The 288,358-nt window shown below is 42.4% G+C and overlaps 1 protein-coding gene across 2 annotated transcripts; it reads right to left on the bottom strand.

Annotated features, from left to right (window-relative positions):
* Window positions 1–85,456: 85,456 nt before the first annotated feature.
* Window positions 85,457–260,033, bottom strand: LOC126175262 (cyclin-dependent kinase 14). 2 transcript variants are annotated; one of them, XM_049921904.1, is made up of 10 exons: window positions 259,905–260,033; window positions 211,174–211,206; window positions 142,795–142,988; window positions 117,499–117,590; window positions 117,101–117,275; window positions 116,433–116,619; window positions 113,987–114,201; window positions 105,945–106,106; window positions 97,806–97,896; window positions 85,457–87,917 (listed from the first exon to the last, which is right to left on the bottom strand). In XM_049921904.1, the coding sequence occupies exons 2-10, from the start codon at window positions 211,178–211,180 to the stop codon at window positions 87,847–87,849; spliced, it is 1,194 nt and encodes a 397-aa protein (XP_049777861.1). In that variant the 5' UTR covers window positions 211,181–211,206; window positions 259,905–260,033; the 3' UTR covers window positions 85,457–87,846. The 2 variants fall into 2 exon arrangements, with proteins under 2 accessions (XP_049777861.1, XP_049777860.1); XM_049921903.1 differs by lacking the exons at window positions 211,174–211,206; window positions 259,905–260,033 and adding an exon at window positions 162,070–162,124.
* Between the last annotated feature and the right edge of the window lie 28,325 nt (window positions 260,034–288,358).

The raw sequence follows: 288,358 nt of genomic DNA, 5'->3' as shown, positions 1-288,358 counted from the left end.
AATGAATACCTAAGGTCGAGTTATCATATTACGTAAATTTATCAGCAAAAACTCCCTTGCAAAGACTTTACTTGTTAAAGTAATATCACTGTGCTATAAGACAAACAAACACCGTCCGAACTGGCCTTGAAGGCCCAACGGTACTGACCGGCCGCCGTGTCATCGTCAGCCCTTAGGCGTGACCGGATGCGGATATGGTCAGCACGCCGCACTCCCGGCCGTTGTCAGTTTTCGTGACCGGTGCCGCTACATCTCAACAAGTAGCTCCTCAATGGCCTCAGCAGGACTGAGTGCACCCCAATAATACTCGGCAGACCTGGATAATCCAAGTGCTAGTGACGAGAACTGATGTTACCACTGTGGCAAGACCGTTGGCATCACTGTGCTACACATAAACAAATAAACTTTTGCTTTCTCATCCTTACGTTACTAGTGTGTGTGATTTTAGAGTGTATTTGTTAAAACGAGCATGTTCTCCTATTGGTATAAGAATGACGCCACAACATATTATGCAAATATTAACAAAATTTACTTCATAGCAAACTTCTGAGATTCTTATTTCCAAGCTGCACATAAATATAGTGTCGCCGCTGTCAGCCTCAGCAGCTGCTACAAGTCCAATACGGAAAGTAAACTGCTAAACTGCCTGTAGAATATGCAGCACTTTGAGCGTTGATGCACAGAGAGTTTACAATCTGGCTGTGACTGACTCAGGACTGGGAGCACTATGCTAGCTGTCCACCAGCAATCTCAGAGAAATTTACAGTATTTTTACAATGTAAGGATAATCGCCCCAATGTAACTCATCTTGTTGCTGGTGGGAAAGATATTTGCACCCACGGAGGGCCATCCCACCTGCCTGAGTTTCGGCAAACAGTCACCACCCGCAGCGCGACAGTCGCCACGACAGAGCGTCCAACCTCCAACAATTCCCTCTGCCCTCCTGCCATCATCTGGTTCCTGACCATTGTCCTGCAGAATATCCACCCCTTCCAACGGCCCCACGCCCTCCAGCAGATCCTCCTTGCCGTCCACTTCTTCTTCCATTTGAATACCTAGGCCACCTACTCCCATAGAGTGGCCCACTTTACCTTCACTCGCCTAGACACCCTCGTTTACGCCCCTCTCTCCTCCTCCCTCTGCTTCTTACCCCCCTCCCACCTCCTGATGTGTCAACAGTGTTGTCTCTTATACCTAAATATTTGCTTCCTTCCTGCCAACAAATACCTCTTCATGCATACCCTGTCCGAGAACCCGGTCGACCTTCCTCCAATATTGTCTGCACCTCTCCCTATCTCCTTCATCACACCAACAACCCCCTTCCCCTCACACGAGGTGGGGTCGCTAATGGCCAACTGAAGCACGTCCCTGTCCAGCCACAACCCCTGCTCAATGACCTGACTGAACACCTTCCAAAAAAAAAAAAAAAAAGGTTCAAATGGCTCTGAGCACTATGGGACTTAACATCTTAGGTCATCAGTCACCTAGAACTTAGAATTACTTAAACCTAACTAACCTAAGGACATCACACAACACCCAGCCATCACGAGGCAGAGAAAATCCCTGACCCCGCTGGGAATCGAGCCCGGGAACCCGGGCGTGGGAAGCGAGAACGCTACCGCACGACCACGAGATGCGGGCACTGAACACCTTCCCTCAGTGTCATTTTTCCCTCCCTCACCATCATCTGTGCCACTATCTATTTCTGTCCCACAGCTTCTCTCCCCTTTGACTTCATTTCCCATGTTGAAATGTGCCTTCTCCACCTATGTGATTGTCGCTGACCTTAACATCCACAGTGGTGATCCTGTCACCCTTCGGCAGAGGCATCAGTTTCTTGGCACCCTCCACGGTGACCTCATTCCTTTCCCACAGCACACCTGTCCTGAAAGTAACTCGTCCTTGCTTTCCTCAACCTCCTTAGTTATATCGCCATGAACATCCTTGACCCCATTGGTAGTGACCACCTCCCTGTCCTTCTCACCATCTCCTCCACCCATCGCTCCCCTTCTGACCCTGACCCTGCTGCCTCTCCAAAGTCCATCCGTGACTACCGTTTCACTGGCTGGAATGCCTACCAGGAATCCATCGCCTCACAGGTCAAAACCCAACCCCTCGGCTTTCACTATCCTGCTGATATCACCCATGCCTCTTCTTTCCTCCAGCAGACCATCACTGATGCTATGGAGGTCCACGCTTCCTATGCAGGCCGCCATCCTTCTCCATGAATCCCGCAGGCTCCACTGCTCCTTCCTCCATATCTGTGACTCAGATGCACTCCTCTGCTACTGGCAATTACAATGGCATATCCGAAACATCCTCACAGCAAATAAACCCTGGGACTGGTGTGAGACATCTACATGCCTCAACTCTACCCTCCCTGTCAACTCCTTCAAGTACTGTTCTGCCTTCCACTGCCCTACTGGTAGCCATTCCACTCCACATTTCCCTCTTCTCCATGACAACCACCCCTTCCCTGACAACCTCAGTAAGGCTAATGATTTTACTTCCCAGTTCTCCAAGGTCTTCTCCATTCCTGACGATCAACATTTTGATTACTCCCTCTTCCCCACCACTCTTGAACGCATTGATACCTCTGTCTCGCCAATTGCCCCTAGTTTCTGGTACTTGGATCAGTTACCCACCTCAGACATAAACACTCCCATCACTGCACACAACATCAAACTAGTCTTCCACTCCAAACGCAATGCTGCCCATGGTCACAATGGTATCACCTACTGCCACTTCAAGGAATACCCCTCTCCTTCCTGGCTGCCCTTGCTACTGTGTATAACCTCCTGCTTTCCACTGGCTTTTACGCTGACCTATGGAAGACTTCCCATGTCCTGCTGTTCCCTAAACCCAACAAACCCCCTTCTGATACCTCTTCCTATCCTCCCATCTGCCTCACCTCCGTGTCTGTCCTCTCCCACCATATTCATCACCACCTTCACCAGCACCGCCTCCTTCCAGCCGTCCTTCTCAGCTGACACCCAGGTCCTTAACCTTACCAATCCTCCTTCCCACCAACGTAACTCCCATCACTCCACTATCTTTGTTTCCCTACACATCCAGAATGCCTGCAACCATGTCTAGTATCCTGGGCTCCTCTTTAAACTCCAGACCTATGCTCCACCTATCAATTTCGTCCATCTCGTTGGTTCCTTCTTCTCCCATCGTCCCTCCTATGTCACTGTCCACAATACCAAGTCCTGTGTTTTCTATCCCACCACCGGTGTGCCCCAATATTCCGTCCTTTCTCCTCTCCTCTATCTCATGTATACTACAGATATGCCCAAACCACCTTTGTCTGTTCACCTCCACCAATTTACTGATGACACCACTTTCCTGGCCCTTTATCCTACCCTTCAATGGTCCCAATGTACCCTTCAAATCCACCTTGAGCAGTTCAGTGCCTGGTACAACAAGTGGCTCCTTTGCATCAACCCTTCCAAGACCCAGACAATCATCATAGGTCATACCACCTGCTCCTTCCGGCTCCACGATTTTTACCTCACCATTTATGGCCATTCTATGCACCTCACTTCTACCCTGAAATACCTTGGCCTGACCATCGACCATGACCTCACCAGAACTCCCCATCTCATTACAATCCAACACAAATCCCACAATAGACTCCACCTCATGAAACACCTGTCCAGCCAGACATATGGACTGCATCCTTCCCCCATTCTTCACACCTACAAATCCTTGATCTGCCCCATCCTTCGTTACGCCAGTGTTGCTTGAATTTTCACCCCTCCCAGGTTCTATAAAGCCCTCCAAATCCTAGAACGCCATGCACTCGTCTCGCCTTCCATATCCGCCTTCTGTTCCCCACGCAAATCCTCTACAACCTCTTCCCCTTCCCATATCTTCTTCTTTTCCTCAAAGACATCCGGATCCTGTACATCACCTGCTGACTAGATCCCCCCATCCCCTGGTGTCTTCTATCCTCTCTACCCCCAGCCCATTGCCACGCCTTTACCACTGGGTCTCTCCATCTCCACACCCGCCACCTCCTTTCACAAAGCAACTTCCAGCACCTATCCCTCTGGGATGATGAGCTTCACCCTGATTCCTACCCCTCCTACCAACTCTAACCCCACTTTCTCCCCTCCTACTCCTCAGGGCTCCCTCTCCCCTTCTCTTCCCTGCCCCTGAGCGATTTTCCTCCCTCCTACATACATTCCCTCCCTTTTCAGTGCTCCCTTCTGTGTCTCTGCGCTCCCTCCTGACTTGCCTTCCCTCTCCATCTCCCACCCTGCCCATCTCCTGCCTCTTAGTGCGCTCCCCGACCCCCCTTTCTCCTTTTCCTCCCACCCCCTCCAGCCCCCCTCCCCCATTGCACCTTCCTCTCCCCTCCTTTTCCCTCCTCTCAGGCGACTTCTTCCTTGGCAGGTCCCTCCTGGCAGGTTTTATTCTTCGTGTGTATTTCATTACTTACAGCGTTTTATTTAAGTGCCTCCCATTCTGTGTGTTTTGATGCTGCTGCCAACTTTCCACTTACACATGTGTTCTTTTAACTTTATGTCGACATCTTTTAACTGTCTCACAATGAACGTCCCAATGTCAGCGTATATTTTAACGCCCATTGTCTCCACTTATGTTGTTATGTTCCCATTTTTCCGCCTTTTGTATGCATGGTTTCCTCTTTTTATTTAAATGTACTGTCACTCGGCTGAGGAGTGGCGGATTGTGCCACTGTCAGCCCTCCTGTGCTCATAAGGGGCAGAGGAATGAAATCACAATAAAGAAAAAAAACAGATGGACCAGCGACCTGTGGCAGCGCCCTTGCTGGTGGAACTGCAGAAATCAGCTGTCCTCATTGTTGCTGCTTGCTGCAGCCATCAGCATACCCTGTCATCTTCGATTGGAGCAAGTCATGGAGATGATAAGGTCCACACGTTATCCATCTGGTAGCCGCTGTCACAGTTCATTAGCTTTTCCACAAAACGCATTTCCACGGTTTATTTCATAATGGATTCTCAAAAACCTGTTGTTCTGGCCAAAGTTACTGTTTTACCACACTCTATTGAATGTCTGTTGGGGATACAATGTTTGGCGATAGCAGACTTGCTTGGATGCAAAAGGTGTCGTGCACATGACCTGGCTTACAAAACTCATACCTCACTAACATTGTTTTTTGTAAATTCCAGCCTTTTGTAACAAGGAATCTTCCCAGCACGCCGGCAGTCTTAGACAGTGGGCAGGAAACCACTTTAACCTGTAAATTAAGCAGTATTCTTCCTATTTTAAACGAAATATTGACAACAAATGTAAGAAAAGCTAGAGATTTTGCCTGCGTGCTCTACTCTTTATCGACCGAGCGAGGTGGCGCAGTGGTTAGACACTGGACTCGCATTCGGGAGGACGACTGTTCAATCCCGCGTCTGGCCATCCTGATTTAGGTTTTCCGTGATTTCCCTAAATCGCTCCAGGCAAATGCCGGGATGGTTCCTTTCAAAGGGCACGGCCGACTTCCTTCCCCGTCCTTCCCTAATCCGATGAGACCAATGACCTCGCTGTCTTGTCTCCTTCCCCAAACAACCCAACCCTCTACTCTTTATCCACTCCCTGGTTCTTGGTTTTTAATCAATAGTGCGCTGGGTGGAATATCCATTTTCCCTGAACACTATCTTTAGACTGGTAAGTTATTTGGTATGCTTTCTGCATTTTAGACAGTGTGAGCTGTGTGTAAAAGTGTTTGAAGCACACTCATACTTTGCGTAATAACAAATCGACGATTGTAAATACGAATCGATATGATTGGGCTTACTATAAACTAATTGCCATTATTCTCTAATTCAATAGTGAAGCGGATTTTCTTATGAATAGAGTTGAAGTGATGTAAAAACTCCATTAATTTATCTTCTCCATGAGGCCACGCTATGAAAGTATCGCCTGCAGACTTCCACAATAAGTTGGTCTAAGGATCCATTCTCCTCAGTCAGCATACAAAATAAGCGATTTTTACGACTTTTTCGGTAAAACTAAGGAGGCAATTAACGTAAATCTTTTTGGGTATTATCTATCGATTCTTGGACAATATTTTATGATTTTTAAAGAAATTCAGTCATTATTAAGCCCCCTACCCAGAGAGTTAAAGTTGCTCTGTCCAGAATGAAGTGTGTCCAGGATGGAAGTACTCAGTCTGCAAATATTATCTGAAATCAAGAAGCAAACCATTTTCTTAAGCTATAGGATATTGCAAACGGATCAATACTATGGTTTTTTCAAATTAGAAACGATAATAAATAGACGGATCTTTGAAACAAAGATGTAGTTGTCTGTATCACTGTCACTAAAACTGAAGGAATGGTTTGCGGGAACACTAATAATGATATCTTTCGAAATTTGGCTGAATTACTCCTTGTGCATGTGCGCAATGAGTAATAGGCTAATTTTTTATTTTAATTTATTCATTACTTATTGCAAAAGATGTGACCATAAACACACGACAAAACTACATCTTCGTTTCGAAAGTCCATCAGTTTATTTTAGTTTCAAGTTTCAAAAATCTGTGCTGTTGCTCCACGCACAATATCCTATAGATTACGAAAATTGTTAAAATTGTTTACTATTTGATTTCAGATAAGATATGTAGACTCCAGAACTTCCATCACGGATACACCTCACTTTGAACAGAGCAACTTTAACCCATCAGATGCCAGGCTTAATGATGACTGAATTTGTTTAAAAAATGAGAAATGTTGTCCAAGCATCAATATATAATGTGTAAAATCGGTTACATTGATTGTTTCATTAGTTTTCCGAAAAAATGGTAAAAATCACCTATTTTATAGGCTGACTGAAGGGAATGGACCCTTAAGGGCCAGTGATTCAAGCGCTTTCTCTTCAAAAGTCCTCCATAACAAGAGTGGCCACCAGGTGAGACAGAGGGCTACCCATGGCGACGCTGTCAGTCTGCTCAAGATATTCATAGCCGAAGATAAAATACAAATAAATTAATTTAATGTTGTTGTTGTTGTTGCGGTCTTCAGTCCTGAGACTGGTTTGATGCAGCTCTCCATGCTACTCTATCCTGTGCAAGCTTCTTCATCTCCCAGCACCTACTGCAACCTACATCCTTCTGAATCTGTTTAGTGTATTCATCTCTTGATCTCCCTCTACGATTTTTACCCTCCACGCTGCCCTCCAATACTAAATTGGTGACCCCTTGATGCCTCAGAATATTCCCCTACCAACCGATCCCTTCTTCAAGTTGTGCCACAAATTTCTCTTTTCTCCAATTCTGTTCAATGCCTCCTCATTAGTTATGTGATCTATCCATCTAATCTTCAGCATTCTTCTATAGCACCACATTTCGAAAGCTTCTATTCTCTTCTTGTCCAAACTATTTATCGTCCATGTTTCACTTCCATACATGGCTACACTCCATACAAATACTTTCAGAAACGACTTCCTCACACTTAAATCTATACTCGATGTTAACAAATTTTTCTTCTTCAGAAACGCTTTCCTTGCCATTGCCAGTCTACATTTTATATCATCTCTACTTCGACCATCATCAGTTATTTTGCTCCCCAAATAGCAAAACTCATTTACTACTTTAAGCCTCTCATTTCCTAATCTAATTCCCGCAGCATCACCCGATTTAATTCGACTACATTCCATTATCCTCGTTTTGCTTTTGTTGATGTTCATCTTATATCCTCCTTTCAAGTCACTATCCATTCTGTTCAACTGCTCTTCCAAGTCCTTTGCTGCCTCTGACAGAATTACAATGTCATCGGCGAACCTCAAAGTTTTTATTTCATCTCCATGGACTTTAATTCCTACTCCGAATTTTTCTTTTGTTTCCTTTACTCTTGCTCAATATACAGATTGAATAACATCAGGGATAGGCTACAATCCTGTCTCACTCCCTTCCCAACCACTGCTTCCCTTTCATGCTCCTCGACTCTTATAACTGCCATCTGGTTTCTGTACAAATTGTAAATAGCCTTTCGCTCCTGTATTGTACCCTGCCACCTTCAGAATTTGAAAGAGAGTATTCCAGTCAACATTGTCAAAAGCTTTCTCTAAGTCTACAAATGCTAGAAACGTAGGTTTGCCTTTCCTTAATCTATTTTCTAAGATAAGTCGTAGGGTCAGTATTACTTCACGTGTTCCAGTATTTCTACAGAATCCAAACTTATCTTCCCCGATGTCGGCTTCTACCAGTTTTTCCATTCGTCTATAAACAATTAGTGTTAGTATTTTGCAGCCGTGGCTTATTAAACTGATAGTTCGGTAATTTTCACATCTGTCAACACCTGCTTTCTTTGGGATTGGAATTATTACGTTCGTCTTGAAGTCTGAGGGTATTTCGCCTGTCTCATACGTCTTGCTCACCAGATGGTAGGGTTTTGTTAGGCCTGGCTCTCCCAAGGCTTTCATTAGTTCTAATGGGATGTTGTCTACTACCGGGGCCTTGTTTCGACTCAGATCTTTCAGTGCTCTGTCAAACTCTTCACGCAGTATCATATCTCCTATTTCATCTTCATCTACATTCTCTTCCATTTCTATAATATTGTCCTCAAGAACATCGCCCTTGTAAAGACCCTCTATATACTCCTTCCTCCTTTCTGTTTTCCGTTCTTTGCTTATTGCTGGATTTGCATCTGGGCTCTTGATATTCATGCAAGTCGTTCTCTTTTCTCCAAAGATCTCTTTAATTTTCCTGTAGGCAGTATCTATCCTACCCCTAGTGATATGCGCCTCTACATCCTTACATTTGTCCTCTAGCCATCCCTGCTTAGCCATTTTGCACTTCCTGTCGATCTCATTTTTGAGACGTTTGTATTCTTTTTTGCATGCTTCATTTACTGCATTTTTGTATTTTATCCTTTCATCAATTAAATTCAATATCTCTTCTGTTACCCAAGCATGCCGAAACAAAGTAGTGATGTCCATCTGACATTTATTACCAAGTAGTATCAAAGTATCTGTGAGAGGTCTTTGTAAAAGAAGGCTACATGGAAACTAATTAAAGGGTCCGAAATAACTATATACATACATCTTCCTCGAGAATCAGTTGTCTAATAGTGAAAACCTTACAAAAAACCCTGCCGTACTTCCTCAAATTATCCTTGACATAGAGACAAAAAAACGCGGTGTGCAGATTTAATTTGTAATGTGTAGAGACATTGTTGTATTTTAGTCGTTTAGCCATTTTCAAATGGAACAATGCAGAAATTTAATGCTTTTCTACATATCTATATTTTAAAAGTATCAGACATATTAATTCTTCACTGCTTCCATAGACTAAGAATTTAATGTTAGTGGCGTCAAAAGATTTTTCCGTCGTTACATGGCAGATTGAAATAATATTTAGTAAGAAATACTTGCTAATGTTCTGCAAAATCAAATTTATTAGACCATGAACAGGCCTTCGACTGCTTACGCCATCTTCAGGTGATAACTGAATGCCGGGAACACAGGTAAAATGACATGCGCCTTACACAGATGTTATGTATATTGACGATATAAATATGATGGACATGTAGAGTGCTTACATAGGAAAGCATTACATTTTTCGTCACAGAGAAATAATTACATTAACTTAAAAAAGGAACAAAGCTTATTAAGTGGAGATAATTGAACAACTGATGAACAGCCCAATTTTAAAATGTATTGTTTACAATTTTAATCTAATAGGTACTAGATTAAAACGGTAAATTCAACTTCAACAATTGCTAAACGCATCTGCACAAAAAAACTTTGTTTACTTTTTTACTTAATGAAATTATTTCTTCACGATAGACATGTCGTGGTCTCCTGTGTAAATACTCTAAATGTCATCGTTTATGTACACTGTGTATAAATAATACCAATATAAGGCGCATGTCATTTTATATGTTTTTCGAAGTTCAGTTGTCACCTGAAGGTGGCCTAAGAAGTCAAAAGCTGGTTCGTGACCTAATAAATATAATTCTGCTGGACATTAAGAAGTGTTTCGTATTTACACTGAAGAGCCAAAGATACTGGTACACCTGCCTAATATCGTGTAGGGCCCCGGAGAGCACGCAGAAGTGCCGTAACACGACGTGGCATGGACTCGACTAATGTCTGAAAGTAGTACTGGAGGAAACTGACACAATGAATCCTGCAGGGCTGTCCATAAATCCGCAAGAGTACGAGGGGTGGAGATCTCTTCTCAACAGCACGTTGCAACACATCCCAGATATGCTCAATAATATTCATGTCTGGGGAGTTTGGTGGCCAGTGGCAGTGTCTAAACTCAGAAGAGTGTTCCTGGAGCCACTCTGTAGCCATTCTGGACGTGTGGGGCGTCGCACTGTCCTGCTGGAATTGCCCAAGTCCGTCATAATGCACAATGGACATGAATGGATGCTGGTGATCAGACAGGATGCTTACGTACATGTCACCTGTCACAGTCGTGTCTGGACGTTTCAGGGGTCCCATATCACTCCAACTGCACACGGCCCACACCATTACAGAGCTTCCACCAGCTCGAACAGTGCCCTGCTGATATGCAGGGTCGTTGGATTCATGAGGTTGTCTCCATACCTGTATACGTCCATCCATTCGATACAATTTAAAACGAGGTTCATCCGGCCAGGTAACATTTTTCCAGTCATCAACAGTCCAATGCCAGTGTTGACAGGCCCAGACGAGGCGTAAAGCTTTGTGTCGTGCAGTCATCATGGGTAAACAAGTGGGCTTTCGGCTCCGAAAGCCCGTATTGATGATGTTTCATTGAATGGTTCACAGCAAACACTTGTTGGTGGCCCAGGACTGAAATGTGCAGCATTTTGCCGAAGGGTTGCTCTGTCTCTTTAAGCGACTCCCTTCTGTTGTCGTTGGTCTCATTCTTGCAGGATCTTTTTCCGATCGCAGCGATGTCGAAGATTTGATGTTTTGCCGGATTCCTGATATTCATGGTACACTCGTGAAATGTTAGTACGGGAAAATTCCCACTTTATCGCTACCTCGGATATGCTGTGTCCCATCGCTCTTGCGTCGACTATAGCACCACGTTCAAACTCACTTCAATCTTGATAACCTGCCATTGTAGCAGCAGTAGCCGATCTAACAACTGTTGCAGTTTTTTTTCCTTTATTGTACTTTCAATTCCCCATCTGTGGCGGACTGGCAGCAGCATAGCCACTGCTATTCAGCCTAGAGACATTAGAATTGCACAGGAGGACATTTAAAACTATAAAAAGGAGATAAATTGGTAAACGGAGATATAAACAAGGGGAAACATAATGGAAGAAAGTATACAAGAAAAGGGATGACTGTAAAATGGAGTTAAAAAACAAAAGGTATTGTACAAAAAAAAAAAAAACGCACACACACACCATGAGAATTAAAAGACAGAAGTCCAAGTATGGCAGAAGCATAACAAATCGCAGAACGATTTAAACAGCCACGCAATGGGCGGTGCAGCATGGAAAAACTTTGGACAACAAAACTATATACAAGTCCAGCACATGATTAAAAATCACACCACTTGACGACACTGTAGAACTGCACCGAAACGAACACTGATGCAGCACAATCGATGATGAATAAAAGACTGGGACGAACTGCCAGTGGTGGGGATATGAGGGAGAAGGAAATGGGGAGGGGCGGTGCTAGAAGAGGGTAGAGAAGGTGGATGGGGTTTGAGGTGGGGACGCACCGAAGGGGGCTGACGAGGGAAGGATGAGAGAGGAAAACAGCAGAGGAGAGAGTGCAGAGACTCAGGGGGAAGGAGGGGATAAGAAATGGGGAGCCCTGGGGAGGGGGAGGAAAACAAGGCTGGACTGCAGTTGGTAAGAAGGATGGTGGAAGGAAGCAATCCCCATGTTCAGCCAGACACGAGTTTCAGGAGGTAGAAGTGGGTAAGGGCTCTCTGCTGGATGGTCAGGAGATCAATGGTCAAGGTGATATGATCGTCGAGGGTGAGGCCAAGGTATCACAGGGTAGGGGTGAGCTGGATGAGATGACCATAAATAGTGGTGCAGAAATCATGGAAGGAGTGGGTGGCGTGGACTATGATGATTGCCTGGGTCTTGGAGGGGTTAGTACAAAGAAACCACTGGTTTCACCAAGTGGTGAACTGATCAAAGTGGGTTTGGAGTGTTCATTGGGACCTTTGAAGGGTAGCATAGAGACCCAGGAAGGTGGTGTCGTCAGTATATTGGAGGAGGCGTACAGGTGGGGGTGGCCTGGGCATATCGGCGGTGTACAGGACATAGGGGAGAGGAGAGAGGACGGAGCCTTTCGGGATGCCAGCGATGGGATGAAAGATACAGGAGTTGGTGTTGTTTAGGGTGCATAGGAAGGGTGGTGTGAGAGGAAGAACAAAATTTATTGATAGGGCATAGGTTCAAAGTTTAAAGAGGAGACTGTGATGCCATACATGGTCGTAAGCATTTTGGAGGCCGAGGGAAACAAAAATTGCGGAGTGACGGGAGTCACGTTGAAGAGAGAAGGTGGACGAGGTTAAGGAGATGGTCTTCAGCAGAGAAGGATGGTCGGAAGCCACACTGGGTAAGGGTGAGGAGGTGGTGCTGATTAAGGTGGTGATGGCTCTGAGCACTATGCGACTTAACTTCTGAGGTCATCAGTCGCGTAGAACTTAGAACTAATTAAACCTAACTAACCTAAGGACATCACAACATCCATGCCCGAGGCAGGATTCGAACCTGCAACCGTAGCGGTCGCTCGGCTCCAGACTGTAGAGCCTAGAACCGCACAGCCAAAGGTGGTGATGGAAGCGATGGGATGATGATGATGATGTTTGGTTTGTGGGGCGCTCAACTGCGTGGTTATCAGCGCCCGTACAATTACCCAATCTTTGCTCAGTCCAATTTCGGCACTTTCCTGGATGATGATGAAATGATGAGGACAACACAAACACCCAGTCATCTCGAGGTAGGTGAAAATCCCTGACCCCGCCGGGAATCGAACCCGGGACCCCATGCTCGGGAAGCGAGAACGCTACCGCGAGACCACGAGCGGCGGACTGGTAGCGATGGGAGAAGATGGATTCGAAGATCTTACTGAAAACGGAGGTGAGGCAGATGGTACGATAGAAAGAGGCGGCGGAAGGTGGTTTGTTGGGTTTTAGGAGCAGGGGGACGTGGGAAGTCTTCCACAGGTCAGAGTAAAAGCCTGTGAAGAGGATGACATTGTAGAAAGCGGCAAGGACACTCAGGAAGGAGAAGGGGCATTCTTTGATGTGGTGGTACGTGTCACAGTCTTTGAAAGGTGGCTACACTGAGCCACAGCGCCAAAGATCGCGCCAGAGAGTATTGTTCCGCCGCCTCCACTGGCAGTGTGCTTATTGAGACGTAGCGGCAAGCAGTGCTTGCCGAGAAGTTGTGGTGGACACTGCTTGTCGCTGAAGTTGGAGTGAGATGGGGTAGTAGTGAGTGTTTGTTCCATGTTTTATGCAGCTATTTGATTGGAGAGATAGCAGATGTTATTCTAATGGAGACATTTAATGATCAGAGTGCATTTCGTCAATATAAATTAAGGTAACAAACTACTTTTATTTTTCCCTCTCATTATTTCAGTGACCTAAATAATGCATCATCACAGGTTCAGTCAACAAAGCATCTGGCTTGTGTTCTTGTATTAGAGTGTGATTTTGGTTTTCTTGCACAATTATAGTATTTCTAATTTCCTTTTATCACGTCAGTATAATTGGTATTTAAAAATTCTTGTCTTGTTGAAGAAGAACCGTGCCAGATGTGCGTTGAGTCATACTACCACATACAGAACAGCTACACTTGTGCTTTGTTGGTTTCGTAGGTTTTATAGCTGCTGGGGACTTAATTAATTAATTGTATTAACTGAAATTTTCATTTCATTCTTTGTTGTTGTTCTATGCAGTCAGATTGCGTACTAATACTAGTCAGGGCCAGCCGTTTACGAGACTTGTGTAATCGGACATACAGCTACTAAAAAATATTTTCATTAATATTTAATTAAGCCCCCATGCACGTGGCGACCGCTGCTTCGGATCGTCCCTTGGAATTCTTCTGATTGGAAAAATAGTAGACAGTAGTATTGTTGTAGTAATTTGTAGTTTAGTAATTGTAGTTTGTATTGCATGTGTAGATTTGGTGATTGTCATTCTTCTATTGTTCGTTAATCGTGTTTGAAGGAAGCATTTCGTGTGATTGATATTGTTGGTGATAAAGTGTCATTGTGTATAAATTTCATATAGTGACGAGTTTTGTACATTTAGTAAATGATTACGCGATCAATGAAAAAGGCAAAAATGATGAATAGTGAGAATGACGAAATTGTTAATATGGCGAACTCGCCAACACAGGACAACAGTGTGATGAATAATGAAGTTGAAAACAATTTAATAAGTCGGGAGAATAGTCCGGAACCAATTCAAAACTTTTCACAACTAGAAAATTTTCAGAATTCGAGATTAACGACAGAAGATTCTGGAATAGTATCGAACACAGATAGTCTTACAGCTATGACAAAGGAAGCTGGTTTTGCGGGAAATGTTAGGGGCGAAAAGAATTTCGAACCGGCTAACATGGAGCAGTTGATGGATGCTATATTACATTTGGGATCACAGATGGGAACTTTACGATCTGAATTAAAAACAGATAGGGGAACAATGGAGCAGTTTCGATCTGAATTAAAACCACAGATGGGAACAATGGAAACACGGTTAGACTCATTGGGATCACAGTTAGGATCTGAATTGAAAACGGTGGCAACACGGCTAGAAACAGAGATGGAAACAATGGAAACACGGTTAGACTCACGAATAGGGACATGTTTCAAAAATATGAAAGATGAATTAAAGAATGAAATCAGAGAAGAAGTACAACCGATTTTGAATTCTCACAATAATAGATTAATTGCAGTAGAGATTAGACAAAGGGAACAGGATAGAGAACAGCAGGAAAAAGATCGCGTGATAGTACAGAAATTTTCAGAGTTAAATTTACAACGTGCACACGATAAGAAAGAAATATTTGAGAGAATCGAGGAATCCGTACCAATTGACAGAATAAATAACTTAACGCAACAGTGTGAACAGTTAACTACTAAAGGTGACAATACCGAAACGCGAGTCGCGACACTTACGGAAGACGTAAATAAACAGAAAGAACAAATAGGTGATTTATCGGAAAGAGTTGAGGAGATTTCAGACAAATTGACAAATCTTAGTTTAAATGGGGACAGAGATTCAGATGACACAGCTCCATTGCCATTTTCAGAAACCGAAGAGTACCAGAGCATAAATAAACATGTTGAAAATCAGGGAAAATTTAATGAACGCGTGAAAAGGGAATTTGAGGCATTAAAAAAGCAAGTCAAACAAATTGAAGGCGAAATCGTAGGAAAAGACGGCAAAAGAAATTTAGAATCACGGATAGCAGAGGGCTTTGAAGAAAATAATTTGTTTCATTTACGGGATGCAACAAGAGATCGCCAGGCGCGCGAACTTGACAATAATCGATATTGGGACTGGGACAGACGCGGTAGGTCTTTGTCGCCACGAGGCGAAAACTTTGACTATAAACACTTTTTGACTGTTCGGAAATTTAAGATCTTCCGCAATTCTAAGAATGACATACATCCATGTTCATGGTTAGATCAATTTATGTACGCACTTCCACCAAATTGGCCACTAAGTCACAAACTGGAATTTATGTGTGGATATTTAGAAAACGAACCGGCGACGCGGATGCGCGCACTCATTAGAGATTGTAATAATCTGAATGATTTTTATCATGCATTTCTATCGGCATATTGGTCCGAAAACACGCAAGATAGAGTGAAACATAGTCTGATTATGCAGCGTAATTTCAAACAGTCTGCGTTCCGCACGCCGGCAGAATATTTTGAAGACATGATTCGAAAGAATCAGTTCTTTTCCAACCCTTACAGCCCGACTGAATTAATTCGCATTTGTTTAACTAAGCTGCCACAATCCATAAGACAAATTGCTTTAGCCGGACGATGTAAAGACGACTTTGAGACTTTAAAGACTTTGTTGCAAGAACTTGAGTATGACAACGACGACGGGACTTCTTGTAACTTTTTCAGTAACAGTAATTACAATAGATTTTCAGAGAAAAGGAATGGTGATCGGAACGGGCGTTATATGGGTAACTTTGAGAATGACAGACGTAACAGACAGGACAATAGATACCAGCCTTATGACAATAACAGACGTTCTAACAGAAATTACACAGACAATTATAATAACGGTAATTCGTACCGGAATGATCAATCATACGGAAACAGTAACCGGTATTATCAAGACAGAAATTATTCAAACAGTAATAGAAATTCTTACTACAGAAATAATCAGGGTAGTAGATACAACAATAATTTCAGAAGTGACAGTCGAAATTATACAACAAGTAGTTATGCAGACAGACAGGAAAACAGAAATTTTAATAACAGACACAACCAAGAATTTGTATCTAACAGACAGGAGGGACCTAATTGGCATCCTCCACGTGACAGAACTTCAGAGAGACAAGTGCAAATCGTAGAAATGGATCCGCGAAATGACGCGAATAATCAAAGACGTGACGCAAACAATCGACAATGACCAGCAGCTTCGGCTTCTGGCAGCAATATAGACGATTCAGAAAGTAATGACACTACGGCTTTACACTACGTACGCCTGGAAGACATGAGAGACATTTTGTTAGACGAAAAGGAAAATAATGTAGACGCATTTTTACATCCTGTTATTGAAGTATGTGTGGGTAAGAATAAGTTCACTGCAGTTTTAGATTCTGGGAGCCCATTGAATGTCATTAGTGAATCAGTTTTTCGTATATGTGAAAGAACTATTGCCTGTCCTGTGTTACCTATTTCTAAAACTACAATTCGAGGAGCGATTTCTGGAAGAAGTGTAGAAGTTAAACAACAGACCAACTTAAATTTCATTTGTCAAGGATACGAATTTTCTGCTAATTTTATTATTGTTCCATTACTCAGTACACAAATTATATTAGGTATGGAGTTTCTTAACGCACATAAGGCAATTTTGAACTTTAAAGAAGGAAGTGTGAATTTGAATGTTGCCGGAATGCCAAAATGTTTGAAATTTTTCGAGTGTTTAACAAGATCTGAGTCAGATACAAAATGTTTAAGGTTTCTTACTTCTGATGTTTTCGTTGAGCATTATGACGACAATGTGTTTATTCATGACAATGACAATAGATACAGAGACGCGATGGATGATATAATTAATAGCGAAGAATTAATTAATGAAAAGGTTAAGAAAGCTGAAGTGCCAGATGACGTTGCAAGAGAAGAGTTGCACCACATTTTGACTTCACATGCTACAGTGTTTAGTCATCACACGGGAACTATACAAGGCTTACAATATTTATTTAAAGTAAAAGAACACACGCCATTTCGCGGGAAAACGTACGCTATTCCTTTGGCTTACAGAGACAAGGTTAAGAATGAACTTCAGTACATGTTAGATCAGGGCATTATTGAGCCTGCAGTCAGTCCTTATACTAGCCCATTACACGTTGTTCTTAAAAAGGATGGGTCAATTCGTTTGGTTCTGGATTCCAGACAGATAAATAATATCATCATTCCTGAAACTGACCGTCCACAAAATTTAGATGAACTTCTTCAACATTTTCATGGAATTAAAGTTTTATCCACGATTGATATGCGCGCAAGTTTTTGGCAAATAGAACTCCACCCTGATTGTAGAAAATATACTGCCTTTTTAGCCTTTGGTAACTGTTACCAGTTTCGGAAATTACCGTTTGGACTTACTGTATCTTCAGCAGCATTCATTCGTAGCTTAAATGAAATTTTACCTGTTTATCTTCGTGACAATATTACTTCATATGTTGACGACATTCTTATTGCTAAACATTCTTGGAGTGAGCACAACAAAATTTTGGATTCATTATTACGTATTTTTGCAAGAGTTGGCATTACAGTGAACTTAGAAAAATCTGAATTTGGTCGTTCTCAGGTGAAATTTCTCGGTCACATTATTTCTACAGAAGGTATTCTTCCTGATCCAGAGAAATTAGACGCTATTCGTAATTATGCTGTTCCTACCACAAAACGTGATGTTCGTAGTTTCCTTAGTGTCTGTAATTTTCTTAGACGCTTTGTTAGATTGGACAATTTGGCCACACCTCGTTTATGTGAACTATCTGGAAAGAAATCTAATTGGTGTTGGGATGAGGAAGCTCAGTCAGAATTTGAACAACTTCGTGATGCTTTAGTTGCTGCTCCACTTCTTTCACACCCGGATTTATCTAAAGATTTTTGTTTGGCGACGGACTCATCATACAAAGGCCTAGGTGCACATTTATTTCAAGAGATCGAAGAAAACGGCGTTGTAGTCCAGAAAACTATTGCATTTGGAAGTCGTGTTCTCTCTAAATCTGAAAAGAATTATTCGATTACGGAACTTGAAGCTTTGGCTGTTGTTTGGGCTTTTACAAAATTTCGGACATTCTTGTTTGGCAGACATACTAAGGTTTACACCGATCATCGAGCTCTGGAATTTCTTATGTCGACATAATTAACTCATGGCAGATTGTCACGATGGGCGTTGTACCTACAGGAATTTGATTTTAGTATTGTTTACATACAGGGTTCTTCAAATATTGTTGCTGATGCTTTATCACATGCACCTATGGGTTTGAAACAAAGTGCTGAAGAGGACTGTAAGGAAAACAATTATTGTTTGATGTATATTCAAGGTGTTGCGTTTGAGAACTTTATTTCGTCTTCGCTCCAGGACATCGCTAAGGAGCAAAATAAGGATCCAATCTGGAAGGACATTAAGGAGAAGTGGAGGAGAAAGGAAAGCGTAGCGATTAGACAGCATTATTTAGTTCGCAACGGCATTCTTTTTAAACGAAAATCGGTCGACAACTCTGTTTGGTTAGTTTGTATTCCTGATGAGTGGGTTAATAAGCTGATTTGGTATACGAATTTCAGTTATGCACACTTTGGTCCCAGAAAATGCTTCCATAAATTACGAGAAAATTGCTACTTCAGTAATATGGAAAAACGTATTCGATCTGTTCTGGCCAAATGCAAATTATGTCTAAAGGCTAAGCTGCCAACTATTTCTCACAGAGCACCGTTGTTTCCTTTCATTCCAGCGAAATTAAAGGAAATGGCTGCAGTCGATTTGTTCGGTCCAGTGGTTCGTTCTACTAATGGTTTTGCGTACATTTTCGTAGCAGTGGAATTGACATCAAAATATGTGTGTTTTACACCGTTACGCAAAGCAACAGCTCGTTCAGTATCTAATGCTTTCATTAACCATTTTCCTAAAGAAGTTGGCCATGTTGATAAGGTTATATCAGATAATGGATCACAGTTTCGTTCTAAAATTTGGCTTCGTACTCTACGGCGTCGTAAAATTAAACCAATTTTCATTTCACTTTTTCACCCCCAATCTAACGCTTCAGAGAGATGGATGAAGGAAATCAATAAATTGTGTCGTCTTTATTGTCATCAGAATCACAGAACTTGGGATCAGTATCTTCATATTTTTCAAAATATTCTGAATGAACTTCCTAATGACTCAACTTCTTTACCACCTATACTGATATTAAAAAATAAAGCACCGACAAATCGCATTTCTGAAATCGTTCCTTTTCCGCCTTCACGGAAACTGCGGCATTCTGAAGTTGTGAATCTGGCTCTACAAAATATTGCATCTGCGGCTGCTAGAAGAGAGAAATCAGCTAAGCGTCCTGGTCGTTCAAAAATCTTGTCAGTTGGTCAGAAGGTGTTAATAAGTCTCATCGTTTGTCTCACAAAGGAAAAGGCTTGTGTCGCAAATTTTTTCTGCTTTATAACGGCCCATATAGAATTCGCAAAATTATTCATGATAACACTGTAGAAGTAGAAACTCTTAAATCACGACGCTCTAAGGGAATACATCATATATCTAACGTTAAAAGTTTTGTGGAATGATATACTTTTGAAAAATTTTTGTAGAATGACATACTTGTGAGAAACCAACAGCTACATGTAAACATGCGGAGAGCACAAGGATACCGCGCTGTGTTTTGGCGGCGGCATATACTCAAAGCAACAGTCAAGTCTGCGCGCCGCACAGGGCAGTCGTTGACCGCAAACAATCACTTCCTACGTCACGCGCCTACAGCTGATCGAGCGCTCAGTGCGAATGCACTGACAGCCGTAAATAAATACACAGTCTAATTTCTCCGACTAAATTCAATATAAAGCTATAATGACTTGATGAATTATGTTATTAACATTCAGTATTTTTCAGGATACGGTTCTATAAGATATTTAAGAACTTCAGGTAAATTCTGTGTGTCTCCGACGTTAAGACGACTTGCTATCGAGAAATTTTCAGGAAGGATGTAATTTCCAAGAGGAAACTAATAAACTAAAAAAAAGGTAACTATTAATTGAGTTTATTTTTCAGGTAACATATTTCCACTTAGGTACGTACTTTAGACGTAATTTACTGCTCGCGATTATGTGATTCATACTTTGTGCTAATTACATGTTCTATGAAATTACTTGTGAAGCGACGTGCTTGCGTACGTTAACTGATTTTGACAATGATTATTAATGAACTGAGTTGTAACTTGTGTATATTATGCATCGCTTGGCTGCACTGCTTTTTCACTGATGTCATATTTTTTAATTATGTGCCTGCTGTGCTTATTTATTTAAATTATAATTGTCACCTGATTAATTGTGCTGATGTGGTTAGGTATGTAAGTTATACTTTGTGATTTATCTGCTTGCGCCTTCATGTTTATTTATTAAGATTACATATGAACATTTATTTGCTTACGGTGATACGATGCTGATGACCTGTTTATTACATAAGATATGTTTGCTGCTATGCGTATGGATTGCATATTTATACATTTATGTTTATTGTCACAACTACTCTTTAATTTGATATATAGAAATGCTGTTGTACTGTGTATGAACGTAGAGTTTAGGTTACACTATGGTATTAGTTATAGATTGTTCGCTTGGCAGAGCCTCGTTGTAAGATTTGTGCTGCATCCACTTGTTGACATTCTGTTCTCTACTGGTATATTTACTCGCTATTGCTTGTTTTGCTTACGCTCAGTGCTTTATATTTTTAAGATAAGAAAATGAACTGCTATAATTCGACGAATGACATTAGTACAAGAAACTTCATAGAAGTCACATGAGCTGGAGGTTTTATGAAAGCTGTATAAATGTATGCCAATAGGAAGGAAGCTAACGACATGACATACCAACACAGTTATTACACTGCATTTTTCGTGAGCAATTGAAATAGGAAGTGACACTTGACACAAGAAATACTCCACATGTTTGCTTCTGTTTGCCATAATTCTTGAAGTGGTGTACACACTGTGAAATATTAGGATCATTCACACTCCGTAATCGTACTTAATTACTGAGAGTTATTCGAACTAAGTCTGTTAGAGGTCATGTATGCATTCTTTGTTTATAATTCATAATGAGTAGAAGATTTTGGTCAGATGGATTACGCAGAGGTTGTGTGTTGACAGTGTGTCTTCGGATTGTATGGGATGATGAGGTTTGCATTAGGATTTTATCTGTACTTATTCGAGGAGACTGACTAGAGGAAAGAGTTGTTATGGAAGTGAAATGATACTGGCAATAAGGTTTATATGTATCGACGTATTGAAGAGGTATTATTGAGGTATTGAGATTATATGAAGTTGATTGGAGTTTTGGTGTATAAGAGGTAAAATAAGTGAGGTGCATATTTTTTTTTTTTTTTTTTTTTTTGGTCTATATGGAACAAGGAGGATGAAGATAGCAGACTAGAACACTAAAATGGAAGGAAGATTGTCTACACACACTTTGTTAAATCACTAAGCAGTATGTACTTTTTTTTTTTTTGGAGAGAGGAAGCATTGCATATCTTGGCACACTGACAGTTGTTCAGCAACCGTACATTTTGATCTGGCTTGGCGAACATTGGTCTTGACATGATGACTATGACGCTGACTTAACTATTATTGACTGTTATACATTGCTGCCACTATTACTTGATACACATGATGAACATGAAATTTTGACAGAAGTGCATGTACACAGTTAACACTATTCAATTACACAGTAGTACTTAATGTGGATGAAAGATGAGTGAGTGTGTTTTGTGTGTTTTCCTTTCCTAATCCTACCCACCTATCTCCTAAATATTATTTTATTTGTTTGTAGTGGCTTGCACTGACACTCATAAATATTATAGGTTTACTGATGTTTGTGTATTTGTAATAGCAATATGACAATTATCTGATATCATTTGTGTGTTTGTTATGATTTGTATGTTTAGTGTAAAAGCATTTGTATGTGTATTCAAACTATTGTTCATGCTTGAACTGTCTGAGTAGTGATAGTGAATATTATGAACTGTTACCTGCACTTTTCAACATGACGTGTGGCACTTAGAAATGTTTAATTTCTGCTGATGAACTGTGTGATCAGTGATAGTAAATATTATGGACTGTTACTTGTACTTTTTCTACATGATTGGTGCCACTAGGACATGTTTAATTTCTGCTGATGAACAGTGTGATCAGTGATAGTAAATATTATGGACTGTTACTTGTACTTTTTCTACATGATTGGTGCCACTAGGACATGTTTAATTTCTGCTGATGAACAGTGTGATCAATGATAGTGAATATTATGGACTGTTACTTGTACTTTTTCTACATGATTGGTGCAACTAGGACATGTTTAATTTCTGCTTATAAACTGTGATGAACAGTGTGATCAGTGATAGTGAATATGATGGATGCTGTCTGCACCTACTCAACAATGCTGGGTGCCACTGATGGACTGCTTCTACTGAAATGATGTCACCTGTTGAAGTCTGCACCTGTTCCACAATGCTGGGTGCCACTGATGAACTGCTTCTACTGAGAAATGTGACTTGTTGCTGTGTGTACCTCTTCAACATTGCTGGGTACCACAAATGGAACTGCTTCTACTGAAATGATGTTACTTCTTGCTGTCTGTACCTCTTCAACATTGCTGGGTACCACAGATGGAACTGCTTCTACTGAAATGATGTTACTTCTTGCTGTCTGCACCTACTCAACATTGCTGGGTGCCACTGATGGACTGCTTCTACTGAAATGATGTCACCTGATGGTGTCTGCACCTACTCGACATTGCTGGGTGCCACTGATGGACTGCTTCTACTGAAATGTCACCTGTTGGAGTCTGCACCTACTCCACAATGCTGGGTGCCACTGATGGACTGCTTCTACTGAAATGATGTCACCTGTTGGAGTCTGCACCTACTCCACAATGCTGGGTGCCACTGATGGACTGCTTCTACTGAAATGATGTCACCTGATGGTGTCTGCACCTATTCCACAATGCTGGGTGCCACTGATGGACTGCTTCTACTGAGATGATGTCACTTGTTGCTGTCAGCACCTATTCAACAGTGCTGGGTGCTACTGCTGGAACTGTCAACTACTTGTTGTGAAAATTTGTATAAACTGATTTTTTGTGTATTACTGTTTGTGAAAAGTTATAAGACTCTTACCTGCTCATATTCGTCATCGCTGACGCTATCGATTGAATTGTTTAACCACATGATATTTGTGTAAACTATTATGTAAAGTCACATGTATGAAAGAATTTGTATTGCTTGGTGTATTTTATATATTAGGCTATTGAAAGGTCAGTGCAAAGCCAAAATTTTATCGAGTTATATGATATTTACGTATTAATATTATCTTTTATTTTTGTCTGTATTTTTTTGACGAATTTGGTGGTATTTTCACCACCAATGCTGGCAAAAATACCATCAAATTCTAGCCCGTGGAGGAAGGGCATATGAAAGGTGGCTACACTGAGCCACAGCGCCAAAGATCGCGCCAGAGAGTATTGTTCCGCCGCCTCCACTGGCAGTGTGCTTATTGAGACGTAGCGGCAAGCAGTGCTTGCCGAGAAGTTGTGGTGGACACTGCTTGTCGCTGAAGTTGGAGTGAGATGGGGTAGTAGTGAGTGTTTGTTCCATGTTTTATGCAGCTATTTGATGGGAGAGATAGCAGATGTTATTCTAATGGAGACATTGTAATGATCAGAGTGCATTTCGTCAATATAAATTAAGGTAACAAACTACTTTTATTTTTCTCTCTCATTATTTCAGTGACCTAAATAATGCATCATCACAGGTTCAGTCAACAAAGCATCTGGCTTGTGTTCTTGTATTAGAGTGTGATTTTGGTTTTCTTGCACAATTATAGTATTTCTAATTTCCTTTTATCACGTCAGTATAATTGGTATTTAAAAATTCTTGTCTTGTTGAAGAAGAACCGTGCCAGATGTGCGTTGAGTCATACTACCACATACAGAACAGCTACACTTGTGCTTTGTTGGTTTCGTAGGTTTTATAGCTGCTGGGGACTTAATTAATTAATTGTATTAACTGAAATTTTCATTTCATTCTTTGTTGTTGTTCTATGCAGTCAGATTGCGTACTAATACTAGTCAGGACCAGCCGTTTACGAGACTTGTGTAATCGGACATACAGCTACTAAAAAATATTTTCATTAATTTTTAATTAAGCCCCCATGCATCTTGAGCAGGGGCCATGTTGCGTTTTGACCAGAGGATAAGTTCAATGTCTTGTGCTGTGATGAGAGTGTTGATACTGGAGGGGGTAACTGCCCCAAGTACGGGAGACTGGGAGCGAGTGGAGCGACCGAGGTATCGGCGCGTTCCATGATGGTGGGGAAAAGGGAATAATCAAAGTGGGGATAATCAGGGATGGACTGCGCCAGACACTTGTCGTCTTATATAGACGTTGCCGACTGCAGCGCCGTATTCTGCCTGTTTACATGTTTCTGTATTTGAATACGCGTGCCTATACCAGTTTCATGGCGCTTCAGTGTAATATTATTGGTATCTTTTGCGTAAATGACATAAAACTATTGAACATCTTCAGTGTTTGATAGCTACTGTTGCCAACTGTCGAAAAGATGTATATGGCTGTGAACCCCAGCCAAGAAAATTTAATCAGTTTGTTTCTTGTTTCTAGAAATAGCCTAGTTCCATAATTGCTATAGGTACTACCAGCATTTACAGTTCCATGCCATGCAACCATCCTAGTATAGAGTTAGCAATCCCACTACTGTACAATAGATTCATACTTGAGGTCCCATTGTATTAATATTAGTGGCCTTTCCTGCAGGTTCAGATATGGGGATGCACATACAACTTCAAGGTTCTTTTCTGATGTGTTATTTCATCCCCTCGTACGGATGTAGGGGTGGAAGCCAACAATAATACATCTGCTCGTTAGGCTGCGAGTTTTAGGTGTTCAGTAGCGATTTTAAAATATGAATGAAGGTGTTAAATATGTGTGGTTTATAACTTAAAATGCAGATGAATATTTCTGAAATTTTATAAGATATAACTCGAGTTTTTCACTAGGACATAAATTTAACTTATAAAATACTCTTTGGCACTGTTTCTGATGAGGGTAGTTATGCAATAGGGATAGGACATACTGATTTGAAAAATAAGCGATGAGGGTTATGGAAATACTGTGAGGTGGAGGAGATGGGGAAAGAACTCAGGACCAAGGTTTTGGAAAGAGAGGGTGAAGAACATGGAGGAGTATTGTCTTGAGGAGGGAAAAATGAGGAGAGGTGCGGCCGGATTTCGTGGTCAGGTAGTGCGAGGTTGTTAAAGATTTTTGAGATAGAGGATGGGAAGTATCTTATACAAAACGATGGTCTTTCATTTTGTGAACAGTTCCCGTGGTGGGCAGGTATATTATGTGGTGATGGATTTGTTGCATTATCCAGCTCAGAAAGCTCGTAAAATATAGTTACGTGGGATAACTGTCGTTGTGATGAAACGGTGCGATTTATCTGATGTCCAAAATGGCATAATCATTGGCTTTCGGGACAAGGGTGGAAGCATTTCCAAAATGGCTAAGTCTGTAAACTGTTCTTGTTGCAATGTGGTTAAAGTATACCATGCCTGACAGAATGGTGCTTTCCAAAACCGACGTCAAAGCAACTACGGTGCACCACAGCTCTGAGATGACAGAGGTGAATGATGGCTGCGGAGATGTGTACGGGCGAGTAGACGTCCAACTGTTGAGAAACTGATCACCCACGTGAACCAAGCGCTACCAACAGTGTTTCCTCAACAACATTTCGGCGAACGTTGCTGCATAAGGGCGTCCACACCAAGCAGCTGGTTCATGCACCCATGGCGATTGCTGTTCACCGGCGATGAAGGCTGGAATTTGCACGCCAGTACTGCAACTGGATGTTCACCGAGTGGTGGCAGATGGCATTTTCAGAAGAATCACGTTTTATTGTTCATCGGATAGAAGGCAGTCAGAGTGTACGGCGTGAAACGTCTGAAAGCAAACATCATGCAACAATCGTTGGAAGGGTCCAGGCCGGAGGAGCGAGCGTTATAGTCTGTGGAATGTTTTCGTGGCATTCCCTGGGCGTTCTCGTAATTTGCAACGCACATTGGATCAACACAAGTATGCAACTATCCTTGGGGCCCAAGTCCACCCGCACATGCAGTTGGCATCTCCTCGGCACGATGACATCAACCAGCAGGACAACGCAACGTGTCACACTCCCCTGGCCACCAAACTCGCCGGATTTAAACCCAATCGAAACTCTATGGGAACACCTCGATCGGGCTGTACGCATCATGGATCCCCAACTGCAGCTGGTCACGGCATTGGAGTCAGCATGACTCCACATCCCAGCAGTATCTTCCAGAACCTCTTTGACTCTCTTCCTGCACGTCTCGCAGCAGCCGCGATGCGAAAGGGGGTTATTCAGGCTTGCGACATGTGGTCTATTAATGACAAATTCAGGATTCACAGTTGTGGATGCCATTTATTAATGATGTTGCGAGGACGTCAATTAACTGGCTTTCCATTTGGGTCGCTAGAGTTTTTCATTAACAGGTTGTACACGAGCAGTGTACTGTAATGTCATCGAACGACTCGTGGCTTTCATCCAACACTTGTGAGAAGGCAAGCATCGGCTGCAGTCAGACAGGAATGCAGCTACGTTCACCAGCAGTGACGTAGCGTTGAGCGATCCTCCAGCAAAAAGTGAAGTGTCTGACAACATGTGTAGCGACAAGCTGCCCCACAATACAACTAACCCTCTTTAATTCTCCTGTGGTTCCGTGAAATTCGCCCTTGGTTTGTCTTTTCTTGTGATTGACCAACTTGGGTTCTTCATCCCGCTGATAGTTTTCTTTGCTAACGACTGTTGTTGTTTTCTTGTAATATCCTCTTTTCCCATGCGAAAAATACGCATTGTCTATAAATGTATTCTCCCACAATATTCCTGGGTAAAACTTAATTTGACAATGTCTTTCTCAGAACTTTCAAAGTCTGTGTCTTGTTCTGTCGTAAAATCGTAAGTCTCCCCGGCCAGAGCTTCGATCCCTCCATTCCGCATTTATCGTTGCTGACCTGCAGCTCAAATAAACGAGAGGTTCTATTTTGTTTTATTTATTCATTTATTTATAATGTGCCGCGGGACCGTGTGAGCGGAAGCTTCTTGATCATGTGGTCATGGAACGAGTTTCGAGGCTGTTATATTGAATACAGAAAACAGAATGCATAAAACCTACCCTCACCGTTATGTACTTGCACGCCACCAGCTGGAGTCACCCCTCACAGACACGGACTGTGATTCAAACGTTGATGATCGTGCAGGAACGACATCAGACGCCGATTGTCTGCCCAATTAGCCAAGTCAGCTACGCAGGGACCTCAGGTACAACGGCTACAGCTATAGCAAAATAAATGAAATGATCTCAAGTAAGAATCATAATAAGAACAACGACAAGCTGCAGGAAATCTGAAGAGATACAAAATCGAATCGATATTCAGGCTGCCGTCAAAAATACTGAGACTAGCTAGAGGTGCGGTCGGTCTTACGTCGAACAAACGGTGCACACTGTAGAACAATGAAGGAAGGAGGATGAGAAATTTTATCGCCTACGCTCCCCGAGAAACCTGCTGTGGCTGAGCCTGCTGTAGAAATAAAATCTGACAACATCTCTATCGTGGCTCGCGCTAACGACTTCTGGACTGCGTAGTTAAAGAAGCTGTTGAAATAAATACCACTGACAACACCGTTAATAGAAACGACAGCCCACAACTCAGCGCGGCGTGGGCTCCACAGATCACGAGGTTGGGGCAGACGCATCGAACGCGTATTCAACGTATCCCCGTATATGGCGATGTGGCAGGGACTAGTAATGTCATAGCATACCAGCAGCCCATCAGTAGCCATTCACTTGCCCACGGCCAAGGAATACTTGGTCGAAAGCTCGTGCTATTTTAACTGCTTGACGTGGCTGCAAGCCCTAAAAACGAACCGAGCGAGGTGGCGCAGTGGTTAGACACTGGACTCGCATTCGGGAGGACGACGGTTCAATCCCGCGTTCGGCCATCCTGATTTAGGTTTTCCGTGATTTCCCTAAATCACTCCAGGCAAATGCCGGGATGGTTCCTCTAAAAGGGCACGGCCGACTTCCTTCCCTATCCTTCCCTAATCCGATGAGACCGATGACCACGCTGTCTGGTCTCCTTCCCCAAACCAACCAACCAACCTAAAAACGAGTCTGTACATAGTTCACGGAAATCTGATAAAAATTTTGTAAAGAAAAGAAAATATATATCTATTCTCTACTAGTAATAAGTCTGTAAAACTGTCCTGTATGTCTGTTTGAACACGCTTCTCCCAAGAATTTTGATGGAATTTTTGCAGGTAACTTGAGCGTAACTTGGAGCACCAAACACTATTTATTTCATCAAAATCAGCTAAGGAAAAAAAAAGACATCGTGATTTAAATGTTTAGCTAAACCGTCGTATTTGTCTGTTTCTCTGTTTAAACATGCTAATGTCCAAAATTACTAGACGAATTTTCATAGGATTTTCACAGATAACTTGGGCATAACTTGGGGCACTATAGATTTTCTTTCATCAAAATAAAATCACGGAAGAAAAGATATCGTAATTCAAAATTTTGTTCATATTAATATTATCAATGCGAAAGTAACTCAGTCTGTTACATTTTCACAACTAACTCGCTGAACTGATTTCGATTAAATTTGTTATGGAGATAGCTTGAACCCTGAGTAAGAACACAGGCTGGTTTAGAAAGTGTGTGGTACAAATACTTATTGATGTAAAGAATATTATGCAAATTATTTATTCATTGAAACACATACTTATTGATGTAAATAATATTACGCAAATTATTTATTCATTGAAAAACTATTTACTCTTTGACTTTTGATCTTTATCTATCACATTTGTGAATATGCTTTTATTGGTGATATCTGCTACACGATTCTATACAAAGCAATGAATACAATGCTTATAAATCTTCACTGTGTTTAATTCATATTTCCACATTATTTGCTCATAATGTACATATTGTATAATGTATATCTGCTTCAGTAGCATGCTACATAGATTAGCGTCGGCCGGAGTGGCCGAGCGGTTCTAGGCGCTACAGTCTGGAGCCGCGCTACAGCTACGGTCGCAGTTTCGAATCCTGCCTCTGGCATGGAAGTGTGTGATGTCCTTAGGTTAGTTAGGTTTAAGTAGTTCTAAGTCTAGGGGACTGATGACCTCAGAAGTTAAGTCCCATAGTGCTCAGAGCCATATGAACCATAGATGAGCGCTCCTGCCCATGGCCCCTCTGTACGCACTGTTCGGCAGTGAACCTGTGAGGGGAGGATGAGGGGAGGAGGGGCAGGGAAGCGGGGTGCACATTACGAGATGTGCTTACCTGAACAGGCAGACACGTAAGGACAACTCATATTATTGCATGTACGATAGCTTACTCACTCATTGTCACTCAGCTTAATAAAACTACCAACATTCAAGCGCAGCTGCGGGCAATAGGTAGTAGAATTCATAAAACTCAAAACTCATTGTGAGATAGTATACGAATAAGTAACACACTACAAAAATTCTCATCTACTGTGACGAACTCCTGTACCAGATAGAAGAAAAGTAAGAAAGATAACCTTTCAAATCAAATCTGAAGACTTTCTCAATTCTGCTAGAAGCATATTAAAAATGAATAGTTCGCGCCTTCCTGTTACAACAGTATGATTCGTTTTTCCTTTTAGTGGTCACTGAAAGGATGCTGCACTTACTTCTGAATGAGTCAATACTGCCAAACGCGTATCCTGCAATGGATTATAAGAACAGAGATGGCAGAGTCAGCATTATTATACACCTGAACAACGGCCCATAAGAAGTTCACCTGAGCACCATTTCCAGCGGCAAGAATGTTCTTGCTGCTCAAAATATGGTACCATAGGAGATGATAGAATGAAAGTGGACGAGTCTTCGCATTTCTTTGCCAGAATCAGAGGAGATTATACGTATATTGGAGGCAGCAGCATTCGGTTTTGGCACAAGATTTTGAATGCGTTGCTTCCAAGAAAGCTTTCTATCCATCCTCCGTCCTAAGACTTTAAAATTGTCGACTTCATTTGATGTTTTATAACCTGCAACTACAAATGCCCCTGGGAAGGTTCACATGAGGCGAAATCGTGTGATGGATGCTTTAAACCAGATTCAGACAAGCTATTAACTCGACGCTTACCTTAATATCGTTTTTAATGAGTTTTGTGGATAAAAAATTAAATAAATGGTCCAATAATGATTACAGCTTTGATAGTTGAGTACAAAGATTAATATTTCCACATTAAATGTATAGAAGATACGACAGGCTTAGTCACCATTTAATTCCACACATACTTGCAAATTATCTGTCGTATTGACTCGACCGAGTATGAAGACTCCGAATAGCGCGACTGTATTTAGAGTCGTTCATACTAACCTGATTTTGATGATTACTCATCAACAGACAATCAGGATACACATCCTGGACTCTTCCAGTTTCCGGTTTTTTTTGTATAATTAAATTTATGTATTTATTCCATTAAAATGACCGTTGCTTCTAGTATTATAATTAAATGCATGTACTTATTCCATTAAAAGAGCATTGTTTCGAGTATGACACCTCATTTATGCTGTAAATCACAGAATTTACTTTATGGATTACATTAGTTTACTTGTGGCGCACAAGGTCACAGTGATTAAACTAACAGGATTTTCTTCTTTCTTCACGTACGCGGGCCATAAAGTCCCGTCAGTGTCGAGATCATTAGAGAAGCAAAATTTCGAATTCTGAAAGGAATTCGGCCAGTCTTATGCTTTAACCGATTTAGGGAAGCTAGTGGAAAACTGAATTTGGATTGCCGAACGACAGGTTTGACCCACGGTCCTCCCATATGGGAGTACACTGTCTTGAGCTCTCTGCCGCCTCACCCGGTAACACGTTAGGTCCCCGTTATTACCTCAAGTCTTTTATCTAATCATGTGCTAGTAAACAGAATGCATACTTTATCTCTTTGCGCGCTAGACACCATATAACGTTTCTTATCAGTTGGCAGTGAGGTGGAGTTCCAAAATAGCAGAACTTGTGTGAAATTCAGAGTCTCAAATGATGAACAATGAATAGAAGTGTCTTTTCATACGACGTAACTTTCGAAGGAAGAAGGAAGAAGGAATGAAGGAAGATAAAGGTACAAAGCTCCACGGAATGCAGGGTCATTAGAAACGAAGCATGAGATGTAACTGACGCTATTAGTAATAAATGAAGTGTTAGATAGATATCAATATTTTTCGTAATCCAAGTATCGCCTTTCGAGAGTGTGGGAAACAGGAAAGTACATACAACAGAAAACTAATGGATAGCTTTCGGAGATGAACAGCGAAAGCAATGGCGAATGAAAGGCAAAAAGAGAAACAGAATTTAATTGACTAAAGGATAAAATATAAAAATGCAGTAAACGGCGCAAGCGAAAGATAACACAAATGTCTAAAAAATTAAATTGATAGAAAGTGCAAAATGGCTAAGCAGGAATGGTTGGAGGACATATGCAATGCTGTAGACACATAAATGTCTAGAGGAAATATAACTTCCTTCTATAGAAAATTGAACAGATCTTTGGAGAAAAAGGACGCAGGTCTATGAATATGAAGAGCTCATATGACAAGAAGGGAAAGCCGAAAGTTTTTCTCTTTCATCTCTGAAAGCTATTCATTCGTTTTCTATTGTGTTTATCTCTCCCGTATCCCTCACCCTCGAAAGGTAATGCTTGGATAAAGAAAAATGCGGATATCGTATCTAAGAGTTCATGTACACTGAAGAGCCAAAGGAACTGGTATACCTGCCTAATATCGTGTAGGGCCCCCGCGACCACGCAGAAGTGCCGCAAAACGACTGGCATGGACTCGACTAATATCTGAAGTAGTGCCGGAGGAAACTGACACCATGAACCCCGCAGGGCTGTCCATAAATCCGTAACAGCACGATGGGGTTGAGATCTTTTCTGAACAGCACGTTGCAACACATCCCAGATATGTTCAGTAGTGTTCATGTCTGCGGAGTTTGGTGACCAGTGGCAGTGTTTAAACTCAGAAGAGTGTTTCTGGAGCCACTCTGTAACCATTCTGGACGGGTGGGGAGTCGCACTGACCTGCTGTAATTGTCCAGGTCCGTCGGAATTCAGAATGGACCTGAATTGATGCGCCGGCCAGAGCAGCCGAGCAGTTCTAGGCGCTACAGTCTGGACCGCGCGACCGCTACGGTCGCAGGTTCGAATCCTGCCTCGGGCATGGATGTGTGTGATGTCCTTAGGTTAGTTAGGTTTAAGTAGTTCTAAGCTCTAGAGGACTGATGACCTCAGAAGTTAAGTCCCATAGTGCTCAGAGCCATTTGAACCATTTTTTTGAATGGATGCAGGTGATCACACAGGATGCTTACGTGCGTGTCACCTATCAGAGTCGTACCTAGACGTATCAGGGATCCCATATCACTCCAACTGCACACGCCCCATACCATTACAGAACCTCCACCAGCTTGAACAGTCCCCTGCTGACATGCAGGGTCCATGGATTCATGTGGTTTTCTCCATACTCGTACACGTCAAACCACTCGATACAATTTAAAACGAGATTCGTTCGAAAGGTAACAAGTATCCAGTCATCAACAGTCCAATGTCAGTGTCGACGGGCCCAGGTGAGGCGTAAAGCTTTGTGTCGTGCAGTCATCAAGGGTACATGAGTGGGCCTTCGACTCCGAAAGCCCATACTGATGATGTTCGTTGAATGGTTCGCACGCTGACACTTTTTGATGGCCCAGCTATTTGATGAAGAGTTGCACTCTGTCACGTTAAACGATTCTCTTCAGTCGTCGTTGGTCCCGTTCATACAGTATCATTTTCCGGCCGCAGCGGTGTCCGAGATTTGATGTTTTAGCGGATTCTTAATATTCACTGTATACTCGTGAAATGGTCGTACGGGAAAATCCCGACTTATCGCTACCGCGGAGAGGCTCTGTCCCATCGGTCGTTCGCCGACTATAACACCACGTTCAAACCCACTTAAATCTTGATAACCTGCCATTGTAGCAGCAGTAATCAATCTAACAACTGCGCCAGACACTTGTCTTATATAGGCGTTGCCGACCACAGCGCCGTATTTTGCCTGTTTACATATCTCTATATTTGAAAACGCATGCCTACACCAGTTTCTTTGGTGCTTCAGCGTAAAATGTGAACAGCACTCTGGAGGTGGACCTGTCTGTTTGAAACCAGTTACGGTGCTATTTGCGTAAATAATTACCTTTATCAACAGTCGCTGTTTGCTGTTTTCTCCTTTGCAAGAATCAACTTCTTGTTTAAACAATGAGCAACCAGTTGCATAAAAGAAATTTTATTTCTGTATCGGTTTCAGGCATGTAGTACCTTCTACAGAAGGCCGTACAGAAAAATATACCACAAATAAGTACAAGTTAGGTAAAGATATTAAAATTTAAGAACGAAAAGTTTAAAAAAATAAAGATAAAAAGTGGTACACATTTATAATTATCGCATTATTTGTGAATGTGAGAAATAAGTAGATGTAAGCAGCTTATTTCTGTGGTCCTAATAAATACAAGAACAATATGTAATATAAAAATAAAACCACCAATGTGGAAAGAGCTCGCAAATGCTTACATGTGAATCGTAGTGGCTATACAGAAATGGTAATTTTACCCACACCCTGCGATCAGCCTCAAGATATGTGTGTCATTAGCTGATTAGCTCCAGTTCTGACATGATGTCTACACTTGTTTATTTTCCTAATACCATTTTTTACGCTGTCAAATATTGCGATAATTATAAGTACGTACCATTTTCTATCTTTAAATTTTTATACTTTTCGTTTTTAATTTTAATATCTTTATTTAACTTGTACTTATTTGTGGCATATCTTTCTGGGAGCCTGAAAGCAGCAAATGAATAAAATTTCTTTTGTGCACCTGGTTGCTCATTATTTCCAAACAGAAGTCAATTGCTTAAGATGGATAAAACTCTAAAGAATCGACTTGTAAAAACTTTCTTATTGGCACATAGAACCAGTCAGTTTCCTGTTATAGCACTTACAACACTGTTAATAAAATTTTTGTTTCCAATTTGTCTCATTATTTTCATGCAGTGATGCAATGAGCAGCATAATTTCACGGTATCTGGAAATATTCTCATTTTTTTCCACTCATCGTATGAATGAGGGTAATTATTCATTTTAACTTAGAACTGTGAGAATTTAACATTCGTTTTTCGTCAATGGGATGTGACGCTGTGTTATCGGCTTTAATCGATTTGGTTTGATGCGAGCATAATATTCATTTCTGATTATTTGATTGGTAAGGCAACGTTTAAAGCTCAAGTTCCATGGGAGGGAAATTGGCTGTGGCCTTTCAAAGCAACCATCCCAGAATATGCTTTATACTATTCAAGGAAATCACGGAAAACCTGAATCTGAATGGTCCGAAGCGGGTTTGAACCGCCATCCTCCCGAATACGAGTCCACTGCGCCACTTTTCTTTGTCGCAACTTTTGTGGTTCTTTCTGGCAAGAGTATTTGCATTAAGTTTCGAACTTGCGTCTGACTACGTGAAAAAAGTCATATTTGAGACGAGCAAGAGCTGATAAATAAATTGTTATTAACTACCGGTTTCAATCTTCTGGTCATTATCAGGTATCATAAATATTTTTACAGCAGCCTTCTTTCTGTGGCATCAAATAAATTAAATAACCCTCCTTCGTCACTGCTATCAACACTAAATGCAACATACTCCCTCCCTTTCTTTCCTGTGCCCTATACCCTGCCAATGGCGGATCGAGACAGATATAGTACTTCTCCAATTTCCACGGAAAACCAACCGTACGTTTACAAAGGCTATTATTACTACGATGAGGTCACTACTTCCAAATGCATTTTAAAATTAATGCCAGCTCCCACGTGAGGAATCCCTCTAGGAATCATAAATTTGGTAATGGAGGTACTGTGACGGGAAAAAACTGTAGAGCCAGATTATGGCTTGTCTACAGCAAGCAGCTTCAAATGGATGTAGTGTGCAGCGGTTATGCAGAGGTGAAGAAGCTTAGACAAGATAGAGTGGCGTGATCTGTTGCGTGAAACTAGTCTTCGGACAGAAGACCACAGCAATAAGAGCACCACCTGTTTATCTACACCTAATCTCACATTTATCAACGCTCCGTTAAACTGTTCTTTGCAAATCTACCACCTCTAGTCAGTATTGTAACGCATTATCGTGCATGAATATTTGTTTTGAGAACAGATTATTTACAAAATGGTGCAAATTACATAAATTGCAAAACGTTGGTGAAGCAGATTCAATTTGAAATGTCGCACACTATCAGCTGTCCACTGAGAGCAAGTGGCGGTTCCGTTTGTCTTGTACCGGTACGTGGACGGAACACCTAGTGATTCTGCGATCTCGCGCAATGCTGGCAGAGTACACTGTTCGTCGCGGAAACGCTTCAGTTTATTCTTGTCACACTTGGGTGAATCATTCGTACCAGAACGGATTAAAGTTTTATTAGCAGCGGGAGAGCAGCAACACTGAATGAAGAAGACCCGTATAGACAGGCCGTGCCATTAACTCCATAAGCTCTAAAGGAAAACCGCGTTATCTCGGCGCCAGATAGCGATAGCGTAATCATCATTCCCGTTAGCCCGGCGTCAGATATAACGATGCTTATGAGTCTTTGTATAGCGGGATAACAGTAAAATTTCAAGAAGGAAAAGCACAGGGATGGACGAACAGTTATTCCAAGACGCACAACAGAGTCCAAGAAAACATCAGGTTTAAAAGTTGAGATATGTTGTGGAGGAGACATTTGTAGACGATTTGCGTCACAGACGTATCGTCCACAATGTGTAACAAGAGTGCAACTCAAAAAATCAGTTCGTAGATAACAAGAGTAGAAAGTTCGTCTCAGCAGAGCAAATAAAAAACCATACTATCATTAGGCCAAATAAGTCCTTCAGGGATTCATTTATCGGATGATTAACCTTTCTGTTTTTCATTCTGTTCTTCATATTTCGTTCAATTCTGCAACAAATTTAGTCCCTAATAATGAAATAGCGTCTCCTCTATTATTAATACTTATAAAGGGACCTCACCCACTTGTCGCCAACAGATTTCGTCCAAATTTCTGGTACATGCAGGGATTAGAATTGGAGCTCCACATGGCCAAGCGTTTAGAAAAAAAAAATAGCGTTTTTGGCGCGGGTCGAGTGACGCACGAATTGCTTAGGTTAAGGTAACCTACAGACGGGCTTGAGGATGCGGAAAGGCTACAGAACGGTTGTCCGAGGGTCGGTGGTTCGATTCCTTCGGTGGAAGCTTTCTTTATTTTCAATATTTACGTTACTTACACTGAAAATAAACCGTAATAATTATCAGTATAGTGTATTTATCAATATTATCATAAATATGCAAAGAAAAATTTGGTGGATGGGTATGCGTCATTGTTCATCAACATCTTGGAAACGTACAACTACTTTAAACACACACAAAAAAAAAACTGATGTGATGGAGCCTTACGTGTAGGAAAACTAATCTTTTCTGTTTATTGACTGATGGGGAGGGCGAAAATATCAACGAAGAGATTTTTCGAGATGAAGGATTCTCATCACACAGTAATAGTGAAGGCCCCCCCCACCCCCACCCCACCAATTGCATTCGTTAGTGCAACCTTGCAATGTCTTTTTCCATCGTTAAGTTAATTATTTTATGAAAAAGTTCCAAAACTGCTCTTATCTCGAGGGAGAAAAAGAAATAACATTTGCATAATAATGCGTGTGTCCGCTCTTTCGGATATGCCCGAAAAAACAGATACCACACATTCACATATAACTGACATGCCTAACTGGGCAATGGATCCCCATTCATCAGTACGGATGCACAAATACGTCCGACCTGCTGTGGGAATCTCAGAGTAGGGAATATGAGTACAATGGACGGGTCTGCGGATAGGAGACACTCGGTGGGAGTGTGGATCGGCCTTGAGGCGTACCGTGATAATCCGCACGATGTGTCGCGGATGGAGAGAGCTGGCTGGTCTCCGTACAGAAAACTGAGTGAAGGGATCAACAACGAACTTCAAGAGACGTCATGTGACGTCCGCTACAACCAAATACAACGAACAATAAAGAACAAAATGCAAAAATATAAAAAGAGGCGCAGTAGTTAACGCACCTGCCTAGTAAGCTGGAGGTCCTGGGTTCGAATCGAGGTCCGGTACACATTTTCACACGTCGCCGCTGATTCCGCGTAATATCCTGCTGCAGCTGACAGCAGTGATTCCCTTCAATTACCAAAAAAAAAAAAAAAAATCCCAAAAATGATTCAAAATACATTGTGTTGTCAGTATTTAGTGAAATGATGTATTGAGTGTGGTTTGCTGGGACACTGTGCGATAAGAGAGAACCTTTTACAAACGTAAACCAAGCTTGTATTGCTATAGTAACTCTGAAAACGTCATGTAACTGTAAAAATGTGGCGTTTATAAGGTGCGCAAGATGCCAAGAAAATTACTGCTTCCTCGGTTTTAAGATGAATATCACAGCGGCACGTGTAGCTTATCAACTGTGAAATAATAAAAGTGTCCAATTTCATGAATGAGATTATCGTGTGTGCCTTACTATTCCTTCCTGGAAATTGATTTGCAAGCCCAAATTTTCGTTGACCTTCCCTTTTCATGCATTTTATGTTTCAAATGGGTCTAAGCACTATGGGACTTAACATCTGAGGTCATCAGTCCCCTAGACTTAGAACTACTTAAACCTAACTAACCAAAGGACATCAGACACATGCCCGAGGCAGGATTCGAACCTGCGACCGTAGTAGCAGCGCGGTTCCGGACTGAAGCGCCTAAAACCGCTCGGCCACATCGACCGGCTCATGCATTTTATGAAAATATTAATAAACATAGTATTTCCATTTGTTTGCAGTGTAAGTAATGAAACTATAAAAATTAAAAAAGATGTATCCTCAGAAAAAACTGAACCCACAACCCTCAGATTACCATTGTGTAGCCTTTTTAAAATTCTTCCTCTATAAATTTAACTATAAACTTCTTCCTCTTGAAACAAAAACATTCTCTTTCTTAGGGGTATGTTATTACTCATTTTGTGGTGGTATTTTACAAGAACGAAAATTATGTTCATACTGTATTTCAAACAAACATAGACTCTAAACTTCCTCTGAAAGATAATTGTTTGAGGTTTTCCTTTTCAAATATTCTTGTTTTTATAAAAAAATGTATACATGGGCCAAATTTTTTCTTTTTCCATATGCTTCTAACCAATTTGTCGCTTTCTTGATGCAAGTACAGTTTGAATCAGTTACAGGTTCACCTCCATCGTTGATGACGTAGCTTATATAAGAATGTATAAGCCACGTGATTGTTCTCGTCTTTGAAACTGGAAACGTTCTGAAATTTGTGTACATCATCTTCTTGGTGTTAATTTCAGCCGTTTTTGTCGTTAAATAGTATTACACATTTACATTCGATCCACTTACACATGCCTAGGGTTCGGTGCAGCGCTGTGTCAGTCAGCCATGTGTTCACATTAACGGTTTAGCGTGAGTCTCAGCTGGCGTCGCCGTGATGCTGTCGGAAACATTGTTTAAGACCATATAAGCGGCCGAGCGCAGCGTTCAACTTAAAGTCGCATCCGAAGTGTTACACCACACTAATTTTCAGTTTAGATCTTTCTGTTTCATTTGGCTGACTTGTGTGTGGACTGTTTCCTTCTCTGATTCTTCCAAAATCCTTTTCGTAGCGTAGTACTTTTCATTTGGCAGTTTTTCTACCATTCCCGTGTGATTTGAAGAGTGCGTGTAACATACGTTGGCGTCCGCCGCTGAGCTCTACTTCTTGTGGCAGTCCCGCATGCCGCCTCCAATAAATCTGACTGTCTTGCTAGTTGTTTCCAAGGGTTTTATAAGATTTTTAATGGTGAGGGTTGTGCATTTTTTCTCACAGTCTTTTAAGTCTAATCCGCCTTCCTTTGACGGTTTTGTTAACTGGTCTCTGGCTACACCGAGTAGCATTCCTTTCCATATGGGCCATCCTATACACTTCTTAATTTGAGCAATGTATTTTCGCTCGTTCTTTCCGCTGCGCAAATCGTTGTTCTTTTAGCGAACCACAGTATTATTGCACCTGGGAGCGAGGGAGCTTCGGCCGGCTCGTGTGTTTACCTGTGCGCTTGAAACCGAATGTGCTCCACTGCTCTACCAGGCAACTTGCGCGTGAAGCCATTCGAACTTCCAAAGTGTATGAGTCAGTCGAAGAAATGGACGTTGCTTTAGTTTACCGCAATGCCACCTCTTGTTTTAGATTGCGGGCACGGGAGGCCAACCGTAGGGATGGCGATTATCGCTGCAACAACCGGTTTTCGGTTGCATCTTTTTTTTTTCTCAGCGCCAGTCCAACCCGAGCGTTAAAACCACTCAAAGTAACCTGATTCTGAAAAAAAAAAAACCGATTTTCGACTTATTTATTCCGTTATTTCCTGTAGTAAATGTAGAAACCGGACAAAGATTGAAAAATTTTAATTCCTTCAGTTTTAAGGTACATAGAATCAAAACATTAAATGAAATAGGCAAACAAGTAAACTTAGTCCACCCACAGTCCTCTTCTTTACTCAAAAAATGATAAGTGGTTGAGTAAACCGATCGCCAGCGTTCTCTTATTGATTCTAATTTTTTGAAAGTGCGTTCAAAAACCATGTTGTAGTCGAAGATCATACCAGTATTTGGGCATTACGAACAGTCAGTGCTGAAGGGTGAAAAGTGAGGTTCCAGGACTCAGTTTCTCGTGTTGATTTGTCGGTAGCCAATGGTGGCGGCGTGTTTATTGCAGTACGAAATTCGATAAAATCTAGCGATGTTATCACGGATTCCGGATTAGAATTAATCTGGGTGAAACTGAGTATCAAAGAACGGTTAAAAATGGTGATCGGATGCTGTTACAGACCATCTGGGTCAGGATCTGTAGTTGTAGAGCACTTCAGACTGAACTTGCAGAAAATCATTAGTAATTTTCCTGATCATGCCGTTGTAATGGGGGGTGACTTCAACTTGCCAAGTATAGATTGGCAGTGTTACGCCATCAAAACTGGTGCCAGAGACAGGGCTTCGTGTGGAATTGTTCTGGATGTCTCGTCCGAAAATTACCTTGAGCAGATAGAGAACCAACTCGTGAGGATAACGTCTTGGACCTGCTGGCAATAAACAGACCTGAACTTACCAAATCAGTTAACGTAGAAGAAGGTATCAGTGATCATAAGTCTGTGACAGCATGGATGACGACGGGTCCTGAAAGGAATGTTAAGAAATATAGGAAGATATACAGGGCATGTCAAAAGTCCTTGGACACCTTCATAAGTTGGAAGATTAAAGGGAAAATTGAAATGTGATGATGGGAACATAGGTTTGATGTGGGGCCGCAACTTTTGGAGTGAATCTCATTCATGGCCTCCATCTTGAAATCCGCCATTTTGGATTAAAGTCATTCTTTTTTTAATGGGAAGGGGAATGTATGACACATCAAATAACACTCGCTTAGCTCTGGAATTTAGTGGTGTAATTTCTTTTTGTCTATCTTGTAATGACAGATATTGAAATAACTGATCGCGGAACCGAAAAGCAGCTACAATCGCTTAGTAGTGGAAAGGCGTCAGGACCTGATGAGATACCAATACGATTCTATAAAGATTATGCGAAAGAACTTGCTCCCCTTCCAGCACTAACTTATCGTAGATCGCTTGAGCAACGAAATGTTCCTAACGACTGGAAAAAAGGGCATGTCATTCCCGTTGTTAAGAAAGGCCATAAGACAGATCCACACAACTATAGACCTATATCGTTGACGTCAATGTGTTGTAGAATTATGGAACAGGTATTAGGCTCAAGAATTATGACGTTTTTGGAAAATAAACATCTCCTCTATAAAAATCAACATGGATTGCGCAAACAGAGATCCTGCGAAACTCAACTCGCTCTGTTCATCCATGATATCCACAGCGCAGTGGACAACCGAGCTCAGGTTCATGTCGCGTTCCTTGATTTCAGAAAGGCATTTGACACCGTCCCGCATTACCGTTTAATGAAAAAAATACGAGCTTATGGAGTATCGGAGCAGACTTGCGATTGGATTCAAGACTTTCTTGCAGATAGAACTCAGCACGTCGCTGTTAACGGAACAAAATCGACAGATGTGAAGGTGATATCCGGAGTACCACAGGGAAGTGTGATAGGGCCGTTGCTGTTAACAATATATATAAATGATCTAGTAGAAAGCGTCGGATGTTCTTTAAGCCAATTTGCAGATGATGCAGTTGTCTATAGAAAAGTGGCAACACCAGAAGATAGTAAGAATTAACAGGACGACCTTCAGAGAATTGATGAATGATGCAGGCTCTGGCAGTTGACCCTGAACGTAAATAAATGTAACATACTGCGCATACATAGGAAAAGAAATCCGCTACTGTACAGCTATACTATTGATAACAAACAGCTGGAGACAGCGTCTGCCTTTAAATATCTAGGCGTAACTGTCCACAGCGACCTCAAGTGTATTGACCACATAAAATAGATAATGGGAAAAGCAGATAACAGACTCAGATTCATCGGAAGAATCTTAAGGAAATGTAATTCATCCATGAAAGAAGTGGCTTATAAGGCGCTCGTTCGCCCGATTCTTGAGTATTGTTCATCTATCTGGGATCCCGATCAGGTAGGACTGATACAGGAGATAGAAAAGATCCAACGAAGAGCGGCGCGTTTCATCACGGGATCGTTTAGCTGGCGAGAGAACATTACGGAGACTGGCAGACGTTACAAGAGAGGCGTTGTGCATCACGGAGAGATTTACTATTGAAATTTTGGGACAGCACTTCTCAGGAGGAGTCGGGCAACATATTACTCCCCACCTCCCTCTTCCCCTCTTCCCCCTCCCCCCCCTCGTACATCACACGTATTAACCACGAGGCCGCCCTTGATTAGCCGAGCGGTCTGAGCGCTGCAGTCATGGACTGTGCGGCTGGTCCCGGCGGGGGTTCGAGTCCTCCCTCGGGCATGGGTGTGGGTGTGTTTGTCCTTATGATAATTTAGGTTAAGTAGTAGGTAAGCTTAGGGACTGATGACCTTAGCAATTAAGTCCCATAAGATTTCACACCCATTGACCACGAAGAGAAAATTCGAGAAATTAGAGCCAATACAGAGGCTTACCGATCATCATTTTCCCACGCACTATTCGCGAGTGGAATAGAGTTGGAGAGATCAGATAGTGGTACCGAAAGTACTCTCCGCTACACACCATTCAGTGGCTTGCGGATTATGATGTAGATGTAGATGTAGATGTGCAAACAAGTAAAGGCATATTATGTAGACACAGGCAGCAGATCGGCTATTTTCTATTTTTATTGTAAACTATGAATAATCGTTAAATTTTATGTTTCTCCTTATATGATGCCACAAGTTTGCTGCGGTTCCTCCTGCTCTTTATCTTTTAAAGCAAATGTACCATTTAGTTCACTGATAGTGCACGTCGTAAAATACTGCCAGACTAGGAATTGTGCCATTCTGTAATGCAACTTGATGTCCCACGGCTACAGCGAGCATCTACCATATAGACCAGGGGGGTGAGTCTTGACACCGAATGTACACGTGTAGCATCCAATAGGCCATGCCACATGGTAACGGCCGCATTGTTGTCACAACAGCGCTGTACCAGTTCCTACGCCATGAGTGTTATTACGATAGTACTGATCGCTTCTCTCATTTTCTATAATAATGCAATATTTCAAAGCAATGGAAATTTTCCGAATAAAACGTATCCCTTTTTACAAAAAGTGTTATTTAAAAACCACAAGTTTTAGCACTGCTGATATGGCTAACTGATATTTCGGTAATTACTAGATTATTAGGAAGAAATAAAAAACAGCTATTATAAACGAGACCAAACAAATACTGAAAAATACTGGTTACTCAGAAGTAAAATACCGATGTCGGTTTTAACCGGTAGGTTTTTCCCATCCCCAAGAGCAAGTGCAATAATATCAATGCAGGGTAGCAAGTTACGCTAGCGTAACCAGCACATGCCTCACTCGACTTGCGCCAAAAATGTTACTATTTCTAAACGCGTGACCATCTGGAGCGCCAACTTCTGTCACTTTCATTTCTGTCTAAGCCTTATGTGCACCGTAAATTTGGACGTAATCGATGGTGACGAATGGGCGTGGTCCCCTTGTTAGTCAGTGTCCCAGACTGATGAACAGTAGTCTAAAATCGGCAAACAAGTGTTTTCTAAGCCTCTTCTTTCGCGGATGAATCGCATTTTCTTACGATTCTCCCCATGAGTCTCAGTCCGGCATCAGTTTTTCCTGTTATTTTTATTATGTGGTCGTTCCAATTCAGAGCACTTCGGATCGTTACTCCATGGTATTTTACGGTAATTACTGTTTCCAGTGACTATCGCCAGTAGTGAAATCGAACAGGAGCGCCTACGAGGTCTGTCTAAAAAGTATCCGACCGTTGATTTTCCCGCGCAAAATAGAGACGATAGCGCGGTGCCACTGAACACAGTAAAGGAAGAGACCTTTATGCGCATGCGTGAATTTTGTCCCCGCCTTCCAGCGCGTCAGTCTTTGCCTGTCGTTCGCTGAGTAAGGTGCTACACAATGTGTTCGTCGGCTTACCGATTCTCTCAAGATGACTGAACGTGTTGAGCAAAGACACTACATCAAATTTTGTCGAAAGGTTGGTGATTCTGAAAGCGAAACAATTCGTAAGATTCAGCATGTGTTTGGATAAGATGCGATGGGTGTAACGCAAAGTAAGGAGTGGTTCAACCGATTCAAAAATGGCCTGCCCCAAACTGCTCAGAGTGCAGCTTTCGTTGAGAGTGTGCAAAATTAGGTGACGCCAGATCGTCGTTTGCCCAAGAGTTTGGAGTGAGTAAAGATACTAAACATCCAATTTTGCGTGATGATTTGAACATGCACCGAGTGGCTGCGAAATTCGTGCCCAAGTTGTTGTCGCTGGAACAAAAAGACCTCCGTTTTGACATTGCACAGGACCTTCTGGACACCACCAACACTGATCCTGGGTTTCTAAACACTGTGATAACTGGAGATGAGTCACGGGTGTACCGGCACGACCCAGAAGCAAAAAGACAGTCGTCGCAATGGAAGCATCCCGAGTCTCCAAGGCCAAAGAAAGTGCGGCAGGTGCGAAGCAAAATCAAGGTTATGCTGACTGTCTTCTTTGATGCCATGGAACTGTGCATCACAAATACGCTCTGGAAGGACAAACAGTGGCAAAGGAGTGCCGGCCGAAGTGGCCGTGCGGTTAAAGGCGCTGCAGTCTGGAACCGCAAGACCGCTACGGTCGCAGGTTCGAATCCTGCCTCGGGCATGGATGTTTGTGATGTCCTTAGGTTAGTTAGGTTTAACTAGTTCTAAGTTCTAGGGGACTAATGACCTCAGAAGTTGAGTCCCATAGTGCTCAGAGCCAGTGGCAAAGGAGTACTATCAAGATGTTCTCCAGTGACTCCGTGACTCAGTTTGGCGCAAAAGATCAGACATGTGGACGGCGAAAAACTGGCAACTCCATCACGACAACGCCCCTGCACATTCATCCCACTTGATCCAAAATTTCTTGGCCAAACATGGAATTACAACAGTTCGCCAACCTCCATATTGTCTAGACATGGCTCCTTGCGACTTCTGGTTGTTTCCAAAATTGAAGAAGCTACTGCAAGGATCCCGTTTTGAGAGTAGAGAAGAGATAATGCGGAACACGACGACGGAGCTGAACACCATTCCACAAGAAGCCTTCCACAGGTGTTTCCGGCAGTGGAGGGATCGGTGGGCTAAGTGTGTGCAAGCACAAGGGGCCTCCTTTAAAGGGGATTAGGGTCTCAACCCCGTCAGGTATTCGAAATATTTTTTCTGTCCAAAGGTAGGATACTTTTTAGACAGACCTCGTATTTATGCACAATATGTTTACCGGTACATTTATTTACTTTCACGGTCAGCTGGCATTCCCTGAACGAATCGTCGATTCTCTGAGATTCTGCAATTGTTATAGTCCTGTGGTATTGCTACCTTTCTATAGCCAGAGCGGCCTGCCGCAGTGTTAACACCGGTTCCCGTCAGTTCACTGAAATTCAGCGCTGTCGGGCTTGGCTGATACTTTCATGAGTGAGCGTCCAGGTCTGTCGAATGCTGTTGGCAAGTGTGGTGCACTAAGGCCTTATGAGGCAAATTGAGGAGCTACTTGACTGAGAAGTAGCGGCTCCCGTCGTGTGTACTGAAAAAGCCCAGGACTGCGGTATGCTGACAACATGTTCCTCCATGACTGCATTCGATGACGCTTATGAGTTTAGAATGACACGACGGTCTGTCGGTACCGTTGGGCCTTCACAACCTGTTCGGACGAAGTTAGTTATGACGAAAATAGCTTCATGGAACCTGAATGTTGGCTACTAGATTAGTGATTCCCAACCTGGCAGGAACACCTCCACTGAGGGGTAAAAAGAAAAGTTCAATTGTATTTCGATCACGAAGCTAAATTATTTTTAAAAGGTCTTTGCTTTAACACTATTTCATAAGACTGTAATACTGATCACACAAGTTACAAATAATTACATTTTATTTTTTAAACACTAGTATTAACACATGAAAGTGTTGTTGGGGTTGTAGCTTGTGTTCTCTAACTAGCCGCGCGGAATAATTTTCCGGTGACACATTCAGAATAATTTCACACACATCTCTGTCTCTGGCTCCAGTCTTAGTTGCACAAATCTCCCATTATAATACCTGGCAAGTTAAAATCACCCCCTTCCCATAACAAAAGCACTATCAGGAAAGTTTTTCGTGACATTCTCCCCCTTGTCTGTGAAGAGCTCTGTCACTGCAGCTCCTCACGCGGGTGGTCTGCAAGAGCATCCGATTACAATGTTTGACCCACTTTTGATACTTAACTTCACAGAAATTACTTCACATTCTGAATCTGTAGTAACCTAAGCCATTCTTAACCATCTCTACTGACCCTCATTTCATCAAGACAATTGTAGAGTGAACAATGTTGATAATTTTCGCCAGGCTTGTTGGAGAAGGAAGCAGTAGTTTAACAAAGTTCAAAGAGTGGCTATTTTCCGTCCAGTGTTTTCGTACTCAGCGATTGATTTGGGTGATTGATTCTTGGTGCCACCGGAGATTAGATACTATGATACAAACATATCCAGGAATATCAGTGAAGTGTCACGAGAAATATTTCTTTGTGGGTGAATGTTCTTCCTGAGAATTGAAATAAAATCCATTCCAACTAAAAATCTTAACTGAGACTAATGGAAAAGTCATTTAATTGTGTGTCACGCCTTTTGGCTGACCCACACGTTGCCTAGGTTGTTTCGAGTACGCTGCTGAAGTTTCGTTGGGAAACCCTTACACATCCTCCATACTCTCCCGATCTCTCCCCATGCGATTTAGAGCCCTGAAGAAAGACATTCGTGACCAACGATTTGCTTTGTACGAAGAGGTGCATGCCTGGATACAATCATGCTTCCGTAGGCAACCGCAACTTCACTACTGGCCATTAAAATTGCTACACCAAGAAGAAATGCAGATGATAAACGTGTATTCATTGGACAAATATATTATACTACAACTGACATGTGATTACATTTTCACGCAGTTTGGGTGCATAGATCCTGCGAAATCAGTACCCAGAACAACCACCTCTGGCCGTAATAACGGTCTTGATACACCTGGGCATTGTGTCAAACAGAGCTTGGATGGCGTGTACAGGTACAGCTGTCCATGCAGTTTCAACACGATACCACAGTTCATCACGAGTAGTAACTGGCGTATAGTGACGAGCCAGTTGCTTGGTCACCATTGACCAGACGTTTTCAGTTGGTGAGAGATCTGGAAAATGTGCTGGCCAGGGCAGCAGTCGAACATTTTCTGTATCCAGAAAGGCCCGCACAAGACCTGCAACATGCGGTCGTGCATTATCCTGCTGAAATGTAAGGTTTCGCAGGGATCGAATGAAGTGTAGAGCCACGGGTCGTAACACATCTGAAATGTAACGTCCACTGTCCAAAGTGCCGTCAATGCGAACAAGAGGTGACCGAGACGTGTTAATCAATGGCACCCCATACCATCACGGGCGATACGCCAGTATGGCGATGACGAATACACGCTTCCAATGTGTATTCACCGCGATGTCGCCAAACACGGATGCGATCATCATGATGCTGTAAACAGAACCTGGATTCATCCGAAAAAATGACGTTTTGCGATTCCCAGGTTCGTCGTTGAGTTCACCATCACAGGCGCTCTTGTCTGTGATGCAGCGTCAAGGGTAACCGCAGCCATGGTCTCCGAGCTGATAGTCCATGCTGCTGCAAACGTCGTCGAACTGTTCGTGCATATGGTTGTTGTCTTGCAACCGTCCCCATCTTCTGACTCAGCGATTGAGACGTGGCTGCACGATCCATTACAGCCATGCGGATAAGATGCCTGTCATCTCGACTGCTAGTGATATGAGGCCGTTGGGATCCAGCACGGTGTTCTGTATTACCCTCCTGAACCCACCGATTCCATATTCTATTAACAGTCATTAGATCTCGACCAACGCGAGCACCAATGTCGCGATACGATAAACCGCAATCGCGATAGGCTACAATGCGACCTTTATCAAAGTCGGAAACGCGATGGTACGCATTTCTGCTCCTTACACGAGGCATCACAACGACGTTTCACCAGGCAACGCCGGTCAGCTGCTGTTTGTGTATGAGAAATCGGTTGGAAACTTCCCTCATGTCAGCACGTTGTAGGTGTCGCCACCGACGCCAACCTTGTGTGAATGCTCTGAAAAGCTAATCATTTGCATATCACAGCATATTCTTCCTGTCGGTTAAATTTCGCGTCTGTAGCACGTCATCTTCGTGGTGTAGCAATTTTAATGGCCAGTAGTGTATTTTTCCGTGAAGGCAGTGACCGTCTTGTCTCACAGTGGGATAAATGTAGTAACGGCTATGGCGATTACTTTTGAAATAATAAACAGTTCATTTACTTCTTTTTCTAATCGTCTAGTTTTCATTTGACTGCCCCTTATACATCAATATTCCGTTAAATATGATTTATCTTGAAATGAATTATTAGAATTTTATGTGATCATATACGCATACAACAGAAATTACTTTTGCTCCGCATTTATTCATTGCCGAACACAGGTTTTACAGCACCTGATCTTACAATGTTTCCATAGGAATCGCTAGCAACAAGTACCAATTCAAATACTCTCACAAGCGAAATATGCAGACATTTCAGACGTCGGCTATGATATCGATTCGTGAGCTGGCTATGGAGCTAACTTTTGTCAGTCGTCTTCCAGTACAAATTTTCTCCAGTGGCGTTAGCAAGCAGCAAGGAATAGCACACAGAACCCTAAAGTACTGCACGCAAATACCAACTCTGATTAGCAGGAAACTGACCAGAAAATGCAAAATTTGAGCAACGTGAGTGCTCTAAAAATGAAATACTACAGCTTTGTTCATCATGGGGAGATTTCCTGTTGAAATTTCGAGGTCGTACGTGCCAAGAACAGTCGGGCGCCGCATTATGTTTGTCACTCGTTCACCAGTAGCCGTTTGTCTCTGTACTCGTTTAGTAAAGACAAGAAAATAAGCTTTTATTTTGTTTGAAAGTCAAAACCTAGTCCCCGCGTTCTCATTTAGCCCGAAGTTACTAAATAATCTCTATTTGAGAGAAATCATTCCTTATGTCAGAAACAAGTGAGATCTTAAACTGTGTGATATTAACAAGTAGAAAACAGCTGTCAAAGAGATACTTGGGTTACAAACTTCGACCATAAATATCTATGGTCGAAGGTTACAAATGAACGCAAGATAGGTAATCCAAAGTATTTACAAGTTAAAGAGCCTTCACTTCAAGATCATTTCATTAATAAAATCATGATAAAATAATTAGGACTATAGTTTGTGTTTAAAAAGAGTGTTATCGATTTAAAAGTACATAAAAAACGAAGAATTGGGTTTTTTTCCAAAATTGAAAGCTTACGAAACGTGGATTCGTAGCAAAGGGATATTGTTTATATTACTGAAGGGCGTTGCCGTAGCAACAAAACAGATCGCTTTCTGTATCTGTCAAAGTTCATACATTTGAAACATTTGGGATTGTTGATGAAGATAGTACACGTAAGTAAGAAGGTAGCAAAATTTACTGTGATTTTACTAAAAGCTCAAAAGGGAAATGAGTGTATTTAAGGTCTGTGACATATGTTATCGAGCGGTCTGACGTGTATATTGCTAGTAGTGATTATTGGTTACTCTTAAAGTTGACGAGTGAGAAAATTAAATTATTTCTGTTATAGTGACCGTTCTAGAGCCCTACCTCTTAAATACGTCTTTAGACAAAACAGTTTCAGATTAATTTTGATCAATTATGGTATTTCATCCGTGGCATTACTCGACAGTGTATTATACTCAACTGCATTTTTCCGTTAGGGTCTTGACATCAATATAGGAGGAACTACCTATTCAAAGTCACTGCTATTGACCTTAACATAACAGTTACACATAACGGAAAGGTATTTAAAAACTATGTAGATAACAATCTCCGCAAATCGCTGCAGTTTGGGAGCACAATTGCAGTTTCCGGTAATTTCCAAGAATGATTGCCTATCGAAGTCGGTGGGTCCAAACGATACATATCAATGTGCGATCGAAAATCGATCATGCGACTCCGGTGGCGGGCGTTGTGATCAATGATTTGTGATCGTCATTTTTATCTGTTTTTCGTCATTCCCTTACTTGCTCTAAATTACATACCTCCGCGAATTGTTTGTGAGTTGCTAGGGAAAGCCAGATGATCTACGTCGTTAGTGAGTGGGATGTCTGGTGTTCTTGATATTTCTTCGGCGGATTCTCTCACATGGAAGAATCTAATTCCATGTTTATAAAGCATAGAAAATTGTTCGACTTTTTGTCGTAAATATGAAGTACTACTGGACGAGGAAAGAAGGGACTGTGTAGACTGTGGTGGTGCGAAGTGTAAGAACAGTTTCGATGCTGAAATACCGTTACAATTTCATTGCGGACAGTGCGGAAAACGAACGAGTACGAGGAGGAATACACGGTTCGACTCTTCCAAATTATCCATCCAGACCACCGTAATGAGCTTCCACATAACGACAACACCGGCGACGAGTAAGGTAAGTCATGTCCTTTGCAATTACAAGTATTTTTGTAACGCTCTTCTTTTGTCGTTGCTGTAGTGACCAACGTAAACACATTCATAACGCCCACCACTAGAGTCGCATGATTGATTTACGATCACACGTATCGATGTGTATCGTTTGGACCCACCGACTTCGATAGGCAATCATTCTTGGAAATTACCCAGTTCCCCCTAACATAAACTTCAGTGTAGCGAGAATGTTACAGCTGCAGTTTCTTCTCTTAAGGGCTGGGTTGTGTCTGCCAGCAAGAGGGCTAGTTACGTGAAGTTACAGGCGGCAATTCCGTCACAGCGCTGGTATTCCAATTTTTCCGCCCCTACCGACATCTACAATTCGATACTCTATTTCACAATCATATTAATAACATTTTTTATCAATTAAATGGTAACTTTATCGTAATTACACCATCTTTTCCCATAGTCCTATTTACACCACATTTTTCCCATAAGTTGTATGATTGTAAACTAGGGACAGTTCCTAGATTATTTTTACAACCCAACGATTTTGTTAAGATTGTACAAAAAATAGTTTTTAGGTATATTTCTGAGCTAATTAAAGCTCAATCATGTACTACTAATGAGGCGGGGTAAGGTATGCCTTAATACTATTTGCACAATAATGTATATTCGTAAGTTATGAAAGCTTTACAATTCCTTTTTGCGCAAAATCATCAATCATCTTAGACATTTTTTCGCCAATTTTAAGCAAGAAAAGCGTTTCCTACCCGAACAGTTTGTCACTTGTGTACATAGAGCCATGCGAACTACTGTATCCAAGTTTGGATTAACGTTTTGCAAATTCTGTTTTCACAGGAAAGAGGATAGTCCAGTCAATGATCCGGTATCTGGTTTCATCGAAATTCTTTCAGAAGAAAGGTGCCATTGAAAATGTACACGTTCGTGAACTAAGTCAATCTCTAAATCATTAGGATACATTTTTCATAAGAAAAGGTATTATCCGTAGGGGCTGATGACAACAGTTCACTCATTTTGGTCAGATGTGAAACTTTTCGTTGCACCTGTTGTAGGTCTCCTGCCATTTTTTAATTCTAATCTGAGACTACCTAAGCGGACGAGAATGTGTTAACACTGAAAGTATCAAAAAGGTTCAAATGGCTCTGAGCACTATGGGACTCAACTGCTGTGGTCATCAGTCCCCTAGAACTTAGAACTACTTAAACCTAACTAACCTAAGGACATCACACACACCCATGCCTGAGGCAGGATTCGAACCTGCGAACGTAGCGGTCTCGCGGTTCCATACTGTAGCGCCTGAAAGTATCACACGCGGTCATTCTCATCTCCTCATCGGGCGTTTCATCATAAATTCCTTTCCTTTTCGTTTATCTTTTTCCCAAGTCTTCTGTATACAGCTTCGACGCGCGTAATTCCGTCGCTTTTTCTTCGAAATACTTAAAATTTTATCGTTCAGCTACGAAAAACATGCAAAGCGGCAACGGTGATCAAATCTTCGGTAGAAGTCTGAATTTGGACATTCGCTTTGTTTATTGTTTCCAAAAAAATATTCTACACAACAACCATTACAGCCGTTTCCAGTCTTCTAAATTCAAAAGTATTGGCGTCGCTTCGTTTCGCGTTACAGGTTTTTGGGTACAATCGTCCCGGATTGATTCCAAAGTTTTAAGGATTTCGTGCCAAGTATCTCTCAAACTTCTACACGTGGCCTCTGCAGCCGATCAACGTGTCAGAGTCAGATTTACTCTCTTTAGCGTTTTCCCTTTCTCGATTTCAGTTCTTAATTTCTACCAGCGTTGTATCAAACTACTACTTCTTCTCTTTTTTTTTTTTTTTTTAAGCAACGTGAAGACATACTGAAGGAAGTTTTTGTGCAAGATTTAGCAGCCGTAGTTGCCACCAAATTTAAAGAGGGGGCAGAGAAAGGAACGAAAAAAGGAAAAGGTGCTTGGCTCTGAATTTTAGTCTGTAAGCCATTGTACACCAGACATGTTCGCTGCATAATCATATGATTGTCCATGACAGTCTTCAGTATTTATGCTCAGTGCTTTGAGTTCCGAAATATGACAGAAAACATTTCTCCAGCTTTATGCCCCACAGGGAGTAAAAAGCTTTTTACACGATTCGCCTGTTTCCAAAACGTGTCTAATGGTCCACATGTACTATATACGGTCTTGAATTGATGATTAACGAAAAATATTTCGCCTTTTGTATCGCATCTCCAATCTGTTTAATGACTTTATGACCTATCAAGACAATAGACTCATCACAAACGTGTTTTATAAATGACTGGTATTTCCAGATCTTTGATTCCCAAATCTTTCAATATGACTGGCTAAGAAAGGGTTGAAGTCAGCTAACAGTTCCAAAATCATACAACAGTTTCTGTTATGTGGATCACCGAACTTTTCATTTTTTTCCTCTGAAAGTGGGGCCTCTTGAGCACAGTGGCTTAACTAGGGTAATAACCCTCTTCAGTACTTTTCTCCTATAAGTAGGTAATAACCCTCTTCAGTACATTTCTCCTATAAGTATTTTTTTCATCAATATGGAGGACATGCAATAAGCTGTCGAGTTGGCCATCAATCTCACTACTAACTTTCAAACTAAGGATACTAGATTTATGACGCGCAGAGTCTTTACTAGATGTTCTACATTTTTTCAGTCATTTAATCCTTTGTTGGTCAAACCGAGTCTTATTCTCTATTGGACCAAATGCCAGACAGGGTCCTCAATATACATATCTTTTACTTTGAGAATAAACCAGCCAATTTTGGTCATTGATATCATTATTTCTCATTTTTCTTTGGAAGACACTCACTAGCAAGAAAAGACACTGATCAGCATACATTTTGTCACTTTTAGAGAATTGTATGACTTGTTTTGATCGAAGCCTTATCTTGTGATAATCTCTCTTAAGGCATCATTGATTTCCCATAAAGCTGGATCTTTAGTTAGATTTACTAATGTTTGCACTTGGTCATTACTTAATGTCTGATTCTGAGATGCATCTTCAGTTTTTATACTTATTCATGATTCCTTTACCACCTCTTCAGCAAAAACATAAATATCCGTTTCTTTTTCCCCAAAAGTAGCTTGTTGAACAGATGACTGTTGTTGTTGGGCCGCAGAGTTCAGACCCATTTCATCTTTTCCAGATTGTATTGTGTCAGTGCATGTTGTTGAAGTTCACTGTCTTCCAGCACTACTTCCATTTCGCCGGCCGGAGTGGCCGTGCGGTTCTAGGCGGTGCAGTCTGGAACTGAGCCACCGCTATGGTCGCAGGTTCGAATCCTGCCTCGGGCATGGATGTGTGTGATGTCCTTAGGTTAGTTAGGTTTCATTAGTTCTATGTTCTAGGCGACTGATGACCTCAGAAGTAAAGTCGCATAGTGCTCAGAGCCATTCATGAACTACTTCCATTTCCACTTTCAATTTTTATCATTTTACGGATAATCTCGTTTTACAGATAATCTCTTCTTGTTCTTCTTTTTTTCATTTTGGTCTTCCTTTTATACTCAGATCCACTAAGTCACCTCCTACCATCACTCATTCTAACAATTTTTTTTATCCAATAACTGAAATAAAACAGATTACATTAGGAGTTTTATTTTTCGTACGTAATTAGCAGTATTCTTTCTTCAGACTTCAGACATTGAACAATTACCTAACATATGGACAAAAATTGAAATTTCTTTGCATAGCTTCCGAAACAGCTATTTATCAATTTATGCCTTACTAATTGGTTACATGTGACCTATTGTAACATGTTATGATTACTTACTTACTATAAGTGTTTCTGCACTGGTAATGTTATGTTATGAAATTATTCATACAATCCATGAAACACTCTAAAAAATTACGGTACACAATCAGAAAAATGTGCCAGAGAAATATTCATCTGTATTACTTGGCCACGATAACTTAACGATTGCGTTTGTGCTGGCACAGGCAGAGAAAATCGGCACTAAAGTCCACAATCCGCATCATGTTTTCATCTGTTCTGCACATCCCCCTCCACTAGCCACTGGCAGCCAATAATATTCATTCTCTTTCCAAGCAACTAGCAGCGAGTTACAGCTAGACTGCGAAAACCTTGCCCCTACATGCTGCACTGTTTCCGTACTTCACGACAACCGAATTATTCATTCAACCGTCGGTTTTCTTTTGTTTTTTTTTCTGGTAGCTGGATAGGTGTGAATTTATATTTAAAAAATTATATAAAAAAACAAACAGCCTGTTGATGGCAATAAATGTGAAGTGCTTCACAAGCAGGCGAGGGGGATTATTTACCGCATTTATAACTTTTTCAAGTGTGAATTTGAAAGCAGTCTCCCACTGCTGACAGTTGAAGTCACAAGAACGGGCTCCTGAACCATGTGGTGTCGCCAAGAGAAATGTAAAGAGAATTGAAAACAAAAATGTCAGAGCTGTAGGAACCATAGAAAAAGTTGGTTTCGTGTCGCCTGGGAAGCATCGAAATCGCAAGGAACCTGTAACACAAATGGATGGTTTTAGCAACGATGTTTTAAAGTGCTCCATGTGAATGATGAATGCCTGACATCACAAAGATGTGTTACAGTTATGCAGGAGAAAAATAGCTTCATTGATAAACGCTTCATCAATGTAAAGAATTTTAAAAGACCTTGGTTACTGATATGTTAAGAAGAGTGTTTTTAGTTCAAAGAAGTGACGTAGGTTCAGCATGAACTTCAACCCATATAAAGGTTCACGATACAAGAGAAGGAGGTAGTTCAACAGTGTATTACCTTGATGAAACATGGGCCAATTAGAATCATTCCAGGAAGATGTGCTGGAAAACTAGTGATGGTACTGGCGGTTTTAAAGTTTCTTGTCTTACCTTGCATCGAAGTTGGTTATTGCCAGTTATAATTCAACTGTTACAGAGAAAACACCAAGTATATAAACATCAGAAAAGCGGATATTTTTCCCTGGCTTAAAAATAAAAATATGAAGCACAGTATAAACCAGACTCATACCAATCTCCTGCAGCTCGTTAATTTATACAAGTCATGTGACAGAATGCACAAACTTGACTTCCTTGCGTGTAAATGGGGTCACACAGTTTTGCATTTACCCCTGTGTCACTGTGTGGCCCTATGGAATTAATTTGGGCAAAGGTTAAGGCTTTATGGGAAAAAACAACATTCAAGTCAACATTCACTGAACTGCTTGTGCACAAGGCAGTTATCAACATCCCACCTACAGTGTGGGCACATCTGTGTGGCATGCAGAAAAGCTTCAGAAACAATAATTTGACAGGGAAGTGATGATGGATATAAGTCTTGAACCTATCATCGTAAATTTATAATCAGATTGTTCAGAAACAGACTCAAATAGAAGTGACAGTGGTATTACAATGTAGGCTTTGGAACAAAGTAATAATATTTCTTAATTTTAAAGACCCATGGTTTAAAAAATGTTTTTGTAATCATATCAGTTGCATACATAATAATGAGAACTTCCTACCCTTTTTGATTGGGACTTTGTATCCTTTGAATTATACAGACTATAATGTTCAACATATTGCCCAAGGTGAAGTTACGCTTCTCCCAGCATGTTGTATGCTCTAATAACACATGAAAATGCAGCTGGATGAATTCGTCAAAAGTCCGATATTTCCACATGTCATTTTCGATGAACAAACTTGATAAAGCCCTAAAAATGACAGTAACTCTTACTGGTCAAGATATCAGTGGTTTTCAGTGTTATCGGTCACCATTCCCTGGAGTTATTCGCAGATGATGGTTAATTGTTTGCTTGTTCAATGGATTATAAATGCAGTCTCTTACTGTAATGTCAAACGAGTTAGTTTACAGTCATAATGCCTGTTAACAGCAAAAAATATGACAACTTACTGACCATTTTTACAATAGTCTTTTCATTAGTCTTTCCTACCCTAATTCTTTTTTTTATGCATGGTGATTACACTTATCTACAATCAAACACATCAACACACACACCTTACACAAATTTTTAAAAAGTATTTTGAGTAGAATCAGTTGTCAAGCAAATATAATGATTTTGTTTGTGCTTGAAGTTAATTTTGTTGTGTATTAAATTTTGACTTATAACACAATTCAAATCACAATAAATCATAATTATTTCAAGCACTTTCAATAATCTTGTCACTAGACAATTGTCATTTTGAGAAAAATTGTACTCCACGTCTTCACAAGGCTATGTCGGCTGTTCTCATCTCCTGACGCCATGCAGAGTAAATCTGTGGAGCAGTGGGTGCAATCTCGTCAAGATTTAAATTAATATTTCTCTCATGACAACTGAACAAAATTGGTTTTAATATTTACTATTCCCCTAATAGATTTGAATGTATAATACGATGTACTGTATGCGAATGAGTCGGACTGTTGTCTGCGGCAACGCAGTTCAGCAACGAGCATGTGCATTTCTCATCCCTCCACTGCTCCGCCTCTATGCGCACAAGCGTCATCTTACGTGGCGCAAGCTATAGTTGAAAGTTATTCACTCGTCTCTGAGTGTTGCCAACATTAAAGCTGCTGTAGACGCAAAATGACACTGTACACATTGTTAAGGGTTATAGTGCTGCTGCAAGCGGCAGATGCTGTCTTCCCCCTACCACTCCTCTCTCCTGGGCAGCTTTAATGTGGTGAGGCAAGGCTGTGCCCAGCAGCCACTGTGCAAATCATCAAGTTATTGCAGCCAGATAGTGTTAGAAATTGCAGGATGCACTCAAACGAGGTGGCTCTCCCTTTGTTTTTGAAGTAAACATGAGATGGGACTTCCCCGTTTGCATCACCGCTCAGTGTCTATCTTTCTCGAACTCCATGCCACCACACGGTGTACGCTTACAACAGCATGACCTCACTTTGGCTCCTGCAGTGGATGCACCACCCTTGTGCAGTTAATTCGGTAAGGCGCACTTAGTGAAAGGTCATGTCACTCTATGCCATGCCACAACCAAACTCAACTACGCAAATTGTACAAAAATTTATTGGAGTTGTGTTCATATAACATGTTGAATTGTTTGTGCGGACCTAATAACATTTATATCTAAAAAGAAAGATGATGAGACTTACCAAACAAAAGCGCTGGCAGGTCGATAGACACACAAACAAACACAAACATACACACAAAATTCAAGCTTTCGCAACCAACGGTTGCCTCATCAGGAAAGAGGGAAGGAGAAGGAAAGACGAAAGGATTTGGGTTTTAAGGGAGAGGGTAAGGAGTCATTCCAATCCCGGGAGTGGAAAGACTTACCTTAGGGGGAAAAAAGGACAGGTATACACTCATACACACACACATATCCATCCGCATATACACAGACACAAGCAGACATTTGTAAAGGCAAAGAGTTTGGGCAGAGATGTCAGTCCGGGCGGAAGTACAGAGGCAAAGATGATGTTGAAAGACAGGTGAGGTATGAGCGGCGGAAATTTGAAATTAGAAATTAGCGGAGATTGAGGCCTGGCGGATAGCGAGAAGAGAGGATATGCTGAAGGGAAAGTTCCCATCACCGGAGTTCTGACAGGTTGGTGTTAGTGGGAAGTATCCAGATAACCCGGACGGTGTAACACTGTGCCAAGATGTGCTGGCCGTGCACCAAGGCATGTTTAGCCACAGGGTGATCCTCATTACCAACAAACACTGTCTGCCTGTGTCCATTCATGCGAATGGACAGTTTGTTGCTGGTCATTCCCACATAGAACACTTCACAGTGTAGGCAGGTCAGTTGGTAAATCACGTGGGTGCTTTCACACGTGGCTCTGCCTTTGATCGTGTACACCTTCCGGGTTACAGGACTGGAATAGGTGGTGGTGGGAGGGTGCATGGGACAGGTTTTACACCGGGGGCGGTTACAGGGGTAGGAGCCAGAGGGTAGGGAAGGTGGTTTGGGGATTTCATAGGGATGAACTAAGAGGTTACGAAGGTTAGGTGGATGGCGGAAAGACACTCTTGGTGGAGTGGGGAGGATTTCATGAAGGATGGATCTCATTTCAGGGCAGGATTTGAGGAAGTCGTATCCCTGCTGGAGAGCCACATTCAGAATCTGATCCAGTCCCGGAAAGTATCCTGTCACAAGTGGGGCACTTTTGGGGTTCTTCTGTGGAAGGTTCCGGGTTTGAGGAGATGAGGAAGTGGCTCTGGTTATTTGCTTCTGTACCAGGTCGGGAGGGTAGTTACGGGATGCAAAAGCTGTTTTCAGGCTGTTGGTGTAATGGTTCAAGGATTCCGGACTGGAGCAGATTCGTTTGCCACGAAGACCTAGGCTGTAGGGAAGGGACCGTTTGATGTGGAATGGGTGGCAGCTGTCATAATGGAGGTACTGTTGCTTGTTGGTGGGTTTGATGTGGACGGACGTGTGAAGCTGGCCATTGGACAGGTGGAGGTCAACGTCAAGGAAAGTGGCATGGGATTTAGAGTAGGACCAGGTGAATCTGATGGAACCAAAGGAGTTGAGGTTGGAGAGAAAATTCTGGAGTTCTTCTTCACTGTGAGTCCAGATCATGAAAATGTCATCAATAAATCTGTACCAAACTTTGGGTTGGCAGGCCTGGGTAACCAAGAAGGCTTCCTCTAAGCGACCCATGAATAGGTTGGCGTATGAGGGGGCCATCCTGCTACCCATGGCTGTTCCCTTTAATTTTTGGTATGTCTGGCCTTCAAAAGTGAAGAAGTTGTGGGTCAGGATGAAGCTGGCTAAGGTAATGAGGAAAGAGGTTTTAGGTAGGGCAGCAGGTGATCGGCGTGAAAGGAAGTGCTCCATCGCAGCGAGGCCCTGGACATGCGGAATATTTGTGTATAAGGAAGTGGCATCAATGGTTACAAGGATGGTTTCCGGGGGTAACAGACTGGGTAGGGATTCCAGGCGTTCAAGAAAGTGGTTGGTGTCTTTGATGAAGGATGGGAGACTGCATGTAATGGGTTGAAGGTGTTGATCTACGTAGGCAGAGATGCGTTCTGTGGGGGCTTGGTAACCAGCTACAATGGGACGGCCGGGATGATTGGGTTTGTGAATTTTGAGAAGAAGGTAGAAGGTAGGGGTGCGGTGTGTTGGTGGGGTCAGGAGGTTGATGGAGTCAGGTGAAACGTTTTATAGGGGGCCTAAGGTTCTGAGGATTCCTTGAAGCTCCGCCTGGACATCAGGAATGGGATTACCTTGGCAAACTTTGTAAGTAGTGTTGTCTGAAAGCTGACGCAGTCCCTCAGCCACATACTCCCGACGATCAAGTACCACAGTCGTGGAACCCTTGTCCGCCGGAAGAATGACGATGGATCGGTCAGCCTTAAGATCACGGATAGCCTGGCCTTCAGCAGTGGTGATGTTGGGAGTAGGATTAAGGTTTTTTAGGAAGGATTGAGAGGCAAGGCTGGAAATCAGAAATTCCTGGAAGGTTATGTGAGGGTGATTTTGAGGAAGAGGAGGTGGGTCCTGCTGTGACGGAGGACGGAACTGTTCCAGGCATGGTTCAATTTGGGTAGTGTCTTGGGGAGTTGGATCATTAGGAGTAGGATTAGGATCATTTTTCTTCGTGGCAAAGTGATATTTCCAGCAGAGAGTATGGGTGTAGGACAGCAAATCTTTGACGAGGGCTGTTTGGTTAAATCTGGGAGTGGGGCTGAAGGTGAGGCCTTTGGATAGGACAGAGGTTTCGGATTGGGAGAGAGGTTTGGAGGAAAGGTTAACTACTGAATTGGGGTGTTGTGGTTCCAGATTGTGTTGATTGGAATTTTGAGGTTTTGGAGGGAGTGGAGCTGGAAGTGGGAGATTGAGTAGATGGGAGAGACTGGGTTTGTGTGCAATGAGAGGAGGTTGAGGTTTGCTGGAAAGGTTGTGAAGGGTGAGTGAGTTGCCTTTCCGGAGGTGGGAAACCAGGAGATTGGATAGTTTTTTAAGGTGGAGGGTGGCATGCTGTTCTAATTTGCGGTTGGCCTGTAGGAGGATGCTCTGAACAACCGGTGTGGATGTGGGAGAGGAAAGATTGAGGACTTTTATTAAGGATAGGAGTTGATGGGTGTGTTGATTGGCTGAGTGGATGTGTAGGTGAAGGATTAGGTGGGTGAGGGCAATGGATTGTTCGGTTTGGAACTGGTATAGGGACTGATGGAAAGAAGGGTTGCAGCCAGAGATGGGAACTTTAAGTGTGAGGCCTTTGGGGGTGATGCCAAATGTCAGACAAGCCTGAGAAAATAAAATATGGGAGTGTAATCTGGCTAGGGCGAAGGCATGTTTGCGGAGGGAATGTAAATAAAACTTAATGGGGTCGTTGTGGGGATGTTGTGAGGGTGACATGGTACTAGAAGGTGGAAAGTGGAACACGAGGCTGAAATGAAAATGAAAATAAATATAAAAATATATGGGGAGAGATAAAGGTAAAACTAGAAAGCAAATGGAGGTCTGGTGTGAAAAAAGGCGAAAAAGGGTTGGTTAGAGCTGGGCTATGTTGATTCTGTGGTGAACTTGTGTAGGTAGATAATGATGTGCATAATAACATTTAGGTATATAACATTTAGGTATATATCTGCCACCTTGGGCTCCAGGCCTGCTAGTAAATCAGCCATTGGACTGAAGCAGTTTCATAAAGTCAGTGTAGCTATATTAATTGACATATTGTTGTAAAACTTAACAAACATATCAAAAAACTCAAAGTTTTGTACTGTTGCAGCTGCATTTCAGATTTCTGCTATGAGAGCGCAGCAGGGAATAGGTAGGCAAGATGGTGATAGGTGCCGAGAAAGCCTATGTTGTGCTTGAAACGCATTCACATCTGTCTACCGTAACAGTGCAACGACACTTCAGAACAAAATGCAACAAAGATTCACCAACTGCCAAGTCCATTTGGCGATGGCATGCACAATTCCAGCGTGCTTTTGCAAAGGGAAATAAACGTGTTGGCATACCGTGAGTGAAGAAACATTTGACCATGTGTGGGAAAGTTTCACACATAGCCCACAGAAGTTAATAAATAGAGCAAGCAGAGAGCTGAACATACCTCAGCAGTCCTTTTGGACGATCTTAAGAAAACCACTGAAGCTGAAGCCTTATCATTTGCAGTTGCTACAATCCCTGACTCCAGATGACAAAGTCAGATGCTTTGAACTTTTGGCAAAGTTGCAATAGCTTGTAGAAGAGGATGGGTTATGTGAGAAACTCTTCTTTAGTGCTGAAGCAACATTTTTTGTGAATGATACAGAACAGACACAATGTGTGAATCTAGGAGACAGAGTATCCCCATCCTGTGATGTAGCACATTCGACATTCACCAAAAGTTAATGTGTTCTGTGCAATCTCATGGTTTAAAATTCAAGGTCCATTTTTCTTCTACAAAAAGTCAATTGCAGGACATGTTGCTGGATATATCGAGAAATCGGCTCATGCCATGATTGGAGACAGTGTTGACTTCATCCATCAACAGGATGGCCACACCACTTTCATCATGATGTTAATGAATTATTAAGCAGGAAATTGAGAAATTGATGGGTGAATTTTGATGGGGTTGGTGATCAGTAATTCATGTCATGGCTTCCATGCTCTGCTGACAAAACCCCAGGCATTTTATTTTATTTATTTATTTATTTATTTTTTTTTTTTTTGTGAGGTTAAGTGAAATATTCAGTGTAATATGTCAAAAGAAGCTCTTTTAGTGTTTCTATGTTTGTGCAAAGCCAAGCAACAGTATGGCAGATAATGTAGCTACATCAAATACGTGAAATCATTTTCATCTTGCGAAATGACCGTGACAAGAAAATCGGAGAAATTATAGCTCATACAGGGGTTACCCACAGTTGTTCGTCCCATGTGCCATTTGAAAGTGGAACAAGGAAGGTGGCAAAAATTGTGGCACAGGTAAAATGTTTTGCCACACACTATAAGGTTGCTTGTGGAGTACAGATGCAGATGTAGGAATAAAAACCTTTAAATTCATTGTGGGACTATTAAATAATAAAAGTTATTGTAAAGCAATGTGTCTTATTCGGTAATGGTGAGTGTATCTCTTGCCACCTCTCTCTCTCTCTTGAATTGTGACATAGTGGCAGTAAAATACACAGGGACTCATGAAACTGTTTACATCTTTTTTCTAGTGTCATTGTATACAACAGGCATGGTAGTTAATTTGGTCACTTTCAACACCTAAAAAGGAAAATGGAGATGCCCTGACTCTGAACATAGCTAAGTACTAAGTGCACCAAAATTACAAAAGTAAGATAAAGTCATGAGATAAGAAAATCCAGAAAGCTACTTTGTTTCAAGTAAAAATGTGAGTACCACTTACAACACATATGCTTAATCTATATACCTCTTAGCAGATTGAGGTGCAGCAACAGCTGACATGCTGCTTTATGGAGTGCCTGGTGTACACAGGTACATTTCTACACAAGCCTATTAAAAGTTATTCACTTGTTTTCACCAAAATGCCTGCATATTATGTCATAACATTTCAAAGAGCTGGAAGACTGTTTAACAGAAACTACACATATTACAAAACAAACAGATTGTAAAAGTATAACAATACATTAGTTAAAACTATTTGCTAAAACTAGCACTGAGCAGAAATTTTAATACAGAATGAAAGAAATTTCAGAGAAAGATTCGTGTAGCACCTTTCTCCCCCACCCCCTCCCCCCACTATACTTGTAAATCTCAAAAGTGAAACTGGTGCCATGCTATCAGCTTATGTATAAGCATAAACTTAATATCTTGGGACATGGCACAATCATTTTTTGTATTCTTGGGAAATTCAGAGAGACACCAGTACAAAATAAAATGGCTAATTGTTGGTCAAGATTTCAAGTAGTATGAGCACACCATCAGAGCCCACCATTTTATGAAATATTACAGGCAGACAGTTTTATTAAATGCATGATAGTGAGGAGAGGACACTGGCAAATAGGACTTATATGTAGCACACCTGTATCAAATATGTTTGTTTATAGTAAATATACACTCCTGGAAGTTGAAATAAGAACACCGTGAATTCATTGTCCCAGGAAGGGGAAACTTTATTGACACATTCCTGGGGTCAGATACATCACATGATCACACTGACAGAACCACAGGCACATAGACACAGGCAACAGAGCATGCACAATGTCGGCACTAGTACAGTGTATATCCACCTTTCGCAGCAATGCAGGCTGCTATTCTCCCATGGAGACGATCGTAGAGATGCTGGATGTAGTCCTGTGGAACGGCTTGCCATGCCATTTCCACCTGGTGCCTCAGTTGGACCAGCGTTCGTGCTGGACGTGCAGACCGCGTGAGACGACGCTTCATCCAGTCCCAAACATGCTCAATGGGGGACAGATCCGGAGATCTTGCTGGCCAGGGTAGTTGACTTACACCTTCTAGAGCACGTTGGGTGGCACGGGATACATGCGGACGTGCATTGTCCTGTTGGAACAGCAAGTTCCCTTGCCGGTCTAGGAATGGTAGAACGATGGGTTCGATGACGGTTTGGATGTACCGTGCACTATTCAGTGTCCTCTCGACGATATTGTTGCCTGAGAGGTAACTCAGGAGGCCACAGGGTGTCTGTTATGTGTCATTGTGCATCCGAGTACCTTCAGTCACTACCAACCTGACCAGAAGTTGTAACTGATGGATCCCTTCATCATGACACCAGGAGCAACATGCCTGTACCTCTCCAGAACAATGGGACATCTCTCCAAGTCACTGCCATACTTGCCGACAATGGTCATCCACAGTAGTGCAAAACGACGATTCATTGGCGAACACAGTGATTCCATTCATCAGCAGTCCATGCTTCTCAGTCATCACACCACTTGAAATGCAGCTGGTTGTATTACATTGCTGTCTGTATTACAGTGATACTGGCAGCCTACACAAGAGACATAATTCACTAGACCAGCTGCTGCAAGTCTCGAAAAAGATGCCATAGAATGTTGCAGGAAGCCCTTTGCAAGTTCCTGTATGGTAGGTGCAGATGTGAAGAGGTTAAGATGTGCTTGGTGCACAAAATGATGATCTTCCCTTATGCTGGACAGACATTGTCAACTGGAACCTTGATGATTAGTATGTCTAAATGATTAATGGAAAATCTCATATAAAGATGTGAAACAAATACTAACAAAGAGATAGAGGGGCTGACCAGTACTTACCTCAGCTCAGTACAGCCGATAGATAGTGTTATCTATTGGCTGTACTGAGCTGAGGTAAGTACTGGCCAGCCCCTCTCTCTCTTTGATTAGTATGTCTCTCAGTTTCCCATGCAGTCCAGTATCAGGCCAGTGTCACATTCAGATGCCCCAAAAAAACTGGATATGGCATGATTCAACCAGTTGGCCAAATGGAGACCCCAAATGATGCCACTTTCAAACGCTGTTAGGTGCTGATAATGGTGTTTTACATGAGTATGTGACATCTGGATGTCTTTCACGTGGATCACTCAATACATAATGCTGTTCACACATCTTATATACCCTACCAGATCTGCCAAAAACATTAAACATTAACAACATTAATGTACTCTGATAGCCATTCTATCTGTCACAGAGAACTGCAACTTTAATTGTTTACATACCCTCCAATGGTGTGTACATGAAGTTGCTTTAACTTACAGTAACTACATATTGTGGGTGCTTCACTTTCTTTGTCAGACAGTGTAACTGATTATTCCTTGATAAGAAGCATCAATCTGGCATCCAGATTGTACCAAATCTACTGTGCTCAAACATGCATGTTTAACTTAACCTATTCAGGAATCAATTTACATGAGTTCTGGTGTAGAGTCCCATGAAATCTGCCAAACTCAGTTTTGCATCATGATCACAGTCTTCTTTCTTTCTAATAAAATTGTTTTACTTATCCCTTTCTCCATAATGTGTGACATCAAACACTGAAGATGGCTGCTAGTAGACAACAGTCAATGTTGCTAAATAAAAGTAACCACACATCACTTGAAGGGGTTAGCAAAAGAAGTGCTAACGAACAAGAGTGTATTTTGAAATATTGTGTTTTATATGTTTGGTTAAATTCAAAGACAAGAACAAATACAATACGACCAAACAAATTATATTGCTTTCTAGCAGTACTTACGGAGCTACTACTTAGCTGCATGTGTTAAATTCAGAAACACAACAGATAAAGTGATCAATCAGATTCTTGCTAAATTGAAGGTTAGCACTTTCTTCTGCTTCTCACTTATAAGAGCAGGCTTGGTCAAAATCTAAATCTGATGCAGACTGCACATTTATGGGTTGTTGGTGAACTCCTGATTTCCATCAATCGCAAAGAACCATATTTATATCATCTGTCATTGCAGGCCAACATAAAGAATCTATACTAATCTGACTGAAAGCTTGTAATCTGAGTGGAAGCTGCCATACAGGTACAGAGTGAGGAGTTCTGTATTAGAATCCACTGCATGAGATGCAGACTTGACAAAAATTTCTTGCAGTTCTATGTAGGTATCAAGATTTTTTTGGTCACATGGTGTCCGTAACTTGTTGAAGAGTGACCACAAGAAGTGATAGAAATCATGAACATTATTACCCCAAATCTTTCATTGAAATGAGCAACTCTATACGTCTTTTGGACAGAACCTAATACAGTTAGAAAGATGTATAATTAACTATGACAAGACAGGGAAATTACAATATGAAGATCAACAGAAGACAGCTAGGGAAAAGCACCATAAGAGGACATGAAAATAAGGTGGAAGGAATGGTATCAGTCACTTACACTTAATCATAATTATGTGGTGAAGACTTTTAACAGCAGAAAAATGATTCGTCAGTTCCATGTTCAGTGAATGGAGAAGGCCAAATATTGTGGAAGGCATACAACTGGTAAAGAGTACCTCGGAAATAAATAGTCAACTGGGATTTTGTGCATACATCCTGCCCCCCATGCAGTACATTAGCAAGTTGCTCAGGTACTGCAAAGATGGAAAGACAATGTGGTTATCTGACCTATTTCTGTAAGTCGACGGGCATCGTTCTTGACCACTCTAAAAAATCCATCAGGTGGTTTACATTTTTATGCTGATTTTTTAAAAAAAAAGACAAAAAAATCAGTAAACCCACAAACCATCAAGGATTCTTTTCCACTTCCATGACTGGATGAATTAATGAACAGACTGGGACAGGGAAGATTCTTTTCCAAGATTGATTTACATGAGGCATACTTACTGTTACTGTTGGACAAGGAGTCCAAGACGTATTTTGTGATAAATACACTCTCCTATGTTTGTTCCAGTTTCAAATACTACTGTTCAGAAGTGCTTGAGCTCCTGCTATTTTTAAACAGTTCCTGGAACAATTAACAGCAGAAGTCCCTTCTTGTACAAACTATTTGGACAATATTGTGGTTGCGGTTCATATGCCAGCTGAACAGTTGGAAAATTTAGACTACTTGTTTCAAGTTGTTTCTGTGGTTAGCTTAAAGTGCTCCTCCTTCCAAGAAAAACTTGACTGTGTAGGACACAACAAATGCATCCTGATAATATGTTCTTGTCTGCAATAAAAGATCTTCTGGAACCCTGTAATATTCAGGAGCTCCAGGCTGTCATGGGGAAGTTTACCTTTTACAAAGGTGATTTGATAAATCTGCTAAGAAAGCAAGAAAAAAGGTTTGTTTTGTAAACAACTTACTTGACTTTCTACATAGTTTCCTTTGAGAGATATAAACAGACTCCAGCAATTCTCCAGCTTTTTCATCCCATCGGGAAAATAAGTTCTGCCAAAACTCTGCAAAATACTTGGTGACTCATTTGATGAAAATTTCTTTCCAGCAAGCTGAAGTTTTAAGTCAGGGAACAAGAGGAAGTCACTTGGGGGGGTAAGTCTGGTGAATAGGGTGGATGAGGAATGAATTCAAAGCCCAATTCATGCACTTTCACCATTGTTGGCACTGATGTGTGGGATGACGCATTATCCCGACAAAAGAGCACTTTTTTGCTTGCCAACCTCGATCTTTTTTCAACCAACACAAGTTCCAAACAATCCAATTATACACTCCTGGAAATTGAAATAAGAACACCGTGAATTCATTGTCCCAGGAAGGGGAAACTTTATTGACACATTCCTGGGGTCAGATACATCACATGATCACACTGACAGAACCACAGGCACATAGACACAGGCAACAGAGCATGCACAATGTTGGCACTAGTACAGTGTATATCCACCTTTCGCAGCAATGCAGGCTGCTATTCTCCCATGGAGACGATCGTAGAGATGCTGGATGTAGTCCTGTGGAACGGCTTGCCATGCCATTTTCACCTGGCGCCTCAGTTGGACCAGCGTTCGTGCTGGACGTGCAGACCGCGTGAGACGACGCTTCATCCAGTCCCAAACATGCTCAATGGGGGACAGATCCAGAGATCTTGCTGGCCAGGGTAGTTGACTTACACCTTCTAGAGCACGTTGGGTGGCACGGGATACATGCGGACGTGCATTGTCCTGTTGGAACAGCAAGTTCCCTTGCCGGTCTAGGAATGGTAGAACGATGGGTTCGATGACGGTTTGGATGTACCGTGCACTATTCAGTGTCCCCTCGACGATCACCAGTGGTGTACGGCCAGTGTAGGAGATCGCTCCCCACACCATGATGCCGGGTGTTGACCCTGTGTGCCTTGGTCGTATGCAGTCCTGATTGTGGCGCTCACCTGCACGGCGCTAAACACGCATACGACCATCATTGGCACCAAGGCAGAAGCGACTCTCATCGCTGAAGACGACACGTCTCCATTCGTCCCTCCATTCACGCCTGTCGCCACACCACTGGAGGCGGGCTGCACGATGTTGGAGCGTGAGCAGAAGACGGCCTAACGGTGTGCGGGACCATAGTCCAGCTTCATGGAGACGGTTGCGAATGGTCCTTGCTGATACCCCAGGAGCAACAGTGTCCCTAATTTGCTGGGAAGTGGCGGTGCGGTCCCCTACGGCACTGCGTAGGATCCTACGGTCTTGGCGTGCATCCGTGCGTCGCTGCGGTCCGGTCCCAGGTCGACGGGCACGTGCACCTTCCGCCGACCACTGGCGACAACATCGATGTACTGTGGAGACCTCACGCCCCACGTGTGGAGCAATTCGGCGGTACGTCCACCCGGCCTCCCGCATGCCCACTATACGCCCTCGCTCAAAGTATGTCAACTGCACATACGGTTCACGTCCACGCTGTCGCGGCATGCTACCAGTGTTAAAGACTGCGATGGAGCTCCGTATACCACGGCAAACTGGCTGACACTGACGGCGGCGGTGCACAAATGCTGCGCAGCTAGCGCCATTCGACGGCCAACACCGCGGTTCCTGGTGTGTCCGCTGTGGCGTGCGTGTGATCATTGCTTGTACAGCCCTCTCGCAGTGTCCGGATCAAGTATGGTGGGTCTGACACACCGGTGTCAATGTGTTCTTTGTTCCATTTCCAGGAGTGTATATCGTAATAGGGTCCAGTTATGGTTCTGCCTTTTTCCAAGTCAGCTATGGAGGATTATTCCTTGGGAATCCCAAAAACATCAGTAGCCATCATCTTACTGGCTGACAAAATTGTGTTTGCCTTCTTTGGTGCAGTTTTGCCAGTCTTTCTTGATTGTTTTGATTGCTTTTTTGACTCTGGAGTGTAATGATGGATCTAGCTTTATCAATAGTCACACAATTCTGCAAAACTTCTCACAGATTGCAACTAAGCATTGCCAGACATTGTGTTGAAATGTTGTTCTAGATGCACTTTTGGTTGACTGTGAGCAATCACGGCACCCACTTCTTCATAGCCAATTCTCCATGCAGGACATTGTGCACCCACTCATTTGTGATGCCTGCAATCTTAGCAATTTTAGATATGTTTATTCAGTAGTCTTGCAGTACCATATCATGAATTTTGTAAATGGTTTCCTTTGTCATGACCTCAATCAGTCAGTCAGTGTGCACTTCATCTTATGTGCTTGTCCGACTATGTTTAACTTAGTTACTTCAAAAATAAATAGTCTTCAGTTAAAGTGCTAACACCATGTGAACTTCACCCAATTCCATTTTGACTGTGCAACAGTCCAATCCTTCAAGTGGAAATGTTTAATAACAGCACATAACTCGGTTTTGTCTATTTTTGATGCCAATTCATACAGCTGTCAACAGTGAACTATATGTTGTGCATTGTTGAAGTTCGATATATGATCCTTGGAATAATCAAGCTTACCAATCATGAGGGCACAACCAAAATGTTTCATTCTTTCACGGAAATTTACCAGACTTATCAAAACACAATCATCAATCAAATACATTGAGAATGCTGCGCAAATTGCTGCTCCACTGAACTGGCTGCAGCAGAAAAATGTTTGTTTTTTGTGGTTCCATTTCAGCAATTAAAGGCTTTGTTATTAAGTTGCTGTTTTTGATTCATTTGATTCAGCTGAGCCCGTTGTGTTAGCTGTGAATGCATGTTCTTATGGGACTGGAGTTTTGCTCTCCCATAGAATTGGTTATTCTGATAGATGTATTGCTTTTGCCTCAAAAACTCTAAACAAAGTTCCATGTAATTACAGCCAGCTTGAAAAAGAGGCACTTACCATTATTTATAGTGTTACCAAGTTCCACCAACATTTGTACTGTTGGAAGTTCTACTTCATTGCAGATAATCAGCCTTTGATGGCTTTGTTCAATCTTTCCAAGCCTGTCATACCCCAGACAGTGCAAAAATCAAAATACTGGGCTCTGATATTGTCTGATTATTGGTATGAGTTGTTGTACAGGTCTACTGCACAAAATTCAATCACTGACTTCTTGTCTCAGTTATTGGTTGGTACTGCCACAGTGTTTGATTCATCTGAAGAATCACGTTTTCAAATCAATACTCAGGATTTTTAAAGTTTCCCAGATTTTCCCTCTTCATTTTCAGTGTATTGCCACAGCAACTGCTTCTGACTCCACTCTGCAGTCTGTTTTACAATACATGCGCCACAGGTGACCATGTAGTTTGACAGAAATTCCCCACCAAGTGGCACATCACAACTTTTCACATCATCACTTGCTGTTCGTGTGGTCAGACGTTCTGCTGTTGCATACAGAGAATGAGAGTGCACACACTGTGATTTCTCACTCCCTGCTGCAGGAAGTTTTGCCTTTACTGAATCAAGGTCATCGGGGCATAGTTTGCACAAAGCAACTCACAAAACGTCATTGTACCTGGCAGGGCATAGATGCCCAGACTGAGCACATAAACTGTCATTGCAATGTTTGTGTGGAACAGCAATCAGCTCTGCTGCAATACTTTTTGAGTGGGCCCATCCATCCAGGCTATGGTAATGCATCCATATTGATTTGATGAGTCCATTTTGGAACAAGCTATTGTTGTTGGGTGTAGTTGCATATAATAAATTTCCTTTTGTTGTCCCCATGACATCTACCACTACTTTAAGTACAGTGTGGTCTTCCTGGGGTCATTGTCTCAGACAATGGACCACAATTCATGTCAGCCAATTTTCAACAGTTTTGTGCCACACACAGCATTCACCATGTGAGCACTGCACCTCTTCACCCTCAGCCTAACAGTGAAGCCAAACTGTTTATTCGAACATTCAAAAGTCACCTAGAGACACTCCATTCCTCCCACACATGGGAGCCAGCCTTCACTTTGCTGTCCTCCTACACCTGCTTGCTGTAAGACAGGAAGTCCCGAACAGAATTATTACACAATCATAGACACCATACTCTTTGCATCTTCTGTGGCTGCCATGGAAACATTTCATTCCTGCTGGTCAGACAAGGTTTCAGCCACAAGATGAAGTCTTCTTTAAAGTGTGTGTTAAGAAACAGCATTGGGAACATGTTGTCATTACAAAAGCCATTAATTGTCCCTCTTACATCGTGCAAGGTTCTGTTGGTGTGCATCAGTAACACCAGAACCAGACGCAGCATGCTTCTGAGTACGTCAGAGTTCCTGCTGCAGAATTTTTGCCCACAGACCCAGCATACCGCTGGAGTTTTCACCAGGAGTCACTTCTGCCTCTCTGCCAGTCACAGCCAGTACGATCCACAGTGGTGCCCAAGGAGGCTGACACCATGCCGCTGCAGCCACTGTCACCACTGCCACCACCATTGCTGATGTCACCAAAGTTGGTACCTATCCTGCAGCTTGAACTGATGTCAGTGGACACGCCACCCTGAGATGGTCATTGTACTACCCCAGAAGATCCCCTTGCAGTTTGCCCAACCATTGAGCACTGCAGGTGCATCTATGGATGTGGACGTGCAACATATGACTTGTTTTTCAGCTGCTATTCCCACTCATTCACAAAGTGGATACTAGGCTGTGGGCAGGGAGCTGCCATCGGCTACAGTTACACTCTCTGTTCATCTGCATCTTATTCAGTACTCCCCCTGCCATTGTCATGTGCTATGTCCTTACTTGATGATGATGTGGATGTTTGGGGGGGGGGGGGGGGGGGAATGTGGTGTTGTCCAAAGAGTGAGCAGTGAGCAACCACAAGTAAATATAGTCACTGCAGGCCACATCGATGAAATGAGCGACACCAACATAGCCATGGCTAGAAACATTTCACTACGCCACTGCAATAGCTCTTCTGCTTATGACTGAATACAGTACTGCTCAGCCCAGTCTGTGATCATTGACTAACATGGCAGCATCATCTTTTATTAAACCAGCTGCATGATCAGTGTATCAGGGAGACCACTAACTGAAAGTTGTCATTAAATGTACTTTAAGCGAGAGACTTGCAATGGTTTTGTATCAAGTGATATGTTAATGTTCAGAGACAGTCATAAATACTCATGATAATGCTGAGGAAATGGGCTGTAGAAAGTTAAGTAATTCTTCTTACCTATGTTGTGATAGAGGGAACTAATATTTTACGCATTGCAGTATCCACTCTGTCTCTGCCCAGAGCAAACCAAAGAACCCCCTGTTGTATCTATGAGTGTATTTCACTCCAGTACAACATCAACAGCTCAGGGTAATGAAAGAAGATCTAGCAGAAGTGAGAGAGATTGTCAAGGATGACGAATCATGAGCAAGTTCTAAAAGAAACTTCCGTGCAGAACCAGTGCATGAAAAATTACCACGTACATAGTACATTTCATTAATCAACCTGTCACTGAACGTAACGTGTGGTGGTGGTGCCATATTTTGCTTAAGTGATGTTAGGAGAAAATCTAACTAGGCATTGCCAGTTCCAAGCTTTTATTCCGGATAGGAAAAATGTGCATTCAGTCATGTTCATAAGAGCATTCCAAAAAGCTATGCCACGTTTGTGGTTGGACGCCATCCACTTTCCTCCAAAACCTCAACACCTTCTCTTGATTCACTTCAACTAGTCCTCTTCAACCCAAAAAGCCACCTTCCTCAATGCTGACCTCCAGCTCACAGGTGGCTACATCACTACCTGAATCCATATCAGTTCCACCACCCACCAGGAACACCTCCACTTTGACAGCTGCCACCCACTTCATACCAAGAAGTCCCTTCCATAGGACGTAGCCATCCATGGTCATAGCATCTGTAGTGATGAGCAGTCCCTCTCCAAATGCACTACAGTTCTCACTGAGGCCTTCAAAGACTGAAATTACCTTTCCAACCTTGTACAGAAATAGATCTCCTGTGTTTTCTCTCTCCAGTCACTTACCAACTCCCACATACCCATCAGCCAGCCACAAAGCAGTACTCTCCTCATGACTCAGCACCATCCAAGACTAGAGCAGCTGAATCACATTTGCCACCACAGTTTCAGCTACCTCCCACTGTGCCCTCCAAATGAAGAATATCCTACCCACTATCCTTCTTGTCCCTCCCACCGTGGGATTCCACCACTCACCAAACATACACAGTATCCTTGTCCATACTGACTCCACTCTTGCACCCAAGCTCTCACTTCATGGCTCTTATCCCTGGAATAGACCTAGAAATATGAGCACCACCTAGTCCAGTCTGGTCACAGGCATCCCCTGTCGCATTAAAGGCAGGGCTACCTGTGAAAGCAGTTATGTGATATACGAGGGCTATCCACCAAAGTACATTACGTTTTGAAATTAAAAATAAATCAAGTATTGGAATTTTTTTTTATTATATACAGATGAAAGCCACACTTAAATACTACTTTTCTACATAGTTGCCATTTCAATTAAGGCACTTATCGTAGCGATGGACGAGCTTGGAAATTCCTTCGTCGTAAAATTCGGCCGCCTGCGCCTTCAAGCACGGGGTTACCTCTTCTTTTGGGACAGAAAAGGTGTGATTTTTGTGGATTTCCTGGAAAGAGGCACTACAATAAACTCTCAAAGGTATTGCCAAACTCTGCACAACCTCATAAGAGCAATAGAAAACAAGCGCAGGGGAAAGTTGGGCTCAAAGATCTTGCTGATTCACGACAACGCCCGGGCCCACATGGCAAATGCACTCGTGAAGTTCTCGAAACTTTTAAGTGGAAGTTGTTTCCTCATCCCCCGTACAGTCCCGACCTGGCACTGAGCGACTTCCACTTATTCCCAGCAATGAAGAAGTGGTTGGCTATGCAGCGTTTTGATGACAACGCACAGCTTCAAGAAGAGGTAACCACATGGTTGAAGGCGCAGGTGGCCGAATTTTACGACGAAGGAATTTCCAAGATCGTCCATCGCTACGATATGTGCCTTAATTTAAATGGCAACTATGTAGAAAAGTAGTATTTAAGTGTGGCTTTCATCTGCATATAATAAAAAAAATTTCCAATACTTTATTTATTTTTAATTCCAAAACGTAGTGTACTTTGTGGATAGGCCTCGTACAAACTAAACTATAACCACTGTGTTGCTTTTTAGGTGGGCACGACAACAAACAAGCTGTCTATCTGCATGAATGGTCACCGTCAGCTCGACCATCCAGACAACAGACTGCTGGACCATCCAACTGCTATTCATTCTGTCCAACACAATGACTTCTCTACAGTCTACCAACACCAGGTTTTCTGAATTAGGCAGGTGGGAATTCTCCGTGCAATATATCCTACATTGCCATAACCCAGCTGGCCTCAACCCTCGCTAGTCCGTGTCCTCCATCTACCAGTCCTCTTCCCTGCTCCCACTCCTGCACTTCACAGTCTTCTATGCTGCCAATGCACCCTCTAGTCTTTTTCCCTTCTCTACTTCTCTCATTTTCCATTCTGTTTCTCCCTTCCCTTCCCCAAACTGTCCCACTACACCTAGCAGCCCTACCCTGACCCCACCATGCACCCCTATGCTCCCACACGTACCATTACACGTATCCCCACACTCTTCCTGTATGCTCCCACAGCCAGCACTACACCTACCTCCACCCCCTGCCGTCTCTCCCCCATCCTCCCCTCCCATGCCTCCTCCATCACACCCACCATCAACACCAGATTGCTTCTCCCATCAGGCACAGTTGCAGTCCGCAGTCCGGCCACAGTGGCCAGAGACAGTGATCGTGTCTGTGAGTTGTGCTTGTGTGAATGTGTATATTTCTATACATCAGAAGAAGGCCTTCTGGCCAAAACCTTAAATGTATAGCAGTCTTTGCATTGCCCCTGTCTGTGACTCAACGTCTCCTATATATGGTGAGTAGCAATCAATACCTTTCATAATTTGTAATTTGCTTTGCTTAGCTGATTACAAAATGCATTGTAGCACTTAATTTTTGTGTCTTGGATAAAGTTATCTGCTCATAGTTAATTGCCTAATATTGATAAAACTTAACTTCCATTTTAATATCTGCTTTGTAGTGTATTAAGTTCATGGTGAACAAGCATTCATTGTTGGACCACTCTGTTGCTGAACATGCTGCCAAACATGATATCCCTCATCTCAATGACTGCTTCACAGCCTGTGCCATATGGATCCTTCCCGCCAACATCAGCGTTTCTGAACTGCACAGGGGGGAACTTTCCCTGCAATACATCCTATGTTTCCATAACCTCCTGGGCCGACCGTGGTGGCCACGCGGTTCTAGGCGCTGCAGTCCGGAACCGCACGACTGCTACGGTCGCAGGTTCGAATCCTGCCTCGGGCATGGATGTGTGTGATGTGCTTAGGTTAGTTAGGTTAAAGTAGTTCTAAGTTCTAGGGGACTGATGACCTCGGATGTTAAGTCCCATAGTGCTCAGAGCCATTTGAACCATAACCTCCTGTGGCCTCAACCGTCCAGCCCCCTCCCTGTTCCCATTCCAGCATTACATAGCCATCATTTCACTGCCACACCGAGTCTTTTAATTTCTTTATTTTCTCTCTTTTCTGTTACTTACCCGCCCCCCTCCCCACCTTCTCTCCTACCCTCTGACTAAACTGCAGCACTTCACTGTCTGCCACCCCTCACCATACTATCCCTCCCCCTCCCTGCCCCAACCTCCTCACCTCCACCCAGTCGCCACTCCCATCATGCACTGCTTCTGCTGCTGCTCGCAGTGTGTTTTCAGTTGTCAGACTGCAGACGTGTGTGTAAGTTGTGTTTGCGTGAGTCTGTGTGTGCATGTGTGTGTCTATTGCTGGCAAAGACCTTAATGGATGAAAGCTATAATTGTGTCAATCTTTTTGTTGTGCCTATTGCAACGCAGCATTTCCGCTATATGGTGAGTAGCAACTTTCCTTCTCTAATATTGATTTATTGTTGAAGGTATTTACATGTGTCAAAGAAACCAGCAGTTGTACAAACATGACCTTAGTACAATTGTCAGTTTCTGACCACCACCAAATGGCCTGAATGACATAGCCTTGTGCCATTCAAAGCATAGTTTCACTGCTGATCTTCTTTTTAATGATTCCATATTCTCTTTTGAGAGAAATTTTTGCAGACACTCTTGTTTCACAGCAGCAGCTACATTACTTTCAATCATATTTGTTTATTGTGCTCTTATTGTATAATCGACATCATGACAGAAAAGATTTCTCTCAAACATTTAATGCCTATCCCCATGCAGTATTACTGTCCCACACACACCTCCATGTGCCTGTAGTAATAGCTAAGTTAGACACTTGATAAAGAGTACATCCTTTGACACTCTTGGATGCTCACTTCTTCCTCTTGGCTCACACTGTTGTTCTGTGAAATGTACATTCTCTCAGTGTTTTCCAGCTCAGGGGGATCAGTGTGCAGGTGAGATCTTAATAAAATGAGTAACAGACCCTGCCTTTTGTTAAACTGAAACCTCCATCAAAGTTTATTAGGTTTGCCAGTATCTTTATTTTGATAGACTACTCAAATAGACTGTCCCAGAAATATTTTTGCACCATAATACTGGTCTCTCATTTCATTTGAAGATTATATTTGAGCCAGTGGTCAGTAACGGATGATTTTCTTGGTTGTTTTACTCCGGTATGTAGCTGACGTTCCTTGTGTCTCACCTCAACTGTTGTGATATTCTTCCCTGTGTAACACATGCCACATCCACATGAATGCAATACATATCCAGCTATCCAAGACTTAGATCACCTTTAACATTACAAAGAATACTTTTTGTCTTAGTTGAAGGAAGCAAAATGCAGTGGATGCCACATTTCCATACTGCAGACTATTGATTCTTGGTTTTTCTTTTTCTCTCTCATTCTCATCTCTTCCTCAGGCATTTATGATTTTTGCTGTAACACCTGTTCAGTTCACTGATCCGAGTACCACTTCCTTATGATCCTTAATTGTAGTTCTTAAGTCTTCAGTGAGACCCTCCTCGTCTGAAAACGATTGAACTCCATGGACGAGAATCTTTAGCATTGAATTTCTTCGTTGAGGATGGTTATCGCTCAATTGACATGTTTGTACATGTTGTTGGCAACCTTGTGAGGAGTGTTAGACCTTTTTCTTCTTCCAAAAGCCTCAGTTATGATGGCATATCAGATCTAAAGGTACTTTTGAAGAAGAGTGTTCTGTGATCCGATTTTACTTTCTGAAAGTGTACAGCAATCATAAACATTCTCTCAGATGAACATACAGTATGTCATAGGTTGCATGAACTCTGTGGTTTTTCATGTGTGGGAGTAAAAGTTTAAAAGTGGCTGTGAGCATGTAACCAATGAGTACTGCTCTTGGCATCTGGTAGCATGAACCTCAGCAAGCTAGTTAATATTAATTCATTTATCCAAGAAGACAGTAACTTACAATTGAACTAACTGCTGCAATTGTTGAGCAAGTGTTGACATAATGCATTCCATAATTCAAAACAAAGTGAACTGCTGTAAAATTTTTGCAATGTTGGTTCCCAAAGTGCTCACTGTTCATCAAAAAGAACAAATTTTTCATTTGAAATGAGCTCAAAAATAGTTTCAGTAGGGGAGGTGGTGCACTTCTGTGCAGGATTTTAATCTGTGATAAAATGTGGATGCATCATCTTGGGCAGGAGACAAATTATCAAAGCAAACATTGGAAAAAAATATTTCATCACCTATCCTTACAAAATTCAAATTGCAACCATACATTGCAGAGACTTTGTTGTTTAACAAAATCTCTGCAGCCTATGGCTGCTACCTTTTGGAGCACCCATAATTCAATTGTTTGTGATTTTTGCAAAGAGCACCACACTATCAACAGTCTATACTACTCAGGATTGATTTACAACCAAGTCAAGCCTGCAATGAAGAGGAAATGTCTCAGATGGCAGAGGACACAAGCTACTTCCTACAAAACATCATTCTACCTCATATGGCTCAATTAAATGGAAACTATTAACAACGTGAGTTGGAGCTCTGACCCCATCCTCCTCACAGCCCCTTACCCTGCCCCTGTGGATTTTTGTTTGTTTCATTTGATGAAATAAGCCTAGTATGGTATGACATTAGCAAGTTTAATGGCAATCCCGTAAGCAGTTTTGGACAAGTGCATAAAGTTGGTTGGGATTATGTAGAAAAGAGAGAAAACTTCATTTATTTAATACACCATTTTTGCTGTATAACTATTTGCTTTGTTATTGAATAATCCTCGGATACATGCTGCAGCCCACGTTTCTATATGCTGTTCTCTTATCAATGTATCAAAGAAAGGTAGCTGGTCTTTTTCCAATTCCATTGTAAATTTTGTATTAAGATGGATAGAGTTTAAGTTTTCAAGTAACCCTCCAAGTAATAATTCCATGTGGCCACACCACATACGTGTACTTGTATCAACACAAACATGTTGGACTGAACTTGGCAGATTCTACTGGGTTTGCTTTAAAGTATTTCATGTATAGTTTTAGCATGACAGGCATTAACAGAATACCCATTGCCAGTCTATGCGTTTGTTCATTATATTTCAGTGAAAAAGGAAATATACAGGAAGACAACACTTCTCAGTAAGTCAGGCTTGCCATGTAACACCATTAAGAGTGTCAGAATACAAGCACTTGTACCATTGTCATTATAAGGGCTTCCTTATGCACACAAGGAATGAATTCCTGTAAGACCCATGGTTAGTTCACCTGCACACCATCTGGCAAAGCATCTGAAGTGCATTTCCACAAGGAATACCTTGAGTGCAGTGTCACAAAAGGCCAATGATGTTTATGGCATTCTCCACCCCACATATTGCCTAGCATGTAACTACAATTTTGATTGTTAATGGCAAGGGAGTGTGGGACTGGAGTTATCCAATGATGAGCATAGCACAAGGCTATGGAGTGTAGTTGGCGTGCTTAGTCAACGAGTGAGAGTGCTAATGGTGTTGGTACAAAGTAGAGCAGTGGCAACAACAAACAAAGCAAACATTGTATTATATCTACAACAACAGTTGCAATAGCTGACATTTTCCCACAAAGGAATCCAAGGAATTCTGCAAAGTGAGAGAGATGTAGCAGATGAAATATTACTATTTCTGCAAGCCGAGTCAGTAGAATGTGGTGGTGGTGTATGTACTCGATTGGGCGGCCACTGTAGTACGTGGTGAGTACAATGACAATAATACATGCTTAACAAGTGAAAGTGATACTGAATCAGGTGTCAAGCCATGTAGTTTATCATCCTTGTCGGACAAAGAGGGACAAATCATGTCTCCAGTGAAATGTAGTAAAGGACAATCGTCATCCAAGGAGTGGGTACTAAAAATAGTTACATGCATGAGAGATCATCTGCAGCATAGTAAGAAAACAGTTACAAATAGAGTTTGAATAAGTCCACAGCATTATTACTGTGTGGTGCATAGGAAAAAAATATGGATTTTCAAGGGTGGACAAGGAGCATGGATTACAAAAACTGGTGTTTGCACATTTCAAGGACACTCAGTACAATTTGCAGGATATCAAATTGCACATGTCAGATTACAGTGATTTCAAGGGAAGTAGTGGATGGCTCCTTAACTTCAACCAGATCTACAGAATTGGAAGACAAGATAATGAAAGTTAACAGCAAGCATCAACTTGAAAATGCCAAGCAAACTGGAACTGGCCTAAAAATTTGTAGATGAGGTAAACAAGCTAATCCCATTGTGCAGTAAGGTATTTGTTTTCAACTCCAAAAAATTGGGATTTGAAGAGGAGATGTAGATGAAAGGAACCCTTGAAATCAGAGGTACCAAGAGAGTTGCATCAGCATCAGTTAGCATCAATACCTTAACATACTCGTACACAATTATGCCAAATGTTACTCTGGATGGTAAAGTTATTGTGCTGCGAGAAGTTGGATGTTCTCTGCCCTTTACGATTCCTTCTCGTGTGTCATCTTGTAAGGACAGTAAGGAGTATTTACAACTCAGCAAGCAAGAGTGGGAAATAGGCATAAGCAAACTATAACTATGGTATGAGCACTGGTTTTGACTGATAGCTGGTCAAAATAACTTTTTTCTTTTGCTTGACATCTGGTGTGCATAAAAAAGAAAAAAATCATACTCTTTTTTAGAGTGAACTATCCCTCCTGAAAAGTTTATGACTTTGCAATTCATACCACCTGGAACATATGCAGCTATGCCTTAGAGGATAGCCAGTTTCATGATAAGCTCCACAACAGACTGTTTCAAACTGGGTTGAATACCATCACATTCCATCAGTTCTCATCACTCCATTACACCAATGCGATTCTTTCTATGTGTATTCTTGAAGAGTGGATACATAGCTGAAAGTCCCACACAGTTTGTCACTCCCAGGGAGTTTGTCTTTGATCTTGGTGGAGAAAACTTTTGTGATCACTGTGGCACACCGTTTTCCACTGTGTTCATGGCGCAAATTTGTTTTGAACATTTCTTGAATGTTGGTGATGTCAATTTTGTGAAGTGTAATACATACATACAATAGGAGGTTGATCTCTGCACCTTCAGGACACACTTTTCTGTTGCTCTACTGATGCACATGGTGAGTCACTAGCAACTAATATTTTTCCTCTCATAATTATTGACACAACACTTACAAATGTGCCTTACTAAAGACTGAACTTGTGACTACAAAGGGTTCCTTGTCAATAACATGAGAATACCATAACTGGGAACATACGAACACCACATTAGCAGCTCCTCTCAGTTTGTTCTACTATTCAGTCAATTACAGCTGCAGGAGATTGTAATATCAATCAGTTTTGATGTGTGCATCTTCATATTTTCGCAGCACAAAGACTGATCCATAAAATTTCAGGAGTGCAGCCGCATAAATTCGACTTCTTCTAATATTTCGGCTGAATACAGTCTACCCATCTTCAGAGTGAGGCTCACTCTGAAGATGGCTGGACAGTATTCAGCCGAAATATTAGAAGAAGAAGTCGAATTTATGTGGCTGCCCTACAGAAATTTTATGGATCAGTTTTGATGTGGTCACCCTTTTTATGAGAAGCCCACTTTCTAAATCCTTTGACTTAATTGTGGAAGTACTCCATGATGTTTCACTTAACTCTTTACGAACATTCACAAACCAACATGTTTCCTGTTTGGTTGAAAAATAACATCAACAAACTGAAGGCACGGTTATGGATGGTCCATTACTCCTGTTGCTGTGATGCGATATGTGGAACACAAATTGGACGTTCATTAATCATAAAATGTTTTATTTCAGAAGATATTAAAGAAATCATTGGGTTCCAGACCTCGTCCAGCTGAAAGCCACCATCACAATTAACAAGGTGGTGATCAACGCACTTATGACTAATGAAATGTCCAGTGACAGTTAATTTTGTTAATTTGATGTCAGAATTTTAACTTCATTTGCCCACTTTCCGACAGAGTGTACAGGCAATATCACCATTACAACAGCACCTGCGTGCCATAGATGGAGCAATACTCGAAGAGGACTCCCTAAGCTGACAGAGATCACATGTGTAGTGGTTGCCTTTATGCAAGCATCTCCGTACCAATTTTGGTACAATGTTAGCACTGTTAACTAGCAATCTCCAGTATATTACATTCACCTGAAGATGTTTGAATGGTTTTCCGCCAAAATATCAAGGCAAGGAGTCAACAAGATCTTACTGCAATCCCAAAACTTCATGGAATACTCTTTATGTTGGGAAAATTTCAAGAATTGTATCTATCCTAATAAAAAATTCATCATTGTCCATCCTTGACATATTGGTTAAGGTAAGAACCGATGATTCTCTGGGTCACAGTGCTTACAGAAAACCTGCGCCCTAACCTCAATCTCCACACCTTGAACCATCACCATTGGTCACAGAAATTCATTGAGGAAGACTCGTCCACTGAGATTTAACACTGTCAGGCAAGGATAGTCTTAGTCACACTGTGGGTCTACAACACATACATAGTGTGTTTTGAAGATCTTGCAGTCAAAATCAGCAACATTGGAGTAATAGATTAAGGATGATGAAGAAACATTCAACTATCTGCATTATGCTGGTCCAATCCCCCGACAAAATCAGCAGATTCCTATGGAACCGTGCCGCACTGTGTACTTCACTCCCCTCAACAAAGGTAAAGTCTTCTTTATAATATTAAAGACAATTTAGGTTTCAAAGTCTGGAGTGTACCAAATTCTATATGAATGTGGCATGTTTTTCATGTGAGCAGATTATTAGAACAGTTAGAAAGAGGTGGAAACTATAACAACTAAGCAAATCATCTGTTGTCACACACTGTCTCAAATACAGAGGACTCCAAAAAATATATCCACTGTTTAAAAGTCCATAACTGGCAAACTAATTGACGGAGTTGCCTCATGTTTGGTAGTGTAATACAATCCTGGCCATTAAAATTGCTACACCAAGAAGAAATGCAGATGATAAACGGGTATTCATTGGACAAATATATTATACTAGAACTGACATGTGATTACATTTTCACGCAATTTCGGTGCATAGATCCTGAGAAATCGGTACCCAGAACAACCACCTCTGGCTGTAATAATGGCCTTGATACGCCTGGGCATTGAGTCAAACAGAGCTTGGATGGCGTGTACAGGTACAGCTGCCCATGCAGCTTCAACACAATTCTACAGTTCATCAAGAGTAGTGACTGGCGTATTGTAAAGAGCCAGTTGCTCGGCCACCATTGACCAGACATTTTCAGTTGGTGAGAGATATGGAGAATGTGCTGGCCAGGGCAGCAGTCAAACATTTTCTGTATCCAGAAAGGCCCGTACAGGACCTGCAACCTTCAGTTGTGCATTATCCTGCTGAAATGTAGGGTTTCGCGGGGATCGAATGAAGGGTAGAGCCGCAGGTCGTAACACATTTGAAATGTAACATCCACTGTTCAAAGTGCCATCAATGCAAACAAGAGGTGACACGTGTAACCAACAGCACCCCATACCATCACACCGGGTGATACGCTAGTATGGCGATGACAAAGACACGCTTCCAATGAGCATTCACCGCAATGTCGCCAAACACGGATGCGACCATCACGATGCTGTAAACAGTAACTGGATTCATCCGAAAAAATGACTTTTGCCATTCGTGCACCCAGGTTCGTCGTTGGGTACACCATCGCAGGTGCTCCTGCCTTGGATGCAGCGTCAAGGGTAACCGCAGCCATGGTCTCCGAGCTCATAGTCCATGCTGCTGCAAACGTCATCGAACTGTCCCTGCAGATGGTTATTGTGTTTCAAACGTCCCCATCTGTTGACTCATATATCGAGACACGGTTGCACGATCCGTTACAGCCATGCGGATAAGATGCTTTTCATCTCAACTGCTAGTGATACGAGGCCGTTGGGATCCAGCATGGCGTTCCGTATTACCCTCCTGAATCCACCAATTCCATGTTCTGCTAACAGTCATTGGATAGTGACCAACGCAAGCAGCAATGTCGCGATACGATAAACCGCAATCGCGGTCGGCTACAATCCGACCTTTATCAAAGTCGGAAACGTGATGGTACACATTTCTCCTCCTTACATGAGGCATCACAACAACGTTTCACCAGGCGACACCGGTCAACTGCCGTATCTCGACGAAAATCTACCAGGAAGATGGATAGGCTGTAGAGGTGCTGTGGAGTATCCACCACGTTCCCCAGACCTAACTCCTCTGGACTTTTACCTGTGGGGAACACTAAAGGACGTAGTTTATTGACAAAAGCCACGCACATTGGATGAACTTCGAGACTCCATCATACATTCATGTGCAAATATCCAACTGTACACGTTGCAGTCAGTAGTTCGTGCTGCAGTTCGGCGGCATCGTTTGTGTGTGGATGTTAATGGTGACCATTTCGAACACCTACAGTGATATCTTAAGTTGCACTTTAAGCTACACTTTCACCAAAAATGAGACAACTCCATCAATTAGTTTGCAAGTTATGGACTTTTAAACAATGGATACATTTTTTGGACCCCTCTGTATAACCACGGATTCAAATCTGATGAGCCCAGAATCATGTTGTGAATAATAGATTTCTGGGACAGTGAAATTAAGGAGTATAAAAATAAAGATGTCGGAAAGCCTAATGAACTGGCATGGAGGTTTCAACTTAAACAAGGCTTGGTGTCTGGTACTCAATCTATTAGGCTCTCCTTGGCCCTCTCATCAACTAGAGCCAGAAAACACTGAGGCAATGTGTGTTTCATGCCTGAACAGTGTGGGTTCAGAGAAACAAATAAGCATAGGAGGGGCATAACAGGCACTGTGTCTATAAATAGCAGCATAACACCAACAGAAGTTCACAGTCTGGTTAGAATCCAGGCAGAAAACACTTAAGAAGACAGTTTGCAGCGCCAAAATCCACGAGTGGACTGGTCATCTAAATATTGTGCAGAAAACTGAATCAGCAATTAGGCCGAAACTTGAAAATACAACTTTATTCAACTATACTGAGAAAACCTGAGAGATCACGACAACCAGGATGTTTCACAAGTTTGACAGATATCCAGTGAGATACCTTGGCTAACAGGTGTTCATGGCAGACATAACCAGAAGAAGTAGCTTGGGTATTCTGGATACTGCAATATTAGTTATGCTTAGACAGGAAACTGAGGTTACAGAAGCAAATTTTGAAGGTGGTGCTGTTGGTAACACATTCCTCAGGACTGTATGTGGAGTTCGTAGAGTCATATTGGTTACAAGGACACCATTTCTTGGCAAATATTAAAATTTAAGTGTTTTCCACAGCTGTGTAAAACAAATAGTGAGGAATAAGGCTGGATAGAATAAACTGATATTAAGTACATTCTGCAGAATGCGCTAGACATTCACAGGCATTAACGTAGCTACTCTACTGTGACTACATTTAGCACATCAACATCTTTAGTGCTGTTTCTTCAGAAGCAATGTTCTTGAATCTAGATCTTTGTAAAACATGAAAAAATAAATATACAATATGTAAGCAGATACATAGCTAACTGTATCATCAAAATAAGAAAAACAAATGTCTTACAAAAGCACAAAAATTAAATAATGACAGAAAGGTCAAAGTGAAGGGATTACAGAAAAAAAAACCACAATATTACAAAGAGACATTTATTAAGTATCCGATCATGATTTTTAGTGGTGTAAACAACCAATAACTATTTACATTTTAAATTTTACATGTATATTATCATGTATAATATTAAATTACTCTTTGTAATGTAAACTAAGAGGTGCTGAAAAGTCATACAAATGTTTGTAGTCTGTTGCTCTTTCTTTCAGTACACAAGCAGAAGATGTATGTGCTACTAATCACCTCTGTTAATATCTGTATAACTGCTTTGTCTGAACATAATTGTTTCTCAAATGATTTATTTGTAAAAACTTAGGACAAGGGTTGGTGCAGTATGGAATAGTGCTCTCCCTTTCAAAACACTTCTGAATTTTTTCCCTAGTTCCTAAACATAGTACTGTGTTACCCTCTATACCTAAATTTGACCAACCCACTTGAGGTGACATGTTGGACCTAATACTTCTCATCAAAGTAATGAAGAAAAAGTAAGTTTTATGTCATAAATACAGGTAAGTGATTAAGAACTTCGAACTTAAACAGAGACAAACATTTTGGTTTGCCCCCATGTTGGTAAGTTAATGTAATATTACTATTAATTTCAGGATAAAATCTGGAATCTGAAGCAAAAAAACACAAAAATGTTGTCTGTTTCTGAAAAACTGTAAGAAGGTTTTCTTGTGCTTCACGGTTTCTCCCACATTACAAGGGAGAATGTGTGCTGATCATAATTTACACTAATTCAAATGCTTATAAAAATATACTAGTAAACTCTCACAGTTAATAAATAAGTGTGTGGCTGAAAATGATTTACTGTACCTAAAATTACCAACATGTCACATCATCCTACTCTAATTTTTTTTATTGTACTTCATTAAACTAATGAAAGTAATTTTAAGCCTCACTATTCCACCGTTTTGGTTTTAGAGCATGGGAAGTAAAATGGGATTGTCATGAATCAATTCTAATGCTCTGAAAAATCACAGTTCAAATGCCACAGACTGCTGACTGCAGAAACACTGCTACTTAAAGAGTTATTTGGCACATCATGAATACATAGTCAACTAAAATATATTACATAGAATCTGACAGTTCAGTGCAGTGTATATCGTTCATTGACTTTTCTTTAAAATAGAGAAACTGCAAATCGAATTTTAAGAAAATAGCAACATTACCAACAACAGCACATACACTCTTCAAGGCCAAAAGCAAGTGAACCATACAAGAATATCGTAGGAATCGAAACACCCTGTTCATGAACATTAGAAGTATCCAGTTACCAAGCAAATCCATTTGTTTTGCTATATTTACCGACAATTTCAGTCAGTATCTCAACACAAATGTGCGCTTACAGTGTTATTATTTGAAAATACCACCAGACAGAATTTGATGGTTCAACAAATTTATCCAGTTCTTATTTTACTTACATATAACTGTTGGCCCCTTATCATATACAGTTGCTAAAAAATATATGTAAACAGAATGAAACAGGAACATTTTACATGCTGTCAATAGAGAAATCACATTTCAGATCTAGAACACACTGATCGGGTCTTCCCGAAACAGCTTATTCCCAGCAAACTATTCCTTTGCCATAATCCACATAAATTTTTATACAATGACTATGAGCAGTACATGACACATTTGTGCATACATTACTTCAGACTATTGAACAAAGCACAGAAAGTATACACTGTAAGAAGCAGAGAGATGTCTTCACATTAACTTTTATTTACAAATCAATACATATCATCTTGCTAAACAGCCTGAATAAGTAGATCAACAATAATAATTGAGCACTCTGGAAGGAATGAACGTGCAGAGCCGTGCAAAATTTATGGCAACAAGTGAGAATGTTTTCTTCGATGAAAGCCATTAGAATAGATTTGCTAATGCACTGCTACTTTATCCTCTCCGCTTAAATTTCACCATTAAAAGTACTTTTTTTTAAATTTCATTCTACTAATTTTTTCACTCATTGGGGAAATTTTCATCTTCACTATTAAAATTCGAGTTGTAAAGTACTGCAATCATAAAGGGCAGTTCTGAAACACAACATTGTACCTATTTAGAAAAAAATGTTCCGTCTGGTACATATTGCCTTGGCTATTACAAAACTGCATTAAAGACAGATCACACATGTGCTGAGAACACTTTTATTGTACTCTCAGTAGATGTAAGCAAATGTGATTTGAGCAAGCAATGTTCATAACGTCAAAATCTCAACAGTCATAACAATCGTCCCTGAGCTGTTCCATCCGAAATAAACAAAAATATTGATGGTGTCAACAAGTTACAGCCAATCAAGTCACTTTTTTGTCTGTCTCTCACACACACCAAGGCAATTTTATGGCCATCAATACACTTCAGTACAACCATCAGCCACATTTTTCATGATGGTGGTGAATATATGGCAAATTCCCACGAACCTCAGGTCTTCACAGAACAAGACCGTCCTTCAGGAAACAGGTAGACTCCCTCTACACTAAAGATGGAGTTTTCTGAAAAAGAAGATTATGTACGTAGTTACACATTTAGTTCCAGAAAACACTATACATTTAAGAGTTTTTCAGTTTTGTGGCAGAGAAGAAAATCTCTTTAGCGCCCGCCAGGAACACAACAAAGATATGCAAATTTAGAAGTACAACAATGGCTAGTTTCCATAATTTCCAACATCTCTATGATCATCATACATGCTGCCAGATTAGTTTTCCTCTTTGAATATCATCTTTAGCAATGTGAGAGAAAAGTAAGCCAGACATTGTAAGTACATAGATTGCCTGTGAAGCAGAAGAATGTGTGAACTTTTAGTAATATTGGAACTAAATACAATATTTGAACTTACCTGTAATACAATAAAGAACAATGGTATCATAATTATTAGCAACCCTAGCTTGACAAGAAGAGGATAATTGATTGATTTATTTAAATACTTGTATATATTTCATACCCAGAGGTGTAACCATGGGCATCCCAGAGCAAATTCACTGAACATTAAACCCACTCCAAAACACAAATGTACCACCACCTAGCTCCTGATGACAATGTGTTCAAACGATGTGCAGCACATCAAAAAAGAAGTCAAAAGATGAACACTTAACTCTGTTGACACTTAACTCAGAGAATAAAGAGAAAAGAAATGTTTATAAACAGGAAAGAGCAACAAACAAAGAGAAAGTAGTTAAAGCACAAAGAAGGTGATAGAGAAGAAGAGCAATGGCAAAAATGTTTCAAAACATATAGGAAATTCAAGAGAAAGGGGGGAGGGGGGGTGGGGGGGTGGGGGGGAAGAGCAAAAAACTAAATGGTATCTTTACACCATTGCAACATTCTGAGGTTCTGAGACTAAAAATGGCTTTACAAATTTGAGTTCCCAACTTTTTTTCTCTTATTATGCTAGCTTCTAAGCACACAAACCTCTTCTCCCAAACATATTACTAATACTAATTTTTTTTGTTTAATTTTGACTAGTTGTTAATTTGGTTCAGTGGCATGTGCTATATGCTAAACAAAGAAAGTAATCTAAAATTAACTTAAAGGAAATCTACAAAAAAAAAAAATGGAAATAAACAGTTTGTACATTAAAAATGCAGCTTCTACTAGACATAATACCCCTTTAGCACCTGAAATTTAATACGACAAAACTTCTCAAACTTCACAATTTTGATTACAATTTTAGGTATGTGTGTACTAATGTCACAGTTCCTTTAAGTTCATGAGGAAGAAATCTGTGAATTCTACCTGCATCTACACTACTCTGAAAACAGTCTTATGGTGTGATATGGAGTGTACTTTGTACACCAGTGTCACGTCCCCCTTTTCCTGTTCCAGGCACAAACAGTTCATGGGAAGAATGATTACCGGTAAGTCTGTGCAAGCTCAAATCTGATTTTATGTTCATCTGTCTTTTCATGAGCATATGAGGAACCAATATATTAGTTGGCTCTTACAGGAATATATACTCTTGAAACTTTAATAGCAAACCACACCATGATGTGGACCGCCTCTCTTGCAGTGACTGCCACTTGCATTGGCTGAGTATCTCCATGACGCTTTTGCACTTACTAAAAAAACCTGTAACAAAATGTGCTGCTTTTCTTTGTGTCTTTTCTATTTCCTCTATCAATCTTGTCTAGTACAGCTCCTAGACTGCTGAGAAATATTCGAGTGCTGATAGAATGAGTATTTTGTAAACTAGTCCCTTTGCTGATGGACTACATTTCATGTGGATTCTTCCAAAGAATCTCAGTCTGACATCTGCCTTGAATGTGGTTAGTTTTATGTGGTCATTCCAGTTTCAATCACTTCATATACATTCTACTTCATGTTTTATGGATATGACTGCTTCCAATGTTTGCAGAATAGTCATATAATAGTACAATAATTAGACTATCTATTCATGCTTAGTACATTACATTCGCTTATGTTGAGGGTTAATTACCACTCCCTGCACAAAGTGTCAATCTCTGCAGGTCTTTCTACATTTCCCTACAATTTTCCAGCATTGCATCTTCTCTCTAAACAACAGCATCATTCGCCAAAAGCCTCATGGAACTTTCAACACTGTCCACTTTGTCATTTATATACAATATGAAAGCTAATGGTGCTTTAAGACTCCCATAGGATAAGCCCATAATTACTTTTACAACTGAAGATTTATCACCACTGGAAATTATATGCTAGTTGTGATGTGTGTGCCAGAAATTGTTCATTTCAAACACACAGCTGGTCTGGTATTGTAGATCCTCATATTTTGTTCTTTAGAGGCAGTGCAGAACTGTATTGAATGCCTTCTTTAAATCAAAGAACACTGCATTAACCTTGGCACCAGCACCTATTGCTTTATGGGTCTCAAACTAACAGAGTAAGCTGGGTTTCACAGAATATTTTTCAGAACTCTGTGTTGATTCCTACAGCGGAGATTTCCAGTCTCCAGAAATGTCATAATATGTGTACATAAAACATTCCAAAAACCAACAACTGGTCCAAGTCAGAGATATAGAACTATGGATTTGTGAGTGTGTGTTCAATGACCCAACTTGAAAACAGGAATGACTTGCATTTTTTTCTATTACCAGGAACACTTCACTCCTCCAGTGGCCTGATGTACACTGCAGCTACAAGATGACTTAGTTCTGTAGCACACTATGTAGAATCATATTAGTATCCCATCACACACAGTGGCCTTTCATCTGCTAAGCAACTTCAGTTGCTTTTCTATCCCATGGTCACACCTTTCAGTATCTGTCATTTTAAAGTTCACGTGACAATTTGAGGAGGAACTAAAATGCTAACTTTCTCAGTGAAACAGTTTTGGAGAAATATGTAGTGCTTTGGTCTTTTTTGTGTCATCCTTAGTTTTGATACCATTATGATCTCTAAATGTTTAGACAAATGGCTTTAATCCAATTCCTGATTTAATGTAAGACCAAAACTTCTTAGGATTTTCTGTTAAGTCGGTATATAGAATTTTACTTTTGAATACATTGAATGCTCCACCGACGTCTCTCCTTACACGAGTTTTGGTTTTGTTCAGTTTTTTTTTGTCTGTGAGGCTTCAGCTATGTTTACATTTGCAATGAAGCCCCCTCTGTTTTTGTAGAAGTTTTCTAATGAGGTTGTCTAACCACACCAGCTCTTTCCCGTCCCTCACTACCTTGCTTGGCAGATACTTTCTATGGCGTATTTTACATACTCTAACTTTGGCCATTGATGCTCAACATTGTCAGTGTTAGAGATGAAATTTTCATCTTTATTGCTCACATAATCTGAAACAAGCTACTGGAAATGACAGCAATGTATATTAAGTCTCGCATCAGTAAACAAAAAAGTTAATACTCAGTTGATAAAGACATTATGATGTATTGTATGAAAACTTTAGTCTCCATTTCCTCCTGTCACAACAACTGGTAATCATTAAGATGGAAACATGACAATATAGAGTTTCCTGATAGCTTCCTGTAGGCATTCTGGTTCAAATTATCCACCACCTCAGCTGAAGGACACAATTCTGTATAACTAAAATGTCCTCACATCATCTTTCTCATCAGGAAAGAGGGAAGGAGAGGGAAAGACGAAAGGATGTGGGTTTTAAGGGAGAGGGTAAGGAGTCATTCCAGTCCCGGGAGCGGAAAGACTTACCTTAGAGGGAAAAAAGGACGGGTATACACTCGCACACACACACATATCCATCCACACATATACAGACACAAGCAGACATATTTAAAGACAAATTTAAAGACAAAGAGTTTGGACCCAAACTCTGTCTTTAAATATGTCTGCTTGTGTCTGTATATGTGTGGATGGATATGTGTGACTGGAATGACTCCTTACCCTCTCCCTTAAAACCCACATCCTTTCGTCTTTCCCTCTCCTTCCCTCTTTCCTGATGAGGCAACAGTTTGTTGCGAAAGCTTGAATTTTGTGTGTATGTTTGTGTTCGTTTGTGTGTCTGTCGACCTGCCAGCACTTTCATTTGGTAAGTCACATCATCTTTGTTTTTAGGTATACCAACAAACACTGTCTGCCTGTGTCCATTCATGCGAATGGACAGTTTGTTGCTGGTCATTCCCACATAGAATGCATCACAGTGTAGGCAGGTCAGTTGGTAGATCACGTGGGTGCTTTCACACGTGGCTCTGCCTTTGATTGTGTACACCTTCCAGGTTACAGACACAAGCAGACATATATATATATATATATATATATATTTAAAAAGAAAGATGATGAGACTTACCAAACAAAAGCGCTGGCAGGTCGATAGACACACAAACAAACACAAACATACACGCAAAAATCTAGCTTTCGCAACCAACGGTTGCCTCGTCAGGAAAGAGGGAAGGAGAAGGAAAGACAAAAGGATATGGGTTTTTAGGGAGAGGGTAAGGAGTCATTCCAATCCCGGGAGCGGAAAGACTTACCTTAGGGAGAAAAAAGGACAGGTATACACTCGCACACACACACATATCCATCCGCATATACACAGACACAAGCAGACATTTTATTTTATTTTATTTTATTTTATATATATATATAGTTATCATAGAAGGAAACATTCCACGAAGGAAAAATATATACCTAAAAACAAAGATGATGTGACTTACCAAATGAAAGTGCTGGCAGGTCGACAGACACACAAACTAACACAAACATACACACAAAATTCAAGCTTTCGCAACAAACTGTTGCCTCATCAGGAAAGAGGGAAGCAGAGGGAAAGACGAAAGGATGTGGGTTTTAAGGGAGAGGGTAAGGAGTCATTCCAGTCCCGGGAGCGGAAAGACTTACCTTAGGGGGAAAAAAGGACAGGTATACACTCGCGCACACACACACATATCCATCCACACATATACAGACACAAGCAGACATATTTAAAGACAAAGAGTTTGGGCAGAGATGTCAGTCGAGGCAGAAGTGCAGAGGCAAAGATGTTGTTGAATGACAGGTGAGGTGTGAGTGGCGGCAACAACTTTAACTTAGCGGAGATTGAGGCCTGGTGGATAACGGGAAGAGAGGATATATTGAAGAGCAAGTTCCCATCTCCGGAGTTCGGATAGGTTGGTGTTAGTAGGAAGTATCCAGATAACCCGGACGGTGTAACACTGCGCCAAGATGTGCTGGTCGTGCACCAAGGCATGTTTGGCCACAGGGTGATCCTCATTACCAACAAACACTGTCTGCCTGTGTCCATTCATGCGAATGGACAGTTTGTTGCTGGTCATTCCCACATAGAATGTATCACAGTGTAGGCAGGTCAGTTGGTAGATCACGTGGGTGCTTTCACACATGGCTCTGCCTTTGATTGTGTACACCTTCCAGGTTACAGGACTGGAGTAGGTGGTGGTGGGAGGGTGCATGGGACAGGTTTTACACCGGGGGCGGTTACAAGGGTAGGAGCCAGAGGGTAGGGAAGGTGGTTTGGGGATTTCATAGGGATTCCTTCGTGGACTGCTTGTGTCTTGTATGTGTGGATGGATATGTGTGTGTGTGTGCGCGCGCGCGAGTGTATACCTGTCCTTTTTTCCCCCTAAGGTAAGTCTTTCCGCTCCCGGGATTGGAATGACTCCTTACCCTCTCCCTTAAAACCCATATCCTTTTGTCTTTCCTTCTCCTTCCCTCTTTCCTGACGAGGCAACCGTTGGTTGCGAAAGCTAGATTTTGTGTGTATGTTTGTGTTTGTTTGTGTGTCTATCGACCTGTCTGCGCTTTTGTTTGGTAAGTCTCATCATCTTTCTTTTTAAATATATTTTTCCCACGTGGAATGTTTCCCTCTATTATATATATATATATATATATTTTACACAATCTGATTAAGAGTCTTCTGTGGTCCACTGTGCGTGCCACTGTTGCTCTACTACTCACTGTAACTGTGTTTTACAGACAAGAGTGACCAAGAACTTCATATGTGCAACTCTAGTTCAAATGTTCCAGTGATGCAGTGCACTCTGCATTGATTGTTCACAAAAGAGCTGGCAAGGACCAGCATTAATGTCCTGTAAACGTTTTTTTTGCCTGATGGCAAACAAATTTTAATCTTGAGCCAACACATATGCTGTTTATCTGCTTCTTTGTGGTCAACCTTTGGCTGTAGTTTGGTTAGAAATTTCTACTACATCAACAACCACCAACAGGAAGGTGATGTAATATATGGCAATACACTTGTGACATACAACAACTGGAAGAATTACATTTGCTACATATGTAATTTTCGTAACTTACGTTACATTTTATCCTCCAAGAACAAACAGGTAAAATTAACACTACGCTTACTTGACTGTTTACAGCACCTATAACTTATCCATTACCATATACATGCAGATACTACGAGAGGCATTCAGTAAGTAATGTGACACATTTTCCTTTGGCCAACTTCAAATTGAAAAAATGCAGAATTTGTTGTGGGACATCTTGGAATATTACCACCTATATTCATAGTTACTTAATGATGACAATGATGATGATCGGTTTGTTGGGCACTCAACTGCGTGGTTATCAGCATCCGTACAAACTCAGAAACTTTGCTCAGTCGAAGCTCACCACGTTCATGAATGATGACGAAATGACGACAACACACACACACACACACACACACACACACACACACACACACACACACAGTCATCTGGAGGCAGGTGAAAATCCCTGACCCCGCTGGGAATCGAACCTGGGACCCCGTGCTCAGGAAGTGAGACCGCAAGCTGCAGATGGTACTTAACGAATGTCTGTAAAGACCTGGCAATGAACAAATGCATGGTGAGTCATTGGACAGCCCGACCTCACGCACATGCTGGCTGGCCACATACAGTGGTGACTCCTGCAACATTGGAGTGTGCGGACACTTTCAGTCAAGATTACTGACAGACCACAATCAAACATCTTGCTGCACAACTGGATGTCTCCGTTGGTAGTGCTGACATGCTCGTCCACCAGTTGGAATACTCAAAGGTGTGTGCCCGCTGGATTCCTCACCACTTAACAGAAGACCATAAAGAGCAACAAAGGACCGTCAGTGGGGCATTCCTTGTGCATTACGAGCCCTTATTGTTACAATTTTTCATCGCTTATCACAGATACTGAAACATGTTTTCATCAGTTTGAATTGGAAACAGATGGCAATCCATGGAAAGACACCACACCACCTCTCCTACAAAGAAAAAGTTCAAAGCTGTGCCCTCAACCAGTAAAATCATGGCGACAGTCTTTTGGGACTGAAGGAGTTATTCTGTATGATGTACTTCTTCACAGTGCAATGATCAACTCTTTAAGTGTACTGTGGTATTCTCAGGAAATTGAAGAAATGACTTCAGCTGGTTCGTCACCACAATAACGCAAATGAGCTTCTCCTTCTCCGTGACAACATAAGGGCTCAATAGAGGAGCTCTTGGAACTTCCACTGGACTATGTTTCCTCACCCACCCTACAGCTCTCAGGTGTCACACATACCTACTTCAATTTGTTTGGCCCAATGGATGATACACTCCACGGGAAGCAGTACCTGGATGAGGGGGAAGTTTATTGCTACAGCAAGACATTGACTGATTTCAACTAGCAGAGTGGCACCATACAGGTCCTTCCAGTAAGGTGGCACAAGGTTGTCACATTGAAAAGAGATTTTGTTGGAAATAGGATTTTGTAGCCTAAAGACTGGAGAACTATTTGGTGTATTGGAATTATGAACAAAACCAACCTGCTTTCAGAAAAAAAGTTTTGCATTGCTTGCTGAACACTCCTCGTACTACCTTTAACATGCCAGGTGATTAATTTTCTATTCAAGCATACTATTAAGCTGCTGGACACACACACACACACACACACACACACACACACACACACACACACACACACACAATGTAAACATGTATAGTCAAACAGCAGCAGAATTGAACAAAAATGTACAATAACCAAATGTGCAAGTAGTTTCTGTTGCAGATTAATGTGAACATACATTTTGCGTACATACAGGTGTGACCAACACACTTTATAAATGACAGAGAGACACTTAAACTGATGTTCCCTGTTACATTACTGAATAAATGGAAAGTACGACAGGTTTGAGTGTACAGTCTCACCAATGTGAATATCGCAAAAGGTGGAAATAGTAGTTAAGATGGCAAATTTATGGGAAAGAAGTGAATTCAGCTGATTTAAGGTGACATCCCGGCACTCACCTGCAGTAATTTTGCAAAATGGCAGAAAAACTGAAAACCATATGCTTCTGAATACAAATTGGGTATCCTAACTAGCATAACACCCTTCACACTGACAAAATTACAATGTTTCTGTATCAACTTAAGGAAAACAGGACGACAACAAGTTTGCAATATGTAAAGCTTTTTGTATTTGTGGTTTTCCTTCAAAAGACAGCCTCATATCTTATGGCAATTCAGTGTCTGTACCATAACATTTATTTTTCTTCCTCTTCTTCTTTGTTTGTTCCCAATATTTTTTCTTTTCCATCAACACAAACTCTAGTAACAATAGCTCCAGATCCTGTGAACATTCCATGTTGTTTGACACATTTCATATGCACAATTTTGTACTGGACCAAGATTTAAACTTGGAAAACTTAATGAAAAGCTGTTTTAACTGGCTGAAGATTAAGTACCCGCCTCCATAACCAATGCATAACAGTTAACTGAGATGAACATGAAGGTAGCCAGTTAAAAATCAAGAGGTAGAAGTTTTCTTCTCCAGAAATTAGTAGGAGGGGCAAAGGTGAAGGAGGCAGCGGCAGTGGTGGTGGTGGTGGTGGTGGTGGTGGTGGTGTTGGTGGTGGTGGTGGTGTAAAGTTTTTTTCTATCAGACTTTGTGCTAGTACCATTTAATAATCATAAACTTCTCTACAATGTGTCACATAATGAAGACAAGGACACTTTATGGTGACTTGTACACTGGATGGCTATGGTAATGTAACACTCCTTTGGTAACATTTGACAAGAGGGGTTATCTACTCAATGAAGTTGCTCCCTAGTCTTTTCTTGCTTTTTGTGCTCATCCGTAACACGAACTTTGCAAAGTACAAAGAGTTATCCACAGAATACAGAGATACACTTCACACTGCATAATAAATGTAGAAATGCAATGGCAAACAGTTTCCAGTACAATGTTGTCAAGAAAACATCTTTGAATTCTCATATTGTCCTTAACATAAAGTATAACTCTTAAGGACAGTACTAATTTAATATTCAACAAATGTGTGGAAAACATGACACATATTAATACCAATGAGGTGACCTTTTTCTATTCTTTCTATAGGAGTAGATCTTAAAGTGAAAACTGGTAGCAAGTTAAACTATTTCAACAGCAGTCTTTATTTTCACTCTAAATAACAGAACAAGCAGATGTGTGCATCTCCTGAAGAGCAGAAGAAGTAATATACAGAGGTCTTAAATACACTCTAGGACAAAAAAGCAATGCACATGAAGGATTTATCAAAATGGGGTGGAAATCAGTATATATGATGTACATGCACAGGCAAACAAATTATTACAATTTCAGACAAAATGGATGATTTATTTAAAAGAAATCGCTTCTCTAATTGACTAAGTCAATAACACATCCTCTCTCAAATGCTGACGTATTGTTCACGCATCTGTCTGTGAGACATAGTTACTCTTAAACTCAGTAAACAGAATGAAATTCATGACGACTTTATGCCCTGGTGTGGACATGTCCTCTATTTACTATCATTGCAAGCTGTGCAGTGAAATTTTGCTGTAGCATCACACATTCATCCATCAGTCATCAAAGTTTACAGTTTTCCATGTTCTGATAATACCTGTAATAATATCGATTTGGGACCAATTTGCATAGCTTGTTAGTGGTGCTTTTCGTCTCAGAATGTACTTGCAATATGAGTAAAAGGAAAATAATTTTAAATGGTAACATACCATCTGGTAATTCATACAGCTTCCGAGGAAGTGAGGCAAAGTAACGATGCCTCAGTGCATCTTCTGCACCTATCCTGTTGTCTGGATTGAGCTGTAAAATGAGAAAATAGAAACTGACTGAAGACTCTACTCTCTTATTACATTACAGAGCCAATAATTTCACTAAACACTTTTATGGTTAATACTTCAGTCAAATATAATACTGGTTGTCTGACAGTTTCTGTTCCTCTAGCCTCAATTGCAATACCTGTGACTTACTCCATACTCAAGTTATTCTCATTTATCTTATGAACAATCACTTCTCACTTACAAGGACATGTGTGTGTTTTATTATTAAATGTAAACAGTTTTCCTTATCACAAAACATGTAACAGCAGATATTGTCTTTGAGAGATACAGGAACTGTTAATGAGCAATAAGTGGTACTTATTTGTCACCACTGTAGAAAAATACAAAGATGTTCAATTCACACAGCTGTGACAAATTAAGACAGGTTATAACTGCAATACATGTTTATCACAGTTTTTTCTCCATTTCTGCATATGCTCCCTTATTAGTAAGTATGTGCATAGTGAAGAGCACTGTGCACAGTGTATAAATCTTCATGACACAAGATATGCAAGTAATTATTTGTGTTTACACATAAATTTGCTAATTTTAATTAGGTTTATTGTTGTATTAAGCTGGCTTGTCTAATATCACTATCCTATTATCTGTGGACGAATTAAAAACTAGTTGCTATGGTGTTCATTCCAAAGATGCTCGATACTAGTCTATCCTACAAAATCCTCTTAATCTCAAGAATTACTGCAACTTACAGCCATTTACTCTTGCTCACTGTATTCACACCCTTGTCTCCCTCCACAACAGTTACTCCTCACACTTACTTCCAATACCAAATAGACAATTTCTTGATGTTTCATGTGAATTGAGTAGTTGGGATATCAACAATATGATGAAAAGGATAGATTGCTACTCATCATACAGATGACACACTGAGTTGCAGATAAGCACAACAAAAAGACTTACTCTCTGAGCTTTCAACCAAAGCCTTCTTTAGAAAAGAAAACAAAACTGAATACCCTGCACTCCAGTTATCAAGCCTACTGATATCCTACTGCCACCTTAGGGCACCACTATCCATTTTCTGTACTACCCACAGTGTTCCTCCTCATCAACCCCTCTTAACACCCAGACCCTGCCCTCCAGTTAGCCACATCCAGGAAACTCCCTGCCAACACTACACTAAATGCAAAGACGAAACAATCCCAGAATACTGTTGACATTTCCACCAAAATCCTCAGCCACAGACAAGTTTTAGCCCTATCCTAAGAGCTCACCTTCAGCATTACACCCTAATTTAATCAAGCTGGACTTGCCAAAGACTTGCTATCTTTCTCCCAGTCCCTATCGTGAAACACTTCCTTGCCACCAATCACTCCAACCAAAGGCAACCTAATCACAACATTAAACCCTATCTCTCCAGTTCTAGCATCATCCAACATGATTCTCACTTCCCTCCCCCCTCCTAACCATCACCTTCCATGTTTTCCTTACCTCGGACTTTGCCTCACAATCCTTCTCCAGGTTCCTTCCTAAGAACAACCTTTTAATTTTATCCTAACACACAACCACTTCTTGTTTGATGGAAATGTATTCAAACAAATCTGCAGCACAGCCACGGGCATCAGCATGGCACCCTCCTATGCCAATCTGTTTATGGGCCATCTGGAGGAAACCTTCCTAGCCTCCCAAACCCCTGGTTCATGTCCACTGATGATGTCTGCATGATCTGGACTCAGGGCCAACACATCTTATCCTCATTACTTCACAACCTCAACACCTTCTCTCCCACTTTTTTCACCTGGTTCTCCTCAACCCAGTGTGCTACCTTCCTGGACCTTGATCTGCTCCTCTCTAATGGTTCCACCCACATGTGTGCCCACATTAAACAAACCATCCACCAATAGTTACCCTCATTTTGAAAGCTGCCATCCCTTCCATACAAAAAATCCCTCTCATCCCACCTGGCCGTCCTGGGATAGCATATCTGAAGTGACAAGAACTCCCTTGCCCAGTATGCTGAATGTCTCACAAAAGCCTTTACAGATAGGCACTATCCTCCAGACAGAGTCAGCCATCAGGTTTCCATGCCATAAATCCATAAACCTCCGATCCTACCACAACCCCCAAGAATAAGTTACAAAGGAGCACCCGCTTCGTCACCCAATACCACTCCATACTGGAGCAACTGAACCACATCCTTTATCAGGGGCTTTGATTACCTATCATCATGCCTTGAAATGGACATCCTACTCAAGAACCTTCCACCCTTCCTAAAATGGCGTTCTGACACTCACCCAACTTCCATAATATTACAGTCCATCCCTATGCCACTCCCAATCAGATCCCCTGGCTACAGGGATTTTAACCCTTTAGAAGACCCATGTGCGAGACCTGCCCAATGCACCCACCCAGCACTTCCTATTCAGTCCTGTCACAGAACTATTTACCCCCTCAGAGGTCGGACCACCTATGAAAGAAGCCATGTCGCATATCAGATCTGCAACAATCATTGCACAGCTTTTTATATTGGTATGACTACCAACCAGCTGTCCACAAGGATGAATGGCCACCACCGAACTGTCCAAGAGCAAAGTGGACTACCCTGTGGCACAACATGTAGCTGAAAATAATGTGCTAGACATAAATAATGGCTCCTTCACAACTCAGGCCATCTGGATCCTCCCTTCCGGCACCAGCTTTATTGAACCACGGAGATGGGAATTATCCTTACAACATATTCTCTCTCCCGAAATCATCCTCACCTCAACGTACAGTAACCTACTGGCCCTCCTCACCCTACACTCAATAGTTTCTGCCCCATCCCATCATGATCTCCAAGTTCACATCCCTTCACCCTCATTGTGCACTGCTCTCTGCCAATACACCCACCTTTCTTTTCCCCTTCTCTGCTTCTCTTCTGTTCCACACTCCCACTCCCACTCCCACTCCCACTCCCCTCCCCATAGCCTTGCAAAATTGCACATGACAGCCTTGTCCTGCCACCTAGTCCCTGCATGCTCCACCAGGCAGTGCTGACTATCCCCCCCCCCCCCCCCCAACTGTCTCCCACTCCCTCCCCCATCACTGCCCCACTCTGAAGTATGCAACTCAACTGTCATCTTTATAGTGAGTCACAAGCAACCTTTTTCATAATATTGTTAACTAGTATCAATATTTTGCAAGCATGACTTATTAAACTGACAGTTCAGTAATATTCAACAACTGTCAGCACCTGCTTTCTTTGTAATGCAAATTATTACATTCTTCGCTGAGTCTATGCAATTTTCACCTCTTTCATGTATCTTGCATACTAGGTGGAACAGTTTTATCATGCTGGCTCTCCCAAGGATTTCAATAATCCTAAGGGAACATTGCCTGCTTCAAACACCTTGTTTCCAGTTAAGTTTTTCAATGCTGTGACAAATTCTTCTCACAGTACTGTATGTCACCTATCATTCTCAACTACTTCCTTTTTCCTTTCTGTAATATTTTCTTCGAGTTCATTTCCCTTGTAGAACCCCATGTAAATTCCTCTCACCTTTTTGTTTTTCCCTTCTTAGCATAGTACTGGTTCAACATCATTTTTCTCAATATTCATATTGTCACTTCTCTTTTCCCAGAAGGTCTCTCTCTAAACTTCCTATAGGTGGTACGTATCTTTCCAATAGTTGTGTGCTTCTAAATCTTGGCATTTGTCCTCTTAGCCATTCCTGCTCAGCTATTTTGTATTTTCTGCCAGTCATTTTTACATGTCCACATTCCCTTTGACCTGTGTCATGCTATTTTTCTTTTCTATTTTCTCCTTTTGTCAATTAAATTCAATACCTCCTGCATCACCAAAATATTTTTACAAGGTCTTGTCTTTCTACCTATTTGATTCTTTGCTGCATCAGTCAAACATTGCCTAATGCTTCCTACAAAACTGTCAACAATCTCTGGTTCTTTCAATGTATTTGTGTCCCATCTCCTTAATGTTTACCTTTTTGCAATTTACAATGTACAATTCATAACCAACAAGTTGTGGTACATGTCCACATCTGCTTATGGAAATGTCTCAGTTTAAAATCTGGTTCCCAAATCTCTCTTACCATTATGTGACCAACAGTAAACCTTCCAGGTCTCTTCCACATATTATTACATCAAGAGTTAGCAATGATTAAATTATGCTCTTTACTAAATTCTACCTGACAGATTACTCATTCATTCATTTCACCCAGTCCATGTTCTGCTGTTTTTCCTTCTCTTCCTTTTTCCTAATATTGAATTCCAGTCCTGTACCACTCTTAAATTTTCATCTTCCTCAACTATGTGAATAATTTATTTTGTGTTACAACTATTATAAAGGTAAACAGGGTCTTTTTTCATAAAATCCTCTTGTCTGATATTCACTAGCTATTTTCTGCTCCTAAAATGAAATGTTAGTCATTAATATAGATGTACTATGCAAGTGAAGCCTGACAATTATGACATGATGGTATACCCCCCTCATGGTCCTTTGGAAACCTAAAAAAAGATGTGGTATCATCATCTTGTTGCTGCATTTATTGGACTGTTCAATATTCCCATTTGTAAAAACCATTACACACACAAAAATAAACTACTATTCGCTTTCACTTTCACGATCACACCTAACTCAACAGTTTTACTTACTGACCACTTGGCACGCCACTGGTGCAGTAGGCAACCAAATTGAGGCGAAGTGTCATGACTATTATGTTAGACTATGGGAAAGATCAATTTGGATTCAGGAGAAATGTAGGGACATGCGAGGCAATGCTGATCCTACGACTTATCTTAGAAAATACGTTAATGAAAGGAAACCTACATTTATGGTATCGGTAGACTTAGAGAAAACTTTTGACAATGTTGACTGGAACATTCTCTTTCAAATTTTAAAGGTGACAGGGGTAAAAATACAGGGAGCAAAAGCCTATTTATAATTTGTACAGAAACCAGATGGCAGTTTTAAGAATCTCCCATCCCTGACGCAATTCAATCTGTACACTGAACAAGCATTAAGGAAACCAAATAAAAATTTGGAACAGGAATTAAAGAAATTAAACCTCTATGGTTTGCTGATGACATAGTAATTCTGTCATAGACAGCAAAGGACTTGGAAAAGCAGCTGAATGGAATGGACAGTGTTTTGAAAAGAGGATATAAGATGATCAACAACAAAATCAAAACAAGGAAAATTACATAAAGTGATGCTAAGGGAATCAGATTAGGAAACAAGACACAAAGTACTAGGTGAGTTTTACTATTTTGGCAGCAAAATAACTGATGATGGCCAAAGTAGAGAGAATATAAAATATAGACTGGCAATGGTAGGGGAAGTGTTTCTGAAGAAAAGATATTTGTTAACTTCAAATACAGATGTAAGTCTTAGAAAGTCTTTTCTGAAGATATTTGTCTGGAGTGTGGCCTTGTATGGAAGTGAGACACGGACAATAAACAGTGTATCTGTGAGACTACAGAAAAATGCTGAAGATTAGATGGGTCCATCATGTAACTAATGAGTAACTACTGAATATAACTGGGTGATACATTTGTGGCACAGCTTGACCAAAAGAAGGGACCAGTTGACAGGACATATTCTGAGACCTAAAGGGATCACAAATTTAGTACCTGAGAGAAGTATGGGACGTAAAAATCGTAGTGGGAAACCGAGATTTGAATATAGTAAGCAGATTCAGAGTTATTTGGAGATGCAAGGCTCTCACAAAACAGTAGCATGGAGAGGGGACATCAAACCAATCTTCAAACTGAAGACCCCAACAACAGTAAGAGCCCCTCTCTAAGGTTACTGATAAAATCAAGTCTGTGATTTCAAAGGCAAAAGAGAATTTTCATTCATAATGCTGAAAACATTAGGAGGAATTAGCCAATTAAAACACACTGGGGTGGGGGAGTGAGGTTTATGGGCAATTCAAATTGAATAGCTGGTCTTATCTAGGAATTTGTAGCTCCTTCCATTTTTAATTTCAGCTGCAGAATGGAAAATCCCCTAAAATTGCTCCACCTTAGGTGACAACCCAAAGAGGAATTCGCCATTTCATCATGAAATGCATCTGAACCTAAGGTGCTAGAACAGTCCAGGCATCTGCAACCACTAAGGCAGAGTTTAAACATGCTTGGAATCCCTCAAAACTTAAATCTAAAAAGAGACAGTTTATAGTTACCGGTACTTAAAACATCAACTCCTTACTGAAGACCAGTGAATAGAAAGCATATGAATGTATCCATACATTTTCATTTTGTCACAGTTTCTTGTTATATTTCTACCTAATTTTGAATGTCCCAGAATGATTAGCATGATTATCATTATTGTTCCTTTCTGAAGGAATGTGATTTGTTGTAGTGATAGAAGTATTTGGTGGAAGGTCAGAGAAAAAAGAAAATGGTATGACTAAGGCAGCTCAGGTACACTTCTAGACTGCTGCCTTAACTGGTTGCAATAATGTGCCTGTTTGATGGTTGGTATTCTTGTATGGTATTCAAGATTCATGAAACTGAACAATTTCTCAAAAACACTTGAGAATGTTTCTTACTAGAGCAGCATTTATTACATCGATCTATGTACTACTATCATACAATAGTTTGGAAGAATAGTTGACCATGCACAGGACATTTGTACCCAGGTAGAATAGTACATAATGAGAGGGAACCTCCATGGTACACAGTCACTGTGAACAAACTTCTAAAGAAACAGAAATCACTGCATAATAGTTGTAAAACAAAGCATAGGGTTATAGATAGAAAGATGCTGAATGAAACAAGTCTGGCTGTCGAGACAAGGATGCATGATGCCTTCATGACCACCATAGCAGAGTATATTCAATGATATTTTACAAACCACGAAGAAATTCTGGTTGTATTAAAGTTAGTGTCCAGTCCCTGCAGAATGATATAGGAACTGAAATTGAGAGTAGCAAAGCAAAAGCTGAAATGCTAACTCCTTTCTTAAATGTTCCTTTACAAACCAAATGCAACATAATTGCCCCAGTTTAATCCTAGAACCTCTGAAAAGCTGCATAAAGTATTAGTGTCAGCAGTGTTGAAGTCCCTCTTCTAACTATCATAGATCCCTTGAACAAAAAACCGCACTCTGTTCTCGGGAGAAAAGAACAGGTGACACTCATCTATAAGAAGAGCAGTAGAAGAGGTCCACAAAACTACTATCTCTAAATAAAATAACCAAAGAATTCACTTTTATATCTGCACTGGCAAATCTAATCCTGAAACTGGAGTTGAACATCAGCGAAATACTAAATTCAGATTAGAACAGACAAAAAACAAGGATAGACTAGACACCAGGTACTAAATTCATGGATGACTTTCACAAAATCTAGCCCTTTTCTTAGACTTCTTCAGATCTTTTCTTTCACCCCTCTTTCTTCCCCTTCAAGCCTTCTGCCTGAAGGAGGAGCCACTGGCTCCAAAAGCTTGCTTAATTGCAACCTTCTTTTATGTGTGTGTTCTGCCGCTGCTTGGTGAGTAGATTTTTTTATTTATCCAATTTAATTTTCTGTCAAAAATTGATTGTTTGAGTTGTTATATTTCAAATATCTGGTAGAATGAATTCAGAAACTTTTGGTTAGCAAAATATGCAACACAGAAAGATGATATTAATGACTTAAAATATTTTCAGAACAAGGTGCATATGAGATGTGTATGAACACCATTACATCACTTTAGTGAACCAGAAAACCTATGTACCAGTGAATCCTTAGTATTGACTCATAACTTGGATGAACTATAAATATTAGAGAAAAGAACGAAAAAAATTTTTGTTTCAATTGGAAGTACAAAAGCCTAGAAAGTAAAAGTGAGAAAACATTTTAAAACAGACACCAAAATAAGAAAATTCATACCATAATTTTACATTTATACAGAGTGGACAACAACAGTCCAAGAAAAAAGCAGTAAGAGAACAAATGTCCAATTGTCTATGGAAAGAAGAAAGTGAAGAATAGCTGAAATCAGAAAGAACTGAAATATGATTCTGCTCTTTACCTGCCCATGAAATTTTAATGAATAAATTCATAAATTATGAAAGTAATGATTTGTAACCTGTAAGAGTGCAGATGCCATATTCTCGCCTTCCATTATATCATAGAGCCTTGGAAAGGTCAAGCCAAGTTTCTGACCGCGATAGAACCCCAGCTTGTGTGGTTTATAGCCAGGCAAGCGAGTAACTCCTTCCCACGTCTCTTCTGTTGGTGTGCCAAGCACCTGCACAAAAATAAGCATGCAAATGTAATAGCTATGAAAAACAATTTCCATAAGAACATTTCATCTCAATAATCTACTCCATCAGTTCCAGGACTGATGAAGTATTGTCACACTCTCTTAACAGTTGTTGAAACATAATTCAAAGCAATGATATGAAATGAAATGCCCTGCAAGTGTTCCACAGAGATATTGAATACTATTTGTGTTCTGATTAGTAACGGTTTGCAGTCTTCATTACATGTCTGTTCAAAAACAGCATGCAACTGTTAAAGACTGTAGTGCCACTGAAAATGAATGTCAAAACATTCCTTCACCTGATTACTTGCAGGAGATTCTCACTGCCCATCTTGCATTACATTTCACTCACAGGACCGTTCCCAATAATACAAACTTCTTTACAGTTAAGATCAGTGAACCACAGCCCTAAACAGACCCTGACTTGATCATCGTAATCTTGATATAAAGGCTCCTCCATTGTGGCCATGAATCATATTAGCTAGCAGATGGTCTCTCTCAATGGTCATGCCTCTTCCACCAGCATGCCTTGTCACAGCAATGAAATACCAAATGCTCAACAGAATCTCCAAAACCTCCACCCCTTCAACCCTCCCTGCAATTCCCTCTAGCTTCAATACAAAGCCCAAAATTCACAAACCTAGCCTACCTGTATGCTTCTATGTAGCTGGTTACTGTGCTCCCACAGAAAAAATCTCTGTCTCAGTTTACCAACTTCCCCAACCATTGCCTGTAGCATAAGGCCCTGTAGCAAGGAAACCATGAACTTTTGTCATTGACTCAACACAATCAGCATAGTTCCTAGCCCATTACCAACCAACTCCCTGACTGTCACCACTGACATCACCAAACTAAACTTCAGCATCTTCAACACTCAGAGCCATGCTGCATCAAACATTATCCTTACAAAACACTGCTCCTTACAAAATACTACTAATATGAAACCCACTACCTCATTCCATATTCAGATCAACTATGTCCTTCATGGCAACTACTTTCTTGGAAATAGGTTCTAATAAAACCATGGCATAGTCACGGCAGTCACATGGCGTCCTATTAAGCCAATTTTTTGATAGGCCATCTAGATGAATGATTCTTAACTATCTAAGAATCTAGGGCATTATTATGAAAAAGAAAGTTGCCACTCACCATATAGCGGAGATGCTGAGTCGCAGAAAGGCATAACAAAAACACACACAGAAGTGTACATTTGTAAACGCAACTCACACATGACTGCAGTCTCTGGCATCTGAAGCCACACTGCAAGCAGCAGCACCAGTGCATGATGGGAGTGGTGTGTGGGTGGGAGTAAGGAGGAGGCTGGGGCAGGGAGGAGGGGGGGTGGTAGCAGGGTAGGGGTGGGGGACAGTGAGGTGCTGCTGGGGAGTGCGCAGGGAAGAGGTGGAGAGAGGGCTGGTGAGAGGTGGGGGGGGGGGGGGGGGGGGGGAAGGTGGGTAGCAGAAAAGGAGAGAGATAAAAAGACTGGGTGTGATGATGGAATGAGGACTGTGTAGCGCTGGAATGGGAACAGGGAAGGGACTGGCTGGATGAAGACAATGAAAAATGAAGGTTGGGGCCAGGAGGGTTTCGGGAATGTAGGATGTATTGCAGGAAATGATCCCACCTGTGCAATTCAGAAAAGCTGGTATTGGTGGGAAGGATCCACATGGCACAGGCTGTGAAGTTGTCTGTCGTGTACTTTTGATGAAGGCATTGCTGGCCAAAAGCTTATTAGTGGCAGTCTTTTTGTTATGCCCATCTGAAACTCAGTGTCTGCACTATATGGTGAGCGGAATCTTTCCTTTTCATAATACTGTTATGTTCCATCCTGTAATCTCCATCATTACCAGGGGTCATCATATACCTCTTGTGGTTGTTAAGGGCAATTCTCTGCTCAGTGGTATAGGGACGAGATTCTGCAACCAATAACAGGACTGTATTGGCATCATTTTTTGATAATTCTGTCTTGATGGATGATAATTCATGTAAATCATGCTGTTCTCCAAAACATGTTCCTTCAGCATGCTAGGGTCACTAGAATGGAGTTGCTTCCTTTGCCATGGACATCAAACTGTCTGAGAAGCTGAAATGAGTTGTTTTTGGATGTTGGAAACAACTATGTACTTTGTGTCTCTTATGCAGAATCACCATTTAAGAGTGAGACAATTTAGATCTCATTGATGGTGCACCACAACCAAATTAAGGCTGCATCTGAGCAAGAGACATTCCATCACATACTGATACCATTCTGGAGGACTGTGAAAAAGACGATTTTACCACTAGATTATTTTTATTGTATTTGTTTATCTTGTGATTTGGACACAGTGAAAATGAATATTACACATGCCTCAGAGACAATTTTTGTTTTCTGTGCCATGAATTTTAAAATAAAGGGGTGATGCCAAACTTTTGCTGATGTGTGTACATTGTGATTTCCACTACCTTTAACAATGCTCTGAATTGAATAAGTTCCTTCACATATTCATTTGCACCACTTCTGAAGTGATACATCACAGGTCACCAAATCTATATAATGAACATGGTTCACAATAAATTTTTTTCTCTGAAATTGAGAATGCGGAGACTTGAAACTTCTTGGTAGATTAAAACCATGTGACACATCAGGACACAAAACCAGGAACCTTTGCCTTTTGCAGGCAATGCTCTTACTGCCTGAGCATCAAGACAACCCATGACCCACCCTTGGGTTATTTGAGGGGGAAGAGACTCAACAGCTAGGTCATCAGTCTCATTGGATTAGGGAAGGATGGGGAAGGAAATCAGCCATGCCCTTTCAAAGGAACCATCCCGGCATTTTCCTGGAGCGATTTAGGGAAATCACGGAACACCTAAATCAGGATAGTCGGACACGGGATCGAACCGTCGTTCTCTCAAATGTGAGTCCAGTGTGGTAACCACTGCAGCACCTCACTCGGTGACCCACCCTCACAGCTTTATTTCCACCAGTATATCTTTTCTACTTCCCAGATTCCACAGTTCTCTGGAATCGTTTGTGGGAACAGTCCTCCTGAAAGAAAGAGTATAGCAGTTAAATGGCCTACACACAGCCTAGGGGATTGTTTATAGAATGAATTTTCACTCTGTAGTAGTGTGTCCACTTTGAGAGCATGTCATAGGTCATGCCTGGATACTCCGTCAGTATAGCATTTGACTGCAAAAGGGAAAGGTTCCAGTATTGTGTTTAGGTCTGGCACATAGTTTTAATCTGACAGGATGTTTCATCCTAGTACATCTTTATATCATGCATACTCCCAACCCCTTGCCATTCGGGTCATGCACTATCTGACCAAAAATTTTGAGATGGATTTTATTCCTGGCACATAAGCGATGTACATCAGAGCAGTAAATACAGTGGCAGTGGGAACTAAGAATAGATGTTTAGTTGACCAGTTAGTTGTAAGTAGGCAGTGTTAATTAGTGGATGTGTAACCATAGTGTGTCAATGTTGTTGTTGCTTCTGTTATTTTTTTGTATGGGGCACTGATCAGTGGCCTTAATTAAACTACCTGGGCAAGCTATCCATTCAGAGCACACTGACCTCCACTCCCCATCACTTGCCAAAGTGTGTGTGTGTGTGTGTGTGTGTGTGTGTGTGTGTGTGTTTATATACACAACCAAAACATACTGAATTGAAAATGGCACACTACAAACTGAACAAAGTAGTGGATCCTCGTGTCGGAGGAGGAAACTGTGCATTAGTGGGTAATGTCCTATGCCCAGTTTGGTGTGGTTCACTTTAATTCCAGTACACCTGCATGGTCGATTTACGTGATGGCAGCTTGTAGTCCATCAGTTCCAACCATTTGGTTTCCAAATGATGCATGGCTCTTCTTTGAAAAAGAAGACAATAGTGCCAGTGGACAGCACATCAATGCACAACAACATCCCTACATGCTGCTTTGTCAGCTGCACCATTTCCCTGTACCCCGATACACCAAGGTACCCAGCAAAAGACCATCTCCTTGCCTCTGTGTTGTATCAACTGTGAAGTGTCATTTGTGATCTGAATCAACTGGTCTACTGGATACATTTGGTGGACAGTGTGGAACTAGTCAGAACAGACGAGACACTTCATACTTAACTTCATACTGCGATGCCTCTGAATCCACTCCAGTGCCATTCTAACGTCTGTATCGTAATTTGTAAAGCATTCCCTAAGGCATAGTATGAAACCCCTATAACGGAAAACAGCTTCCCTTGCTGGATGCCATCCATATACAAAATGATAAAACTGCGATACATACTTTAAGGAAACAGGTTTGTAAAAACATGATGCGGAACAAGAGTTTTCTTGTACTGTATGAATCTTAAACTCACTTTTGCCCTCTGAAGATGTTATGCAGGCAATTTGTTCTTTCCCTGGCTGCATATTTGGAGCAATGAGCCAGTCAGTAGCACAAATCCCAAATGGCTTGGTCACATGGAGTTGATTCCTGAACAGCCACTCAAAGTTGGGATGAACTGCCACTCTAAATGTCAATGAGACAATTCTAAGAGTTTAAGGGCCTGTTGAGCTAGGAAAAGGCACTCCTCAATATGAAACAGTGGTTCTGCAGGTTCTGCACACAGACTTTGAACTAAGCTGGTCTGATAGGCTCCAGTTGATATCCAAATCCTCTCATGGTGTAAAGTATCTAACACCTTGAGAGAAGTAGTGTATGCTGAGCAATGAACTATCTGAGATATGTCCTAGGTGAGATTCTGTCAGCTCCCCAAGCCTTTCTGCTGAAGCATTTCAAAATATTCATTAAGTTGATGCTCTTTGTTCACAGGTCTTTCAGGTGCAGGAGCCAAGTTAATTTGGTGTCAAATAGTAAGACAGCAATTGCACAGTGTTCTTAATATTTAAAATATTGTTCACCATTGTGAGCTTTAGTTGGTTAAAACTTCAATGAGCACAGTTAAAACTGAAAAGGAGTCTTGTGTTGTGATAAACTAAAACCAGTTTTACTTGGCCAAGCTTCAAGCCTCCCGATGGTCAATCATAGTTGGCTCATTGTATCTTAAGATTAGAGCAAGACGAGAAGATTGCAAAGTCATCCACAAATGAAGATCATTTAAATGGGCTCCTGACTGCAGAAGAGATGCCACTGATAGCAGTTGTAAACAATGTGACACTGAGTACACTGCCTTGGAAGACACCCACTCTCCTGAATAAAGCAGTCACACCGTTCATCACCGACATGATAAATAACTCTCAAGTAAGGATTGGATAAGAAGAGGCAGGTAGTTCCCATTCATGAAGTTTGTGCTGGATGCTGTACCTACAAGTGGTATCTTTTGCTTTCTGAAGATCAAAAAACGTATTGGCCAAATGGTTTCGGCATAATAAAGACTCCTGTATCACCTCTCCAGTAGAATCATGTTGTCAAGGGCAGACCTAAACACTTGAAACCACACTGGGAATGGTATAGGTGACCCTCAGGATTCGAGGAGCCAGACGAGGTGGCAGTTGACCATGCCCTTAAAAGCCCTACTCGTAAAACTGGTAACAGGTACACTCTAGTACGGCACAATCCTTGCTTGATTATTAATAATACCTCTTTCTAGAAGGCTGGGAGTACAGTCCATCAAACCACATCTGATTGAAACAAAACAGGAGCTTGCCTTTGGCTTCAGAGCACAGAAGACTGAGCATGGCATAATGAATCTGATCCAGCCCTGTAGCATATGTCTGGCTGCAGACAGAGCTGAATTCAGCTCTCACATGGGGAATGAAAGATTGCAGACCACATCATTACACGAGATGATGTGGAGCATCCTCCTCTCCAGTCCTGTAGAAAATCTGCAACTCAACTGTTTGTCTGAATGAGGCATTGACAGTACAAAAGTGTTCAACTAAAGCCCAAGTCATGTCTTCTTGTGTCAACAATCTCCATCTTTGCCTGAACACCACCTTACTTATGTCCAAACTATCAGTTAAAGTGGACCGATTAACGAAAGTTGTGAATTCCTTCCAGGAGTTTCTCTTCTGTTCTTTTATCACTCACTTTGCTTGCACTCTCAAAGAGCCGAAGACATGAAGATTTTCTGTAGTTGCAGGTGTCTAAATTTCCGCGAAGTGTGTGCCTGGCTCAGATTGTCCAAGTGACATTCTTTGTCCCATCAGGAAACAGGCCATCATCTGAGGTGGTTGCTAGATGGGGGAACTGGAATCAGCAGCAGCATGGTTGGCCACAGAGATAATATGGTCCACCATCTCCTGGGTACATTCCATTCATTCAAAGATGGCCTGCAGACTTTACTGCAACAAAGTTGCCTTTTGAAGCATCCACTTTGCAGTCTCCTGTCGACTGCCGTCCGAGTCAGGAGGTGGGTTCACACGAGACAGTGGTCACTGAAATGCAAATTTGTGGCCACTTCGCACTGAAATGAGTCACCAATAGTTGGGGAGAAAAAATGAAGGTAAGTGGTTGAAAAAGATCCTGTAGCTGTAGAGAAGTGTGCCATCTGACCAGATTTCAAAAGGCAGATACACACTAAATGGACGAGGCTCTCAATAATTTGACTCTTGGGCATGATGTAACTGAGCCCCACAGCACATTGTGAGCATTGAAGCCCTCAATAATGAGGTATGGGTAGGGGAGTTTCCAAAAGAGGTCTGTCGGTGCCTCAGATCCTAGAAGCTTAACTACTTGGTGTGACTTGTCAGTTTCAACAAGAGTTATTCTGTTATGGAGTTACTAAATACTTTAAGGACCCACAAATATCCAAGAATGCTCAAGGACCCACCAATATCCAAGAATGCTCAAGGACCCACCAATATCCAAGAATGCTTAAGGACCCACCAATATCCAAGAATGCTTAAGGACCCACCAATATCCAAGAATGCTTAAGGACCCACCAATATCCAAGAATGCTTAAGGACCCACCAATATCCAAGAATGCTTAAGGACCCACCAATATCCAAGAATGCTTAAGGACCCACCAATATCCAAGAATGCTTTAAAATATAGAAAGGGGAGACCTTTCCTGATGTTCCCTCTGTTCTCTCAATAACAATGAAAATGTTACAGCAGTCTCGTGCCCTGTTTCTGTAATTCTGAGACTACTACTTGGGTGGACTGACCTTCCAATCTCTCTTTGTTGGGTAGGTATCAGTACTACCTGATGGTACACACATCCTGTCAGGAGCAGATCTGAGTTGAGATATCTCCATTGGAATCCCACAAGCCGCTATGCCCCAGACATTGCCCGCTAGAGGCTGTGTTACTTTTCTGTTGAAAATCATCATGGGAGACGAGACTTAGCGTTGTCATATGAACCTACCACAAAATTATGAAGTGCAGAAATTCACATGAAGGGTCAATGCTTTGTTGATGTAACCAACATTCAAACCAAAGTGATAAGTGAGTTCTATAACATCCCAATGGAGGACTTTTCTGACAGTTTCTCATGGTTGTGCGAATTTTTTATTACTCCAGTTTCAAAACTTTTTGAGCTTATGGGGTATCCCACAAGGGCATGCTAGATGTAAGACCTGCCTCCATACACTTACCTAGCACATCCTATTCTAGTTGTGTCACAGGCATGTAATATCCATCACAGGCAGTGCCTTGTGCAGAAGTGGGCATGTCATATAAACATTGTTGTACCCTTGCACAGCCCTTTACAAGGGTATCATCACTCAGATGAATGGTGGCAATCTAACTGCAATGAAGAGTTTTACTGAATACCCAATGGCAGGAAATGGCACTGAGCATAACTTTTTTTACTTCAGTGGCTGCTTCACTACTCATTTGATCTGTATCTTTACTGTGGTATACTTACAAGGTACAGTTCTTGAAGAACAACATTTGTAGGAAAAAAATATATTTACCATAAAAAGAAGATTAGACACTGACCTTGAAAATTTTATCCAGCTGGTCATACGTATCCCTAACTCCCGGGAATGTAGGTACACCTGTGATCATTTCGACAAATATACATCCAACACCCCACATATCTAATGAGGTGGAATACTCTGTACTGCCAAGCAACACATCTGGTGGGCGATACCACAGAGTGACTACTTCGTGGGAGTAGGTGTGTGAGGGCACAGATTTTGCACGGGCAAGGCCTGTAACAGAAATGTTTTTGTTATACATATGAATATATTTGATAAAAACTAACACAGTAAACAACTGGAAATTATAGAATGTACCAGAAGAGATTCTGGTATGGGAAGTGGAGGCTACTGGTAGTTATCACTGACTGACTTTTCTTCCTTTGTCTGAAGGTGTTTCTGTAGCTACTTTGGAACAACTAAAGATTGTTATTCACACCCACAGCCAAGAAAAAAGCAAGTGTAAAAATTAGTATTAGATCTCTAAACTTTATATTTCAAATTGCCACACGTTTTTTTGCAAATTTCTGTCATGATTTTCTACTGAAATTAAATTTTGTTACTATTGGTGACATTTAGTTTTGTACCTACAGTCACACTCAAAGAGCTGAAGCACTAAAATAACCACACTTGCCAATTGCTCGTGATGTGCGGTCACCTCGTATGGGGAATGGGAAAGTGGGTGCCACTGCCCGTAGGACAAGGACTATCCAGAAAATAACATGGATTTTCATGTAATGTGAGAAACAGCGGAAGGAATGGGACAGCTGTTGCATCGACTCGTTCACTAGGTCAGTGTTTTTAGAGTGCAATAGTGAGAAAGATACATTTCTTCTCATTTACCTACAGTAACCATAAAAAATAAACACTGTACCTGAAAACCTCAAACCCTGAAATTCACTCCATGTAATGCAGCTTTAAGTGGAAAAAAAATCTCAAATCTTTTGGCTTTCATCACAGAATTTGGGCTGTATGTGGGTCAAAGGTAACAAGTGAAGGTGCTGTGCATCAATGATCGCGTTTAAGAGTGAAAGGCAAATTTTATGATGATAACAGATGCAGCCGTCTGTGTGTTGTCAGTGACAAATATGACAAAAAATTTTGTGTGAACCAGCATTTAATGAGATCTCAATGTGACAACTTTCTGCTTATTTCTGTCCATATGTTCTCCAGATGATCATGACTAAACAGTTACGGTAACATAAGGTCTGTGCTCAGTGGGTCCCACAATTTCTGAGAAAAACTAAATCCATTCTTTATCTGATTCTCTCTTATTTATTTATATATTTATTTAGTTACTTACAATATGGAAATAGAAGGTTCACCAAATAGAACTGTTACTGGCAAAGAATTTCTGATATTAAACAGTGCAGTCAGTGATGACAGAACACTCTGCCTCACCCAACAAGAAAGCATGTGAAGTTGTCACCATGTAATGTAACAACTATAATTTTTAAAATTTTTTTATGGTACAGGAATACGATGCAGGGGACAGAATATAACGATAATGTTTGCATAATTCATTTCAAACTCTTGTACCCAATTATAATTTCAGTTTCAAAGCATTCTTACAAACAACAAATTAGTATCGTCCTGCCATTCATATCATAATTACCAACTACATAAATACAGTTTCATAGGAATGATATCTTAAATTATTTTTCTTCGGAAGTATTAAAAGCAGTGAAATAACCGAAATTATTGAACAATGGAAAGTCACAGGATGGGATAGACCCATGGCTGTTCTACTTGTGACTGTAACCCAGTCAATCACAAAACATTTTTGGTTACAATAATGTAGTCACTGACAAATAATTTTGGTCCTTGCTCGTTCTAATGTGTATCATCAGTTATTCCTGTACTGACATTTACCTGACATTTAGGTAACAACAATATTAGAAGGACAAATTGCTACTTACTACATAGAAGTGCCACAGTTCCAGACAGGCACAATGAAAAGACTGCAGAGTCTTCATAGTTAGTTACATTCATTTTACTAGCATGTTCTAAACATTAAAAATGATATTTCCTGTTTTATAATCATAAGATGCACATTGCTGACATGGTTTCTTGTAATTGAAAGTTGCCAGAAAGGGCAATATATTATGTTGTATTTTGAAGACAGGAGTGAACAGGGAATGAGACAGGCATGGGGACACTAATTTTATACAACAAATTTAATTTAGTTACAGTTTCCCAAGAGCTTATTACTACATCTACAATTTCTGCAGAAAATGGAGAATTGGGAGAGTTTAATGCGGAATATAAATTTCAGAAGTTCACAAGTCTTGCTATCATCTTTTATGGTATTTCCACGTTTTGCTTCTGACTTTATGTCAGTGTTTTTATCAAAAAAGTTCAACTTCTTAGAACTTATAATGCAGTTTCTTGGATTCTTTAGTAGTTTTATAACGATAGAATACTTAAATATTACACTAGAAATAAGACAGTAAACATTTTCATACCAAAGTCGGCTAATTTGAGCTCTCCTATCTCACTGATGAGTAGATTTTGAGGTTTGACATCGCGGTGCAGGACACGACGGCGATGGCAGTAAGCCAGACCACGAAGTAGTTGGAAAAGAAACAGTCGCACATTGCGTGGTTCCAGCCCACCGCTATGCTTCTCCATATACTGAGAGAGGTCGGTGTGCTGTGACGGAAAACATCCATTTAATTTGCAAATTTCAGGAATATTAGTAGAATGAACAACAACTAAAATGATTTTTGTGCATTTAGAAACTACGCTGTTACTTTTGTTGCAAAAACTCAATTACATTATGGTACCAACACAAACACAATACAGTTAAATATGATTCTGAAGATGGTAGCTGAAGGTGTATAATCCAGGTGAAACCGCAGCCATTCCATTACTGAATATAAATAGTACAATAACAATAACTCAAGGATGGAAACAATTAACAAACCATAGGAAAGGCAACCATTCGTGACTAACTAGCGTGTGTGTGAAAATATACACATCAATCGAATATAGGCAGTCACCTTTCCTTGCTCATTTATTATAAAGATAGAGGAATACTTGAGAACAACCAGAGTTCGTGTTTCCCTTCACCAGTATCTGTCTTAGCAAAGTGCCACTCTGAGGATGGAAAATAAACAGTTATGCCACTTACCACATATTCAAAAACAAATGTAAGTGTCTCCCGCGTGTGCACAATATCGTGCAATGTTACTATGTTGCAGTGCTTCAACTCCTTAAGCAGAGATGCCTCTCGTATGGCTGTAAAAGGGGCACCTTCCTGCTCTTGTAATCTGATCTCCTTTAAGGCCACAACTTGGTTCGTCAGGCTGTAAAATGAAAAAACACAAAGAAATCTTTATGAACAACAGTACTGACCAAATTGATGTTGGGATTTATACATAGTTACACATCAGTATCATAGTGACAAAATATGATTTTATTACTACTTAGAATTAAGTGTTAATATACTGTGGAAAAAGAATAAAATTGTAAAGTAGTAAGAAATTATACAGTGACAAAGTATAACAAAAAGATATTCTCACAACTTACTTGCTGTAACCTTTGAAGACAGTCGCATATGATCCCTCTCCCAGCTGTTCCAGTTTAATGTACGCCTCTGACTTGCCAAAAGGCGAATCACCCTGCAATGGGCAATCACGGATTTGAGTATAGAGTGAAGACTACATCACATATTTGCTACATTAAATGTAAGAGCAGAATAAAACACAGTAAAAATCCACACAAGATGCATTTAAACTCCTGCATATACATGGTAAATGTAAACTAAGTACTCTGTGGTCACATTGTCGGCTACTGAATCTGCTTGCAATCAAACTGAAAGGGGACGAATGCATATGAACTACTGCTGCCAATACTCGGAGCAATATTGCAACCAAGTGTTCCCTGCTGGCATCTGAAACATTCAACGGCGCAAGGAGGCAGATTTCAGAAATGTTGTGAACCTATTTTCACATTATATTTCGAGAGGATATGACCACATACGTTCCTGGAATTCAAACACTGACTTTCTGCCAGTGCATGCTCAAAGCTCAAGGTGCCACAACGACCCATACTGAAGTCTCACCTTAGTCCTAAAAGCCAAAAAGCTAAGCAACAGCATTGGATGTAATTGTGTGCTGCACGTTGTATTACCAAACTACAAATACCAAACAGGACAAAGAGGGGATTGAGAATGTATATACGAGTGAAAATGGGAACACATTGTCACAGGCTGGTTGTACTCACGAGAATGCATCAAGGAAATGCTGAGAAACTAACTGGCAGACACTTGAATATATACTGCATGTGTCTCATAAAAACCTACTTACAAACTTTCACTCATCAGTATGACTTGAGGAAATTTAGGAATCATGGCAAAGACAAAATTATACTAATTACAGCTCCATAAGAAAATGGAATGGAAATAAAACTCTAATATGATGTACAATGGCAGATATCCTTCACCATGAATTTTACAGCGGTTTGCAGAGTACGATTACAGAAGTATATGCGGAACAGTTGAGCATGTGTGGAGGTAGCCTCTGGCTGGTTTTAACTAACCTTGTGTTTAGGTATGTGTCTGCTGGAATTTGGCAGATCTGTAGCTTCTTCAGATACAAGATCTGGTTCACTCAACAAGCTATAATTGGGCCTTATGGTTAGAGTGAAGATCGAAACCAGTGCAACTTAACTTCAGTCTCATATTCGGGTATTTAACTCACTCTTGTGGTGGCACACAACTTCCAGATACTCTATTCCAATTTTGGTGGTGGAACAGATTTCCATCACAGAGAGAGAGAACATACACTGACATTTCCCGTCAATGTTCTGGTTTAAATTCTGAACCTATCTGTGGTGTCTCATTGAATGAGGGCATATAAAACTGTTAATGGTGATCCATCCGCTGAATAGGGATGTTAAGCTCGACAGCCAGCACAGTGCTAATCCATAGCAGTACACTGTGTTTTAATACATATATGTGAATAAAGAAGCTGCACAGACCTTGGTAAGATTTAAAAGTGATGAAAACTATTAGCAATGTTTTTTGAAAGTTTAGAAAAGTAAAATTGTATGCTTCACAAAAAGAAGGAAAGTAATGCCCTACGACTACAGCACCCATGTATCGCTACCGTAGGGATCGTGGAGACGAAATTAGACTCATTACAGCACGCACTGAGGCATTTAAACAGTCATTCTTCCCACGCTACATACGCACTTGGAACGGGAAGAAATTCTAACATTTTGTAACATGCCAAGCACCTTCTGCCATGCACTCCACATTGGTTTGCAACGTGTGGATGAAGATGTAGATAACCGCGATGCTATGCAATCGGAATGACGACTGAAAATTTGTGGCAGAAGTCGTCTTCGGTAGCCTAACGGCGAAAAGCACAAGACCAGGTTCGAGTACGGGTCCTGACACACAGTTGTCTCCCATCATTTAACATATGTAGGCTATATGACGGAATCAGGTTTCATCTGGTCCCTCCACTGCAACCACGCCACAGTACGCACGCTCATCATCCACACAAAACTGAAGCTTCGTAGAAGTTCGCACTAAGATCACAGCAGTCAACTTCCAGTAAGACTTACCATCGGTTTGCAGCACAGTTCTTGAACATATTCTCACTTCGGATACAGTAAACTTCCTTGGCACGAAAGAGCTTCTGTCCACAAATCAGCACGGTTTTATAAACATTTACATCTACATCTACATGGTTACTCTGCAATTCACATTTAAGTCCCTGGCAGAGGGCGCGTGGGAAAAAGGAACACCTAAATCTTTCCGTTCGAGCTGATTTCTCTTATTTTATTATGATCATCATTTCTCTAGGTGGGTGTCAACAAAATATTGAAGCATTCGGAAGAGAAAGTTGAAATATTGAAGCATTCGGAAGAGAAAGTTGGCGATTCAAATTTCGTAAATAGATCTCGCCGCAAAGAAAACTGCCTTTGTTTCAGTGACTGCCACCCCAACTCGCGTATCACATCAGTGACACTCTCACCCCTATTGCGCGATAACACGAAACGAGCTGCCCTTCTCGATGTCCTCCGTCAATCCTACCTGGTAAGGATCCCATATCATGCAGCAATATTCCAGCAGTGGATGGACAAGCGTAATGTAGGCTCTCTCTTTAGTGGGTTTGTCGCATCTTCTAAGTGTTCTGCCAACAAAGTGCAGTCTCTGTTTTGTCTTCCCCACAATATTATCGATGTGGTCTTTCCAATTTAAGTTGCTCATAATTATAATTCCTAGGTATTTAGTCGAATTGACAGCCATTAGATTTGTGCGATTTATTGCATACCCAAAATTTATCAGATTTCTTTTAGTACCCATGTGAATGACCTTGCACTTTTCTTCGTTTAGTGCTAATTGTCACATTTCGCACCATACAGAAATTCTCTCTAGATCATTTTGTAATTGGAATTGATCGTATGATAATTTTACTAGACCTTAAATTACAGTGTCATCTGCAAACAATCTAAGGGGGCTGCTCAGATTATCACCTGTATCATTTATATAAATCAGGAACAGCAGAGAGCCTATGACACTACCTTGCAGAACGCCAGACATCACTTCTGTTCTATTCGATGATTTACCGTCTCTCACTATGAACTGTGACCTCTCTGAGAGGTAATCACGAATCCAGTCACACAACTAAGACGATACTCCATATGCACACAATTTGATTAATAGTCGCTTGTGAGGAAAGATATTAAAAGCCTTCTAGAAATCTAAGAATGGAATCGATCTGAGATCCCTTGTCGACAGCACTCATTACTTCATGGGAATGGTTGCACAAGAGCGATATTTTCTGAATCCGTGTTGGTTATGTATCAAATGGTTCAAACGGCTCTGAGCACTATGGGACCTAACTGCCGAGGTCATCAGTCCCCCATAACTTAGAACTACTTAAACCTAACTAACCGAAGGACAACACACACATCCATGCTCGAGGCAGGATTCGAACCTGCGACCGTAGCGGTCGCGTGGTTCCAGACTGTAGCGCCTAGAACCGCTCGGCCACAACGGCCGGTGGTTATGTATCAATAAGTCGTTTTCTTCAAGGTGATTCATAATGTTCGGGTACAGTATATGCTCCAAAATCCTACGGCAAATTGAGGTCAGTGATATGGGTCTGTAATTCAATGGGTTACTCCTATTTCCTTTCTTGAATATTGATGTGACCTGTGTAACTTTCAAGTCTTTAGGTACAGACCTTTCGTCAAGTGAGTGGTTGTATATGACTGCTAAGAAAGGCGCTATTATGTCTGCATACTCTGAAAGAAACCTGACTGATATACCATCTGGACCGGAAGACTTGTCTTTCTTAAGTGATTTGAGTTGTTTCTCAACACCTAAGATATCTACTTTTATGTCACTCATGCTAACAGCCGTTCTGGTTTCGAATTCTGGAATATTTACTACTTCTGCTTTCGTGAAGGAATTACGGGAAACTGTATTTAGTAACTCCGCTTTAGTGGCAACATCATCGGTACCATTTCCAGCACTATCGCGCAGTGACGGTATAGACTGTTTTTTTCAACTGGTGTAATTTACATACGACCAGAATCTCTCTGGGTTTTCTACCATATTTTGAGACAATATTTCATTGTGGAAACTATTAAAAGCATCTTGCATTGACGTCCGCACTAAATTTCGAGCTTCCATGAAACTTAGCCAGTCTTGGGGATTTTGCGTTCTTCTGAATTTGGCATGCTTTTTTCATTGCTTCTGCAACAGTTCTGACGTGTTTTGTGTACCATGGTGAATCAGTCCCGTCTCTTATTAACTTCTGCGGTATGAATCTATCTATTGCTGTCGATACTGTATCTGAATTTGAGCCGTATCTGGTCTACACTTACATAATTGGCTTGGAAGGAATGGAGACACTCATTTAGGACGGCATCAAGCGAATTTTTATCTGCTATTATAAACAGATATATTTTGCGTTTTGGTTGATATGGTTTTGGGCCCTGCTACAATGACCTTGTGTTCACTAATCCCTGTATCCCTCATGACGCTCTCTATTAGATCAGGATTATTTGTGGCTAAAAGGTCAAGTGTGTTTTTGCAACCATTTACAATTCGTGTGGGCTCATGAACTAATTGTTCAAAGTGAGAAAAAATTTAGCACAATTTCGGAAGAGGTTTTCTGCCTACCACCGGCTTTGAACATGTATTTTCGCCAACAGAAGTCTCCAATTATAACTGCATGAGTAGGATACTTATTTGTAATGAGATTCACGTTTTCTTTGAGCCGTTCAGATATTATATCATCTGAGTCGTGGGGTCGGTAGAAGGAGCCAATTATTTTGATACGGCTGTTGGGTATAACCTCTACCCATAATAATTCGCAAGTAACAGAAACCAGTATGTTGTCAACGACGGCGAGCGTTCATCAGAGACAAGGGTATCGTCAGGAGTGCCCCCAGGGAAGTACGGGAAGACCATTGTTTTCTGTATACATAAACTAACCGACCGGCCGGTGTAGCAGGAATCCGTGGCTGTTGGCTGAGCACGCTGTGGTGTACGGGACGCTGTCGTTGAGTGACTACAGAGATACAAGATAACTTAGACAACATTTCTATTTCAGCTTCACTACAAATACACTACTACCAACAGACACAAACACACCACCACCTACTTTATTTAATCTATCCTTTCTGAACACGTTTTGCGCCTCTGTAAAAATTTCGGCAGACTTTATCTCCGGCTTTAACCAGCTTTCTGTTCCTATAACGATTTCAGCTTCAGTGTTTTCTATCAGCGCTTGAAGCTCTGGTACTTTTCCAACACAGCTTCGACAATTTACAACTACAATACCGACTGTTGCTTGGTGGATTCTCGTTTCTTTGTCCGTGTCCTCTGAGACTGGAGCCATTTTTGATCTTTCCCAAGACTAACCTAAAAAACCACCCAGTCCACGCCACACAGACCCTGCTAACCGTGTAGCCGCCTCCTGTGTGTAGTGGACACCTGACCTATTTAGCGGAACCCGAAACCCTACCACCCTATGGCGCAAGTCGAGGAATCTGCTGCCTACACGGTCGCAGAACCGTCTGAGCCTCTGATTCAGACCCTCCACTCGGCTCTGTACCAAAGGTCCGCAATCGGTTCTGTCTCGATGCTGCAGATGGTGAGCTCTGCCTTCATCTCGCTAGCAAGACTGGCAGTTATCAACAAATCAGATAGCCACAGGAAACCAGAGAGAATCTCTTCCGATCCATAGCGACACATACCATTAGTGCCGACATGAGCCACCATCTGCAGTTGGCTGCACCCTGTGCCCTTCATGGCAGCCGGAAGGACCCTTCCCACATCTTGGACGACCCCCCGGTATGCACACGGAGTGCACACTGGCTTTCTTCCCGTCCTTAGCTGCCATATCCCTATGGGATTCCATCACCCGCCTAACGTTGGAGCTCCCAATGACAAGCAATCCCACCCTCTGCGCTCGTGCGAAACTCAACTCCCCTTCCCCCCTCCCCCTCTTGTTATAACCTGCGAGGCATTGATGAAGGGCAACAGGCAGATATCATACTCCTAGATTTGTGTAAAGCTTTTGACACGGTGCCCAACTGCTGACAGTTGATCATGGAATAGGTTCCCACATACGTGAGTGGCTCTAAGTCTTCTTAAGTAACAGTTTCATTTCTAATTGGTGTGGTGAATGGCATCTAGCTCTAAATGTAGAAAAATTTAAGTTAATGCAGGTGAGTAGGAAAAACCATCCTTTAAATGTTGGAATACAGCATTGGTGGTTTCCTGCTTGACAATCACGTCGATTAAATATCTAGGAGTAACGTTATGAAGTGGAACGAGCATGTAGCAGGGAAGGCGAATGGTAGACTTCGGTTTATTGGGAGAATTTTAAGGAAATGTGGTTCATTGTACAGGCGGCCATATGTAGAGCAAGAGTGCGACCAGTACTGCTCGAGCGTTTGGGATCCGAACAGGTCGGTTTAAAGGATGACATAGAAGCTATGCAAATGGTAATCTTGGGGAGAAGGCGACGTTCTTTTGGAGGAACTGAGTAAATTTAGGGAACCGGCATTTGTAGCCGACAGCAGAGCGATTCTATTGTCGCCAACGTACATACTGCAGTTTTTAAACGCTCTATTCGTAATTAATTTATATTATGAATTGAATTGATAATAGAACAAATGTTAATCAAAACTGTACGATGTTCACAAACGCAAATTACTTTTGTTCGATATGTGATGTCATAACCGCCATGCATTAAGTGCCATCTGGCGGTCTGTTTTGCTTAAGATTTCCTAGGGCAGTTTCATCATTTTGGATTTACTTGGTAGGACAGTAAGTTGAGGAGATACTGTGTATCTGTATCGCACAGATTCATTCTGCTTTCTGTTACTCATAAGCTTCTTGTATTTTAGATAAGTGTCAGGTTTTATTATGCATCATGGTGTTCATACTATTTCTGGTTGTTACTACATGCTCATTGATAATTTTTGCAGAACCTTTAAAAAAATAGCGTAACGCCGAAACGCATTGGGGATAATACGACTTCCGTTCAAACAATTCCCGAAAATTCGTAATTTCGCGCCAACGGTGTGTTGGAGCGAAATGCGGTTGGCATCCCTGCATACGCGTGGGCCAGAAATTTCATTGTTTTATGTCTGGTGGTTATTGTTCAGCGTTGTATTGTGTAGAACGTTGTGTCGCACAGTTGGCGAATTTCGAGATAGAGGGGCAACGCGTCTGCATTACATTTTGGGTGAAACTCATGAAAACCTTTACAGAGATACACCAAATGATGCACGAAGCCTACGGTGATGAGTGCTTAAGCCGTGTTACGAATGGTTCACACGTTTGAATGGCTGAACGGAACTCAAAGACAGAAACGGTCCTCGTTCAGGACCACCTACCGACGTCGCCCATGTCAGGAACGTCAACGAAATTGTGCGTGCGAATCGAAAATTGACTGTCCGATTGATTACAGAAGAATGTAACATTTCATGTGGATCATTGAGAAGGAAACGGCCTGAAATGTGGCTTGACAAATCATGACTTGCATCACGATAACACACCCACACATTCATCTATATTGCTACATGACTATTGCACAAAAAAATCACTGTACTAACCTCATCCTCAGTACTCTCTAGACATGGACCCTGCGGACTTATTTCCAAAGCTAAAAACCCCGTTCAAAGGACGAAGATTTGCAATGATGAACGAGATAAAAGAAAATTCGCAGACGGCGCTTCGCACAATTCAGCAAGAGGCGTACCAAGACTGCTTCCGGAAGTGGAAACTGCGTTGGAAGCGGTTTATCAATTGTGGAGGGGAGTATTTCGAAGGAGACCGTGCACAATAAGTAACAAGTAAGCGTAGAAAAATTTTTTGGACTAAGTTCCGGAACTTTTTGAACAGACCTCGTGAAGTGAATAAAATACTGTGGTCAAGAAAAATATAATTTAATTACAGGGCATAATCCTACAGATCTAAAAGACGTCCAGATCTTGCACTCAAGAGAAAAAAAGGCTTTGAGCTTAACATCTTAGAAGAGCTCGAAATTTTTCAACATCTCTCTCTGAAGGATGGTCTCATTCTTAACGAACAGTTGTAATTGCACAACAAAAACTTTTTCAAGGTATAGGGCCGCTAATTAAAATTGTCTGAATAGCAATACTCTCCTCAATGTTCGTTTCTCCTTCCAATCTTATGTTTTCTCCGTGTATTAACTGAACTGTATTTTCTTCTGTAAAAAAGATTTACGTTATGTCGTACATTGGTTCCTGTTTTGTTACCAGTAATGTTTCAAATTGTCCTTGCAATGCCCCATTTGCTCTAAGTTGTCTGTATTTCGATTACTTCCTGCTAGATGGCGCGAATCAGTTTCTGTGTACTCCTCGTGGCTGCCTCGTCGTGTTAGCCGTTTAATCTGACTGTGGCAGCTGTATTAGGCCTCTCTTGGTAAGCGACCTTGCGGTTGTCATATTCCATGGAGTATTTTATCTGGTTGACAATTATGTTATATCTTTACATTTTAGTCTTTATTCCTACGACATTTGTTTGACGAGAGCACTTTTGCTCAGACGTTTTAAACCATGGTGTGATTCCATGTAAGTAAATTCTGTTCGTACGTAATTTATGAAAGTAATCCTATTAAGCGTATATTATCTCAACCCATGTCATCTTTTAGGTAATCCATTTAACTTTTTATTCTGATGAAGATTGCCCTAGTGCAACCGAAACCGTGGTCAATTGACAAAATTTTGTGCAACCGAAAAGGCTGTATATACGTCTTGTAATTAAATAGCGTACGGTTGTTGGATCACAGCCAAATGTTTAAAATTTTTACAAATAGAATTATTAAACTTATTAATGTGTGATTGATTTTATCGTTCTGCTGACGACACTGCGTCCAACCAATAACACGTTTACCTATACCCATGTGCATTGCCTTACATTTGTCGACATTAGAAGACGCCACGCTTCTCTGTGCGAAGTGTTTTGCCTCCGAGATTTTCTGATCTCTCTCTCGTCTGTGTCCAGTAAAATCACTAGTCAACGTTACTTTAGTGGTGCTTTATGTAGTAGATACGTTACATAAAGTGTAACCGTCTTAATCTGTCTTGAAGTACCAAAAAGGCGCGCGCACTCCGCTGCAGAGTGGCACATTCGTTCTGGACGACTTTTTATACCTTCGCTACAAGTGTTTCACGCAGTTTTAATTACGTTATTGATGTGTGTTATTTCTTTTGTATGTATAATGAAATTATTCGCATCACATAGCTCCGCGACATATGCAAAGATTCGTCACTAACGGCATAGATGGACGCTGCTGGTGTCTGGAGTATCGCAGGACAGAAGCACAGCCTCCTGACATCACCTTCAGCTGTTGCATGTCAGAGGTTGGTGTGTACTCTAGCAGCTGCTCCGATATTTTTACAAGCTATTCAGAACGCCGGTCATAAAAATGTTTTATTTGACTGCATACTACTTCTGTACCTACGAATTTCCGCATATCAGTATACTGCGGTCCATCACTTGACGTCTCACAATCATAGTCTCTATAAATTATCCACTCATATTCGTTAATGACTTTCCTAAAGTAACCTGTATATGAGAGGCCGTCATCATCCCGGAGGAGGAGGAGGAGGAGGAATAATAACCTAGTACCCAAACCATCACGCTCTGTGGCATTGACCACCACTACTGTTAGTGCAAATTTTTATTCCCATTTCTAAATCACTGCTTTACAAGGTACCTAAACCAGTGCGATCGGACCACCCGTCGGCAAACTTGCGTACTACTGATGTTTCCTGTCCTTTCTATGTCGATGTCTCGATAGCTGATCACAAGCCAGAGTAGAGGCAAGGAGACCGTTTTCTCGCGATGCTGTGTCAGAAATGTCACAGATAGTTGTAATTGACCACAGTTCGTTGTAATTGACAAAGTCATCGAGTTAAACAGAACTGATATCTGGGTTCCCCAATTATGTGTTTCAGGCCATCTGCTGCTCCTAATCTATATAAATAATTTATGAGACAATCTTTAAGGCCCTCTTGGACTGTTTGCAGATGATGCTGTAGTTTACCGCCTAGTTAACTTATCAGATCAAAGCACATTGCAAAATGATTTGGACATGGTATTTGCATGGTGCGAAAAGTGGCAGTTTTTCAGTAACGGAAAGTGTGTACAAAAAAGTGAGTACAAAAGAAATTTTTTTTAAATTTCGATTACACGACAAAAAGCACGATTTTAAAAGCTGTCGATTCAGCTGAACGCTCAGGGATCACAATTACTAGAAACTGAAACGATCACATAGGTGATGTCCTGGGATGGGGATACAAAGACCTAGTTTTATTGGCAGGACACTTAGAACATGCAAGAAATCTACTAAAGGGACTGCCTACATTACGCATGTGCGTCATCTCCTGGAGTATTGCTGTACGGCAGTTAGACTGACGTAGGGCATCGGAAAAGATCAAAGTAGGGCAGCTTGTTCTTCACAGTTCGCAGGGAAAGAATTAAGTGTTTCTTTTTCCTGCGTGCTATTGAAGAGTGGAACGCTACAGAAATAGTATGAAGGTGGATCGTAGAACCCTCTGCAAGCACTTAACTGTGAATTCTAGCGTAGTCACGTAGGTATGTATGTCCTCTGCCACATCTCGTAAAAGCTTGAAGACGAGATGTTTACTGATTTTCAGCAGCAATAAATTTTAGATTATAAATTACCATTTCAACTGAATGTTATACACGTTTCTGAAAGCACAGATATAAATTATCAGTAAATACAGTAATAGACTAGGAAAACGGAGATAGGAAAGCGCGCGTCTGAACATCCGCCTTGTCTAGGAGATTTTTCCTGTCGATAATGGGTTTGCTATTCGGCATGTGTCCGGCGAGTTAACGTTTCGATCGAGGGCTCTAAGTTGACGTTAGCCACTCGTATCTAGTTACCTGCTATATTTGCCAGTTTTTCTGGCTCTAAGGTCCAGTGAAGGGTGCACAGCTGAAATAAGTTAGGTTGGCTTATTTCTGCCAACGTTGAAACCTCTGAGTTCCATGGCGATAAATTATGATAGCGTTTCACTGTACCAGCCACTGATAGAAGTGTTTGAACTTGTTAATTCTTGCTACTCTGAGTTATTTAGATTTTCCTGAACCCTCAATTTTCTGACTGGTCTTATGAGACCCACCTGGAATCCATCTCCTGTGTCAGCATCTTCATCTTGGAGTAGCACTTGCACCCTACGTTTTCCATTATTTGTTTATTATATTCCCATTTTTCTCTACAGTTTTTATCCTGTACAATTCCCTCTAATACCACAGAAGTTATTCCCTGGTGTTTTAACACATTTACTATCATCTTGTTCTTTGTTCTTGTCAGTATTTTCCATACGCTCCTTTCTTCCAATTCCTAGGAGAGTCACCTCATTCCTTACCGTATCAGTCCGTTTAATTTTCAACATTGTTCTGTAGCATCATAAATATTTCGATTCTTCCTGTTCCGGTTTCCCTACAGCCCATGATTCACTACCATACACTGTTCTGCTCCGAACGTATATCCTCAGAAATTTCTTCCTCAAATTAAGGCCTATGTTTGATACCAGCCTGTTGTTTTATACCAGTAGACCTCTCTTGGCAAAGGATGTCCTCTTTGCTTGTGCTAGTCTGCTGCTCAACATAGTCTACTTTGTGATCAACTTTGACGTTAAATTTCTCGGTATTCTCATTTCTGCTACTTCTTCTTGCTTTTGTCTTTTCCGATTTCCTCGCAATCCATATTCTGTACTCATTAGACTGTTCATTTCATTTAACAGACCCTGTAGTTCTTCAGTTTCACTCAGGACAGCAATGTCACAATCGAATCTTATCACTGATATCCTGTCACCCGGGATTTTAATCTCGCTCTTGAACCTTTTATTTCCGTCATTGCTTCTTCGATGAAAGACTGCATCGATGTCTTACCCCTTTATAATCCGAGCACTTCGTTCTTTGCCTTCCAATCATTGTTCCCTCTTGTTTCTTGTACTGATTGTATATTACTTATCTTTCGCTATAGGTTAGCCCTATTTTTCTAAGAATTTCGAACATCTTGCCCTCTTTTACAATATCGAACGCTTTTCTCAGGTTGGCAATCTATCAACGTGTCTTGATATTTCTTCAATCTTGCTTCCATTATCAAGAGCAATGTCAGGATTGCCTCTCTGTTGCGCTTTTTTTTTTAAAGTCAAACATGTAAAAAAGATTCATGTCAGTGTGTCTACCCATTGTTCGGTTACAGTTATGATCCCCGATTCCGTTTGTGACTGCAGTAATCAGTTTAAATGCCCATTACGAACTGATTTTTCTGAAGACAGGGCCTCGTCATCAATGGTACTTTTTATGCTTTTATTATGATGTATCGTTTTATGTGTTGTGCGAAAGTAGTAACACAACTGTGCTGGTACGTAACAGTGTCGGAATGAGTGTTTTGTTTAGACACACTTATCGATTACAGAGGTGCGATGTTCTGAGCTACAATGCTAAATCGTATGTTTATTTGACGGATGTTTCGCTGAAGTGGAGAAATGCAGAGTCCGATCATACAACTAATAATCTTGGCCGAACTAGTATGACTAACATCGCTAATTAGAACACAATTACGACGGGAGTAAACGACTCTGCACGTCAACTGAAGTTAAAACTGACACGTTGTGACGAACTGTTAGCTATTCGTCACGGATATTACGAAGCGCATACGAAACCAAATTTTAATAATTGGCAACCAACGCTGTACAATCGCAATGAAGTCATGAGATGTTCAGTTGACTCTTATTCGAACAGGTTAAGCGTTTCGGGATTACACCCATCTTCAGACATTACAAACTTCAACTCCTTCCTAACCAGCCAGGCGTACAGCCTTGGCAACTCAAAGAAGGTGTCGAATAACATATGACTGCTTGTGTCGCAGTCATATGTTATTCGACACTGAGTTGTCAAGGCTGTACGCCTGGCTGGTTAGGAAGGAGTTCAAGTTTGTGATGTCTGAAGATGGGAGTAATCCCGAAACGCGTAACATGTTCCAATAAGAGAGTCAATTGAACATCTCACGAATTTATTGCGATTGTACAGAATTGGTTGCCAATTATTAATATAAAAATGATCGCAGGCCTCAGACGGGATTATATGTCCTGTATATTACCAAATTTTACCCAGTTTCGAGTGGTTGCATTAAAAAAAAACTTAGATCTTAACTGAAACTCACGATTATTCTTTGATTCATTAGTGTGTCAACCGTATGTCGCTGGAAAATTTTACTGGCACATGGGAAGTTTGGAATTGAACGCAGCAGAAAGGATAAACAAAGATCACGAACTGTCTCCCAGACCGAAAGTACAACAAAAGCGAAACTTCCATAACGGGTGCCAGTCTGCACTGTTCTGAAAAATGCCTCGTGAATCAGTGTGAGGTGACAAGTTTACTGCTTCTGTTCAGGCAAGAATGACATGCCAGCCCCCTTCCTTTCATGTCGTCGGTGCGGAGGACGACAGGGTCACCATTCGGGTGTGCTGGGATGCCGCTGTTAACAGCCCCGCGCCAGTAAAACTTTACTGCAGCCGTTTCTGTCTTTCTTATTTATACGCGGTCACCCTTGCCGGCTTATAGCTGGCTGCAGCGAAGGCGAGGACACCATTCTGCTGGCGCATCAATAGGAAACCGGAGTATATGTCTACGAAAGCTATCCCGTGGCCATCTCTGGACCCACTGTTCTCAGTACTTTTTTTCGCTCAGGTTATTCGCACCGAGCGCTCGCTGGCAGAAGCGGGTCGCGTGAATAATGCACCTGGCCGCTGACATGGCAGCGGAGCGACATAACACGTCGCCGTAGGTACTATATTTCTGATACAGCACCAAAAAACGGGACGTGACTTGGGGTATGATGAGGCGAAAAAAGGGAGGAGGTACGTACAGACGACGAACGTATTTCAATGCTGCGGGAGCAAACGATATCACGAGTGCTGTACAAATTCAAGCGAAAATTAATACTGCTCTAATTCAGGCATGGGAACCTTTCCTAATTATGGAGACAAATTATTACTGTCACCTAGTCCGGAGCGAACTAATTCACTGAACAGAATTAAAGTAAGTAGCTACTAAAAACTCCATTCTTTACAATGCTCTGGCGTAACCTTTACATAACTTCGTAATACAAACAATTGGAGTGAAAAATGCTGTTGTGCTTTAATTACGACATTGTAAATCTGACAATATTGCTTACATATATGCAGCGTAGACTTTGTCGAGCTGGTTATACTTTCGCACATATGCGCTTTTGTGAGGGTCAGGTGTTTTTCCTGAAAAGGTGCGCACATATGTGGGGTACATCTCTCTCCCAGCACGCAAAATTTATAAAACTCCTACAAAACATTGTTATGTTTATATTTCAATCATGTTCAGGACAATTAAAAATAATTTACGACTAACTATTAAGAAATCAAGTACTGAACTAAAATGTTTCAATATCCTGCTGGTCATTGTAAGGTACTTTGACAGAATAAGACCTGGTATTCTCTGTATATTAGCTGAACAAGTACTGAACTAAAATGTTTCAACATGTTTCAATATCCCGCTGGTCATTGTAAGTAAGGTACCTTGGCAGAATAAGACCTGGTATTCTCTGTATATTAGCTGAACATAAATTACGAGTAGCTCTGAGACCGTATTTTATACCATCATGAATCTCTCACTCAGCTGAAAGAGGTTAGGATCAGATCGAATGAAATGGAAGGCCGAATCTGGCGTCCCATGGCTCATTGGAGTGGGATAGGTGTTGACTTGTTCCATATGTGCCTCAACAGCACTCATGCCTTAACTTCAACAGAACTTATGCTAAGTAACAGTCTTTCCAATAATTTACAATGTAAAGAGCACGCCGTCGAGATACTTACCAAATTCCTCAGTGTTTGTATGTGCTGGTAAATGAAAGACGCACTAGAGAAGCCAACTTAAAATCTTCCTGCAGTTATTCTAATTCACATTTCCCTCGATGTTCCCCAAAACAGTTAGAGCGAATGCCTACGTGACACAGTAGTAATGATAGTGTTGCTCATTGCCACATGGTTTACGTTACATCACTGTTTTATTTCTAGACGTTGTGTCAACAGATCAGAGATTGTTTCACCGCTTCCGCAATAGACATGTCAATTTGTCAGTGACCACCAAAATGTTAAAAAATCCAGACAAGGTCGAGTAGGACTCTCACTGCGAGGGTTCAGTGAAAACTTAATTACATATTTAAGGTAGATGATCTATAGCTATGGATGAGTGAGTTTGCGAGTATCCAAATACGTGGCGTGAATGGCCGCATCTTTTAATTGCAGTGACTTAGAAGATTAATTTTTTTACTTAGCCAAGGGATCTGACAGGTATGGGACCCTAAAAAACGAAGTTCCAGCAAGTTTCACCATAGCTTACACTCTGGTGCAGAATCAAGTATTCATTACGTAAAGAACACTAATAATTCTCCATCAGGATTTTTTCTCAAAGGCTCGTCAAATTATGTAAATCACAGACTTGTTCATCTACACCTACATGGATACTCAGCAAATCACGTTCAAGTGCCCGGCAGAGGGTTCATCGAACCACCTTCGCAATAATTCTCTATTATTCCTCTTTCGAACAGCGCGCGGAAAAAAAATGCACCTAAGTTTTGCCGTGCGAGCTCTGATTTTCCTTATTTTATTATGATGATCGTTTCTCCCTACGTAGGTAGGCGTCAACAAAATATTTTCGCATTCCGAGGAGAAAATCAGTGACAAATTTCGTGAGGTGAGAAGATCCCGCCGCAACGAGAAACTCCTTTGTTTTAGTGATGCTCATCCCAAATCTTGTAACATGTACGTGACATTCTCTCCCCTATTCCTCGATAGTACAAAACTTGCTGCCCTTCTTTTAACTTTCTGGATGAACTCCGTCAATCCTATCTGGTAAGGATCACAGATCCTCAGCGATATTCTAAAAGAGGACGGACAGGCGTAGCGTACGCAGTGTCTTAGATTTGTTGCATCCGCTAAGTATTGTGCCAATAAAACGCAGTCTTTGGTTCACCTTCCCCACAGAAATTTCTGTTTTTTCCAATTTACGTTGTTTGTAATTGTAATTCCTTGATATTTAGTTGAATTAGATTTGGTTGATTAACGTGTAACCGAAGTTTAACGGATTCCTTTTAGAACTCATGAGGATAACTTTTCATTATTCAGGCTCAATTACCAATTTTCACACCATACAGATACCTTTTATAATCGTTTTGCAATTTGTTTTGATCTTCTGAGGACTTTACCAGGCGATAAACGACAGCACCATCCGCAAATAACCTAAGACGGCTGCCCAGATTGACTCCTCAATCGTTTATACAGACAAGGAACAGCAGAAGACTTATAACACTACCTTGGAGAACGTCAGAAATCACTGCTGTTTTATTCTGTGACTCCGTCAGTCACTACGAACTGTGGCCTCTGACAGGAAATCACGAATCCAGTTGCATAACACGATATTCCCAAGCACGCAATTTGTTTACAAGGCGCTTGTGAGCTACGGTGTGTAAAGTCTTCCGTAAATCTACAAATACGGAATCAATATGAAAGTCCTTGTCGATAGCACTCAACAGTTCGTGCGAGTAAAGAAAAATGGCTCTGAGCACTATGGGATTTAACATCTGAGTCATCAGTCCCGTAGACTTAGAACTACTTAAATCTAACTAACCTAAGGACATCAAACACAGCCATGCCAGAGGCAGGATTCGAACCTGCGACCGTAATAACAGCGCGGTTCCGGACTGAAGCGCCTAGAACCGCTCGGCCACACGGCCGACACGAGTAAACAGCTAGTAGTTGTTTCACAAGAACTGTTTTCTAAATTCGTGTTGACTGCGTGTCAGTGGACCGTTCTCTTCGAGGTAATTCATAATGTTGGCACACAATAAAAGAGGGTTGCCCAGAAAGTAATGCACCGCATTTTTTCCTCAGCTAAAAACAATGCTACGAATGCAAAACGTTACATAGTATTATTTGAAGGCCCCTGTGCGAGCATGCCAAGTTTCCGTCACTTCCGACAGATAGCGTAGCTGCAGGACAGTTTCAAAATGGCGTCTGTAGGTGATGCACAGGGGATAGGTAAAATAATGTGAACAGTCGTATTAATGGGATGGTTGTGATTGACTGTCAACAACGAAGTTAAGGCACGTGTCACGTTGAACTGTGCGTTTTCAGTACGGATTGTAGGTTGTTTACAAGTACTGCACACCTCGTATTTACATTCAGAGGCCGAAGTCGTCGTGTAATGAAAGACCTAACAGTTCTAAAGAGGGCACATTGTGGGGTCCCGATAAGCTGGAGCATTAGTAACCAAGACAGCCAAGTTAGTGAATGTTTCAAGAGCAGCGGTTTCAACAGTGATAACAGCCCACACAAAATATGTAAAGACATCATCGTGCAAACGAAATAGTGGGCGCAAATCAGAGATCATTGTACGCTAACACGAATTGTGTCAAAACAACACAAAACTACGGCGGCTAAAGTGACTGCAGAACTCAGTATCCATCTTCGAGACCCTGTATTTATTGACACTGTCTGCCGAGAACTCCATAAAGCGAATATTCATGGACGAGCTGCTATACCGAAACCATCAGCGACGACAATGAACGCAAAGAAACGTAAAACATTTTGTCAGGAGCATAAATACTGGACAGCTGATCAGCGGAAACACGTCATATGGTCTGACGAGTCAGTGTTTTCGTTATCTCCAACATAGGACAGGGCTTACGTCTGGAGGACGCCGAAAGGAGTCTACAATCCTGATTGCTTGTTCCCAACGGTTAAGCATGGAGGTGCAAGTGTGAAGGTGTAGGCAACTATATCATGGCATTCTGCTGGTGCTATCATTACTCTCGAAGGCCGTGTTACAGCCAACGATTAGGCAAACATTTTAGGTGATCAGGTGCACCCTATGATTCAAATGTTGTACCCAACAATGCCGCCATATTTCATGACGATAATGCACCCTTTTACACAGCCAGGACAGCACAATCGGGGTATAAGGAGTATGCAACTGAAGTGGAGCTTCTTCCATGGCCAGCTCAGTCCCCGGACTAGAACATTATCAAACCCCTGTGGGTGGTATTGGAGTGCAGACTCCAGAGTTAGAAGAGATTCTGATCGAAGAGTGGCATAACATTCCACTGGGGACTATACAATCATTATATGCCAGTATTCTAAAAAGAATCACAGCTGTATTACGGACAAATGGGGATCCAGTTCCTTATTAATAAACCATTCCCAAGTAAGTATAGGTATTCACATTATTTTGTCTATCCCTTGTACGTTACAAGCAATGTGCCGTCATTCAGTTTCTCACTGCAGAGAAAGAAACCGTGGGGAATGTTCATAAACGTTTGTGCAAAGTCTATGGAACACCTGCTGTCGACAGAAGTACAGTTAGTCCTGGGCACGGAGGGTGAGGTCACCAGAAAGCGGTTTTCGGCGGAGCTTCACGATTTGCAACGGTCGGGGAGACCGTCCACGGCTGTCACAACTGACATGTTGCAGCGGGCTGCTGACGTCATTCGCGAGGACAGAAGCATTACGACTCGGCAGTTGGCGCTGCATCTGTAGATCAGCAAAGGAAGTTCATAAAGTGAAGCACTGGCTCCGCCACCAGGACAAGGATTGGTACCGACAGGGCATACACACCCTTGTTTCGCGTTGGAGGAAGGCCATAGAACGGGACGTAGATTATGTGGGGAAAAAATGAGTACATAAAACAACATTCTTTCGTGTGAATAATTCTCATTAGACTCAATAAATAATTGAAGAAAAAAATGCGGTGCATTACTTTCTGGGCAACACTCGTATTTTCAAAAATACTGCTGCATATCGACACATTACTTTGATCTGTTTAATGCTGCTCCAGAAATCCTCCAGTTTATCGTTACCTATGCTAGGCGATTTTCGTAGTAGCAGCCCTGTCCAGACCACCCCTACCAGAATGCTATAGTGCATGGGCAGGCAACCGACGCATCACCGGCCCACGATTGCTTAGAGTACGGCCCTGCAGAATTTTGCAATGGAAGATTGTAAAAAGCCGCAAATAAAGAATTTTCATGACATCTAAGTAAATGTAAACATCTGAATATGGGGTGAACATAAAATGAATGTAGCCGCAAAAACACGCGTTTTGCGGCATAATTTGTTGGCATGGTGTGTCGGGAACGGGGTGCCATTCACATCGGTGAGTTATCCTATAAACATTAACGTCATTGACGTCATAGTCTGAGTTGATGCGCTAAGAGCGCTGCTTCTGCTTCAAGCGACGAGATGGTCCGCGAGCTTAAGTAAGTATATGTATCAGGCGCATAGATCACCAAAGATTGCCATACCTGCTACAGCAGGACCAAAAGAGAGAGGCTCCCCGGACGAGTGTATAGCGATATGGCGCAGAGATTAACAGCATGGACTGTGATGGATTTAATTTAGCAGTGATTATCCTGATTTAGGCGTTTCGCATTTTCTCCGAAATTGCTTTAGGTGAACGTTGCAATTGTTTTTTCAAGACTACGGTCTACATCCTATCTCTGAATAGGAGTATCTTAATTGAACGTATGAAATTCTCACAAAATTTTGAGCTATGCATAATTAATTTTACTTTCTTATCCAACTGGGCCTGCCACGTTCTTTAACCGCTTCGGCGACGCTAATTTCTTTGTTTCTTCCGTTCGCTGGAGAATGTTAAAGAATTGCTGAGATATCTGAACTTGCAGGTATCAAGATATCGCACAACGTATCCATAAAAAGAAAAGCTTTTTGAGAGAAGGCAAATTTAATAACATTCAAAAAAAATTTAAGCATGTGACAGCCTTTTTCTGGAAGCATTTGTCTCTAGTGTAGCTTTATACGGAAATGGCAGGTGTACGATAAACTGTTCAGACGAAGAGAATAAAAGCTTTTCAAATGTAACGCTACCGAACAATGCTGAAGAGTAGGTAGGTAAATCGAGTAATTAATGAGGGACTAAACTGAAGGAAAAGAACGAATTTATGGTATAACTCACCAAAAAGAAGGGATAGTTTCGTAAGACGCATCCCGATCATCAAGGGAGGGTTCACCGGGTTATAGATTAAAATGATGAAAGGGGTAAAATTAGACAGAGATACTGTAGGTTGACTACTGTAAGTCTGTAGTGGATGTAGCCTGCAATAGTCACGCAGAGATGGAAGTTGCGTAGGAGAGGTGCATCAACCGAGCCTCCTGCTTGGAGGGTGCAACAAAACATTTTTCCACAATAAAATTTTCACTCTGCAGCGGAGTGTGCGCTTATATGGACTTCCTGGCAGATTAAAACTGTGTGCCGGACCGAGACTCGAACTCGGGACCTTTGCCTTTCGCGGGAAAGTGTTCTGCCATCTGAGCTACCCAAGCACGACTCACGACCCGTCCCCACTGCTCCAATTCTGCCAGTACCTCGTCTCCTACCTTCTTACCTATCAGCGCACACTCCGCTGCAGAGTAAAAATTTCATTCTGGAAACATTCCCCAGACTGTGGCAAAGCCATGTCTCCCCAATATCCTTTCTTTCAGGAGTGCTAGTTTTGCAGGGTTTGCAGGAGAGCTTCTGTGATGTAAAGTATGGTGAAAGTTGTGATTCTCGTGTACGACTGTGATGGTGTTATCCTAACGCATTACGTTCCTCCACGGCAGACCGTCAATGCACAGTATTACTTTTCGTTTTTGGAGCATCACCTGCGACCAGCTTTCCGAAACAAGCGGCGACACTTTCTGCGCAACCCACCCACCATTTTGCACGACAATGCACGGACGCGTACAGCGCAGTCTGTGGCTGCTCTGTTCCATCGATAGGACTGGGGCGTACTGTACCATCCACCATACTCCCCGGCCTTAAGTCCTTGTGACTGATTCCGAGGATGAAGGAACCACTTCGTGGCATTCGCTTCAGAACTGTTCCAGAGATTCGACAGGCAGTAGACCGCTCTATTCGCACCGTCAACAGAACAGGCTCTGCTAACGGTATACTACGCCTTCCACATAGCTGCCAACGTGTTCTACATAACGCTAGTGACTACATTTGAAGGACAGTAACAGGTGGAAACATGTAAATCTTTTATATCGGTTGTGAATAAATAGTTGCCACGATTTAAGTTCCAACCCTCATAGTAGTAGTAGTAGTAGTAGTAGTAGTAGTAGCAGCAGCAGCAGCAGCAGCGCTGGAGGAACAGGGAGGAAAGGTGGTGACTACAGTATACTCTCAAATGCTCCTGGTCGTAAGCCCACGCGCTGCATAGCACAACGAACTTACACCGGCTCGTTTGAGAACATTTCTCTGACACTATCACTATTCACGTAACTGAACCACTCGTTATTTTGATTCTTAAGCCTCATTTTTCCGTGAAAACCATTTTGAAACCCTTCCTATTCGCACAGAATAAATCAACCCTGGAAAGCGTAAGAGATAAACTTACTTATCATCCATTAAAACAGCAACAGTTTTCGAAGTGATGAGGTAGTCGTGCGTGTACGGAGTTTGACATTTTTGGGGGATCTATGGTTCGGAACAAACTTACACATTCCACTTCCGCCGGAGATTCGAGTCTTCCCTCGGACATTGGGTGGAGGGATGGGTGTTTGCGTTGTTCTTAGGGTAAGTTAAAGTAGTGTGTAAGTCTAGGGACCTATGCAGTTTGGCCCCTTAGGAATTCACACACATTTGAAACCGTGTTGTAACTTTTGTGGGTATCAAAATGCGTTGGTGTATACGACAAAGTATGGGAGAAAACCGCTGAATTTAGGTTGTACATTGGTTTATGGCTGCAAAATTACCGGAACTACAGTGTCTGCAGAACGTTAGTGACAAAGGTTCCCCTTAAATTACTGAAAATTAAATGCCTCTGTGGCAAGGCGTCCATAAAACGTTCACAGCGCAATATGTAACCTACGCCTCAATGATGGCTATTACACTAAAATTATAAATCTCACCGTAATAAATTTGTTTGAAATATTATATGAAATTAATTTTAAGTTTTCTCTTTACCATTATTTTGTAACCAAAGTAATGAAATTGCTTGTAAGCCGTTAACAAAAGTGAGACTAGAGCATCAATTAAAAAACAAAATGAGAAAAAAATTAGCTGTTGGACTGGGATTAAACCAACGCATCTCAGCGTACTACGCTGGCGCCTTACAATAGCCTATTCAGCTCTCTGGAAAATCGAGGCCATTGTTAATGGATGGTAAGTACATATCGCCTGCTTTCTTGGGACTAATGTCCTGAAAGAAGTCTGAACAGGTAGGACGGCTTTAGGGCAGATAACTGACATCTTAAACCAATCCGTTACACGATACCTATCCGCGACCCCACGTCATTATTCTTGTCGAGTTCATTTGCTATTCGGATAAGTCGAGCTCTGTGCAACACAAGCCACTAAGTTCTCATAGAGTTTGCATTTTCTTGTACTGTTCACAATATCGCAAAGACTGCTGCATAACGACCCATTTGTCCATATTATCAATGATATAGTGTGCACTCTGCTTTTTCTTTGGGCGGAATATTTTAGTTATGCTAATCCCAACATCGTGTTCTTCCTGCTGTAATTTGCGCACCATCGTCTTACCCGGTTTTAATATTTTTCTCGCACGTTCCGTATGCACTTTCCCTGCCTTAGCCGCCTCATCACTGGTAAATTTAACTTTGTTAGTCGCAATTTCAGCGGATGGCAGCAATGGTATTTTCCGCAATCTCGTTCGTTCTTTCACAGTCAGTAACATCACACACTACTTTAAATTGGAGCGTGTCTGACCTTCCGTTAACTTTGCCTAACAGCAGGTACAGGGTGTAGAAGTCTTGCTCTCATTTAAAAAGTCGTGACTTGGAAAACAGTGCAGATAGAGAAGTGGTTTTTTTTAAACTTATAGCAGCTCTCAAATTTCTTTCGTTCCTCCTCTGTTGCAGTTTTGACTGAATGCATCAGAATTGGGACACACCAAGAGAAGGCGCAACTTCTCATCTGGTATGTAGAATCCAAATCTGTGATAACTATAATGGATAATTGTGGGTGTCAGTACGGGAGTGGACAACTGGTGTAAATAAGCATAATGAGGTAATTCAAAAACTTCAGAGAGGCACACAGTGTCAAAAATCTTTCCTGGAAAGTCTACGTCTCGAAGCACATGTTAGAGAGCAAGCTACATTTCTACGCTGCCCCCAGAAGTCAAATCGTCGTGCATCACACGAATAGCAGGAACGAAGGTGTACCGTTCATAAACTGTCACATAAGCGTAAGATGTGCAAATCGTCCAACCTCTGTACCGAGCGATCGTTCTCCGTGCTGTGGATTCTCATATTCTATGATGGCCTCCATAGATTTTGAGAGCACCTACCCGAAAAAGTGCTTGTTTTCAGATGACGTTACATCAGGATTGGGGGCTCCGTGAAACCAAACAATGTTTACCTGTGCTTCCTGGAGTAGTTCCTGCTATCGTACATCGAAGAGCTACAGCCGTCCATCTTCTCTCAGAATTGGAACTTGGACGTGCGGGTTGTGCTGATGACATTTCCTGAGGGGTGGCTGGGTTGTGATGGTACCATTGCATGGCTCCGTGCTCTCCCCGACGTAAAGCCATTAGACTTCTTTTTGTGAGGTTACTGTGGCGTTGTCGATAGGCGCAGCGCTCGCTATCGACACCACAAACACACTCCTCGCTATCGGAGCATTGCGGGCCACACCAGTGAGAAGAAAGTAGCAAGACACACCCACGGAAGTTTTCCGCGCCACCGTAGGCGGCGCCTATCTTGAAACAGATCCACACTCGGACACGAAAGTTCAACGCCCGGCTACGCTCCCGTCGACGCCTAGTCCACAGCAAGCAGCGGAAAGAGTACCGTGTTCGGCGGAACAGCGTTAGACTCTTAAGTTAATCTGCCAATCCTTGCACATGTTTGTGAACTGTGAACAGTGCTTAGAGTTTTATTACCAACGACAGCCTATTTCAGCACAAGTGTTAGACTAGTTCTATCTTTGTACGTAAATGTATCTACACTCTGACCATTGTCACTTCAAAGAAGAAGTTGTGTAACAAAATATAGTTGTTGATTTTGACTAAGTATATTTCAATTCTTACACTTTACGAGTGTCTGCGTGCAACAATCGTGTCATTTATCACCTATTTAGAACCCAATTTATTTCTGACTATCCGGCACAACAGTTACGTCAAGGATCATATACACAGGACACTAGTGAATGACACTGCTACCCTTCGTGTACAGATCGAGGAAGAAATCAGGTCTGTTAATACCGCAATGCTTACTCGTACACGGACAGAACACTAATACCGCCTTGATATTGTACGAGTGACGAGTAGTGAAAACACCGAAATTATGGCATAACAGAAAAATATTTTCAGAGCTTCTAAACGTTTCCGAACAAACCACGAAGCTGTGTGTCTAATAGTTCCCAAGTTATGATTTTTAGAAATGATAGGGGTACAGGCAAGGACCTGGAAGAGCAGCTGAGCGGAATGGACAGTGTCTTGAAAGGAGGATATAATATGAACATAAACAAAAACAAAACGAGGATAATGGAAAGAAGTCGAATTAAATCGGATGATTCTGAGGAAATTAGATTAGGAGAAGAGACGCTTAAAGTAATAAATGAGTTTTGCTATTTGGGGAGCAAAATAACTGATGATGGTCGAAGTAGAGACGATATGAAATGTTGACTGGCAAAGGCAAGGAAAGCGTTTCTGAAGAAGAGAAATTTGTTAACATCGGGTATAGATTTAAGTCAGGAAGTCGTTTCTACAAGTATTTCGATTGAGTGTAGCCATGTATGGAAGTGAAACATTGACGATAAATAGTTTAGACAAGAAGAGAATAGAAGCTTTTGAAATGTGGTGCTACAGAAGAATGCTGAAGATTAGATGGGTAGATCACGTAACTAATGAGGAGGTATTGAATAAAATTGGGGAGAAAAGAAATTTGTGGCGCAACTTGACTAGAAGAAGGGATCGGTTGGTAGGATATGTTCTGAGGCATCAAGGGATGACGAATTTAGTACTGGAGGGCAGCGTGGAGGGTAAAATATCGTAGAGGGAGACTACGAGATGAACACACTAAACAGATTCAGAAGGATGTAGGTTGCAGTAGGTACTGGGAGATGAAGCACACGATAGAGTAGCATGGAGAGCTGCATGACACCAGTCTCTGGACTGAAGACCACAGCAGCAGCAGCAGCAGCAGGGCTACTTTAAGGGTATCATGTATTTCCTCTTTACGAGATTTCTGTGAAAGTGTGGCCCAGCAAGCAGCGTGGCAGCTCACCCCGAAGGCGGAGTAGCGTTTGGTGCGGCGCTGGCCCTCCTTGTTGAGGAAGACCTCGGACTTGGGCCGCGGCGGCTTCTTGGGCCGCAGGATGACTCTCGCCTCCTCACGGATGTCCTCGTCCAGTAGCTTGGAGTCGCTCGACACGGACAGCTGCCGCGTCACTCGGTCGCGGTCGCCCAGGCCATCCCAGTCTGCAAAACAACAACGCCGCCATTACGGCTCCGCACACACTGCGAGGTCACAGCTCAAAAAATTACAACTGGCAGTGCGCAGAGTAAACTGACAAGGGGACCATCAAACCTGTCAATCACAGTGTTTGATGAGTCTTTGGTATTATGTAGATGCTTCTGTCCCGACTACCTGACTAAGTGGCTTTTCGTGCGACGGACCCTTCAGAGAAAATCGATGTTGAAGTTTTATACGTACCTCCTACATGTGTAACGTTGATCACGATTCAACCGAGCAAGTGCAGCGCAGCACCTAGGGTTCACGGCTGCCAAGCAGGCGATAAGACTTCAAATCCTGCCTTGTGTATATATTTTTTCTTCTTCAGTATCATCGCATGGTATATTAAACAGAATGTCACGCAAAATTATTAAAAAATATTCATTTTGTCAGAGTAATTTCATTAATAAATCGGTCATTACTTTATTCCGTTGGTAGTGCACATCTAAAATCCAAAAATATGGGTTTCCTAGACGTGATCTCACGTCTTGTTGCCCCTCTCTCGCACAGGCCGTTACGGAATTGCCAGGTCCCGTAAACCGCCAGCTGGCATTTATCGCCAGCGTCAGGTGTTCGCAAACGCATCGTCAGAGCAGTGTGGGTGGATCGTCAGAGCAGTGTGGGTGGAAAGAGTACAGCGAAACGGAAGAAGCAAGCGTTGCAAGGACAGCCCGAAGAAGATCCACCTGAAGTAGAGGAATATGATGAAACATCTAAGGGCGAATTCACTAACTCCAACAGATACATCGAAAGATTGCTTCAGGATTTGCATGACCTATACTATTTAATGATACTCTGTACGATGAAATTGAAAAATAAAATTACTTCGACTGTTCAGCAGAATTTAAACCTGTACCGCAAGCGTGGTAGCCACGGACCTTAAGTGCAGCGCTACGATGGCTTGGTAGATACATAATTAACGTTACAGGTACAGTAGATTTGGATAAACCTTCAACATTGATACTGTCGGAAACTACGGAGCGTCGCATGAAAAGCCGCCAGCCAAGTACCCACGACATGTCCCTCTACAACATACCCAAGGTTCATTAGAATCCGTGGCTAACAAGTCTATTTGTCTCCCTGTAAGGCCAGTTCCTTCACTGTTCCCTCGAGGCTTGACTCAATCCAATGGCATCATAGCTCATATCGACTTAATAGAAAGTCGAAAGTGGTTACGATACCAATTCTGACCGACAGATGAAGAAACAAAAGAATTTTTCTTTACTAGACGTCAAATGTGTTTCCCTTAGGCGGTGAGACTCGTTTAAGTAATGTAAACTTAGTGTGTGCCATAGTTTCATGAACATTAGGCTTAAGCGGTCTTCACATGAGATGTAAAATTTTATATGGACGTGGAAGCTGTACGGAGTTTTGTGACCTTAGTTCGTATTTTATATTGAGGAGGCATTGCTATGTGTGAACCACGAGGTAAGTTTGCTAATTTTGGCAACGTGCAACTGAAAGTTTAACCAATAAAAGGCAAGAATGCTCTACGGCACAATCAGAACTTCGTAGACGTCACATTGGATTTCAATGTTTACAGTTGAAACTCATATCTGATGGGTTTTAAAGCAGCAGCACATTGATGACCTCCCCAAAATGCGTTGTTATTGGTATGATTTGTTGTAATAATATGACTGGAAAATCATATTAGTGGTTAAAGAATTTCCGTTTTTTAACTTGTCTGTTATAAAAGTATGCCTCTTCAAGGCAACGGCACAGTGAAAATTCATCATTTGTTCTTGGTAAGGTTTGCTACAATTAAATTTCAGTTTATAACGTATCGGACATTAAAAGGCTTCAGGAGAACCTAAGGTAAAAGAAATGGTTGTACGTTACCCACGTGCAACATAGTGTTGTGGCTCAAGGTGCGGAGTCAACAAGTAATGGGTATCTTTCCACGTCCTACAACATCGGAAATCTTTTTGTTCACCTTCGCGGTTCCTGAAAGGTTCTGGGACTTCCTTATTAAATTAGTGGATGTATATTTTGTAATACTGTGCACACACACACACACACACACACACACACACACACACACACACACACACACACACACACACACACAGAGAGAGAGAGAGAGAGAGAGAGAGAGAGAGACGTTGGCGTACGTTGTCACCGCACCATATGCCAACGAGTGGGCACAGATTCCAAACATTTCTTAGCGTCAGAAGAAGACAGGATGCGTAATGTTCTGGCGTAACCACAAGCGCCGGAACTTAGAGGAAGAACGCAGGACCAGAGAAGGTGGTGAGGAAACGTCAGCCAATAGCCCGCTGACGAGGACCACGCCGCTACCTCTCCAAGAAGTGAATATAAGCGTCGCTCCTGCCAGCGTCGGCCGCTCATATCGGCTCAGTATACGGACATTAGTCATCAGTGACGTGTGTAACCGGAACTCGAACGCGGAACCTCATTTTTCTCGACTTAACTACCCACAGACGCGAATCACACCTGTCTCCTCTTCTACCAGTACCTCTTACCTATTTTCTGATCTCTAAAGGTATCTATACCACGATGGAATTGCACTCCTGGGAGAAACAGCTTAGCCACGATCTAGGATTGATTCCAGAATGGTAATTTCACACGGCCAAATGAAAGTCATTCTGGACGATTTCTTCGTGAACTGCTTTCTTTCAAACTTTTACTTACGTCTTCATCCAAGTTTAAAATAATTATCTATACGACGAAATATAGCGCCAAATAGAAGACACAATTTTAAAGGATAATGCCATCTGATTAATGATAAGGGGAGCAAGCTTAAGCAAAAAGCGCAGTATTGGAGGGGAGGGGAGGGGGAATGATTTAGTAGTAATATATTTCTGAACACTGAAAATGTATGGTGGACGGTGAGCTCCTAGTTTCATTACCTGAAAGCGTAGCGAATAACACCGAAACAGATGCTGTTAATTCCGAAAACGTGCCCTCATATCGATCGCCCATTAGTGCTTAACAACCTGAAAAGTCTGCTCTTTGACCAGTATTAATAAGTGCAAGTAGTTCGCCTCTCCCGCTGAAGGTAACAGAGAAACTGCATCAGTATCAAAATTTCCCTTACAATCTGGAAAGCACTTTCAGAAGAAAAGTTCAAAGAGAACACGCTAGTGAAATGTGTCCTTTACGTATTAGGTTCTATGTATTACGTGAGATCGTTTCCGGTGTTTCAGGGAAAAGGGCGACACAAACGAATGAGTGTATGCTGAATGTATTGACAGTCTGTAAATTGCGTAAGGAATCATATACACGGTTAAGGCCCGTCGCCTGATGCAGACATTTTAGATGCATTCTGTATAGTATTTACAAACACTTTAATAAAATCCACGGGAATAAACAGTACGTAATTTGACAAACTGCGTGGAAGCCACTTGCGACTTGGATGCCTGTCACTGGAATGGATTTCGGATCACACGTGCTATACGAGAGCTAAAGGAGATTTTACACCTGTGCGCCTAGCTGCCATGCGACTGGCTAGCCCCACAATCAAGAAGTGGTACACGTGTAGGTTGCATGCCTCTTCCTCAATATGTGCGTCTGAGTGATTCCACTCACACCTGTGTCCATACTGGGCGACTCCGTGTGGGGCAAGGTGGAGCCGCACGGCGACTAGCCGCGAAGCGCACCCCAAGTCCAACAAAGCCCTGCATTTGCCACCCCGAGTTATCACATATAAAGCAGCCCTGACCATAAGATTTTATAAAAACCCGATAATCCTGTAAAGTTCATTTAAAACTGAACTAAATGCAATGCGAGTGGCGATATGCATCTCACAATATTTCATAAACGTGTACTGCTAAAAGGCTTCGGTCTTGCGCACTAGACAAAGGTCTAAAAAACTGCCTGGTATGGCGTCCCGTAACGGCAGCGAGCGATAGGTCAGCACCCCTGCCCCTCCGAAAGACGACCAGTCGAGAAGCAAGCCGCGGGCCAGAACCAACTGAAGTACCGCCTAGCATTCGTATTGGCTGACTTTGGTTCGAATACCTTAGCGTCTTAGAAGGGGTCACTGCATTAAGTTACGAACACAATGCTTACTGCTTAATCAGGAGGAATGCAAGGGCACTCATTTATTATGTGGCCATCTTTCATCCTGTTCTTCATTTGGATGGGGCCGTGAAGATAGACGAGCTCTAATTTCATTCCTGAAGAATACGCTTTGACAGCACCTCGATATCGTAGAAGACAATTATTTACTTATTTTGTTATACACTGATAATCGATGGTTTCAGACAACAAAATCAGTTAATGATAGTAAAAATCTTAAAACTACGAGTAATCGAATTTTTCGAAACATTGTGATGGTAACTATTACTCTCTTTGCTGTTAATCATATTTTAACATTTGGTTCACTTTATTCCTAGTCTCACACGTTGCATGGAAAGCTTCCTTACTGTTCGTGTCTGCCGAGGTGCAAGCCATGGCGTTACTCGCGTTGCCCCCAAGACTTGCCGACGTCACAGTCAGTTCCTACACTGAAGTCATGTCAATCTTGTCCATGCAGCACTGCTAAGAACGCCGATGCACTGAACAGTTCTACGTACGGGGGAATTAGTGCACGCCGCAGATCTACCACACCACACGCTCGAAGCCAGAATTTCAAGACGCAACTTATTCGTAGAGGAGCACCACTGGGACCTCTGGCTGAACGAATTATGGCCTTTGAGTCGACTCGCGGAAAATTGCATCCGTAGAGGGAGCTGCTAGTCGCCTTGAAATATTGGCTCCTGAGTTATGGCCGCAAGGAAAGGTGGACGCAATGGGATCGCGAGCTTTTTAATCGCTGCTCACGACGTGCAGGTGAACTGAAAAACGAGCTGTCCGATTACACCCTGAAGGAGGTCCCAGGAAGCAACGTGTTGGCTTCAGCTACGCCGAGAAAGTGGTGCAAAATTTATGGCGCTATCGAGTTATGCGCAAGGTGGCTGCCCAGTGAATGTGGATGCAAAAAAGAAAATATGAATCGTGGTCCGTGTGCCGCGCTGCCATGATATATTTATGTAACACTCGACATGAACTATGCTAGTATAAATACCACAATCGTTCGCGTAACACTCAGCTGTATTGTCCCGTCCTCTCTTATGTCATTTACTCATTTTATTAGAGGAAGAACTCCAGAATGACGTATGTAGGCCGACAGTGTCAAAATGAAGTTTTAAGCAAGGACATGATCACGCCTGTGTGCACGTTTCTGTTCTTCGAGAGGTTGCAACTAACGAACCATCCGTCGAGGAACAATGCTAATACTGTTCTTTCGGATCCATGCCATTTTCTTTGTACCTAGTTACTTTCCCTATTAATGCAATAAGATATAGATCCTCACAATCATGTTTCGATCGGCGTCCTCAGTAAAAAGTATTTTCATACAGTACTTACCGGCCAGGTGAAAAGCGCCGAGTATAACATATTCCTGTAACATCACTAGTACCATAACGATATGAAGTCAACCCTGAGAGTACAATGGCAGTCTGCGCAGAAGCGCGTGCATATTTGGCGAATGACAATGCGTACGAAACGGAGTGTAATATATCAAAAAATGTAGTGTGCCCTCCAATAGGGAGTTCAAATTATTTCTCACACATTGGTTTATCGTGAGGTTCTTATTACTTCTAAGAGTTGTTATAGTCTTTAGTACGGCGTGACTGTCTTCTTCTATCCTATTTTTTTCACTAAACTCTTGACAGTTGCCCCGTCTTAGAAAATTTTCGATTTCGTAGTTTCATTATTAGACACTGTTGGTAATATTCCTAGAGTTATAAGTGAGGTATGTGTAAACGAATTAGTTGTTAAGGATTTCCATTTGTTCCGTGCAATGTGACGGGCCAAGCTTCACCATGGTGTCAGATACCGTTCGCAACAATGTCTATCACGTAAAATTTTAAGAGGAAATTCAAAATATAGCGCGGTTTTTAATTAAATGCACTATATTTGTAATGTCATCCATTTTAAGGACCTGTGTAGCGGTTGCTAAGGTAATCGTTATAAATATTTTAACATACAACTACTAATATTAGCAACATTATCGACTGCAGCACGTTTCGGAAGACAAGCCCCATCTGTCAGACCCGTAAATGCGTTTACGAAGTACTGGTGCACGAAGAGGCAGCTGTCATGACCGGTGTTTACCGCCTTACGGCAGCAACACTTTGGAGGATGTGCGGTAACATGGGTAAGTGGAGCAGAGAATCCAGTGTTGTCATTTTTAAAGAGGAGGACTTCATGCCCGAATAATTTAATTTCTTTCCGTATTTTGATCTAGAGTGGTTTTGAAGAGCATTTTATGTAGGATTAACTTAGCCAGATGACAGGAGCTTCACTCCCGAAACGCGTTGCTGTAGGTTATCTTCCTAATATTTGTGGTTGTTTGGTAAAATATTTACAACGAATAAATGCATTCGACCTCTGCCATTATGCATGATCTAGCACCTTTTCGGTACTGATGTCGAGAGGCCCCTAGTTACGTTCTGCGAGAGCAATTGGCGCAACTGTTACAGTAATATAAGTTGAAAGCAGATAGTTATTGCTCTTGAAACTGTGTTACATGTTAATTAAGGCTGTACGCTCGCTGTATGGGCTCTTTATGCTAAGCTTCCTTGTGCAACAGTGCAAATACGAGGGTCATTTTGAAACTAACGCCTCATTTATTTTCAAGGAAATTACAATAGAAAGCACAAAAACAATTAATAGAGTAAAATTTCAGCTCCATACCATCATTTCTCTACATAATCACCATTATTCATTATGCACTTTTTCCGACGATGAACAAGACCCTACTTTCCGTGTTTGTAAAAATGTGAAATAGCGGAGCTATCGACTGTCTTACGGCTCTGACGACATAATCTGAATCTCGAAAATTTTGGCCAGGTGGTCAATAAGACGAATGTGGTAGGGCAGTCCAAACAATTTTGGCAATGCGTTCATGGACACATTACTTATGAGGATGGATGTCATTTTTTCGCAAACAGAATATTGTCTTCTCTGACCTGACAGTTGCTGTAGAGCTCCAAGACATGCGTAAGAAACACATCATACCTTTCGCAGAAGACTAAGCACACCATTTGGCTGTTTGTCTTTTCAGCCAGGCATGGACCAGCAAGTCCCGAAAAATTTCCATTCGATGATATTTTTGGACTTGTGTAAGCATCTGCGGAAAACATCTCTCACACAATTTATGATAACCATAATTTCGTAGCATTTTGTCTATGGCATTACAAGCAGCATTAAGCTGTGCATACAATTTTTTGGCCGTGATCTTCCGATCATCATGGATAAGTTGATCAAAACGCTGTTATGATGGCTGGCAGCAGTACCCATCGCCTCATACTACTCACGTCTGCTGTATCGTCAGCAGACAATTTTAGCAAGCGTCAATAGCTTTCAACTGAAAAATTCAGTGACATTCCCCGTTTTATACTGATCTATACGAGATGCCATTTAGGAACGCTCCCCCACTGCTTTTATTTGACGTAAGAAAACGAAACAGGATGTTAACCGTTTTCCGAAATTCCTTCGCCGAGGAAGGCTAAATATAAGGGGCGCTCAAAAAGAAACGAGGCGGAGGCATAATTACAGAAACCAGTACCTCTATGTTGGATGTATTGACCCTGGCTGTTGAGATACTTGTTCCACAGTGACACAAGGCGGTGAATGGCTGTCTCGTAAAATTCCCCAGTTCCGCACGTAAAGCTGGACGAGGTCTTCCGAGGTGAATCGTTTACCCCTCAGAGTCTTTTTAAGGGGACCAAAAATGGCGTAATCGCAGGTAGAGAGGTCCAGACTGTATGGAAGATGACCGAGAACCTCCCATTTGAATTTCCGCAGGAGTGCCGCGATTGTATTGCCCGTATGAAGCTTTGCATTGTCGTGGAGCAGAATGACCCCATGGGTGAGATCGCTTGACCGTTTTGTTTTGATCGCTTGGCGAAGGATGGTCAAGGTTTGCGAGTAACGTTGGGCATTCACTGTTGTCTCGTGTTGCCGGAAGTGAATCAGTCAAAGAAGAACGTCAACATAACCTCTCAGATTCACCTCAGACGAGGTTGTCAAGCTATACGTGCGGAACTGGTTAACATCGCAGCCCCGGGAATTTTATGAGACAGCCATTCACCGGCTTGTGTCACAGTGGGACAAGTGTCTCAACAGCCAGGGTCAATACTTCAAACACAGAGGTACTGGTTTCTGTAATTATGCCTCAGGCTCGTTTCTTTTTGAACGCCCCTTATAAATATTACAGAACTTAATCTAGAATAACTCAACATGATCAATTTAGAAGTAGATATACTTGGCATAGTGAAGCAGCTTAAATCACTTAATAAAGGCACGCCTCCGGTCGAGACTGTATACCATTTAGGTCCCTTTCACAGTTTGCTGATACAATAGCTCCGCACTTAGCAATCGTATACAACCTCTCGCTAGTCGAAAGATCCGTACGTTAGGACTGGGAAGTTGCACAGGTCACACCAGTACCCAAGAAAGGACAGAGTAATCCGCTGAATTACTGACCCACATCACTAACTTCAATTTGCAGTACGGTTCTGGAACATATAGAGCGTTTGAACATTATGAATTACCTACAACAAAACGAATTATCCACAAATAGCCAACACGAATTCAGAAAATACAACTAGCTCTTTATTTTCACGAAGTGATGAGAGCTATCGACAGGGGCTGTCAAACTGATTCCATATTTTTAGATTTCCAGAAGGCTTTTGACTCAGTCCCCCACAAGCAACTACTATCAAACTGCATGCACGCATCTAGTAAGACAGAAGTGATGTATGACGCTTTCCAAGGAAGTGTTGTCGGCCTTCTGCTATTCCTGATCTATTTGAACGATTTAGGAGACATTGAACAGCCCTCTTATATTGTTTGCAGATGACGCTGTCATTTACTGTTTCGTAAAGTTATTAGAAGATCAAAACTAATTAAGAATGATATAGACAAGGTATCTGTACGGTGCGGAAAGTGGCAAGTCATCCACATGAGTACTGAAACAGTAACGACCACTTAGATAATGCCGTGGGGAAAGCGAACCGAACACTGTTTTCTTGGTGAAGCGCTTGGAAGACGCAACACGTCTTCTAAAGAGACTGCCTACAATACGCTTGTCCATCATTAACATCAACTGGACTACTGCTGCGCGGTGTGCGATACGTATCAGATGGGATTGACGGAGGACATCGAGAAAGTTGCAGCGCATTGTGTAAGAAATCCAGTAGAAATCTGCCACACACCACTTACAAATTAAATATCCTACTTACTGACCGTGACATGTTACGACTACAACGTATCGAACGTTGAGACGAGTAGTAGCGGCTGACGTGAAGCAGCGCTGTCAATAAGTCACGTGGGACCGTGATAATGACAGTGACATTCATAAGGAATTTCTTTCAGAGTGCACTCCTGTGAGCCTTATAAGGCGCATCTGGTGAAGAGGCGGCTGCGAGCTGCTGAACGGTAGCAACCTGCCCAGGGCCAGAGGAAAGAGAAAACTCACAGAGGCACAGCAGAAGAGAGGACAGGAGATCCCGGCGGAGTGGCAAGTTTCAATAACGGCGGGCTGCGGGAGACTTAACAAAACGGCGCCACGCACACCTGCTCCTGGTCCTCGTTCTCTCCAGCTACACCTGCAATACCGATGGCAAACACGCCTCAGTCCGCGATTACACAGCCACTAGGCGGCTTTGCAGGCTAAAATCGAGGCTCGGCTCAGAAAGCCGAACGGGGAAAAATATTTGCTACATTTTTCGCTGCAGCACCTTACCGACAACGTTCCCCTCTCTGCGGGGAGCATATCGACAAACAGTTATCTTTACTTCTCTCTCTCTCTCTCTCTCTCTCTCTCTCTCTCTCTCTCTCTCTCTCTCTCTCTCTCTCTCTCTCTCTCTATTGAGTACCAAAGGATCTTTCAAAAGTGTCGTCAAATGACATAGAAAAACACCTTTTTGAATGTAGATCTGGATGGTGCTAGATGCTTAATCAGCACGACTGTATTTATCAACAGAGCAATTCACTCAACATTCATTGTTTACACAGTGCATATGGAGTACGTGAAAAGATTACATTTCAAGCGATTCCGAGGTTCCAGGTATCGACCCAGGCTGAAACACTCATAAGCACGCGGTATAGCCTCCCCTGGCAGCAATGCACCTGCTAACTCTGCCATCCAGTCGATTGTATAGATGGCGATACGATATACCACGCCTGCTCGACACGTTCACGTCGTTCTATAATAGTTGCTGGTTGACGAGTCGCACAAGTCACTTCTCGTCCCATCACAACCCACGTGCTCGATTGGAAGACAAGGCTGGACATCGTGCTGGCCAGGGATGTCGCTGCATATCTTGCAGAGCACGTAGAGTTTAATGGGCAGTGTGCAGCCGATCATTATCCTGTTGGAACAACACATGACCTTCCAGTTGTAAGAACTGCAAAAGAACTGGTCTAACACTATTCTGCACGCACCGCAAGCTGGTTAACGTCCACTTGAGAAATACTACAGCTGAACCGGAGTTGTAGCTTATCACACACCAGACCGTAAGGTCACGGGTGGGGCCAATGCGTGTGACGAATGCACTCTACAAGACAGCTGTCACCAGCTCGAAGTCATACGCGCACATGACTATCACTTGTGTGACAGAATCTTTCATTGCTGAAGACCACTGCATATTACTCCACGTCCCAAGTAGTACTCTGATCGCACCAGTCGAACTATACATGTCGATGTTGTGGCCTGAGTGGAAGACGGACAAAAGTTGTGCGTGCCCGAAGACCCATTGCTAATAACCTTTTCGTGTTGACATGTCTGGGCTCACAATCCCTCTTTCTGCTTTGTGGTAACTGTACGATCTGCAACTGCTATCCTTACAGTACGTCCTTAGGACAGTCCCAGAGGGCGTCTGTGCTACGTGAAAGTCCAGAAACTCGTATACGGGTGTGAGAATGTTCACGTGACCACTGATTCCAGCAGCGTTGCCCAACTGACGCAGTACGTCCAACTAATGAGGCAGTTCTCCGAAAGGTCCATCCCGCCACTTGGAAGGCCACAATTTCACCCCTTTAAAACTCGCTCGGTTAGCTGTACGACGCCCAAGTGCGCCTCCTTGGCATGGTTGCCTGCTTGCTTCACACGTTTGGAACACGATGCGCCTTCTGGTTGTGAGCATTCCCTATTAAAGGGTAGACACAGATGACGCACTGATAGCTATGCCACTACGCTTTCTGTTGGCGGACGACGGTGAAAGCATTATCAGCACATCTACAATCCCCGAGGAGGCGTATGTCATCATCGAACCAATATCGACGTCGTCTACCCAGGCGTAGTAATTTTTTTCTGGCAGTATTTAAGATTTGCAGTGATCACTTGCTTTCTCCCGTTTAACTTGTCACGAGATCCACTACATAGTTATTTCCTATACGAGGTAAAAAATTAATCGGAAACTGTTTTTACGAAATACGAGCTTGATCTGAAGGTGCGTGGTTTGCTCCTTACTCCTAGAGGTTGGTGGAATTTTCGATAGGATCTGTGTCACATTCCGTTTAGTAGCTCGTTGTATGCAGTTACCTGAACAAGGTTGTGTGCGTGAATTCTAGGAAATCCCAATACTGGACAGAGGCAAGTTTACGTAAAATAGGGTCTAACGCTACCGTAACTAAAGTCATTCAGTACTCACATACGTCGATAGTGATTTCTCCTCCATATGAAACTTCCTGGCAGATTAAAACTGTGTGCCGGACCGAGACTAACTCGGGACCTTTGCCCTACCAACTGAGCTACCCAAGCACGACTCACGCCCCATCCTCACAGCTTTACTTCTGCCAGTACCTCGTCTCCTACCTTCCAAACTTCACAGAATTGCTGAAGTCCGAGGAATGCACGTATGTACAACCACAAAAGGATAATGTCCAGTAAAGCATTGGAATACTCTAACAAACCTTCAGTTTCATGACTCACTTCTGAAAAGATTAAACGGGAAAATGTCCTGACTTACTGTAACACTGCTCGTTCATGGCGTCCACGTTTTCTGCAGTCAAACTGAAGCTTAGTTTCAGCCTTCTATACTCATGAGGCAGCTACTAAACCGTTAACTTTTAAGTGAAACGTAGCGTCATTAATACATACGACGCAGTCTTATTTTTACATTCTTAACATCGAAATTTATAGCCAGTAAATAACTAGTTCTGGTGGTATTCATAACAGCAGATATGAAGGAGGTATTTGTTGATATGTTACGTCTGTACAGGTTTTCGTTCAGTTGCCCGTGGCACTTTGAACTATCAGCACTAATAGCTTACAGGCTTCAGCTGTCGAATAAAAATTTCATTTGACAATCCTCAAATTTTGCTGCGTTAAACTTCAATAGCTTCATTTGCAGTTACATTTTTATGTCTTACCAGCCTTACTTGAAAAACAAATTCATTATATCTTACAGACCGCAGTTCTGTTGTGCAAAATAATAGGGTTTAACTGGAATAAAGGCAAATCGTTTCCTCGGTCAAGCTGTATTCTGATGCAACCATGTCGCATTCCGTTGAATGCCTATATCAGTTGTATTTGTTCGCGTAATCACAGAAAATGTTACTAGTAATTTTCTGAAGATTAACGTTTTAACTACAGCATAACAAGACAGTTCATTTCGTACATCCATCTTCTAGTGGATAGCAGCTGTTGATTTGTGTGTACTATTGTCGCTACACAAACAGTTATTTTTGTATTTCATATGTCCGTTATTTCTAATGTACTCCAAAACAACGTTGTGTCATTTGTTCATTGAAAACTTCATCTCGCCAAACTTCTCAGCGTTTGCTCAAGAGATGGATAGAAGCTGGTTTACGACTTAATCATATCTAAAAACGGTCTGAGGAAAGTAATCAAAAATGTTATACCGTGTAAGAAAAATTGGAGATTTTGTCGTCAGTAGTCACAACACAAGCGCTTGCTCACACGCAGATACTCCATGAAGTTTGAAGTCCATCCCGTATCATTTCTAGAGGATCCTTAAAAAATATAGGCTACAAACTATGCACATATTATGCGATACGCATAATGGACAATGTATATTATGTTTTGATTAGTGGCAGATATGGGCCTATAAAAAGTCTCCTTCCACTACACTGAACCTGATACGTACTCGATAATAGAACTTTGTGCCGTGAAACCGTTATAGGCAAAAACGAGACGAAGCAAGCCATTTAAAAAATACTTTCCATCATACAGACAAGTTTATATAACTGCAAACTGACAAGTGTATCAATATGGTAAAGGAAAAAAGAAAAAAAGATGAATTACTCACAGCCAGAGAGAAGATTACTAATTATCTGTACTACTCGTGCGCTTGTACTTGAGCTAAGAGCGAATCACGGAAGAAACGTATGTGCAATGTGAAACAACAGAATTTGATTGATTTGATTGTTTGGGGAAGAGACCAAACAGCGAGGTCAGCGGTGTCATCGGATTAGGGAAGGACGGTGAAGGAAGTCGGCCGTGCCCTTTCAAAGGAACCATCCCGGCATTTGCCTGGAGCGATTTAGGGAAATCACGGACAACCTAAATCAGGATGGCCGGACGCGGGATTGAACCGTCGTCTTCCCGAATGCGAGTCTAGTGTGCTAACTAATTAGCAATTCATGTATCTAAGTAGACAATGCACATTTGTCGTTAGTCTTAGGCATCGAATTGCTAGCGTTAGGTAACTGTTCGCAGTTGGGTTGAACTCTGTCACATACTTTTATGTTTCTAATTTCAAACTGGCAGTTTTACGATTTGCGCTTGTCTTCAGCTCACCAGCATAATACTGGCTGAGAACGTGTAACATAGAATAACATAGGTTACTGTTATGTGTTTATATCCCGTTCCTACTGTTACTATCGTGGCCTATGTTCGTGTTTCTAATAGATGAAACAAAATTTAGCAGACGTGTCAACTCGTTTTTTAAGAAGTTCCACTCATCGATTCACCAAACGCTTCAGCTCCATTATGAATTTATCATCAGCATTTCCGTAATTGCACTGAACAACACTGACAAGTATTTGTAAATATAATTTAATTTGAGGTAAATGTACGAAAAAGTTATGTCTATTCTAAAAGGAAAATACATCTCATGTAACGGACAGAAACATGTTATTTGACACTGTCAAATCGGGAGATATGCGAGCTGCTGTTTTAAAATACGTGGATAAAAAGTCTTACGTCAAGATCGCTAGAACACCTTTGATAACTAGTTTCAGCTCATTGACGAGCCATCTTCAGATCATTAATTTTTATTATTTGATACCGTGTACTCCCATCACCAGGCATTACACATCGTCAATCTATTCAGATGAATCGCTCTTATCGTAATGTGCAAAACAAATTAGGTCGCCATGGTTACGTCCAGTCTATCAGTAGCAAAGTATGTCGCACAGCCTACAAATGGGCCTCTTTCTCCCAAAGCAAGAATCGTTTCTTCTGGGAACAGCTGGTTAGGGTTACCAAAGAAACCACGAACCTGGATGGCCGGAGTCCAGAGACATGACTGCTGCGCCACCTTGTTCTGTACAAGGAGTAGCGGCTGAAGAATGCTCATCGCAACTATGAAACTTGAGACTGAGTTGTTGATATTCGGCTATGAGCTGCAGGTACACTTAGTTCTAGAGCTGTTAAGTCACTCGGCTGGATATCAAGAAAATTATGAGTTTAACTGACGTTGTTCCCATACAGCCTGCGAATGTTACATTCTATTGCGACTAAATTAACAGATCTGGGGTTGAGAGCTAACTTGTAAGCGGAAATAATTAACTTTTTACATTAAACATCAGAAGCGCTAACTTTTAAGCCTAATTTTTGCGGCTAGTAAATAAAATTTCTTGCAGTGTAAAGTGTGTCCAGTGATTTAATTCTATTTTGGGGCGTGTAATCTATTTTTAAGCGTGGTAAGTGAGATGTTGCTGTAGAATAGTCAGACTAAGTGTTATGTCTAGCCTGTGGGTTAGAATCACTTGGGGGACTGCAGTGGGGAAATGAATGGGGTGCTAAACGAGGTCCTTCCCATGGAACTGTAGGCTCTGCAGAACAGGTAAGAGAATCGCTGAACAGGAAGCAAAGATTTCTGCCCTTCCGGCTGAATTAAAAACGCGAAGTCTGAAGTAGGCAGGTTGAAGTGGGAAACAAACGGTGGGAACTGGGTAAAGGTGGGCGAAACGGGAACAGCTCCTCAGCTTCATCTACATTTGAGCTTACAGTATCGAATAAATATCCTGAAGTAGGAGGGGATGAGCCTCGTAGGTCATATTAGGGTGCACCAGACTTTTAGCAAAGGAACTAAGTTTAGGTCGATACCAAAAGAATAGATAGCGGCCATAGGAGGGGGTGTGAGTCAGATGGTACATGGAGAATTAAGAAGAGGGTACCAGGTCGCTAGTATTGCGAAGCTTTAGCCACGTGACAACATGGAGTTTTGTGGAGGTTCTAATGCCTGGGTTAATACTACCGTGTGCCGTGTGAGCAATGATCTAAGCAGGCTACTGTTCACTAAAACGAAATCCCAGTGCAGTGCCTGTTTATGGGGATGGAGGTATACTGGATAGGATAAATGACAGAGGGGTTTACAATATGGATACTCCTCAGTGGAAATCAATAATTATTGACTCCTCGCCAAATATTCGTAAGAATAATTTACAAGAGACGACCTAGAATGAAATTTATAATGAATCAAATGCTAACAAAGTTTAATCCATTCCTTTTTTTGGCTTATGATTTTAGGGCGCAAAACAGCTACGGTCTCAAGCGCCCACTCTGTGGCTTAGTGAAGGGTAAAAACAGGAATTTAATCAGCAACAATGGGAGCGAAACTCAAGGAGGAGGCAAACTAAAAACCGAAAGAAATCTTAGAAAAATGCTATTGAAGGAGGTTGTTTTCTCCGAAGAGAGCTTCAAATGACCGATATCATCTCACTAACACTTATAAACTCAAGGACAGGATCGGCTGAGCGCGCTTCATTTGCTAAAAGGGAAAATCTATTCCATGATAAACTAATATCTGAAAATAACTTTCTGCATAAGCTGATCAGAATATCCATTAAACAGCCATGTAAATAAACCATGGACCTCTAGAGGGATTAAACAATCTTCTAACCTTGTGAAAGGGAATTAATTGTTAGCAAGAACAAGTAGAGATCCTGCAGTAGCTGCACACTAGAAAGAATACTGAAAAATACTAAGAAAGGCTGTATGGAATGTAGTGAAACTAGAGACAGTGCAACAAGCCGCAGACCAAGATAGCAGCACTAAGAAACTGAACTGAATGGCACGGCTATAAATGAATCGTCACAGGTAGCAAATATATTTAATAAAATCACTTCTTAGAGTAGAAAATATAGGAACGAACAGTTCAAGAGAAAAATCACGGTAGTATGTTGAAAAAGCAACTCTCGTAAAATTCAATCATATGAATTTATCATGAATTTAAGAAAATTATACATCCTCTCAAAAATGAAAGCCCATCTGATTTTGATGAGGTTTCAAATACATTACTAAACATTTGTTCAAGCCTGGTCTTTTATGAAATATTTAAGGCATCACTAGCTCAAAGAATCTTTCCAAAGCCTTTAGATACATCATTGTTAAATCCCTCTTCAAGAAAGGTAATAAGAAATGTCAGTAACTACCAACCTGTTTCACTGCTGACATTTTCCAAAATATTTGGTGTGGTGATATATTCTAGAATAGTATCTCATCATAGCAAAAAAAAAACAAAAAAAAAAAAAAAAACAATATCCTCGGCAAATCACTGTTTGGGTTTCAGAAGAAATACTCTACTCAGAATGCTACTTACATGTTCACTCACCAGATTTTACAAGCGCCAGTTGCTATTTCCTGCGACCTATCTGTTGACTGGGGACATTTTGACTGGGGAGAAATCATAGTCATATGTGCACTGTTGTTCCTCATGTGTAAATGGTATTCCGTCTAATATACACCACGCGGAATTACTTCTTTTTGCAGATGACTCTAGTATTATAATCAATCCAAGCTTGCATACAGAAACAGAAGAAATGGTAAACAATGTTCTTAAAAATATCATTGACTTGAATTCTGCGAATGGTCTCACTGTCAATTTTAAAAAGATAGCTTTCAGTTCTGCACATTTATTTGAACCCACAATAAATTAATTCAAATCAAACAAAATTATACAAACTTCAAAATTATTGTGTCAACACTGATAAGAATTTAAACTGGAGAAGCAGATTTTGGAACCCCCGAAAACAACTTTTCTCAGGCACATCTGAACTTAGAATCATCGCAAATTTTAGAGAGACACAAATAGGTTAACATATTTTGCACATTTTTATTCAATGTTACGCACATTTCTGTGGCAACGCATCTCTAAGAAAGAAAGTTTTCATTGCTCAAAAACGCGCTGTAAGCATAATGTGTGGTGCTCAACTATGATCATATTGCAGGCATCCGTGTCAGTAGTTGTGCATTCCGACTACTGCTTGAAAGTACATTTATTCCCTCATGAAGGTTGTAAATAATCCACTGCAGTTCAGAAGGAACAATGATGAACATAAATACCAGAAGGAAAACTGACGTTCGTTATTGCACATGAAGGAGTCTTTCGCACAAAAGGGGTGTACAATGATGCAACTAGAATTTTTGTTGACTTACCCAATGATATAAAATGTCTGACAGACAGCAAAGTAAAATTTGAAAGCGAACTGAAAAAGTTCCTCGCAGACAACTCCTATTCTGTAGAACAATTTCTGTTATGGATAAAATGTGGTGGCTATGAATTACTAACTCGCATCTGTATATTAAAAAAGAAAGGAAAAAGAATCATATAAATGTGCTTAATGTAGCTATATTTACGAGTTAATTTGCGATGTGAATGTAAAATGACTCGTTGCCCATCATTACGTTACATCGTGCAAAATGATCTATGGAACATGAAAGTAACTGCCTAGAAAAGAAATTAAGTGCTGTACGTACAATTTTAAGCCAGTCACAATGAGACCATTCAACCAAGAATGCACTATGAGACATACGCTATCCTCAATAGGGATACTTAACGTATACAAAGGGCGGCACAAACAGTCATGTTCGACTCACGGGACAGCTACACGGAAACGCTGAAAAACCTAACTGGCAGACGCTTTAAGATAGACATCTATTATTCCGCGAAAGCCCACTTATAGTGTTTCGAGATCTAACGTTAAGCGAAGAATCTTGAGTGTGTCTCCGATAAGAACCGCAAAGACAAGATTAATTGCAGGTGCAGAAAGGCGTTTAACGTCATTCTTCTCGCGATCCTAACGCGACTGTAACGGAAAGAAACCCTAATATGAGGTACCATGTTAAGCATTCTGTTTCACAGTGCGGTGGTTTGTAAAGTATGTAAGTCAACAAGATCTGCTTCCTCGATATCAAATTTCTTACGCTACTTTAGGCATCTGGGACAGTCAATTGCAGGGTAAGTCCATTAACCAAGCACCTCTTAAATCAGTGTTCACTTCTATATTCTTCGCAAATGGCATCCTTAACATCATAAAATGTCCAAGTCAAACGATGATGTGCGGTTTGTGGGATACTTAACTGCGCGCGGTCATCAGCGCCCGCACAGAGTCACAATTTTTACACAGTCCAATCTAGCCACTGTCACGAATGGTGATGATGAAATGATGACAACACAAACACCTACAGAAAATCACCAACCCGGCCGGCAATCGAACCCGGGACCTAGTGATCCAGAGGCAGCAGCGCTAGCCACTACACCAAGAGCTGCGGACTCCAAATCACGTGTTCTGGGATCGCAGTTGCAACTTCAGCCATATTCGGTAGCACGCGTTATACAATCCGGGGGCCATAACGATCAAGCACACGTCGTTGACTCGCTGTGTATTCGGCGTGCAAAATGGCCAGACTCTTCCGGACTATTGTCTTACTGACCAGTTCACACACCAGATTCAGTACGCACGAAGGTGCTCTGGTCGACACATTCCTTCTGGTCAAGTGAAACGGACTTACGTTAGCAGCAAGCCGGTGGTGTTGGTCGAGGAGAGACAGACAGACAGTACCTGATGACGAATCGTCCGTGGCTGGTGCGCAGCAGCACATGTTGCGTCTGTGGCAAGGCGGACTTTCCCCGCGTCGACCTTGTCCCCGGCACGCGAGTTCTGTTGATAAGCACGGACACGACTGCCGTCGCATATACGCCAACGTACGGTGACTGACCACTGAGCGCGCAACGTGTATAACAACATTGGTCCTGACCGATACGACAGCAGCGAGACATCACTGGCCCAGGAAACGGTCAACAGGGCAACAGAGAACACAGGTTTCGAGGCAACGATGCGGAGCGCACTGGAATGCAATCATAGTGGCACATGCGTCACACTCTTATTTTCGGCCTGGAAGAAATTACACATATTCCTTTTACATAAGCTGAACGTACTTTCTCGACTGAGTGAATGTATCTGTCGGTGAGAATGAATGAATAATCGAGCGGCAGTAATTTTCTTGTTTCCTACAATAGCCAAAGCGGGCACGCAAGACGCACGCATTCATAGAGGTAACTGGACAACTGACGTGTTGCCACAACCAAAAACAAAGAGTCAATGTGAAACTTCTAGTTACTTTAACAGATACAGCAACTAGCCTAGCCACTTCTTACACAGCTTCATTTCCGCCAACAAGCGTTTTTCGCTACGACAAATGTTTTCTTTATTTATTTTTTTTTTTTACAGCATTCAGTTTCCCTGTTCACAGACGTGTAGCTATTACGTTCCCGACCTGCATACTAACTTTTAACTAATAGTTGAGTGCAATCATTTTTATTATGTAACTTGTAGCTCCTTTTCTCGCTCTTGGTGCGCATGAAAGAGCTGCAAGTTATAGAATAAAAGTGTATCGTACTACTATGGTTACTGATGTTTTTGCTGTGTTGTTTTTCACTCCGAGGCCGGATTTGATGCAGCTGTCCACGTTACTCTATCCTGTACGTGTCTAATCATGGCTACTGCAGTCTGCTTCCATGTGAACCTGTTTACTGTATTCGAGTCTTCGTCTCCTCCTACAATTTTTAGCCCCCACACTTCCCGCCCTGCATGTTAATTAAATGTAAATATGCAACACAGGAAACGTGGTGGCTAAACGAATGTTTATTTTGCACACGGTGACTTCGGTGTTCAAAATGCAGTCGATAAAAACGTTTGAATTAACGAAGATATAAATGTATTAAGCCAAATGGAGAAAGGCCAAACCCCGAAACGTCTCTTGGCGAAATGTATTACACGTTGTCTGATTTTCACTTCATTTAACGCGTAGCCACGGACCTCAGCCACCATCAGCGTGGATAAATTATCGAAATACATAGACCAGTAAAGCTATTTGCGTCACGAAGTTTGAAGTTGAAAGTGTGATTTATAAACTTTGAAGCCACCGAATGGAACTACAAGAGCGTGCTGAAAAGTAATGCTCCGATTTTTTTATGTGAAAGTTCAAAATTGCTCTGAGCACCTATGGGACGTAACTTCTGAGGTCATCAGTCCCCTAGAACTTAGAACTACTTAAACCTAACTAACATAAGGACATCACATACACCCATGCCCGAGGCAGGATTCGAACCTGCGACCGTAGTGGTCGCGCGGTTCCAGACTCTAGCGTCTAGAACCGCTCGGCCACCCCGGCCGGCTATGTGAAAGTTCTTTAAGCTTTCTAAATAAAACAAACATTATTAACAGTCTACAAATTTGCAACCCTCTACCGCTAGAGGGCAGAGCGTGTAAGATGGCGTTGTGTAACGTAACTGTCGGTGCTTGAGAAACAGTATGCTGTAATCGTGTTTCGAATACGAACAGTTCACCAGCACATGGAGCACTCACTCCTTCAGCATTATAACGCCAGACCACACATGAGCGCTGCGACATCCGCAACAATACACCTTGTGTTCACTGTCATCTATCATCCACAACAAAGTCCCGGCTTGCTCCCATCCGATTTTCATCTATTTCCAAAACTTAAAGGACACCTTCGAGGACTTCAGGAAACTTGTGGCGCTACTTTTTAATAATAGCTCACTTCTTATCTGATAAATAATTAGTTGAGAGAATGACGTCGTATGAAGATTCTCTTCATTCTTCTATTTTAAAAAATAGCCGAAATGGTAGGAAAATGAGAAAACATACAATGTATATTATTCGACAGAACTTAACTTGTCTGTTTTCTCAGAGTATGCTTTTGTCATGACATCAAAGGTTGCAGGTTTCCTTTCAATCTCTTAAATTCGGTCTTCTGTATTTATTCTAGTTTTGAACATTATTCATTTCCCTCGCATCTCGAATGACCTTATTTGCTGTTTCCATATTTATACACTGATTAAAAAATGGCAATGTGGTATCGTACAGCAACAACCGCGAAGTTCGCAGTACTGTAGCAACAAATTACTGAGGGACTGTGGGGATGGGAGTACGTGCTCGAGTGACTTATCGTATGCGCACGCTGGTCCATCGGGGAGAAGTGGCGCCACTAGTGTCCACAGATAATAGGCTCAATGTATCACGATGTCCCGTGACGGTCTTGGGCAACTACAAGCGGACAGAGCTGTTACCAGGCGCGCCAGCTAGTGAATCCGTGGCGCCGCCAGTTGCCGTTGGCTAATAGGCTGTCGCCACTGCCTGGGAGACACAAGGCACCGAAATCTCTGAAAGCTAGCGACACCACTCGTGGTGTGACGATTAAGGCCCTAGTGCCCCTCGACTAAAGAGGCCTATGGGAGACTTCTTCACCGTGCTACGCAAGAAATGGTGTCCACATCTAGCTTGATTCAAGGAAAGCAGAAAGCTGAAAGTTGAGTCATCTACCACGCTGCTGAAAGAACGGACTATACAGAAATGAAACAAAGTTGCTGAAGTACTTTTTCGGAAAACGTTTTACTTGATGCGTAAAAAATAAATACCACACATTTTGGATTAACATGTTTTTTCGCTATGTGGTTATTCTCAAACGACTGATTCTCAAAAGATTTAATTATTTCATATTATAAGTCTCACATCACAGTCTGATGATGTATTGGTTGTCATTTCATTGTTGATCATATTTATTACGTATTCAAAGTTGAATGACTCATTGCAGTAAAATAAGGGTGTGCACTGCCAATGGTAATCTGAGGGAAACAGAAATTGGTAGTCTGAAACTGTCGTCATATTCGACACGCGTCCCACAACTGTATGTAGAAGTATTTTGGCTTCAGGGAACACGTCGGTGATGGGCTGTGTGAGCGGCTGTTCCATCTTGTTGGTATAGTACATACAGTTTCTTCGTATCTGTTAAATGTGCATAGAAAGAGTGAAAGACCTATGATATTTGGCACTGTTTTACCTTTAACTGAAAAATACGAGGCCAATAACGCGCATGACAGACAATACACACTAAACACCTGTCTTTTCTGAGTGGATAGGTTCTTCATGCAGAATACATAGATTTCCTGTGACCAGTATCTGCAAGTCTGGGAGTTTACATAACCTGACAAATGAAACCAAGCATCATCTGACATGACGTAAACCAAGGACTCAAGTAACCGATAGCAATTGATGTTAACAGCCAGTTGCAATAATGAACGCTTTTTTTCTTGATACTCAAATTTCAACTCTTGCACCACACTCACACAAGCTTTTAATTTCGTATCTTTTAGTACACGATGTATGAGATACACCAACATGCTGTGATAGCCTCCTTGCTGATTTGTGGGGACTTTCCGTAATGTCCATGCGAATTGTATCTATAGTTTCAGGGGTCCTCACTGTCGGTGGTCAATTCCTCTGCACATTTTAAACGGATCCTACAGCCCGCAGATGTCATGTACAAATCATGAATAGTACTGTTCGTGGGGAGTTTCCTACCAGGATTCTTCGCTCGAAACATTTCCTTACATACCTTGATGGAACCTGTCTTTTATGTAACACTCCACAATATCAAATCCATGTTCTAATGCAAACTGCCCCCATTTCTGCAGCAACAGTACGAACTTCTCAGAACAAATGACGCACAAACACACGACTGCACTCAACTTTCCGATAAAATGCAGTCTAGCCAACTTTCGTGACACTGCTGTCACTTCACAAGCAGTTCGACTAGAGATGATTAACCGGTACGTGAGGCGTACCAGTTTTATGTGGGACACCCTGAGTTGTGTATTCATTCGCAAGAAATTTTGAGTCCCATTCATGAAGATCGTGTCCATGTCTTTATTATGTTTAATAGATCTAAATCTCTTTCTCGACAGTGGAGATTAGTTTACCAGTCTTCTGCATAATTTGAAAGTGTCCAAACAAATAATATCTTTCACCCCACCATGCACAGAATCTGGTTCACATCTATGTTTGACTCGAGGAAAGCAGAAAGTTGAAAGCTGAGTCATCTGCTGCTCTGCTCCTAAACTTACTTTATACAAACGAAGTAAAGCTTCATCCCACACTGCTTTTCACTTAATGCATAAATAAATGAAAAACACAGTTTTTTCGCTACGCAGCAGTTCTGAAACGACTATAATCAATTGAGTGTCACTTAGGCGACTTCCATGTCCCTAACCAGTTATCCAAAAGGGTGACAAGGAACCCGAGCCACGTTTCGTTTCTGGCGAATCTCCACCATCACTGAGAGGTTAATGCTACGTTCAAAGGAAAGGAAGCGTGAAAAATGTGACTCAGCGGCGATTCGATTACACAACTTTTCGATTGACAGCTACATACTGTACCACCAGTCTACTACAACATGCATGTCCAAAGTAGCTCCGCTCCGCCTCGTATTAGGAATAACGCAGGCATTGCAATATAATATTTATCCGCCGATACTGGACAAGCTACTTTCACGTAACATTTCTCGCCTGTAAGGAAATATACAAAATGGATGTACGAGTACAGGCTGTCGACACATGGTTGACGACATACGGAAGTTGGGCAATTCGCGGACGACTCAGGGCCAGACCCAAATGGTAAGGCGACGGTCGCGTTAAGCGGGAAATATGGGTTCGCGTCACGGTTCGCCACAAAGTCCATTCTCCTCATCCCATTCTACAGCTGACTTTTGTCCATATTTGCAATTGCGAATACATTTAATCAACTGTATACCGTTTGCTGCGTTCTCGAGGCACTGCTCCTCTCTCCAGTTATATATAGCATCTGATCGCTATGTGGTAATGGCTTCGTTTTCACAACTGAACTTCAATTCGTCATAATTCAGAAAATTTGTACGTAATATTTACAAATTACATGCAAATACCTTCCTCGTGAATCAGACACATCTGTATTAGTGAAAACCGGATCAAGATCCTTAAAGCAGTTCCTGAGATTCGCCAAACTAACCAATCCATCATACAGATGGAATGGTTGGTTTGGAGAGAAAGGGACAAAACCGACAAACTGCAGGGGCAGATTCCTGACTGGAAATCTAGGAAAAAAGGCCCTATGAACATGTGTCCGGAAATGCATCATTGCCACGGTAGATGGCGTTGACGAATGAAAGTTCCTCTAGCCACGTGGCGGGTGTCCCTTGTGTGTTGCAGGCTGTGTGATAGACGCAACTTACTGAACGCAGCAGAATGGTCCGATAATCATGTTGGGAACAGGCTGGTGGGTCTGTGTACGGCCAAGCAGATGGAAGCGGTCGAGAGACAGCATGGTTATAGCAAAACAAGCATCCTGACAAACACGAACCACACCACAGAACATTTCAAGCCCTTTTTGGGCGTTTCTGTGTGTAAGAGAGATTTCAGGTGTGCCGCAGGGGAGTGCCGTGGGACCGTTGCTGTTCACAATATACATAAATGACCTTGTGGATGACATCGGAAGTTCACTGAGGCTTTTTGCGGATGATGCTGTGGTATATCGAGAGGTTGTAACAATGGAAAATTGTACTGAAATGCAGGAGGATCTGCAGCGAATTGACGCATGGTGCAGGGAATGGCAATTGAATATCAATGTGGACAAGTGTAATATGCTGCGGATACATAGAAAGATAGATCCCTTATCATTTAGCTACAAAATAGCAGGTCAGCATCTGGAAGCAGTTAATTCCATAAATTATCTGGGAGTACGCATTAGGAGTGATTTAAAATGGAATGATCATATAAAGTTGATCGTTGGTAAAGCAGATGCCAGACTGAGATTCATTGGAAGGATCCTAAGGAAATGCAATCCGAAAACAAAGGAAGTAGGTTACAGTACGCTTGTTCGCCCACTGCTTGAATACTGCTCAGCAATGTGGGATCCGTACCAGATAGGGTTGATAGAAGAGATAGAGAAGATCCAACGGAGAGCACCGCGCTTCGTTACAGGATTATTTAGTAATCGCGAAAGTGTTACGGAGATGATAGATAAACTCCAGTGGAAGACTCTGCAGGAGAGACGCTCAGTAGCTAGGTACGGGCTTTTGTTGAAGTTTCGAGAACATACCTTCACCGACGAGTCAAGCAGTATATTGCTCCCTCCTACGTATATCTCGCGAAGAGACCATGAGGATAAAATCAGAGAGATTAGAGCCCACACAGAGGCATACCGACAATCCTTCTTTCCACGAACAATAAGAGACTGGAATAGAAGTGAGAACCGTTAGGGGTACTCAAGGTACCCTCCGCCACGCACCGTCAGATTGCTTGCGGAGTATGGATGTAGATGTAGATGTAGACATGGGTCCTTTCAGGCAGACGAACGTGCAGGGAAGCGGTGGACTATGTGTACACAAGATTTGGAGGACCAGGTTCTACAGGATATTCAGACGAACCCTAGTACAAGCTCCAGGCAAGCGGTCAGCCAATATGATGTAAGCGAAATTACGATTATGTGTATCCTGCATGGCAACCGTTACTATACCTAACGCCTGCATAGGGTACAAGGATTATCAGCAGCAGATCTCCCTCTAAGGGCAGGATTTTGTTGATTGTTTTAGACCAGACCATCACAATGATGAGATTTCTGCAGTGAATCCTCTTTACCGACGAAGGAACTTTTACCCGAACTGGCGTCATCAATCTGCCTAATCGTCACCTGTCGGGTACAAACAATTCTCGGGGAATGGTTGAGGTATCGCATCAGCATCGGTTCAGCATGAATGTGTGGGCAGGAATTCTTGGCGACCATGTAATTGGACTAGTTATTATCCCACAGTGCCTTGACTGAGGAATGTACTCACTTCCTGCGGAATACTCTACCTTTGGCGTTACGACAGGTCACCTGGTTTCTGTATGATGGAGCACCACCCCACTTCCACTTTACAGTTCATCGACACCTCAATGACATCTTCGCCGGATGTTGGATAGGAAGCGGAGGCCGTGTAACATGGCCTGCCAGATCCCCGGTCTTAAACCCATGGGTTTTTACCTCTGGGGGCGTCTGAAATCGTTGTGTATGCTGAACCAATTTCTGAAGTGCAGACCCTTCAACAGTGTGTTCATGACACCTGTGACGCAATTTAGAGGAAGGCTAGAAAATGCGAAAGAGAGCGGCAATCCATGATGTGAAGTATGAACACGTGCACTGTATCCTATGGAGGCCACTTTGATGGTTCAAATGGCTCTGAGCACTATGGGACTTAACATCTATGGTCATCAGTCCTCTAGAACTTAGAACTACTTAAACCTAACTAACCTAAGGACATCACACAACACCCAGTCATCACGAGGCAGAGAAAATCCCTGACCCCGTCGGGAATCGAACCCGGAAACCCGGGCGTGGGAAGCGAGAACGGAGGCCACTTTGAACATTATATATATGTATGAGAGAGAAAGAGAGAGAGAGAGAGAGAGAGAGAGAGAGAGAGAGAGAGAGAGAGAGAGAGTGAGGGGGGGGGGACGGATGCTGCATTCACGAATGCTACTATTGTGTCCTGCAAGGTTCGCTGCAGAACTTCTGTGAAGTTTGGAAGGAAGGAGACGAGGTACTGGCGGAAGTGAAGCTGTGAGGAGGAGTCGTGGATCGTGCTTCGGTAGCTCAGTTGGTAGAGCCCTTGCCCGTAAAAGGCAAAGGTCCCGAGTTCAAGTCGCACTCTGGCGCACAGTTTTAATATGCCGGGAAATTTCATATCCGCGGACACTCCGTTGCAGAGTGACAGTTTCATTCTATCTCCTCAGTTGTCCTCGCCAGGCTGAACTGGGAAGCATACAACCAACAGGTGGCACGTCCGTAGTAGATGGCTGGATATTACAAACGCTGCTGTAGTATGATGTGTTTTTGTGAAATCGGGTTTCAAATTTTACGAGCTTGTTGAACATCACACGAGAGCGCAAGCCGCCCAACAGCCGTGTTACAGCAACCAGTTAAGGCATACAATAATAATAATAATAATAATAATAAACCCCGTGGAGGCCCGGGAAAAGAATAGGCCTCCGGTATGATCTGCCAGTCGTAAAAGGCGACGAAAAGAACAAACCACTAATAGGGCTAACCCCCCTTTTAGTGTGATTACTTGGTTCAGGACAGAACTAAAGAAGCCTCGGACAAGCGCCGTCATGGTCGGGGACGACGCTTGAACCCTATGCCCGCCCACAATGGTAACGACACTGCTAGCCAACTGGAAAATGATTTAAATCCAAATAGAGGTGTTTTGCAGGATATGCTTCCTGCAACCACCCGAGAAGGAAAACAAAGACAGAGGATGAGATGGTCAGATGAAGTTAATCGACACCTCATGTTCCGTTATTACCAAGCAACAAACCTAGGAACCAACACAACTGGATACAGATCACAAGTATACACAACATTTATTACCAGATACCCAGAATTAAAAATTTTAACAGAACAACGACTAGCTGATCAGATCCGTTTAATAATCAAAAATAACAAGATACCCCAGTCAGAATTAGAAAACATCAAACAACAAGTACAACAAATACTGGAACAAAATAATGTGCAATCAGAAGAAGAAGAAAAGACAGTAATGGATTCAAACATCCCAGAGCAAACAAACAAAGACCAACACGCATCAATTACACAATCAGAGGAAAACGAAATCTTAAGACAGCCACCAGAACAAGCACAAATAGAACACGAAGAGACACACATGTTAGATATAGAAGAGAAATTTCAGCTGACATATATAGAATACAAAGACACAAATACAGACATTAGACCATTCTCGCATAGACCGCTAAATAACCCACAAGTCAAAACAACACTAAAAACTATCAACACAATCATACACAACAAAATAAAACACAACTATGGAAGAGTTACAACTACTGGTTTATATAGGAGCACTCACTACACTAAATATACACACTAGGCAGAGATCAGAACCAACCAACACACAGAAGAAACCCACAAAACCAGCATGGCAACACAGGCTACAGATCAGAATAGAAAAACTGAGAAAAGACATCGGACAGCTAACACAATTTATAAGAAATGAAATGTCAGGAAAAAAAACCGAAAAAGGTTAGGTAAAATCTCACAACAAGAAGCGATAGAGCAATTAGATGAAAAGAAGCGGAAATTGCAAGCATTGGCCAAACGACTTAGAACATACAAAAAAAGTGAAAATAGAAGGAAACAAAACCGAACATTCAACACAAACCAAAAGAGATTTTACCAGACAATAGATAACACACACATTAAAATAAACAATCCACCAAGCATAACAGACATGGAACACTTCTGGAGCAACATGTGGTCAAACCCGGTACATCATAACAGGTATGCACGGTGGATACAAGCAGAAACAGACACATACAAGATGATACCGCAGATGCCTGAAGTGATAATTTTGCAACATGAAGTCACCCAAGCAATTAATTCTACTCACAATTGGAAAGCCCCTGGAAAAGATAAAATAGCAAAATTCTGGCTAAAGAAGTTCACCTCAACACATTCACATCTAACTAAATTATTTAACAGTTACATTGCAGACCCATACACATGGAATAACTTATCTGAAACCTAAAGATCAAGCAGACACAGCAAACCCAGCTAAATATCGCCCCATAACATGCCTACCAACAATATACAAAATATTAACTTCAGTCATTACACAGAAATTAATAACCCATACAACACAGAACAAAATAATAAATTAAGAACAAAAAGGCTGTTGCAAAGGAGCACGAGGATGTAATGAGCAACTAATAATAGATACAGAGGTGACATACCAAGCTAAAACTAAACAAAGGTCGCTACACTACGCATACATTGATTACCAAAAAGCTTTTGATAGTGTACCCCACTCATGGTTACTACAGATATTGGAAATATACAAAGTAAATCCTAAATTGATACAGTTCCTACACATAGTAATGAAAAATTGGAAAACCACACTTAATATCCAAACAAATTCAAATAATATCACATCACAGCCACTACAGATTGAGTGTGGAATATACCAAGGAGACTCATTAAGTCCTTTCTGGTTCTGCCTTGCTCTGAACCCACTATCCAACATGCTAAATAACACGAATTATGGATACAATATTACTGGAACATACCCACACAAAATCACACATTTGCTATACATGGATGATCTAAAACTACTGGCAGCAACAAATCAACAACTCAACCAATTACTAAAGATAACAGAAGTATTCAGCAATGATATAAATATGGTTTTAGGAACAGACAAATGTAAGAAAAATAGCATAGTCAAGGGAAAACACACTAAAGAAGAAGATTATATATGGGATAACCACAGCAACTGATTAGAAGCGATGGAAAAAACAGATGCCTATAAATATCTAGGATACAGACAAAAAAAGGAATAGATAATACAAATATTAAAGAAGAACTAAAAGAAAAATATAGACAGAGACTGACAAAAATACTGAAAACAGAATTGACAGCAAAAAACAAGACAAAAGCTATAAATACTTATGCTATACCAGTATTGACCTACTCATTTGGAGTAGTGAAATGGAGTAACACAGACCTAGAAGCAACCAATACACTTACACGATCACAATGCCACTAATATAGAATACATCACATACATTCAGCAACAGAAAGATTCACATTAAGCAGAAGGGAACGAGGAAGGGGATTTATCGACATAAAAAACCTACATTATGGACAAGTAGACAATTTAAGAAAATTCTTTCTAGAACGAGGAGAAACTAGCAAAATACACAAAGCAATCACTCGTATCAATACATCGGCTACACCACTGCAATTTCATAACCACTTCTACAACCCGTTAGATCACAGAACATCAGCAGATACGAAGAAAGTAAATTGGAAAAAGGAAACACTACATGGCAAGCACCCGTATCATCTAACACAGCCACACATCGATCAAGAGGCACCCAACACATGTCTAAGAAAAGGCAATATATACAGTGAGACGGAAGGATTCATGATTGCAATACAGGATCAAACAATAAACACCAGATATTACAGCAAGCATATTATTTAATATCCCAATACCACAACAGATAAATGCAGACTTTGCAAACAACAAATAGAAACAGTAGATCACATCACAAGCGGATGTACAATACTAGCAAATACAGAATACCCCAGAAGACATGACAATGTAGCAAAAATAATACATCAACAGCTTGCCTTACAACATAAACTTATAAAACAACACGTTCCCACATACAAGTATGCACCACAAAATGTACTGGAGAATGATGAATAAAAATTATACTGGAACAGAACCATTATAACAGATAAAACAACACCACATAACAAACCTGACATCATACTCACCAATAAAAAGAAGAAATTAACACAACTAATCGAAATATCCATACCCAACACAACAAATATACAAAAGAAAACAGGAGAAAAAAATTGACAAATAAATCCAACTGGCTGAGGAAGTCAGGGACATGTGGCATCAGGATAAAGTTGACACTATATCAATTATACTATCAACTAAAGGAGTCATACCACACAATATCCACCAGTACATCAATGCAATACAGCTACATCCAAACTTAGACATACAACTACAGAAATCCGTAATTATTGATACATGTTCAATTACCAGAAAGTTCCTAAATGCAATATAACATATACCGTACAGTTAAAAGGAAGTCACGCTTGATCAAGGTCCGCGTCACTTTCCATTTTTGACCAGACATAACGTCTGAGAAAAGAAAGAAATAATAATAATACTGATAATCGTTTAATCGTTACTGTACGGTGCCGGGTAGGTATAATCTAAACAGAATAATGAATCATCGTGTGCACGCATTGATACATAATGTTTATTTTATTATATCACGATTATACCTCTGCAGGAATGTTCCATATTAACTATCATTGATATTATCATAGTCCCTTTCTGAAGAAACGTGATTCATTGCAGCGATTCAAGTGTTCGGATAAGATTAGTAAATAAAAAGAAAATTGCATCCCTCGAATGCTGTACGAGCAAATTGCACTATTCTACCGCCTCCGCCGGTTGCACTTGGCGCCGTTGCTCGACTGCTGGCGTTTTCGTGTTGTATTCAACACGTTATTAAGACTTTGAACCTCGATTTTACGAAAATGTATGAGAAGTGCATCATACTAGAGCAGCATCTGTTACATCGAAGCCTGTACATTGGCGTGCAAAACTTAATGACGAAAGTAACTTCTGCATGATGCGTCACTGACAAGTAACGTAGCTATATGAAACTAGGACCAAAAATAGAAAGGACTGCTACACTGCAGTAGAGAAGGTAAGTGAAAGTAATGAGGTGAACAGATATACCATATTTATTCAAAGACAATAATTAGACTCCACAAGGTTGGTGAGGAGTTCTTGTGGTAGAGCGTTCCATTTCTCCGTCAGCGCGATTAACAACCGCTGAGTGGTGGTGCATGTGGATATGCTGTAATATGTGGATATGCTGTAATATGCATCCCACGCGTGCTCGATTGGATTTAAGTCGGGCGAACGGGCAAATCAGTCCACTCGCCCCATATCCTCATGTTCCACGAGTACCTCCACCTCCGTTGTTCGATTCGGTTGCGCATTTTCATCCATAAAAATGAAGCCAGGGCCGAATGCAACCCTGAAAAGACGCACATGCTTATGGAAGACAGAGTCACAATAATGTGTACCAGTGAGAGTGCCACGTTCAGAGATTTGGAGGTCAGTACGTCCTCCCAACATTATACATTCCCACAACATAGCACATGGACCACCAAAACGATCATGTTCAACAGTCCTTGACGTACAACCTATGGCGTGAAGTGGAAACATGTAATACACCCAGGAACATTGTCGAACATATTCGCTTTGTTGGCCCAATTGTTGTGGTGTGGGGAGGCATTATGTCGCACGGGTGTGCTGAGAGAATCTTTGAAGATGGTACACTCACAGGTCAACGTTATAGTAACACTGTACTCCTTTCCCACATGCGTCTTTTCAGGGGCGAATTGGGCCGTCACGCCATTTTCATGGATGAAAATGCGCGACCGGATCCAACAGCAGAGGTGGAGCAGCTCTTGGAACGAGAGGATACTCGGCGAAAGCACTGACCTGCCCGTTCCCCCGGCGTAAATCCCATCGAGCACCAACGACCATCCAGTCCGCGCTGGCGGAGGAAGGAAACGCCGTATCACAACTCCTTTCAAATATTACAGCCAGCATGAGAGCACGTTGCAGAGGATGCACAGCCGTCCTTTGTGATCACACACTCTATTAAGAACCATGCTCAGCCTTTTGTAATGTCCAGGGGACCGTCCTGAATCGGCGTGACTTTGTCTTTAAATAAAAGATTCATTTATGTTAGTCTCATTGTGTGTTTGTTTCTAGTTCCATTCTGTACTATATTGTAGCAGTTATTTCTGTGTATGGTCCTAGTTTAATTGAGCTATATGTTATTTGGCAGTAACACACCATGCGAAAGTTACGTTGGTACTTATGCTTTGCACAACAGTAGATATTACTAAACGTCTAATCCAGTTCATCAGTCGTGGTTCCTGGTGCACGGTCCCAGTTGCAGTAAGCCTATCTAATGTATAAAATATTCTCGGACTTCTTGCCGCGTTAATTCACAGTAAAACCTCGAGGTTTCGACGGTTACCTCCATCGTCTTCATCAGAAGCAACTGACTCTCAAAACTGCTCCTGTGGCGGCCTTGCATAGCCCATACATGGGTTCTGATTAGTCGGTAATTACGCATTGCTGTCACAGATGGTGTCAGCGTCTGCGCTGGTGGCGCCAACGCTCCCGTCGTAGCGTAAACTTTGCGATGAATGTATCTCGCTGGTTCTTGTCTGCATCGACAGCTCGCTTCCGTGCACAGCTAACATTATATGCACTGTCACGGTTGAAGCTCTTCTCACGCATTCTTATTTCTACAGCCTCTTTAATTACACAATCCCATTATGTAAGAGCCTGGGACAAAACTTTTGTTTCGTCAAACAATATTTTCTGTTTGTTTGTGAGGCTGTGTTCAGCAACTGCAGATTTCACCAGTCCTCGATTTTTAATATCCCGTTGATGTTCTGCAGGGTCGGAAACGGTGCGGATGGACTGACCGATGTAATTGCTTCCGCAGTCACAAGGGTTGTTGTAAATTCCAGGAATCCTAAAGCCGAGACCGTCCTTAACAGCGCATAGCATCTCCTAATCTCTTAGGAGGTCGTAAAATACATCTTACTTCGTCTTCCCACGACTCTGCCTATTTTGCTGGATGTAGCGCCGCAGAAAGGGAATGCAATCGGTGTCTCGTCATGTGAATGTTCAACATTTTCACGTTTCTTTTTCTTCATATCACGTGATCCGTTGCTATTCTTTCGGAACACATACTTCAGACGATTAATTTCGGAATCCAAACGTTCCTCGTCACAACAGTTTTTTTCTCTATGTACCCATGTATTTAAAGGTATTCTCTTCTGGACTGTATGGTGAAAACTCTGGGCGCTATAACATAAATCAGTGTGCGTCGGCTTGCGGTACACTGAGTGGCCGAGACGTCCATCTAATTTTCGATGAACCGAAATCTCTAGAAATCTCTAAAAATGGCAGTCTTCGCTCTTTCTCTGTGTCGACGGTGAACTGAGTGTTTGGGTGCATACCCTTCATATGTTCCTGGAAGTGCTCAAGAGCTCTTACGCCGTGTAGCCAGACCATAAACCACAGCAGAAATTTGAAAGTATCGAAGGCGATGCCTAATCGTCGAAAGCCGGAGGTTTCATCCTGAACTGACGCGGCAATAAGTCCGAAAATGTTTTATACAACAGTGCCACCGTGAAAGAGTTCGTTGCCTATCTAATGCCTTTCATGAACAACAACAACAAAAAATTTAAATATTTCATGTAACTCTTGAGCGAACTTAAAAATTTTAAATGGTGTCTTGATCTACTCATTCAGAGGTATAATCTTAGGTTAAAGCTTTACTACAATAGGTGCGCCTGTTATACAGATTATATTCATCCACTATTTGACAATGAGCGCACTTAGCGACATCCAACAAACTTTACACATGCCTTTACGAAACTTTTTTGCTGTTCATGCAGGAAAACTGCCGCATAAGACATGACGTCTTCATTTATTACTTCTTCACTACTATCCCTATTCACAATATATTTTGCGGACAGAAACTACTTATACCTCTGAAGGCACCTGCTGGATTATATGACAACCCAATACATACTTCGGGAGATATGACGTCATAAATATTGAGATGTGCGGGAAACTAGCTTTTGTTTAAAATGGAGCGCAAATTACCTGAACTACACTCATTGAGTGTTTGATAAAGAGTGTACTTACCGACTTCCGACAAACTTCAAATATAAATTCAAAGTTTTTCTAAATTTTTTCTCTCTTACAAGCTTAACGTCAATTATTTAACACATAACTCAATTGTAAAGTAATCAGACGTTTGAAACTGTTTTATACACGGAAGTTACATTCTTTAAAGAATAGGGGTGAAGGGAGGGTATTATTGGTATACTAAAACCGTGCGAAAGATGAGCAAACTCGGTGGCTCGTTGAAAGCATGCTTCGCTTGTGAACAGTCTCCAAGGAAAATCATTAGTGTCGAGGACCCATCGCGTGTTTCCTTCTGTCAGGTAACACTGTCAGCTCGGATATGGGAGCCGACAAACTTCGTTACGGTGTAAACGTGTTTTGAAACTGTCGCTAGTTTGCCTGGGATCTTAATTAGAAGAGCATCTGGAAAAGTCTCGCCCTGGTAAAAGACTGCGTTGATATCGAAGTATTTTTAACATTATTTTTTATGTATGAAGATGGTCAATAAATAACGCAAGTGAAATGACAAATTGATTTGTGGGGTAGTTTCACCTATGCAGATTTTCAAAGATCATGGTGCGTGTGTTTCATTAAAATGGATAAACTTAAACACTGTATGTCATTATTTTTTCCTTTACTCTGGACGGCCTACACACAAACACGAATTAATCTAAAATTGATAGGCTCCGTAAGGAGTCTGTTCCTCATTATAACCATATAGAAAATGGTAGCTGTACGTGGCCGTATTTTTTTTTTTTTTTTCAAACGATCCACATGAAGGCTGCCCAAATACTGTAACTACATGTGAAAACTGGTGCTGGACGATCGATAATTATAGGCGTATGTAATAGCTGATGAATTAACTATTAGGATGCTAAGTCCACTATTGGTGAAATAGCTGTTCAACGCTGATCAACAGAAAATGCGCGGAAGAAATTTCTCAGTAACATTTGGACCGTCTTCCTAACATTCCAACAAAATTATGCGCCGATTTGTTAATTTGAATGAGATCTGAGACCATTATTTCAGGCAAGAAACGAAACAGCAAAATCAGTGGTCCTGCGATAAAAAGTCGAGTTCACGTGCCGGCATTGATATAGAATGTTTTCGTGGATGCCAAAGGAATCTTTAGTTTTTATTATCTCGCAAGGGTTAATCGTGTACTAGACATTAGGTAAGTCCTATGAGGCTATGAACCAGGGGGAAAGTCAGAAGTGCGGCGTGTAAAATTAGAGAGAAAAGCGTTATGAAGAGGCATATATCCACGAAACTGCTTTTGTAACGTGAAAATCGAGAAATATGAACTGTTGAAACTTCCGCTTCACACAGTCCCGAGTCCAAGCCTCGCGGGGTTGCCACGTGGTCTGGAGCTCCTTGCCACGGTTCGCGCGACTCCCCCCCATCGGAGGTTCGAGTCATCCCTCGGGCATGGCTGTGTGTTGTCCTTAGCGTAAGTTAGTTTAAGTTAGATTAAGTAGTGTCTAAGCCTAGGGACCTATGACCTCGACAGTGTGGCACCAAAGGAACTCACTACAAATTTCCAATTTTCCCAAGTCCAAGGAATATTGTTGTTGTAAAGTGGAGGCGTAATCGCAACCACAAAATGCTTATTTAGCAGGCCTCGCAGAATCGCAGTTCAGTACTGAATCTATTTACGGGAAAGACATTCGGTTAAGTGTACTAACTTGTGGAATACTGGCACTCATAATTGTCAACATGTGTTTTAAGAGTGTTCTATGTACATACTACTATTACTGTACACGTAGAGGAACACATTTATTTTGCTATTCTTTCATTGTACTCAGTAACTGTTGCTGTCCACCACAGCAATAGACGAGTTGAATACAATACAATAATGAATGTGTTACAAGTGATACGTGTTCCACACGTAAATGGCCGTCTGGAGAGTTCCTCAGTCAAGACAGACAAGAACAGAACCAGCGGTAGGCGTCAATGGAAAAACGAGTGCACTTGTGATCAAAGATCCTCAGAGACACTGTATTTCTAGTAATTTTCGTTTACACAGCAGCTCCCGCAAGAGTGTTTCATCGATCATTAGTGAATCCAGTTTAAGTCTAGTCGCAATCTGAATGGGCAGGTTTCTTCCTGTGCTATAAGTGGGACAGTGCACAAATGTTTTAGTTCATATATAACTGGAAAAATGCAGACGGTTGAAATTAACAGTACAGATAGTCTGCAAAAATCAGCACAGACCTCTAACTGGGGAAGTATCAAGAATGGCGTCCCACAGGGTTCAGTCTTGGGTCTCTTATTGTTCTTAATATAATTATTAATGACTTACCACTCTATATTCATGAAGACGAAAAGCTAGTTCTTTTTGCTGATGATATAAGTACAGTAATCACTCCCAACGAGCAAGAATAAGCAGGGGAAATTGTAAATAATGTCTTTCAGAAAATTATTAAGTGGTTCTCTGCACATGGATCCTCACTAAATTTTGAGAAAACATAGTTTATACAATTCTGTACAGTAATTGGCACAACACCATTGATAAATGTAGACTACGGACAGAAGTCTGTTGCTAAGGCAGAATATTCAAAATTTCTGGTTGTGTGCACTGATGAGAAATTGAATTAGATGAAACACATCGATGATCTGCTGAAACGGTTAGGTTCAGTTACTTATGCTATTAGGGTTACTGCAAATTTTGGTGATAAATATATCAGTAAATTAGCCTACTATGCGTATTTTCATTCACTGCTCTCATATGGCATCATATTTTAGGGTAATTCGTAATTAAGAGAAAAGATATTCATTGCACAAAAGAGTGTAATGAGAATAATAGCTGGAGCCCATTCAAGATCACCTTGCAGGCATTTATTTAAGGAACTCGGGATATTCACAGAACTGTCGCAATACATATATTCACTTATGAAATTTGTTATTAATAACCCATCCCATTTCAAGAATTACAGTGAAGTGCATGGCTACAATACTAGAAGAGAAGATGATCTTCACTATTCTGGATTAAATCTCACTTTGGCACAGAAAGGGGTGAATTACGCTGTCACAAAAATCTTTGGTCATTTGCCAAATAGCATTAAAAGTACGACATACAGCCAACCAACAGTTATCAGTAAATTAAAAGAATTTCTGAATGACAACTCCTTCTACTCAATAGATGAATTTTTAGATACGAAGTAGTAATTGTAAAAAAAAGTTAATTATTTTGTGTAAAGAAAACTTATGTTAAAGTGACACGTTCCGCATCATTACGAAATGTATTCATGATCCAAGGAACAAGGATTAATGTATACATGTATGACAGCCGCCTCCAGCAGGCAGGCAACTGGTACTCACTGGCAGCAGTGGGTTCGGCAGGTTCGGGCGCGGCAGTGCACACCATGGTCACAGCCGGGATGTGACTGCGTGCTGCTCACGCGAGCGTTAGGCACACTGCTGTTCTCTCTCTTCCCCTCCATGTCGTCACCACACGAAGCTGGATGCGTTGCACGCAAAGGAAAATTACTAACCACAGAGGCAGGTGCCGAAGCAATCTGCAGAGTTACCAACCATTATGATCTGTGGTACCGCGTAAACCGCCTTTCCAAAAAGTTACGAGATTGATTTTATTGTGGGCCTATAAGCGACGTCAGCGCAGTAACAACGGAAAGGATGCAGTTTGAACTAATAACTACCAACAACAGATGTGCTATCGACCACTCAGCCGTGAGTGGGCAGTGTTAAATAGTGGCTGTGGTTCGACAACACTGACGCGTCTCAAATCGCAATGGAGCACCATCCCTATATCAAGTGTTCAAGACATTGTCTGTAAAGTTTTGAAGACATTGTCCAGAATGTTTTGAAGAACAGAAAAGTGTGTGTAAAGTCTGTGCCGCACACATTGTCTCCTGAACAATACAAGGACGCGTTGAAACATGGGGCAACCTGAATGAAATGCAAAACGAGGACAGTTCTTTTCTGGAAAAAAAAAGAAGAAGAAGAAGAAGAAGCACCGTGATGGGACTTAGTGTTATCAGTACGAAGTGCATAAACTCACACAAAGGACCAATGCTTTGACGATATAACAGACATTCAAGCCAACGTCATGATCGAGTTAAAGAACATCCCAAGGAAAGACTTTTCTAACAGTTTCACATAGTTGTATGAACGATCTGTGTGTTGTACTCAAGAGGGGAAAAGACTACGTAGAATACCTGAAGCACTGAAAGCACCACTTTAACGTCTATCTCTCTCTCTCTCTTTTTAATTTTTTTATTCCAGTCTTGAAACATTTTGGAGTGGCGGAGTGTATGTCGCCAGCACAACAAATTTAGTCTGCAAAGAGACGCTAGATAGAGAGAGAGAGAGAGAGTGAGACACACACGTGGAGGGGGATATATATATATATATATATATATATATATATATATATACGGCGTAACCTACGCGACGACCAGGGGATGTAAATACAAATGGCATGAGTCCATTACTGTGAAGCAGCCGTTTCATTACAATATAGGGTGAGCCCAAACTGCAACCATAACATTCTGGTGTTGAGGGGTATTTTCTGAGTATTTTGGTATGTGGGACCCATAGTCTGGCTCGTTACAGAGCAATAAAGTAATTTCGATTAATTCGGTTTGTTACAGCAATTGCCTTAACAATGAAAAATCCTGTAATATGGAATCATCAAAGCGAATAATACTAAACATGCACTACCCTCAGACGAAATAAACACACTTTTATCACAGTGTATAATCTGTTCTCTTGCTGTACAGTACAGTACAGTACGTGACAAACGCAATATTGTTCAATCATAAGTACTGTTCGAAATGTCATCCATCACGACCACGGTAGAGTGTACAGCGACGCACCATCGACTGTCCAAGAATCTCTAGAGGTCACTACTTCGCGGCTGTGACTATCCTAGCAACTAGCTCCAATCTAATATCGATTGGAGTCTCATAAACTAGGCTCTTCGCATACCCCCCGAAAGAGTCAGTCAGTGTCGCCTCTGTGACTGAGCTAGTTATGTAACAGGACCTCCGCGGCCACCTACTGTTGTCCAAACGAAATGCAAATACACTCTAACGAACCACGGAGACCACGTGTCAGTCACTTAGAAAATATCACTGAACAATCCCAAAAATTTTTGGTTCAAGTTCGGGTTCACTCTGTATATTCGTACATGATGTCACATGGTAAATGATGTGTTACATGACATAACATGGACATCTATAATTTTTCGGCAGACGTTCAAGAAGTAAGCTTTTCGGCATGTAAGATTACGCGAAAGAGTGTGGACTTTGTTGTATTATTAATGATATCATCATCATGCTACAGACTTTTTCATGCTTTTCCAGCCCGTTTTCTAATTTCATACATCCATCTTCCGTTAGCTCATCGGCACTGTCTGATCTCTTCGAATCCAGCAAAGAAATTCTTTGCTCCCATTACCACGCATTCGCCCACCTCCATACCATTTTCATTACAGTCATAATTATTTCTTCCACTCCAGTCTGTTCTCGTATCCATTTACTTGTTTTCCAGTCTCCACTGGTAACTGTAAGCATGCATCTCTCTTCAGTTTACTAACCGAACATTTCGTAAATAGTTCCAGCTATCGGAAGAAAGTATCTTCTTTGTCCACCGAAATACTGAAGCGACTACGGTTTTTAAATAGAGCTATATACCATTTAAGAGCATTCGAATCCTCTCGGAAAGAGTAGTTCACTGACATGTCTTAAATTTTCGCGAAAATAGCTAATTACTTTTCTAAAAAGAAATGCCAAGACAAACGACAAGACTTCATCTATGCTTCACATCGCTATGTTTCCGGAATCTGCCAGAGTCCTGTTCGGCTATGTTACGCCATCAGCAAATAAGGGTCTGCGTCTGCGTAATTTCCCACTCTCCCTTAAAGAAACCGAAATATAAAATGATAGGACAGGGAACTGAATGAAGCAAGCAGTATGTATTACTACGTCATCACGTTCTCTGAGCGACCGGGCTTGGAAGAAACCGCTTTCAGTTCAGCGCGCCAGCGGACCTTCGGCACGTGCGTTCTACAAACGGCCCAGCTGCAATCCATTGACGCGCCTGTCTGCTCTGGGCCACATTCACATGCTGGTTTATTAAACAAGCGAGACATTCGAAACTCATTAGCAGCACTGCACACAGACACAGAAAAAAATGATCACGTCGGAAACCTTTTCACATTAATCACCCGAATATAAATGAAAGCTCCACCAATGCACTGCCTTTCATGCCTAGTGTACACGATCCTGAGTATATATATCTCACTCTGAAGCGCCAAAGAAACTCATATAGGCATGTGTATTCAAATACAGAGACATACAAACAGGCAGAATACGACACTGCGGTCGGCAACGCCTATATAAGACAACAAGCGTCTGGCGCAGTTGTTAGATCGGTTACTGCTGCTGCAATGGCAGGTTATCAAAATTTAAGGGATTTTGAACGTGGTATTACAATCGGCGCACGAGCGATGGGGGCACAGCATCCCCGAGGTAGCGATGAAGTGGGAATTTTTCCGTACGACCATTTCACGAGTTTTTCGTGGATATCAGGAATCCGGTAAAATATCAAATCTCCGACATCGCGCTGCAGCCAGAAAAAGATCTTGCAAGAACGGGACCAGCGGCGACTGAAGAAAATCGTTCAACGTGACAAAACTGCAACCCTTCCAAAACTTGCTACAGATTTCAATGCTGGGCCATCAAAAAGTGTCAGCGTGCGAGCCATTCAACGAAACATCATCGACATGGGCTTTCGAAACCGAAGGCCCACTCGTATAACCCTGATGGCTGCACGACACAAAGATTTATGCCTCGCCTGGGCCGTTAACACCGACGACGTTGGACTGTTGATGACTGGAAACATGTTGCCTGGTCGAACGAGTCTCGTTTCAAATTGTATCGAGTGGATGGACATGCACGGGCATGGAGACAACCTCATGAATCCGTGGACCCTGCATGTCAGCAGGGGACTGTTCAAGCTGATGGAGGCTCTGTAATGATGTGGGGCGTGTGCAGCTGGAGTGATATGGGGTCCGTGATACATCTAGATAGGACTCTGACAGGTGAAACGTACGTAAGCATCCTGTCTGATCAACTGCATCCATTCATGTCCATCGTGCATTCCAACGGACTTTGACAATTCCAGCAGGGCAATGCGACACCCTACACGTCCAGAATTGCTACGGGAACACTCGTCTGAGTTTAAACACTTCCGCTGGCTACCAAACTCCCCAGATATGAACGTTATTGAGCATATCTGGGATGCCTTGCAACGTGCTGTTCACAAGAGGTCTCCATTCACTAGTACTCCTACTGATTTATGGATGGCCCGCAGGATTCATGATTTCAATTCCCTCAGACATTAGTTGAGTCCATGCCATGTCGTGTTGCAGCCCTTCGTCTAGCAGGGGCCCTACACGATATTAGGCAGGTGTACCAGTTTCTTTGGCTCTTCAGTGTATATGCGCATGCGTGCGCATGTTTCAAATAATTTCTGCAGCTGGTCAAGCTTTCTTACAAACTGAAAAGTATCCAGTGTTGGGCGCAGCTTTTAATTTTATAGAATTCCTTGCCATTTTTGACACACTTGGTTTCTTGTTACTTTATTCTAGTAAATTTAGCCAAAACAATTGGAAACTAATTATTTAAAAATAAAAAACGATTTTAATAACATTTTATTTGGGATCGGTGAGGTAGATGTCATGACCATCCCCGCCTTCTTGGATTCATGCCTGGTGTGCACTAATCGATTGACTACAGAATGCCTTCAAGGGACTGCGTGGACTTGTCTAGTTTTGATATGCCGAATTGTATTGTTAAAGTCTTTGTTTGCGTGCGTATAATTCGTATCAGGATAATTATCCAGCTCAAGAGCAGTTGCTTTCGGACGCTGGGACACTTTCTTGTCTCGTTTTTTCTCGCTGCATACGACAGCTTAGCTAGGACTGATACCTATCATTCGCCCAACAGGTATCTGTGCTGACTCTATGTACCTGCAACAGAGTGTGTTTGTACCGCAGATGTGAAAGATTTCCGCTCATTAATCCAAACTTATCATTCCCTATGTTAATATTATAGCCAACAATAAGCCGCGCAGTTACGTTTGTCGACGGTGTCCAAATTCCGGCTAATGTTACATTGTTTCCTATTAGAAGGGTGTCACGGAAGGAGAGCTCGTAACAGAAGCGGTGCGTGCAACATTGCACGCCGACGGCCGGAAACAGCGGCAAACACAGCCGTTTGTTGCGCTGTGCAGCAGAGGTGAAAATCCGCGAACCGCGGGGGACACGGCGCGAGCCGCTGTCAAAGCACGAGTGTCACTCTGTTTGCTTAACTCGTCCACATATTCGCTTAATGATGGTCAACACAGATACGTTTACGCACTGTTAACAACCCAACGCTATACATGTCGCGTCGATAAAGTAACTCATTTGCTATTCGAGTTTTACAAGAAGTGGCATGAAGGTAAACAACTGGGATTTTAGTTATCACATCAAGCACGGCATTATGCTGCTAGGTCTGACGTACCAATGGGCGCAAAAATAAGGAAAAACTAATTACGGCAGGTATACAGCCTATAAGAGAACAACTGCTTGCTGTAGTCTGAGGACAAGCATCGTTTAAACGGATAAGTGACTTTTTTATTTTTTTTAAATTCTCGGTACTACTTCTGAATCAAATGTTACATTTTCACGACGTGTGGAGAAGACAATTCATATCTTTTTTACACAGTTGTAACAGCAGTGTCACGTCGCCTTTCAATAGGCCCTTACAATGATAAGTAGAAGCTACAATACAGCTTCCCAGAACAGATTATCACCTCATGAAGATAACACAGTAATACCTGGCGACCATCACAGAACTGCTGAAAAGCAATCTCTTTATTACATTTTTACGTTGATAAACACTGATAGTTACTTATAGTGGCCGGCCTTCTTGGCAGTATACAAAAGTTTACCTGTCGCGTAAAACACGAAAAAATCTGTAAAGGTAATATGGAAAAAATTAAGACTTTATTATATACATAACGATAGACTGGAGCACCAGAAATTCGAAATAAATCACTTAAATTACCCAGTATATTTGCTGCGATAATGAAATGTACTGATTCGGCGGAGTGCGAGATACGTTGTAGTATAGGTGGTGGGAAACTTTTACAGGGATATTGGACATATTATGGCATTATAGTTAAAGAACAAAGCAACATAATTCCTTATACATTCAGACATTTATCTACTTAAGGGTCCAGTTTGACAAAGATAGAATACGTAGCAGGCCGTGGCCTTATAGTGGGAACCATCCAGGCGTTTTCCTGAATAATTTACGGAAACCACGGAACTCTAAGTCAGGATGGCCGGACTTAGATTAGACCATCCATCCTCCGATTACACCGCTACTGCATAACACTGTTTTGCAAATAAGTCATTAAATAACAAAAAACCCTAGTGCTACACTGTTCATTTCTCATCACCGGTTACCGCACGTAATACACAGGCTATTCGCAAATTATTTCATAAAACAGAACTACACACACTATGACGTAACCAAGGCAAGGAAGCTTGATTTCCATTTTCCGTACCGCAAACCCTCATTTGCTTGCATGAAAAATTGAGTCAGTATCATTCCTCAATGAGTAAGACGTCGCGTATAGGTTACGCAGAGGGCGTACTTCGTATGTACGTATTTGGCATTCACATTCGTTGGCTGCGCCAGTTCACAAATAAATCATGACCTTGGTACCCAACCTAGACGTCGGGTGCTACAGATCAGGGTGTCACCATGACCAAGAATACAGAGCAGGGGGATGGGCAGTCGACTTGAGAGAGAGGGAGAGGGAGAGGGAGAGGGGGAGAGAGAGAGAGAGAGAGAGAAGAAGAAGAAGAAGAAGAAGAAGAAGAAGAAAAACAGAAGGGGCACTGTATCTTCTTCTTTTTGGTTGCTCATCTCCGCGTAGGACGTTCGTCACTGCTACCTTACAGAAGAGGTATCGTTGTCACAGCCGTTTCGGGTATGATCTGTAGCAGATGGAGGTCGTATTTCTCAACCAGGGTATTGTGGTTTTGGGATTTGAATAAAAAAAAAGTGTAAGACATTCTTTGTCATTCTGAAGCCATCCATTCGTTTGAAGTGACTTTAAAATCGTACATGTCTTTTGCGGATTTTATCTGTAATTTTTTTCTATTTTATCATAGATTTCCTTGTAATTGGTTCCCATGATTGCCCTAATGAGCCTGCGCTCTCGAGGAGCCCTTTATTTGCAACTAGGGATAAGGTTTCGGCTGCATACATAACTACTGGCTTCAGAACCGTTTCACAGTAATGTATTCTACTGTTTTGTAAAAGGCATTCTTTGTTGTTATAAACCGTGCACGACGTTTGCCAAACAATTTCAGGTTTACGTATAGTTCCTTTTGTGATTCCTTGTCTACCTTTCTTCATAATGATCTCATTAATTTTTTCTGCTCTGTTAATGTCTTCATGTTTCGTCGCAACTTCTGCAGGGGCATCTTTGATGTCAGTTATTACTTCTGCTTTATTAATTATTATTATTATTATTATTATTATTATTTACTTCTGTTACATTTTTTACCAGAACCCTACTCCCTGTTATCTACGTAATCTTTCACTGTACAGAATGTACAGGTTATTGGTACTTTTTAACGCCCTGTTTAAATGAATTCGTTTTATTAGCCTATTTAGTGTCCTTGAGCAATTTACTGTATAATTTTATCCATAGGTATAAAATGTTGTTAAGAGCTTATTCTTTCGTGTTAAACCTAAGTTCAGACTAGCTCTTGTTCCATGGTCATGGACAGAGCGGTTTGAAGAGTAATTATAAAGGTTATTTCTGATGTGCATAACCGATTGGTATATGCACTCCATTAGTGCAGTTAAAATCCCAAATGTATGACACAGCTCTTTTCACCGAGCTCGATTACTATTTTTGGTTATTACTCTTTGAAAGTGTGTTCGTATTTTTTGGGCCTCATCAATCTGTAAAAAAGGAACCGTTACAGGACCGTTTTGTTGTCTGTCTGTCTGTCTGTCTGTCTGTCAGAGTATCAAGAAATCTTTTTCTTAGAACAGGTCGACGATCAAATTCATATTTAAGTCACATATGGTCCATTGGTGGCGTAAAAATTGTAAGCTTCTATGCCACTGTAATCAAAAGATACAGTCATTTATGTCACATGCTTTGATACTGAAAACACACTCATAAAAACCTATACGGTGCTTCCCGTTGACCTAGAATCATGAAAAACGGCAAGAAAGAAAGTTTCACAGTACAAGTGGAGTAAACACTCTGAAACTTGTGAACTGTAATATAAAAAATATATTCCGCAATTTGAACATACATTGTACTCATCATCTGTCAAAAGAATAATAGACGATCAGCGCGGCATGCAAACATAAGATGTAAGTTGTAGTCGTATTTTAGTAACTAAATAAAAAATGTTTTATTACATATTCTCTCCCTAAACACATAAACTGAAGTTCCCTGTTCGCTTCTTTTTGTATATCTGGGTAGGAATTACAGTAGAATTTTGATACGCTTGCCGACCGGTATGGCCGAGCGGTTATAGGCGCTTCAGTCTGGAACCGCGCGACTGCTACGGTCGCAGGTTCGAATCCTGCCTCGGGCATGGATGTGTGTGATGTCCTTAGGTTAGTTAGGTTTAAGTAGTTCTAAGTTCTAGGGGACTGATGACCTTAGATGTTAAGTCCCATAGTGCTCAGAGCCATTTGAACCATTTTTTTTTTTTTTTTTGATACGCTTTTGGAATTCCCGGGACCAATATCTAGCCAGTATCGATACAGATAACAGGCAAAAATCGTTGAGATTCTCGATTCGCAGGATGTACGAACAACATATATACAAAATTATGTTTTTACGGAGCACTCAGTGCGACAGGCCTACTCCCATTTGGCTAATTTTTTGCGTATGCTCCCTACAAAATAATGCATGGCTAAGAATTGAGCGTGCATATAAAGAGAACGACTTTTCATTGTGCATGTGTGTACGCTGAACATCAATACTTCGCAAACAAAAGACCACGGCTGTTACATACTGAAAATAGCACATCCCAAGGAGTCACAAATAGCGATGCAGCCTTCTTAAAGAAGAAGAAAGTCTATTCTACGAGGCGGTACTTGCAATAAACGCTTGCTGGAAGTTCTTGCTGCCGTCGGCGCCTCTCCCTCTTTTCTCTGGTGAAGAACTGTGGTATTCTTCTCGAGCGGGTGCTGTCTCCAGCCTCCCTTCTGTCTTTGCTACCACGCAAAACCTGCAGGTCGGTCTATCAGGGTATAAAGGGGATCACCGTAAATCCGAAACAACACCGGTGTCTGGGGAGCATGCAGATTGGCCGGAAAGAAAAAGGCGGCGGGAAACGGAGAAGCAGTCGCAGGAAAGGGGATGCGATCCCGCTTAAAGGCGTCTGCCGCGTGGAAAGCGATGAATAAACATCCACACGGCCGAAGGAACTACGACCGTAGATATGCAGTACTGTAGCCAGCTGCTTGAGGCTTGCATAAAATTGGGATGGCTCTTCTTAAATAAGATACTTCATGCACTGAACTGAATCATAACGCCAATGCAACAGCACAGAGATAAGGAGAAAAACGAGAACCAGTAATTTCACGGGAGGAAAAGGGTGATAAGAGAACGTATATCATTGTATCTTGACCCCCACGTAAGAAAGCTTAGCTGCGTTGAAGAATATACCACCCCAACACATCTGTCGTGAGCAGAATGGCAGAGTCATATAGTTAGGTATCATCTGAAAATTGTCTTGGAGTGAATTCGAATTTTACAGAACTCTAGAACGCTATCATTTTGTTTGGGTGTAACATTGCAATTTTTCTATTTCACTATGTCCCCGGAAGACACAATCATGATTTTGGCTTCAAAGTGCCATTGGCAAGTGTTTTAAGTGTAATAAATTGCATAAGATGGCATACTGTCGTATTAAACTTGTAAGTAGGCTGTTTATGTTTTCTTATTGGTAACGCCACGTAGCGCTCTGTATGAAAATCACTGGCTGTGCTGTGTGCAGTCTGTGGCTAGTTTGCATTGTTGTCTGCCATTGTAGTGTTGGGCAGCGGCAGCTGGATGTGAACAGCGCTTAGCGTTGGGCAGTTGGAGGTGAGCCGCCAGCAGTGGTGGATGTGGGGAGAGAGATGGCGGAGTTTTGAAATTTGTAATACTGGATATCATGAACTGCTATATATATAATGACTTTTGAACACTATTAAGGTAAATACATTGTTTGTTCTCTATTAAAATCTTTCATTTGCTAACTATGCCTATCAGTAGTTAGTGCCTTCAGTAGCTTGAATCTTTTATTTAGCTGGCAGTAGTGGCGCTCGCTGTATTGCAGTAGTTCGAGTAACGAAGATTTTTGGTGAGGTAAGTGATTTGTGAAAGGTATAGGTTAATGTTAGTCAGGGCCATTCTTTTGTAGGGATTTTTGAAAGTCAGATTGCGTTGCGCTAAAAATATTGTGTGTCAGTTTAAGCACAGTCATGTATAATTTTTCTAAGGGGACGTTTCAAACTACACTATTAGACACACTGTCTAAGAACCGATATTTCTGGCACAGCCTACTGCTTTGTTTTATTACTTAGTACACCATATTGACTTATTTTTATTATTCACTTAGTTGGAGCCGGCCGCTGTGGCCGAGCGGTGTAGTCTGGAACCGAGCTGCTGCTGCTACGGTCGCAGATTCGCATCCTGCCTCGGGCATGGATGTGTGTGATGTCCTTAGGTTAGTTAGGTTTAATTAGTTGTAAGTCTATTGGCGGTACTGACTTTAAAGCTAAATCAGGATGGCCGGACGCGGGTATGACGAAAATGTACGAGAATATGTAGTGACGCACATTAAGTGGAGTTAAACTTGCTGTATTTGCCGGCATAACAGTGCTGGCAAATGTGGGATGAATACCGTCAATGGCGAAAATAAGCGATATTAAACTTCTGTATTTGGCAATAATGCACGCCACACTTGGTAGTTACGCGAGACTGTATCATAAAGGTATCGAAATTTGCGAACTATTTTTGTGTTTGCTAAAAGGAAAATATTGCTTACTGCAGTGATATTCACTTAGTTAGTCATGTCTGGGTAGTACGTTAATTACACCACATCGTTATGAGTAAGGATGGTAAACTGTTTAACCATTTTTGATAAAAAGTAGCCCCAAGTCTCCGGTGAGAGAACGAATTCCAATGAATGTAAATTATGAGACTGTATGGTGGTTCTACTTTGATGCCATAATTTGAAATAGCAACAAAAAATTACGGTACATAGTTTCTATTAGAATCACCACAAAAATATTGCAAGGTCAACATCGCCAGTAAAAGGTACGTTGCATAACAGTTCGCTATGTGGTCTTATCTGTTCTACTTAGGACAAAAACAGTTTGTTCGACGGATTAGAGTCGACCTGTGAGAAAGCACAGCGACACATGAGGGGGTTTTGCAGCACTCATCAACATCCACCTGCCGGTGAGTAAAAACTTCATTTCGAGAAGACATTATTTCTGAATAAAAATGTAAGACTGCAGAAAGAAACTGTTCACATTGTTGCGCAAAAATATTTTAACATACGGTGAAATTCAACAGAGCAGGTCACATATTGTGCCACCTGAGATCCAAATAAAAGACTAAATTAAGTGAGAGTTCTTTGTTCAGTGACTGATGTCTGTAGTAAACATCTTCAACTTTTATAGTCCTGTCTTCCTCAGTTGCGTGTAACATTACGGTATATTAATAATTTTTACTTATGGACCGTCTGACATTGCTTTAATATCAACAGAAACCAAAACATTGCTTTAAAACAAGCGTTCTGTGCATAGTATTGTGGAATGGCGAAAAAAACCGCAAATTGGCGTTCATAAGAAGAACAACAACACCAAAAATGCAACAGGAGCGTAATATGTAGGAAATTGTCCACGCAACCTGTAAGTACAGTTCAAAACATTACTACTTAATAGGAAATACCAACCACCAGAACTGTTTATAACCTATAGGCACAATGACAAAAATGTAAATAAAATAGCTAACATATGTACATATTCCAGGCCACTGATGATGCCTTGCAGAAAATAAAGGCGAAACGCGTATGGCACTAAAATTGTGTTTTATTCAGTTGCTGTCGGACGGTCCATAAGTAAAAATTATTAATGTACCGTCTGTAGTAAAGCTTATATCAGCAATGATAATTCTACGTTACACAATAGTAAACATGTCTATGTTTCACGGAGTCTGTGGAAACAATTTGAAAAATATCTACTGGATGGAAGCAGCTGCTAGAGCACTGTCGACCATTCGGTTAACTGTAGCAGTGTATAGGATCAAAAAAAAAGGACTGCACGGTTCGTGACGCATTATATATTTCGATCGTTTTGATTTCTGGTTAATCACCAGTTCATTATTTCCGACATGCACATGTTATCCGTCTCGTTTGTGATTAATGTAGCCGGCCGGTGTGGCCGAGCGGTTCTAGGCGCTTCAGTCTGTAACCGCGCGACCACTACGGTCGCAGGTTCGAATCCTGCCTCGAGCATGGATGTGTGTCATGTCCTTAGGTTAGTTAGATTTAAGTAGTTCTAAGTTCTTGGGTACTGATGACCTCAGATGTTAAGTCCCATAGTGCTCAGGGCCATTTTTGTTTCTTATTAATGTCTTTTCGAATTACTGTTATTCTTTCTATTCGTCTGCTTTTCAACTCAATCAAAATCACTGTAATGAAATGACTGGAAGGAAGGAAGATTAGAGATTAAAGCCGCATCGACAATGCGTGCTTTGCATTGGGGACAGAAGGTGGGATTACGAAAGTACGCAGAACGAAATCGGCCATGCCCTTTTCAAAGGAACAATGCCGGCACTTGCCTGGAGCGGTTTAGGAAAATCACGCAAAACCTAAATCTGGATGGCCGCACAGAGATTTGAACCGTCATATGTGTTAACCTATGCGTCACATCGCTCGGTTGAAATGACTGGAGTCAGTGTGGATGAAATGAATGAAGATGCCACCGCATGATAAGATACAAGCGAAAACGGCTGAGAAATGCTGACCTGGAAATACAACCGTGGAAGAATTCAGAGGCGGGTTGCTAGATTTGTTACCGCTAGGATCAAACAAAAATGGGAATCCCTGGAGGGAAGGCGACGTTCTTTTCGAGAAACTGTATTGAGAAAATTTAGAGAATCGGCGTTTGAAGCTGACAGTTGAACGATTCTACTGCCACTGACATACATTGCGTATAGGTGCCACGAAGGTAAGATACGAGAAATTAGGGCTCATACGGCGGCATAGAGATAGTCGTTTTTCCCTCCCTCTATTTGCAAGTGGAACAGGAAAGGTAACAAGTAGTGGTACAGGGTACCTTCCGCTACGCATCGTACGCTGGCTTGCGTAGTATCTATGTAGATGTTGACATAGATGTGGATGTGGATGTGGATATGTCGTGAGAAATAAGAACTTGTGCCACACCTGGATTTGGAACAGAATTTTCTTCTTTTCGCGAGCAGTCGTTACCCATATTTCCAAGGCAAATTCAGATTCCCTTCGTCACTATGTTTCCTGCTATTACTTTCAAACATTCACCCGCAGATACTTTCGCAGACACTATGGGAATAACACCACTGAGGGAACGGAATTTATAGTACTGAAATACAACTGACACTGGAGCTTTTTCGGTGGTCGGGAAGTCGTGTTTGGAAGCCATAAATCTTTAAGATAAGTTTTAACGAAAAGCTGGAGATCCATATTCGAGTCTATTTGGCATAAACTTTCATTCGTCACGATTTACTCATTACTTTGCAGGTTCAGCACTTCTGAACGGTTTTCACTGCAACAACTTCATGTCACATCGTCTTCATGCATTTCATACCTACTGCGATTATTCTTTCTATTTCACAAAATTTAATTCAGTATACAGTGCGTCGCTCCTAAGAGTCGTCGGGAGCATTTTTTTCTGCTGTTTCAGTAGATATTTGCAATTCCTTTTTGGTAGCATGCAGATGGAGTCAGCGTAGCGTCAATGGGAAGTGTAGATTTGTTTCCCGTTACAAACAAAATGATTTTTAAATCGGAATTTTACGTGCCCATTCGATAGAACGCTACCAGGTAAATGTAGTGCGACACTCGTTTTACCGGTATGTATTAAGAGGAACAGTAAAACATGTGGAATAACGAGTACTCCAGCAGTGACAACATTCGCCCTGGCCCCGCGCTGACTGCTACCGCCATGCAGAAGGTCGCTGCTGGACTACTGATTATTCTTCGTGTTTTACAGTTCCTATGTCCGCCCCCGGTAGCTGAGTGGTCAGCGCGACGGAATCTCAATCCTAAGGGCCCGGGTTAGATTACCGGCTGGGTCGGAAATTTTCTCCGCTCAGGGACTAGGTGTTGTGTTGTCCTAAACATCATCATTTCATCCCCATCGACGCGCAAGTCGCCGAAGTGGTGTCAAATCGAAATACTTGCACCCGGCGAACGATCTACCCGACGGGAGGCCCGAGTCACGCGACATTTACATTTGAATGTTCCTCGTAATACATACCGGTATAACGAGTGTCGCACTACAATGGTAGCGAATGGGCACGTAAAATTCCGATTTAAAGCTCATTTTCATTGAAACGTAAAAAAAAACCGACGCACTCCGTCGACGCTGGGCGTCGCATGAAACGTTTGATGAGCAGTATCTGTTTGGGCTGACACCATCTACACGTTTCAAAAACGAAATTGCAAATATCTGTCGAAACACCGGAGAAAAAACGCCTGACGACTCTTAGGAGAAACAACCGGTATATGCAGGCTTCTACATCTCCTTGGGAGAAACTATAAAAAGCAAACCAGAACTATAGTCATTTTTCATGCAGACCACTTACATTTTATATCAATAAAACGAACGGAGTTTGGTAATTCAAATGTGTATTTTCTACTACTTACACAGAGAGCCATAAGAAAGGACGGTCGATTATGACAGTGCTGTTGCAGAGAGATGAAATGCCACATAAGAAAAGAAACGAATTAGTTATGGCGAAAACTGCTTCATTGGGAGGACAGTTTCTCCTTTAGATAATGCATGACACGCTTCTGGGAGCTCATCGACATTTAATATGGTATATTGGCTCTAGGTTCCGCTAATTATCGGCAATGCAGCCACTCAATGGTTCGTCCCCTCATTCGATCAATGACGGTTATTAGCACCCCTGTCGGGATTCAAACCCGGACACTGCTGGAAGAGAATCGTGAACGCTACCAGTGAGTTGCTGGGTGTTAAATACTAACAGTTTAACGCAACATTAAGCATTTCCCAAACAGTTTACAAAAAGATTAATTTTCACAACAGATAATAGAGGCAGTGAGACATTTCTGAGGCTCCCCGAATAGCAATGCTCCATGAGGTTCTCAAGTTTCCATCTGAATAAATGTCAAGATAGCCGAGGAGGTTACAGTTTACTCCTTCACACATCCCGTTCTGCTTAAGCTTGTGTTGGGACCGTAATCAGGATGGGTGCCACCACTATAAGGAAACAAAAATGGAGCCGTCTGTGGAACTTACCGATGGTATAAAGTATTCATTCAGGTTGTCAGTAATATGAAGTCAGTGGTCGATGTAGCGTGGTGATATTCGGCACCAAATGAGTATGGAGGCAAAGTGATTAAGACATTACGTTCGTATAAGGATTAACCAAACGGCTTATAAGATTTGCGTATCTCCATGAAGTCGGTGGCAAATCTAGTCCTGGGGTCAACAAAAAGTAAACCAGTTAATGTAAGGGAATCTGAATGTGTTTGCAACGGCCACAAAATCAGGAAAGCTAACAAAAAAATTATAACTTTTTGGAAAAAGTTTTGCGACGTTATGTAAAAACTGAACCGTTCCTTTGCTTCAGTGGCCCGTAGCGTGGGCAAAGCTATCCCTCCTTATACAATGAATTATTTACCGAAGAAATCAGAATACCCTGCGAAGTTTCGGCTGTCTCAGAGAACTACCTACGAAGAGTTTCACTTATGAGTGGAGTTGAAATTCCCGACCGGTCGTTCTTCTTCGCTTTTCCTGTCATCCTTACACTATTCCAAGCGACTGTAGGCGCTTCTGCAACAAAGCCACGGCCGAATTCCTTGCGCATCATTGTTCGTCTCTAAAAAGCTCTATGTGAAGAGAACGTTTAACTCCCACTTTTCTCCCTTCCTTTATGTTCGGTATGACAATAGTGATGAAGACAACTCCTGTCGTCAGAACTGTGCGTCTGTGTTCTAGATTTCGTCTCAGTCTTCGTCCCAATGACTACTGGAATGAGGCCATGAGGCACATTGATGGTTATCGTCTTCGGACGGTAAAGCTGAGATCGGTAACTGCTTGGTGTTTTTCGCAGGTGGGGCACTGAAATCTTTTTTCTACATTCAGCTATGGCCATACACCTACGAAACGTCTCGTTCATAAGCACTACAGAAAACATTCTCCTTTCTAATTCGACTCCGTCTTCGTCCTCCTTACAGTTGCTATAGTCCGCCAGCTTAGCTGGGTGGTAACGTGCCTACCTCCCGTGCAGCGGGCCCGGGATCGATTCCCGGCCGGGTTGGAGATTTTCTCCGCTCGTGGACAAGGTGTTGTGTTGTCCTCATTATCATTTCATCCTCATCAGACGCGCGCAAATCGCCCAATGTGGCGTCGATTGAAATACGACTTGCACATGGTGGCCGAACTTCCCCGGACGGGGCCTCCCGACCAACGATGCCATACGCTCATTTCATTTCACAGTTGTTATGGTATCGTCGCTAGTATTATTCGTGCACTTTTGCCTGTCATACATCATGTCTTAAATCCATTTTCTTTTTAACTGTATGCTCTTTTAATATTGCACTTGAGTGTGATGATCTGCAGGGTTCTCAGCAGAATATAGTCTCACATTTAATTGCGTTACCAAACTGTAGAGCTTTACACACACAAATGTAGCTCTGAAGTAGAGATGTAAAGAAGTTCCCATTCCGACTAAGAAGTGTAAGGTTATCTGATTAAAATTACGTCGCAACGCCGTCTCCGATAATTTGGAGTCAAAGGTTTTACCAAAAATGAAGGTTCAAAAATGGGCGTTCAAACTTCATGAATCATAACATGAGACAGCAGCAAAACTTTGCAAACCCCCAGTTTGCAAGCCAACGCTTCTGTCTTTTGATAATTACCAATCGCCACAATTATATCCAGCCTGTGAAAGTTTAGTTGAATTTCACCGCCTTAGACACGGTTGAATTTCACCGTCTTAGACACGCGATAAAAAACGAAGTTTTTGAGTGAACCCGCTTAGTAAAAGTTTCAATATGAACTAACGAGTATGATCTCAGTACAAACTGATGTTTCTGACGATCCTGCCCAGACACTAGGGATCATTGACATTTAATTAGCCACAAACTACTGAACCTAGCACTGGATGTAAAACTGTCACGAAGATAGGTATATGCAATGTCCAGTTTCTGTTATTAAGTATTTTAATCCGTTAAGCCCTCATGTTAGTGGGCTCAAATTTCACTCGCGGTCTATCTTAAAAGCCAGCACACTACTTCAGCTTCTCACAAGTTACGATTTACTGTACACCCGCACTGGCTGAAGGAGGTTTGTAACGTTCCGTCCTCGCTTTCGGATGCAATACTGCACACGTCTCTGCAGTGAGTTACGAGTTTAATTCTGAATCATCCCGTATATCCTGACAATACTACAAAACTCGCTGTTCCAGTTCTTCAGCCATACAAACAAGAGTGGTGTACTCTTCATTTCTGAGATGATCACGCACAAAAAATTCTAGACGAATGCAGTCACGTGATTTCAGACACCAGATGCTGGCCCTGCTACATTTATCCATATTCGAGCATACTGTCGGGGGCCGATATTTACTCGAACATTTCTGCTTCCTTTACCGTATACTTTCAGCCCTGTCAGTTTTCAAGATTTTTTATGATTCACTTCGCGTAACTTCCTAATTTCGTAATCTCTTCGTCTGATTGTCTTAGTGTGCATTTTATCTTGCAATCGTTACTTCTTTTCATCATCTTGTCTTCCTCCCCCGTAAGTAATTTACTATGAAACCAATTTCGTTGTAAAAATAAGGTAACGCTGAGTTTTAGAGAGTGCTGCTGTTATTGTTAAACGGTAATTACCAAAATAGGCGCAGATCATCCGACACGGGCTTCGACGAAACAACTGCACAACCTCCGATTTCGCTACCGACAAAACCATGTCCTAGTCAACACTGAGGTGACAAAAGTCATGGGATAGCGATAATCACATACACAGATAGCGGTAGTATCGCGTACACAAGGTATGAAAGGCCAGTTCATTGGCGGAGCTGTCATTTGTACTCGGGTGATTCATGTGGAAAGGTTTCCGACGTGATTATGATGCACGTGCGGAATTGCCAGACTTTTTATGCGGAACGACAACATTCCAAGTCTCCTACAATCGGCGCTGCGAAACCTGCAAAGCAAACAGCACGTAATGTGACAGGGCACCCCGCAGTCTAAGTGTCGGAGAGCCTGTGGCGAGAGACAGGCCGACTACTTTCTCCTCGCCCTAGCCCAGCTCTTTAGGAAGGAGTAGTGTGCCGAGTGCAGGTGTTCGCTGCAGGCGGCTCCTCTGGAGAGACGGCGCCCGCAGGTAGTATAGCGGTAGCGAGTCTGACGCACACAGTCAATATTTGTGGCTAGCCGTATTTACTCGGTACGGCCGCCCACGCACAGCAGCCCCCGGGCGGTCCGGGCCGCTGCAGCCGCGCCCCGGCTCGGCTCGCCTGCCGCCGCGCCAGTCCTGCAGCCGCCACCTCAAACAATACATGCTTCCACCCACTCCTTACCCTGGTATTAAACCCAACCCGGGGTATCAAAGCTCAGCACCTAAAACGCGTTCCAAGCCTAACACAGAGTTGGCCTCAAAGTCGTGAAAATACTACCATAAAGAAAATTGATTAACCCGATGAGACACCACACCAACACCGTGTTCTACACTGACGTAACAAAAGTCAGCCGGCCAGAGTGGCCGAGCGGTTCTAGGCACTACAGTCTGGAACCGCGCGACCGCTACCGTAGCAGGTTGGAATCCTGCCTCTGGCATGGATGTGTGTGATGTCCTTAGATTAGTTAGGTTTAAGTAGTTCTAAGTTCTAGGGGACTGATGACCTCAACAAGTTAAGTCCCATAGTGCTCAGAGCCATTTGAACCATTTTTTGAACAAAAGTCATGGGATTCAAAAGTCATGTGATACCTCCTAATATCGTGTCAGTCCGTGATACCTCCTAATATCGTGTCAGTCCCTCTTTTACCCGGCGTAGTGAAGGAAATCGACATTGCACTAACTCAACAAGTCGTTGGAAGTCCCCTGCACAAATAATGAGCCATATTGTCTCTATAGCTGTCCATAATTGCGAAAGTGTTGCTAGTGCAGGATTTTGAGCATGAACTGACCTCTAGATTTGCACCAGAAATGTTCAATGGGATTCATGCCGAGTAACCTGGGTGGCCAAATCATCCGTATAAAGTGCCCTGAATCATCTTCAAACCAATCGCGAACAACTGTGGCCTAGCGATATGGCGCTTTGTCATCCATAAAAAATCCATCGTTGTTTCAGAACATGAAGTCCGTGGAAGGCAGCAAATATTCTCCAACCAGCCGATCATCCGGAGGACCTCGTCTATACCATGTACACACAACCTACGCCATTATGGAGCCACCACCAGCTTGCCCTGTCGGTCCATGGTTTCGGGAGGGGGGAGGGGGGTCCTGCACCACACTCGAACCTTACCATCAGCTCTTACCAACTGAAATCGGGACTCATCTGACAAGGCCACGGTTTCACAGTCATCTAGGGTCCAATCGATACGGTCACGATCCCCAGGAGAACCGCTGCAAGCGATGTCGTGCTGTTAGCAAAGTCACTCTCGTCGGTGGTTTGCTGCCATAGCCCATTAACGCCAGATTTCGCCACACTCTCCTAACGGATATGCCTTGTACGTCATACATTGATTTCTCCAGCTATTTCACGCACTGTTACTCCTCTATAAGCACTGACAACTCTAAGCAAATGCCGCTGTTCTCGGTCGTTAAGTGAAGGTCGCTGACCACTGCGTTCTCAGTGCTGAGAGATAATGTCTGACATTTGGTATTCCCGACACGCTATTGAGACTGTGGATCTCGGAATACTGAATTTTCTAACGATTTCAGACATGGAATGTCCCTTGCGTCTAACTACAACTACCATTCAGCTTTCAAAGTCTCGTAATTCCTGTCGTCCAACTGTAATCACGTGGGAAACCATTTCACATGAATCACCTGAGCACAAATGAGAGCTCCGCCAAGCACTGCCCTTTTATACCTTGTGTACGCGATACTACCGCCTTCTGTACATGTGCGTATCGGTATCTCATAACTTTTCTGACCTCAGTGTGTACACTACAAATACCTCGCGCTGTGTAGCGGAGGGTACTCTGTGTACCACTGTCACCCTCCCCCCTCCCGTTTACTGTTCCAGTCGCGAATAGTTCGCGGGAAGAATGAGTACGGTGAAGCTTCCGTGTGGGCTCGAATCTCTCTAATTTTATCTTCATGGTCTTTTTGCGAGATGTAGTTAGGAGGAGGCAATACGTTTTTTGACTGTTCTAGTAACGTACACTCTAGGAACATTAACAATAAACCACATCGTGATGCAGAACGTTTCTCTTGCAGCTTCCACCACTGGAGTTGGTTCATCATTTCCGCGACGCTTTCGCGCTTACTACATGAATCTGTAACGAAACGCGCTGCTCTTGTTTTGATCTTCTGTATTTCCTCTGTGAATCCTACCTGGTGAGGATCTCATATTGACGAGCAATATTTAAGTATTGGTCGAACGAGTGTTTTGTAAGCTACTTCCTTTGTTGATAGATATTTCCTGAGGATTCTTAAAATGAATATTTGTCTGGCATCTGCCTTACTCGCGACTAATTTTTTGTGGTCGTTCCATTTCAAATGGCTCCGTACGCAAACCCCTAGGTCTTTTATGGAAATAACTGCTTCCAGTAATCACTCTGCATTTGTGTAATCATACAATAAATGGTCTTTCTGTATATGTATTCGCAGCATGTTACTTTTGTTGATGTTGCACCTCTGCGGACAACCTTCTCTCCACACTGCATGGATCTGCGGTTCAACACACTGACATAAAAGCAACCGACATTAGCTGGTAAGCGACTGGCTGCCATTCACACGAGGGTGATTCGCGAAGTTCAAAAAATGGTTCAAATGGCTCTGAGCACTATGGGACTTAACATCTATGGTCATCAGTCCCCTAGAACTTAGAACTACTTAAACCTAACTAACCTAAGGACATCACACAACACCCAGTCATCACGAGGCAGAGAAAATCCCTGACCCCGCCGGGAATCGAACCCGGGAACCCGGGCGTGGGAAGCGAGAACGCTACCGCACGACCACGAGCTGCGGACGATTCGCGAAGTAACTTCCACAAGTCGTTAAGAAAACTCCAATTAATATACAAAATGACCATAAAATCTTTCCCTCATTACAAAAATTTATTTCCAAGAAACTACACTGTCCATCCTAAAATTCCAAAAACTGCTTTATTCCTGGCGTATAACGTATAAGCGACGTCAGCGGAGTAACTACGGTGGTCGCTTCAACTGACAACTGTAAACAATAGATGTGCGTTTGACCAGCGAGTTACGGACAGGCGTGCAAAGTTTGCCCCGCACACCTTAACTCCCAAACAAAATCAACGTATCGTGGATGTCGGACGAGACTTGATTCAAATGCATAACACGGACAATTCATTTCTGGTAGAAATCATTTCGGGTGACGAGACTTCTTGTTATCAGCACGGGCATACCACAAAACGACAAGGCGCAGAAATTCACATGAAGGTTCAGCGCTCTCACGACACAACCGACATTCAATCGAGTTCAGCGCTACCCCAAACAAGATTTTGCAGACACTTCCGTAAGGTTGTAGGAAAGTTCTGTGCATTGTAATCAAGTGGGAGGAGGGGGGGGGGGGCGGCGAAGGACTATGTAGAACACCTGAATCATTAAAAACGTGAGTTTAACGTTTCTCTCCCTCTCTCTCCTTTTTTTCACTCCAGTCTCAAAATGTTTTGGTCTGCTACAGCCATGCGGTTTGTCGCAAATGTTAGCTCAACTCACGAAGTTGTAATCGATGTACTTCTCAATTGATTCTGACATCAGGGTTACACGGATTTCAACCAAGGTTAATATTTCTACAGGAAGCTCCACCCACTCTGAGGATTACTTATACGCCAGTTCTTCGATGAAACTTTTCTGGACAGTTGGATCAATAGTCAGTCCAACTTCATGGCTGTCACGTTCAGTAGTCACAAGCAATGACTTTTTTGAAGGTTTACATTACGGATAAACTGATAAACTCTTCAGTAAGCAACCAAGAATAGTAACAAATTTCTTGTGCATTGCAGATCACAGTGGCATTTTCCATAATGAAATAGCACACAACTTAGCGGAGCGAACAATGAACTTAGGTGAAATTCTAAATGGTGGACTTAATTATCAAAAAATACTGAGCTTAATCAACTAAAAAAGAGAGAAACGACTGGCAGATGCAACGGAGTTCTATCAAGATATCGAAAGGAGTAAAATACAGCCAGCTGCCGCCTAAAATAGCGCTATGCCCTTGGTTTCTGACTGGAATCGAAGCAGACGATTCATAACAGCGACTACGCGCATGCACTTAGATCATAGCAAATTCCCAACCCACCTGTTCTGAATAGGATTTAATGAATCTTCGTAATGCGATTTATACAATGGAGAAGGATACGTGATTGATCTAGTGTTCTCCTCTACCAGATACAAGGCAACAAAAAACCTGTATCAGCGCACTGATTAAAACTTATATTCCTCTTCCAACGTCGGATGCAGTGTATTCTGTCAAACCAAAAAGTGCACTAGTTTCAAATGTGTTATCCAACCACTTAAATATGTGTGACAAAACTATCTACACAAAATGTGTATATGATGCTTGGATTATTTATCTTGTATTTTCTTTTTTTATTCTTGTGGTATAATAACTTTATGAGTAGTTAATAGGGGTCACATGTTTCAATCTTTTGTTCATGTCCAAAATATTTTTTTAAGTAAAAGTTCACGAAGTGTACTGTAGGATAACCATTAAGAAAGTGTGATGGATGGTTGTACGGCAATGGCCAAATGTCAATTAAAAAAACATCTGTTCAGTTTACCAGTCCCTGATGTGAAAACACGTATGGCGTAAATTCGAGATAATGTAGAGGTGGTGACGGAAGATATGGTGGCAAAAACAGGGAGACAAATTTAATTTCTACGAGATGTTCCAGGGCAACAAACGGAAGGCATGTGGAAGTGTATCCATAAAAATACCTTATGGGTTAAGCTCCAGCTTGCAACGAACCACCTGGCTGTATCTATCATAGATCCTTGGAAACAGACTTTTATATTCAGGGGGAAGATTTATGCTCAATCTGTATGAGCACAAAAAAAATAGTCACCCCTGCGATATACCACCCTAGTACTTTGTAACACCGCCTCTAGCATTGATAATGGCCCCACTTCTACAAGTTTCTCCAGTTATGCCATATTCAGTCGAAACCACTCATTGGAAATTGGGAATTTGTGTTAAGTTCCTACGCGCGGCTGGCCCGCGCGGCAAACCACTCATTCACGATTAGATCCCTACAGCTAGAAAATTGTGGCGATGTTGGTTGCTACGTTTCACTCGCTGTTCCAAATAGTCCGCCGGCCGTGGTGGCCGAGCGCTTCTAGGCGCTTCATTCTGGAACCGCCCGACCGCTACGGTCGCAGGTTCGAATCCTGCCTCCGGCATGGATGTGTGTGATGTCCTTAGGTTAATTAGGTTTAAGTAGTTCTAAGTTCTAGGGGACTGATGACCTCAGATGTTAAGTCCTATAGTGCTCAGAGCCATTTGAACCATTTTTGAACCAAATAGTCCCAGAAACTTTCTATGGGATTGCGTTCTGGTGATTCAGTGCGCCAGTCGAGGTGTGGTGGGATTCGTGAGTGTTCGTGAGACCAAGGACGTATATGTACTGCCCTATGAATATGGCTGTTGTCATCTCGGGAACCGAGTGTGTCTACAATATACCCACCATGAAGGTGTAGATAAATGGGAAGCACTTGGTTCGTATTCACAGAAGTATGAATCACCCACGCTACGCGAAACAATTTCCAAAACACGTCACTAACATCTACAGCCTGAACTACACACGCCACATACTGCGGTCTAAAAGCCTTCGGAGCACTAGACACCTTTCTTCATTTGAAAATAAGCTAAATCGCAACTCGTAGGACAACACTTCACGCCTCCAGTCAGCTACTGTCAATTTCAGTGTCGTTTGGTCCACTGAATAGCAATGGTCTTTTGCGTGGTACCCGACTGCAAATGTCCATAGCATGCAGTTGCCTTCGAAATGTTCGCTCGGAAACTGATTGAGTAGGACCTGCATTCACTGCCTGCAACAATTGCTATCGTGTTTAAAATCGTTTGTCACTGACAAGGAGTGAGAGTCGTCTGCGGCCCCTGTCAGTTGGAATCTTCTTACGACCACAGTTCTTATGTCCTATCACACGACTGTGTAAATACACCAACAAATCGGACTTCATTCACGGTATTCACGGACGCGCCCACACACGACAGCTCCTTTCTGCAGTATCACGTCGTAAATACGTATCACTTGATTTCAGTGGCTTATGCCGGCGGCGGGTGGGCTGCAAAGTTCGCCTGTGTAGATGACGTACTGTGACGTTTACGAAATTTGGAAATTTGTGGTAAGATCCTATGGGACCAAACTACTTAGGTTATCGGTCCCTAAGCGTACACACTACTTAATCTAACTTAAACTAACTTACGCTAAGTACAACAGACACACCTATGCCCGAGGGAGGACTCGAACCTCCTACGGGGGGAGCCGCGAGAACCGTGCAAGACGCCTGAGACCGCTCGGCTACCCCACGCGGCGACGTTTAAGAGAACTATGTTTGCAGTCAATTAAACGACACTCAAATTCCAGGGAAAAGATCACTATGTCTTGGTTACACTGCGGCGACCAACCAGAACGGAGCTAACACGGAGACAAGTGACACATATGAAGCCCCAGTAGCTTGCCTGAAACAATCCGTGTGAGCTGTTGTCCAGGGGGTAGCGGAACTGACTGCATGTTGTGTACGTTCGATACACATTATTCGAATGATAATGAAGCACTATGGCACACTGAATACTTCTGGAAGACATATCTCTGATAAATGGCCAATCACAGGTGACGCAAGATGGTCCACCAGTTGAATAAAGTGCCGTTATCGTCTGTGGATAAGAGGGTGCAAACTTGCCATGGAAATATTGAATGTACCGGCATTACTCCTCCTGCTTCAACCCACGACTTACAGAAAATGATGGACGCGAACGGTTTCCTTACTGTTGTCACTTGTTTTGCTCTCCATATACAACAACTCGCTTACTGCCTTTACTGTCACATTTCCCAATATAGGTCCATCGGCAATGCCTGATAATTCAGCATATTATTTACTTCATAATCTGAAGTTTTTCCAACTCCTGTGGTGTTTCCGTAGCCTTAAAGAACGAGTTGAATTCATGGGGCAAACCATGAACTGAACCAAATGTTCAGGAGTTTGCTCTAAAAAATCTAACACCTCATTAACAATTTAAATAGAAAAGAGCAGGTGATATTACAACATATTTGAAAGCTATACGCTGGCGGGTGATGTCGCAGCACCTGAGAGACGAGGGCCTGTGCAGGTAATTGGAGGGGGTCACAGTAAAGGACGTCCGGCCAGTCGCAGCGACCCCTGCGCCGGACGCGGGGCGCAGCCCTCTCGCCAAGTTGCTCCATCTCGTCGAACGAAGCTAAGCGGAGCCTCTGTAGGAGGAACACGCTCCCACTGCGCCCTGTAATTGGCCCCAAGAAAATGGCGCTCCACCGCGGCGACAGGGGACCGGCCCCTATCGGTATGGGTAATCGACATGATCTTCTAATTAGGTCCCCTTTGAAACACTTGGCTGAGCAAAGGAGATTAATTAAACGTTTCGTCCTGCTGACGGGTGGGCAGCCGCCTGCACAAACCTTTCATCTCGACTTCGGTAGCATGCCGCATCAAACACCTTCAGAACTAAATGTATGCAACCCGTCACACAGGGGAGCATACTCGGCCGGGCAAACGGACGTCAGCGAGCTGCTTCCGGTACCTGGAACGCGAAAGACTCCTACAGCGGTACGACGCATATTTCGTTCTGTAGGGAATAGGACACCACGTGTTGTACAGCACTCGTAATACTGCCCGGTGTAAATACTGATGCAATCATCTGGCTCAGATTTAAGTTCTACAACAGGACCTCCTTTTTCACATCAATGTTTTTTTTTTCCTTTTTTTAATATCTGAAAAGGGTGAAACGACTCGAGTATGAAGTTGCTGCGTGTGACCCGTTCATGCATGTTAAACACAATATTGCTGCCTGCTCCAATAGGTGGAAAAGCGCTTGTGTAGAACTTGGTTAGTGAAACTACCTTATTGGAATCTGCCTTTTTTTATCCGGTGTAGGACTGCACAATACAATCCTCGTATAATATCTAAAAAAAACTGTACTTTTGTAGAAATATATGTTTTTGGATTCAAAACCATATGCTAAGTCTCTATGGAAAGTTGTTTAACGAGTAGGGCGATGAAACTACTTTGCGAGAAACAAACGTTCCGGTTTCGAGTCCCGGTGGGGCACAGAGATTTAATCTGTCAGTGAGGCCCATATGTATATATGCAGTTTCTTAACACCAGCAAATTGAATAGCTCTTTAAAACCCGTCATTAATTGTACGATTCGTTGTAATAAAATGACGAGAAACGTCATATTCGTGGTTACAGAATTATTGTATCTTGCGTATTATGAGACTATGCCGTTTGAAGGCAACTGCACATTGAGGATCCATCAAAAACGCATTGCTCTTGGTCCAATTTGTCATGATTAAATTGCAGTTTGAAAAGTACCAACGATTAAAGCTTTCAGGAGATGTAACATGCTAGGTACAGTCATCAAATATTGTGGTTGGTTTAGGGCAGTGAGTAGTCTCAGATTCAGAAAGGAAGATATGATATATTGGTGGTTCACGTCCTCGTACATCCAAATTTTTTTGTACTAACCTTCGCGTTAGTAATAGATTCTGACAGTTTCTTATTAGTTTAATGTAAGTATGTACTATAATATTGACAACAACCTTACTGCAGTGTATATACCGGTTCCCGTCGGATCACCGAAGTTAAGCGCTGTCGGGCGTGGGGCGGCACTTGTGTGGGTGACCATCCGGGCTGCCATTTTTCGGGGTGCACTCAGCCTGGAGATGCCAACAGAGGAGCTACTCGACCGAATAGTAGCGGCTCCGGTCAAAGAAAACCACCAGAACGACCGGGAGAGCGGTGTGCCGACCCCACGCCCCTCCTATCCGCATCCTCATCTGAGGATGACACGGCGGTCGGATGGTCCCGATGGGCCACTTGTGGCATGAAGACGGAGTGCTCTAATGCTATAGTATTCGATGTTCTGTAAATGTAAGTCCGCTCTTTTTGAAGAGCGAGTTTGTTCGATTGCCTTAATCTACACGATAGCTTGCACTACTTGCAGAAAACTATTTGGCTCTCTCTTCTGTTAAGTTTTGTACTTAACATGTTGTAAGGATTCTGCTACTGAATAGGAACAGTGATCAAGTCAGAATGACCGGGGTTTACTAAAAAGTGAGAATGATGAAATAATTTTTACCTCATGTGGAGAACTATTGTAAAGCTGTAACGCACTATTACAAATGGAACTTTTATAAGCCGATGTCCTTACTGACTGGACATGGTACTCTTATTTTTGCGTTATAATATGTTCACGAATATTGAAGTTTTTATTTATACTTCAGACAGAACAACATGACTAGCATACGAACAAGCGAGGAAATGTACGTTTTAATAGAGTTAATACAATAAACAGTGTGATTTACGAGCCAGATACAGCCGACAACTGCCGCTGGAGCGCGTTGCAATCGCATATACCACGTTGGGGCACACGTACCGTATGCACAAACCGCATCGTTCTGGGCGTTCAGCAGCACGTTGAATTCGACAAGCTCAACGCTGACATTGGACAGCTCGGTCCGTCTATACAAACCTTAGACAAGTTCTAGGGGACTGATGACCTCAGAAGTTAAGTCCCATAGTGCTCAGAGTCATTTGAACCAATGCTGTACACACAGTTACATCTAACACCCAGTAACACGTCCTCTTGCATTGATGCATGCCTGTATTCGTCGGGGCATACATCCACAAGTTCATCAAGGCACTGTTAGTCCAGATTGTCCCACTCCTCAACGGCGATTCGGCGTAGATCCCTCAGATTGGTTGCTGGGTCACGTCGTCCATAACAGCCCTTTTCAATCTATCCCAGGCATGTTCGATAGGGTTCATGTCTGGAGAACATGCTGGCCATTCTAGTCGAGCGATGTCGTTATCCTGAAGGAAGTCATTCACAAGATGTACGATGTGCAAAAGGGGGGGCGCGAATTGCCGTCCATGAAGACGAATACCTCGGCAATATGCTGCCGATATGGTTGCACTATCGGCCGGAGGATGGCATACACGTATCGTACAGCCGTTACGGCACCTTCCATGACCACCAGCGGCATACGTCGGCCCCACATAATGCCACCCCAAAACAGCAGGGAACCTCCACCTTGTTGCACTCGCTGGACAGTGTGTCTAAGGCGTTCAGCCTGACCGGGTTGCCCCAGAAACATCTCCGACGATTGTCTGCTTGAAGGTATATGCGACACTCATCGGTGAAGAGAAATTGATGCGAATCCTGATCAGTCCATTCGACATGTTGTTGGGCCCATCTGTACCGCACTGCATGGAGTCGTGGTTGCAAAGATCAACCTCGCCATAGACGTCGGGAGCGAAGTTACGCATCATGCAGTGTATTGCGCACAGTTTGAGTCGTAACACGACGTCAAATGGCTGCACGAAAAGCATTATTCAACATGTTGGCGCTGCTGTTAGGGTTCCTCCGAGCCATAATCCGTAGGTAGCGGTCATACACTGCGGTAGTAGCCCTTGGGCGGGCTGAGCGAAGCATGTCATGGACAGTTCCTGTCTCTCTGTATCTCCTCCGTGTCCGAACAATATCGCTTTGGTTCACTCCGAGACTCCTGGACACCTCCCTTGTTGATAGCCCTTCCTGGGACAAAGTAACAATGCGGACGCAATCGAACCGCGGTATGGACCGGCTAGGCATGGTTGAACTACAGACAATACGACCCTTGTACCTCCTTCCTGGTGGAATGACTGGAACTGATCGGCTGTCTGACCCCCTCCGTCTAATAGGCGCTGCTCATGCATGGTAGTTTACATCTTTGGGCCGGTTTAGTGACATCTCTGAGCAGTCAAAGCGACTATGTGATACAGTGTCCACAGTCAACGTCTATCTTCAGGAATTCTGGGAACCGGGGTGATGCAAAACTTTTTTGGTGTGTGTGTGTGTGTGTGTGTGTGTGTGTGTGTGTGTGTTTCCTCAGTCTGTCTTCTTAGCAGTTCGGCTTATCATGTGGAAGGAGAAGTAAGGAATATTTGGATTTGGTGTCCTGTCAACAACGAGGTTATTACTGAAAGACAGCGAAGGAAATCGGTCATGTTCTGTCACAGGAACCACCCTTGAATTTGCCTTAAACTGAATACTGATACGTGATGCAGATTTAATTCGCCTTTCTCCCGAGTGCGGTTCGAATGTCTTAATCACTGCGCCACCTAACGCGATTATTCCCGTTGAAGCTACTGCAGTGATTTCGTCTACTGCTTTATAATCACTTTCGTTGTCGTCCGTTCCTCAATCCTGACTGAATATCCTCAAAGAATTTCCATTTGATACGCGTCAACTTTGCACACGATTCAGGAAAATCTTTCACAGATCAGTTACGAACAGATATTTTTAGAACCTTTTAAACGCAATATTACGTTTGCTTCCACTGAATAATCGCCTCTGTAATCCACCAACATCTGCTATTCCAGAAGCCAACAGTGCAAGGAAAACAAATAGGTTCTTCAGAAACTATCGTGGATACAAAACTCATTTCCCGTTCTGCGTGGGTAAGTTACATGCTAAGATCTATGAAATAATACTCAGTCAACACTAGAACATACAATGCATGCTTCTAACTGCTGCTTTGTTCAGATGTCACATTCCTACCATAGCAACTGAATGAAAGATACGAACAAAGTCACAGTTGTTCTTCATTCCGGTATTCATGAAAAACAATAAATATGTATCGTTGGACAAGGGCGAGAGAGAGGCGAATTTTGTAAATGGGATGCAGCTGCTATAGTCCAGGACATCTCGGTTTAAACAACAGTGCTACATTGATTTGAAAAGAGAAACAAACTTTCTCACTTACCTGACATAGCTCCGCCTGACGTCGACCTCAGACCTGTATAGAAGAAGAACTTATAAGTAAAGATTCATCTCTAGCAACACAATGTAAGTATGATACAGTGCTTACGCAACAAGCTGTGACTGCAGAGCCGCCCAACAGCAGTGTAAAATATGACTGGCTGAGCCGGCGTTTGACTTACAAAATATGGAGCCCAGAAATGAGACGAGCGAACGGCGGCCTGTGGAATTTGTCGCGAGAGCGGGGTAAGTGGGTCGGACACGCGACGCCACGCCCAGCTAATACGTGGAGTAGCCGGCAGCACGCACGCGACGTAGGCGAGCGCCGACGCGTCCAACGCCAGAGTAATGCTATTCCCACGTACACTGAGGAATCCGCAGACGTCCCTTCTAAGGTCCGATTTACAGTGGTTGGCATACTTCTACAGTCCGACTTAGAGTAGCCTGCATATCTCTATGACAGCTAGCAGGCTCGACCGCTCCCGCCACCAACACATCACTGGCAGTTGTATAAGCATTGTCGGTCCCCAATGTCAACCACCTCCGCTGCGCAAACCATTAAGCCTAAATGTTCTGAGCAGCCGCTGTAGTAGGAAATCCGCGTAAAGTGACTGGGTATTACAGTAATCTTTTTAGCAAAACTTGTTAACCCCTGCATAATCTCTGCCAGTCTCTGAGCCCTAAACAGCGTGATAATGATGATGGTACACTGGAGGTACGAATTAAAAAACGCCTTCAGTGACAACTTCTCGTGTTTTATTAAGTACACGATGCATTTCGGACCCTGTGGGTCCATCATCAGGTATAATTTGTTTTAATACATGCTTTATTTTTTCCCTTGCATGAGGTGAAATGCATATTCTTGTCACGAAAAGGTTTGATGTTAGGTTATGAATTTCGGAAGTCAAATGGGAAAATTTGTGCGAAACAGTGGAAAAATGAGCATGTAAACTTACCACATAATCCAAGAAAAGTGTTTTTAACGTTTTAGCACCAGCATACACATATGTGGTAAGTTTACACTGCTCATTTTTCCACTATTTTGCTCACATTTTCCGCATTTGACTTAAATTCATAACCTAACATCAAACCTTTTCGTGATAGGAATATGCATTTCACTTCATTCAAGAGAAAAAATAAAGCATGTATTAAGACAAATTACACCTGATGATGGACCCACAGGGTCCGAAATGCATCGTGTACTTCATAAAACACGAAAAGTTGTGACTGAAGGCGTTTTTTAATTCGTACCTCCAGCATACTGAATAGTCACATTTGAAGCTGCGAAATATGGATAAAATTAAGATGATGATGTGGTGATTATTATTATTATTATTATTATTATTATTATTATTATTATTATTATTATTATTATTATTTCTTTACTTTCTCAGACGTTAAGTCTGGTTAAAAATGGAAAGTGACGCGGACCTTGATCAAGCGTCACTTCCTTTTAACTGTACGGTATATGTTATATTGCATTTAGGAACTTTCGGGTAATTGAACATGTATCAATAATTACGGATTTCTGTAATTGTATATATAAGTTTGGATGTAGCTGTATTGCATTGATGTACTGGTGGATATTGTGTGGGATGACTCCTGTAGTTGATAGTATAATTGGTATAAGGTCAACTTTATCCTGATGCCACATGTCCTTGACTTCAGCCAGTTGGATGTATTTTTCAATTTTTTCTCCTGTTTTCTTTTGTATATTTGTTGTATTGGGTATGGATATTTCGATTAGTTGTGTTAATTTCTTCTTTTTATTGGTGAGTATGATGTCAGGTTTGTTATGTGGTGTTGTTTTATCTGTTATAATGGTTTTGTTCCAGTATAATTTGTATTCATCATTCTCCAGTACATTTTGTGGTGCATACTTGTATGTGGGAACGTGTTGTATTATTATTATTATTATTATTATTATTACTATTATTACTATTACTATTACTATTACTATTATTATTATTATTATTATTATTATGGTGGTGCTGGTGGACCATTACGGTAAGGCCGCCATACTCAGAAATTACCACCAGATCTACGATAAATAAAACTCAGCAGTGATAACTGTAAGATATCTATTCCCTTATTCGTATCTTTCACGGCAAAGTGTCTCTATAAAACCAGCTGGGTTGATGTAAGCACGGCGATCGAAGCAATCTTTATGCTGCGCAGGTTAGAGTGGACATCTTACTCCCAAGGAACATGCACCTGAAGAATAAAACTGGAACTGTGTGCCTACCGGTACATGCCCTATCAAAATCACCAAGCTTGCCGTTAAAAACCTTCACACTCAGTTAGTGTCAACAGATCTGAAAATGATTCTAAAGCAGACACTGACTAAACTGAACTGATAGGTTTATTGTCTCTAGTACAAGGCACGGCACAGGCAATCATTGCTTCTACCGATCTTTGCCAACGACTCGCTTCTAATACTGATAAGTTCTCAATCCCGTCCACGACCATTGCTACATTTAATGGACCTATCGAACTTGTCACAGCACGCGGCCTTGTATCGTCCAACCACATCTGACGTCCAATCACGACTTCCCACTACTCACTGCTTTCCGTGCCACCCCTGTAACAGCTGGCGCCAAACCGAGCTTCTCGATCATTGGAGTTCCTCAGGTGACAATGCTGCTGTGCTAAGCCGCTATATGTAAGTTTCAAAGAGAAACTATATATGTAACCTTATACAGTGAAACAAACCGTCACGTACGGAAATCCGTCGAGAAAGTGGCGAACAGCAACACCCACACAAAAGAGAAAATCCGCTGCGTGAAGGAGAAAGCTTATTTGAAATGTATGAAGACACCGCCAAGCAAATATTTGCAAGACACCTTGAGGAAATTGCCTACAAACTTTTTTAAGGTACCGGAGACCACACTGTGTTACTGTACAGCGTTACTCGCGCAGTCAGAAATAGATCACGGGGAGTACATTTCAAGGAAACAACAACTCCGAAATCCTAAGCTGCTTGGTAATTACTAGCAGAAGTTTATTGATCGCGAGCAACGCGGAAGCGGTCGTAGGCGGCAGCGGAATTAATTAGGAAACGCCAAAAATCGTCAAATCTGCCTTCCCCAGGAGCCGCCCGGGGCGCTGCGAAAATAACTGACATTTGACAGCGTCCGCTGGGTAATAGCTGACGGTGGCGGTGCCGGAGGCGGGCGCTCTGCTGATGAAATAATCTAATCAGATACCAGCGCCGGTAATCACGTTCGAAGAACCAATTAAGTCGGTAACCGCCGCTGCCGATGAATCATTACTTCCACAACCCTGCCGGGAGTCTAAACATCGAGACACTATCGACTGCACGGCTACGAGGTGGTTGTGCGACTCTCTTCCTAATTTGTAAACTGCATAGGGATGCTGAGGGACAAACATTCTCCACTCATTCGCTAAACACAAACCCTTTCATCGGATTGTCACAGGGTATAGCGTGATTCATCATTCCCGATGACTCGTTTCCAGTCATCCACTGTCCAGTGGTGTCGCTTTTTTTCGCCACCTCAAGCATCACTTAGCAGTCACTGCAGGAGACGACGAGCTCCTAGACCAGTGCACCTCATTGTTTTTAACTCCCTTCGCACAGTCACTATGCTAGCTCGACTGCTTGTAGTACTTTCATTCCGCTAATTTCATACGATCTTTTTACAACCACCCTCCGCAAATATCAACGGTCCCTGCGCGTCAATACGTGAGGGTCACCTGGCCTTTGTTTAGCTGTGGTTGTTCCTTCGCGTTTCCACTTCACAATCACATTACCGACAATCTACTTGGGCAGCTTTACAAGTGTGTAAGTAGGCTGTTTAGGTTTTTATGTTGGTAACGCCACGTAGTGCTCTGTATGAAAATCACTGACTGTGCTGTGTGCAGTCTGTGGCTGGTTGGCATTGTTGGAACATTCGCTATTGTAGTGTTGGGCAGTTGGATGTGAACAGGATGAAAAAGAACAGGCAGAAGGAGCAAAACTGCAAGCAATACGGGGAACCGGGTGGATAGCAAGATCGACATAAATCAGAACACCGAGGGATGGGAGGAGGGGAGAGCGGGGAAGGAGCGAGGATTGGGAGGGAGGGAGGGTCAGGGTGAAGGAAATGCAGACAGGGAAGGAAGAATGGGCTGCAACAGTTGGGGCTCTGTGCGCGCCACACACGAACTCACGAAAGAACCGTGAGCCCTGGGGGGGGGGACTGAACTCTTAGAGTACGCTTTACTAACAAATCGTGATACCTGAGCTGCTGTAGTGTCCAGACCAGTTTAACTACAGAGATCAGTGAGGAAACGAACTGTCGAGCCGCGATCGGACTACGACTCAGGAGCATGCACAGCCTGACGCAAGCCACCGGCCATAAGAATGAATGAGAGTTGTCGGTGGGAGTGGGTCAAACAACGCCGTCACTATTCGGTACAGGAGTGCAAGACGGTTAAATGAAGTGCTGTCTCGCATCCCATGGCGTGGTCTTCAGTCGTGTAGATCTAGCCAATGACCGCAAATAATTTTGGCAGAATGTGTTGTGACGACACTGATTTTCGGCGGAGGTGGAGGTTGTTTTTCTTGTTTACCCTCCAGAAAAGGCAAAATTATAAAATGAATTCAGCTGCTTGCAAAGCAGTTACGAGTGAGATCAACTGGCCGAAAACTATAGCAATAATTGTTTACAGTGCATCAGTAAGTATGGAAACAATTCCGCTTTCAGTGAATCAGCAGCTAAAGAAAAACCTTCCTTGAAGATTACAAACTGCAATAATAGGCTCTACTTGCACGGCTGGAACCCTTGAAAACGATGTACAAGTAAGTGGCCGCTGACAACTACAACTGGCTGGTAAAAATTGTGCTGGCTGTATAAAAATCTCGACACTGCTCTTCAGGATATTCAGTACAGTAATACGGAAAATTGAAAAGAAAATCTACGGCGTCCAATAGTGATAACTATCCTCAAAAGTTGAGGAATGCCGAATAGCACCCAGAATGGCCATTTCATGTGGTGTAATTAACTTTACTGTATTACTTTAGTTACTAGCCTAGATTACCCTTGCACTCTGACATGCATACGAACTCTCTTTTTCCTGTCGACAGGAAATGGAAAATGTAACGCGAACTGCCGAAAATCCATCTGTATGTAAATTTTTTCCGAGGGATTCCCGAAAAAGGAACAAAATTGACTGGCAATTCTACTTCAGAGCGCACAGGAAAAAGAGGAGACTAGTAGCTGACGATTCAAATCTCGCCTCACACTGGCACCGTGCCGCGCGCTGCGATCCAACAAAATTGGCTGCAAAATGAAAAAAGAGCCAGTTTCGTGGAGTGTTCCGTAGCGGCCGTGTGTCACCAACAGTCACCGAGTCAGCAGACTACCTCGGTGATCCCTGCTTCAGCTCGAAGCTAATAAACCGTTTGCAGCGTCCAATTGAGCGATATTAATATAAACCGCTGCATTTGAAGTGTCTTCAGTATTTACGCAGCTACGCGGCGTACTATTTAGCAAAAGCTCAAGCACTTGTAGACAGCTGTCTCGCAGTAGGGTACAACCGCCATTTTCATTTCGAAACTAAGGCTGTAACTACTTTAGCTTCCATGTATTGGGTAGAAATTCCAAAAGCTGATAATTCAGGAAACTTGAAGTATCTAATCCGAAACTGAGTTTCGTTATAAAAGAAAGTCTGCGACAACGTACTATATCAAAATCAGCTCTGAAGTAATTTTTAATCATAGGTTGAAGTCGCGAAGACTGAGCCAAGGACAGCGAACGATTCCAAAGCTCACGAGAAAATTGGAATTGTGCTTTCTAAACAATTCCAAACTCTGAAACTGAGCACGCTTTTGTAAGTCTCTGAATTACCAATTTTTATATTTCAGCAATTCTTTTTTATACTTTGACGTCGTGGTGAAAATTTTTTCGCAGTTTTATTAATTAAAACAAAATGTAAAAATAGCTTATCAGTATTTGAAGAACTCGCTGTCCAAAAGACGTTAGGTTTTATAGGCACAAATACAAAATGTTTTATTACTGCACTGCTTTATCAAGTCATTCCTTGTTGAATAAGGATATTTGAGTAATTTTGGACAGGCAATGTATTTCATAAATGACCTTTTAAAAATATATAAGGACATCCCTTCCTTGGTCAGTTCCCTGCGCAGTATTAACGTTGTAATTATCTGTGCCCTAAATTACGTCTCCGTTACTTCGCACGTCGCTAGATGGCACTATCATTGTTTTCACAACATCTAGTACTTATTTCTAAAATCATTTAACTTAACGCGAGAAAAGATTTGCTAGTATAGTGCCACGTCAGTAATATAACACCACAGGTTCATTTTTATAGTACTTACTTTCAGCAAATACTACTTTTACTAGCAGGTCGCGTTTAGATTATACCAGAATTTAATTTTTTATCTTCATGGACCTGAAGCAGACCGAAACCGGTAATACAGCGTAATAGTTGTGTGACTTTATTGAATAAATAATTTTAAAAAGGTGTTTTTTTTGTTATCCACTGGCGTGTCGTCTACGAACTGCAGGCATTGGTGGGGTGAGAGCAGACCGAAAGAGACATATTTCTATTAATGTAATAACACAAGATTACTAATTTATTTAATGAACGGTATACAACATGTTTTGCGAAACTGATGCTCACACTGTGACGAAAAACAATGAACAGCTCACTACACACACATTTCAAACTCCCTTTCTCTTTTAGGCGAATCCTGACGTGGCGCCATCTATTTACCTCAGGAAAACTGTACGCAAATAATCAAAACACGGAAGCACGAGTATCCCGAATAGAATTAAAGCAAATCGGAGGCAAATGGCAATCACGAAGGTATAAACTGAATTCAGAAAGGAAAGCTCGTGAATTCTGATTCATCACAACTGAGGATTACAAATATTCGCTAAAGCATGTACACACCCTACGTAAGTTTTTCTGCATAATGTTGAGATCGTATGACAATTGTATTTGAAAAAGTGAAAGTCTGTTCCAGCTATCACAGCGACCTTAGAGGAGCTGGTGTGCCACTAGTTTCCACCAACTCCTCATAGAATGTACCTTCACCAATGGATCACCATCGACAATGTCCTATGTTCTCATTTCCAATTTAACTGTCCGAATTTTGAAGGATAATGCACCCAAGTGGTAGAACTTGGTGTTCAACATCGACTCTTTATCACTTCCCAGAAAAAGCAGACATCATGCATTCATATGACTGATTAGCCTAGATGGGCAATGAATCCACAGCCTTAAGTGCGGATGCACAGTTACGTTCAAACACCAGCGGGAATCTAAAATAAACGACGTGGACGGGGAATGCGGATAGGTGACGCTGGGTGGACACGTGGATCGCCCGAGGGGAATGCGGAGATGGTGCGCGCATTTGCGATGTACACTGTGTCTAGATTAAACAGTGGTCACTGCAACTTCCTAGTAAGCAGGAGATCGCGGGTTCGAGTCCCAGTCCGGCATCCATTTTCATTCGTCGCACGAAGTCCTGATGCAGCTGATATCATCAGTTCCTTTCCTCTCCTTTTCTTTCTCCCCCCTCCACCTTCAATTTACAGAATCAAGTTTTTGTTCAAAATAGAGCGCAGTGCTACCTCGTTCCGCGAGGTAGGAAATTAACAGCGGGAAACGTCTTCGCATATAGTTGTGACGGCATGTTGTCATTCAGTTTAATGTCCATTACAAAGGTATGAGAGCAGAAGGCAACGCGTCATCCTCGTAAGATGTTACAGTTTACTAAGTCATTGGCCAGCGTATCGGCAAACTAAACAGAGCATTCAAAACCAAGCTTCCGAAGCGGAGTGTTACAATCAGGGGGTATTAACAGATTTCACTTACGGCAGTGAGACTCTTAGATTGAAAAAAAAAAAAAAATGATTCAAATGGCTCTGAGCACTATGGGACTCAACTGCTGTGGTCGTAAGTCCCCTAGAACTTAGAACTACTTAAACCTAACTAACGTAAGGACATCACACACATCCATGCCCGAGGTAGGATTCGAACCTGCGACCGTAGCGGTCGTGCGATTCCAAACTGTAGCGCCTTTAACCGCTCGGCCACCCCGGCCGGCCTTATGATTGAAAACGATTCAACAACTGAGGAATCTCAGCGAGCAAGGAAGAGATGCATGATAGGACTTATTACGAGGGAAAGGAAAACAAGCAAATCGACCAGAGATCACAGTAGAACACGTAGTACCAGCTTCAATGAAAATGAAATAAAGCGGGCGAAAAAAACAATAAATCTTCGAATCAAGCAATTCCATTCTAATGAAGACACTCGAATCATCGATAAGACTAACGCATCGCATTAAAAAATTACTTAATGTCTTCCACGAGTATCATATACTACGTTTCTTAAATCTAAGTGTGCGCCCCAATGGATGATTTTCGACGATATGTAAATCCGACACGGAAGTCACACAGCCATAAAGATATCGTTCCATATGAGAAATAACCGGGCACTCATGTTGAAATTCAGGTTCAGGGCAGGGCTTACGGCAAGGTATGGATTTGCACTCTTCTACTCCCAAACATTCCAACAGCTACATTCAATCTTCTTCCGTGTGTCTGTCCAGGATATTATTAAGTCTTGTTCCGATACTTCGGTTGACAACCTTTCAGCCGTTTTCAAGGTGAGTCGCTTACCAGATTTTTATATCACTTTTCCCAATACTGTGATGCAGTCGCGCATGCGTCCAGGATACCAATGTTGGTAACAAGAGCGTCCGTCATACGAGATAGATAAAATTTCCCGCGTCTAAGGCCAAAACAAAGCAAGTACAGAACCAGTGAATCCACAGTGCTTACCAAGTACTCGTATTTGGTTGATTGTTATGGATGGGGTATGTTGGAATGCCAAGCAATGGACACTTACAACAATATTTCCTTAAAGAGCGCAGGCGTGAAATAAGAGTTTCCATTATTCGCCGTGCTAGAAACACTCGCCTCGGTTGCGTAGGTTGTCTGCTAACAGTATTCCCACAACTTTCTTGACCACTGAATCCCAGAAGGATGACGCTGTAGCCAGTACCTTAACTTTCCCGATATCCATAAAACAGCTAGCGAAAATACATTTTCAGCTATTTCAGATCTATTAGGCTGCAGAAGGCGGGTGTATCAGTGTTGTTCTACAGTGCGTATTATTTATCCTTCACAGATTCCATAGTGTACCTCGTCGGGGAAGAGATGACTTTATACGTCCGAATGTTGGACAAGCCATCGAAGATGCAAGCAAGATAATTAAGTCCATTGAGCTTATTACTAAGATATGGCAGCCGTGATGTTATACATTCGTGGTACATTTCATTAAAACTGTAGCTGCTAATACAGATTACTTGTAAAGCAAGCTTAAAGACAGAATGCGGTAAACATTTCAGCGCTTGGGCTTGACCTCGGAAGGGCTGTATCACTTCCACCTTACAATAGCAGCCAGTCTCCCTCCTATTACCTGAGAATGGGTTGATGGCATAACTCGGACAAAAACAGATTTGCCTATCAAAACTGGCTACTTTTTCTCAGCATGAAACGTCATTAAAAAGGTCTATTTTTAATCTAATAAGGATCTGGACAAGTCAACGGTCTCTGTTTTAGGAAAGAGCTTGAATTTTGCTCCAACGCCGAAGCCCTTGCCATTAATATCTGTTATCAGAGGAATTAAGGAAACCATCAGAAAACTACCCGATGACGCCGCTGAAGGAATAAGGCGTTAAGTATGCCGAGCGCTAACAAGATCCTGTCCACGAAAGATCATATCCGAAATTAAGCAGATTTTATTAGTTGATTACAAATTTTTGCAACTTAACACCTTAGTCAACCATGACGTCGTTTCCTCGTTCGCTGAAGTACCTACTACTGACTACAAATGACCAACAGGAAGTTTGAAGAAGGCGTAGAGGCATTATTAAATAGTGCTTAGATTTTAAGCTTGCGCTAACCTACACTTACTTTTTACTTGATAACCAATATTTTGAACAGACTGATGATTCTGCAATAAGCAGTCAACTCTCACAAATAGCAGTTCATTTATTTATTGAGGATTTTGAAGAGAAAACACTGCTCTGCAGTTTTAAAACCTGCAGTGTTCTGGTGATATGTCGATGACATATACATAGACTGGCCCCACGAATTTTTTGAACATCGAGACTTCCTTCACGAAAATAATAAATTTGCAATGGACGAGAACTGAATGACTGTCTACCGTTTTTAGATGCATTAGTTCGCCGTAGGAAAGATCAGTTTTTAGGACACAATATTCAGCGTATGCACACATATACTGATTTATACTTGCATGCTTCCAGCTACCATCACCTTCGGAAACTATAAGTGTACTTACAACTTTAGTACATACGGTTCAAGTGCTGTCTGATGCTGACTTCGGCGAAATATTCCATAAGAATATATGAACGAAACAGCATATTAAGAGAGCTCTGGAAGTGAAAATGCCAGACCAATAAAAAGGAGAGCAAGAAGAGACAGGGGTAAAGTCTACGTCATTTTTTCTGTACATGGGAAATATTCATTCAAACACTGTATTAATAATGAAGAAGCATAAAGTGGATGTGATCTTCCTTCCCCCAGCCAAGATAACAGCCCTTCTGTGAAGGCAAATATATTCGAAACTCCTTATGAGTGTGGTAAAGGGCACATAGGACAACTAATAAGCAATGTAAAATACGTTGCATCGAACACCCGCCTTTTACAGCTCAATAAATCTGCATTGGCTGAACACAGTACTTCGACTGGGCCGTTCCATGGATCATGAGAACATTGAGGTACTAGCCACCGCCTCATCTTACTGGGATTCAGTGGTCAAGGAAGTTCTGGAAATACAATGACCAGAAAATCCGCTCAACCGAGACGAGTGTTTCAAGCTCCCTCATTTAAATCCTGCGCTCTCAAAGAAAATACTTTTCTAAGTCTTCAAATGCCTGACATTCCAACACGTGCCATTCGTAATAATCACCCAAATACTTCGTAAGCGCAGTGGATTCGCCGACTCTGCGCTTGCTTTGTTTTACTCTTAGAGGCGTGAAGTTTTATCTCTTTGACTGATGCTCTTGATACCAAAGTGTTATCTCTGACGCAAGCGCGGTTACTCCACAGTATTGTGTAAAGTGGTTTAAAAAGCTTCTAAACGACTCACTTTGAGAATTACTGAAAGGTTATCAGTCGAAATATTGGAACAAGAATTAATAATGCCCAGATGCACACCCGAATGGTAATGGGATGTCTGGGCGTAAAGAGTGCAAATCGCTAAGAAATCTTCAAGAAACACATTCCAACAGCTGTTTGGCCAAGTTGAGATCTGGAGCATCTGAGACTGCTAATGATATTCATGGTTCCGGTATTACTCTCTAGAGTGCACACAGATAAACCATGCAGTGCACACCTGATTGCCGTCCCAACCCAAGGAAAGACAGACGGCCCAAAAAATTGGCTCGTACGCCACACTCACCAACAATTCTAGTGTAGGATATCAGACATTCAGTGCCATTTTCTAGCGTGCGTTCGAGCCTTACACTAGATGAAGAATGGACATGATGCTAGAAGGCGCCACAATTCATATTTGGCCGCCAGAATTACTACTGATAACTATGAAGTCTCAACAGCAAACGTAGCCACACGGAAGATGTAGAAATTAAAATCAATAACCTTCTTGAATCGACCCATATAACGCCGAAACACGATTTTCAGAATCTTCTCGGTATCTCCAGAACAGCCTCATAGATCTCCAGTCACGTCGTCGGATGGGAATGTACAGTACACAGTTTCTCGCAAACTGGCTTATGCCTATGCCACTATTACATCTCTAGGTATCATTGAAATGCAATGATACTCTTGGAAGTCTTCAAGCACGTCTTTAATCTTATATCGTATAGAGGCTCTTGGTTCAATTTCTGATAGGTGCATAACATTCTGGTACGTGACAATCGTTTGGTCGTATCAGTCGGATATTTCAATTGAATATTGATTATTGGAAATGTATGCGTTAACATGATTTTCCCCGACTGTTTCTTCCTAGAGCTGCGTGTTTGCTTACTTTTTATTGATTTGAGTTTCGACGCGCAAAATCGAAGGTCCGCGATAGTGGCATGAATGCTCAGGTAGGTCATCTGGAGAAATACAGCACAACACAAAATGTTACCTGTGGAAGTTCTTTTGCATCCAGTAGCTGTGTAAACGTCCTCTAACAAATTTACGTGCGACAAACTACGACTAATATATTTACTGATACATTATGGCCCGTTACATAGATACTAAAAGGGGCTGTGCTACTTCTATACACTCTTCTTATCCTATTACCAATACTGCGTTATAAGTTCGAAAGCATAATAGGTCGATATTCATTACTACTAACTACACGTATGGCCAGTTAGCCCCACATAAGGCGGGTTTACCTCCTAGGCAAGGGGAGGCGTAATCCTACTGTGTGATACTACTTTGTTCTGCCCAACCTAAACCAACCAAAAGTAACGATATTAATTAACAACTCTATAAGACAGAATCTACGGAACTAGTGCTTTTGAACAACTTTAAGTTTCAGACTCTGAGCCAAAAGTCTACAGACGTACTCCACTACTGGAGCAGGCAAACTACTACAATAAGAGTTTATAATTCCTGGAGAGAGACGGGAGAGCCTCTGCCCGATACTTACATGCTTGTTTAATATCAGTGCTGCCATCCGCTGCTCAAAATATGACGCAAAGCTAAATTTTTTGACTGTATACCTGAATAATTCATTTTAGTTTGAGGATAAACAAAGTTTACAGACTTCCAGGACTTGTATTGGGGAGTGAGTATACAATATTTTTAATAGGAACCGATGTCCGGAAACGTAACGTTCCAGTTAGACGACGACTTGAATTCAGATGTGTAATGCATCCACGTCTGATGAGGGAAAGAGAAAAGTCTCAGTTTTGATTGTTCTGGTATGCAATAGGGTAGACAGGATGTACTACGTCAGCGGTCACCTAACGTCACTTAATGTCTGTGTTGCTGCGCGAGTCGTGTAGGGACAGATGGAGATCTGGTGCAAGAGTTGTGGCCGCTGCACTTTAAACTAAAGACACCGGGCGGGATGGAAGAGTGTACCAGAACATATAATAACGTTGGTGGTCGCCACATCGAGCAGCTGTTGTAATGTTTTAGTACTGTTTTGTACGTATACTATGCCTTGTTCTTTTTCGTTTTGGAATAATGTAAACACGTAACATTTAAGTGTTAATACAAACAAATGAGTTTAAGTGATAAATGGATGTTGAGTTGTTTCCTTTTGAACTGTTACCTACTGCGTCATGCCTAATACAATTCCTCAAACAGAACTGGATGAGTTAAACATCTGAACTGAAGCCGTCGTAGAACGGAAGCAGTACGTTTCCGGACATGGGTTCCTATTCGAAACATTATGAATCCATTCGCCTCTAAGTCCTAGGAGTTCGTGGCGAGAATTTCCGAATAGCATTCAATTTGATATCTGTTTCCAGATCACTTCATTGAATTTTAGTCCGCAGCTCGTGGTCGTGCGGTAGCGTTCTCGCTTCCCGCGCTCGGGTTCCCGGGTTCGATTCCCGGCGGGGTCAGGGATTTTCTCTGCCTCGTGATGACTGGGTGTTGTGTGATGTCCTTAGGTTAGTTAGGTTTAAGTAGTTCTAAGTTCTAGGGGACTGATGACCATAGATGTTAAGTCCCATAGTGCTCAGAGCCATTTGAACCATTGAATTTTATGTGACATTTGAATAATAATGACTTTGATTTCTTCATTAAAATTTAAGTACTGAGAGGTCGCTTTGATTTCTTCGTTAAAATTTCAGTGCTGAGAGGTCGTGGTCGATATATGAAACTGTTTCCTTAAGTTCATCTTCGACTGTGGAGACGTCTCCGGAGGTGAAACGACAACTGTATCAAGGATTCTAGATGTAGCGGAATTTATAGAGATACCTAGAGGGAACCATGATTCGTCAGGTAACGCAGATTGCGTGCTTATCTCTGACGTTATAGTTCATGATTAAAAGTGATCGATCGTCATTATGTTACCGCTAATTCGACATCCTTAATTTATCTAACATAACACCTTTTTCTTTTTCGCTATATTATTGTGGTGTTTGTAAATATCTATGCCTTTATACTCACAAGCCCTCCTCAGTGGGCTTAAATCTACAATAATAACAATAATATGCCTTTATACCTGCCCCCATCAGAATGCGTTCTCTTTGCTAAAACTCTCGTCTCACTGAAATTTATTTTGTGATTTCCCTCTCGGAAAAGGTGCTCTGCTTTAGCCGCTTTGTCAACATATCTCTGGCGGGAATTACTTTTGTGCTCGGCTAAGTGCGTGTTAACACTTCTTTCCGTGGTTGCCTAGAAGTGGCCATAATGTGCCGCTGTGACTATCCCATTATTTGCTGTTCAAGAAACGCTTGGTATCATGTTGATTATTTTAATGTCTAGTAATGTTTTGGTAATGTACTAAAATATTTTATCATCGATTGTTATTCCCTATCGTTTGCAAACTGTTTCTTAATTCCACTTGTATTTTATTGCATATCAGACCATTCAAGATTTTAACAACGTACTGACTGTAATTCAAAAATATCTTTTATTTTTTTCATATTTTACACCACACTACCACATGAGCTTTCCACTTTTTGTGATACGTCGTGAAAATATAAAATCAATGAACATAATCGATCAATCAAACTGTGTGGACAGTATTCCATTTTTTCCGAATATATTCGTTCGACGAGTTCTTCCACGTAAATTCTGTAAGATGGTATTTAACTTTAATTTTTATTCCGTCGTCCAAATAACTAATAATTGTTTTATATTTATACTCGTATTTTAACGATGTAACATCTTGTACGTATTTCGGACACTTGAAAGTGTAGGGATAAGAAACTCCGTATGTAGACTTTTCAGATGGATGCTGACCTACTTAAAAATCTCCATACCGACAGACGTACATTGTCGGTTATAACGCAGTTTCGGACAGAAAAGAGTTCTGTAGGAAAACGAGAAATTACATCCTACGGGACAGCGTCATATTACTATCTTTACCATCGATGGCCGAAGACGCATCGATGGGAGAGACCAGAAACGTCGGGAGATAAGAACAGTAAACATACCACAGGACAGGCGGAAGTAAGTTTCACTTAGGCGAGCCAACTCAAGATCATCATCGACAGCTTTGCTAAAGCCGTCCTCTCATGGGACGTGATAAAGCACGTGGACGAGAGGCTGGTGACGTCACGGCGTGTAATCCCCCGTTTCACTGCACTGGACAGCGTGAAATAAGGAATCTGGCATGTCTGATTTTTGCCTCGTGGAGAGGCGACATCGTATTTGGAGGGTTTTCTTTATAACAGAGTGCGTGGTATGAATATAAGCTGCTCCAAAGCATCAGCAAATTAAGGCTCTCTCGAAAATGCCTCGTTTTAGCTGCAATTCGTTATAGTAAAATGACCGGAAGCTATTATCGGCAGGCAAAGACTTACTATAGTTGATGTTTTTAGTGTTATAACTTTTGTTCTACGAAACTATGCCTTTCAATGCTATGGCAAAATGATGATCTCTCAAAAGATCATCTTTCTAATGGAGTTTAGATATTAAATATCAAATAATGACATACGTAGATACTTTTTTAGACATTGTATGCCTTACGGAAGCATCGCTGTCACGTTGAAGTCGTGACGAAGATGATAGCGTCGTGAGCTGTGAAGCGAAAGGTAACATTTTCGCGTCCACTTCATGCCAAAATTTTCTTTTTCATCTTTTCTTTTCTAAACGACTCTGGGTCTTTCTTATTAAAGTAATACATGTATTACCTGCATTACAAGTAGTGTATTTGCTGCAGTTCTTGTTGGAAACGCCACCGACTGGTATGTCTCCCCAGTGCCCAGAAATCTTGACGTAACTATCAGTGCACGTAAGAAAGTAAACACAAGTTACAGAATGGAAGTTTTTGCTATTAAGAAGCTCTTTGTAAAATATTCAGGAAGTCTAATACTTTGAGAGGTGGTTGTACTCATCGAAACAAGAAAAGTTCAGTACACATGGGTCTTGAAATGCGTACTTTCAGTAATAAACACGCGTTTACAGGAGGCGTTTAACGTGGCGCCCATGCATGACACTGCACCCTTCCGCTCTCCGGCGTAAGGAATGACGCACCCTGTGTAATACATCCGGTGGTTGCACCCGCCAGGATGCACTCAAGACGCGATCCTGTAGTGCCCGCACATCCTTGACAGTGGTGGCGTAGACCAATTCATTCAAGTGTTCCCATAACCAAAAGTCTAGGACACTGAGGTCTGGGGAACGAGCATGCCAAGGTGTGACCCCCACCCTCTTCCCACCATCCTCTCACTAATCCGGCGGTCCTGAAATGTCTGCGTCAGATGTCCGCGCACATTCTGACGAAAGTATGTTGAAGTGCCATCATGCATGAACCATATTTGTGTTTGTTGCTGCAATGGCACAGACTACAGCAAGGTAGGCAATACATTAATGATAAAGTCCAGATAATGCGCCCCAGTTAGGCTTTGTGGTAGCACATATGGCCCTGATACCCTATTAATCTATCGCGCGCCCATACGTTGACTGACAGTCAGTGTTGATGCCCTCTTCCCTGAATTGCTTCGGGATTTACATCTGCCCATACATGCTGGTTACGGAAATTCACAACACCTTCTTTTGTGAACCGTGTCTCATCGGTAAACAAAATCTTGGACGTGAACAGTGGATCTGCGGCACATTTCTACAGCAACATTGACAGAACTGCCATGTACCATGATGATACTGTGGCCTCAGGGGCTGAACACGCCGTAGACGATATGGGTACAGCAATTGTTCATGAAGCACTCCTAGGTAAGAGAGCGAGACACGCCTTCTGCTGCTGCTGATCGTCTCACACTGATCCCAGGGGTTTCTTCCACCTAACGCACCACACGCTCCTCCATGTCAGGTGTAGGACTATGCTGGGCCTTCCACTGTCAATCTTCCGAGGTGCAAGGGCACCAGTATGCCTCACACGCTGGAAAAGTCTGCCCAACAGCTACCAGAGAGAAATCTGCGCTGTGGGTATTTTTCAGCGTAGAGGCCATACGCTCGCAGGCTACGTTCATTTGCTAAACCATAGCAGAACATCATATCCACTATTTCACTTGCCGAGTATTAGGCGTCCATTGCTAATTTTACTTGTAAACAGCGCAATAACAGTGAACAGATAAGCGAATCTGCGTTTGGAAGAAAGTAAAACAACATGATATGTACCCAGAATTGACAGTATTGTACAATAAGGCACATAAAAACGACGAAAACTAACACAGCCTAAAAGACGTCTCAAACCACACAACTTACTGCACACCGCCTAATGGTAAGTAGAGTACTGCCAGTAATATATTACAATACCCTGACAACAAATGTGACGGAGCGCGAATGCGACGACTGTGCTATTATCCACAACCCAGCGACACGCAGCCTTTCTGTAAACATGTGTATCTCCAAAAGTATGTGTTTCCGGGCCCATGTTTACTGGACTTACTTTTCTTGTTTCATTGAATACTACCACCTCCTCAAAATATTCGAAAATAAAAAAATTGTTCAAATGGCTCTGAGCACATCAGAGGTCATCAGTCCCCTAGAACTTAGAACTACTTAAACCTAACAAACCTAAGGACATCATCACACACATCCATGCCCGAGGCAGGATTCGAACCTGCGACCGGAGCGGTCGCGCGGTTCCAGACTGAAGCGCCTAGAACAGGTCAGCCACACCGGCCGGCTCAAAATATTCGACACTCTTTTGAACGCCCTTTATACACCTAGCTATTGGTTTATGGGCTCATGTTTGTATCTTGCCAGTAATTATCTAATCTTCTCTTCCATTCGAACGAAATTACGAAACCAATCGCGATCTAGAAATATAGGTGATGAATTACTGATTTCCGATTGTTGGTATGTTACGCGCGTGCACTTTCATAAAGAAACTGTGTAGTTTGGGAACCAAATAGAGCCGACAACGGTCGCTGAGACAGCGCCGATCACGGTAAACAGCTCATCCCTTGTACAGGCGCCACTGTCTCTCGTGAGGTACGATTTCCCATCCGCGTTCACGTTAACGTCGTGTGGGACTCTCTGAGCATGCTCATGTTACTGCCAAGTGATAGTCGGCCGCGGTGGCCGAGCGGTTCTAGGCGCTTCAGTCCGGAAGCGCGCGACTGCTACGGTCGCAGGTTCGAATCCTGCCTCGGGCATGGATGTGTGCGATGTCCTTAGGTTAGTTAGGTTCAAGTAATTCTAAGTTCTAGGGGACTGATGACCTCAGATGTGAAGTTCCATAGTGTTCAGAGTCGTTTGAACCAAGCGATAGACTATGTCCTTCTGGAAGTTTCACGGGTCTGCTGCTGCTGCCTCGTTTATTTCTTGTGGATTTTAATTTATCCCAGACAGAAGGATCTGGCGATTTAAGTTTTATTAGTGTCTGATGCCCAGTACATACTGTAACGGCGTATGTACTGTTTGCTGTAAGTTACAGCGGCTGATTTGACGAATCTGGCGTTAATGCACAGCGCATGTAGCCACGCCGAGGCAACCGGCGCAGGCGCTGACGGGATAATTAAAACACGGACGCGGGCCAGGGCTCTAAACAGGCATTAGTCGGTGGCGGGGCGCGATGTGATTTTAATAGGAGGCGCGCACCTAAGGCCGGCCATCCATCTACGGGGGAGGCCGGATTACCGGCGCGGCCGCCAGATAGCGCTGCCTCCAAATTACGCCTCGTCCGCCGACGTGTCGGCAGCTAATTAAAACAAAACAGGGGCTCCTCCCGCGCCTTCCTGCGCCGGCAATATGCGCCGCGCTAAATCCTCGCACCTGCCAGCCAGAGGGCGCGCCCAATTTACTGGCGGGATCGTTTGTCGCGTTGTGCGGCTTGCGGTCTACCTGGCCGGCGCTGGGTCTCGTTAGCGCTTCCTGGGGCGTTAACGCGCCGCCTGCCACGACACTGGCCACAGGATTCCTATCTACACTACTGGCCATTAAAATTGCTACATCAAGTAGAAATGCAGATGATAAACCGGTATCCACTGGACAAATATATTATGCTAGAACTGACACGTGATTACATTTTCACGTAATTTGGGTGCATAGATCCTGAGAAATCAGTACCCAGAACAACCACCTCTGGCCGTAATAACGGCCTTGATACGCCTGGGCATTGAGGCAAACAGAGCTTGGATGGCGTGTACAGGTACAGCTGCCCATGCAGCTTCAACACTATACCACAGTTCATCAAGAGTAGTGACTGGCGTATTGTGAAGAGCCAGTTGCTCGACAACCATTGACCAGACGTTTTAAATTGGTGAGAGATCTGGAATGTGATGGCAAGGGCAACAGTCGAACATTTTCCGTATCCAGAAAGGCCAGTACAGGACCTGCATCATGCAGTCGTGCATTATCCTGCTGAAATGTAGGGTTTCGCAGGGATCGAATGAAGGGTAGAGCCACGGGTCGTAACATATCTGAAATGTAACGTCCACTGTTCAAAGTGACGTCAGTGCGAACAAGAGGTTACCGAGACGTGTAACCAATGGCACCCCATACCATCGCCGGGTGATACGCCAGTATGCCGATAACGAATACACGCTTATGTGCGTTCACCGCGATGTCGCCAAACACTGATGCGACCATCATGATGCTGTAAACAGAACCTGGATTCATTCGAAAAAATGACGTTTTACCATTCGTGCACCCAGGTTCGTCGTTGAGTACACCATCGCAGGCGCTCCTGTCTGTGATGCAGCGTCAAGGGTAACCGCAGCCATAGTCTGCGAGCTCATAGTCCATGCTGCCGCAAACGACGTCGAACTGTTCGTGCAGAGGGTTGTTGTCTTGCAAACGTCCCCATCTGTTGACTCAGGGATCGAGACGTGGCTGCACAATCCGTTACATCCATGTGGATAGGATGCCTGTCATCTCGACTGCTAGTGATACGAGGCCGTTGGGATCCAGTACCGCGTTCCGTATTACCCTCCTGAACCCACCGATTCCATATTCTGCTGACAGTCATTGGATCTCGACCAGCGCGAGCATCAATGTCGCGATACGATAAACCGCAATCGCGATAGGTTACAATCCGACCTTTATCAAAGTCAGAAACGTGATGGTATGCATTTCTTCTCCTTACACGAGGCATCACAACGACGTTTCACCAGGCAACGCCGGTCAACTGCTGTTTGTGTATGAGAAATCGGTTGGAAACTTTCCTCATGTCAGCACGTTGTAGGTGTCGCCACCGGCGCCAACCTTGTGTGAATGCTCTGAAAAGCTAATCATTTGCATATCACAGCATCTTCTTACTGGTGGTTAAATTTCGCGTCTGTAGCACGTCATCTTCGTGGTGTAGCAATTTTAATGACCAGTAGTGTATTTATCGTGGACGCGCCGTTTTGCATATCTGCAGTTTCCACGCTCTGTGGCATGAGAATACACTAAGGTGACAAAAAGTCATGAAACAGCACACTTACAGACGGTGGTAGCACCGCGCATACAGCATATAAAACGGCAGAGCATTGGCGGAGCTGTCATTTCTACTCAGGGGATTCTTGTGAAAAGGTTTCCGACGTGATTACGACCGCATTACGAGTATTAACAGACTGAATGGTAGTTGGAGCTAGACGCATGGGACATTCCATGTCTGAAATCGTTACGGAATTCTATAGTCCGAGATGCACAGTACCAAGAGTGTGCCGAGAATACGACTTTTCAGACATTACCTCTCACCACGAACAACGCAGTGGCCGACAGCCTTTACTGAACGACCGCGAACAGCGGCGTTTGCGTAGAGTTGTCAGCGCTAACAGAGAAGGAACACTGCGTGAAGTAACCACAGAAATCAATGCAGGACGTACGACGAACGTATCCTTTAGGACAATGCGGCAAAATGTGGCGGTAATGGGCTACGGCTGCACAGGACCGACGCGAGTGTTCTGCTAACAGCACGACATCGCCCGCAGCACCTCTCCTGGGCTCGTGACAACATCGGTTGGACCGTAGATGACTGGAAAGCCGGAGGCTTGTGAGATGAGTGCCGCTCTGAGCTGGTAAAAACTGATGGTAGGGCTCGAGTGTGGCACAGACCCCACGACACCACATAACCAAGTTGTTTATGAGGCACTGTGCAAGCTAGCGGCTCCATACTAGTATCGTCTATGTTTACATGGAAAGGACTGTGTAATCTGATCGAACTAAACCGATCATTGACTGGAAATGGTTATTTTAGGCTACCTGGAGACCATTGGCAGTCATTCATGGACTTCATGTTCCGAAACAACGATGGATTTTTTATGGATGACAATGCGCCATGTCACCGGGCCACAATTATTAGCGATTGGTTTGAAGAACATTCTGGACAATTCGAGCGGATGATTTGCCCACCCACATCGCCCGACATGAATCCCATCGGACCTTTATGGGGCATAATGGAGAGGTCCTGCACCGGCAACACATTCGCAATTACGGACGGGTATAAACGCAGCATTGCTCAATATTTCTGCAAGGGACTTGCAACGACTTTTTTAGTCCGGGCCACATAGAGTTGCTGTACTAGGCCGGGCACAAGAAGGTCGGACATGGTATTAGGAGGTATCCCATGACTTTTGTCACCTCAGTGTAATTTGTGAATGACTAAAACTAACCCAGTAGAAGAGAAACATAACGCGCGAGGTGATGTTATTGGAAATGTGGACCGTTTTGGGGTGCTTCTACTTGTCATCTATACTCCGAAAGCCACTTTATTGCGTGTGGCAGAGGGCTTTGTGTGTCACTGTCACTTCCACCCTTTTCTGTTCCAGTTGCGCTTGGTGCACGGGAAGAAAGGTAGTTGGTAATGTTCTATTCGAGCTCAAATATATCTAACTTTGCTTTCATCTGCCGTTCCGAAGTCAGCCGAGTGTACTAATTTCAGGCTTGCACCCAGCGGCCGCTTCAGTCGTTCCGGAATCTACGTTTGCTGCCACAAATACGACCGGTGACGCAACATATATACTCGTGTATAGAGGTCGCCGCTAATGGCCACGCTCTCAGCGGAGCCTCCTTATAAACCGGTGCACGCAGAGATACAGGAGAAGACCGGACGAACCTTGTAAGTGCTACACAGTAACGTTGTTCCCATAATGCAGATAAAGATTTAGGTACGACGAAGTTTTTCCGAAGTTGGGTGCTGACCTGTTTAGTTGTGGACCAAAATGTTTTCGAATCAATAGATGTAAAGGAAGTTTAGACATGTTCAAACAACTTACGGGCATGCAGCGGCGTGATATCTTCGACAACTGCCGGTATTTCGATAAGTGAACACCTCGTCATTTTCAAGGCACAAATACAACGAGAGAGCCCCCTGTAACGAAATTTAAACGTTCGGTAGGTGGGTCTACGCTGACCAAATTATAATACGGCATATGCAGAAACAGATCACCCACAAGTAAACAACTAATACCGACACACACCCAAAGATAACCAATACCAGAAATTACCGATATTTAAAGTTAATAACCAATGGACGAGCAAGCAGTGTTAACTCTGACCTTCTGTCGTTTGACCAGGGAGATAACAGGACCCCAATCAGTATTTAAGCAGAAATATCCGTCTCTGTTTGTAAGGGCACTTCTTAATTTAATTAACGATTTGCGCAATAGGACATCTATTTTTCGAACATATTACAAAATTGGGTAAATACTGGACTATGTACACTGATTTATAAGATAACTATACTGGAAAATTAAGTAACCTTAACGTACGTTGTGTTTTTATGTCAGCTTGAAAAAACGAAGGTTGCCCAGAAAGTAATGCACCGCATTTTTTCAACAATTCTTTATTGAACATAATGAGAATTACACACACGAAAGAATGGTGTTTTATTTACACACGCTATTTTTCCACGTAATCTCCGTCGCGTTCTATGGCCTTCCTCTAGCGCGAAACAAGGAAGTGTATGTCCTGTCGGTATCAATCGTTGAATATCCAAGTGTGCGGATAATTGCATCCACACTTTCTTTGCTGATTGACAGATGCAGCGCCAACTGCCGAGTCATAATACGTCTGTCCTCGTGAGTGACATCATCAGCTCGCTGCAACATGTCAGGTGTGGTAGCCATGAATGGTCTCCACGACCGCTGCAAATTGTAGAGCTCCGCCGAACCGCCTTCTGATGACCTCACCCTACGTGCCCAGGGACTTCTGTTGACAGCAGATGCTCCACAGACTTTGCACAAGGGTTTGTGATTATTCCCCACAATTTCTTTCTCAGCAGCGATAAATTCACTGACGGCACACTGCTTGTAACGTACATCACCTACAGACGCCATTTGGAAACATTCCTGCCGCCACGCTATCCGTCCGAAGTGACGGAAACTTGGCGCGCTCACTCAGGAGACTTCAGATAACACATACGTAACATTTCCCATCCGTAGCACTGTTTTCGACTGAGAAAAGAAAATGCAGTGCATTACTTTCTGGGTAACCCTCATAGTTTCAATGCCGCTCGTACTACCCGACGACGATAATACTGCAATTGGCCTGCTGTGTTGTCATCGGAAACATGCGGTGACATCACAGTAAACAAATATTGTAGTGGTTAAGGAAAACTTGCCGCACTGTAAATGGTTTCAAGACGCTTGTACACAGACTATCAAATGGTTCAGCATTGGCTTCTGTTTGTGTCCATTCTAGAAGAGACCATAAATTAAGTACACAGCTGGTTTCCGTGACTACTCAATCGTTTATTGCTATACCAGTTTTCATGTGACCATCCTTTATCAACAGTTCATAAATACTTCTTGGCCGAAGACAACACCAGGGCATATTAGGGGTCAACGTGTTCGCGATGCTCCTACTCCAGAACTCTAGTAGGATCGACGTGGAAATGCTGACTCCTAGCACGTTCTCATTCAGGCACCGGCTTCGGCTGTTGATTATCACTAGGCAGGTGAAATTGGTATAGGCATAAACAGTTGATATGAGCATAGAGTGAAGTAAACTTTATCTTCAAAATACGTGCTCTATGCCAAATAACATGGCAAATATGAACGAGTCCATAAATTATTCAGATCACAGTCTGAGAGCCTGTGAAACGAAAATAATGTATAAATCATTCGCCACCGCAGAGATCACCACGAACTGTCACCTGCGGAAAGTGAAAAGAAGTGAGGGTAACAGAAAGGTGGGCTCCCGCTTCCACGTGACGCTGGAGCACGCTACCCTCACTCCGAGTGGCGTCCGGCAAACGCTATTAGAGGTAAATGATTGAGACAGATGCCGGGAGGGAGTGGAGCTCCCGTGTTTAATCTATTAGAGGAGTGCAGGGCGTGGTGTGGGCCGCACAATGGGCTATCAATCACGGGTCGGCGCGACCCTCGCACGTGCGGCGGGCGCCGGTGCCATCCGTCAAGCAGGACGCGCCGCGCCGGCTCGTGCTCGTTTTTAACTTGACCCCGAGGAGTGCCGCTTTCCGCGCGTTAATTACGGAGGGCCTTCTCGCCGAGATTTGCCGGCCCAGTCATCTTAGGCGCCCCCTCGGCCGCTTTCTGCTGCGGGCCTCGCGCGATAAATGCGCCTGCCCCCGCCTCGCGCCTCCTCCCGCTGCTGCTGTTAGTGCCGGAGCCTACCGTCCCCAGCGCTCCCTGCAGTTCCCGCCCGTATCTTCGCTTTTTGCCCCGCCTCCAGCTCTGAGTACCCGCGGTTTTGCCTGTCGACACTTCAAAGATGGTCTACGGGGCGACGTCCTTTGTGCCGGCAGGCGGAGCGTGAAATGCAGAGTAACGCGTAACGTGTGTTACATGAAGGGACTCCGAGAGAGAGAGAGAGAGAGAGAGAGAGAGAGAGAGAGAGAGAGAGGGGGGGGGGGGTGGGAGGAGGGGGTAAAAAATTTGCTGACTCATATAATAAGCAGATGCGACTGTCGACGTCTACTCAGTTACGTCTATTTCAAAAGTAATATTCAGTACAAATAAAGACACTGAAAATTCATTATATCCACTTGGGATGACGACCTGCAACTGTTTTTTTTTTTTTTTAATTGGAAGCTTACTGGTATAATATGCAAGCAGTCGCGTTCTTAACTGGACACGATTAATTGTAAATTAACTACTTCTGGAGCTACTGCTGCAGGCTCATCGTCGGATGGATGCGTTACAGGTACATCATTAACATTCTTTTCTGGACAAAGTGTCGTGGTGATTGCACCTAGTTCAGTTCAGCGCGTGTGCGTGTGTGTGTGTGTGTGTGTGTGTGTGTGTGTGTGTGTGTGTGTGTGTGTGTATGTGTGTGTGTGTGAGTGTGAGTGAGTGAGAGAGAGAGAGAGAGAGAGAGAGAGAGAGAGAAATGAAGATGATAATTAATAATAATAATGAGCGTATGGCATTGGTGGCCGGGGCGGTTCGGCCGCTGCTCCACAAGTTCTTTAACGCCACTACGGCGACTTGCAAGTGAATGAGGATGAAATGATGATGAAAGACACACAACACCCAGTCATCTCGAGGCAGAGAAAATCCCTGACCCCGCCGGGAATCGAAACCGGGACCCCGTGCGCGGGAAGCGAGAACGCTACCGCAAGACCACGAGCCGCGGACAATGATAATTTATGTACTGTAATTAATCTAGGACTGTAATTTAAAAAGTAATGTGCTGTAGAAGAATGGAAAAGTTAAAACTTTACTTGTACTATTGGTTTATGCATAGGGCATGTAGGGTTTGTAATCATGTAAAACATGGAGGGAAGTCCTTCCGCAACGAAACAGGCTTGGCGAGAATAGAGAAGGTGGATTTGGCTGTCGAATTGCAAAGCTCTTTTGTGGCATGAGTCAATCGATGGCAAGTAGGCAAAGTGTGTGCATCTTCTGAACTGAAACTTTTGCCGCCTTTTTTCTTCTAATAGCACAGGAGATCGACACTGCCACCACCTTCATCTCAAATTAGGTGTTGAATACTCTATAATTGCATGGGCCAGTTATGTGGTTTCTCTTTGAGTAATAAGTTTGTGTTCAGTAAACTTTGTGTTGAGCCACCGTTTTTTATCCTCAGTCTTTTACCTAGACAGGTTCGTATCTCAAGTGCTGCGGTATTTCCGATAATCCTATTTTAATGTGCTGAAAAGCAATTACCTTCCTAAACAAAAGTTAATAAAATTTGTCGAGCCGTGAAGTACATGATAACTTAATGAGCATAAATTTTGAAATACTCCACGTAATTTTCTTTAAAGGGTAGTTAACGTTTCATCAAAGTACAATTACGAAGAGAAGGTTTAAAGTATACAGTTTAAAGATTCTTCTTATTCAGATAACCGTGTTTATTATTCCATGTTATATAGTTAACGGTGTTTCTAACCTTGTATTGTGAATAAATGTTCAGCCTGGATCAGTGTCCAATGATAGACAAGTTTCCGCGTCCCCATGCTAATAGCTGAACCAGATTTAAATTTCGTATTACAATAACAGTACTCAAGAGGTAAAACTGTCATTCTTATAACGTGCGTGTACTATAGTAAGCAAATAGCTACAACTATTCAAGTTATACTAGATTCACGTACCACATGTCGCATCTGACCTAAACAGTATAAGAAAGTGAATGTTCTTGGAGAACACAAATAATAACCAGTAGAAAGATACAATTACTTGATAATTATTTCAAGGGTAGTAATTTCCAATAATTAATCTGACAAAAGAACTCCTTGTCCAAGTCAGTAGTGCTCTAACATTAATAATTATTTACCTATAATGATCATTAGCTTCCTTCTGTAACATACAGATTGTAAGCGTTATTTAGAGCCAGTTGTTGCCTAAACGAATTAATACTACTACTGTGTAGTACATTTCAAATCACTCGTACATTGGTTGTTGAAATACGCTACTGTCTTGTATCTTATCAGCAAAACAGAATTTCAGCATCAAGTAAAGTCAATCCCAATAGCTAACTTCCTTTATGAACCATGCTAGTACTTAGTACGACTTTGTCTAATTAGCCTGTCGACCATTTTCTTTCAAATGGTTCAAATGGCTCTGAGCACTATGGGACTTAAGTGCCTGGTAGAAGGTTCATCGAACCACTTTCACAATAATTCTCTATTATTCCAGTCTCGAACAGCACGTGGGAAAAAAGAACACATATTTTTCCGTGCAAGTTCTGATTTCCCTTTTTTATTATAATGATCATTTCGCCCTATGTACGTCGGCGTCAACAAAATATTTTCACATTCGATGGGAAAGTTGGTGATTGTAATATCGTGAGAATGTCCGCCGCGAAGAAAAACACCTTTGTTTTAATGATGTCCACCGCAAATCCTCTATCATGTCAGTGAAACTCTCTCACCTAAAATTTCATTGCTAGGTATCACGGTGTGAAGCGGTCCATTGCTTACGCGAACGAGCACTACGAGTAACGCAGAAAGCGCGTATACATCTATTCCAGCAAACAATATACAAGGTGAACCAAAATTGGTGCATTCGGACACCACCAGCGCGAGTCCTTGCATACTAACGGTACAAATACGTCTACAACAAAATTTCGTCCCGTGTATATTTTCCGGTAGGAAATAGACGTCAAAGAAGGCCACTTTGGCAGAAGTAGTAATTTGCACACCAAGTTCTCTATTCAATTCCTTACACCTGAGCTGACCCGTTAGTGCCGCGCGTCGAGTTTGGCGACAGAATACTCGAGTTCGATTCCAGACCTAAGAGTATTTTTTATTTTAATTTCTAATTTTGGACTGTGTGTTGTAGTGTCTGGCTTCTTAATCGTTGCACAGAGACTACAACAGTTCCTTGCACAAAACACGTGAAATTATTTAATACTAACACAGAAATTTGAGTACGTTCGTCTTGATTGTTCCACTTTAAAGATGTGTTTTACCTTTACACGTTTACTCTGTTCTCTTCCACGCACTAACAGTTCATTACTACCACTGCTTCCCTTTTCCTTCAGTTATACTTCTTCTCCGACAGTAAAAAGAAAAGGGCTCAACCTGTGTTCTTCTGGTCTGCCCCTTCTTCCTTTATCCTCTGTAGTTCTGCACATTGTCTGCTGTATTGCATCGCACTACTTTATCAACTACATTCGTACCCTGTTTCAAGTTTACCCTCCTAGCCGTGCGGTCTCAGGCATCTTGTCACGGTCCGCTTGGCTCCCCGTCGGAGGTTCTAGTCCTCCCTCGGGAATGGGTGTGTGTGTTGTCCTTAGTGTAAGTTAGTTTAAGTTAGATTAAGTAGCGCTTAAGCTTAGGGACTGATGACCTCGGCAGTTTGATCCCATAAGACCTTACCACAAATTTCCAATTTAACCTCCTGCAGTTCGTTCTATCGGTTTCTAACCACTACTATACTCATCAAAATGACAAAGAATTTATTTTTTGACTGATTACTACTCTTCATGAATATTTCTAACATGTCTGACTAATAATTTTTATGATCAACGTTAAAAAATTGTAGTTTTAACACATGTTGACTTAAGAAACGGTATATACTACAGCTTCAATGAGCAGTACAGAATTAGACATCATAAAAGAAAAAATGCATCTAGACCCGAAAACCAATTAGAGTATTAGAACGTAAAAGTACATACATTGCAGTAACTGAGTAGCACTGGTACAAGGTACAGCAGGCCGCACTTGGCACAAGAACTGAGCATCTATCTCACGAAGGGTATGTAAAAATCCATGAAATTCCATTTATGTAAAATTATGGTGAACGATAAATAGTTTAGACAAGAAGAGAATAGAAGCTTTCTAAATGTGGTGCTACAGAAGAATGCTGAAGGTTAGATGGGTAGATCACATAACTAATGAGGAGGTATTGAATAGAAATGGAGAGAAGAGAGATTTGTGGCACAACTTGACTAGAAGAAGGGATCGGTTGGTAGGGCATATTCTGAGGCATCAAGGGATCACCAATTTAGTATTGGAGGGCAGCGTGGAGGGTAAAAATCGTAGAGGGAGACTAAGAGATGAATACACTAAACAGATTCAGAAGGATGTAGGTTGCAGTAGGTACTGGGGAGATGAAGAAGCTTGCACAGGATAGAGTAGCATGGAGAGCTGCATCAAACCAGTCTCAGGACTGAAGACCACAACAACAACATGGTGAATTGAATATTTTCAATTTGAAACTCCCGCTACACAATGCTGTTCTCTTTATTGACTCATCTTTTTCTTTCAGCGGTTATTGTTAGTGTTAAGCATATTACGTGCTACCCAAAACACTCGTCTTCTTCCGATGTGGCCCGGGTAAGCTGAAAGTTTGGCACCCTTGGACTACAGGTTTAACTGAAGATATTTATCGTGCCTGCGATTACAGTGTTGCCAAATTATCTCTCTTTCACGTCCATTTTCTACCGAAAATATACACGAGACGAAATTTTGGTACACACAGTTTTGCGCTGTTAGTGATCAAGGAATAACGTGATGGCGTCCGAGTGCGCCAATTCTGGTACTCCCTATACACACGACGGTCAGAAAACAATCTGAAAAGTTTGCACCGTTGTTGAAGGAAAAGTTGTGCTGAGAAATAACTGTTAAGAAAAAAATTCGATACGTCGCGCCGTTTCATAGTTAATTACAGTACAATTGAAGTTAGCCACTCAGGCCTTTGCGCGCGCAAATTCAAGGGGCCCGCCGGATACAACTAGTGTCAGTTCTTCTCATAGAGTAGATGACAGCGCGTAAGGCTGATGAGCCATTGGCTCGGGTTCGATCCTTACTGCCGTGCCATGTCCAATTTTTGTACCGTTCTAGGAAACCAAACGAAGAACACGTTTGGCGATACCGCCTCTGGCGAGCAGCTTGAATCCTGCAATACTCTTACATATTTTTCAGATTGTTTCTGATTACCCTGTACATAAAGTCAGTTTGTGTGGCCATCCTCTGCTGCAAGCTCAGACACAGAATTACTTGTTTTGTAAATAAAATTGCCTTTTCTTCCTGCGACTTAATTTATTTTTTCTCAGACGCGTTTTGCCTTTTTCTTGCTCTAAGGCATCATTAGTGGGATCTATTACGATACAGTTTGTTATTTTTAGATTAACAAAAAGTTCACGTCGCCGTATTTTATGTAAGTAAGTAATAACTTACGGTTTGCTGTGAACCAAATGAGAGGAAACGCAGTTCACAGCAAACCGTAAGTAGTTACTTCTTTACATAAAAATCGCGTCGTGAACTATTTGATAAACTAAAAACAACAAAACTGTGTCGTTATTGGTCCCACTGATAATGCCTTACGAGGAAAAAAAAGCGAAACGCGCCTGGGAAAAATAAATTACGTCGCAGCAAGAAAGGGCGGTTTTATTTACAAAACAAGTATTTCTAACCCTGCATAGTGTTTCACAATTCCCATTACAGGGTTGTAGGGGTTGCAGATGGGCATATGGGGCTTAGAACATGAAATTTTAAGGAACCCATCTCCGGAAATGTGCTGTTTGCATGTCAAACAAGTTTGAAGATCGGATCAGATTCAAATCTGCCGTCTCTCGGTATGCACACAGCGGGGACTACGATCTCCGACCTGTGCGTGGCCAATGTACTCTTCTACCGGACGTCATGACAGTCTTTAGAGTGTGGCTCGTCCGTGGAACCCCACGATTAGCTCTCCTAGTTGCAAACGTAGCAGATTCTCCCAGCCGTTGTCGTAGTCGGACGAAAATGGTATGTGGTATCATCGGATATTCGAAAGTGATACGATATTCAAAAGCATTTATATCCAAACGGTGCATTCCCCGACGTGGTTTCCTTATTAAGACTTTGTCTATAAGGGGCAGTTAAATGAAAAAGAGAGATATGGAGAAAAGTAAAGTGTTTATTATTCTAAAAGTAGTCTTATAATAAATTTACCTCATTGAGAGGCGAGACATTCAGTGTCTTCGTGGAAAAATATTTGCAGTTGCCTACGAAACCATGATTATACCTCGGCGTGCACCTCTTCGCCCGAAGCAAATCGGCGGCTGCGAATGTCTCTTCAGGACATCAAAAATATGATGATCGCATGTAGAGAGATCGTCAACATGTTGCCAAGGTCGTTTCGAGTACGCTGCGTAATTGTCGCTGGGAAGCCCTTACACGACCTCCATACAGGCCCGGTCTTTCCCCATGCGATTTCCATATTTTTGGAGCCTTACAGAAAGACATTCGTGGCAGCTGATTTGCTTCGGACGAAGAGATGCACTCCTTGGAACAATAATGGTTCCGCTGGCAACCGTAAGCTTTTTTACATTATGGCACTGACCGTCTTGTCTTTCAGTGCGATAATATGTTGATACGGCGATTATTTCTGAAATAATAAATGGTTTATTTACTTTTTTTGATGTGTCTCGTTTCCATTTCACTGCTCCTTATACTAAGGCCCCTTTTCAACCTTTAGAAACCTGTAATATGAAATGTGTAACATGCCAGAATCACATGCATGTGGTTATGTAACTGGGGCTTTGTTCATGGCTGTACAGTCTTGGGGTGAGAATAAATTTCATCATCTACTGCTGATTATTGTTTCAGAATCATTACCAAGAGTGATATGCAGTGTCGGCAGAAGTAATTTTGTTGAAAACAATGGCGTAGCAATGACTTTTGGAAGATATGTCAATAACTCGCTGAATTTCATCCGATCCGAATAATTAAATTTGTGGGTATAACATTTTCCACAACACCGTCGTTCTTAAAAGTTGTAAACTTGTGTATCTCGATACACGAGGCTGTAATCAGACGTTCAATATTGATTCTTAATTTGGCACCATGTTTATGGGAATTCTGCGCAGTATATACCAGCACATCGTAATCAAACTAGCTCTCTTGTACTTTTGTCGTAACACAAAATGTTAGTTCGAAAAGAATGCATACAAAAATAAGACGGTGACGTAACGGAGTTGAAACCTGGGCAGATGGACTGTGTAAGTAGCCTCATTACATTCAAATGCCTTGCAGCTGATTCATTACAGACATGTTCGTGAAGGCCACCGACGAAGGTGCATTGAAGTTCAACACCTCGTTGACAGTTAGGTCATTACAAACGTAGTACACGATCAATCGTAGAATTACGGATGGAACCATATCGACATTCGCCTAAGTGCGGTTTAGGAAAACAAGGGTTCAAGGCAGATCGTGTCTAAGACTTCGCTCGTTATTGTTTACAAAAACTGGAGTATGTTTCTCATGCTTTGTACGACCTAGTGCGACTTTCGATCATCGTATCCACCATACTAACATTAATCTTAAGTCCAATGAAGACAATAACACGTTGTGAAAACAGACGAACAGCGAGTGTGCCCATCTTCTCCAGACCAGCTACACGCAAGATTCTGTGTCGTCCTGCACCACTGGTAGGAGGCTAGCAGCATCCAGACTACTGACCTACCGTCGCATGTGTAGGCTACCGTTAATACCACAATACAAACGGTTGCATTGGGACTGGTGCCGTAAACGGGTAGCATGGGCTGCTGAGCGAATGGCGTCGATGAATCGCGGTTCTGCACTGCTCCGGATGATTGTTATCAGCAAGTACAGAGTGATGGCGACCTGAGGAGAAGGACGCCGATGTTACTCGTTGCGTCATGATGTGGGGATCCGTCGGGTATGAGAGCAGATCGTGACTGGTAGTGACGGAGGGAATTTTGATAAGCAATGGTACGTCATGGACATCCTGCTTCTTCGTGTGTTACGTCTCATGCAACACTGTCGTGATGCCATTACTCTTCCACTACGAGGAAGTCATATGGGCTGGATAAAATGTAGTGGCAACAAATGGCTCAAATGGCTCTGAGCACTATGGGACTCAAGTTCTGAGGTCATCAGTCCCCTAGAACTTACAACTACTTAAACCTAACTAACCTAAGGACATCACACACATCCATGCCAGAGGCAGGACTCGATCCTGCGACGTTAGCGGTCGCACGGTTCCACACTGAAGAGTCTAGAACCGCTTGGCCACACCGGCCGGCGTAGTGGCAACACTGTTATAATTATTCATACAACATTTTATTGACATACGTTCAGCATATTAATGCCGCATCCCGATACAATTACCCCTCACAGATAGAGGGCGTCGTTAATCGTCAGCGCGTCCATCTCTGTCGATGTCTCGCAAGGTCCGCCTTATGGCACAGATGATGCCTCCTCTTGTGTTGTAGCGCTTGCCACGAAGAGTTTCCTTCATTTTGGCGAGCACGTCGTCATCGCATGGGTGTTCCAGTACCCCCCCCCACACCACACACACACACACACACACACACACACACACACACACACACACACACGTATAAAGGAGTTCCTTCATGGAGTTCGCCGTGTGGCATCGTGCACTGTCACGAAGTCCATCGGCGATCCACATCCCGCGGGGAGCCAAGGAGGTCAATCATCATCATCATATTGTCCGTGGTGGGGTCGTCCCGAACGGGGCCGGTATTGAGTGACATCCCTGCCCTCTCAAAACACATTCACCCGTCTCGCAGCCGTACGATACGGCAATGCTGCATCGCCACACGCCTCACGCAGTCCCTGAAAACGTTGTTGAGCACTCCGACCACGTGCTACTTCAGTTTTGATCCACGCACGAAACATATTGTTATGGCGCTTGAAGTCGCCTCCCGCATTTTCAAACAATACACATTGCAACTAATTCAAATACAGCTGTCGCCGCTCACTGCACTACTGTAGCTGACCTGCTATCAGCTACAGACAGCACGCATGCCATCTGCCGCACATCCTTCGTTTTTCGGCAGTGCTGCCACTAATTTTTATCCACCCCTCGCAAAATTCGCAGTACAAAATCAATGTGATGAATAGAGGCACGCGGTCGTCGATGTGAGTTGCCGCACAGTGGTAGAAGCGAGCCGCCCGAGAGTAGTTATAGACGGTGACAGCGTGCGGCTGCGGCGGCCGGCGAGTACTTAGCGGCCGACCTGTCACAATGGACGGAGGGTCCACAGGTCGGCGCCGGACGGGGGCGCTCTCCAATTACATTAGGCGCGCACCGCCTGCCGCCTTTCAAGTCTAATCACGCGTCCCCTCTGTACCGTGGCGAAAACAGTGATCAAAGCCTACACGCTACACGCGGGGGCACTACCGGCCTGCTAATGGATTGAGACACCAGGGGCGGCGAGCGACCCGCTGTTCAGTCTCTGGTCCGCCGCTGCACGCTACAATTAAAACTACTGGCGTTCCGAAACTCATCACGCCGCTTCCGAGACATTCCTCAACGGTAAACACACCGCACCAACCGTCACCAACGCACAAGACGCAGAAGAAAACTGGTAATAAGGTCAGATCAGAGTGGTGAACGCCGAATCAAGCAACATTTCCCAGATAGTTACTTGTCGGAAATGTTCTGTTCTAGCGTAGCTGATATAGCGGTCTGGTTGCAGCCGGTAAAAATAACAGAAAAATCGCGTATAACGCTGTGCATGGGGACTCAAAGTGTCTAATTTGGAGTGTTCAGGTTAAAGAATTAGCTCGAGCCAATTTAACCGGTAACTACGCTTTTTGATATAATATGTACTTCTGTAGCAAATTAAGATTCGCTGCTGTTTTGTGGCTGTGGTTTCACACAGATGCGTTTACAACCTGTGGTTTGCAGATTTTCCTAGATTTGAAGTCCGATACTCTGACGTTTCCGGACTTTTTCTTTTTTACCATCATGCACATCATGTGCAATAACAGCACTGAGGAACTCCCTTGAGGTCCGCTGTTTGCTACTGTCTCTGGCTCCCGATAGTATCGACTTGGTGAGTTCTGTTTCTAGGAGGAGGAGGAGGAGATTTAGTGTTCAACGACGCGTCGACAACGAAGGTCATTAGAGACGGAGCACAAGCTCAGATTGGGGAAGGACGGGAAAGGAAATAGGCCATGCCCTTTCAAAGGAACCATCCCGGTATTTGTCTGAAGTTATTTATGGAAATCACGGAAAATCTAAATCATGATGGCCAGACGCGGGTTTGAACCGTCGTCCTCACGAATGCGAGTCCTGTGTGTTAACCAGTGCGCCGACTCGCTCGGTCTGTTTCTAGGAAGTATTTAATCCAGTGGTATACATTTTCCGATATTGCTTAGACCTGTAATTTGTTTACTAGCTGACGGCGTGGAACTTTACAGAACGATACAGACACAAGGTGAGTAACACTTGCCGGCCGGAGTGGCCGTGCGGTTCTAGGCGCTTCAGTCTGGAGCCGAGCGACCGCTACGGTCGCAGGTTCGAATCCTGCCTCGGGCATGGATGTGTGTGATGACCTTAGGTTAGTTAGGTTTAATTAGTTCTAAGTTCTAGGCGACTGATGACCTCAGAGGTTAAGTCGCATAGTGCTCAGAGCCATTTGAACCATTTCTGAGAAACACTTCCTTGAATTACTTCGTCATATCAGGAAATCAAATTTTTTTTCGGCCCAAAATTGGGCTATGTCCGATTCTTCCCTTCTTCCCCGCCATAATTCATCGAGCGTACATTACTGGAACTGTTACGACAGATCCTGAGATGTTCCATATCCCCATATTCGTCACTGTCGCATCTGTCGTCATATACACTCCTGGAAATTGAAATAAGAACACCGTGAATTCATTGTCCCAGGAAGGGGAAACTTTATTGACACATTGCTGGGGTCAGATACATCACATGATCACACTGCCAGAACCACAGGCACATAGACACAGGCAACAGAGCATGCACAATGTCGGCACTAGTACAGTGTATATCCACCTTTCGCAGCAATGCAGGCTGCTATTCTCCCATGGAGACGATCGTAGAGATGCTGGATGTAGTCCTGTGGAACGGCTTGCCATGCCATTTCCACCTGGCGCCTCAGTAGGACCAGCGTTCGTGCTGGACGTGCAGACCGCGTGAGACGACGCTTCATCCAGTCCCAAACATGCTCAATGGGGGACAGATCCGGAGATCTTGCTGGCCAGGGTAGTTGACTTACACCTTCTAGAGCACGTTGGGTGGCACGGGATACATGCGGACGTGCATTGTCCTGTTGGAACAGCAAGTTCCCTTGCCGGTCTAGGAGTGGTAGAACGATGGGTTCGATGACGGTTTGGATGTACGGTGCACTATTCAGTGTCCCCTCGACGATCACCAGTGGTGTACGGCCAGTGTAGGAGATCGCTCCCCACACCATGATGCCGGGTGTTGGCCCTGTGTGCCTCGGTCGTATGCAGTCCTGATTGTGGCGCTCACCTGCACGGCGCCAAACACGCATACGACCATCATTGGCACCAAGGCAGAAGCGACTCTCATCGCTGAAGACGACACGTCTCCATTCGTCCCTCCATTCACGCCTGTCGCGACACCACTGGAGGCGGGCTGCACGATGTTGGGGCGTGAGCGGAAGACGGCCTAACGGTGTGCGTGACCGTAGCCCAGCTTCATGGAGACGGTTGCGAATGGTCCTCGCCGATACCCCAGGAGCAACAGTGTCCCTAATTTGCTGGGAAGTGGCGGTGCGGTCCCCTACGGCACTGCGTAGGATCCTACGGTCTTGGCGTGCATCCGTGCGTCGCTGCGGTCCGGTCCCAGGTCGACGGGCACGTGCACCTTCCGCCGACCACTGGCGACAACATCGATGTACTGTGGAGACCTCACGCCCCACGTGTTGAGCAATTCGGCGGTACGTCCACCCGGCCTCCCGCATGCCCACTATACGCCCTCGCTCAAAGTCCGTCAACTGCACATACGGTTCACGTCCACGCTGTCGCGGCATGCTACCAGTGTTAAAGACTGCGATGGAGCTCCGTATGCCACGGCAAACTGGCTGACACTGACGGCGGCGGTGCACAAATGCTGCGCAGCTAGCGCCATTCGACGGCCAACACCGCGGTTCCTGGTGTGTCCGCTGTGCCGTGCGTGTGATAATTGCTTGTACAGCCCTCTCGCAGTGTCCGGAGCAAGTATGGTGGGTCTGACACACCGGTGTCAATGTGTTCTTTTTTCCATTTCCAGGAGTGTATATCCACAGGGTGTATCATAATTAAAAGCGTCAACGCATACAGTTGAAAGTACACGATACTAGAAGCAAAAAATTCTCACCTAACGTGGGCTCTAAAACGCATACTTCAAAATATATGAGCATGTGTTCCTCTTCGCTACTATGAAATACAACTGTTCTACTGAACAAGTGCTCATAGCTGTTAAGGCATGCGTTTTAGAGCCAATGTTTAGTGAGGCTTCTTTGCTTCTAGTATCGTGCACTCTAAACTCTGTTCTCTAGTTCTCGTCACTGGGCATGTCCTGTAGCGGAGAGTAGTTGCTTGGAGGCTCTGTAAGTTCTTTGTTCAAGAATCTGTTGCGGGATTTAAGTCTTGAAGGTGTGCTTTAAGCCTCTCAGTATGTTCGTAACCGGCTCTTCGGGAGTTGGGATCCGTAAATCGGCCCGCTTTGTATAGTTTATAGTGTGGCGTGGGTTGCACGTAACCGATTATTAGTCAGCGGGTATTGCTTTTACTCTTAAGTTGGCCTTCTTGGCAGGTATATATCTGAAATATACCGTGGAAGCATACCCTGATGTGAAGAAGCACAGTGTCTGGACTGTGACACTCAGCACCCTTGGTCTAGCTCCCTGTTTGCTGTCAGGTGCTTTCTTCAGTACCTTATTCCTTGTTGCAACATTATGACGGGGCTTCTCGCAGTCTTGCTTGTATGTCCAGTACGACACCAAAGTGCGTCGAGTTATTGTGTGTTTCAGGCTGACGCCTTTCCAGATTAAAATCAGCTGCAGACTTCCTCGTTTTGAGAGACGATGGAAGGCGTTGACGAAGCTTGTCTTTGAGCAATTTCGTTTAGGGAACTTCGCGTAGTGTGTAAACTTTTAGATGGCAGACCTCTCCCTAGTCCTGAATCGGTAGAAGTCGGTAAACGTCGGGAGGCTTCGGTAGGCACGCAGTTTCGACTGCTGCCAACATTACGTAGCTGACTGTGTTGTACAAGGTAGCCATTGTCGTCTGCTTCGTTATTGTTTTTCGCTGTACTGTTCTGCGTGTTTTTATTGTGCAGTTGTGCTAAACATGATCAAAATGAGTGAAGAGGCCCATCTCGGGAGTCGCCAACAACCCTTACCGGTAGGCCTACGGTTAGAAGGAAACCATTATTACGTAGCGATGCTCGCAAAATTATATTGCGTGTGATTGAATTCTGCGAAAGGGAAAGGGAGCAGAAAAAATTGCTTCACCCCATTTACAAATCTTCAGTGAGAGCTGCTACATACAGAGGAGAAAGCATGCGTAGCATTGGAAGATTCAAACAGTTTTTCAAGAATCATCCTGGCGTATCACCACAAACGCCTGGCAAGAAAAGGTGAGTTTCCATTCCAGATATTTTGTTCGCGATCACTTTGAAGGAGCCCCCTATTTCGTCCGAATTACCTTATATTTCATTTTTCCTTGCTACCGTATTGCTTTGTATGGAAACACCACTGGTTACTGTATTATTTCGAAACACATTCATATTACAGTACATTGCAATCGGATGAATGGTTTTTGAGCGCATAGTAGACAAACATACATACATTCATTTTTATATACATAGATTTTAATGTACATGACGATTTCAGTTTCGTTTACAAACAACATTTAAAGCTTTCGTGTAAGCATGACGCGCAATTTGTAGTGCCAGCACTGCAACTGCTAGGCGTGCCTTGCCCCCCCCCCCCCCCGGCCAACGGCTCTCGCCCCTCACCAGCCAATGCTTACTTCCTCCTCTCCCCTCACAACTCGGCCGTCTCACAGTTAACACACTGTATGCGGACAGAGCGCGTTCCAGGTTTTGTTCTGCATCCTCAAAACTCCTTCCTTAACCTGTGATAGCTACATCGGCTTACAGGAAGTGAGTCGTGTAATTTGGTGTTGGCTGGTCATTGGCATACAAGTTAAACAGGAGCAGAGGCCATGACACTACCCGGGGCGAACGCATTTTTCTGCCGTTGCCGCCGGCTGTTTTTGTCCTCCAGCCTGACACAGAACATCCTGCTTTCCAGCAGTAATCTAATTTTTACGAGCTGGAAATCTTTAAAAGTATCATACTGTTGTTTTCAAAATCAACTTACAATGAGGTGACAAAAGTCATGGGATACCTCCTGATATCGTGCCGGACTTACTTTTGCCTGGCGTAGTGCAGCAACTCGACGTGGCGTGGATCGTATGTTCAAATGTGTGTGAAATCTTGTGGGACTTAACTGCTAAGGTCATCAGTCCATAACCTTACATACTACTTAACCTAAATTATCCTAAGGACAAACACACACACCCATGTCCAAGCGAGGGCTCGAACCTCCTCCGGAACCAGCCGCACAGTCCATGATTGCAGCGCCTCAGACCACTCGACTAATCCCGCGCGGCCGTGGCATGGATTCAACAAGTTAATTGGAAGTCCGCTGTGGAAATAATGAGCCACGCTGCCTCTATACCGGTCCATAAATGCAAAAGTGATCCAGTGCAGAATTCTGTGCAAAACTGACTTCTCTATTATGTCCCATAAATGTTCGGTGCGATCCATGTCAGGCTATCTGGGTAGCCAAATCATTCGCTAGAATTGTCCAGAATGTTCTTCAAACCAATCGCGAACAACTATGACCCGGTCACTTAGTGCATTGTCATCTATAAAAATTCCATCATTGTTTGGGAACGTGAAGTCCACGAACGACTGGAAATGATCTCCAAATAGCTCAACATAACCAGTTTTCAGTCAATGATCGCTTCAATTGCACCAGAGGATCCAGTACGTTCCATGTAAACACAGCCCACACCATTGTGGAGCCACCACCAGCTTGTACAGTGCATTGCTGCCGACTTGGTTACATGATTTGGTGGGGTCTGCGCGACAGTCGAACTCTATCAGCAGCTCTTACTAACTGAAATTGGGACTCTTGTGACTGCGCCACGTTTTCCAGTCGTTTAGGGTCCAACCGATACGGTCACGAGCCCAGGAGACGGGCTGCAGGGGATGTGCTGTCAGCAAAGGCACTCGCTGTCGGTCGTCTGCTCCCATAGCCCATTAACGCCAACTTTCGCCGCACTGCCCCAACAGATAGTTCGTCCTACGTGCCAAATGTGTTTCTGCGTTTATTTCACGTCCGAGGGAAATGTCTGTGAGTTCTGACAACTCTATGCAAACGCCACTGCTCTCAGTCGTTAAGCGAAACGCCTCACTGCTTTGTTCAAATGTGCGTGAAATCTTATGGGACTTAACTGCTAAGGTCATCAGTCCCTAAGCTTACACACTACTTAACCTAAATTATCCTAAGGACAAACACACACACCCATGCCCGAAAGAGGACTCTAACCTCCTCCGGGACCAGCCGCACAGCACTGCTTTGTCTGTGGCAGCAGGTAATGCCTGAAATCTGGTATTCTCGGCACTCTCTTGACACTGTGGATGTCGGAATAGTGAATTCCCTATTTATTTCCCAAAATTGAATATAGCATGTGTCTAGTTCCAACTACCGTTCGGCGTTCAAAGTCAGTTAATTCCCGTCGTGCGGCCATAATCACGTCGGAAAGATTTTCACATGAGCTCAAATAACAACTTCGCCAAAACACTGCCCTTTAATACCTTGTGCACGCGATACTACCGACATCTGTAGATGTGCATATCGCTATGCCATGATTTTTGTCGCCTCAGTGTGTAGTGCACTGTGTTTGTCAACGAATCTGTGGGAATACAATAATAATGAAGCTTAACGGCAGTATCACTGGGCATTACAGTACATAAATACATAAATAAGAGCAGCAAGCTACTGACTAGAGAAACTGTAATTAGGCACGAATTGTGGATGTGAAACACGCGTTCCGCACTCGTGATGTTTTGCAACGGCTGGGAACAAGCCGCAAACAGTGCGGGGCTGCGCGCTCAGCAGCAGCACGGCAGTCGCAGCGAGCGGCGCCGGCACCACGAAGTGCGCGGCCCGCCGCCAGATGGGCTGCCCGACCCGAGGGGTTAGCACCGCAGTGCCACGTGCGTACAGGCGGTTTACCCACACACCACGTGTGTGGCACATGCTGAGGTCTCCGCTCTGTCAGGGGTCATGCAGCCCAACTGAACAGCTTTTCGGGGGAGAGAATAGGTAGGGGGGGGGGGGGGCGGGAATTAGCCGACTGGTGCTCTGAACTGAAAATGACGCCACTTTTTAGGATTGTGTGTGCACGATTTATAACACATCGTATTACGAACCGACCCACGAAAGCCATGTACAGTGACGTTTGCGTCGGCGGCAGCGCAAGGCCGGAAAGAAAGTATGAGTCGAGAAGGCATTCATGAATATGAAATAGGAAAACAGATTTGGGATCTTTTTGATGATGAACAAGTGGCTGCTCTATCCATAATTTGCATAGCAATTTTATCTCGATGTACCCAGAGATTCAACCGAAAATTGAAGCACCTAAATAATTACAGAAACGAGAGAAACCTTGTAATAATGAATCACTACCTTTGTAAACAGTCATTGTGTGAGGAACTGATAAATCAATTAAATACTTTAATTAATTAATAATGTTCAATATGGTAGCGGCCTTTAAAAGTATTTAAGTCCAAACGGAGTATCCTCTTCGTCTTCAGACGCGCACGAACACACTAAGGCCCGCCGTCCCAATTGCCGAGTCTACGAGTCTGTATCAGGTTACGAAATCTCTGTTGCAGCAAGGAAGCGGCGAGTTCTAGGGCACAGCAGGCGACAGCCAGCCGCTTGAGCACCCAGCAATTTGGCACCAGAACTACTCACTTCAGCCGTACGCCGCTCTGGCCCGACTCTGGAACGTCATCTTGGATGGTCCACCAGCTGCCGTCTCGTCGCGGTCGCATCTTGTCGATAGGTTTAAAGGTTCGTTACTTCGGTCACAGTCTACTAATGATGCTCCGTGTCGGTCGTTCGGCGATCGCGAGTATTTCACGAGACTACAGGAGAGAGGCAGCGCTAGCCACGCGCTGATGTTCAGCGGAGTCTACCGCCCAAATTTTGTTACCGAAACCTAGTTCTCATGGTTCAGTATTCCCTCTCCAAAGTGTTCTCCGTTAAACGTATAAAGCTATAGGCGATTGTTATCTATATATGTCGTTCTGTGAATGTGTCTATATCAGTGGAGTCTGCCCTCAGTTAAGACTATGATGTTTCGTGATAATTTCAGAATATATCTCCTTGCGTTAGTTTCTAAATCTTTTATTTGTGTTGCGATGACGACCACCTATTCTCACCGTATCCACTCAAATCAGTGTCTTCCTGCAAGTAGGATCGTAGTCCACGCCTCCCCACGGTCTGATAATAGGTAGAATAATAACACGAAATCGTGTTCGCCTATCGATATGTATCCCGCCCGCTAAATGGGGCGACGCCGCCTGGGATACGAAAACCGTGGCAGTCAGTTTAGGTAAGGGAGCGCAGATCGTGCAGTATTTTTAAATCACTGAAAGCAATAGATACACTTCATTCAAACAGAGGGGGAAAATCGTATGCGCAAGAGGGGGAAATGTAAGGGAAGAGGTACTGCGCTGTAGCGGACGAGCAAAGGGGTAGCATTTAAGTATGGGCTGGTATAGAGGAACTCTTAACATTGGAAGACCATGTTCGGTTTAAATATTGTCTATTTTATAAGTCATGAGGCGTTGTTTGTTCATTTTTATCAATGTGTACCACTGAGATCTCAGCGTATTATTGTAAGAAGGAACTCTCTTTTCAACGTTAGGAGGAAGGCCAGCATCGGCCTAATTTTTTTAAACTGTTTATTCCAGATCGGTTTCAGCTATTGTTTAGCTATCTTCAGTGCATTATATCTAGGTCGTGATGATTTATCGTAAATATAATAGCACAGGGTACCACTTGACATTCCTTTAACTGAAGTTTATTACCTGTAATGTCAAGGGGTTCCTTAGGTTACCGTATTTAGGGTAAGTCATCACGACTTGGACATAATGTACTAAAGATAGCTGAACAGTAGCTGAAATCGACCTGCAATAAACAGATTAAAAATTTATCACCGATGCTGCCCTTCCTCTTATCGTGGATCTCGTTGATACGGTCGTGGAGCACGGTGTTCCTGATGGAAACAAACCTGATTCCCTTTTCTGTAAACCAAGACATCATATCGCTCCTCGTGGAGTTAATGGCTGAGCACCCAGTTACATGCTTATTGTGACTTACTGTGACAAGGAGCACTACCTATAACGAGGACAGTATGAGTTAGTAGATTAGGTATTAATCTCTTCTTGAGCCACTTTTTGTACTTTGACGTGTCTTTGTGACAATCCCCTGTTTTCTGCCCAGATTTAAATCTTATATAGGCATTCGGTACAAAACCGGCCTCCTCGCCAGCGAATCTGATGACAATTCTGCTTTGTTTCGAAACAGGTTTCACGAGACCCTATAGTGAACTGTCACTCATCCGTGCCACGCTCTGTGGCAACCGTGAATGTATGTCTCGTCCACATAGACGACGACATGCACGTCTGTACTCCGGATACTTCCTGAAGTACACAATTCGTTTTGCCTTGATGCTACTTTGTTCCTGGAGAACTTTTTACTTATTCGTCGTCTTCTTCTATGTAAATCCTAGAGTGCTAAGTTGTGTGTTTACACATCCTTCAGACTTCATTCAACTCTGTAAACTTTTATGAATTTCCTTTGAAGTGGGTCTTCTTTTATAATTAATGTAGAAATTATTCACCACGCGGCGTACGATTTGCTCATTAAAATTGTCTGAACTGGCCTAAGATATTCTGCACCTTTCCTTATGATATGTTGAAAATGTAGAGAATTCACCTGCATAAGCCCTTTCAGGTTCTCTCTCGATTCGCAACGGAAGTGAACGATACGGAACTTGCTTCGGGCACTCGTTTGAATGGACCACCTATCACAGCTTCTTTTTGCCGGCCGCGGTGGCCGTTCGGTTCTAGGCACTTCAGTCCGGAACCTCGTGACTGCTACGGTCGCAGGTTCGAATCCTGCCTGGGGCATGGATGTGTGTGATGTCCTTAGGTTAGTTAGGTTTAAGTAGTTCTAAGTTCTAGGGGACTGATGACCTCAGATGTTGAGTCCCATAGTGCTCAGAGCCATTTGAACCATTTGAACAGCTTCTTTTTCATAAACTGGTAGACATTTGCAACCACTTCGCATGTTTGGCTATGAAGAAATATGCCCTTATTTGCTTTTTATTGGTGGCACGTTCAACTTCGAATGTGTTCTCCCAGAGTAGTTTCTAGTGGAGCGCTCCGCTGACTCGATGGAAACACTTCCGACGCTGACAATCGACTGAGGAGGGGGCGGGCGGGCGTCTACTGCGCGTCTTGTTTAAGGTACTCACATCTGTATGCACGAACTGTAATTGACATAAAAATTTAATTACAACAAGCTTTCGATCATCCTGCTTTTGGTTATACGTGCATAATTTGCCGATTTAAAAAACAAAAAAAGAATCTTAAAGTACTCAGTTACATGAAAGCATGACATTATTTCAAAGATAGGTATGTATCAGCGACCACTATTCTTTTAATACTTTTATTGCAGTCTATTTCGCATTTGTTTGCAATGATTACCGGTTTCTTTCCATTTTGAAACATCTACACATCTACTGCAGCTGCATAGCACCTATTGAGTTAAATGCGCTGTGTTCAGGCTCCATAAATCACTGACTTACATCCATTACAATGTCAGGAATTATAAAGAAGTGTGGGGGCACTACGTTATGAGGTGTCGCCCTCTATATGTGGTACATCAAGACGACGGAGGGAAGCAGGGTATCGATCACCTAGCAACAATGTACCTCCAAATGTCACCTTCATCGCTGAACGAACTTGAAGAAAATGAAATTACAAACTTTTTAGACATCACCACATATAAAAATAATGGACAATACATGTTTGAAATAGAGAGAAATCAGACGTGTTCGGATAACATATATTGTCAGCAACTTCGTACACGGTTATGTAAATGATTAGAGTTGCAATTCTCTGTAACACTTAGAACGTCCAGCAGAGTGTATTAATACTGTTCGTGTTTAGTGTTGTTACCAGGCCTTGTAGGATACATAAGGGGCATGAACACCGCTGGGTGTCAAACGATTCATGTGAAAGGCACAGAGATGCCACATACTCTTATGAGACAGCGTTATCAGCGCCAGTCAGAGGTTTCAAGTAATCCTATTGTGAGTCCCATTTGACCGGCTCGTCGAATAATGAGATGTCCATATTTGTGGGGAATTCTGCTGTGGCAGTGGCCCGATGTCGGACTGCACGGTGACGTGCTGGCAGGCGTACACATCGTCACGTTCCAGTCTATCACGTCTGACAATCACAAGTGACCAGGCCCTTTGTAACCCTTTCATAGCCGCGTCTGCCATCCGAGAACAAGTAAGGGTCCCCCTGCAATATTCTGTGTCATCCCGCACCATTGGTCGGAGGCTAGCAGGAGCCAGACAAGGAATAACACAAACGGCTGCGTTTGGAGAGCTGCCGTAAGCAAGAAGCAGGGCCTGCTGATAAATGGCGTCGCATTGCGTTCGGTGATGAATCACGGTTCTGCACTACAACGGACGATTTTCGTCGGCGGCTATGATGGTGACCTGGGGAGACGTCCCATTCTTCCTGTGTTTTAGACAGCACAGCGCTGTTGCTCCTGGCGTCCTGTTGTCAAGAGCCGTCGGGTATGACCTCAGGCCGCGGCTGGTAGTGACTGAAGGGACTATGAAGGTACAACGGTACGCCACGGACATCCCGTGTCACCTTGCGTTACCCCTCATGCGACAGTATCGTGGTGTAATATTCTAACAGGATCATGCTCGTCCACACAAGGCATGTGCCTGTATGAACTGTCTGCGTAATGTTTACGTACTCCGGAGGCCAGCAAGAACTGTACCCGATATATCACGTGTGGGGCCAGCTCGGACGTCAGCTCTGTCCTGTATGCTGCCAGCAGCCTGGATATCAAGGACCATTACACTAGTTAGGGGCAGGTTGTTAGGAGAGGATACAACAACGACTTAATGACACACTTACCAGCCGTATAAGTTTATGCATCCAGGACAGAGGGTGCAACGTCAAACTGATAAGGGAACTCGTACTTCCAAGCTGAATTCGAAAATCAGTTCTAATTAGACATCCTCAAGCACGTGGCAACGGCTTTAAAATGAGTGACGTAACCAAAACGCGTAAAAGCATTTTGAGCCGTGGCGGCTGGCGCTAGGGTGTTCGACTTGCATCGCTGATATCGATATTCGGTGTTGAAAAGAAGCCCGTGTCCCTAACCGTGGTGCATGGGCCTCGCCGTGCTCGCCGCCCTTGTCTTCTGGCGCACGCCGGATGTACGGTGCCGATCACTGGGCGCCTTGACGTGCAAAATTGTGGTGGGTTCGTCGTCTCACGTTGAACAGCTTCCCAGCTCGTAATTTGCAAGTTCCAAGTTACGTATGAGTTTTATTCTGTATTTAACTAAGAAGATTGTTGAAACTTATTGTGGCTTGGGTAGCTGCAGGAGATGATTCTGAGCTTGGTTCCACAGTGGCTATTTTATGGAGGCTGATGTTTCTCATTCCGTGTTTGACCAGCTATGGGTGTGTCTTCTAAATGGTTTTCATGCAAATTTTAACTTGTTTTAGGTCACATTGTCCGCTTTGGGACTGGCTGCGGTTGTGTACGTGCCGTAGAGCTAATGGTTTCATCATTTATCACGGCAGCATTTGGTATGTTTATTTAATGTTGAAAGCGCCTTAAGGCAACTGGAAGTGCTCTCTAAGTTTCCTGCTAATTTACTGGGAGTTATTGCTTCCAAACACTGATATGGGCCTTAACGCTGTTCTCTCAAGTTAAGTGCAATTTGGGAATCATTCTTATTATGCCCGTTAATTAAGTGAGGCCACCTTGTTAATATTGGCATTTCTGTAAGTCATTTTATTGGTTGAGTTATTACTAGAGCTTCTTATTTAACACTTACGTTAATAATTTGTGTATCTTTAATGAACGTGCAACTTATTATTCCTGTGTGCCAGTTTTGGGACCTTGGTTGGCCCACTTTGTATTTTTAGTATAAGCATGTTTTACTGTGGACCTTTATGTGGGCAGTTCAGTTTTATTAAGCTTTAAGATATCTTTGTTCTTTATGAAGTTGAGGTATTAAGTAGCTGTGTAACTTCGGTTGGAAGTGTGTAGTGTTATTAGTCTCTTGAGATATGTTTAAAGAAGAACGATTGTTTGTGATTGATTATTCATCGTGCCTACTATCAATGATTTTGGTTGCGGACGCAAAATAATATGATTCTTATTTGTGTGTGTAAATCAATCAAAGTGAAGATTTGTATATTGCATCAGTAAGAGGGCAAATGTCCGAATTGAAGTTGTTTTTAGTCAAATTAAAATTGTAAAACAACCGCAAGCTTGTCCATCACCACTGATCCCGGGCTTTCTATTTCCTTTAAATAACTGTGGTGAGATTGTAATTATGATTTTCTAAAGAACTGAGTGGTACCACGGTTCACATTTAAAGTAAAACGCAAAACTTTCGAGATCAAAAACACACGCACCAATAATACGAAGTATTTAACGCTTACATACAGAGAAACCATATCACAAAAAATAGCAAGATGTTTTCTTAAAACAGTCACCATGGCATTTAGTACGCAATGTTCCATCAAAATGAGACTGTTATGCATTAAAATTAAGTGTATCGGGAGTGTGTAAAATAAAATGTGCAGATTGTGGGAAGTTTCACGTAGGACAGACAGGCCGTAATTTCTATGCTCGATTCAAGGAACACGTAGGCACAAATAACGAAACTGCGTTCGGTACCCACACAAATCGGCAAAGCATAGGACACGAAGTATTGGACAGAACATGGATTTTTGTTGTTTTGGTGAAAAGAGTAGACCACTGGGTACATTTGGCAATTTTTTTAGCGCTACAACGCTTTTCCAATGCCCTTCTGAATGCTATGTTTTCTGTACAGTTGCTTCCCAGTCGGTGTCGCTCAAGTGCAACTAACTGAGAGAGAATTAATTTAGAAAAAAACTTTTTCAGTCTTCTGTAGAGAAAGCATCACTTGCCAGAATATTCCGATCTGTGTTTTAGTCGAATTCGTGAATTACCGCAGGTAATGCAATACCATTTCATTAACCGCTACAAATAGCATTACACATTGCTTTCTTTTACGTTAGATTTGATTCTAATGTATGGGAGACCACACACTGTTCTTCGAACTTAATTGTTTTATTGTTTTGCAGTCGCGCAGATTACACTAGTGACGATGATTTGCAACCCAGTGGAATGAGTGTGTGTGTGTGTGTGTGTGTGTGTGTGTGTGTGTGTGTGTGTGTGTCTATTACTCCAAAAGTAAGATGGACTGAATAAATAAAAATGAAAGCTGCTTGCAAACTTCGAAGATAAAAACGTAATAGCTTTGTGAGGTCCAATAGGGTCCTTAGGGAGGGGGTATGTACATCAATAACAGAACCGTCAGTATCATACAAAAGCAGAATGTGACGGAAAGACGGTCCACAAAATACGATTAATTAGTAATTTACCAGCATGAGGACATATGTAGTTAACGATTGTTGACTTGCTGTCTCCATCCTGACACAGTCATCCTTTGCCATTATCTATATATACCGCTAACAATCGCAGCGAATGGGCGGCCCTTCGTGAAGTTTAGCCAGAAATGCATCTGATTGAACTGACCGATATTATCCTCGTACTATACCATGCAGATAACTTGTGTTGCAAAATGCAGAAATGTGCTAGGTAGCAGCGTAATTACTCACCATATCCACGCAGGTCCTTGTCGGCGGGGATATTGCCGTTGGGCTCGAGACGGTCGAGGAACTCGTCCGAGTAGCCATTGTACGGCAGCTTGCCGCCGCGGGAGTTGGCCTCCTCGGATTCCTCCTTCGAGATGGCTGCAACAAGAAGCAGGTGCACACGTGTAAGTTACCGCGCTTCTCTATTACGGAGGTCATATTTAAGAACATTGCTGGTAAGACATCTTCTTCTGAAAGTGATAGAAAACATCGTGCCGTAGCAACTTCTCTCCCGTATTAGAGTAAAATCGTTATTAATTTCAAGACGTGCGAGCTTTATTAGGCGGAGTCCTTCCAGAGCGACTTGACATTCTACGACGCACGAACACGCTTAACCTGCCAGTCATGGCGGGTTGTTAAGTTTGAACACAAGGTATGACGTACGATTTACACGCACACGAAATTTCGTGAGCAATTGATTTATGTAAAATATATGACTCTTAGCATGCAACTGATTTATATAAAATATATGACTCTTAGGATGCCATCATAGTTCTACACATGTATCCTACACTCTGACCATTTTTAAGACTGTGAAAACTAGATGGCTGTATGATTCTGGAGTACTGAAATTGTGCCTCTTGTGTTTTACTATCTTTCTCTGCGCATTCTGCCGCGGCTGTAGTAAGGAATTGCACGTCTTCATTTTATAAAAACCAAATAGTAGTTATCATGGGTATTGTTTCTTCATACCATATGAAACAAAAAACTATTACGTCTGTTTGTGACTGAATAAATGTGTTCAGTTATGTTGATGGGGTATGGGACAGAGTAAGCAATGTTTTTCTGGGGCACACTATATGCAGAAAACAAAAATGGTTCACAACAGAGAGGAAAAACCACTTTTGGTCTAACAGCTGCTGAAGAAGTGAAGACAGCTGTGAGGAGTGTAATTCAAGACGGTATGAAAGTTCTGGCAGCAGAAAAACAACACAACATCCCTAGACGGACTCTGGAAGGTTAGTTATCTTAAAGGTGCAGTAGTTGGAAATGTGCAGGTAAATACTGATATAATGCCAACAGGGCAGATCAGATACAACAAGACAACAACACAAGCTGCAAGTAGCAGCTGTTTAAGCAGTTCAAGACACTTGGTATACTGAATAAATTCGACCTCTTTCCAAAAGCAACTACTAGTAAGAACAAAAGCTTAGCATGGAAGAAAAAAAGGAACGACAAGAATTCTTACTAATACCCCAGACAAGCAAAAGCTTCTAGAATGTGAAGAAAAAAAATTAGCTAAACTCTCAAAATCTAACAACCAATAGGCACGTTCCTAAAAATGTCAGAAGACAACTTCAGCCATAGAACAGTTCATGAAGGCTCTGGTGTTCTTCAGATGATTGACACTGACGATAAATCGAGTATTCACGATGAAGAAGAATTTAATTCGGAAGGTGAGCTCGAAGCGAATGACTACGTTACTGTGAAAGTGGCAACAAAAGGAAAAGAAATACCGTCTCGTCATTGCGTAGTGCACACCAATTCTGTTAATAAATTTGAAAGCGCTGCAACTGTAACTTAATCGCAGAAGTCATGTAACTTTGACAGACATTTTCTGTTTGTTGCAGTTGCAGATGCAGAAGCACGTGAAATTAGCTTCACAGATGTCCTCTGAAGACTACCAAAGTCTTCCACCGTGGGCGGCACAAAACGATCTGTATAAATATGTATTTCTCCCTGACATTGATACTTACATTGTCTAGTGATTTTATTATGTACAAATACAGTGTAGTTATCAAATAACGTTTACTAAGAAAAATAAATATTTCCAGTCTGTCGGTGTATTTGTTTACTGTCGCTCAGTGTGCCACACACCAATGCTTGCTCATGGCGCCCCAAGATGATGGGGGCAGAGTGGACGTATGACATCACTTTGCTGTCAGTTATTCTGTTTGTAATGTTTTTAACAAAACAAAACATATAAATTAATACTAGATGGTACAGGCTTGCTACATGACATGAAATAATCCAAAAATATCACATTTCATCACAAAATATTCTAAAACATGAAATATGCCCACTGTGCCCCCGTCTCTGCTATGTCAAATTTTAGAACTGCCATAATCAAAACACACGTTTAGTTATTCACTGTCACCAAGAAATTTTTCGCCACTAATGTGCATTGCCGACTGGTATCCCTTTTTACTCATACAATATTATTCTGTACTGAACGTTAGAAGTGTTATCATTTTTAAATTTTTATATTCTTCACAGAAACTTTTATTAACAATACTGTTATTCTCGCATTTACGGCTACAAAACGATGGAACTTTACAATTACTTTGTTTTGTTATGGAGAATAAAGACGACTACCTTATTTCTTTCCTTCCACTCACCTGTAGTTAATCTTTTAATTTAGGTGCAAACTATTTCGAAGAAACTGCGATTTCAGCATTAGGCACTTTGGCACTGCTGTATATGTTAAGCGTTAGTTAAACTTCCACATCCTTCACTGACTCATATCAAGATCAGATAGAAGTTGGACATTGTGGTATCTACGGAAATGGAAATTAAAACTCACTGTAATAATTAGAAAAAAAATCGGAACGCGACAAGTATATTTCCTAATATATGATACGTTGGCCACTGCAAAGCAATGGTAAAAGTTGAAACACACTAACCCGTTACAACTGTGTGCTATACATTAATTCGAAACAGGAATATTAGTCTTCGCAGGTAACGCTCCACCACTGCGCCATTGCTTATGGCCCTACAATCATGCTTCAGAACGACAGTGCTTCTCTTTAAATTATTGTCTTTCCTCTGTCTGGGGGGTTAGCAACCGTTACTCAAAACCTACGTTTCCTCTTTCACAAGATTAGTAAAGGAGGAGGTGATTAGAGCCATTGATAACTGTTTCACTTCCTGCTGCAGTTTGAAAAAGTTTCAATAAACGCTTATACCAAAACCATCACAGGGTCATTCTCAGGTTAAGGACTTAACATTCGTACAATATATATTGAAAAATTAAAATGAAAATAATAATAACATGGCAAGATGCGAGTAGGACTCGCGCTGTTATCAACATTGATACTCCCAAGGTTATGGTCTGACATTGATACTCCCAAGGTTATGGTCCCGGGAATTCCAAGGCTGTCGAAAATGTCTTAATCGTAAGTATGAAGTCGAATAACAAATGATAAAAGAATTACAAATTAACAGTTTTCTAATTCATTCCTTTACTTGCACTATGAAATCTTGCTTCTTCCAAATTTCATGTTTCTAGGTCAACGGGAAATACCCTATTGGTTTTGATGAGTGAGTTTGCGAGTATCAAGATATGTGGCATAAACTGTCGTATCTTTTGGCTGCAAAACTTCCATTTTTCATGGAAATCTCACACACACTACGTTAATAGACAGCAAGCAATAGCAGCATAGTGCAAACAACGAAATTTCACCAAAATAAACAAATGTTACAAGTGTGATGCTTCTGCTACGAAAGGACGAAACAGTAGATACAGAGTTTTGTTCGTAGCTCTCGGAGGAAGAAGACAGGGCGAGTGAGTGGAGGGCGGAGACTTGGAAACGCCAGCTGCGATCCCCTTCGTACCTCGTGAACTCTGTCGACAAAGGGAGTAGAAGCACAAAAAGCGTTTCCTTGTAAGAGGATTCCTGGCGATACTTTCCCCGAGGTTCGAATGACCCGTCAACCTAGAGTTTCGAAATGAGGGGCAGCGTGAAAGAAACTTTTACAGGGAGGACCCTGTTCTTCAGAACGATCTGCCCGTACGGCACACCTCGCCGTGACTATGGTCTCGGCAACGGCTTCTGCTGTGACGAATGTTCTCTGAGCCGTTTCCTGGACTTTAACAGCGCATTATTCCTGGTAGCAACAATGGGAACACCGTGTCGCGTTTCGGCACAGTCTTCCTCTCGCATTCAAGCAGTTGCCTCGCCCGCAATATGGTGGCCGTTTGAGAGGTAGCACTACCTCACAGCCGAATAAGGCGGCGAATGGGGGGGGGGGGCAGGGAAGGAAGCAAGAGGGAACGGGAAGGGGGAGGGGGAGGGGAGGGGGAGGGAGGAAGGGGGGAACAGGATGGGGAGGGAGGAAGGGGGGGACAGGATGGGGAGGGAGGGACGGGTGACGGCAGCGTCGGCGGGTATGAATCTGGCTGCATTCGAGAAAGTTGCACGACATTCGCCAGCCAGGAATTTATATGCGAATTTTCGCGATAAAAAGTCAAGTCCACAGTATCGTATGCCTGTTGGTCAGAGCGGTAAATTAAGTACCTACTAAAACCTGGGAGCGATCACAGATATGGTACTATGAATTAATTTGCCAGGAAATTCATATTTGTTTCCCGTCTTAATGACTGTCTATGAATCTAGTTCTTTTCCAAATCTTGGGAGTAGAGTAACAAACACCAATGGATAAGTGAACAATAAAACTGTTTTCTTTTTTCCATGGCTATTTTTGTGTAAGATGAGACAGTGAAATGAAGAGAAAACTTAATAGTCAAGTCCATCTAATGTTTTTCAATAGCGTTTTCACTAGGTGAAAGTAAATCTCAAAGCACAGCTTCATTATCAGTCCATCGGTTGTTATCGAAAGCAATGCGATGTCAAAAGGCCAGATAAACGTATCTCTTAATTTGGTAGTAAAAGTTATTAAATTTCCCATGAGTAAACTCTAATAAAATTAAATAGTCTTATGTAGATTGTTAAATGCAGGGTGTCAAGTGAAATTTGCGTACAACCCAAATGTTTGGTGATAGTTACCTACCACCTTTTGCAAAGCGGCGACTCGTTGACAGTGAACATCGCCAAATAAATAGAGTCAAAATTCACTACAGTCCGTCATCACGTTGACACAACCGTACTACATTTCCAAACTTTAATAAACGGGGCCGGCCAGGGTGGCCGTGCGGTTCTAGGCGCTTCAGCCCGGAACCGCGCGACTGCTACGGTCGCAGGTTCGAATCCTGCCTTGGGCATCGATGTGTGTGATGTCCTTAGGTTAGTTAGGTTTAAGTAGTTCTAAGTTCTAGGGGACTGATGACTTCAGATTTTAAGTCCCATAGTGCTCAGAGCCTTAAAAAAAAAAAAAAAAAAAAAAAAAAAAAAAAAAAAAAAAAAAAAAACGGGGAGAAAGTGACTAACGAAGTTGAAACTCAAATGCTACACCGAAAGTTCTGAACTGCGACATTAAGCTCTGGTTCGCTGCTGGAAAGGAGAAAGTAAAACATCTAAAAACATTGCTGATTAAATGTCGCCGTTAAAATACAGGAAAGGCTTGCGAAAAAAGTCGACGGCGACACTTTTCACAGTCAATTAATATACTGAAAAGAGGAATTCGCAGAAAGAGAGGAGTGTGACACCATACAATCAGAAAGTATCGCACTTTCACATTTCAGATAGAGTGAAGGAACGTTGTAAGATCAATCACCGATTTAATCTGTGAATTATTGAGGGGTGAAAGTGACTGAAGAAACGCAGAAAACATATATTAGCAAATTCTTATTAAATCCGCTGTAAACAATTAAAATTATCGCGGAGTTAGTTAGTAACTATATCAATGAAGAAATCTTGAGATCATTAGAAAAATGTTAGAGTACCATAAAAGCAAAATAGTATTTCTTTCCTTCTAGCGATCACCACCACATTAAAGTAACTTTGCTTGACATTTGAAGATACAAAGTAGCTTACTAATTTTTGGGAGAATATTAGCTCAAGCGGAAGCTGTGTTCGCTTCACATTCGTCAAAGCAAACTGAGGAATGAGTCTTGTCAAGTCTGCATGACTGATTTTGAGGAAAGCTTTTCAGGCACAACTGTTACTCATGAAGCGAATTTGTACTTTGTCTACAATCCTATAACGAAATTTCAAGAGTTCCCGTGTGTTGGTGAAATATCCCCACGAAGTAAAAAATTAAGCTCCCAAAAATGATGTTGACATGGATCGTGCTTTTTCGATAGCAGTTCACAAAGAATCTGTGCTTCTAGGTGGAACAATAGGGAAGACCGGGGATACTTACTACACTTTTTTTCAATAATTTTTCAACAAGAAAGCTGTCGAGATAATTTAACGCCATGTATTTAAGAAATTACGAACAGATGGAGAAACTTTTTCTCTCGCAAATACTGACGGCCCGCCCTCCTGCGAGCGACATGAGAATTCTACCATCAGTTGCTACTGTCTATCGGAAGGAAACTGCGCCGCTGTCATCCTTTAATTCCAAATTCGCTTGTAACGAATTGCCCCGTGTAACAACCAGCCTCACTCTCCCCTAAACATGGCATTCCATCACAAAATGATAAAATGCCTGCTGCACTTAATTCAACGAGTTAGCTCTGAGTGTTTCAAATGGTTCAAATGGCTCTGAGCACTATGGGACTTAACATCTGAGGTCATCAGTCCCCTAGAACTTAGAACTACTTAAACCTAACTAACCTAAGGACATCACACACATCCATGCCTGAGGCAGGATTCGAACCTGCGACCGTAGCGGTCGCGCGGTTCCAGACTGAAGCGCCTAGAACCGCTCGGCCACACCGGCCGGCTCTGAGTGTTTCACATCTAGTGATATTTTTATAGATTTTTTTCCTTGTTGCTGCGTTCGACTCATTCGACAGCAGTTAACGATCACTTTCTCGTTAAAAGGAAAGTCTCATCGTTCCACAATCCATCTTTTTTCATCAGAGTTATCACCTTTGCAGTAATTTTCGATCCCAAAATGAAAATGCACCAGAAAGTTATCGACTGAGGATCTGAAGAAGGCCGAGAGAGACAAACTCAAGACAATCCCGAAATAATATTTCTACGAGACTTTATCAAGCCGTATGCGTTGCACTTGAGTAAATAAAAAGACAAATCTTATACGACTCTGAGTGTGGATTTTTTTACTGCCATAGTTCATGAACGCACGCACCGCAGTATGTATTTACACCGAAAAGACAGATATTAGTTTATCTGTTACCTTCTTATTTTGTAGATGAAAGTTACAAGATAAGATTAGACGTTGATCAACACGCTAAATGCAAACCGCAAGTAAGGAAAATCTTAGTGAATTTTGTGTCAATTCATACCTCATAAAAAATCCAAAATTTTTAACCAAGAATAGATATAGGAAAGAAACAGTGTGTCAGGGAATGTAGAAAGAACAGAATCATTAATCTCATTCCTTATGCTGTCTAGATAGTGTAATGGATCGTACACAAAAAACTGGAACTAAAAATTGAAGAAAAACTAGCTGAGAAGCAATTCGGATTTAGAATATATACTGGGTAAAGGTACAGAATAGCACCCTTACGCATTCTAGGTGAGATTTATTGAGAAGCGTTAGAGCTTATAGAAGTCCTCTCTTAAGACTTCTGGGCTGAGAGGCCGTGGTAGTCGCAGAAGACTATTCACCGAAAGTTTTGTCCACGACTGTGGCAAACATCTTCAGAGATGAAAATAATAGCGTCAGCATAGAAATCTCAAGGATGTCCCAATTTATAGAGGCATTATGAGATGTATAGAGGACGCTACAATTCGCCACGTGAGGCGAAGTGCATATGATTATCTCTGATAAGTGACATCATCTTCGGCTCCACGTAAGCTGCCGGTAGTATTATTTTCTTTGTGCAAAGTCGGCATCCATCAAGTTCATACTCACTTACTTACTTTACTTTTTCGTGTCCGGAGATCAGGTCACAATCTTTCATCCCAGTATAGGGCCACGTACATGGCTTCTTTCTTGTTCAGCCATAAATCGTCGGGGTTGCATCTACAAGGGCAGTCTGGGCTGGCGAGCAAATACTCCATATCCTGCACAGCGCCACAGTCACACTTATCATCCGTGGTTCCAAGACTCCACCTAATCATATTTGTCTTCACTTGGGCCTACCCTGTCCTTATTCGGTTCAGTGTCCTCCATGTCTTCCAGTCTGTGCTGAATCCACTGGGCACTTCCTGTGCAGGTGGGTAACCAGCTGGTGGTTCTTCTTTTATCGTGGCTAAGAACCTTTTACAGGATTTCAATCGCCAGGGTTTACACTCACTGCAAAAAAGGGATGCCGGTCGTCAATAGTTTTTCTGAGCCTCTCTGCGAATTCATGTGATGTTCTCAGAGAGTTGGGATTCGCAAACCCGGCAGTTCTATGTAGTTTTGGTAGGGTAGTAGGTTTCATGCATCCCGTTGTCAATCGACATGTTTTATTAAGACTTATGTGGAGCTTCTTTCCATGGGTTGATCTGGACCATACTGGGTACGCAATTCTGCTGTAGAGAAGCATAAGGGTTCTTAATGTGGAAGGTTTAGCACCCCAGTTGCTGTTAGCTAGTTTCCGCAGGTTATTATTTCTGGCAGTTACCTTCTGTCGCGTCTTTTCGCAATGGTACCTGTATGTCAGAGATCTATCAAGCACCACGCCCAGATAAGTTGATTTGTCAGTATGCTCCAGTGTGGTATTATTCCAAGAGACATTAAGTATACGGTTAGCTTGCCAGGATCGAAGGTGGAAGGCGCTGACTTGTGTTTCGTGTTTTGGACGTGTTTGGCTTAAGACAGTTGTTTTTATAATACTCTGACATTTCTCTAAGAGCTTTCTCCAGCTTCTGTTCTACATCCTCAAAGGTCCTCTCCTGCGCTGTAACTGCCAGGTCATCCGCATACGGAAACTGTTTTGTATGCTTAGGCATCGGTTGGTCGTTGGTGTACAGATTAAATAGGAAGGGCGCCAAAACGCTTCCTTGGGTCAGACCATTTTTCTGGTTTCTCCGTCTGTTCTTTTTCCCACTGAGGACAACATAAAATTGTCTATTTTGTAATACGGATCGATAATCTTAACAAACCGATAGTCTCTTAATTCATTATAGAGCTTCTGGAGTAGCAGCCTGTGGTTAATTGTATCATAAGCAGAGCTAAGATAGACCAGGGCTAGCCCTGTTATCTTTTTATTTTCGTAACCTTCCTCTGTGTGTTCTGTTAAGCACAGAATTTGGCTAGTACACGGTTTCCCAGGTCTAAAACCAGCTTGTTGAGGAATAAGTTTCATCTCAATAGAGTCTGTCATACGATTTAAAATAAGTCTCTCATACAGTTTGTAAAGAAGACACGACACAGGAGAGATATTGGGCTGATAGTTCCTTTGTGAACCAGGTGCCTTCCCGGGTTTCAAGAGTGCCACTATCCTTGCCTTCCTCCACATCTTCGGGATCTTACATGTTTCACGACATTAATTGAAAAGTCGCAAAATCCAATTCTTTGTGCCCGGTCCAAAGCGTTTGATCTGCTCCGTGCACATGTCGTCCACGCCAGCTGCTTTGCCGCTTTTTTTATTGCTGAAACCCTTGTTTAATTCCTTCCTTGTAAACGCTGTTACAAACTTACTAGCTTCTGATTCTAAAGTCCTGTTATGTTCATAAAACTTGGGTGCCTTTGAGATTTATTGTTAGTGATACAGAATCTCCCAGCCAAGCATCTAGTCTCGCTAGTGAAATCCTTCGTTGTCAGTCGTTCATCTCAACTGGTGTTTCCCAGAGGCGAATAGTAGTTTTATAAGTCGACCATGGCTTATCAGACCTGAACTTTTGAGAGCATGAATTGGGAAAAGCTTTCAAATATACTTAAGGAAACATCAGTGAACTGGAAAGATGTAGGTCGTCGCTAAGACTGAACTGAATTTAAAAAAGTACCCGATCAGATACCCGTGCAAGTTCAAGCGCCGCTTCCGCGGTAGGGAGATGCGCTGGCCCCGGATCGAATCCGTCCGGCTGATTACGACGAGGGTTTGTGTGCCGACCAGCCTAAATGTGGGGGTTTAGATGTTTCCCTATCCCACTGGTGAATAATCGGCTGGTACCCATGTCCTGCCGCAGCTACACGATTCGCGAACATCTTGAAACTTTCGCAAACTAACTTGTCAATTGAAGTTCTTCCAGAGAAAAGCGAAGTGCGCCATGAGTGCCGTGTTAGTTGACTCGAAACCAAAAACTCTCGAGGCGTAATGTATCAAAACCGGGTTAGAGGAAGCTGACACAACCGAAGGACTTATGGCTTCATTAAGTGACCTGCACGACACATGGTGCCACCATGAAACGCTCTAAACAAAACTTCTGTCAAAACAATGACTTAATGAAAGTGAAAAGGAGCAGAGAAAATCGAACAATATTTAGCGTACAGAAATTACTATAGTAAGTCTATTCAAAGGAGTAGTTCATTCGGAATTTTTATATATTTGATTTACCTTTGCCGAACAAGCAAACTGGCCAGTAAGCAGCATTAAACTGATGGACGTGGTTTCTAACAACTTACAACTTGTTCCTCCGCTTTACAGTAGGGGGGGGGGGGTAAGTTGTTACAGTTCTTTTGGAAGACGTAATGCCGGCCGAAGTGGCCGTGCGGTTAAAGGCGCTGCAGCCTGGAACCGCGAGACCGCTACGGTCGCAGGTTCGAATCCTGCTTCGGGCATGGATGTTTGTGATGTCCTTAGGTTAGTTAGGTTTAACTAGTTCTAAGTTCTAGGGGACTAATGACCTTAGCAGTTGAGTCCCATAGTGCTCAGAGCCATTTGAACCATTTTTGAAGACGTAATGTAAGGACTTTGTCCTGACATTTTTTAATACTGTTAAATTCTAATACAAGTATTTCATTGCACAGTGCACAGAAATTTACATTAAGTGGAAATCAACAAGGCAACACAGATAACCTGTATCAAATATTTTAATAATTAAACTCTTACATTTCACTGTACGAGTTTCAGTTATGGCAAATATAATAAGCAGCAGCTGCAACATCGTAAGTAACACCTTCAGCTCCTGAATTAAACAGCTTTATTCGCTACAGGTTCCAATCTACATGATCATATTCAGTTACAAAAGTTGAAACTCATATCTGTGACTTAGTGATATATCGTTTCATTCGCAGTAATGTACTACTGGTAGCCAGAGCCCGGGCAGACAACCGCTGCAAATATGCACCGCACTGCGGACGCAGACAAGTGCGGGCAGTCTCTTCACCTGGGCTTCCATAACACGTATGTCATTAATTGAATACGCCATGATAGTTGTGGACTATGCGAAAATTACAGGGGACAACCTGCATCCCTTCATCTCTGATGTCTTGTCGACGGCGATGGTATCTTTCAGAACCATGAATGTCCGTGTCGCGAGTTCAGAACCGCGTTAAAGTGGTTAAAGGGGCACGACACTGAACTCGCGTTAATGTTTTGGCCGCCAGCGCCACTTGATCTAAACACAATGGACGCATCTGGAACGCTGTCGGGCGCCAGCTACGCGGCCCGCTGTTTACGGGAATTGTTTAACCTCTGCTTAAACATGTCATGCTCCATGCTTCCGGGAACCTACCAAGGACTTGTCGAACTCTTATCACGCATACTCGCTGCTCTATTGCATTTCAAAGATGCATCAGGACACTGTTAAGCAGTTCGTCATACTGTATCCAAGGTTCTCGGGTGTCCAGCTGGATCGGATCCGGCTGGACACCCGAGAACCTTAGATACAGAACATTTGCCGGGAAAGCCTCCGATCACATAGTTGGTCATACTGTTTCCGCTCATCACATTTATCAAAAACCTTCCACATATAATACGAATCGTTCACGCCACTGCACCGAGCGATGTGGCGCAGTGGTTAGCACACTGGACTCGTATTCGGGAGGACGACGGTCCAAACCTGCATCCGGTCATCCTGATTTAGGTTACCTGTGATTTCCCTTCATCGCTTCACGTAAATGACGGGTTGTTCCTGTCAAAGGGCACGGCCGACTTCCTTCCCAATCCTTCCCTCATCCGACGGGGCCGATGACCTCGCTATTTGGTCCCCTCTCCCCGAATCAACCAACTAACCATGCCGCAGCACCTATTGTTGATTGTGACTAAGGTTTCAAATATTTAACGTACACAGTCTTACTCTTACACTAGAACTGGAAGATGAAGTATCCCGTTGTGCAAGTTCTGTAAAAAAAAAAAGTTCACGTGAGTGCAGGTTCGGCTTAAGTGCCTTAGCTTTACGTTTTTTTCTCTGTTTTTTCCCTTTAATGTCTCATTTTGATTGTTCTGATCCAATCACTGCCTTCACTAGAGAGCTAGACAAATCTCCCGTTGGCTGTTTTTTGCCGTTCTTTAACCAACAAGTATGGGTTCAAATCCTTCGGACTGTGCGACATACTAACAGCGTGCTACTGCACTCCTGTAACAACAAATCTCAGTGCATTGGCATGATTGAAAAGAGCCTACTGAAGGCCAATGCTTACAAAACAACATTGTCAATGCTACAGAAATATTCCGAGAGAACAGGTTGTTTCAAAGTCTTTGCATCAAACGTCTAGGGGTGATAGATCACGTCATGGGTAATAGCTATTGTCAGAGGAAAAATGTTCGTTGACGCTTCTAGGCGAAGATAAGCGCCCTTTAGGAAGGAAGACCAGGGTTCAGCCTCCCGTAGGCATCGAGGTCATTAGAGATGGTGCTAAGTTCCGCCTGTGTCATTTCAAAGGAACCATCCTGGCATTTGGTTCAAATGGCTCTGAGCACTATGGGACTTAACACCTGAGGTCATCAGTCCCCTAGAACTTAGAACTAGTTAAACCTAACTAACCTAAGGACATCACACACATCCATGCCCGAGGCAGGATTCGAACCTGCGACCGTAGCGGTCGCGCGGTTCCAGACTGTAGCGCCTATAGCCGCTCGGCCACACCGGCCGGCTCCTGGCATTTGGCTGAAGCTATTTAGTGAAATGACCTAAATGAGGATGGCCAGACACGGATCTGAATCGTCATCCTCCCGAATGCGGGCTCAGTGTGCTGACTACTGCGCCACCTCATCACGGTATGTCGTTTAGTATTCGCTGCCGCTGGGTCGACAAGTTTGCACCGAACTAGCAGAGTCTACTAGCTATGCATGATTCGTATTACCTACCCCAGTATATGATCACAGCAATTTTCAACAAGAAAACCTTAAGAAGCATTGTCCCTAAACGGGTTAAAGGATACTTTAGAAGCGAAACTTTAATTTTTCTGGGCCTATCACTATTCATAAGGTGAAGACTGAAAGGTAGGCAACATACAAGGTATACACAGGACGCAGAGTGCGTACGCCCTGCCACTTATGTGGGGCGCAAACAATACAAAACGACGCCTACCGTCACCGGGAAGAGTCAGCCTACATTTTGTCTCTAACAAAAGTTATTCCCCATGACGTCAGCTATGATCCCTAGACGTCTGATGTATTTCTTGGAGTTATCAGTCTTCTGAGTGGTATGATGCGCCCTGCTACGAATTCCTCTCCTGCGCCAACCTTTTCATGTCAGAGCAGCCCTTGCAATCAACGTCCTCAAATATTTGCTTTATGTATTCCAATACCTGACTCCTCGTATAGTTTTTGTTCTCTACAGCTCCCTCTAGTACCACAGACGTTACTCCCTGAGATCGTAACATATGTCCTATTGACCGAGCCTTCCTTCTTGCCAGTGTTTTCGATATATTCCTTTCCTCGCCGATTCTGCGGAGAACATCTTCATTCCTTACCTTATTTAGTCCACCTAACTTTCAACATTCTTCGGTAGCACCGCATATCAGATGGGTTGATTCTCTTCTGTCCCGGTTTTCCCCACAGTCCATGTTTCATTACCATACAATGCTTTGCTCCAAACGCAAATCCTCAGAAACGTCTTCCAGAACTTAAGGCCTATGTTTGGTACTAGTAGACTTCTCTTGGCCAGGAATGCTCTTTTCGTCAGAGCTAGCCTGCTTTTGATGTCCTCCTTGCTCCGTCCATCATTGGTAATTTTCTTGCCCACGAGGCAGAATCCGTCAACTTCATCTACTTCGTGATTCCCAATTCTGGTGTTAAGTTCCTCGCTGTTCTCATTTCTGCTACTTCTTATTAGTTTCGTCTTTCTTCGAATTACTCTCAGCCCATATTCTGTACTCATTAGACTGCTGATTATCCATTTAACAGATCCTGTAATTCTTCTTCACTTTCTCTGAGGATTGAAATGTCATCAGAATCTCATCAGTGATATCCTTTCAGCCTGAATTTTAATCCCACACTTAAACCTTTCTTTTATTTCCGTCATTAATTCTTCGACTGCACAGTAGGGGGCGAAAGACTATATCCTTCTCTTACTCTTTTTAATCCGAGTACTTCGCTCTGAAATATGCACTGCTTATTTATATCGGTTTTGGAGCTGTGGGACTCTCTCTAAGAAGAAATACAGGGTTATTCTAAATGATGGACGCATTTTCAAAAAATCATTTGTATTCAAGTACAAATCCAAAATGAACAAGCTTTATACTAATGAGAAGAGGAAGTTTCAAAGGTTTTAGCGGGCAGGCGATGATGGTTTCAGAAGCGGCCGGTAGAGTTCGAGCGGTAACAAGGCCGTCATTCCGTTTGACTGTCAGCTGTGAGATGGCGACAGTGGAGCACAAGATTTTCTGCGTTCTTCAGTTCGCGAAACGTGATTCGCAAATTGTAGTGCAATGGGCACTTCCTACCAAATTCGGTATTCAACCACCAACTCGTAAAAGCATTAGCCGTTGGTTTAAGCAAGTTAAGACTTGAAGCGTGTGCAAAGGAAAAAGCACAGGTCGAACGCGTGCGTCAAAGGATGATGTCCGACTGATTCAAGAAAGTTTTGTGCGCAGTCCCAGAAAGTCTACCAATAGAGCGTGTCGAGAACTTGGAGTACCCCAGCCAACTGTATGGAAGGTTCTGAGATGGCGTCTGCTGTACAAGCTCTACCGATTACAACTTGTGTAGGCTCTCAACCCCAATGACAAAGAGAAGCGTCTCGCATTTTGTGGTTACGTGCAAGTAAAGATGGAGGATGGCGCATTTCTACAGCTTGTAACCTTTAGCGATGAAGCGACGTTCCACCTTAGTGGAAAAGCCAACAGACGCAATGTTCGCATATGGGGTTTGGAAAATCCACATTCACCACTGCAACACCAAAGAGACTCATCGAAGATCAATTTGTTCTGGGCCGTATGCCGTACAAAGGTTTACGGACCATTTTCCTTTGCGGAAAGAACTGAAACGGGAATCACGTATCTGGACATGTTGGAACAATGGCTGTTCCGTCAAGTTATGAAAGAGTCCAGGACTTCATTTTCCAACAGGACGGGGCTCCGTCCCATAGGCACCGTGATGTACGAGACTTTTTGAATGACTCCCTTCCCCAGCGCTGGATCGGTCGCAGGGGACTTTAGGACCTGGCTCTGCACTTCTGGCCACCGAGATCTCCTGATCTCACACCCTGTGATTATTTCTTATGGGGTTATGTGAAGGAAGCTGTTTACGTCCCGCTTCTACCAACCACCTGAACGATATGCGGAACCGGATCATTGCTTCCGTGCACTCAGTAACAGCAGATACGCTTTTGTGTGTGTGTGCGACGAGTTTGGCTACCGCGTCGATGTTTGCGTACAGACAATGGTGGCCACATTGAACATTTATAACGTTTATCACATTTCTAATTATTAAAAACTAATTAATTCAAGTTATTAAATTTAGTACCCCCCACCCCTGAACCACGGACCTTGCCGGTGACGGGGAGGCTTGCGTGCCTCAGCGATACAGATAGTCGTACCGTAGGTGCAACCACAACGGAGGGGTATCTGTTGAGAGGCCAGACAAACCTGTGGTTCCTGAAGAGGGGCAGCAGCCTTTTCAGTAGTTGCAGGGGCAACAGTCTGGATGATTGACTGATCTGGCCTTGTAACACTAACACCAAAACGGCCTTGCTGTGCTGGTACTGCGAACGGCTGAAAGCAAGGGGAAACTACAGCCGTAATTTTTCCCGAGGGCATGCAGCTTTACTGTTGATAGGGTAGCATGGATAACTGCATCAAACCAGTCTCTGGACTGAAGACCACAGCAACAACAACAAATTTAGTAAATTGATACCAAACATTATGTAAAAACTTTGAAACTTCCTCTTATCATTGGTATAAAGCTTGTTCATTTTGGATTTGTACTGGAATAATTACGAAGTTTCGAAAATGGGTCCATCATTTACAATAACCCTGTATTTAAAAAAATTAGAACAGTCTAGAGCGCATAAAATATTTATTGAAATTGTAAGTTTCCAACGATTATGATGTCTTCAGACCGATCTCTTGAGGTGGTCAGCAGAGGCGGCGGACGGAGCAATAATCATACGCGCAAAGACGCAAACGTCGACAGTGCAGCCGTGGCAGGAAATGCGGAGGTTGGCGAGAAGGACACCCCCGTGATGCTGTGGTGCCAAGGACGTTCTGCTTGTAGCACCGCTGGCGTGGAACACATTATAACAACTTACCCTTTTCACTTCTGACCCCACTTTCCCTTTAGTGCGCGTCCTGTAATTCAGCAACAGGTGAAGTTCTGCATTCCCCAGTTAAGAGCTGGACAGAACACTGTTCGCTTTGCGTAGCTTCTTACTCCTCGAATTTGGCGAGTCTCTGTGGGGACGTCTCCGAGCGTATACATTCATAGCCGGCTGCTCGCTGAAGACGACAGACACACAAGACGGGACGGGACGAGACGGGACGCCGGCCGTCATTTCGCTGTGGCTGTGTGCGGTAATAACGCGTCCGAGGGGGGCGCCGTGCCGTGCCCATGTGAGCAGGGGCGGCCGCCGCTGGGTCACTCTGCGGAATTGGAGGCGGCGCGCCGTTACGGCTGAAGAACGACCGGCCGCGTGCATAAAGATGGCGAGGCTCGCGTGTGCGCCGGCTATCCCGCCTCGCCGGCGTCGGCCGATGCTGCTACCCACGCCCACCCTCACCGAGGTGGGAAACTGCACCCAACACCATCCTACTGGCCGCATCGAAGAAAATTTCTGTGTGCGCAATTCGGATCCGTGCCGTGGATTGTTCGTGGAAACGTCGGAATAAAATTACTTCTATTAATGTCTAATTTAAGTAATCTATCTCTTTAATACAATGCTTACACAGAATAGTACACGGTCCTGTCAGATTAATGTGATTACCGCCAATGTTTGACGTCAACGTAGAATAACAACTCACAGACGACAGGTGGCAGCACTAGCAGTGGAGGGTATATAACGGGGCGACGCGGTAAATGGAGAAGTCGCTGTCGTAATATAGAAACGGAGCGATTTCTATTACGTCCAAACCGGCATGATCATTGGCTTTCGGGCCAAGGGTAAATGTGTTTCCGAAACGGCTAAGTTTGCAAACTGTTCGCTTGCCGCCGTGGTTTATGTAGACTATATCGTGTATGAGAAAATGCCGCTATCTGAAACCGGCGCTGAGACAACTGTGGTGCATCACACAGTCTATAGATGAACGATGGCTGCGGAGAAGTGTACGGACGAATAGACGTGCAGCTGTCCAGCAACTCACCACCCAGACGAACCAAGGGGCTACCAACAGTGTCTCCTCAGCGAACGTTGCTGCGCATGGGCCTCCGCAGCAAGCTCTTGATTCACACACCCTTGCTGACTGCTCAGCGACGAAGGCTGAAATTTGCACACCAGGACCCTAACTGCACGTCCACTGAGTGCCGTCAGGTGGCCTTTTCAGATGAATCATGTTTTATGCTGCATCGGACACTCGGCCTTAGGCGTGTAATGTCAGAATGCACCTATCTTTGGGGACCATGTTCATCCCTACATGCAGTTTGTTCTTCAAAGCTGCTGTTACTAACTCATTCGTTCGGCAATGGACTCATTAGGCTTTCTGGGTTCCTTTTGATGCGAGCTTTTCTCTGCCTTGCGTTTCCCATTATTCCGAGCACATTTAAGAGTGTTATCTGCGGACACCTTTTGTTATTTTGTGATTTTCAATTTCATATAGATTTTCGCTTATGTTTAGGTGAATATTTTTACTGTCTCATTTAGATCCTCCGCAACCTCTCCATAATGACACCCTAACCAATTTCGAACGCGTTTCTACGCTACACTATTTCATAACATTACACACAGCTAATTCGTAACAATCACCGCATCCGCCTACACTGGTTCGATGTCATAGGCAAAACAAACACTGCGCGACAAACACGTACAGTCACGATTTACCTGTTGTGGGCTCAACCACTGGTTACCCATAACTGGTCTTGTAGTTATTAGCGTTTCAAATCTGGTGGTATTTTGTCAGCCGAGAAAGTTCGACCGACGAGAGAACAGATGTTTTGACGTCAAAATATTGCCATTACTTTGAGCTCTACCTATATTTTCTTTTCGGCATTTAATTTCAACCGCGGGACTGCTACGGTCGCAGGTTCGAATCCTGCCTCGGACATGGACGTGTGTGATGTCCTTAGGTTAGTTAGGTTTAAGTAGTTCTAAGGTCTAGGGGACTGATGACCTAAGATGTTAAGTCCCATAGTGCTCAGAGCCATTTAATTTCAGTCCCTGTTCATAGTTTCTCAATTTCTTAACTCCGATGGATACACTAACTGTGTTCGCTTTGCCCAAGGTTGCGGCTGCACACTTCGTATGTTGTCTGGGGTGATCTTAGAGGTTCAGATAATAAATAAAAACATTACGTAATGGTCGTTCATTAATGCACGGTGCCACGCGGGAAGTAGTAAATCTCCATTTGGTAATTATGAGAGTACTCCACACAAATTGCTTCCATCATTGGCACTGTATTGCTGAAGACGTTCGCGGCAGAAGCTCATTATACTCTCAATTATTTCTTGAGGAATGGTCCCTCTTTCTCACAGGAGTGCGACTGAACAATTCATCAGCATAGTGGAGTCGCCTTGAAAAATTTCTGTTCTTGAGACGACCACACAGAAAAGAAATCAGGGGCTGAAAGGTCGGATGATCCTGCAGGCCATCGGATATCACCGAATCGCGAGGCTAATCGACGTGGAAAGTGCCGCCTCAGTGTATCGTTGAATTACTGCTGAAAACATATTGCGTTTACACGGCTCTGAAGCTGTGCAATAAAGAAATTGTTAATAACGGCTATACAACAGTAGGAACTGACGTTCACTGGTTGGCCGTTCTCTTAAAAAAAAATAACGACTGCAACGGACTGTCCAATAGGACACCGGACGACCTTTAGACTACTCTGGGTCTTTTCATAAATGAGCTGCGGGTATGTTTCCGAGTAATATCGGAAATTTTGATTATTGACAAACCCATTCAGATCTAAGTGTTCGGCATCATGCATTACAAGAATTGTCAGAAATGCGTCATCCTGGTCAATTCTGTCCAGTAATGTTGTGCAGAAACTGCGGCTACTCATTTTATCTCCTGGCCGTAACTGTTGAGTCACTTGCAGCTTACAAGAAAGATACTTTAAATCTTGCTTCACAATCCTCTGCAAAGAGCTGAGAGAGACTGGTTATGTTCTGGAATGGCGCCGAACTGATGGCTGTGGGGTTCCCTGCATAGTCGCACGAACTCTGCGGATATTTTCCGGCATTCGAATTATGATTCAAGGTCTCTTATGCTTCACTTTGGTTACAGAAACTATCTCAGGTCAGTCTTTTATCCACATGGATATTGTCCTTCTGTCTGGAATACGGAACCAGATGTCTCTTGAACGGCGTGTTTTGCGCCGGACAGTCGCAACGCTCTGTACACGACAGAACTGCTCCACTGCCTCAATATTAACCTGTACTGGCCAAAGTTCCATACCGAACTGAAAATGTGTATGTGGGTCCGATTAAATGCGGTAGATGGCGCGGGTACATCTACATTTTAGGAGGGTGAATACATGAAAATGTACAGTTTCCCTAGGGCCACCCTGTATTGACCTCCAGCAGAAGTAAAAATGTGGATAGTGCAGACACTTCAACGCGGCAGTCGGCTGCGTGATTAAAAAAGCGGCACTTTAACCCTCGCGGGGACGGGAGCGGTGCACGGTAACAAGCTCCACCTCCCTATCGCATGCCGACAATCTACAATCGCGTTTCGTGTGTCGGCCGAAGTGGCCGTGCGGTTATAGGCGCTACGGTCTGGAACCGCGTGACCGCTACGGTCGCAGGTTCGAATCCTGCCTCGGGCATGGATGTGTGTGATGTCCTTAGGTTAGTTAGGTTTAAGTAGTTCTAAGTTCTAGGGGACTGATGACGACAGTAGTTAAGTCCCATAGTGCTCAGAGCCATTTGAACCATCGTTTCGTGCTTCTGCAAAAGCTGAAACGACTCACGGTGATACCGAACGTCGATCCTATTTCGGTTAGCCAGAATCTTACTTGAAAAGTACGATGGACTGCCGTAGCCTCGTCACTCGATTCGAAATAAGAGAAGAAAACAACGTACAACGCACAGCACAAAGCAAAGCAGACAACACATAGCAATCGGAAAGGGCTACAGCAATTCTTTGCTGGGGTTGGCAGTACCATAACGAGGTATTACAGGCCTGTTACTGGTATCTTACGTAACCCTCTCCCCCACCCCCCCCCCCTCCGTCTGAAACTGCCACGTTAAAATATACAATTAAATGTGGCCGCCACAAGTGTTGTCACAAAGCAACTTCTCAGAAACGAAAATACTGTGTTATTGGAAGCCGTCAAACTAAATTACCACCTATCGCTTCCGTCACTCTGTTACTAACTGCTGCAATTGCCTGTCAGTGGCTAGGAAGCTATTTTTATAATGGTGGCTTGTGACGCCATGGTGTTAACCACCTCATACGCCAGAATTTCACAATGGTTTCTGAGAGAATATAATTTCAAATGCCGCTGAAGACCAAAGAAATTTGGGGAACCTCACAGAGTGTTCTTGTAACGACCGTTACACAGTCAAAAGCGAATTTTTCTATCGAACACGATATCTCAAAGTCACAAGTAGTCACCCAAGATTCATTGCCCAATAAGTGACACTGGAGCCGCAGGTAAAAAAAATAAAAAATAAAAAATAAACACGGAGCACTAGAACTATCCAAGCCAAGTGAACTTCACTTTCAATCAAACGCATCTTAATCAAAGCCGGAATTGGCTGCCTACAAATGGGGAATTGCTGCAACGTTGGTGGCAAGACGATTGTCACACAGCACACCAGTCGACACTAACGTAATTACTTGACGGTACTTCCACCACAAACATTGGGCTACTCTTAGAGATGAGAAGCACATGATAGTCAAAATTAGTGCAAGTACAAGTTAAATATTGCACGCGAATCACTCTATAAATGAAACTATTCGTATGCAAGACAATTTCCAGCGGCTGAAGGAGAGTCGCTCTGTACCAGCGGAGGAAGGTAAGAAAAAAATTACTGAATTCGTGGATGTGGGAATTGAGGCTAGAAACAGACGCTAAGTACAAAAGTTGCAAATTCACAATTTACAACTTGAATGCCTTTGAATAGCACGAGAGAAATTCAGAAAGTAGTCCACCGCTCACTGACCTTGGTACTCGTCCGCTTTAGCTTGGCGTCAGCTACGATCCAATATGGTTGCCTGCTGCTTAGCTGTGCGATTTTAAAATGTGTGACAAGATCGACGATCCCGCCAAGTATGAGGTGTACAGTGTTATCCGCTTTTTAAACGTGCAAAAAGTCTGACCCACCAAAATTATAGACAGATAACTGAGTTTTAAGGTAATGTGATGAACGAAGCGTTAGTTCGGAAGTGGTGTATCATTTTTAATGGAGGATGAAGGAACGCACACGGCGATGATCGCTCAGGCCGACTCAAAGCAAGGATTGAAACAAAAATCCAAGAAGATAAGGCGTTTCACTATTATTGGACTGTATTCATTTTTCTAGACTTTTCAAGAATTGTTTTGTACGAGATTGTTAGTGTAGATCTAGGCTATAAAAAACGTGTGCCAGGTGCCGGGTGGGTTCCTCGAATTTTGTCAGACGAACACAAAACCAAACGAATGGCAGCTGTACTGACATTTCTCAGCCGCTATAAAAACGATAGTGATGAATTTTTGAACCACACTGTCGCTGGTGATGAGACTTTGTTATCACATTTCCACTAGAAACAAAGCGCCAAAAAAATGGAATGGCATCATTCACAATCCCCAACGAAACTGAAAAAAGCAAAACAAATTTTTAGAACCAAGAAGATTATGGCTACGTTGTTTTGGGATCGTGAGGGTGTCCTCATCAACTACATGCCTCGAGATGAGACCATAAATGCAGCGGCCCACTGTCAAAGACCTCAACGACTTCGTCGTGCCATTACAAGCAGGCGGCGTGGAATACTAACCACTGGTATCATCCTCCTCCAAAAAAATCCACGTCCGCATGCAGCGGGAGTGACAAAGGACTTGCTTCAGCGGTTTCAGTGGGAAATGTTTGAAAATCTGCCATACAGTTCGGACTTAGTCCCAAGTGATTATCACATGTTCCCAAAATTGAAAGATTTTTGCCTAGACAACGCTACGGAAGTTTTGTTGAACTTAAAGGAAGCGTTAGTAAGTGGTTCAAGAACTTGGCGGCAACTGAGTATACAAGGAATAGAAAAACTGGCAACGTACTACATAAAAAAAGTAGGTTTGGTATCAAACTGTATGTAAAATACAGTTTCTTTTAATTATATCACATACAAATTTCTGTAGAAAAATAAGTTCTTTATTTTCCAAATGACGCTCGTAATTGGCACTCTGTAGAAAGTCGAAGTTGATGACCTTAAGATTTGATCAGTCATAATTTTGTTTTGTATTAAGAATGAGTTGGCAACCAGACATTGTTTCTGAAAAGATATCCTTGTTACAGCTTAATTTAAGATAGAACAGAAGTAATTCTGCCATCTGTCTCCACAAAACACTCTTCAGTAATAGAGGGTGGTCGCTCTGAGAAATCTAGGAAATTATTTAGGGAAAAGACATAAACGCCTGCTCTGTATAATTAATACATGTATACCAGCAGAATGTGAAGGCGAAAGAGCCATACGTCAGCGTAATTGCTTCCTTTAATAAAATCAAGGTCTGTAGGCACTATTTCGTCCTTGAACTTCCTATTAATTCACCTAACACAACCAAATATTTCAGTGAAGACCAGAATTTCTATTTCCGAAGTCTTTCTTCAGAATCCTGTTAACCAACTCTAACTCTCCGTTAAGGCACTGGTAATGTAGCGGTTCACAAAGGTTAAAACAGCGGCTCATTACATTTAATCATATATTGGTTGAACTGGACTGACATAGGGATAGAAGGGCTAAAAAATGCAAAAGCAAAAATCAGTACAAAAACGTCAGATTAAAAGATTAACCAGACGCACATGTACATAAAAATATTGCATTTGATTAGGGAAAAACAAATCTGGGATGGGATTTTGGCAAGGCAAATTGCCTTGAAAGTAGTCGATGCATTTATAGCGATGATTTAATTAATTAAAGCTAACTAAAACATAGTCTTCCTGTAGATACAAGTAACCTGTATCGAGGTATTTTGACCTCATACTTCGGCCAGGATACCTCCCCTACTTCAAAATGTTTTGTACGTTGAGCAGTGCTCTCGATGCAGCAGGGGTGGCTGTGGTGGAGGTTATCCCAAGCGCAACCTATTATGTCACTGGGAATAAGAGGAGGTTACGACAGCCAATAAAAATGTCAGTAGTGTTGGGATGATTGTAGAAATGAATCCCAATGCGAAATGTTTAATCGCAAGATGAGATATGATGCAGTAAATGCAAGTAAAAACACTGATATGAAATGAGACGAATAATTTCTAGTCATTTTATGTTACAATCAATGCATCTGCAATGTTGCATCATCAGCATCAATTTATTAAATGAAATTTACAATATGATCAACAAAGAGCTTTTCGCCTAAATCAGTCACCTTAGATAAACGAAAGAAACAGAGAATTCAGCACAATTATATCACAGCTTGCCGGCAGAGTAACTGGAATATTTAATAGTAAAATATACGCATCTGTCAAGTTTCTGAATCTCAGTTGTTTACTAACCAATACGCATTTGAGAGTGCAAGCTCCATCTTCAGGAAATAGAACATATGACCGCCTAGAAGCTGTAACATTACATAATTTACTTCTAACTCCGATAATACTGTCACCTTCCATAGTCCGCTTAAAATTACTTGCTAGCTGACGTCTGTCACTTGCCGCTACAGTGTTGCTCCGAGAAAACAGCGGTCAGCTATCAGCGGCAGAACTAAAATCACGATTGCTTTGTTCACGACGATTGAAACTAACTTTACGAGCAAACGTTTCACTGGTTACCTGAAACTATGCTCACACTGGCTACACGAATTCCCGCTTTACCAACCGAAGAACAGTCCTTATTGGCACTTGGTTGTGAATTATAGAAGGTGTGGGGCAGACAGCAAATGAGAATGATAGGAAGAATAATAAGGGCAAACAAAAAAGTCAATACGTTAATGAAAATGACGCATCAAAGTATTAGAAATTAAAAAAAAAGTTACTTTTAAATCAATTAATTGAATAAAAATAATAATGAGAGTCTTTCTTGGGATTTAGAAATTTTAAAAAAATTCGCTGTGTTACGGGAATTCAGAGTCCTACACAAGAGGTTGAAGCGCTACGACACTGTGTTACAAGTCTTTATATTTATTACTGTGACAGTCCAATAGTAAAAATGAATTGCTGCCTTGAAAAATTTGGATTTACGTAATGTGCGAAACTTTTCTAATGTAAGCCTACTCTGTGATTATAACTGTACACATGGTGCTGAACAGCGTCTAGTGCAATGTAATGAAACGAGAGAGAGAGAGAGAGAGAGAGAGAGAGAGAGAGAGAGAGAGAGAGAGAGAGAGCACGACAGGGTGAACTGGTTTTCTATGGCTAATCGTCATCATATAGAGCGAAGAATCTTTTGTAGCAGTACGTACACAGGTACACTTACGAAAATTTTGTACAATGCTTAATGATTTACGGCAACGACTAGCTCGCGAGACTCGACCCATACGATGGTGTCTTTTCTATCCTCGGTTTGTAATACATAATTTTAGACGTACCAACAAAGCTTGTAAGTTTAACCTCGCTTTTAAAGCAGACACTATTCATGTCGAGAAGTATTTTAACGTTATTGAGAATTGCTACCACTGCTGACAAAACAACTCTTGCATTGACCTTAGCACTATGTATAAAGAGGAAAAAGAAAATATTCGTCCAGGGAATGGCTGAAAATGAGAGAGAAATACGTCCATGAAAGTTTGCTAAAGGAAATATTACACTCAGAAACTGATGATTACATCAACTTCGTCCGCATGGAGAGTCAAACTTTTAATAACCGAGTTACTTCGCCCTCACATTGAAAGACGTGACAAGTATGTTAAACTTCATTCTCTTCTACTTGGTCCTCTGGAAGTCCATTAAAATATCACAAAGTGGGAACACATAAATAGTCAGTGGAAGAACCAGAGAGCTTCGATTTTTTATTTTATTGCATTACCGCTTGTATGTTGTGCATAGGATACTGATTTCTTTCTTGACCTCTTACTGACTCGGAATGACGCAACACCACTACCATTTTGGTAATTGCCAGTGCTAATTTGCTTTTATCCTTGATAGCAGTTTCCTTACTGTTGAAACTACCGACCCAGCGAGATAAATAGTAATAAAACTCGTTTTCACTAAACAAGTATGCCGAAGCATAAACACTAACAACGTCTGCCATCTAGGCACATATGCCGTCAATCAGATTTTCTCTCCAACATGCAAAATAGTCTCTATATTTGACAAACACGTCGAACTGTGCCATGGACGTCAAATACTTGTCCAATCTATCGAAATTTGACAAACTGTTTGATTGTGTACGGGGTTCTTTACACCGGATCCTTTCTGCAGCTGGGTACGGACTGAACGTAGAAAATGAACGAAGGCGTCACATTAAAAATGTTCTCGACTACAAATCAACGTCGAAACCGCAGTCTCACCAAGAAATGGGCATAAATTCCCGGCATAGAGCGACTTACAGAGATTGCTAAGGCTGTAGAATCTCTCGTCAGGCTCGGCACCGCTAAATTTGCTGGCGAGAGAATTCTGTAATGAATAAAAAGTCTGTCCTGGGATTCCTCAGAAAATCCGACTCTTCTCGAATAGCGTCAAGCGCGTCCCAAGTTTCTTTTCAACTGAAGGATCACCATCAACAGTGCCACTTGCTCTCAGTCCTTAAGAGAATGCGGACAATATCCCATAATCTGAACGTCTGTGGCACAACATCTTTCTCCATGTTAAGCAAATAATGATGTCGAATATTTCTTCCACTAAATTAAGCCACCTCTAGGAACGGTGCCACCATAGTAACGTGAGCCAGCGATCTCGTACACGGAGAGACGTGTCGATCAGAAACTTCTTTCGCCAGTAATGATGTAAGCGGATACACACAGACAGTGGAAAATACTGGACGAAGATCAGTGATTCCCGACCTTTTTGATATCACTGTCCCTTAACGAGATTGGATATCAGCCAATAATGCCAACTAAAGAAGAAAGCTTCTGTGAAGTCTGGAAGGTAGGAGACGAGGTACTGGCGGAAGTAAAGCTGTGAGGACGAGTCGTGAGTCGTACTTGGGTAGCTCAGTTGGTAGAGCACTTGCCCGCGAAAGGCAGTGGTCCCGAGATCGAGTCTCGGTCCGGCACACAGTTTTAATCTGCCAAGAACTTTCATATCAGCGCACACTCCGATGCAGAGTGAAAATCTCATTCTGAAATGCCACCTAAGTTTAGCACAACAGTAAACTTTCGTTTGGAAAAAAAGCCAGCACTCCATGAATATTTTAAAAATGACAGTAGATAAATAATGTATAGTTAGCGTTCGTACGCATGTAACACAAAATATTTTTAATTAAACCAAGAGGTCATGAGGTGGTTGTTTCTGCATTTTTTCTAACGATGTTCGTATGCGGTTTGGTGTTCCCCAATGTACATCGTCATGACGCTCAAAGACGAAGCAATACCTCGGTTTTGTTTGCATTGCTACCACAGTCGAAAGCATACTTTCACACCTGCAAAGTGTGGTGAATGGTGTCAGTAGTTTTCAGATGTTTTCCGATGATAAGCGATACTTGCCACATACCTTTCATCAAAATATGTTTTTACTGTTTTCTTCGCGGAGTCTATGATATTCTACTTTGGCTCTGATTTTAGAATCCGAAAATATTCCTTCGTTCACTGAAAGTGTTCTTGGACCTCAGGAATTTATGTGTCTGTGTCGTTAATGAAATTAGGGAAATAATTGCTCGGTCGGTCCCGGCGGATGTTTGAGTCCTCCCTCGGGCATGGGTGTGTGTGTGTGTGTGTGTGTGTGTGTGTGTGTGTGTGTGTGTGTGTGTGTTTGTCCTTAGGATAATTTAGGTTAAGTAGTGTGTAAGCTTAGCGACTGATGACCTTAGCAGTTAAGTCCCATAAGATTTCACACACATTTGAACATTTTTTTTATAAATAATTGCTACGAGATTTTTTGTTTACTGGCTGCGACTGGACGGACTGCGAAAAAACAAACAAAAGCGTAGACAAACACCAGTAGTTATTTTGGTAAATTAATAAGTTTTCAAAAGGGATCTTGCACTATGTCTGAAACCCAAAGTTTCCATTTACAGTGTAATACCAGCCTTGACATAAGGCAATGATACAGACTTTCAACAAAAAAAGAAAAACACTTACAAAGTACGGGTTGTTCACAACTAGCAACGATGAGGTGCATTTAACCCTCCAAGTGTCGCGTCCCTTTTCCTCCAATCCGAAGTCGCGTTGCACATGTGAGATGTTTTATTAACAGCTACCGACCGTCAGGGAGCTTAGTAAACCCGAAGATAAAGTAATTTTATGTAAATACTAAATCTTAACGAATCTGAAAGTGAACAAATAAGTCATTGACTAAGAATAGCTCTGTTACGCCTCAGACCACAGCCGTGGGAGTACTCCCTCTGCTGCAGTGGAGTTTAGAAGTCTCGATAAGAGGGCGAGGCGCAAAAGCAATGCGCATGTAAGTGGCGACAAATACAAAAAGTTCATGCACTTGTGAGGTGCACGCACGAACAGATAACTTTTCTGGGTAGGGTGCTGTGTCGTGCTAGACTTGCGCCATCCAGGCTGCCAGCCGTCAAAGCCCAACAGGCCGTGCAAACAACACGAGACGCGAGCGTTACCGGCGGATCCACACGCCATTCGCGCTGCAGGCGCTCACGCCAGTCAACTGTTGTCATAGTCCATTAACACCATATTTCACCGCCGTGCCCTAATAGATATGTTCGTTGTACGTTCCACATAGATTTAATTCACGCAGTATTGCTTGTCTATTAGTACTGACAACACTACGCTAACGCCGCTGCTCTCGGTCATTAAGTGAAGACCGTCGGCCACTGTGTTGTCTGTGATGACACGTAATGCCGGAAATTTGATATTCTCGGAACAATCTTGCCACTGTGTATCTCGGAATATTGAATTCATTAACGATTTCCGTTGTGTAATGTACCAAGTGTCTAGCTCCAACTACCACTCCGCGTTCGAAAACTGTTGAGTCCCGTCGTGTGGCCATAATCATACCGGAAACGTTTCCACATGAGTCACCTGAGCACAAATGACAGCTCCGCCAACACACTGCCCTTTTATACCATGTGTACGCGA

Source organism: Schistocerca cancellata, chromosome 3, assembly GCF_023864275.1.
Source record: "Schistocerca cancellata isolate TAMUIC-IGC-003103 chromosome 3, iqSchCanc2.1, whole genome shotgun sequence".
Classification (NCBI taxonomy): domain Eukaryota; kingdom Metazoa; phylum Arthropoda; class Insecta; order Orthoptera; family Acrididae; genus Schistocerca; species Schistocerca cancellata.
This window is presented reverse-complemented; position numbering and strand designations above follow the sequence as displayed.

Excerpts from the sequence above, each read along its gene's own strand:
- LOC126175262 (XM_049921903.1), bottom strand. The coding sequence starts at position 162,109 with ATGTGCTGCTGCGCACCAGCCACGGACGATTCGTCATCAG. Across the intron at positions 117,276-117,498 it reads GTCTTCAAAGGTTACAGCAA|CCTGACGAACCAAGTTGTGG; the intron begins GTAAGTTGTGAG and ends TTCATTTTACAG. Across the intron at positions 116,620-117,100 it reads CATTTGTTTTTGAATATGTG|CACACCGACCTCTCTCAGTA; the intron begins GTAAGTGGCATA and ends TTTCCGTCACAG.